The 288,358-nt window shown below is 42.6% G+C and overlaps 1 protein-coding gene and 3 long non-coding RNA genes across 5 annotated transcripts; 3 read left to right on the top strand and 1 right to left on the bottom strand.

Annotated features, from left to right (window-relative positions):
* Positions 1 to 71,973: 71,973 nt before the first annotated feature.
* RSPO2 (R-spondin 2) lies at positions 71,974 to 242,896 on the bottom strand. Of its 2 annotated transcripts, none has more exons than XM_048841487.2 (6): positions 242,487 to 242,896; positions 241,884 to 242,175; positions 171,837 to 172,025; positions 154,184 to 154,327; positions 150,526 to 150,711; positions 71,974 to 74,089 (listed from the first exon to the last, which is right to left on the bottom strand). In XM_048841487.2, the coding sequence occupies exons 2-6, from the start codon at positions 241,975 to 241,977 to the stop codon at positions 73,980 to 73,982; spliced, it is 723 nt and encodes a 240-aa protein (XP_048697444.1). In that variant the 5' UTR covers positions 241,978 to 242,175; positions 242,487 to 242,896; the 3' UTR covers positions 71,974 to 73,979. The 2 variants fall into 2 exon arrangements, with proteins under 2 accessions (XP_048697444.1, XP_048697443.1); XM_048841486.2 differs by having other exon boundaries at positions 150,526 to 150,714; positions 242,487 to 242,890.
* On the top strand, positions 84,020 to 103,493 carry LOC125632757 (uncharacterized). Its single transcript, XR_007355401.2, has 3 exons — positions 84,020 to 84,190; positions 93,054 to 93,331; positions 103,044 to 103,493. It is a non-coding gene; the product is annotated as an uncharacterized LOC125632757 (long non-coding RNA).
* LOC142070955 (uncharacterized) lies at positions 114,092 to 120,136 on the top strand. The gene is made up of 3 exons (XR_012666898.1): positions 114,092 to 114,457; positions 118,998 to 119,158; positions 119,639 to 120,136. It is a non-coding gene; the product is annotated as an uncharacterized LOC142070955 (long non-coding RNA).
* LOC125632758 (uncharacterized) lies at positions 190,324 to 206,287 on the top strand. Its single transcript, XR_007355402.2, has 2 exons — positions 190,324 to 190,405; positions 204,294 to 206,287. It is a non-coding gene; the product is annotated as an uncharacterized LOC125632758 (long non-coding RNA).
* Positions 242,897 to 288,358: the final 45,462 nt, after the last annotated feature.

Raw genomic sequence — 288,358 nt, 5'->3', positions numbered from 1 at the left:
GCTCAGAAGCTACCATGATACAATTTATCAATCTTTAGATGGAAATCCACAGAGTGACTGCTCCTGGTTGGCTTACCAGAGTGTTATCATCGGGCAAGAATACATTACAGACAGTCCTAAAATGTCACTTAAGATACTGTCATTTAAGTTAAGGAAAAACAGATGGAAGCTAGGAGTTTTTAAGTACACACAATAAGAGTATATAATTCTATATGTCAGTTGACATGAACAAATCAAATGACTCTTACTGTCACTAGGATCCTCACATGAAATTACAGCATTTGTTTAAAACAGTGAGTAAATTTTTCACTTGTGAAAGTGGGGGACAAATAACACTACGCTAAACCAGATATCATGCAAACTTCCCCTCTCAGCTATGCCAGTAAATTCCAATGTTGGACCTCCCTACCCCCCCGCAGAACACTAGGCCTAGGGCCTCTCTCGAGCAGAGAATACCAATTGTACTGAACTGTGGGAGGGTTTGTACTGTAGAAAACCCAAGGCTGAGACGAGCCCATCAAACCCATTTTCACTTGAGATCAAAGTCAGAATGTGAGTTCACATCTCCAGAGATCAAAAACAGACACAGAAGCCCACTGTGCTACTTCACCCTGAAATTACATCCTTATTATGTACAGTTGGAGGTGTTGTACAGCTTTTATCTTAAAACTATATGAGAAATTCCATTCATTCAAACTATCAAGTCAATGTAAAAAAAACAAAAACAAAAAAAAACCATCTGGACTGGCTCATTAAGAAGACTGTTAATTAAAAGTATAGTTTCTGTTTTAAATAGACTCATTTTAAATAGACTCTGACAAGAGATGAACAAAAGAAACTATCTATATTAATAGTGGTATCTGAGACTCAGAAAACTGGTTTAAACTTTGCCTAGGTTTGCTATGTTTGACCTGGAGACCCCACAACTAACCTCAGTTAAATTTATTTCACTTTTATTTTTATTCATATTACTGAGGAATATAAATGCTTTCAAAGCCTGACCCAATACCCACTGAAGTCAGTGGAAAGGACCCCACTGACTTTATCGGTCACTGTAACAGTTATTATATGCATAAAATATACCCAGTAGATGTTCTCATCTAACATTCACCAATGGTAATGTCAAATCTTTTTTGCCTTATTCATACAAAAACATTGAAGTCAAGGTGCCTACATTACTCATGTAAGTAAAGAGAGCAGGAGTTATCCCTGCAATACTTTTTTCTAGTTATGCAGTGGAGACAAGAGACAGCAGCTTTTCAAAGTTAGGTGAACGCCTAATGTATCCATGGAAGTACATGACGTGTATACACAAGTCAGGTATTTTCATTCTTAATTTAGATATGTGCATGCCTTACTTTGAAGATATACATCAAATAACAATAAGTAATTAATACCATTCTGCTCTATGGCAGTATTAAGGAAACAATACAGAGTATAATCTATGACTAATCTATTTTCCATCCCAGATACTATTAAGTGTACTCAAAATTCCCCATAATGAACAACAGAAATCACAGACACATTCACACACTCAACATATAGGGCCAAATTGTGCTATTAAGCCAGTGGACTGCTTGGAGTTGGCCCAGCACTACATCACACAGGAACCTTGGAGAGGTATTGTGGCTCAAGGGATGGGGATATCATTATCCCACCTTCTCTTTGCCCCTTTGGGGGAACATGCACTACTGGGGGTAAATGGAAGGAGCAGTCTCCATGCTGATTAGAGTGCAAGGAATGGGACTGTGCCTGGTGTGGGGCACACAGGTGATCTTTCCTTCCTTATGCAAGGGCTGTTCACAGATTAGTCTGTACCAGTTTTTTAAAAGGTGCACACGCAAGACAAAAATGAACCTAATCTGTAGAAAACAAGACTTCCAATCTTAGCATTGTACACAGTCCGTGAATAAACTGAAATGTTTGATTACAAAAAAAAATAAAAATAGAGTAAAGCCTAGAGTGCCACCAAGGGAAAATGTGTACACTTTTCCTTTTGATCATCATAAATCTTTTTGATGCACCAAGCCAGCTTCCTTTCTGACACGATAAGCTGATTTTACAAGAGGTTACTGTATGGTTCACTTCCAGTATCTAATGCTCGTTGCCTTTTGTCCATAAAAAAGAAAAAAAGATAGACTGGGTGGTATAGAGTATTATGCACTGACCTTTCACTCCTCTTGGGCCAGGTTTGAACTAAGGCCATAAGTTCACTGCTGTTATCTCAGTTGCTATTGAACAAGTGGCTACACAATACACCGTGATAAGCTGTTGTAGCTAATAAAAGCCACAGGACTAAATAAGCATAAAAATGAATTACCCTTTGAGTCCATAACAGATTGGCCTCCCATGCTGTGAGTGAAGTGCCTTTGCACAGCAATAAGGAGGAGATCACATTACGCCTACCCTTATTGTACCTGTGGCTTAAAGATAAACAGACTTCAGTCATTAGGAACAATTTTCCTGATTTTTGGAGGGAGTTCAAAGTGAGGAGACAAAAGATCTTTGAACGTATTGTAAACAAATATTGAAATTTCTGGAAGATTAAAAATATGAATGGAGATTTTCAGTCTAGTTTCGGTATGTTGCGGAATAAGGCATTTAGTCTGCTTCTATAATTGTTTCATTATACTCTTATCTTAATGGTCTTATAAATCTTTGAGCATTTATTAAGAAGTGCCAGTGAGCTGAGCCTCCACACAGAATTTCATTAAAAAACTTTGTTCCCCATCTCTCCCCTTTCAAGAGACTATTCATTTTTAAATATTAAAAACAGGGCTACCCAGACTAAACTAAAAGCAAAATTCATCCTCATTAAAGGCCACACCTGTCTTTCTGACAGAAGACTACTACTAGTTATTGGCTCTTTGGATAAATTCAATCATTAACCTACTTTATAATTAACAAATCCTGATAAAAATATTCAAACTGCTTGAGTTCCAAGTCTGGTGTTAAAGAAAGATGGAGGCATAATTTTGAAATAACTAATAATCAGAGATTTAAAAACACTAAACCTCAGGACACTGGCTTAAAAAGTTAATGGAATAATTTAAGTGTGAAATGAGTTGTGTGGTTTAAGCCAAAATACCCTAAGGCTATAGATCAGATTACAAGCTACCACCAACTTAAATCACAATTGTTAGACCCATAGCTAGTGGAACCCATCGGATAATAATGGGTATCCTAACACAAATACTGAATTTTCTCTCAGTGTAAAAGGCAGCATCTTTAGATTACTAGTGGCATTGTTTCATGGGGTGGTGCTGAGAAGCTGAAGTTGATCCTGCAAACCTTTATTACCACACATACTGATTACTACTATTGAACTCATGTGGCCCAGTTCAACAAAACACTTAAGCACTTTGCATAACTTTAATCGCAGGTAGGTCCACTGAAGTCAATAAAATTACTCATAAGGAAAAAAACCAAGCATATACCTGTCTTTCCAGGACTGGAGCCTAAACTTGGTGGTAAGATATTTGCAGGTAAGGGCTCTTGGCTTGTGAATCAAGGAGTCTGCTTTCAAGTTTTTGCTAATGCTGAAGAAATTTGAATGAAGTATTTCTGATTTTAAAAAACTGAGTCACAGACAAATTGTCCCAAGGTTGATTACATGCTCCAGAGAGAAATCCACTGTGAAAAAAAAATGTCTGATGATGACTGGAATCATATAAATTAAGATGATAGTACCAGATACTTAGCTAGTGTAAACTGAACTGGTTGTAGCTCCATTGTAATCAGAAGATTATGTTGATTTACACCAACTGAGGATTTGATCCATGATATTTTATGGCTTTATCCAAAAAAAGTTCTAAAATCATCCATTTTTACTGCAAATTTAAAGTGGGGGTGGGGGAATTCTTGGTGGTCAAATATAGAGAGCAAACTCAACAAATGAAAGGAAAAAGTTATTTTAATCTTTCATCGTAATCCCTGATCCAGTTTTGCTTTCTGTCTAAGCAATATTGCTTTAACACTTGTGCCAATGGATGCTGTGCCAATATTTTCGCAGAAAGTTGATAGGGCTTTGCCAATATTATATTAAGAAAGGACATCTAAGAAATGCAAACACTTAGTAGACTTTTATTAAAAGTGATGTCTTTCCAGTATCTCATACCACTAGATGGGGAAAAATAAAAAGAAGAAGAAAACAAACTAGAAGATAAACCTTTGGCGTATAGTCTTCTTTTAATACTACAAAGAAACACATTTTCTGTCATTTGAAATAATTTATGTATATTGTCATTATTAGTTTTCAGGCACCTAAAAATATGATTTAAATGTGAGTCATAAATAAAAAGGGAAGGGTAACCACCTTTCTGTATACAGTGCTATAAAATTCCTCCTGGCCAGAGGCAAAATGCTTTCACCTGTAAAGGGTTCAGAAGCTAGGGTAACCTCGCTGGCACCTGACCCAAAATGAGCAATGAGAGGACAAGATACTTTCAAATCTGGAGAGGGGGGAGAAACAAAGGGTCTGTCTGTCTGTGTGATGCTTTTGCCAGGAACAGATCAGGAATGCAGCCTTACAACTCCTGTTAAATTAGTAAGTAATCTAGCTAGAAATGCATTAGATTTCCTTTTGTTTAATGGCTGGTAAAATAAGCTGTGCTGGATGGAATGGATAGTCCTGTTCTTGTATCTTTTTGTAACTTATGGTTTTTCCTAGAGGGATTCTCTATGTTTTGAATCTAATTACCCTGTAAGGGATTTACCATCCTGATTTTACAGAGATGATTCTTTTACCTTTTCTTTAATTAAAATTCTTCTTTTAAAAACCTGATTGATTTTTTCATTGTTCTTAAGATCCAAGGGTTTAGGTCTGTGTGCACCTGCAAAAATTGGTGAGGATTCTTATCAAGCTTTCCCCAGGAAAGGAGGTGTAGGGCCTGGGGGGGATATTTTGGGGGAAGACGTCTCCAAGTGGGCTCTTTCCCTGTTCTTTGTTTAAAACGCTTGGTGGTGGCAGCATACAGATCAAGGACAAGGCAAAGTTTGTACCTTGGGAAAGTTTTTAACCTAAGCTGGTAAGAATAAGCTTACGGGGTCTTTCATGCAGGTCCCCACAGCTGCACCCTAGAGTTCAGAGTGGGGAAGGAACCTTGACAGTGTGACATTACATTCCATATTCCTTATGAAAATATGCTTATGATATGAATATGACATAACTGAGATGTACTTTATGCAAGATGGGCCTTGTAAGGTATCATTAGAAAGGTTATGATTAACTGAATGCAGTTATCCAATTTGTTACATATTCCATATTCCTAACTTCAGATACAGAAATGATACAGGCAAACAATTACAACTGGGCTTGTATTGGAAAGATACCCACCCAATAATAGGGCATCTGATTTGATGGCCATCAGGAAAGAACAAGACCATGAAGATACCAATCTCTCTCCCTCCTGGGAGGCATCCAGGATGTAACAGTGACACTACTAATAGTGCTCTTGCCATCTAATACTAAATATTACCTGGGACTTCTTGTAACTTTCCACTGGAAGGGAAGGGGGGGTCAAGTTTGGAAAACAAAGGATTCCCACCTTATGTAAATCCCAGTTGAGGAGGGGAGAAGGCAAACAGGACTCCTCCTCTCCATGGCCTGTTTGCCAAAGAAGAAAGATTTCTAAAGCCACCTGAAGGGAAGGCAAAGGGGGAGTCCAGACTGAGGAGGGGATCCAGTCTGAAAAGAAATATAACTGGAACTCTGAACCACAGAAACTTTGCAACCTGCCTAAAATAATATTTAGCATAAGAAATTACATTTTGTAACCTGTTTTTTAAGTATATTGAGCTTAGCTTGCATACTTTGTTTTATTTGCTCAGTAATCTTCTTTGTTCTGTCTGTTATCTCTTATATTCACTTAAAATTCACTTTTTGTAGTTGATAAACTTATTTCTTGTTTATAATGAAACCCAGTTTATGCAGTTTCCTAACTGGAGGGGTAAGAAGTCATGCACATCTCTCATCACATTGAGGGAGAGGGTGGATTTTTATGAGCTTGCGCTGTACAGATTTTTCTATACAGTGCAAGACAATATTATTTTGGGTTTATCTCTCAAAAAGGGGTGTGTACGTGGGTGCTGGAGGAGTCTTCTCACACAGAGCCAACTTCAGTCTGTGTCTGCAATGGGGTATGGCCCTACCCGTGTGTGTGTGCTGCAAGAGGTGAGACAGCCTAATTCAACAAAGCAAAGAGAGAGAACCCAGGTTGATTGAGCAGGGGAGGCTCAGTGAAATCCCAGTACATCAGGTGGCAACCCAGAAGGGGAGTCCAACCCATCACAATAGGTGCCTCCAATAAATAAGCACAAACACAGCCCTTAACTCAAGGAACTTACAATCTAAATACAGTATGACAAAAGAGGGTCACAAATACTAATAAAAGGGGAAAGACAGAAGGGAGAATAAGAAAACAATAAGATCATGAGCTTACCCAGATGAGAAAACACTTGTGCAACTCTTATTTCCCCTCCCCTTCCGTTTTTGTAGACTATGTAGCTACATTCCAGTTTATAACTGTTTGCTAGTGGTAAATATATTGTTAACTAGTTTTGCACATGGGTGGAACAGTACATTGCCTATGCACCAGCTAATTCAAATGGGACTTGAGCTAGTTTCTAAGCTACTTTAATGCATATAATCAGTAAAAGGTGTAACATTTGAGTTAAAGCTGCGTGGAGAAAAGTGATTCCAGTTTATGAAGGATTTTGATATTCCAAAATTTGGTTTCATTCCAATTTAGAACAACAACAATTCTCCATGAAAGGAAAGGGGATCCCTGGCTCCACAACAGTCCACATGGGTCCCCACACACTACCCCAGAGGTCCCCAATTCCAAAGCAATCTGCATGGCAGGCAGCCAAAAAGTCAGGTGGGTGAACAGGCAAACCAGACAGCATTCTACCAGATGCCCAACTGCATTTCTTCAGAATTTCATTGGAACTGAACTGTCTCCATTGAATGCATTGATTTTGATGGATCGACAAATTGACCCAAAAAATGGTTAGTCAGAGTTTCCCCAGCCTGCTCTAATTCTATAACTGAAGATGGATCGACTGTTCTTCAGAACACAAGAGCAAGAGGACATTTAATGAAACGGAAAGGCAGCAAATTTAAAACTGATAACGGGAAATACTTATTTTGTTTGGTTAGTTTTTGTTAGTGCAATGAACTATTAAATTTTGGAACACATTGCCATAACATGCCAATGAGACTAAAATATTTAATTTTTAAAAGGATTGGATATGGATAGAGAGAGAGTTACTATAGCAAGGAAACAAAACAACAACCACCAAGTGTTTTGGAATGGATATAAAGTGTGGAACATAGGAATTGCCATACTAGATCAGAAGTGTGGTCCGTGTAGTCTGACAGTGAATGGCACCAGATGCTTCAGAGGAAGGTGCAAGAAACTTCTTAATTCCTAGTAGCTAGAGATTGGTTTACACCCCCTGAAGTATGAGGTTTAATATTTCTTCCAAAATTTATGTTAACAGTAGCATTAACTATTGTAGCTCTGGCTATATTTTTTATCCATATAACTGTCTAATCCCTTTTTGAATCTTGCTAAATCTTGGCCTTGGTGACATCCTGTGGCAATGAGTTTTAGAATTTAATTTCATACAAGAAAAAAAAATTCCCATGATCTGTTCTGAATTTGCTACATTATAATTTCATTGACTGTCCCCTTGTTCTTGTGCTGAAAAACAGGGAGAACAAAAGTTCCCAATCTACCTTCTCTACACAATACGCCTGTGTACCATCACATCCCTTTTCTAAGATTAAACACAATCCCAATCTTTTCAGTCTCTCTTCATGAGAGCTTTTCCAGACCCGTGGATCATTCTTGTCACCTTCTCTAAACTGCCTCCATTCCTTCAATGTTCCGTGGCATTAGAAACTTCCCCTATGGGCAGGTTATTCCATAACTAGCTACTGCAAAGTATCTTCCCCCTTCCTCCAAAGTACTGGGCACTAGCAGAGCTGTTCAGTACATTTTCACCAAATCATTTTTCATCAAAAAATGTCAGTCCATCAAATTAGAACTGTGTGCAAATGGGGTCATTTTTGACAACTTTTCTGGCATATAAAAGATTGGGGGGGAAAGTTTCAAAAAATTTTTCATTTAGAAATTTAAACTACTTGGCCTAAATAATAGAAAAAATAGAAAAAAGTCAAAATCTAAAAACATTTCAGTTGACCCGACCCAATTATTTTGTGTTTTCCGTTTTGTTTTTTTATTTGTGTACATTTGAGATTTTGATTTTCATCCCAGTTCAGATTAGCAAAAATTATCAATCTCAAAAATATTTGCAGGATGGGAAAACCATTTCCTGCCCAGCTCTAATATTGGCCAAGGTCCGATAAGGATCCTGGACTAATCAGACCATCCTAATAGTTGTTACACTAAGCCAAAAAGGTCCAAGAAGATGTAATATGTTTCAATAAATCTGTATGCTGGAAAACTCCATGCCTGTTTATTAACAGAATAAATAGGTGTATAATAAAGTTTTCTTTGTTGGTTTGTCCTAAGCTTTAGAACTACAAAAATGTAGCTTTATTCTATATTTAAAATATATAAATGTAATAATGTAATGCTTATTATTATTCTGTACTATTTGTATTCTGATAGCAGGTAAGGGTCCCAATCATGGATCTAAGCCCTGTTTTGCTGGGCAAAGGGGAATTTTAAGGAGGGATTTGAAGGCAGAGAATGAGGTGGCTTTGCAGATGTTTACAGGGAGATCCTTCCATATGTGTCATGAGAAAAACTACAAAAGTGAATGATTGAAAATGCAGGGAATGAAAGCTGGTATCACTGGCAGAGCCTAGTGACACTCCAAGAGCATGTAAGAGAGGATAGGCAGGTCAGGGATAACCATGAAGGGCTTTCACAGTGAAACAAATAGTTTCTAGTGGATGAAATGCAGTGGAGAAAGGGGAACCAATGGAGGAACACAGAGAGAGGGGTGATAATGTCAAAGTGATAAACCATTAAATTATCTTTGCAGCAGCTTTTTATATGGATATAAGTATGGCGAGATGGGATCTGTCAAGGTTGCAGTAGTCAAGACATGAGATGGTGAGGGCCTAGATGAGAGTTTTAGCTGTGACACCAAGCAGGACACTGCTGCTGGATGTCAGGATCTAGAGAGTCAGGCAAATTTAAGATAATGCCCAGGTTACAGGTCTGAGTGACAGAGTGGTGTTATCCAATGGGAACTGAGAAAGAATAGATGGAAAGATTAGAGTTGTATTTTGGCCATATTGAGCTTAAGCTGTTTTCTATATGGCCATGAGGAGATTTCAGACAAACAGACTAACATTTTAGTTCAGACACAAAAAGACCAATCTGGAGTGGAGGGGACATCTGTAAGTCATCAGCATAAAGATGATAGTTGAAGTCATGTTTGTGAGTGAGATTGACCAGAAACAGAGTGGGGAGGGTGATGCGGGGGGAGAGGTGCCCAGGATGGAGCCGTGTGGAACTCCCCTAAAAGCGGGGGGGGGGGAGGCAATGAAGACTTCCCAAAGAAGCTTCTCATGTTCTCATTGAAATGTTCTCATTGAAACTTACGTCTGAAAAATCAAAATTTTGTTTTCAAAGAAGAATGGAATGAATTCCAACTGAATTTTTATATAGGGTCTATTTTCCATTTTGATCAATAAGGTGATTTCTAGGATCTGTATTAATTTTAAAAAAGAAACGGACACAGAAAGTGGGCCAAATTCTGTGGTCCTTTAATGGGACCTACTGTAATTTAGAGGCTGAAGTTGCCAAGCATTAATGATAATTAATGGGATCAATTTCCTCAGCGCTCAGAATTCCATTTTATACTTCTTGGTGTCCCACTCCTGAGAGCAGGCTCTTTTACCTCCCTTGGGGAAAAGTCCTATAGAATTTAATAGAGCATGATAACTTTTATAAATAATTTTCTACAAAAGTCTATATAACTATTAAATTCTACACATTGGTTTTAAAATTCTATAGAAAAAATATGCTTTCTATACAATTTTTACTCCAGCTTGAAGAATTTAATAAAGATTTAGATCCTACCCATTTCAGAGTAATTTCTGTAAAAACCAATTTAGTTTCTATACACCATTTTGGTTTCATCCAAGTTAAATTATCTAGAACTTTTCTATAAAATTCTTTCCCTAATGCTTCCCTTCCTCCTCCCCACCCCAGTATTCAAATATACCTTCCTCTAATCAGTATGTACAGAGTATCGCAAGAATGACAGAAATTGCTAGTGTGATTTGAGGTAAATCAATCAACTGACATAGTAACAAGAAGTTTGACTTGCACCAAAAACAGTAAAAATATAACATTAAAAGTTTTAACAATTTTAACATGCACTAAATAGAAAATCTTATGTGATGGAATCACTGTGCAAGAGCTGGTTATAGCAATCTTCATACCATTGATTTGATCTAGCCTCAGTGTTAAAACTACGGACAGTTTACACTTTCTGTGACTACCTTAGTCATTCCCACACTGCCCTCTAGTGTCTGGTTTTTAGAAAACACATAGCATGTTTTGCAGTGCCGGGATATGCCATTTATTTTTACAATTAAGAGCCACATCTAGGATTATGGAATATGTAAGAATATGGAAACAGGATTTTGTAGAAGACAGTTCAGTCCTTTATAAAAATTCCCACATCTCATAAAGGGATAAGATCAATGATGGAGCAACCTACTACACAGAAATTCACGGTGGAGAGGTCCTAAGGAGATTTAGGAGGTTAGCTTGGTTTCAGGGCTCTATTGTGAACCCCTTATTCCTCTTAGTAAGGCATTATTCACAACAGTAGTCCCACTGATTGCAATGAGTCTGTGGGTGCAAGTAAACGTTCAGACCAATGGGAAAGTAAGGGGTTCAAAATCTGATCCCCAGAAGTTAGGATGTTTAGCAGAAATTCTTGGGTTGGCAAAATTGGACTAGAAATGGACAATGAACAGGACCTCTTGTGAGAGTTCCACTACCGGAAGCTGGGCAGATAGTAGAGATGCAGAGGTTCCCACAAAAACAACGAGGAGTTCAGTGGCACCTTAAAGACTAATAGATTTATTTGGGCATAAGCTTTCATGGGTAAAAAACCCACTTTTTCAGATGCATGGAGTGAAAATTACAGATGCAGGCATAAATATACTGACACATGAAGAGAAGGGAGTTACCTGACAAGTGGAGAACCAGTGCTGTCAAAGCTAATTCAATCAGGGTGGATGTGGTCCACTCCCAATAATTGATGAGGAGGTGTCAATATCAAGAAAGAGAAAATTGCTTTTGTAGTGAGCCAGCCACTCCCAGTCCCTATTCAAGCCCAAATTAATGGTGTTAAGTTTGCAAATGAATTGTAGCTCTGCAGTTTTTCTGTGAAGTCTGTTTTGAAGGGTTTTTTTTTTGTTGAAGGATGGCTACCTTTAAATCTGTTATAGAATGTCTAGGGAGATTGAAGTGTTCTCCGGCTGACTTTTGTATGTTACCATTCCTGATGTCTGATTTGTGTCCATTTGTGAGGTACCCACACATACAAGAGAATGGGGAATCATTATCAGAACATTTTCAAACCTCACCAGAGGTTTCGTTCAAGTTAGATAAATTCATTTCTACTTTTTCCACAGCCAGCTCTATGGATCAGAGCCTAAAACACCTTGCAATCCTGACATCAGAAGTATATAAGAGGCATAGTGGGAAGTTCAGGACTATGTGATCCAACTCAATAACATATTTAGAATGGATTTGGCCTAAGCTCAACCCCAGACTTGTTTAACAAACTCTTACTTTATTACTTACAAGTAAACCCAGGAACAAAGTAATTTAGAGTTCCTTCCAGGCATCTTCAGCCAGGTTCTGGAAAAACCCACCTCCAGCTAGCCAGCCTCAACTCTCCCTCCTAGATGGAACAAATATCCCATGATAGCTCCTAGTAACCACTACGCACGAGAACCCATATTGGTATCATCAGTTACAACTCATACTTGATGGGGGCCACAGTCTGAAATAAATCCTTCCCCAACCACTTCTCCTGGCCTTCAAACACCTCCCTAAGCTCATCATCAGAAGTAAGCTCCCCACAGACTAGGATACACCAACTCAAAGTGGCACCAGACACAACCAGAACAACAGATATAAAACCTGCAGACATATCTCTGCAGTTCTGATGCTCAAAACCATCCACACCACACCTTTCAAGATCCATGAGTCCTACACATGGCTATCACAACATGTGGGATTCCTCACCCAGTGCATCGAATGCCCCAACAATAACTATGTGAATGAAACCAGTCACTATTCTCTTGAATGAACTCAAACAGAAAAATAAGACAAACACACCCTATCACTCATGGGCAAACACTTTCCACAAAAGGATCACATCTGACCTCAGTCCTCATTCTCAAAGGAAACTTGCACAACACCTTCAAACAACAAGACTGGGAAGTTAAATATATAATTCGGCTAGATACTAAAAATCATGGACTCAACAGAGACATCGGTTTTATGGCTTATTGCAACAATTTGTAACATACTAAGCCTCCTTTGTCCTCTGAATGCAGAGGTGTTAATTGACCACTTTTAAATGGTCTCCCACAACATGTAACCCCTTATGCTTAACAATCTATCTGACCTGGAATTTAGCTATGACACTCTGAGTACTTTTCCCAGACTTGAAGAAGAGCTCTGTGAAGCTTGCCTCTTCCACAGACAGACACTGATCAAATAGCACCTCACCCACCTTTTCTCTCATATCATAGAATCATAGAATATCAGGGTTGGAAGGGACCTCAGGAGGTCATCTAGTCCAACCCCCTGCTCAAAGCAGGACCAATCCCCAACTAAATCATCCCAGCCAGGGCTTCATCAAGCCTGACCTTAAAAATATCTAAGGAAGGAGATTCCACCACCACCCTAGGTAACGCATTCCAGTGTTTCACCACCCTCCTAGTGAAAAAGTTTTTCCTAATATACAACCTAAACCTCCCCCACTGCAACTTGAGACCATTACTCCTTGTTCTGTCATCAGCTACCACTGAGAACAGTCTAGAGCCATCCTCTTTGGAACCCCCTTTCAGGTTGAAAAGCAGCTATCAAATCCCCCCTCATTCTTCTCTTCTGCAGACTAAACAATCCCAGTTCCCTCACCCTCTCCTCATAAGTCATGTGTTCCAGTCCCCTAATCATTTTTGTTGCCCTCTGCTGGACTCTCTCCAATTTTTCCACATCCTTCTTGTAGAGTGGGGCCTAAAACTGGTCACAGTACTCCAGATGAGGCCTCACCAATGTCGAATAGAGGGGAATGATCACGTCCCTCGATCTGTTGGCAATGCCTGCTTATACAGCCCAAAATGCCATTGGCCTTCTTGGCAACAAGGGCACACTGTTGACTCATATCCAGCTTCTCGTCCAATGTAACCCCTAGGTCCTTTTCTGCAGAACTGCTGCAGAGCCATTCGGTCCCTAGTCTGTAGCGGTGCATGGGATTCTTCCGTCCTAAGTGCACTTGTCCTTGTTGACCCTCATCAGATTTCTTTTGGCCCAATCCTCTAATTTGTCTAGGGCCCTCTGTATCCTATCCCTACCTTCCAGCGTATCTACCTCTCCTCCCAGTTTAGTGTCATCTGCAAACTTGCTGAGGGTGCAATCCACACCATCCTCCAGATCATTTATGAAGATATTGAACAAAAGCGGCCCCAGGACCGACCCTTGGGGCACTCCACTTGATACCGGCTGCCAACTAGACATGGAGCCATTGATCACTACCCGTTGAGCCCGACACTCTAGCCAGCTTTCTACGCACCTTATAGTGCATTCATCCAGCCCGTACTCCTGGGATCAACAGGGCTACAACAACACTGCAAAGAACATCTCTTTCAGACTTTGTACTCTAAATTACTCCTATGTACTCATAGTCTTCACCCCATCTTAACATAGTTTTTGCCTGGGAGATTGTGTGTATGTGTGTGTGGGGGGGTGGGGTCTCTATCACTTAATCAGCTTAAACGTAACATTGAGTTCTGCCTAATAAATTCATGTAAATGTACTGTTAGGAGGGCCTTTGATGCCTGTTCTAGAGACCAGCTTTTCTGCTGATACAAAAACTTTCTGAACTAACCCAGATGTACAGGAATAACACTCAGTGGCTACATACAGCAGGTTCTGAATTCCTTCTGTCTTTGCCTCCCACAAAACATCTTAAAAGCGGGCAGCTTTTATGGAAGGGTTAATTCACCCATCCCAACTGTCCGTCAGACTGAAAGGGAAAGGCATGCGGAAGTGCTTTTTATTTTAATGTTTGACTTATTTAAAAGACACGTGAATGGTCTGACAAACGTAACACTGGGATCCATATCTTCTCATGCAGCTGAAGTCTGCCTGACTTAGTAATGAAAAAGTAAATAGCTCTGTACTGAAGCCTTGCACATCTGTTTTTAAAGAGCCACTGTGTAAAATGTGTCTAAGAAGTGTAATGATTATAGGACACATGGTTCAATGTAACAAGTAATAAACCTTTCCAAAGCAATCAACTCCTGTCTTTCAACATCACTGTTTGTGTAACTGAGAGAGGCAATCCAGATAGATGTTGAAGTGCAGATAGGTCTTGTCTGCTAGAAGTGACAGCATTCCAGATTTTTGTATGACAAAGAGAAGGCATGAATAAATGATACTTTCCAGTTATAAACTGTCTCATAGCCAAAGCTCTCAAAACATTTTACAAGTATTAATTAAGTCTTACAATATCCCATGATAGGTAAAGAGAATAAGGAAGTTAAGCATAATGACAGGTTTCAGAGTAACAGCCGTGTTATTCTGTATTCGCAAAAACAAAAGGAGTACTTGTGGCACCTTAGAGACTAACCAATTTATTTGAGCATAAGCTTTCGTGAGCTACAGCTACAGTGCATCCGATGAAGTGAGCTGTAGCTCACGAAAGCTTATGCTCAAATAAATTGGTTAGTCTCTAAGGTGCCACAAGTACTCCTTTTGTTTTTAAGGAAGTTAAGTGACTTCCCCAAGGTCACATAGTGAATCAGTGGCAAATCTGGCAATAGAATTCAAGAGTCTGATTATCCAGTGACTTGCACCTTGGGTTGATCTTTACACCAGTGCAAAGTGGGAATAAATGTCTATGCAGGGTATAAAGCAGTGAATGGAGAATCTATCATAGGTACTTATGTAGCCCCTATTATTTTTTAATGTTTTTATCCTCACAACACCCCTATGAAGTTTGGGCACTATTTTTATTCATTTTGTAGTTGGTGAACTGAGGTACGGTGAACTGAGGTACAGAGACTGAGGCCCAGATTTTTAAAGGTATTGGCTTTGCTCTGATCAGCATGGCAAGACCTAAGTGTCTTAGCATAGCTCAGTCCCATTTTCAAAAGTGACTTAGACACTAGGAGCCTCAGTTTCACATAAAATTAAGGGGATTTAGACTCAAGTGCCTACATCACTTCTGAAAATGGGACTTAACCATCTATGTCACTTAGGATTTGCAACACTGAGCAGAGCAATGCTTTAAATATCTGGGCTCAAGAGTCTTGCCCAAGGTCAAGCAGAAAGTCGGTGGCAGAGCAGCAAACTGAACCCAGGACTCTTACACTAGTACCTGAACCAGTAGTCCATCCTTCCTCACTAGCCAGAAGGATCAGGATTTAGAAGGTATTTATAAAGCGCACAGAGTCAATCCAATACCTAAGCACAATCCACTGTATGACCACCTAAACCACCCAACAACTCAGCTGTTCATAAAGGCCCTGGTGAGATGCATTTTGAACCTGAGAGAAAGATTGCCATTGATTTCAATAGGCACTGGATTCCAAAGGATAGTCAGGATGGGAAAATAAGGAATGTTTTTATGGGGGGGGGAAGGTCAAAGGACAGAAAAAAGAAATAGAAGTCAAGAACAAAGAAAATGGTTATAAAGTTAGAAACATGCAGCTGGATAGGAAGAGCGTCAAAGGCACAGGAGTAGAAATTCTTTGACAAAACTTTAGTCGAGAGCCAAAGAATGTGGATTTATTTCACTAATGATGACAAGTTCAAGGCATCTATATGGAAATCAGATGACTGCTGAAATTTGAACTGACACAGTGTATGCACTCCATCTGAGGAGTATAGACATAATACTTATGGGAGGACAGTGTCATTCAGAACACATTATTACAGACAGAATGATGGCGGCTGAAATGAAATGACATCCGGTATGTCAGAGGCAGAGGAATTCTGCTTCTTTTGGGAGGATACTGCACAGAGATTTTTTTTTTAAGGTGATCGTAAAATTGCCCATATCATGAACATCTGGGACATCCCAAAAGCACAGAAAGTTGCTATGAATTTCTGCTGTTTCACAAAGTGGAAAAGGGAGTGTTATAGACAGACACATACAAGACTGGATAGGTCTATTTTGAAAGCGTGTTGACACTCAACAATATCTCCTCTGGCTAATTAAAGATGGCGGGCATCATTCAATATTTACACACTGGACTAGTTAAATTTACCATAGGATTGTAGTATTCTAGTATGCTCTGTTATGCATTAAGTGTCCTTTTATAACACTGCCTACACTACTGGGGTGCTCACAGTGTTCCTACTGGCTTTCTGTTGGCTTAACAAAGGAGCTTCAGGAGGGTGGAACATTAAGGCAAGAAAAATGAGTGTTGAGAGGAGTGTGGTGGTTCTCATGACTGTAAAACTTAGAGAATGCCATTGCTGGCCTCCTTTCTCCCCAAGAAGTTGTAATTATGACTGGAAATGTTTTTAAAATTCAAAGTTAAGTCCAAAAGCTGACTGTGAAGAGTTACAAAGGAGTCTCACAAAACAGGCTGGCTGGCCAACAAAATGGGAGATGAAATTCAATTTTGACAAATGCAAAGTAATGCACATTGGAAAACATAATCCCAACTAAACATACAAAATGAAGGCATCTAAATTAACTGTTCCCACTCAAGAAAAAAATCTTGGAGTCATCAGGGAGAGTTTGCTGAAAACATCTACTCAGTGTGCAGCAGCAGTCAAAAAAGTTACTAACGTTAGGCACCATTAGGAAAGAAATAGATAATAAGACAGAAAATATCATAATGCCACTTATATAATTCCATGGTATACCCACATCTTGGATACTGCATGCAGTTCTGGTCATCCCATCTCAAAAAAGATTATTAGAATTGGAAAAGTACAGTGAAGGGCAACAAAAATGATGAGGGGTATAGAACAGCTTCCATGTGAGGAGAGATTAAAAAGACTGAGACTGTTAATCTTAGAAAAAGAATGACTACGGGAGATATGGTGGCGGTCTATAAATTTATGAATGCTGTGGAGAAAGTGAATAAGGAAGTATTATTTACTCCTTCACATAACACAGGAACCAGGAATCACTGAGATAAATTAATAGGCAGCAGGTTTAAAACAAACATAAGAAAGTACTTCTTCACACAACACACAGTCAACCTGTGGCACTCATTGCCATGGGATCTTGTAAAGGCCAAAAGTATAACTGGGTTCAAAAATGAATGAGAAGTTCATGGAAGACAGCCATTGACAGACCTTAGCCAAGTTGGTAAGGTTATTGAAGACATATATCTTGGTGGCATGCAATGTAGACTTTTACTACTAGCATTTTACAAAGTAGACTGGAAATGGATCAGAATTCAAAGAAATAACAAACTTCTAATTTTTTGCTATATGAGAGTATGAAATCATACAATAGCTGGTTTGTAAAATACAACTACACCTCATATAAGATATATGGAGACCTATGAATAGCTTTTAAGACTAAGGCCTGGATGAATATTTCAGCAGAGTTCTAGTCAATGTTGAGGCACAGAGGAGCAATTTTTCAGAAAACATAGGAGCAATCAGAGGTGAGTTCAGGCCCAGTGGAGACAAAAAGGAAGTTTGAAACTACATGGAAAACAGAGGCATTAGAGCTGTGATTGAGGATGCGTCTCTTGAACAGTGAAGGTGCTTTTGTCTGGAAAATGTAACTGAAGGAACTGTCACTATCATAACACTGTGGGATTGTATTGGTTGTAATTAAACAACCACACAGGTAGGTTCCACACTATACGGAAAGCTATATGGAAGGTGCCATTCTGGGGCTACTATCAGAATGGGGTTGGAAACTATGAGAAGGCAGGAAAAATGGAGGGACTGAGCCAGGGTGAGAAGAAGGAAATTGCCACTCCAAGCAAAAATCAGGAGCCAACTCACCCTTGTCCCCAACCTCACCCCCCCATGACATTGATAAAAATACTATGTTCAGGTCCTTTTTATTTGGCTTCTGACTTTCGAGCCTTTCAGTATACTCAGGTCACATTTCTCTGCTTTTCTTCACAACCATGAGGGCAAGAAACTTTTTTTTTTTTAATAAAAGTTGAGATTCTAACAAAATATTGTGAGAGTTGGCAACACAGAGACCTTCTGGATAGTTGCAGACAAGAAAAGAGAAGGAACCTCAAAATAAAAACCTCAATCAATTAATGAAATCATAGAAGTTATAGACATTGATTCCTGAAATTTCCAGTCAGCAAAAGTCCACTAAAATACAACCTTAGTATGTATTTTATTTGCATGACTAGATAGAGTGAGACGATGTGAAACAGAACTCATGTTCTTTGCAACTGGATGTTTTTGTGGTCATTTCCAGCTTTTTGTCCTTGTATAAAACAATAAAAGAAGCTAATGCTACAACTAAAATAAACTTAACACAATAATTTTAGACACATCAGATATTCATGTGTTCATAAACAACTCAACCTTCTGATTGTCAACTCTGAACTTATGAGAGCTTTACTCGTATTTTCAATTGAGAAAAAGTCATGGCTGCAGATTATGAAAGCTTTAAAATCTCTTCCTGGGTGTCTTTTTACTTAAAAAGAGAAACAATCTTTTCAAGTTTTTGAGTCTAGGGAAAGGCTTGAGATGACAAAAAAAATTAGTTAAGAAAAGTTTAAGGCTGGATTGCTCAGGGCTGTGAGAAGGTGTCCGGGGGAAAGTGGATGACAAAGGACGCAAGTATACTTCCCCTCTCTTACACCCCCTGTGCAAGTCTTGTAGAACTGAGTCCTTGTGCTCTCCTCTGCCTTGCTACAAGCCTGTCATGGAACTGGTCCTAGATATTAGAAGGATTGTCTCGCTCCACAACCTCTTGTGTATTACATGCCTCTGCAGGAATGAAGCTGCTGACAATAGGGAGGCAAAATTCTGAGGAGCCAAACCAAGACTATGGAACTTATTACCAGAGGAAATAACCTAACTGCTTATTCTCCCATATCTGTATTGGCTCTGAAATGCTACTAGGAGCAAACAGCATCTTAAAATTATTTTTGTCAGAAAATTAAGCTGATATTAACAGTGACAGTGAGAGCAGATTTTTTTCTGAAACACATCACCATGTTGACAGTCACTTTTCTGACTGCATCCACACCTTTAATTCATTAATGTTTGTAAAGCTTTTTTAAGATCTTTGCCTGAAACACTATAGAAAGGCAAAATGTTGTTATTAGAAAATGTTATATCAGATGTTATACCACAACCAGTGTTGGCAAAAACAAAGACTGAAAAGCCCTTAATAAAGTTTCTTTGGTGCTCACAAAAGTCTTTGAAGTGCAAACTAACATTTTGTAAAAGTTGTGATTTACAGGCACACTGTTTTATTTGGATTGTTTCATAAATCATGCTTCCTCTTCACTCTGTTAATGTGACACGTTCACCCCGATCTGATGTCAGAACAAACTGAAATATCTATAAACAAAGAGAACTCTTTCAGGGCTCACACAGTCACAATCTGTAATTCTTAGAGTGATCTGAATATGACACACATATTGTAACAATTTCATGGCCACTTAGCACTTCACACTCATCTCGATAGTGCAAAGCACAGTCGTTTGGAACATTGCAGCAGCCGCAGAGACAGAGTACTTAACCTCTAATTTCAGAAGTACAAACCCCAACCACATGAGCTACTGTAGAATCCCCAGTAGGTGTTAGTAGTTAGCATGACCTACAGTTGAACTGATCTAATTCTAACCAGTAGAGCACAATACACACCAACGGGTTTATTAAAATGAGTACGTTTTTTTCCTTGTACAGAGCAAACTCTGAGGCAAATCCCTAACTTACCCCATTCTTCCCCCTCGCCCCCCACCATCCCTCCTCACTTAGGCTGTGTCTACACTACAGCTCAGTGAACAGAGAGAGGATCTCAGAATGGGTTTCAGAAAAGCCATCACTCTAGGTGGCTCCATGCCTAAGCTAGCCAATTGGAGATGCCAAACTGGGGGGGGGGGAGGGTTGCGCTAAGCTCTGCTCCTCTCTCAAAGATAGGTGCCCAAGTCAGGGCTGCAGGGAGGCTACTTGGGATTCTCAGCTGCAAACTCTCTCTTGGCATTAGGCACCTGTGTAGTTTTCCTTAGCAAAAAGCTGGTGGGGGAAAGAGGAAAACCTCCCTCATAACTTCTCACCCAATGGTTCAAATAGTCACCTGGGATGTGGGAAACCTCCATTTCCAGTCCCCCCTCCACCTGAGGTGGGGGAAGGAATTTGAACAGGGATCTGCCACATCCTAGGTAAGCGCCTTACCCACTGTGCTACAGAATATTCTGATGTGGGGCTCCCTCAGTCTCTCCTGTTGAAGTTGTTCCAGTTGGGATAAATAATGAAAGAATCATTGGGCCAGAGAGAAAGAGCAAGCATGGGAATGAGTCTATAGCCTTGTGGTTAGATAGTGCACTGAGGTAGGAGGACCCCTGGCTCTAATGAATTGTTTAATTGGGTATTTATAGATTTCGTGATCTAGAGGAGAGATCGTATGCATATTGTAGGTCAAGAAACTGAACTGGTTAGTTAAGGGTTATACAGTATGGAAAGGTTGAAGATTCTTACTATTAAATCAGGCTGAATATGGCCTTAAGTGGTATGTTCCCTGCTGATCTCCTCCCAGATCTTTATTATTCCTGTAGCAGTTAATGTTGCTCACTAAATATACAATAGAGTCATAGCCTGTAATTAAACATATAAGATTAAATCAGTTTCAAAATGTGCTGGTATTTTCATCCTGTTAATTCTTCATATTCTTCTTCAAGTGGCTTAATTCTTTAATCTAAAAAAGTTAGTTTACTTTCCTCAAGAGTGTAAGTCAATTTATTATTTAATACAGAAGTGGCACAGTTGTTAGTCTTTCTTTGTGGAGAGTGCACTGGCCTGAGCTCTTCTATATCAGGGCTCCCCTTTTGGATAATCTGGATGACATTTTTTTGTAACAAAACAACAGTTGGATGTCAGATGCTCATCAGAAACACAGTAAAGGTCTATCTGTCCACTGAGCTGATGTAATTTACCCCTACTTCTGACCTTGTCAGAATTTAAACCAATAATTCTGACTTTTTTCAAATTTTTATTTTTCAAAAGTATGATAACTCAAGAGTTACTTCTGGATCTTTGATCTTTAACCTGGCCAGCATGCTAGGTGGCTCTTTTGCCTAAACTAGCTATTGTGAGATGCCAAACTGGGTTGATTGATGGTGCTAATTTATCGGGTAACATGAGTATTTGGCATAACCTCACCTCCTCCAGCCTCCCATTTTATGTTCCAGAAACACTTACAGAAATAAGTCTCTGGCTCTTATGATTGCAAAAGTGGCTTTGAAAACATGAAGCAAGTGCCACCAACGCAGTGATATCTGTCTGGGTTTGCACAGTCTGAAATGACAGCTCATTTCAGCATCAGTCAGGAAAGACTGATTTCTCCCATTCACATCCTTATGAACTCAGCTACCCACTGACAGAACTGGTCAAGAAGTACAGAAAATTTACACACACACACACAATTTTTTGCTATATTCTTTCACAGAATTTTTGAAAATTTTTGACTCATCACAAAACCAGGAAACAGTTTTCATGAAAATTTTTGAAAATATTTTGCAAAAATTTCAAACCAGTTCTACCCAATTATAATTTAAATGTCAACATTGTTGACTATTTCACTGTTGAAAGCTGCAGGGAAGATCTTAATATGAAGACACGTACAATTTCCTGTGAGACACCCCTCATTAAAGCCGGTGGTGCTTGGGAGAACCAGCACTTTTTTTAAACTTAACCAAAAAGGAGCCAAGCCCCAGGAGCCTACTAAAGCTCATCAGGGTATTTATTCCCGAAAAGCAGGAGCCAAACTGAAGCACCCCAGCAAAGCCATCTGAGTGTGACCAATTGGAAGTCAGTCCTGAAGAGCCAAGCAGAATGTGCACATTCAGGATTTCAACATCTGCAAATTGACCGAGGGGCACCTTAAGTAGGTGGAGGTTGGTTTGTGGGTAGAGCTTGGAAAATTATCACTGCATCCCCTACCTCCTGTAGTGAGACCCCTGACTTTAACTTTTCTGAAAAAAATGGTATATTCCCTGCAGATCTTCTCCGAATTATACTATAAATGCTGCATTGTTTATAAGAATTAAGTCTCTTGACAACTGTTTCGATTTAAGTACTAATTAGTATTTGTAGCACTTTGTACCATGAAGAGCCATTGAGTCACACAGTATGTTCTTTTAATTTACTCCTAATAAACAGACAAAAATTGGAGTCGGTGTCAGTTTTGTCCAAATGAAAGGGATGAATGTCACTTTAATGTCACAATTAAAACCAGATCAACTTTTTCAAGAAAAAGCAAGTCATGCCTTGAAGAGTTTGTAGAAGATTTATTGCAATGTACAAACCAAAAACCATTTAAATTAACTGTAGCCAAGATGCCATAGATATTGTTTATTTTTCATAGTTAATTTTGGCAGATACTAATCATCTCACTCCAAAAGAAGCACATGAACTTAATTATCTCATTGTCTCAAAATATAATACAATATAAATCCCAGAAACATAGCAAATCCTAGTACAATTTTGATACATTTCTGTTCAGTTGCATTGAGGGTTATAAATTCTTCCTAATCTATTTAAAATTAAATCTCCAATGCTTTTACTGATTATTCTAATGCCTTTCTTGTCTGTTTCCTTTGGTGTTCTCTCAAAGAAAGAGCCCAATTTAGTGGTTAACCTTTCCACTACAAGAGTGATGCACTTTTATTTTAAAATGATAAACTATTTCCCCAATTTGTTTCCCAGCTAACACACTAGGGGGAGGAGTGGATCCAGAGCCCATTGAAGTCAATGTAAAAGCCCTATTTTTTACATCAGTGAGCTTTGGAACACACTCGAGTTCCTTCCCATACAGACACATTGGTCATCCAGAAAAATAAAAAGTAATGCTCTATAATAAAAACAGGATACCCATCAAGTGGGATTCTAGTGGGGGGTCACAGAAAGATAAGTGATGAGGTACACCACAATCCCAAAATGTGATGTGTATAGGCACACTTACTGGAGCTTAGATACTACCATGATGGGCTGTGTTGAAAAGTGTAAAATAAATAGAGTAAAAAAAATCACTTTTGTACCATTGACAATAGCCATTTCAAGATTGTAAATGCCTTTGGGCAAAGATCATCTCTTTGTTCTGTGCAGTACCTGACACAATGGGGTCCTGGTCCAGGATGATAATACAAATAATAAGACACCTGCTCTTGTGTGTTGTCAGTAGCATTGGTTGGGGTGGGGGGAGAGTGTACACAGAGACAAGGTCCCTCTCCCGGAGAGCTTCCCAAGCTATCAGAGCTACCTCAAGTACCAGGAGGCTGTTGAGCTGCTGTTGCACCATACCTATACTAAGACTAATTTCCGCCACTTCAGAAAACAGCTTTTGATGACACAAGTTGTGGCCAGTAAGGCTGATAGACTGGAGAGCTAAGACACAATTTGGCAAATAAAAACCAGGCTTGTTTTGAATAACACAAATGTGCGAACACTCACCTTTCATTGCAAACCAAAGACTCCTCATCTTGAGAGAGTACTGTTTTCTCTGGTGTTGTCAGTACTTAGTTTAACTCTTGGGAACGTGGGTTGTTAGATCCTCAGGCCTGGCCAAAATTTGTTTTTCTCAGCACTTATTTGTTGGCAAAGCTGGTTTGAATGTTATCAGGAGGGCCAAATCGCACCTGGAGCTGCAGCTAGCCAGAGATGTCAAGAGTAACAAGAAGGGTTTCTTCAGGTATGTTGGCAACAAGAAGAAAGCCAAGGAATGTGTGGGCCCCTTACTGAATGAGGGAGGCAAACTAGTGACAGAGGATGTGGAAAAAGCTAATGTACTCAATGCTTTTTTTGCCTCTGTTTTCACTAACAAGGTCAGCTCCCAGACTGCTACGCTGGGCATCACAAAATGGGGAAGAGATGGACAGCCCTCTGTGGAGATAGAGGTGGTTAGGGACTATTTAGAAAAGCTGGACGTGCACAAGTCCATGGGGCCGGACGAGTTGCATCCTAGAGTGCTGAAGGAACTGGCGGCTGTGATTGCAGAGCCATTGGCCATTATCTTTGAAAACTCGTGGCGAACCGGGGAAGTCCCGGATGACTGGAAAAAGGCTAATGTAGTGCCAATCTTTAAAAAAGGGAAGAAGGAGGATCCTGGGAACTACAGGCCAGTCAGCCTCACTTCAGTCCCTGGAAAAATCATGGAGCAGGTCCTCAAAGAATCAATCCTGAAGCACTTGCATGAGAGGAAAGTGATCAGGAACAGCCAGCATGGATTCACCAAGGGAAGGTCATGCCTGACTAATCTAATCGCCTTCTATGATGAGATTACTAGTTCTGTGGATGAAGGGAAAGCAGTGGATGTATTGTTTCTTGACTTTAGCAAAGCTTTTGACACGGTCTCCCACAGTATTCTTGTCAGCAAGTTAAGGAAGTATGGGCTGGATGAATGCACTACAAGGTGGGTAGAAAGCTGGCTAGATTGTCGGGCTCAACGGGTAGTTATCAATGGCTCCATGTCTAGTTGGCAGCCGGTATCAAGTGGAGTGCCCCAAGGGTCGGTCCTGGGGCCGGTTTTGTTCAATATCTTCATAAATGATCTAGAGGATGGTGTGGATTGCACTCTCAGCAAATTTGCGGATGATACTAAACTGGGAGGAGTGGTAGATACGCTGGAGGGCAGGGATAGGATACAGAAGGACCTAGACAAATTGGAGGATTGGGCCAAAAGAAATCTGATGAGGTTCAATAAGGATACGTGCAGGGTCCTGCACTTAGGACGGAAGAACCCAATGCACAGCTACAGACTAGGGACCGAATGGCTAGGCAGCAGTTCTGCGGAAAAGGACCTAGGGGTGACAGTGGACGAGAAGCTGGATATGAGTCAGCAGTGTGCCCTTGTTGCCAAGAAGGCCAATGGCATTTTGGGATGTATAAGTAGGGGCATAGCGAGCAGATCGAGGGACGTGATCGTTCCCCTCTATTCGACATTGGTGAGGCCTCATCTGGAGTACTGTGTCCAGTTTTGGGCCCCACACTTCAAGAAGGATGTGGATAAATTGGAGAGAGTCCAGCGAAGGGCAACAAAAATGATTAGGGGTCTGGAACACATGAGTTATGAGGAGAGGCTGAGGGAGCTGGGATTGTTTAGCCTGCAGAAGAGAAGAATGAGGGGGGATTTGATAGCTGCTTTCAACTACCTGAAAGGGGGTTCCAAAGAGGATGGCTCTAGACTGTTCTCAATGGTAGCAGATGACAGAACGAGGAGTAATGGTCTCAAGCTGCAGTGGGGGAGGTTTAGATTGGATATTAGGAAAAACTTTTTCACTAAGAGGGTGGTGAAACACTGGAATGCGTTACCTAGGGAGGTGGTAGAATCTCCTTCCTTAGAGGTTTTTAAGGTCAGGCTTGACAAAGCCCTGGCTGGGATGATTTAACTGGGAATTGGTCCTGCTTCGAGCAGGGGGTTGGACTAGATGACCTTCTGGGGTCCCTTCCAACCCTTATATTCTATGATTCTATGAAGCCCCCTTTCTGGTTTCCTGATCATGGGGACAGTCGAGGCCTGGTTTGACCTGCAGAGTAATTCAATACAGTCTCTGCTCCCGCTCCTCTCCTCCCCCCACCCCCAGCCCAAAATCCTGCAGGGAAAGGTGCTGCTCTGATACCAGTGTAAATCTGGAATGACTACTGAAGGCAGGGGAGTTACTCTGGATTTATACTGGTGTAAATAAGAACAAAATCTGTCCCTATATTTCCAAATGAATCAACAACTTCTGCAGGTGTCTCAACAGCAATATTTGCTGCTTCTTGTTGCCGGCACCCAGTGCCAAGAGGCTAAACAACAGCTGAAGTTGGTTCGTTACCCAGTGTGCTACACCAAATACTTACAACAGGGTGGAGAAGCAGAAAAGTTTATTTGAAGCTTCAAATAGGTGCAGGGAGATTTGAATCTCAAATCCTGTACACAGAGCAGGAAGTTACACAGGCTTTTATACATTTTTTTTTAGCATATTTATTTAATAGCAAGCTGCCCCAAGTATCTATATAGCTAGCCAATCCAGTTCCCAGCTAGTTCCCTGGTTCTCTGTATTATTTGTTAAACTATATATAAAGCTGCTTTATTCAGCATTGTTTTTTCATATCTGCCCTGTTTGGCCTTGCTTAGTTTCAGGCAGTCTGACTCTGCAACATATTGTTGCAGATCCTCAGCATAGCTGGTGTGAGTGCCTCCAGGCGGGGGGGCCAAGGACACTTGGGCCTAGTACACAGAGCTGCTGCGAGTGCCTCCAGGTGGGAGGGGGGCCAAGGACTCCTGGGCCTAGTGCGAGGGGGCTTCATCGACACTCGTGGTCTTCCATCCCCTCAAGTTACCTAGTGGCCATGCCCCAGTGTCCCCAACAACTCCCCCCTTTGAGAACACTCAACAACCTTGGCTTTGAGTTTTCTTACTTGGGCTACTTATTTTTTTATAATAGGACTTTGCATAAGTACTTTGTGATAGCCCTGAAGAGAACGACTTACTAACTTTTGCAAAAGAGCCCTAACACATGATACTGCACAGCATAATACCAGTAATACAAGCAATACAGGAAAGAGAAGTTTCAATAACAGGCTAAATAAACCACCAAGCCAAGACGACAAACCCCAGCCTGAAAACAAGGTTTGCAACCAATCGTTCTCTGGAGCAGTATAGGCAACTTGTGCTCCGGCTCGGGCATGGACCTCAGCCTGTACCACCTTTTTATAGATTTTATAACTGCTATTATTTACATAGATACAACATCGGGGCCCGACGAGGGCACAACCCCCCCCTTGGGATGCCAAGAGATAGTCCAAAGCCAGCATGTTTTGGAGGGAAAACATCCTGAGCTGCTGTACCTCTTTATTTAATGTTTTTACTGCTGATCTTAAATTACTAACCGAGTCCTCTAACTCTAAGGCCACTTTTTTAAGTACCATTTGCAGCCTTATAATATAGCAGCCTATGCATGCCATGGCTGGCCCGGTAAACAGTGGCGCTATTCCCAGTACAGAGCACCCTACAAGCTTCTCGGTTGTGAGGGAATTCTTCATATTGCCCTCCAATGCCGTAGTCAGTCGCCACAGGGTCTTTTTTCGTGACTCAACAGAGGTGTCTCGGGCATTTCTAATCTTTCCTGTGGGCAGTGTGGCAGTTTTGGAAAGATGAGGAACTCCATGAGTTATATAACAGCTACCTGTCCAGTTGGCTGGCAGCACCTTGTAAGCCTTTCGGCCACATACAAAATAGTGAACCTGTAGGGCCCAGTAAGGACTGTTTCTTAAGGGGATTCCTGGGATATTTAAGGCTGCTTTGGCTGCTTTTTTTAAATAATTTATATGCCCCTAAGGGGGCATTTTATTTTTTGATTGGGTACAAGTGGGGGCATTTTTAATTGTGCCGTTCAAATTACACTTGTCATAGGGACCACTACAAACCCACCATTGGCTTGCTACATTGGAGATGTTAACTGGACGGCAAGTTACATTTTCAAACCCCTTTTTTTGTGGTAAGATTATTTGTAAGAGTTTCCCTAAAAGGGGAGGAACCATTACACCCACACTGCTGGCCTCCCCTTTTGGTCTTTACCCAATACCCATCAGCCCACTGTGTCATAACACAGGAGCTCTTTCCCACAGGACGCCCATAGTGATCAGATTGGTTTTGGGTAAAACATAACACTCCCTCAGTGAGTACTGCAACTGAATACTCCTGGTCCTGATAGGTGGCCTGCTGTAAAGAGGTCTTATTCCAGAACGGCGAGTCCGTTCTTTCCTGCTCTTTGGTGGTGGCTAATTCTGCTAGGGTCAAGGGCAGCATGTCAAGGGGCATTCCCATTTTGGGGGACAGTGGAGTTGGAGCACATACCCAACAATCAGTCTGGTTTGTTAAAGTAGCAACATGGTGTGCAAGCGAAACAAAGAAGTTATGCTCCTGATATGCACAGTTTGGAAATACCAATACAGAGAATTAATTATTACCAGAGTCTTTCCAACCCAGGGTCTCCAGTACCTGGGTGGGCCCATTTTAGCATTAAGGTGCCCGCTATTTGTGTCTTTTAAACAGTAGCTTTAGCCCGAGATCATCACTAGATGAGGAGTTAGCAGGTTGGATGGTCCACTGTTCTGCTGATGAGGGGGCGGGTACTGCCTTCAGACGAGAGTGATGGATCCAGTTCTTGTGCCCCTTGATCTTTGCCGCTATATGGGAGATCAGCAGGACGGTATAGGGTCCTTTCCACTTTTCCTGGAGAGGCTCGTCTTTCCAGGTGCGAACAAGCACAGAGTCACTGGGCTGTAAGGAGTGGACGGGAGTGTCCAAGGGGAGAGGCTGGGAATCCTTAGTATATCCTTAGAATCCTTAGACAAAAGAACAGCAAACAGGGAACACATATACTGTGACAAAAAATCATTACCCAACTCCCATTCCCCTGGCAGAACCGGGGTGCCATTCATAGGCCATGCCCTTCCAAACATAATTTCAAAGGGTCTGAGCCCTAATCTACTCTTTGGGAGAACACGGATACGGAGTAGGATGAGGGGCAAAGCATCAGGCCATCGCAGTGAGGCTTCTTGGCACACTTTTGAGAGATGCTATTTAAGGGTCTGATTGGTACGCTTCACTACACCACTGGCTTGCAGTCTCCAGGGCGTATGGAGTTTCCAGGAGATCTGTAAGGCATGTGAGATGCTTTGAATGATTTTTGACGTGAAGTGTGTCCCATTGTCAGATTCCATCCAGGGGGGAGTCCAAAGCGAGGAATGATCTCCTTAACAAACTTGAGGGCCACTGTTCTGGCAGTGCAGTTATGGCATGGGAAGGCTTCTGGCCATCCACTGAACCGATCCACTATAACATGGAGATATTTGAACCCTTGGGTCCGGGAAAACTCAGTAAAGTCTATTTGCCACACTTGTCCAGGGCCCGGAGTGGGTTCTAGGGCAGCTGGTGGCACAGGATGTCCCGGTCGGGGGTTATTCTTTTGGCAGACTAAGCAGTCCACTTGTACCTGGGCAGCCAGGGGTCGGAGTCCAGAAGTGATAAAATATTTTCCCATTAGTTGGATAAGTGCTTCCCTGCCAGCATGAGTGGTTTGATGTAGTTTCTGCAGCACTGGCCGGATTAGGCCCTTTGGTAAGAGGACTTTCCCTTCTGAGGAATGGAGCCATCCCTCCTTTTCCCGGAGACCGAGTTTGTCAGTTAGCTGTCTCTCCTCCCCAGAATACTGAGGGGTTGGAAGCTCCCCTACTGATGGGATAAGGGCATGCAAATGGGCGTTCTCAGTCTGAGGGGATGGCAGGGTGGCAGCATGCTTAGCCTCTCTATCTGCCTGGGCGTTACCTCTGGCCACATCTTGATCCTCCCTTTGATGGGCTTTACAGTGTACCACCGCCACTTCCGAGGGGAGTTGTACGGCTTCTAGCAGCCAGAGGATTTGGGGCCCATACTTGACTGGGGAGCCTTGGGCTGTCAGCATTCCCCTTTGCTTCCATAGGCCAGCATGAGCATGCAGCACACCAAAAGCATACTTTGAATCAGTAAAAACGTTGACCCGTTTTCCTTTTGACAGTTCAAGTGCACGGGTCAGGGCTATTAGTTCGGCAAGCTGGGCAGAGGTCCCAGCAGGCAAACCTTCAGTTTTCACAGTGTCATGGAGCATCACAACAGCATAACCCGCCCTCCTTTGCCCATCTATTACAGTACTGCTACCATCAGTGTACCACTTATAATCTGCATTTGGGAGGGGTACATCCTTTAAATCTGGACGGCTGGAGTACTGGGCATCTATGATCTCTAAACAGTCATATTTCTGTTCCTCTGTTTCTGGCAAGAGAGTGGCTGGGTTAAGGGAGGGGCAAGGCTGTAAGGTGACTTCAGAGTTCTCTAACAGCTTAGCCTGGTACCGAGCAATCCAAGCCTGGGTGAACCAAAGCCCTCTCTTTGCATCCAATAAGGCTCGGACCGTATGGGGAGTATAGATTTGCATAACCCCTCCCAATGTTAGCTTCTCCGCTTCCTCAAGCACTAGGGCAGTAGCTGCAACCGCCCGTAAACATGCCAGTGAACCCTTTGAAACCTGATCCAATTGCTTAGAAAAATAAGCCACGGGATGTCTCCATGCTCCTAACAGCTGTGTGAGCACTCCTAGAGCCACCCCCCTTTGTTTATGTACATACAACTGAAACGGCTTAGAGAGATCCAGCAGGTCCAGAGCTGGGGCTTCCATCAATTTTCTTTTCAGGATTTTAAATGCCCTGTCAGCCTCTGGGATCCAATAGAAGGGGTCATGATCTGCTCCTTTTACACAGTCGTACAGGGGTTTAGCCCACAGTCCAAACTCTGGGATCCATATCCTGCAAAAGCCTGCCATACCCAGAAATGCCCTGAGCCACTTACAATTACTTGGAGAGGAACTTGACAGATAGCTTCCTTTCTTTTTTTTTTTTCGCTTGAACGCTGACGCTCCCCTTGCCTTAGCTGTAACCTGATCCCTCTCCACCTCAGACAACAGAGTTCTCAGGAGGATATTACAGTCGTTTCAATCCGGCTTGTGACTACTGAGGCACCCCTCAAAGACTGAAATAAACCTGCTTGGGTTCGTTGAGAATTCCCCAGCCTGTGTTTTAAAAGCTGCTAAGTCTATTGGATTGAATGGCACATGGGTGTAAACTTGCATAGTGGTAGCCTGACGTCCATCTGCCCCTGGGCAAGCCACAACAATCTCGGTAAGCAAAGGATAGTGTCCCACCGAGGGGGCAATCTCTGTAACCTGCGGCATCCTACCCTTATAAGGTGGGGGTGTGGGGGCCGAAGGGGACACCGGCTCTGCCATTACAGTGGGGGTGGGGGGTCTGGGGACTAACATTAGCTACTACCAAACCAGTCAGAGTCAAATTACAACTTTGCAGAATTATAGCTCTGTTCTATTTTTTAAAGCCATAAACGCTTGTGCATACAAATATTCATTCCATTTACCCATTCGCTGACAAAACAAAACTAATTGGAGGATCGTGTTGTAATTAATTGACCCTCCTGGTGGCCACCACTCCTGGTCCTCTAGTTGATATTGAGGCCAGTCAACTGTACAGAATCGTTTTAATTGGCTTTTAGTCATTGGATCCGCACCAAATACCTTCCAGTTTGCTAGAATGCACTCTAGGGGTGTACACCATGCCCTAACCCCTGAGCTCTGTCCCTGTCCCATACCTACAGGGTAACTCTGGGCATCCCCAGGTTCCAACAGAGCATACAATCCAGATTTTAAAAGGTTCCTACCTTATCCAAGGGACCGGTTCTTCACCGTGGCCTGCAGCTGCTCCTCCCCCCTGTCTAAGGGACCAGTTCTTCACCGCCGTCCACAACTGCTTCTCTACTATATGAGTGCGTTGCACCGTTGTGCCTTCTGGGGTCGATCAAATCGCACCTCCTGCGAGGCCCCCGATGAACTCACCGGTGCGTGCTGGGGGTCGGTTCTCGCCGCAATCCTCGACCTCCGGGAAGGGTCTGGGCAAGGCTAAATTGCAGCCTCGTCGTGCACCCAGGGACGCCAAAAGCTGTTGCCGGCACCCAGTGCCAAGAGGCTAAACAACAGCTGAAGTTGGTTCGTTACCCGGTGTGCTACACCCAATAATTACAACGGGGTGGAGAAGCAGAAAAGTTTATTTGAAGCTTCAAATAGGTACAGGGAGATTTGAATCTCAAATCCAGTACACAGAGCAGGAAGTTACACAGGCTTTTATACATTCTTTTCCCCAGCATACTTATTCAATTGCAAGCTGCCCCAAGTATCCATATAGCTAGCCAATCCAGTTCCCAGCTAGTTCCCTGGTTCTCTGTATCATTTGTTAAACTATACATAAAGCTGCTTTATTCAGCACTGTTCTTCCATATCTGCCCTGTTTGGCCTTGCTTAGTTTCAGGCAGTCTGACTCTGCAACATATTGTTGCAGATTCTCAGCATAACTGCTGTGTGTGCCTCCAGGCGGGGGGGCCAAGGACACTTGGGCCTAGTACGCAGAGCTGCTGCGAGTGCCTCCAGGCCGGGGGGGGGGGGTAGGACACCTGGGCCTAGTGCGAGGGGGCTTCATCGACACTCGTGATCTTCCATCCCCTCGAGTTACCTAGTGGCCATGCCCCAGTGTCCCCAACATTCTTATAGAAAAAGCATCATAGAATCATAGAATATCAGGGTTGGAAGGGACCCCAGAAGGTCATCTAGTCCAACCCCCTGCTCGAAGCAGGACCAATTCCCAGTTAAATCATTCCAGCCAGGGCTTTGTCAAGCCTGACCTTAAAAACCTCTAAGGAAGGAGATTCTACCACCTCCCTAGGTAACGCATTCCAGTGCTTCACCACCCTCTTAGTGAAAAAGTTTTTCCTAATATCCAATCTAAACCTCCCTCACTGCAACTTGAGACCATTACTCCTCGTTCTGTCATCTGCTACCATTGAGAACAGTCTAGAGCCATCCTCTTTGGAACCCCCTTTCAGGTAGTTGAAAGCAGCTATCAAATCCCCCCTCATTCTTCTCTTCTGCAGGCTAAACAATCCCAGCTCCCTCAGCCTCTCCTCATAACTCATGTGTTCCAGACCCCTAATCATTTTTGTTGCCCTTCGCTGGACTCTCTCCAATTTATCCACATCCTTCTTGTAGTGTGGGGCCCAAAACTCCAGATGAGGCCTCACCAATGTCGAATAGAGGGGAACGATCACGTCCCTCGATCTGCTCGCTATGCCCCTACTTATACATCCCAAAATGCCATTGGCCTTTTTGGCAACAAGGGCACACTGCTGACTCATATCCAGCTTCTCGTCCACTGTCACCCCTAGGTCCTTTTCCGCAGAACTGCTGCCTAGCCATTCGGTCCCTAGTCTGTAGCTGTGCATTGGGTTCTTCCGTCCTAAGTGCAGGACCCTGCACGTATCCTTATTGAACCTCATCAGATTTCTTTTGGCCCAATCCTCCAATTTGTCTAGGTCCTTCTGTATCCTATCCCTCCCCTCCAGCGTATCTACCACTCCTCCCAGTTTAGTATCATCCGCAAATTTGCTGAGAGTGCAATCCACACCATCCTCCAGATCATTTATGAAGATATTGAACAAAACCGGCCCCAGGACCGACCCTTGGGGCACTCCACTTGATACCGGCTGCCAACTAAACATGGAGCCATTGATCACTACCCGTTGAGCCCGACAATCTAGCCAGCTTTCTACCCACCTTATAGTGCATTCATCCAGCCCATACTTCCTTAACTTGCTGACAAGAATACTGTGGGAGACCGTGTCAAAAACTTTGCTAAAGTCAAGAAACAATACATCCACTGCTTTCCCTTCATCCACAGAACCAGTAATCTCATCATAAAAGGCGATTAGATTAGTCAGGCATGACCTTCTCTTGGTGAATCCATGCTGGCTGTTCCTGATCACTTTCCTCTTATGCAAGTGCAACAGCTGTTGCTCAAATGATCACTCACAGCCATGAGTAGAATTTCAAGTCTGCATGGACAATAGAAGTAATGATTCTTTTTCAAACCTGTTCCTTCCATACGCTCCATCACTAAGCCTATGGGTGTCAGAATGTTCCCCAGATCTCTGCTGTTATCAGCTTGAGCTGACCTGTGGTTTTGCCTCAGGCTACGTTAACTGTGTTTTGCTTGTGGCTTAGTTCACCTTGTCGTAGCCTGCTAGTCCTGGGTGTCCTTAACCTATCTGTGACATTTGTGGAGGTGCATTCACTTTGGTACTTAAGCACTGTACAAAATTATAAAGAAATACCACCTTCCAAAATGAAGAGTGTTATTGTCTTTTTTTCCCCGTGAACAATGGAGTGTGGATGTTCGTGCTGCTTCAGTTTTACTCATGGCTGCTCTTCACTGGGGGGATGGCTTTCCTAAAAATATCTAAATCTCATGAAGGTCAATATGGCTGGGAGATTTTCTTGGTTCAGGTTTCGATACTTTCCCTTCAGTGAGACCCCCTTGGATTTTGTCTGTGTTGTAGGCAAAGTGTCCTCATCAGGTAGGATTTGGATCTGAGGCATAGGTAGGAATAAGGGACACCTACTTTATGGCCTGAGGCCTGTAGTAATTCTGACTGGAGGCCTGAACCTAGCCTCTGGCCACTCCCTCTTTCTCTCTGGACGGCTGCAGGGCCAGCTCACTTATCTCCAAAATCTTAGAATCCCTAAATCTGGTTGCTACTCTGTTCTGTCACTGCCACTGAACTGTTGCTCTCTAGTTCCTGGCTGACTCCTTCCATTACACTGTGGCATATTTCCTTAGTTCCTCAAACCTTCTGTTTTGCCATCAGCTTGTTAACATTCCCCCTCACTCTCCTGGACCTGCTGCTCAGGTAGGGTGACCAGACATCCCAATGTTATGGGGACAGTCTGGATATTTGGGGTTCTGTCTTATATAGGCGCCTATTATCTTATCCCTCCTCTCTTCCCCTCACCCTGTCCCAATCTTTCACACTTGCTATCTGGACACCATACATTCAGCCTTTGCCAGCTTCCTTGATCTCCCAGGATTCTGGCCTCTGAATACCTCCTAATATCTGGGGGGGGGGAGGGTAAGGGAATGACATCCCCTCCCTCAACTTCTTTTAAGATTTTTACAAGGATGAAGGATAAACAGAACATTTGAGTAAATCATCCCAAGCTACAGTTTTTAGAGTCTGAAGCCAGCCTGAGTTCATGTATGTGTGTTTTTGGAAAGCTCTTCGAGGTTTGACGTAAAAGAAAATGGTAGAGCACAGATTTTAACTTTCCCAGGTCCAGGGATCGAATGTCTCCTTGTCCTTGGGTGCATGCACGTATCTGTACTTGAACAAACAAGAAATAGATCGTGATGATTTCTTGAGGTATATTTTTTACTCCTAATACAGTAGTGCAAGGAAAATATACTTTGTCCCCCAACTGGAAATGGGAAAAAAGCAATTCTTCTTCCTTGCATCCATACATGGCAGGAAAGTCACTTTGTTGCATGTCATGGTTATTGTCTGCCGCCCAGCCAGGAGTCCCAATAGTTTAGTCTAAGGCTAGAGTAAGCTTTAGCTTGCACAATACGTATCCGCTGTAACTCACTCTGCGCTCCTTGTAAAGGGTGAGCTGCAAGTGTTGACAAAAGTTGGAAGGAAGGTGCACAAAATGAGCAAAAATAGTTTTCCTCTCCCCTTTCTCCAGCCATCCCTCAATCATGCTGACAAGAATACTTCAATTTATTACAAATACAAATTCAATTAAAATACTAAATTGAAACTAAAATCAGTGGAGAAAAAAGGACTTTGTTTACCTCCTTCTGGGGGTTTTGGACTCTGAAGAGGAACTGGGTTTAGGGGAGAGAGCGTGGCCCATAAAAAGTAAGAGACTTCTTTTGGGCAGCATATTCTGCCCCATGGATTTCATCCATAAAGACAAATAAAATGCATAGCTATCATTTAAATATGGCCTACTGTATTTGTTTGCAAAGATCCTGAAAGTAGCATATATTCTGGTTTTGGAGCATATAATTTTGTACAGTGCTTATCTGATGGGGGAAGAGCAAGCCAACAGCCCATGACTTTAGAGTTAAGTTATATATATTTACAGCTGTTTGGATTTCAGATACGTCAAAGTTTTAAAGAATGAGATAATCCAACAACAATTTATCTACAGAATGCTGTAGCAATAATCATCATAAATTTCTACTAACTAGTAACAGAACCATCACCTCTCTTCCAAGTTTGCTGCCCGCAATTTTTTAGTGCCTTTCTTCTGCAAGTGAAATGATCCATTTTTCCCCCCCTGCACTTTCCACTTGGGAGTGCATTTCAAATAGAAGAGATTCCTAACACTAGTCTAATACCAAAGAATGTCAGACCAACTGAGAGCAGAGTCAGAAACAAGATACAATAACAGAGCTAAAAGCTCTAGCCAGCCACGGCATTATTCATTTTACAATAAACAAGCCTTACAAGTGCCAAGTTCTGATTCTGTTAGAAGCAGTGAAGGCAGCACCCCTTTGGGCACAGATATTGATGACCCAGAGGTAATGCCACACAGCTGAACTGAAAGCAATGAAGGGAGGGAAGCTGTGCTATACTCAGTCTATATCTCCCACACACAAGTTGATTTTCAGAACATAAAGCAGGCATAAGTTGATTTTTATTAATTTGGTTGCCCGAATCATGTCAAACACAAGTATCTTTGCCTTCTAAGAAAGAAAATGTATGTGTTGGACCGATATATAAGCCATGATATTAAGGTGACAGCATGCATACGTCATTTGGAGATAATTTATGAGAAACCTCATGAATTTATGACAGGTTCTGTGAATGTAATACCAAGTCATATCCCAAAAAGGATGTGGGAACAAAAAATATGATGAATCACATTATACATATTCTTATACAGCTGTCATATTAAGTGGAAGGAAAACAAAACAATCAAAGGCAAGAGCTGAGCAAGGAAATCCTCCTGCAATACATTTTGGAACACTAGGAAAAGTGCCACCACTCAAACATAAATAGATCAGCAAGCCACAGACCACTTACCTGCCAATAAACATGTAACTCAGTGAAGCCTTTAAAAACAGACAGTTTTAAAGGAGAAAAATATCTATGTAGCATAACTTTTTACTTTTGAATATTTATTCTTGATTGTTTAAGTAGAGGCCCAAAGTTTCCATCTACCGTGATCAAAGCTGGGAATTCTACAAACAAATATGATAAGGCTATTCCTATCCAGACAAGGACAGACATTACAAGAAGCCATACCAGGAACATACAATGTTTTTAATTCTACCATGTGAGTTAAGTAGTGATGGAGCCTTATTTTCACTAGGGCCCTGAAACAATCACGCACAGCAATGTTAAGATACCATGAGGAAAATTGTTGCCTTTCAAGATTTCAAAACTTTAGTCCTTTTTTAGTAATTACCATAGTTGTATGTTGCCTATTGTTCATTTATCATAATATTTTGCATACAGGGTATGTATGTGCACATTTGTTGGTTGGCCAGGTAAGACAATAAATACCATCAACATGAAAGCAGAACCCCATTGTAAAGTAGCCAACATCTGTTAAATTAAGTGACTGTACAAAGTGTTCCAATACATATGTTCTTGTAGTGGTGGATGCTAGAACTGTTTGGTGATGTTTGTCAGTTAGGGGGATGTATGTGCAGCATTGTGAAACCTGGAAATAAGAGGTTAAAATTGCACACCACACTTTACCAAAGACTTTTTATGTGAAATATGTTACTTTTGACTATGCAAGGTGATGGACCTCCATGAATTATTTTTAGTTAGTTTAAAGGGTCCCTTCCTCAACATTTAATTTCTGTGGGGATACTGCTGAATGAATTGCTAATCAGGCTTCACTGACAAGAAAGGTGAACATAAAAGATTAAGAGACATGATCTTCTCCTATTACTCGTGTGAAACAAACAAAAAAACTTCTGGATGAAAGGGAGTCTACACATCTAAAATAGTCTCAGTTCCATAATATGGCTTACTGAAATCAGGGAGATTCAGGAACTGAAGTTCTTCTCTTTTGCCACAGAGTGTCACTAACACTCCATTCACTGTTCAGGAGATTCAGACTTCTCTAGAGAAGGAAGTTTCTCCAAAGATCAGTTTGCCATTCATTCCATTCCTACCCTAAAAGGCCTTCTCCCATTGGAAACTCAGCCTTAGTAGGGGGTTTTAAAAAAAGAACTGTCCCTATATAACTAAAGCAAACACAAAATATTTATGTGGTAACTTTGCAATAAGTCTTTTATATTTAGTTTTGGCCAAGAGGAAAGTGCCAAGAGAACATCTTCCCATAGTATTTTGATATTTTTCAATCCTCAGAAAAGGGTCTGTTTTGGTCTGACAGAAAGTTGAAGGGACAGATAGCAGCTTATATTGTTAGAAATAGCTCCCCTCATCCTCCGTAAAAATGCACAACACATGAATATGCAGAAAGTTCATTTATTGAATTTAAAATTGTAATCAAATGTCATGTATTTCTGTACCAGAGATGCACTGGACAGATACTACTTATACACACCAGATGTGCTCATCTTTAATGCTCTGCCAGGTATGGCTAAAGTTAGCTTAAATAAGGTATTCTGCACATAGTGCCACCTAGTGGATGATCCGTAAAATACTGTTTAGGATTTCATTACATCTCCCCCTTTAAATACTACATTCTTACCATTTATTTACACTATCACACTCTCTTTGAAGTTCAATATGTATCAGTCTGTTATGTGTCTCTGAATCATACTTTTTTAAATTAAATGAATGTTTAACAATTTGGTAATCTGGCTGTCATTAGTTGCAATGGATGTCTCTGGTCAGTTTGCAATCTGAGTCTTCTTTGTATTCTGCCTTTGCATCTGTAAAGCTTGCTCTGTTGATTGTTCTTTCTTAGGAACCAATGGCAGACGTTGACAGTTTCAGATGAACTCTCCAGTGTCAGTCTCGATCACATATGATCTGGGCACTGAATTTTTTTTTCTTTACGACACCTGGAGTTGTCCATTGTTTTTCTCCATCCAATTTGACATGGATATGATCACCAAGTTCTAGACCTGGCAGTTCTCTAAATGATTGATGTCTGCTGCAAAAGTGTTCATAGGCTCTTTTAGCTCTTTTTATGACTACTCTCCTCATGGCTGGCCACGTTGGAGCTAGATTCTTTCCCACAACTGGAGCAGTAGTTCTGAGTTGTCTTCCCATCAGGAATTATGCTGGATTATATCCAATAGCTGCTAGTGGTGTTGATCTGCAACTCAAAAGAGGAAGAATGGATCTTCTTGCTGTAGGATTTTCTTGGCTGTCTGCACAGCTCTCTCAGCCTCTCCATTTGCTCGTGGGTAAAGTGAGCTGCTAGTGGCATGATGAAAATCAAATTTTATTCTGTTGTTGACCGCTACTTGTCCTAGACTATTGAAATGAGAAAAGTCACACTTCAGTTTCTCAAGAACACTGTGACATATCTTTCAAGTACATTATTTCTATATACCTAGAAATATATAATATATAGAAATATATAAATATATAGAAATAAAACCACCTGGCAATGATGTCCCCTGAATTTGCATAAATCTACAGCTAGTCTCTTCCAAGGTCTCTCTGGTAGAGGTGTTTGTACATGTATTGTTCAGCATTGTCTCAAGTTGACTTGTACAGATCTCTTTTCAAAAGTCCAATACCATCAAAACCCCAGTTGAGATTGTCAGCCTCTCTCATTAGGCCCATCATGGCTACATCTGAGTAAGTTGTTGGCCTTTGATCACATACACTCTGATGCATAGCATTCACTTTTATGCAGCGCTGTTGCAATCCTGTCTCTCCAGGACATTAGAGAGACAAGGTGGGTGAGGAAGCTACCCCCGTCACCAGGCCAGCGGAACAGGATGCTGCGATCGAGAAGGTACTTGCTGCCTCGGGGAACATCACCCAGGTACTCGCCAGCAGGAGGCCCATCTCACCCTCTCATGTTGCCAAGCAGATCTCCATGCTGAGACGACTCAGTGCTACCTTGCCACCTGTCCAGCACGTCCCTGTCCCCAGAAGGATCAGCACCCCACCGTGCATAGCTGCTCAAGATCCAGCCGCCGGAGGAGCCAGCGCTGCCCCTCGGACCGCCCTGCCAGCTCCAGACATTACTGGAGGAACCAGCCCCGCAGCCACACCAAAGCACCGGGCCATCATTGCCAGACGGCCCAGCACGGCCCCCGAGTCCATTCTGCGGGACACTGCCTACAGGAGATCTCATGCTCCAGCAGCAACCACCCAGGCAGCAGCCACTCATAGAAGGACCAGCAGTGTCCCAGCAACCCGAGCCAGACCATGTCTCTCCAACCACTAGCAACGCCAGCATCCTGCCAGAGATCCCGCCCCAGCACCCAACTGAAAGGGATCCTGACCCACGAGATAGACGGCAGGCAGACTATGCAGGCTCACCAGACAAGGTCGAGGACCATGAGGGTCAGCAGCTGATGGTGAAGGCTGCCACTCAGTGGCAGACTGCCTGGACCGAGGAGCTACAAGTGGCAGCTTCCTTTGATGACTTCAACCTCCTGGTAGATAGGCTCACCCAAGAACTGTCTGCAGAAATAGCTCCCAGGAGAAGTTCAAACCAGGAGAACGCCCCACCTGCCCACTGAAAGCCTGCTCCAAACCACACCACCACCACCAGGGGAGCCAGAAGTAGAGACGCCATCCGCCGCAACGATCCAGCAGCGGCTTCAAGGATCCAAAAGCTGTACCGGACAAACTGCTCCAAGGCCATGTGGGAGATCCTCGATGGGTCCTTGCCCTACTGCACGATCCCATCTGAGCATCTCTACAGCTACTTCAAGGATGTATTCGACCGCATAGCCTGGAATGACGCTCAGCGCCCAGAGTGCCTCCGCCCCCTGCCCCGTGTCGACGAAGCAGACCTGGAAACTGACTGTACACCCAAGGAAGTGATGGCCAGACCCTCAAAAACAAAAAGCACAGCTCCTGGGAAAGACGGCATCCCCTACAGCCTCCTGAAAAAGCGAGATCCCGGCTGCCTGGTCCTTGCCACGCTCTTCAACCAGTGTAAGCGATTCTGCCGGACTCCCAGCTCCTGGAAGAAGGCCATGATGGTACTGGTGTACAAGAAGGGAGAGCAGGATGACCCCAGCAACTGGAGGCCCATCTCCCTCTGCTCCACGATGTACAAGTTCTATGCCAGCTGCCTGGCGTCAAGGATCACGGAGTGGTCAGTGAGTGCGGAAGCCATCAGCTCCATCCAGAAAGGCTTTATCTCCTGCGAGGGCTGCTATGAACACAACTTTGTCCTCCAAACCACCAGCGAAATGGCCAGAAGGGCGCGGAGGCAGTGCACGGTAGCATGGCTCGACCTTGCTAATGCCTTTGGTTCCATGCCCCACCACCACATCTTTGCCACGTTCCAGGAGTTTGGGATGCCAGAGAAGTTCCTCCGTGTGATCCGAGAGGTGTACGAGGGATGCAGCAGCACCACCACTCGCTCGGTAGAAGGGGAGACCTCCGAGATCCCGATCCGGAGCGGAGTTAAGCAGGGCTGTCCCCTCAGCCCCATCATCTTTAACCTCGCCATGGAGCTGTTGCTGTGAGCGATCTCCAATAGCGCAGATGGCTTCAACTTCCACGGTGAGAGGGTGAGCGTCCTGGCTTACGCGGATGTCCTGGTCCTGACAGCGGACGACCCAGAGAGCCTCCAACGTATGCTAGATGCCACCAGTCGAGCTGTCGATTGGACGGGGCTCCGCTTCAATGCAAAGAAGTGCACAACTCTCCACATCGACGGCAGCAAAAGGGACTCGGTGCAGACGACGGGGTTCCAGATCCAGGGCGAGCCCGTCATCCCCCTGGCAGAGGGGCAGGCGTACCGGCACCTCGGCACGCCGACGGGTTTCCATGTTTGGCAGATACCCGAGGACACCATCCAGGAGATCTTGCTGGATGCCGCCAAGATCTACACCTCCCTGCTAGCACCGTGGCAGAAGATAAATGCCCTGAACACCTTCCTGATCCCCCGCATCTCGTTTGTCCTAAGGGGATCCGCCGTGGCAAAGGTACCCCTCAACAACGCAGACAAATCGTCAGGCAGCTGGTGAAGAAGTGGTTGTTCCTTCCCCATCCAGAACCGTCTGGTGAAAGCCATCGCACCGCCCCTGGGGGAGGTCGCCATGAACTGCGCCATCCCCGGTACTGACAGCCAGTTGCGACCTGAAGTGGTCGTCACCGACGAGGCCCAGAAAAAGATCATCCTCGTTGACATCACGGTCTCCTTTGAGAACAGGACCCCGGTCTCCCGCGAAGCCCGAGCTCGTAAACTGGAAAAATACGCCCCCCGGCCGACACTCTGAGAGGAAAGGGCTACGAGGTGCTGATGGATGCCCTGATCGTCAGAGCCCTGGGCGCTTGGGACCCCTGCAATGAGCGTGTGCTGCGGACCTGTGGGATCGGTTGACGCTACACACGGCTCATGCAGTGCCTCATGGTCTCGGACACTATCTGATTGTCCAGGGACATCTACATCGAACACATCACCGGTCACCGACAGTACCAGGAGGCGTGAGCCAGTACGACATCGTGCATCAACTATGGGAAAGGGACCGAGAGACTTTTTCCATTGGACCATATGAACTGGAACCATAAACTCACTGAACATTAAATCCCACCAAATGAGGGTAAATCCATCCTCATCATCGTATCCACTCATTATACTCCACACCTGAACATAGCCATTATATGAACAACATAACCCCATATCTCAATGTCTGTACTTTGATCCGTTAAACTTTTACCCCCAATCGGGGAGATTGCAGATTATGTATTCCTTACGCCACCCGTTCCTAAACCAAATTTCGCACCCCTTGATAATTTGTACCTTATTCCCTGATAACCAGAAACCTCTATGCTTAAACTCTGTACCGTTTTCTTTTTACTTCAACATCATCTTAATAAAATTATTAAATCTTTTATTGGACTGTTGGTGAAAGAGACAAACTTCTGAGCTTACACAGAGCTCTTCTTCAGATCTGGGAAATGTACTCAGAGCATCACAGGTAAATACAAGGTGGGACAGTTTGTTTAGCATAAATAGTTAACACATTTCAAGGGAGCATTTTGCCTTTGTAAGTTGTTTCTGTGGTGAACTGTCCCATGCAGTTCAGAATACCTCCAGGGCTAATCAGAGCTGCATCAGGTGACTTCAGCTCTGGGAGGAGTTGAAGGTGATTGTGTTGTCAGATCCTGAGTCAATTTTAAAGTCAATCATCTTCTGTATTTTCCACAGTATGCAACCGATGAAGTGAGCTCTAGCTCACGAAAGCTTATGCTCAAATAAATTGGTTAGTCTCTAAGGTGCCACAAGTACTCCTTTTCTTTTTGCGAATACAGACTAACACGGCTGTTACTCTGAAATCTTGCCATGAATATTCAATTTCTCTCTCCAGGTGGGCTGTGTGTCCCCATAACTGATAGATCCCAGAAACAATAGCTCTTGATTGTCTGTAATATGAGTCTATTCCCTGACTGCTTTGGTATAGCAAACAGCTGCAAAATATCCATATTTCCTGCATGTATTATACCATGGGCCTCTGTGTGGACGTGCATTATTTCTTGGGATCTGACTTTTTCCACACCTTATGCATGTAGACTGGAATTTCTCCCTCTTAGCCTGGGAGTTCTTTTTCCTTGCCTCAGGGGTTTTATGATATTAACTTTTAACAGTATGTTGAGTCTCTTTACTGCTACTAAACTAGTTTCTTGTTTTTCAAGTTTGACCTGTTGCTCTTGGTTTTGCTGTCTCACCAGCTTAGACTGCTTTGCTATTTGAATAGCTGTATGTAAGGTTAGGTCTCTTTTTTTTATTGGAGCTGCGGGGAAAGGTTTTATCTGTTAACCCAATAAACAGCCTGTCTCAGATATTCTGTACGTTTTGCATTCTCAAAAATCAGTTTTCAACCAGTGTATGCAGACCTGAAGAAGAGCTCTGTGTGGCTTGAAAGCATCTCTCTCTCACTGACAGAAGTTGGTCCAATAAAAGATATTACCTCACCCACCTTGTCTCTCTAATATACTGGGACTAACATAGCTACAACTGTACTGCATAGAGCTCTTATCAAACATTCAACATATTCCCCTGATCCTTGAATTCTCTGCTGAAAACATGCACTTTTATAAACCGTATTTCTCTGGGGTATAAATTATGCATCAAAGATCGTCAAAACCCCTTCACAGACATCTTTGTGATTGTCTTCAGTAAAGTCAAAGGATTTAAAGATTTGTTCTGCTTACTTCCCCAAAGCATAAATTAAAGAAGGTATTTGTATATCTCCAGTATATCTCCAGTTTCTTTCTGGAGCTTGGTAGCAGTGCAAAACCTTACAAAATATTATTTCCAGTCTGTCCAAGTTGAAGTTCTCTGGGGCATTGAAGAGTGGCATGTTGATGAGATCCTGCAACCTTTATTGCTGTTTTCATTCTGTTTCTGTTATTTGTTTATTTCTGACTCCGTGTCATGTTCCTATACCAGATATGGACTGGTCACAGAGCTTGCTTATACATACCAGGTGTGTTCATCATAAGATATTTTAATGCTCTGCTAGGTATTACTAAAGTTAGCTTTAACAAGGTATTTTACAGACAGTGCCACTTACACAGACAGTGCCATTACACATTACACAATGCAGAGTTCATCCTAGCTTTTCTGGTGTTAGTGAATGGTAAATTAGAAGGTATATCAGGCACCTCAAGGCTCAGTGATATTTTTATCAAAATGCTTTTTTCCAAGCAAAAGCAAGGCTCTGTTTAGGTATCAAAAATACAGGGGTAGATTCTGCCACCCTTATTCATGGTGAATAGTACTTTTCTTTAATCAGTAGGACTACATGGTAGGCAAGGAGTTATGGTGGCAGAAGCTTGACTATAGTTTGTGCACAAGTTAAGCTTGAACAAACAAAAAATTAAAACCTATATTACATTTTTGCAGTAGCAGTGATGCCTTGGGCTGGAAAGAGAAAATTATTTTCTGTATTCAATATTTTATTGCCTTTTCTAATTTGGCTCTAATAGGATGAGGGACATATGAATATTTCATTAATAGACATATTTTTGTGAGAGCGAAGACACTGTTGTTGCCTCCACAGGATGTTTATTACCCACAAATCTTGGTCTGATCACCTCCAAAGGAAGCAGTGGTCAGTTCCGATAAACTAACTTATTTTCAACAAGTGTGTAATTAGGCCTTGTCCCTTTGAAACTATCTTTTGAAGATTTGTCTGATGTGGGCTCTTATGAAATATAATGTTTCTTTCTGATGTGAGACATTTGAATTGTTTGGAAAAAGTGATGCAGAGACATAATAATTATCAAATAATAATGTTCTTTAAAGCGGTCCTACGCTTTGACAAAAAGTCTTTTTCCCCCCTCTTGAATAATTCTGTTTATCACTAATTTTGATAGGTCTGATATAAATTTTAAAATATATTTATTTAGCATCTTCTATAACACGTTAGATAACAGGCTCTGACAGCATACACTGTAGTTGCAGTAGAGTTCCAACATCTATCTAAGGTGGCACATCGCTTTGTCAGTGCTCATATTCCCACACAAACTCATTTTGGGTTAAAATTACTGTTTATTTTCACCAAAGCCAAAACATGGTTGTTTTTGTTTAGGGCTTTTTTTTTTTTAAGTTCAAGAAATGAGTTGAATTTCTTTATATTTCTTTATACTCCAAAAAGAACTTCCCTTATCCTCGTACAGTGCACTCACCCAGATAAGTCAAAACACCTGAAAGAAGAAACTTCACATTTGAAGTGGGTGAAAGAGAGGGAGGTCACCAATACCACTCATTGCCTTTTCCTGACTACAAAAAAAGTTGTTGTTTTTTTAACAGTAACATGACTTGACACATCCCTTGTGCCTAGTATAGACTCCAGCAAGATGTTCAGTAAAAAAGGTGTGTTTTTTTCACTGAGATGCCTATCTCAACTTAGCTATCTTTATATAAAATCATAATGGGGGAAAGGCAGTATAATTTTTATTATGACATAACTATCTTAATGTAAAAACAGACCTAATTTTGCAATGAAGTAACAGTCACTGTTTAAGAACTCACCAGCTCACCTGACTGAAAATTTGTTAAATTGTATCTACATAGGTGCTATGGGAGTTTTGCAATCATATTAGCCTAACTCAATTAAAAAAATACTTCCGTTTGGGCCATGCAAATGTAACCCACACACCTCCTGGGTGTGGTGTTCTGTCCCAGATAGTGGCACCGAGACTACAGAGAGAGAGATTAAATGAGTCTGCTCTAAAGCCTTAGCTAACAGCGAGTTATCTGAATTGGGTGTGGGTGGATGGGAAATCTGCAACTATAGTTACACGGAGCATAAGCAACAACTCTCTTATACCAAGATTATCAGATTTGGCAAGAAGGTCTTGCAATTCCTAAAAGTGGCAAAGAGTCCTGTGGCACCTTATAGACTAACAGACGTATTGGAGCATAAGCTTTCGTGGGTGAATACCCACTTCGTCGGATGCTTATGCTCCAATACGTCTGTTAGTCTGTAAGGTGCCACAGGACTCTTTGCCGCTTTTACAGATCCAGACTAACACAGCTACCCCTCTGATACTTGCCATTCCTAATGGCTTATCTGCACACCAAAGTTGTACCAGCTTAATTTAAATTCGTTTACTTAAACTAGTGCAACTTTTGCATATGGATTTATTGGTTTAAAACTGGTTATATCAGTTTAGCTTGTGCCTATAAATTTACCAATGTTAACTAAACCAATATAAGCCAAGTTTGAAATGATATAAGAGCATCCACACACCAACGTGCTGTGGTTAAACTAAACTGGTGCAACATCACAGCAAACTGGCATAACTGTGTGTGAAAACTAGTCCTAACAGTGAGAAGGCCAGCTAAGCTAGTTAGTGTTTGTTAATGGTATGCAGGATCCAGCCACACTTTCCTCAATCTTGTATTGCCTTTTAATTTGGGTTTTTAAATAAACTGACAGTTTTGTACAAGCTTTTTATTGAGGACCATTGTGGCTTCCCTCTACTCACTAGAGCAACTGACTTGTGGGAAAGGGATTAACATTGCAGTGTCCCACAGCTGGGAAAAGTTAGCACAACCCTTACTGCCTCAGCCAGTGGGAGCTTTCCAATTACCTCACCTACTCAAGCTGTTGCTTGCAGACTACAAATGTACTTCTATGATTTGGCCATGCTGCCATGCCTCAGATACAGCAAGAGACAGCAAATTGTGCTTATAGGCTAAATCCATTTGAATTGGGACAGCTACCAGCCATAGTAACACAGTCAGAGATCCAGTAACACAAGGGCACTTGATAGTATTATTTTTTGTAAAGTTAAGCAGCTGTTTCCATCCTAAGCCTTTTACTGTCAGTGAAAAATATTGCTTGTTAACTATATCACACATATTGTGGTCCAATGAAATGAAGAACTACTAAAGAATTTCTTATAAAAAACACTTGAAGGTTTTCAGCACTGTTGTTAGACTTGCACTCCGAGATTAAAATCCCTCTGTTTTAACCCAGTCTTGCCAAATACATTACTAAATATCATAAAGTAGGTGGAAATATTCACATACAACCTCGGATATCAATTTAAGCAGACTGAAAATGAAATAAAAGTTAGACTGTCAGCAAACTGAAACATAGCTCTCTTACTTCTAGACCTGGGCAAAAAAAAAAATTCAGCAGTTTGTTATTCATAGTAGGAATTCAAAGGCATTGAATGATTACGAGGCCAGGGAAAGAGTTTAGAATTACTCTAAAACCCGGCGGGGTTAACGTCACTCACCTAGAACGTGGGAAACCCAAGTTCAGGGCCCGGCTCTAAGGACGACTTAATTATTCATAAAATGTGGAACAGCTTCAGGAGAGGAGATTGAGAAAGTGCCCTATCAGAATATCCCACAGTTCAGGGCACTCTTCTGCCATGAGGAAGACCGAAGTTTAAATGCCTTCTCCTCAATAGGCAGAGAGAGAAGACTAGAATCTAGATCTCCCACATCCCAGTTGAGAGCCCTCCCCACGGGGCTAACAGCTGTAAGGGAGCCCTTTGACCAATTCTGCCTCCCAGGGTATTGTAAACCTAGTACCTCCTTGGCTTTACCCAAATGTCTAAAATCAAAATATTTTTTTTTCTTTTTTGCTTTTCAATTTCCCAAATCTTTTTGAAACTTTTCGTTTTCGGTTAACCCAAAACAAAAAAAATTTTCCCCCCCAGAATGGGCAGTGAACTGAAAAATTCATTATTCACCCAGGGCTATTCACTTCTCTAACTCTTTAAAGGTAACTAAACTGGTCTTAATATTTTCAGATTTAATCTCATTTTGTTGTTTTCTTCCCTTGTCTCTGGCTCCTTTTGTATTATTTCTCTATCCTTAGCTGAAATGGTCAGAACACAGGGAGAAATTACAAAATGCTTGTGAATTTTAGTTTTGATTTTTGTCTGTTTGCTTTTGTCTGAATTTACCAATCAGCTGCACTCAACTCAACACCATTGCCATTAATTGTAAGACTTTTGTTGCAATATTTTAGTGCTAAGTAAGGTGCAAATCTTGCTGCCCTTATCTGTTACTAGGGATGTTTGCATTCATCCATTTCTTTAAACTACTTCTGAGCTATATAAACCAGAAATCACAGGGAATGATCCTGCAAACTGATACAAGTAGTCACAGTAACACAAATAAGAATGTGCAGAATCTGTGCAATCCATAATACTGTGCCTATAGCACTGAAACGAGAGCAGAATGTACCGCATGGATCAGGCAGAATAGTTTCTATATCAAATGTCTTTCAAAGTTTTCCATGAAGACTCAGCAGCTTTAAAGAATATTTCTCAAAACCAAACATAAAATGCTATGTGGCAAAAAAAGAAAAAGAAAAAAAGAAAACAAGCATTTGAATTTTGGGCATTCAGCATTATTGCTTCTATTAACACTAGCTGCTTATCCTGTGCCAACACTGGAAAATTAACGGAAAACAAAATGAGACTTTTAAAAAGAAGAGAGAGTAATTACATCTGATGGCTTACTGTGAAAGCAATGTTGCATTTATATAAAGCCTAAATATTTATGCCATAGCCACATGCTTCACACTCTAAAACTACTTTAATTCAAAAGAATCCTTTTGATTTCTCATGTACTTATAAAGTAGGCTTTTTGTTCTTTACAATTTAAAGAATTTGTCAGTTGACAGGTATCAGTCATAACTAAATTTTAGTTAGCAGCTAGCAATGAGAACCCTTTGAGTCATTTCCTCAAGCAAACAACTCATTGAAGAAAATATTTTTTTCCTTTTGTATGAACAAAAATGCATAAATTAAAGGCTTGTTAGCTTTCTAAAAGCCAAGCAACAATTATGAAGCTTACAATCATCTAACTAGTAGTTTGCAAAACTGTCATTGACCTAAATATGTAACATATTGCACACAATGCCATGGTTTTAATTTTGTTGGGAAGTATAAGTGCATGCATTTGCTCTCTCTACTGCAGCCAAGTAAGTCCATATTGATAGCGACATCATAAAGATGTTTATAGTGAAGCCATTATGATGAAATGGGAGGGTTCTCAGTATCTCAAGGGCTTGGTATGTTTGTTATTGGTACCCCTGGGTTTAATAATTGTGCCCTGGTCTACACTAGGACTTTAGGTCGAATTTAGCAGCATTAAATCGATGTAAACCTGCACCCGTCCACACAATGAAGCCCTTTATTTCGACTTAAAGGGCTCTTAAAATCGATTTCCTTACTCCACCCCTGACAAGTGGATTAGCGCTTAAATCGACGTTGCCGGCTCGAATTTGGGGTACTGTGGACACAATTCGATGGTATTGGCCTCCGGGAGCTATCCCAGAGTGCTCCATTATGACCGCTCTGGACAGCACTCTCAACTCAGATGCACTGGCCAGGTAGACAGGAAAAGAACCGCGAACTTTTGAATCTCATTTCCTGTTTGGCCAGCGTGGAAAGCTGCAGGTGACCATGCAGAGCTCATCAGCACAGGTGACCATGATGGAGTCCCAGAATCGCAAAAGAGCTCCAGCATGGACCGAACGGGAGGTATGGGATCTGATAGCTGTTTGGGGAGAGGAATCCGTGCTATCAGAACTCCGTTCCAGTTTTCAAAATGCCAAAACCTTTGTCAAAATCTCCCAGGGCATGAAGGACAGAGGCCATAACAGGGACCCGAAGCAGTGCCGCGTGAAACTGAAGGAGCTGAGGCAAGCCTACCAGAAAACCAGAGAGGCGAACAGCTGCTCTGGGTCAGAGCCCCAAACATGCCGCTTCTATGATGAACTGCATGCCATTTTAGGGGGTTCAGCCATCACTACCCCAGCCGTGTTGTTTGACTCCTTCAATGGAGATGGAGGCAATACGGAAGCAGGTTTTGGGGACGAAGAAGATGATGAGGAGGAGGAGGTTGTAGATAGCTCACAGCAAGCAAGCGGAGAAACCGGTTTTCCCGACAGCCAGGAACTGTTTCTCACCCTAGACCTGGAGCCAGTACCCCCCGAACCCACCCAAGGCTGCCTCCTGGACCCAGCAGGTGGAGAAGGGACCTCTGGTGAGTGTACCTTTTAAAATACTATACATGGTTTAAAAGCAAGCATGTGAAAGGATTACTTTGCCCTGGCATTTGCGGTTCTCCTAGATGTAGTCCTAAAGCCTTTGCAAAAGGTTTCTGGGGAGGGCAGCCTTATTGCGTCCTTCATGGTAGGACACTTTACCACTCCAGGCCAGTAACACGTACTCGGGAATCATTGTAGAACAAAGCATTGCAGTGTATGTTTGCTGGCATTCAAACAACATCCGTTCTTTATCTCTCTCTGTTATCCTCAGGAGAGTGAGATATAATTCATGGTCACCTGGTTGAAATAGAGTGCTTTTCTTCAGGGGACACTCAGAGGAGCCCATTCCTGCTGGGCTGTTTGCCTGTGGCTAAACAGAAATGTTCCCCGCTGTTAGCCACAGGGAGGGGGGAAGATTGAGGGGGTAGTCACGCGGTGGGAGGAGGCAAAATGCGAACTTGTAACGAAAGCACATGTGCTATGTATGTAATGTAACAGCAAGGTTTACCCTGAAAGAGTGTAGCCACTGTTTTATAAAATGTGTCTTTTTAAATACCGCTGTCCCTTTTTTTTTCTCCACCAGCTGCATGTGTTTCAATGATCACAGGATCTTCTCCTTCCCAAAGGCTAGTGAAGCTTAGAAAGAAAAAAAAAAACGCACTCCGATGAAATGTTCTCCGAGCTCATGCTGTCCTCCCACACTGACAGAGCACAGACGAATGCGTGGAGGCAAATAATGTCAGAGTGCAGGAAAGCACAAAATGACCGGGAGGAGAGGTGGCGGGCTGAAGAGAGTAAGTGGCGGGCTGAAGAGAGTAAGTGGCGGGCTGAAGAGAGGGCTGAAGCTCAAATGTGGCGGCAGCGTGATGAGAGGAGGCAGGATTCAATGCTGAGGCTGCTGCAGGACCAAACCAGTATGCTCCAGTGTATGGTTGAGCTGCAGCAAAGGCAGCTGGAGCACAGACTGCCACTGCAGCCCCTCTGTAACCAACCGCCCTCCTCCCCAAGTTCCATAGCCTCCACACCCAGACACCCAAGAACGCGGTGGGGGGGCCTCCGGCCAACCAGCCACTCCACCACAGAGGATTGCCCCAAAAAAAGAAGGCTGTCATTCAATAAATGTTAAAGTTGTAAACTTTTAAAGTGCTGTGCTTAAAGTGCTGTGTGGCATTTTCCTTCCCTCCTCCACCACCCCTCCTGGGCTACCTTGGTAGTCATCCCCCTATTTGTGTGTTGAATGAATAAAGAATGCATGAATGTGAAGCAACAATGACTTTATTGCCTCTGCAAGCAGTGATTGAAGGGAGGAGGGGTGGGTGGTTAGCTTACAGGGAAGTAGAGTGAACCAAGGGGCGGGGGGTTTCATCAAGGAGAAACAAACAGAACTTTCACACCGTAGCCTGGCCAGTCATGAAACTGGTTTTCAAAGCTTCTCTGATGCGTACCGCGCCCTCCTGTGCTCTTCTAACCGCCCTGGTGTCTGGCTGCGCATAACCAGCAGCTAGGCGATTTGCCTCAACCTCCCACCCCGCCATAAACGTCTCCCCCTTACTCTCACAGATATTGTGGAGCACACAGCAAGCAGTAATAACAGTGGGAATATTGGTTTCGCTGAGGTCTAAGCGAGTCAGTAAACTGCGCCAGCGCACCTTTAAACGTCCAAATGCACATTCTACCACCATTCTGCACTTGCTCAGCCTGTAGTTGAACAGCTCCTGACTACTGTCCAGGCTGCCTGTGTACGGCTTCATGAGCCATGGCATTAAGGGGTAGGCTGGGTCCCCAAGGATACATATAGGCATTTCAACATCCCCAACAGTTATTTTCTGGTCTGGGAATAAAGTCCCTTCCTGCAGCTTTTGAAACAGACCAGAGTTCCTGAAGATGCGAGCATCATGCACCTTTCCCGGCCATCCCACGTTGATGTTGGTGAAACGTCCCTTGTGATCCACCAGAGCTTGCAGCACTATCGAAAAGTACCCCTTGCGGTTTATGTACTCGGCGGCTTGGTGCTCCGGTGCCAAGATAGGGATATGGGTTCCGTCTATAGCCCCACCACAGTTAGGGAATCCCATTGCAGCAAAGCCATCCATTATGACCTGCACATTTCCCAGGGTCACTACCCTTGATATCAGCAGATCTTTGATTGCGTGGGCTACTTGCATCACAGCAGCCCCCACAGTAGATTTGCCCACTCCAAATTGATTCCCGACTGACCGGTAGCTGTCTGGCGTTGCAAGCTTCCACAGGACTATCGCCACTCGCTTCTCAACTGTGAGGGCTGCTCTCATCTTGGTATTCATGCGCCTCAGGGCAGGGGAAAGCAAGTCACAAAGTTCCATGAAAGTGCCCTTATGCATGCGAAAGTTTCGCAGCCACTGGGAATCGTCCCAGACCTGCAACACTATGCGGTCCCACCGTCTGTGCTTGTTTCCCGAGCCCAGAATCGGCGTTCCACAGCATGAACCTGCCCCATTAGCACCATGATGCATGCATTGGCAGGGCCCATGCTTTCAGAGAAATCTGTGTCCATGTCCTGATCACTCACGTGACCGCGCTGACGTCGCCTCCTCGCCCGGTATCGCTTTGCCAGGTTCTGGTGCTGCATATACTGCTGGATAATGCGTGTGGTGTTTAATGTGCTCCTAATTGCCAAAGTGAGCTGAGCGGCCTCCATGCTTGCCTTGGTATGGCGTCCGCACAGAAAAAAGGCGCGGAACGATTGTCTGCCGTTGCTCTGATGGAGGGAGGGGCGACTGATGACACGGCTTACAGGGTTGGCTTCAGGGAGCTAAAATCAACAAAGGGGGTGTCTTTACATCAAGGAGTATTTCAGGCAGGACTTCACGGAGGGTTCCAATAAGAAATGGTGCACCTAAGTTATCGTTCTTATTGGAACAAGGAGGTTAGCCTGGCCTCTGATTGATACATGGCTAGATTTACCTCGCTGCACCTTCTCTGTGAGTGACTGCAGTGTGACCTAGAGGAATGAGTCCCCTAGACAGGGGAGGAGGCAAATGAGTACAAAACAAATCTGGTCTATTTCTTGTTTTGACCCACTCCATCTATCTTTTACATCTTTGGCTGGCAGCAGACGGTGCAGAAGGACTGCATGCCATCCACATCTCATGGCTGCTCGGCAGAAGATGGTACAGTACGACTGCTAGCCATCCTCATCTCTTGCCTGCCTGGCAGAAGATGGTACAATACGACTACTAGCAATCCTCATCTCTTGCCTGCCTGGCAGAAGATGGTACAGTACGATGGCTAGCAGTCCATATCGCCTGCCCGCTCACCATAAGACGGTTCAATAGGACTGACTGCAGGACTAAAGAGAATGACCTGGTCAAGTCACTCCAAATTTAGTCCCTGCGCCCATGTCTGCCCAGGCGCTCCCAGCCGACGTGGCCAGGAGCACCTCGGACACGACGAGAATGACTACCAGTCGTATTGCACCGTATGCTGCCAGAAGGCAATGGGTTGCTGCTACTGTGCAGCAAAGCCGTACCGCGTCTGCCAGCATCCAGGAGACATAGGGTGACGGTTACCTGAGCGGGCTCCATGCTTGCCGTGGTATGGCGTCTGCACAGGTAACTCAAGAAAAAAGGCGCGAAATGATTGTCTGCCCTTGCTTTCACGGAGGGAGGGAGGGAATGGGGGCCTGACGATACGTACCCAGAACCACCCGCGACAATGTTTTAGCCCCATCAGAGTGCTCCATTGTGACTGCTCTGGACAGCACTCTCAGATGCCCAATTGTTTGCCGTTGCTCTGACGCCGGGAGGGGCGACTGAGGACATGGCTTACAGGGTTGGCTTCAGGGAGCTAAAATCAACAAAGGGGGTGTCTTTACATCTAGGAGTATTTCAGGCAGGACTTCACGGAGGGTTCCAATAAGAAATGGTGCACCTAAGTTATCGTTCTTATTGGAACAAGAAGGTTAGCCTGGCCTCTGATTGATACATGGCTAGATTTACCTCGCTGCACCTTCTCTGTGAGTGACTGCAGTGTGACCTAGAAGAATGAGTCCCCTAGACAGGGGAGGGGGGGAAGCAAATGAGTACAAAACAAATCTGGTCTATTTCTTGTTTTGACCCACTCCATCTATCTTTTACATCTTTGGCTGGCAGCAGACGGTGCAGAAGGACTGCATGCCATCCACATCTCATGGCTGCTCGGCAGAAGATGGTACAGTACGACTGCTAGCAGTCCGTATCGCCTGTCCGCTCACCATAAGACGGTTCAATAGGACTGACTGCAGGACTAAACAGAATGACCTGGTCAAGTCACTCCAAATTTAGTCCCTGCGCCCATGTCTGCCCAGGCGCTCCCAGCCGACGTGGCCAGGAGCACCTCGGACACGACGAGGACGACTACCAGTCGTTTTGCACCGTCTGCTGCCAGAAGGCAATGGGTTGCTGCTACTGTGCAGCAAAGCCGTACCGCGTCTGCCAGCACCCAGGAGACATAGGGTGACGGTTACCTGAGCGGGCTCCATGCTTGCCGTGGTATGGCATCTGCACAGGTAACTCAGGAAAAAAGGCGCGAAACGATTGTCTGCCCTTGCTTTCACAGAGGGAGGGAGGGAACGGGGGCCTGACGATATGTACCCAGAACCACCCGCGACAATGTTTTAGCCCCATCAGGCATTGGGATCTCAACCCAGAATTCCAATGGGCAGCGGAGACTGCGGGAACTGTGGGATAGCTACCCACAGTGCAACGCTCCGGAAGTCGACTCTAGCCTCGGTACTGTGGAAGCGCTCCGCTGAGTTAATGCACTTAATGCACTTAGAGCATTTTCTGTGGGGACACACACACTCGAATATATAAAACCGATTTCTAAAAAACCGACTTCTATAAATTCGACCTTATTCCGTAGTGTAGACATACCCTGTGTTAGTAATGAGATCTTAGTCTGAGCATCAAGGAGGTGATTGTGTTTACAAGGAGACTGGCAGGCTTGCGTCTCTGAAGGAGTAACCAAGAATGCAGGCAGTGCAGCTTTCTAAAAGACAAGTCGTATTTAAATTTATCGGTTTAAAAATCATGCTGCACTTCCATCCAAAGTATACGATGTCCCTACAGTATTTCTATAGGCACTCTGAAGAGGAAGCTTTATTTTATTTCACAGAGCAGGCACTATATTTAGATGCACAAAGTGCATCGGTGCAACATATTACAAGAGCCATATAAATACTTAGATAGGTGGATAATATATAGGTGCATAGCTCTGTACTACTATATAGGTGTATGAGGTGCCTCGCCTGTCAAGCGCTGAGTCACCTCGTCTCCCTTTGACTTCTCAGGACCTTAGAGGATTGGATCTTCCATTACCAACATAGTCACATACCTAACAAAAGTACCCTTATCGCAGTTATTCCATTGTACAGGTGTAATTATAACTACACTTCTCTCTTATTTTCTTTCTATAGGGGCTGAATTTACAAACTGCTGCTCATAAGAGAAATCTCATTGACTCAGTAGGACTATTTATGTGAATAAGGATTTGCAGGAGCGTGCCTTTGGTTTCAACCTAATGTTAGTTCACCAACATGTTTTGAGAGGCTAGGAGAAGGACTTCCTAGTCCAAAGGATTGCACCATTCCTCATCATGGGCAGAAGTTTTTCAGATTGTATTTGGCTTTGTATTTTACCTGCACCTGAATCAATGCAATTTGAATTCCAGAAATTTCATACATATTCCAAGACCTATTCTAGGTATATTTAGGCCCAGCTATTAAGCATATATTGCAAGAGCAGAAGAGAATATAAATGTGTTGTTCCAATATATGAACAAGATGCTGATGCTTAAGTAGCATGACTGTATCAAACACTTAACATAAACATTTAAAATGACTAAATCCATTTCCCCTACCAATTCCCGTTTGAACGGAAAAGTTGAATATCATTAGTGCCAAAATTCAATTGTGGCCCTTCCAACTCCTCTTCTACAGATTTTTAATCAGGGTTTTGAAAGTTTAATGAGAGAATTCCGCCCAAACGAAACAGGATAATTAGAGTGCAGCTTTGCTGCTGAGGAGTTAAATAAAGGGAAACCTGCATGACATCCATTTTATCCAATATGGTTCCCCAAAATAACAGTTCAAAAATAAGATGAAACACATAGTTAACCACTTCTCTGCCTTTCCCAAACCTTATGAACTTGTGTTCGTAACGCACTAATTTAAAGACACAGGCATTATAGTTTCGGCGTTGTACACATATTGCTGCCAAGGGTAGAACGGCGCATCTTGGATTTTATGTCCTTTTCCAGCCGTGTTTTCCTTCTTAGCAGGGTAATTAACAAGATCAAGAGCTATGGCTTTTGGAACGGATGGCTGCTACTAAAAGGGATTTTGCTTTGAGGGATTCAGCTGCTTGCACTTTTCTTCTCTCCGTGCTGTTCTTTTGAACATGCAAGAGGAAAACTTTTACAGAAAATGTCCTATAGACTTTTGTAGAAATGTAGGCCCAGATTCTATGGTCCAAGCAAGCTTCTCTAAGACCCGGACTGGAGAATGGGGGTGATCACAGGACACCAGTGACTGCATCAGGCTCCAGTGTCCATTAGAACAACTTTCAGGCTGCTTCAACTCATGCCTGGATATTTATAGCCCCAAGCGACCACTCCTGCACTGGCAGATCAGGTAGAGGTAATGGTGTCTCAGCCACATCTTCTACATTGACGTAGCCATACTGGTATCTGTGTGAAGCTGATGTTAGCTGCTACACACTACAGTTCTGTTTCTCTGGCCACAGCCACACCCTTCCTAATTTGGTTTACAAACTCAGTAAGCATTCCTTTCAAGCAATCAAATGCTCTTACAAATTGCTTAGCTTTCAGTTAGTAGGGTTTCATCATTGCTATTTTAACTCCACTCTCACCCCATCATCTTTTAAGTGGACAATGCTAGTTTTGCCCTATTTTTCTTAAACGGGCCATGCTAATTCCTCTTTATCCTTTAAATCCAAGCCAGGCCAGGAAAAGTGTTGTTATCACTGATGCACTAGCCAAATTCCAGCAAGGTAATTGAATTCTGCCCTGCTAAATTTTCTGTACACTTTCAGCTGGAAAAGCTATTCTTCACTTTGCTGCCCTAACAATTGTGTAGTGTTGTTGTGTTTCACCACAGAGCTGGTTGCAAATGGGTATAGGTGGGTGAGTTGGGGAGGGGTCTCTTGAGGATCCTAAGGCATGAATGGTGCTATATAAATTGTAAAATCATTGCCCTTAGTAGTATGCCTGAGGGTAATTTTTCCTTTCTGACTGCTCTGTGAAGGGATTCATACAAACAATGCCTGATATGAAGAGAAATACATTAGCATGTAAATTGAAGATTATGACCCAGATTCTGATCTGAATTCATTAATTTTCATGAAGTTACTCCCAATTTACATCACCGTCACTGAGTTCCAAATCTGACTCAATATGCGTATCCAAATGTTCCAATCTGCCACGTCAACCCTGCCTTGCCCAGTTCCAAACGTGAGCAGAAAACATTCAGTACTATGTATTCAACTGTTTGGAAAAGGCCTCATTGGTGTAAATCAGTGTTGGGCAACCTGCTGTCCATGAGGGTAATCAGCTGGCAGGCCACAAGACAGTTTGTTTATATTTGACTGTCCGCAGGCATGGCTGCCCACAGTTCCCAGTGACTGTAGTTCGCCAATGGGAGCTGCAGGAATCGGCGGCTAGCATGTCAGTGTGGCCCATGTCAGGGTAATCTGCTGGTGGGCCACACATGGCCCATGGGCCACAGGTTGCCCACCACTGGTGTAAATCAACAGCAAGAGTGCAGCACTATTTCGGAGTGCCATCTACCCACAAGTCTCAAATTGTTTGAAGAAGACAGCGGTGGCAGCTTCTGCAGAAAAGGAAAGTGATGCATGCCATATTGGTCATGCTTGAGCTTCTGCTTAGTAACCATAGCACGAAAATAAGTGAGGCTTGGTAAATGCTACAGCCTATGGAACGTGGACACTTTTGCTATCCAGTTAGGCCAAAGGAATGAGATACAGTTGCAGAAAGAAAGCTCGCTAAAATGTGAGCTTAAGGGAAGGAGCTTCCACTGTGAGCTTGACATGACAAAAAATAATGAATTTCTTCCAACATTGAACAAAGACCTTGATTTGAAGGAAAACAGCGTAATCCCTAAAGCACATGTATATGTGCCTCCCTCTCTGCTTCATTATAGAACTCCCGCCTAGCGCCTTCCTCAGACCCCTCCCAACTTCCATCCTGCTAGCCATTTAAAGAACACACATGCTGGCTACATGACTTTGTCTTATTTCGACTTAGCCATGGAGAGACAACAATCAAGGCTGGAATGCACATAAGTCTCTTTCCTAAGAATGAGTCCTCCAGCCTTAAATAACCTACAGCTGCATCAGAGTATAACAGCCCAGCTGTTTAGAAATGCAGGCCACCGAGAGCACATCTCGTCCAGTGCTCTACTCTCTTCTTCCTCATTTGCAGTGCTTGCTGGGAAACGTTCTTCAAAATCAGTTTGAAACTAAAAGAGATGCAGGTACAGTCGAGCTGATAGAACACCTTCTAGCTAAGGCCTCGTCTACACTAAAAAGTTAGATCCACCTCAGTACATCACTCAGGGCTGTGACAAATGTCACACTCTGAGAGCCATAATTAGGTTGACCCAGCCCTTGGGGTACACGCATCTACTTTGAAGGAATTCTTCCCTCAACCTAGCAACCGCCTCCTGGAGAGGTGGATTAACTACATCAGTGGCAAAACCCTTTCCATAAATATAGAAAGGGTGTATGCTCTAGCATGACTGCACAGCTGCAGCACTGTAGACGTAACTTGGAGAACTGCTTCGGGTCAGGATGAGCGGTAGTTTGAGAGGAAGGAGAATGGGAGTATGTGCTGGGCCTATAACTCAAGGGCAGCAGAGGTAGAATCAGCATAAATATGGTCTTAAATCATATCAAAACAGTTGTCTCATACTCGAGATTCCTCAGGTAAGAGCATCCTTCTCTCCTTTTGCCAGATCCAACGTCTCCCTCCTCCATCAGGGAGCCCAGACAGACTAGACTAATGAAAAAGCAATCGTTGCACTGACACCAGCATCAGGAAGATGTTGGTCACCCAGTGACCATGATGATAGGTGCGTCCTATGCTCCTAGGTAGATTGTAGCCCCCATAGTTTTAGGATGTAGTATTCTGTTCAGGCAGCCTCCACGTAAAGGAAAACTTCATCTGTATCTATACCTGTTAAATAGTTATTTAGAATAGGGAAATGGAAGTTTGAAGTTACAGCCATGGCTATTTATGGTAGAAAATGCTGTTCTCTAATTGAGTGCCTCACCTCCTGCACATATTCAGAGCACTTGTTCAGTGGTGCTGGTGCTATTTCTACAGACACGAGGATACTGTTTGGCCCATTATTGTCAAAGGTCTCACTTTTAAAAGGATGAAGCTAGACATTTCACAGATTCCACATCTGCTCTTTCCTTTTACATCACACCTCAGAAAATGATGCTGACCAGAGAGCTAGTGAGAATTAATACATTTCTTCACCATATGTGCACCACCTCTATTCTGTCTGCATTAGAGCTGGATTTCCTCCAGAGTGGCTGGCTGCCTACCTAGAAAATACAAGCCAAAACATCTGTGAGTCAGCTATGTGCTATGAAGCATCTGCACACACTGCTCATGGGAGCTCCCTGAATTATGGTCCTAGGGAGAACTAGGTGTGGGGAGAAGGGAAAGAAAAAATAATCCTCACATTACATTATTAGCATGAGGTGCCATACGGATTCACTAAGAACAGCTCCAGAAATTTACAAAATAGCTTTTTAGCAGAGAATGGAGAGAGGGCTATAGAAGCAATAGCTCAACAAGACAACTTTGCATCAACTTGTTAGTGTTTGCAGTTCCTATTTAAAGGAAGAAGAAATACAATTTTGAATCCTGGGCATTTTACTCCAGGTATCTTAATATTGCCACTCAGCATTTGCACACAACCCTAACTGCGCAGAGAGCTTTACAAAACATAGACTAAGGCCTTGTCCAGATTGAGAGTTAGTTCATGGCAAGCTGGAGTGTAAATCTACAGCGCTTCAGGGCACCACTCACTAACAGGCTATCTGGACCTGCTACCGCGCACTAAAAGTTCCATAGTGTGCTTTGATCTACTGCTCTTCCAAATAGAACTTTGTGTGTGCAGTCGCAGGGTCCAGATGTCCCATTAGCAAGGGATGTCCCATTAGGAAGATTTACACCCCAGCTTGCTGCACACTGACTGTCCACACAGGAGTGCCCTAAGAGCTTCCCCTGCTCCAAAGAGCTTACAATCTAAAAGATAGGACAAAACATGGGACCACTCAACATCTACACAAGGGTGAGAAGAGTCAGTGGAAGAAGAATTAATGAGAAAGTGGCCAGTAAGATGGGACCTGAAGAAGAGAGGGGGTACTTGGCAGAGGAGTGAGTGACTGAACCAAGCACAGGGACTGCATGAAGGGAAACATACAGCAACTGGGAAAAGGAGCTGAAGGGAGCTGTAAGGAGATCAGAGCATAACAGTTTATTGTGCTGGCCACATAACATCCTTTAAAACAAAACACTAGCCAATCATTGCCTCTCTCACATTTGTCAGCAACAACTACCGTCTTCCTATAAGCCACCCCAATACTCAAGCTAAAAAACCCTCCCTAATTTTAGGCCAAGGTCAAATACATGCGTGGCTGAGAAGATAAGCCTTGTACCATTTCAGGAAAGCTTTGGTATCTTTTGGATTAGGACCAAGTACCACACCCTTCTGAGGGATCCCTATAGAATTTAATAGAGATTGACAACCATTCGATACATTTTGGAACCATCCTTTAGTGTTCTGTTTTACCTGTCTAGAGAGTGTGATGGGCAAGGATGATGACACCATGCTAGATGTCGAGAAAGGAAATCAAAGCAGCAAACAATTTTCACAAACTTGAAAACTTTTGGAAAATTAGCATGACTGGCACTGAGACAAAAATACTAATTTTTAACACTGGCATCATGTCTTTCATCCTTTTTGGAGGAGAGCTAGGGAAATCTACAACAGAAATTCATAAAAAGATCAACTTATTCCAAAGTAAATGCAGGCTGAAGAAGATTTTCAGAGTCCATTGTAAAGAGTTTCTTGCAACACTAGAAATTCTGAGTACAGCAAACCAACCTAAAGCATCAGACATGATAAGGTGACAATGGACATATTTAGGGCATGCTTTAAGGATGCCACCAACACAACTTCCACATCACAAGATAATATGGACACCACTTGGGAAGAGGAAAAGAGTGTGACCTAGAGAAACACTACACAGAACAATAGAGAAAAAGGCAAATCGATCAACATGACACTCAGAAGTCTAAACAGACCAGCATAAGAACAAAATAAACTGAGGAAACTGGTAGATACCCGATTCAACGGAGGGTTGCAGGAGGGAAAAGAAAGAATAGAATTATATAGCAGGGATACAATTTGCCACTGATTTCTACAGGATGGTGCAAAAACATAGAAAGGCTATCATGTTTATGTTTTAAGAACAAATTCTGTTGATTCCTGTTGGCTTCATCCCTGTTAAATTCTCCAGGACTTTTCCACTGGGGCAGAGAATAGTTCCTCAGACCTTGCCATCAACTCTCAAGTTAAAATGTAGCTACTGCTAGCTGGAGTTCCTCAACTATCGTGTTGGTACCGAGGGAGAGATATGGTCTCTTGTGTGGACTGGTCCTAAACCATATGGAGCTTTACAGATGAAGGCCAATACCTTACAGTTCACCCAGAAGCAAATGGGAAGCCTGACAGAGCACAAAGCAGAGGAAAACTCTTGGTTTTCTCCTCACAACTCTCCTTTTATCATCTGTTTCTGTGGATGTGTAGTCCTGTCTCATGCTACTGCCAGGTTGCCTTTGCTTGGACAATTGCTTCATTTACTTAAACCTGTGGTTCTATTTGGAAAAGTGACTGGAAAAAATTGTACCTTCTGACTCACTGGATCCATCCTCTGGGGGTGTGTTCAACTCTTTTACTAAGTTCCAATCAGTTACTCCTGTATAACCCAGGCAAAAGCACTAGGGTTGCAGAGGTGACACAAATGTAACACTTGAAAACTAAGAGGTTGCACAGACGTAGCAGAGGCTATAATTTGGCCCACAGAACCTTTATTATAAATGACGGTGTGGGAGAAAGAAAGATCCCAACTTGATCTGAGCTCAAAGTAGATATACAGGCTTGACAATTAGAAAAAGAAAAAAAAATAAATTGTAAATTGAGCCAATTTGCATAATAGAAAGAATGAGAAACAAACACAAGCCCCACAATGTCATTTGTGCAGTCATTTTCTGTGACACTGCTCTCTAAACACTGGTCTTCAATTCTCTTTTAGAGTATGTCTATACTAGCAAGTGTCAAGGGGATCAGGTTACTCTAATAGCTGCCAGGTCAGTTATTTCACTCCTGGGGGGAGAGCTGGCATGAACAATACAATTACAGGTGCAGTGTAGGTCCATTAGTGAAGAGTTAGTCAATTCATGGCAATTGGTTTGCAGGTTACATCAGAAGGATAAATCCTGCTCTCATTTACCCTGGTGTAAATCCAGAATGACTCTAATGAAGTAGCTGGAGTCTCTCTGATTTAAACCAGTAGAAATGAAAGAGGAATTCAATTCAGAGATACACACAGTTTCCTGAAAAGAAAGAAAGAAAGAAAGAAAGAAAGAAAGAAAGAAAGAAAGAAAGAGCATTTTGAATGACAAAAATCTCTTCAGATTCACAGTGAACACATGTACTATATAAGGTATAAAAGCAGATGATAAAATAAGTCAGATATTCAAATGCTGTCAAATTAAAATCCAAATTTTATTTTATTATGTGGCAACAAAGAAAGCTGAACCACTAACCCTAACATTGGAGTTGATCAAAATCTTCTGAACTTTGAAATTTCCTTTAACATTTTTACTAAAATTTTGAATTGGGAGAAAAAAGCAGCAATGGCAGCAGCAAGAAAAGACTTCGGAGATTTTGTAAAATTTTGTTGCTGCATTTTTGACCAGCTCTACTGAAAATCCACTTTTAAAAACTTTTTCCTTCCAAAACAGCTCCAGAGGAAGTAACTAAAGGAAACGGCTGATTTTGCGTCTTGTGTTTAAAATGTTCCATTTTATCCCACAGAAGCCTTTACGATTAAGGATGCAGTTACCATTTGCATATCACAAATTTTAGTTAAGAAATTATTTTTAATTTATGTTTTTCATCCTGTAACTTAACAGTTGTATTCCTAGCACAGAAAGGTAGAACTGAAGTAGTGTGAGTTAGAGACCTGTTACCTTAGGAATAAGGAAGGAAAAACATACCAAGAGTTAAAAATAACAAGTTACCTGCAGGAAGAGATGAAGCAAATAGCAGCCAGTCACAATATGGTTGCTTTAGTGCTGCAGCTGCTTGACTCTGCCAAATTTAAAGAGTTGCTCTCAGAAAGGCATGCTGGGGGGAAAGTTCTTAAAGAAAGGCAAACCTGCTCTGGAAAGAGTAAGTGAAGGCCAAGCATAAAAGAAGGGACTCCTGGGGGAAAGTGCTTTATGTCAACAGTGATATTTTAAAATTAACAACAATATAAGCTCATATTCAATATTTGAAGCTTTCTCTAATAACACCATCAATCTTTTCTAGTTTAAAACCATGGATCACAAACAATCAATAGCTTGCTGACCTGGGGACATACAAAATTGTTGTGAAGATGTGAGTAGCCACTTCCCCCAGCCCAAAACAAAAAACAAAAGAAAACCCAAACAGACAAAAACAAAACAAATAGCAAAAAAATTTTGTTCTCCTGTCTTAAGAGAGAAAACATTTGATTCAATAGATAGTCACTTTTCTTCATACAAAACAAAAAGGTAGAATCTGCCTTAGGGGGAAGTAAGCTATTCATTAGAAAAGTTCTTTAAAGAGCCTGTTTCTGATCTGTAGAGGAAGCAGGCTTAGCCTCTGGAGTAACACAAACTGTTTCTATCTTCACCTCTGAGAGATGGGCTTTTCTTTCCTCCTTTCCCGCCCCCTCCCACAAATAATCTTTGCAATTCATATCTGTGTAGACAAAACCTCTCTCACAGATACTCCCTGAAACATCCTCTTGGCTGAGTGTGGGAGGTCTCAGTCTCTGCCCCTGAGAGGATCACTCCTGGAATGGAGACAAGCACAAGGAAACATAGGGCAAATCTTGATAACCAGTCAGTGTTCTGAATACTTTGTTGGGATCCTGATGGATAAAGGGAGGATGCAAAGAAATGCCAAAGGGCTTTTGGAAATAGCCAGAAAGATGACATTGATGCTAGGTGGAGTTGTCTGTAACAAGGGCCAGGTTCACTATCTAAGGGTCCCCCTTAACAATACAAAACAGAACTGGCTCAAGACCTCACCCAGTAATCTGGGACAATTTAACACCACCCCAGGCATCTCTTAGAGGCAATACTTCTCCACTCATGAGCACTGAGTCTGTGTATAACAGAGAGAATTTTTCTTTAAAAGGAAAAGGGGACCATGATTGCTACAGGCAAACACCCACAGCACAGTGCATTGAGCAGTTTCCTTTGCCTCAGTTTCTCACCTGTGGTGTGAAAATCTGACAAAATATGTCCCTTAACACATCACTCTCTTCTCCCTCTGCTGTAGCCCATAGAATCATAGAATCATAGAATATCAGGGTTGGAAGGGACCCCAGAACGTCATCTAGTCCAACCCCCTGCTCGAAGCAGGACCAATTCCCAGTTAAATCATCCCAGCCAGGGCTTTGTCAAGCCTGACCTTAAAAACCTCTAAGGAAGGAGATTCTACCACCTCCCTAGGTAACGCATTCCAGTGTTTCACCACCCTCATAGTGAAAAAGTTTTTCCTAATATCCAATCTAAACCTCCCCCACTGCAACTTGAGACCATTACTCCTCGTTCTGTCATCTGCTACCATTGAGAACAGTCTAGAGCCATCCTCTTTGGAACCCCCTTTCAGGTAGTTGAAAGCAGCTATCAAATCCCCCCTCATTCTTCTCTTCTGCAGACTAAACAATCCCAGTTCCCTCAGCCTCTCCTCATAAGTCATGTGTTCTAGACCCCTAATCATTTTTGTTGCCCTTCGCTGGACTCTCTCCAATTTATCCACATCCTTCTTGTAGTGTGGGGCCCAAAACTGGACACAGTACTCCAGATGAGGCCTCACCAATGTCGAATAGAGGGGAACGATCACGTCCCTCAATCTGCTCGCTATGCCCCTACTTATACATCCCAAAATGCCATTGGCCTTCTTGGCAACAAGGGCACACTGCTGACTCATATCCAGCTTCTCATCCACTGTCACTCCTAGGTCCTTTTCCGCAGAACTGCTGCCTAGCCATTCGGCCCCTAGTCTGTAGCGGTGCATTGGATTCTTCCGTCCTAAGTGCAGGACCCTGCACTTACCCTTATTGAACCTCATCAGATTTCTTTTGGCCCAATCCTCCAATTTGTCTAGGTCCTTCTGTATCCTATCCCTCCCCTCCAGCGTATCTATCACTCCTCCCAGTTTAGTATCATCCGCAAATTTGCTGAGAGTGCAATCTACACCATCCTCCAGATCATTTATGAAGATATTGAACAAAACCGGCCCCAGGACCGACCCCTGGGGCACTCCACTTGACACCGGCTGCCAACTAGACATGGAGCCATTGATCACTACCTGTTGAGCCCGACAATCTAGCCAGCTTTCTACCCACCTTATAGTGCATTCATCCAGCCCATACTTCCTTAACTTGCTGACAAGAATACTGTGGGAGACCGTGTCAAAAGCTTTGCTAAAGTCAAGAAACAATACATCCACTGCTTTCCCTTCATCCACAGAACCAGTAATCTCATCATAAAAGGCGATTAGATAAGTCAGGCATGACCTTCCCTTGGTGAATCCATGCTGGTTGTTCCTGATCACTTTCCTCTCATACAAGTGCTTCAGGATTGATTCTTTGAGGACCTGCTCCATGATTTTTCCAGGGACTGAGGTGAGGCTGACTGGCCTGTAGTTCCCAGGATCCTCCTTCTTCCCTTTTTTAAAGATTGGCACTACATTAGCCTTTTTCCAGTCATCCGGGACTTCCCCCCGTTCGCCACGAGTTTTCAAAGATAATGGCCAATGGCTCTGCAATCACAGCCGCCAATTCCTTCAGCACTCTCGGATGCAACTCGTCCGGCCCCATGGACTTGTGCACGTCCAGCTTTTCTAAGTAGTCCCTAACCACCTCTATCTCCACAGAGGGCTGGCCATCTCTTCCCCATTTTGTGATGCCCAGTGCAGCAGTCTGGGAGCTGACCTTGTTAGTGAAGACAGAGGCAAAAAAAGCATTGAGTACATTAGCTTTTTCCACATCCTCTGTCACTAGGTTGCCTCCCTCATTCAGTAAGGGGCCCACACTTTCCTTGGCTTTCTTCTTGTTGCCAACATACCTGAAGAAACCCTTCTTGTTACTCTTGACATCTCTTGCTAGCTGCAGCTCCAGGTGCAATTTGGCCCTCCTGATATCATTCCTACATGCCCGAGCAATATTTTTATACTCTTCCCTGGTCATTTGTCCAACCTTCCACTTCTTGTAAGCTTCTTTTTTATGTTTAAGATCCGCTAGGATTTCACCATTAAGCCAAGCTGGTCGCCTGCCATATTTACTATTCTTTCGACTCATCGGGATGGTTTGTCCCTGTAACCTCAACAGGGATTCCTTGAAATACAGCCAGCTCTCCTGGACTCCTTTCCCCTTCATGTTAGTCCCCCAAGGGATCCTGGCCATCCGTTCCCTGAGGGAGTCGAAGTCTGCTTTCCTGAAGTCCAGGGTCCGTATCCTGCTGCTTACCTTTCTTCCCTGCGTCAGGATCCTGAACTCAACCAACTCATGGTCACTGCCTCCCAGATTCCCATCCACTTTTGCTTCCCCCACTAATTCTACCCGGTTTGTGAGCAGCAGGTCAAGAAAAGCGCCCCCCCTAGTTGGCTCCTCTAGCACTTGCGCCAGGAAATTGTCCCCTACGCTTTCCAAAAACTTCCTGGATTGTCTATGCACTGCTGTATTGCTCTCCCAGCAGATATCAGGAAAATTAAAGTCACCCATGAGAACCAGAGCGTGCGATCTAGTAGCTTCCGTGAGCTGCCAGAAGAAAGCCTCATCTACCTCATCCCCCTGGTCCGGTGGTCTATAGCAGACTCCCACCACTACATCACTCTTGTTGCACACACTTCTAAACTTAATCCAGAGACACTCAGGTTTTTCTACAGTTTCGTACCGGAGCTCTGAGCAGTCATACTGCTCCCTTACATACAGTGCTACTCCCCCACCTTTTCTGCCCTGCCTGTCCTTCCTGAACAGTTTATAACCATCCATGACAGTACTCCAGTCATGTGAGTTATCCCACCAAGTCTCTGTTATTCCAATCACGTCATAATTCCTTGACATCACCAGGACCTCCAGTTCTCCCTGCTTGTTTTCAAGGCTTTGTGCATTCGTATATAAGCACTTGAGATAACCTGTTGATCGCCCCTCATTCCCAGTATGAGGCAGGAGCCCTCCCCTCACAGACATTCCTGCCTGTGCTTCCTCCCGGTATCCCGCTTTCCCACTTACATCAGGGCTTTGGTCTCCTTCCCCCGGTGAACCTAGTTTAAAGCCCTCCTCACTAGGTTAGCCAGTCTGCTGGCAAAGATGCTCTTCCCTCTCTTCGTAAGATGGAGCCTGTCTCTACCCAGCACTCCTCCTTCATGGAACACCATCCCATGGTCAAAGAATCCAAAGCCTTCTCTCCGACACCACCTGCATAGCCATTCATTGACTTACACGATTCGACGGTCCCTACCCAGGCCTTTTCCTTCCATGGGGAGGGTGGACGAGAACACCACTTGCGCCTCCAACTCCTTTATCCTTCTTCCCAGAGCCACGTAGTTCGCAGTGATCCGCTCAAGGTCATTCTTGGCAGTATCATTGGTGCCCACGTGCAGAAGCAGGAAGGGGTAGCGATCCGAGGGCTTGATGAGTCTCGGCAGTCTCTCCGTCACATCGCGAATCCTAGCCCCTGGCAAGCAGCAGACTTCTCGGTTTTCCCAGTCAGGGCGGCAGATAGATGACTCAGTCCCCCGGAGGAGAGAGTCCCCGACCACCACCACCCGCCTACTTACAGTAGGATGGCCTTGGTTAGCAAAGACCCAGAGTTCAGAGGTGCGTTCACAGGGATTCACCTCCCACCCTGGGGTGGGGGGGCCTGAGCAATGCCTCTGCTGCTGCCACATCTGCAACTGGCTCACAGCGGCCGCTGTCTCTCTGCCATGGCTGCTGCCGCCGCCACCTCTCTCACGTCACATTCTGAGGTTCCGCCACCTGACCCAGCTTTCAGTGATTCCAGCAGAAAGCGGAGAACCTCACTGCCAGTGCCGTGTCTTTCACTGCAACACTGTCCCCACCCAAGATCTAATGCTTAGCCCTTAGACCTGATCAGTAGTGCAGTTAGTTCCAGGACTCACTCACACACATCTTCACTGTGATTTGGCATCCTTACCCCCTGATTAGCATGTGAGGTTCAGGGTGACCCCCCTCAATCAGGGCATGGTAAACACAATTCTGTGACCCTTTACTCCTGCAATAAGGATAACAGCATCCCATTACCCCTGCATTCAAATACTAGAGCGATTTGTAACCCAAAACCAGCCAAAAAGTGATCATTCTGGCAAAGCAGCTCCAGCTGCCATGCATCTAGATAGAATAGGCACTGTATGCATGCACAGTCTGCTCCTGAAGTCTTTTCCCCCAGTGCATCACTAGATGTTAGGGGAGAGCTCATTCAAACCCTGCTTACATCAATAGTGCACCTGACCAGCTTTTTACTCAGTTTCTCAGAAGGAAAATGAAAAGAATCTCAGTCAGAGAAAACACCAAGTAAAAGTGAACTATCCAGACAAACACAGCAGGAAAGAGGGCTGCATGGTTTCATAGAATCAAAGAATCATAGAAGATGAGGGTTGGAAGAGACCTCAGGAGGTCATCTAGTCCAACCCCCTTCTCAAAGCAGGACCAACACCCAGTAAATCATCCCAGCCAGGGCTTTGTCAAGCTGGGCCTTAAAAACCACCAAGGATGGACAGTCCACCACCTCCCTAGGTAACCCATTCCAGCGCTTCATCACCCTCCTAGTGAAATAGTTTTTCCTAATACCCAACCTAGACCTCCCCCACTGCAACTTGAGACCATTGCTTCTTGTTCTGTCATCTGCCACCACTGAGAACAGCCGAGCTCCATCCTCTTTGGAACCCTCCTTCAGGTAGTTGAAGGCTGCTATCAAATCCCCCCTCATTCTTCTCTTCCTTGGTTCTTTGAGATGGACTCTGTCTCACCAGGTGAGTGCTCTCTTACCATCTGCTAGTTGGGACTGTGGAGCTCTGGAGAAGGCCTGACAGGTGTTGGCCAAGAGAAACTGTAGATATTGGTGCTTCCCCAGATAGTGGAAGAAACAAGTATCCTGGGCCTGATTGCAGTGGGCCTGATCCAAAGCCTGCTGAAGCCACTGCAAAGAATCCTATTGACTTCAGTGGGTTTTGAATCAGGCCTATTGTGATCAGAATTCCATGCAACAGCTGAGGTCAGAGAACAACTTCAGGTTAACTTTTTAAAAATGTTTATCTAATTGTAGGCTGTTCTGAAGTCTTGCAACCTTAGGCAGCTCTAATCTGTCCTGGGGCCTGGCCTGGTGCAGAGAAGGTCAACCATCCCAAGGGCTCCTCTTCTACAATTGAACATCTGGCCACTTTCTTCACACTGGACCCTGTGACCGTGGAAGGCCAGATGCCAGCTTTTGCCCTGGCTGTAAGCGTAAGCTAAGGACTGGAGACCAGGCCAGTTCATCTGTATGTTAGTTTGCTCAAAAGAGATATTAGTCTTATAAGAATGTATTTAGTGTTTATACTCTATGAAATGTTTGTAAATTGCTGTATGCCTTAATCTCACTTGCAATGTCTGTATTCCATGCAATAAGAAAATATGTAAAGTTTTGTTTTATAACTGTGAAAATGTTTGCTCTGAACTTGTGAACCTAGGCACAGGAATTGTCCCCACCACCCATCCAGAAGTACTATTAAAATCAAAAGGGTCATCAAGGATCAGCGCAATACAAAGGATTGGTTAATGGCCTTATTACCACACCTGGGCAATACTATGTGCAAGCAAGCTTGTCCTTTGGCTTGGAAGCTGAATGAAAGAAATAAAACAAAGACCCAGGAAAATTTTCCATCTTTTTGGCTCTTTGAACTCTGAAGGGCCAGAGACGCTGAGCCAGAGACACTTTAGTCTGCCCTGAAAGACACTTTAAATGGACAGATCACTATAACTCTGTCACTTTGAGGATGTAGATGGTAACTCATGTGTGGGTATGTTAGCTGGCTTTAACCTGTAAATAACTCTCATTTCTTTGTCCTAGTTAATGAACCTTTAAGTAGTTTGTTACAGGATTGGCTACAGGCACTGTCTTTGGTGTAAGACCAAACTGGGCACCAATTGATCTGGGGGTAAATGACTGGGACTGGAAGCAACCTGAATGTGGTGTGATTTTTGGTGGAAGTGACCATTTATCATTAAGTCCAGTTTGTCAGGGTGGCAAGATAGACTGAATAGTCTCAGGGACTGGCTGTGACTCCATGGTAAGACTGTTATAGCGACCCAGGAATTCACATTTGTTACTGGCTTAGCGAAATCTAATTCTAGAACCTCCAGTTTGGGATCTCTGCCCTGTTTCTGAGAGTAGTGAGCCACTGCAGACAATGTGACAGACCCAATTCAAGAAACCATCCCTATTCAGCATTTAATTGTGTGATTAAAGTTAAACATGTGCTTAAGTCCCATTGAAGTCAATGAATCCTGAAAAAGGATATACTTAAGCCCATGCTTAAATGCTGTCCTGAATCTGGGACATTGTTCTATGTGTTATCTACACTGTACAGGTGCATTCTGAGTATAAGATCACTGGGAAAGGAGGATTGTTCTTTAGCTTATGTTTAGCATACAGAACCTGTTTTAAGGTGCCAGGCCCATTTACAATACCATGTAAATAACTGACAAAATTTTGCAAAAAGAAAAGGAGTACCTGTGGCACCTCAGAGACTAACAAATTTATTTGAGCATAAGCTTTCGTGAGCTACAGCTCACTTCATCGGATGCATTCAGTGGATTTAGCTCACAAAAGCTTATGCTCAAATAAATTTGTTAGTCTCTGAGGTGCCACAAGTACTCCTTTTCTTTTTGTGGATACAGACTAACATGGCTGCTACTCTGAAACCTGACAAAATTTTGTTTGGTTTAAAAATCTCTTAATTATTCAGCTTCCGTGGGCAAACACATTTCTACTCACCAAACTTCTTTGAATATTTTTTCTGGATTCCATTAATAGGAAATTCATTCTTTAAATTAAAAAAGGACCAACATATTTTACTCAGAGGTTGACTATAAAGTTTTATTGTATTTTTTAGAATAAATTTCATGACATGGCTAATAAAATATTTGTAATCTCTGCCAGTGGAATTCTGCTCAGGTTTTCACTGCATCTATAACCAAACTTGATAACCAACAATCAAAATAGGCAGCTACATTTTTTCAAGTCAGCTATTTAATGCCCAAAACAACATCCCAGGAATAGAAAAATTTTATTAGTCTCAACAATAAGGTACTATATGTAACTTGTTCAAGCTAAATAGGAACATACTCTAGAATGAAAAGAGTTGAGAACTTCAGGATTAAGTGAAAATCCATAAGAAGTTTCATACAACATTCATATATGGCTTAATACTGTGTATTTCTTGTAGTAAAAATACTCCTAGATAGCTAAGCATGGATACAATATCTGTGTTTGTTTATACTTTTCTTTCATAGTTTATTTGTGAAGAGTAGAACCAGTAAACCTAAAACTAACACTGTTTTATTTTCTAAAGAGATAGGTGGCAAAGCCTTTTTTCTTTACTTTATATTTTCTCTAGTTCTTAAGGTCATGATGCACATACAATCTTAGTTCTGGAGCCAGAATATAATCCACGAGTGAAGGCAGGCAGCAATGTTAGTGCAGGCTTTTCCAAGTCAGGCCTTCAAAAGCCTTCACTTGGAATGCTGGCCCAATAATGCAAGACTACTGAAATATACCCTTTGAGATTTCTCCTTCCCTAAATGGGGAAATGCAATAAATAAACAGACCCAGATGCACTGCAAGGTTGAAACTTGCTACAAATTCCTGAACTGAGTGCCAGCGTCAGGAAATGAATCCCCTTCACCTACAAATTATCTAATTTTTAATGTTTGGTGGCAATTTCTTTTCTAATCCCCATGGTAAAGGCCTCTTTTGCTAACCAGTAAGGCTAGGATTTTGAAGTAATCATTATTAGGACTGGTGGGGATAAAGTACTGGTCAGAGTATGAAGAGAGCTATGCATGAAACTCCTGTGATGGATAATGAGAGTTATTCATATAATTCCCCATTCACAATCTTGTTTCCCTGAACATCCGTCACCGCCATAATTTACCTTAACTCTTAGATGTCAGATTTCTTTCTGTGAGAAGCAACACCAAGGTAAGGTTACACTGTAATTGAAGAGACTTTAGTTTTACTGAAAGACTTAGGCATGAATATTCCAAATCTGACACTGTGTTCTGAGGCCAATATAATCTAGTTTAGCTATGTGAAAGTGCCTTAACAAATGAGAAACACACCTGGCTTCCTTAAAATTAATGATAAACTGTAAAAACATTCAAAACATAGTAAAAAGTGTTTACTGGACTATGTTTAGAAATTACTGGAACCAAAGTGACATAACTTTAAACATACATAACATGTTACACATGAGAATGAAAGCACAAATGTACAGTAAATAAGTTTATTTACTCACAGACCGCATAATATGTACACATGAGGACTATTGTGCTCCTAGAACACTAAGCAGTAACTCCTGTGGTATATCTTCTTAAAGCAGTTTTATTATACAACTGTTTCAATACAGAGAATAATGCACATTAACACTAAGATATTCATATACATTTACTCTTGAAATGTACAAATATGAGAAACAAAGGCCATAAATGCAAGAATACCTACACCACCCAGACCTCCTCTTTTATATAAATATGCACAAGTCCATTATCTAATGGTGATTTGCAGCCTTCTTTCCTGTTTCACTTTTATGTCTACACATTGGCCATTTCCATTTCCCAGGCACTGAATGCAAAGTCTTTGACACACTTCGGCACCAATTCCACTGATTCAACTCAGTGCACTGCAGCCCTTGGAGTCTTCAGGTTCAAAAAATAAAAAGTATAAATAACACAAACAAACTTGTGGACATTTTTCACAAGTTATTTGCAACCAATACTGTCAAAGCAGCTGAATTGCAGTACATCCATATGCAGGAGCATATAGCAGCTTTTGTGCACTTTGCAAAAAATATAACAAACAGAAAAGTCTTTACTGGCTAGCTCTGTCTGTAGCTAGGAAGATGCTGTGCTGCTTCTGAGCCCTTTCCATTAAATTCTTTTTCTTCTTTCTCTTGTCCTTTGTTTTTGCTGTCCTCCTTCCTAATTGGAAAAAAAAAGCACAAAAATAAAACAAACAATCGTTAGGTAAAGGGTTATGTTGTGTTTTTCAGAGAATGCAAAAATTATTCTAGAAGTTGCTGGGAAAATATGTACTGTGTGGCAATGCTGACACGGTACATCTACACTGAAGAAAAGAGAAAAGGCCCCGTGGCAGCACGTTTCAGAGCCGAGGACAACTGACTCGGGGCTAAAAATATCAGTATAGACACTCCTGCTTGGGCTGGAGCCCAGGCTCTGAGATCTACACCCCTCTCTGGAATATCTGTATGGCTACTTTTAGCCCTGTGGTACAAACCCTGTTAGGATATAGATATTCAGGTCTGTCTGTAAAGGCCTATACTTTAAGAATTTAGATGTATTCTTATCACTTAGCTAGTTATAGAGGTACAAAACAAGAATTTAAATCTTCTAGGCTCTTCTCTTTCTCTGGAGGTGATAGATCAGATCACATTTCTAACAGCCCCAGATTGCCTTATTTCAATGTGACTAGTTTGAAATGTGAGGATGTGACCATACGCTTCCCAGCTTACGGCTGCCTCTGCTCCTTAGCCAAAGATCTTAGCCTAAGAACACAGCCTCAGACTGTCACAGTAAGAGAAGGCCCTTACACATGCAGACAGTGATTTTGATTCTTGTTTTGTACCTCTATAACTAGCTAAGTGATAAGAATACATGTAAATTCTTAAAGTATAGGCCTTTACACCCAGGCCTGAATATCTGTATCCTAACAAACCCTACAAGCCCAAGTCAGTTGACCCGGGCTCTGAGAATCACTGCCGTGACTTTGTTTTTGCAGTGTAGACATACCCACAGCTACTGTGTTAGTATGTTAGTCACCAGAATGGCAATTGTTCAGTGTGGTGCATGAATAACCAAACTCTTAAGCAGGTGCTAAAATGTAGTCCTGAATAAGGAAGCTTTCTTCAATCAGGGCCTTACATATGTGCTTAATGTGCTTTTAGGTATGAAGGAATAGGGCTTTAGATGGAAGCCTCCAGGTCCTACTGAGATATGCTGTGTAAGGAGTATAGGATACATTTATACTGCTGTATATGATCAGTGGAAAAAATGAGGAGTTCAGTCTCTAGACCTGCGAATCCAGCACCTTTCAGGAATACTTAATTCACTTAAGAGGATGAGAGTGGAGAAAAATCAAAGTGTCCTATAATATAAAAAATAGTAAAATATAAGGAGAGGGAGAGAGAGAGTATTCTTTAGCAGTAGAGAAGATTGTCAGTATGATCTTGTGTTGCTTTCATATGGTTTGTAATGAAGGCAGACACGATGAGAAGTTATGAAACATTTTCTCCATTTGATTATAAGAGTTTAGATAAAGGATATGGTTCAAAAGGAAACAGCTTTTGGGGTTATATATCTAATGCACATATGATTTTAAGACTTTATATATTCTTGAGCATTATACCATTCAGTGTAATTATCATTAGGAGTTGGCAGGGAGAAGAATACTTATTTTTATTTTTAAAATATAACAGGGCTTTAAGATAATGAGAGCACAACTGTGGTCCCACATTAAAATCGTCAGAGTCCTAGGAGTTTACTTCTGCTTCTCATTAAAGTCTGGTATTAATGCTACAATGGCATTTTGCCATCCTTAAATGTAGTTAATCTTACACAGTAAAACCTTAGTCCAACCAATCATTAACCGGAGCAGCCTTTAAGTTAAAACTAATTAGTAACACCGTATCTAATGACCAGGCACATCTAATGAGGTCAGAAAGATGAAAAACTTGACACTAAATTGCATTAAAACAGAGATGGTTTCAATTATAAAAATTTCTATACTATCATAATTTTCTCATGCAATTATATTGGTTTGATCCAGGGATCAAAACAGTGATGTTTAAACAGTTGCATATTGTATTTTTTCCTCATATTTTACATGTTCAAAATAGTTTTTAAGCCTGAATCTTGGCGTTCAATTATTAACTGGCAAATGGAGAGAAGCAATTTTGAAAGGGGTGACAAAGCTGCTAGTCAGAAGAGCAGGGGGTGCATTCGTGCCTTCATTGGAGTTTTTCCACTGAAGCTGATCAGTACCTGACTCTTCTATCACTTTACTGGGACGAGTGCATACACCACTCAGCAAAGGAAGTATAATATGCGCTCACCATCACATCTTGTTTTCTTTATCCTCCCCTCCAAAGAAGTAAACAGAATGCTGTGTGGAGTGTTAATTCAGTAAAATATGTAAACTTTTTCACTGTGAACTCTGAAACTCACTGCTAAAATGACAGACAAAGGACTACTCTTTATCCGCTTGTTTCAGCATTCTATCATAGTTTTCCCCTTACAAATCACATCGCTAGCATGCTCTGTGAATATGATACCCCATGGTAAAGAAGCAGTGAAATATAACAGACTTCAGTGATTCTATATCATTGTACAGAGCTGCAACAAAGACCATTTCAAGTATTTTGATGGGATTCAGCTAGTCTATTAAAAACACAGTAATTTTGACAAAAACAACGACAGTTTCACTGTTTTCCTTTTGAAAACAGCCCTAGATCCGAAGTAACTCCTGCAGGTTGGAAAGGAGGGGGTTGAGTCAAGGAAAGAGTTGCAGCTCTGGAGTGCCCCCATGTAATGCTGTGTTGGCCCTCCTCACACCACACACTACCTTTTTGACCTAGCGCAATGGACAGACTTTCCCTTGGGAAAGCATCAGTTCTGTGAGCTGTCTGCACACACACAGCCCCAAAGTCCATTTAGAATTTCAGATGGAGAGCTCTTGGTAATTTAAAAGGCATTCTATTGGCTAGCCCGTTTTGTTCCTAGAATGCAATAGACTCTTAGAGACTAGTGGAAAGAGTACTGAATGTGAAGGCTACAGAATTCAAAGCGCGGTGCCAATGCCTCCATGCATGCAAATTTCATTGAATTCAGACTTATCTTAGGGTGTTTACTCTGTCAGCAAACAAATGCTAAGAAGAAGAGAAGGAACCTCCTTACATTTTGCTACAGACTGTTCTATTGCAGGGTGTTATGGTGTTGTATGTATGGTAGAGGAAGTAGGTCTTCACACAAGCACAAAATGTGAAATCTCAGCCAACCAGTTAGCTTGCAGGCACCAGGGAGACGTGTAGGAGGAAGGAGGAAAAGGCATTTTCCCCAGCATAGCCAGGGAGAGACCCTGCCACTGCACTGCAGCAGTTTCTTTAGCTGTGTGGGTGACGTAACCTTGGTGCAGAGGGAGGATGTGAAACAGCCGTGAATATACTCTGGCACCTACCCTGACACAACTCCATCCATGTCCTGCTCCCATCCATTATGTGCTGCTGAGCAAGGACCTGGGCTGCTAGAGCCCCCCTGAATCCAAGCCCCTTCCATCAGAGCAGAATAACACTGGCTCCAGGGCCTGGGGTTCCTGGGGCCTGCTGAAGTGAGTGTCAGATTTTACCAAGGGTCCATTACATATACAGATTGCCCAGCACACTACACAGAGAGAAATGGCTAAAGGCTGGATTGTGGCAGGCCCTCCTGAGGCTACATAGGAGAGAGGGCAAGAGGACTCTCTGAACTCAGGAAACCACATGGACCTTTAGTCCCCACCAAAGGGGCTGAGGAGGAGGAGGAGCATGGTTGTCCCAACCCCTCCTCAGCACCACACTTCAGAGTGGTGGGAACAAGCTGCACCTCTCTAAAGGATGGTTCAGCTTCCCTAAATGGTGCTACAGCCTGCATCCTCCTCAGGGTGGGGAGCCTGGTACAATCCCCCTCAACATCCCCTATGTGGTAGTGTGCCCCACACCACTCTCCAATCCAGCTAGTGTCTAAAGGCTGCAATGTGACCCTAAGTCTTTCCTCCCAACATGGCTCCAAGGCACCACTATACATCTTAGCTTATGGTGTCACTGCATGAGACTGAAAGTGACAATAGCTCAGATATTAAATCTGATCCACACTGTTTATAAAACCATCTTTCTCAGAAAGAATTCAAGCATGCAAGTAGTTTGGCACAGCAGGCTAGGATCTATGGCCAGCTCTGCTCTTTAAGTGGCTATTCACTATTTCTAGTAACAACACCCCTGCCTGTCATTTGGCATATAGCCATAGCCATTGTTTCTGTTTTCCAAGATAGCTGTCTCCTTATCAAGACTAATCTTCAATAATTATTTTATTACTGTGGTCAAATTCTCCTTGAAAGTCTGTGATGCATTACACCAATGGAATTAGAGTGAACAACAAATTAAACTGAACAAAGCAAAGACAGGATCACCCAGACTGTTCTCTATGTGTGTGGTGTGTGGACACACATTTATTTTTAAGATCTTTTTCCTTGCATGGTAATTAAACACTTTTCAAAAATGGATTGGTATAGTAACATATAGTATATATAGTACATTTGTGACTGAACTCCTTGGGGGAGAATGGTATATCTCCTGTTCTGTTTTATCCGCATTCTGCCATATATTTCATGTTACAGCAGTCTCAGATGATGACCCAGCACATGTTCGTTTTTAAACATCCAAAAACATTTAAATAAATTATTATTATTTATTAATAAATAAATAAATTAAATAAATTATTATTATCTATTATTAACAGTGTGATTAATCACATGATTAATCACAATTCATTTTCTTAATCGCATGATTAATCGCTATTAATTTTTTAATTGCTTGGCAGCTCTAAATTTTTGCTTTTTGTTCAGTGCCAAATTATACATGAATCAATCCTTCTTTTCTACTAATGTATTTGTTATTTAGAAATACTAGCTAAAGCTGTTTGAGCTAGTAATTTTTAGTGTTCCTTATGAACTGTTCACTAACTGTACAGTATTGGTTATTTATAGTGTGTGGCTGGTCACTCAGGTTGCAGTGTACTGCTTCTGCCCCCTGCCTGGATGACCAACCAATCAGCAGGTCAGTAGCAAACAGTGTATAATGCACTTCCAGCATGTATTTCTGGACAAATCATTCTTGGTGCTAATACTCACAATAATATTGCTGGTGCTAATATTTACGAATAAGCAGCTGCTGAGCCTATACCGGTGAATAATGGCCCCACAAAGCATCAAACCTAATCTGATACTTTTATTCATGAATCAGGATTTTATTGTTGACCATCCGACTGTCTCTAGTCCTGTAGTTACTGCTGCACACTCCCATGCAAGACACATCGTGCTCAGTTCCCTGCTCAGGGGTTTCACCTCCTGAGCCATCGGGCTCTGGAAACGCTGCACGTGCTTCTGAATGGACCTGTCTGCCTAGTTTAGGATACATGCTACTAAACTCAGAAGGAAGGGAGCTGCATCCAACCCTTTTCAGAGGAGAGGTGATCTTCCTAATGCATATTTTTAAGGGAGGGGTGTTTGAAACACAGGAGTATCCACAACATTCCAGAAAACAAAGTACAGACAGTGCCGTCACCAGCCATGTCCTCAGAGCCTGAGACAACATTGTTAATGTATAAAATACGCTTATCAAGAAACTGCTCTCATGGAGCTATTACAATCTGATTAATTCCATGGCTATTATGACATGTAGTATCAGTTTAGTATCTGATCCATCCTCTATCTGGGGAATAACTGAATGTTCTGCCCACGCAGAAAGATGGATGGATGATAAGATTTCTCCATCTGGCTTCTCTAGATTGATAAAATACAGTTTTTTTCCACACGAGGGCAGTAAGTATTTGAATTTAAAAACAATACTAAAGCATAAAGCCAATGACTGTAACTACAATTTATTTCTAGTATGCATGATTTGTTTCTCAGATTATTATAATCTGGGGGTGCCCATACATGCCAACTGTTTTTTGTTGTTGTTGCTGCAGGTGTTCTTTTTTCTTTTATATAATATATATGGGAAATATTTAAACTGCTCTTGCTGTTTCTTTAAAATTTAGAATTTAAATTTCTATTTCAATATATTGCTCTATCAATAGGGCATAAAAGTGCATCCCTATTCTTCCCACTCCCATCCACATATTTACATATTTAGAGGTTTCACATGTTGGCAGCTATGAGTATTAAGTTAAAACAGCAGTGGCTGGGGCATGAGGCAGATCTTTCTAAATATATTCCTCCTGATCTTTCCCTCTCTCTCAATTCTGCTTTTGAGGGTTCCGTGCTTTTACATTTGTAAATTATTCCTATCATTCTGCCATGTTGCTGCAGTTCTAAATTGGACACTTGGGGCAGTATTTCCTTTGTATGATGAGCAAGAAGTGGTTATCCCATTCAAATCATGTCGTTTGAGTGTCGTATCAACTACAATCAGCTATCAACAACAACGTAAAAGCAATAGGGGAAGGGGAGAAGTTGGAGATTCACAGATTCCACAGCTAGAAGGGACAAACTGTGATCATCTAGTCAGACTTCCTGTATAACACAGGCCATAGAACTTCCCCAAAATAATTCTAGAGCATATCTTTTAGAAAATCATCCACTCTTGATTTTAAAATTTCCAGTAATGGAGAATCAACCATCACTCTTGGTAATTTATTCCAATGGTTAAATACTCTGACTGTGAAAAATTTACACCTTATTTCAGTCTGAATTTGTCTAGCTTCAATCTGCAGCCATTGGATCATGTTATACCTTTCTCTGCTAGACTGAAAAGCCCATTGTTAAATATTTATTCCCTATGTAGGTACTTATAGACTGTAATCAAGTCACCCCTTAGCCCTCTCTTTGTTAATCTAAATGGACTGGGCTCCTTTAGTCTCTCACTATAAGGCATGTTTCCTAATCCTTTAATCATTCTCATGGCTCTTTTGAATCCTCTCCAGTTTATCAACTTCCTTCTTTAATTGTGCATACCAGAACTGGACACAATATTCCAGCAGCGGTTGCACCTGTACCAAATACACAGGTAAAATAGCCTCTGTACTTCTAACTCAAGATTTATGCTGTTTATGCATCCAAAAATCACATTAGCCCTTTTGGCCACAGAATAACTAGAGAGATCAAAAATTGAGAGAAACATGCCAAGAGAACATTTTTGAAGAGGCAGGATTGGCATGGTAGCTCCTAAAACTTGGCACTATCATGCCTAAAAGCTTGGATGCTTGGACATTTACATTTGATTTACAGTTTGCATCCTCTAGACATTATAAACATTCACTTAACAAAAGGCCAGAGATAATGGAGAAAAGTCAAGCAAGCCAAATAGTCAAATTGACCACAGATAGATATAAACAGAAAAGCTGATGTGTAAATCTTATTGCTATCCAAAGGCAATTCATTTCCTGGTACTCTCAGCAGGGTTAAGAAGTTGCAGGAATTAGTGGCAACTTTCCATGTCCTGGTGTAGATTTAGGGATATAGTCGGGTGTCAGGAGCTGGTAATTCCACAGTGAGTCATTTGAGCGCTGGCCAGCACTCACAATGCTCTGCTGTGTTACGAAACTTACAGCAGCGCCCTAGTCTAGGTGCTATCACCACCCGAATGCTCAATACACAAAACCAGGCTTGTAGAGAGAATGCAAGATGGTTACCAAAAAGAGGCACAGGAAAGGAACTAGGCAAACTTTTCAATTATTTCATATTCATATTGCAGCAGTGACTGGAGGACCCACCAGTATAAGAGCTCTGCTGTACTGGGTGCTATACAAACACATACAAATATAAATCCTGGGTGCTAAATTGCATTAACACACTGCCAGTGCAATGCAGTGGCGGCAAGTTCCACCAAAAGGAGTATCACAAACACATGAAGATTGAAAGATAAGAATTCCCACTGACATGAGGGTGACCAATCTCACAAGCACCCTTTTCAAGGGATATTTTGATGTGGCTGCCAACAGGGCTGTTCAAAAACCTTGGTGAGCAACCAGGATAAATACAGACAAAAGCTGTTAGCTACAGTACCCGCATGGGTGGATGAATCCACAAATGACTGCAACTGAATGAAAAAAATCTCTGAGTGGGAGCTAGGGAAGGTGGAGACTGAGACCAGATGGGTAAGGAGACTGGACCTGGGAATCAGAGTGGGGGAAGCTTGGGATGGATTGGACAAGGTGACCGGAACTGGGAGCCAATGGAGGAGGCGAGGCTGGAACTTGGGAAGGAGACTGAGAACCAGTGATTAAAATGAGTGGAGGGACTGGGAACCAGTTGGCTGGGAAGGGAGACACTGAAATTGGACGACAATCTGAGAAAAAAGGACTCAGACTGGGGAGACAAGGAAATTGGGACTAAGAACCTATGAGAGGATAGGGAGACAGATCTGAGAAAGAGCTGGGAGACAGAGGGGTTTTTTTTTCCATAGATATTTAGGTCAGAAGGGACCATTATGATCATCTAGTCTGACCTCCTGCACAACGCAAGCCACAGAATTTCACCCACCACTCCTGCGAAAAACCTAAATGGGTGTACTGGGGGAAGGAGGGAGGGGGGTGAGAATGAGATTGGATGAGGAGCTCAGAGAAGGACTCTAAGATCCAGTATGCATGTGGCAGAGAGACAGATCAGATGAGGAGCTGGCAGGGGGAATAGGGACTGGCTGGGAAAGGGAACTGGGATGAGAAACCTCAGGAGTGGAGACTGGGTAGGCAAGGAGAATGGAGCTGGCATAGGAACAGATCAGAGGGGATTGGGGGAAATGGACATAACAGTCTGCACCTGCTAGAGAACACTCCCTTCAGAGCCTGGAATGGATCCCAAGATTTCTGAGTCTCACCATTCTGATGCTGACACAAAGTATCTGTAAAACCCTCTGGCAAAGTATGTGTCTGATCCCCCTCCAGTGATGGTTCACACATGATGACAACCGACTACTGCTATCAGGTACTCCATTAGCTGAAGTGGCAGATGTCTGTGTGGTGGATCTAAAGGTTCCAACCCTGCTGATAATCCATGTGAGTGTCAATATGAAACTGTATGATGGATTTTTTTGGTTGGTTTAAATAACTAAAAAATTACACCAAGATCTCCCTCACACCCACAAAAAAGATGGGAGGATTCCAGACCTGGAAGTCTACACAGCAATGAAACAGCCCCACAGCTTGAGCTCTGAGAGCCCTAGTCAGCTGGCACAGGCCAGCTGCGGGGTTTTCTCTACTGTGTAGATATACCCTTAGGGACTCATTGCATGACTTGGCCAAATGACTACATTTTACTTATGAAAAAGTATAATATATAAATATTATATAAATATAAAGTATAATAACGGTATTGTGAACAGGAACACTGACAGACTTAATCATATATCTGTTAATACTCTGAGCTACTATCTCTCATTCTAGCTAAGGTGTTTATATAGCCCAGGTCACAGCTACTCTGATTAAAGGTGATATAGAAGAACAAAGAATTATCAGGTGAAAGAAATATTCCAGCTGTTCCAAATTTCTGCATGCCAGCCCTATGGACTGGGTAAAGGATTCTTTTTACTTTGAGCCACATCCAGTAAAAAATAAAATATTCATTTTTTTATCTAAGGGGAAAAGGGAAGAAGTAAACTGAAGACAGACTTTTGCCATTTCCTGCTCCTCTCAAAGTAGGCGTCCACTTTCCTTTTGGCCCATGAAAACCTATATAGAAAGAACCATCTACATGAAACTGGAAGCAAGACCTATAAAAATCTATCACTGAAACTTCCCTTCTGGCTGACACTGAAAAATCTTCAGGAGGATGTCTGTTTAGGGAATATTGAGTCCTACAGAAATAATATAGTTTACAAGAAGCAAAAACAAAAAACATCAAACAAAAGATATCTCAGTGGATTTTCTCTTGTTGAGTTTACAGCAAGATAAGGAAACCAAAGCTGTACAAAGTTCACTGACAATAAGAGTTTTGGTAGGGAGAGCTTAAGGGAAACTTTATACACAATGTGTTTTGCAGCATGCACAGTAGAGGGCAATGGCGATACTAATTGCAGGCTTGCCTCCCCTTCCAGTTAAAAATTTACTTTCACTCTTCCAAACAAGAATATTAATTTTCTTTGCAGAAGCAGCCACTTACTCTGCCTTGAATATAAGCCAACTGACTCATTTTACAAAATAAGATAAAAAATAAGGACCTCACACAAAGAGGATAATGGAAGAAGCAGAAAGAAGGGGGAGAGAGTTTGTCAGCTGTAAAGTGCTACAAAACTTCTCAGAAAAATCACAGTCAAGGTAGGTGTTTAACTGAGAAGCAAGATAATCTGAGAAATGCTGAGCCTGATTCTCCTTTCCCTGATGGTGTTGTAAAATCAGGAGTAACTCCATTGCAGTTAATATAGGTGTCTGTTGCAGGTTCAATCAGAATTAAACTTCCTGTATTATGGATATCATGTGCTAGGTGCTGAGGGCTCAACCTGATCCTGCAAGGTGCTGGTCACACTCAGCTCACTAAGTGAGGGCACTCAGAACAATGTAAGATCAGGCCCTCCATAGGTAGAGCTAGGCAAGACATTTGTAATGTGAAGTTTTTTTTCCTTTTTAAATTTGTCTGTTTTTGAGTTTGGGGTGATCTTATAACACTTCTCAATGTTAGTTTTTGTAATGTATTTGTCACTGTCTGAAAGGGTTATTTTTTAAATTAAAAAAAAACACTTTTGCTTAAAAAAATTCCACACTTGTGAATACTTAAAAGCTGGGAGGAGGAAATGATGCTGCCCCTAAAGCCATATGGTCTAGAGGATTAAGCACTATGAACCAGGATGTCCAGAATTCTACTAACAAGCCTTAATACTGCCACTTCATACAGCACTTTACAACATTTGTCAAATCAGTATCCACAATTTACAGGTGTTTTCAGAATTCAAGTAACATGCCCGGTGTTACACAGCAAGTCAGAACCAGGTCTGGAATCCAAGTCTCCAGTGACCAGATCTAGGTCTAATCCACTAAAATACAATGCCTCCCAATGCAAGTCATATAGGCCTCTACAAACATTCATTCACATGTTTACATTTATTCATATGAGAAATTCCACTTAAGTCAATTGGGACTACTCTTAAAGTAAAACATTTGCAGGGTTGGGGCCCTAGACAAAATTCTCTAGTTTGGGTGCATAGAGATAGGCGCCTAACAAAATGTTCTGATTTTTAAAAGAACAGTAGGCTCTACCGATCTGAAAATCAGGACACTTTTCTTTAGGTGCTCACAGGTGGATTTATGTGCCCAGTTTAGGTAACTCCAATGCAAAACTTTGGCCTTAGCTCCTGTGTCTGTTTCCCCACAAACTGATGATCAAATTGACACCTAAGAAATTACATATGAATGTTGTTATGTAACAAAATGGTTCAGTGCTAAAATGAAAGTTTTACAGGATGTGAGACAGAGCTGTTGAACCATGAGGGGTCTGCTGTTGCATCTACCGTTATGTATCTATTAAGATACTTACAAGCAGCTAAATGAGGGGGCTGATCACAATAGTTCCCCAACACAAAAAGAATAATCACTTTAACAACAATTTGTATTGACCATTCAGTTTCAGAGGGGAGATCATGGAAACCAAGACAACAATTTACAATAGTCAAAAGTCAATTTCCTATCATTAAGCCTATAAATAATACAAGTATAAAAACAAATTTGAAAGTACTGTAATTAACAATATGTTCATGCACAGATTATAACTATGTCTATATACACATTACCTATGCTTAGAGTTCATGGCTTTATTTGATAATGTACTGAAGTTTGGTTGTGAACTTCCCTAAAACTGGAGTGGACTCTGATCTGATGTTCTGACTTAGAATTCTGCTTAGTATTTCAAAACATGTTCTCCACTTCTCTTCCATCTCCCCTTCTCCTTACCTATTTTACTGACATTACTTTTCATTTCTTTATAAATTGCAAAGAAAAACAATTTTTCTATTAAGATACCAATGATTTGTGGCACCTGCAAGATTTAATTCTGGCACTAGAAATTGGATTATGTTCCATTAAGGGCCTCACATACACATTATGTTGGGAAGGTACTATTTTGCAGCCAATTTTTATTTTCCAAAATACTATTTAGCTGCAAATTTTTAAAATTCCTTTTAAGAGCTTTAATCAAGAACACAATAAACACACTTGCTTTATTCCCACAACTTTACTGTTGAAACAGCAGAAATGTTCAGGGATCAATTCAGCCACGCTTACAGTGACTAGCACCTTAATACACAAGTAATGCCATTAAAATTCAGTGTGAGTCAGGGTGGCAGAATCAAGTCCTTGGAAACAAAAACAAAGTATTATCCATCAGGAATGCTGCTGTTGTAACAATGGTACACGTAATATTTACCAATTATCTAATGATGAAGGCCACTTCTTTAGCTCAGCTAGGAGTTAAATTATTATTAACTTCATCAAGAATATTGGTGCACAGCATCACCCAGTCTTTTTTAAATTGTTCATATAGGTGACATGGATCGTATCTGAGGATGCACAAATTTATCTTTCAGTAATGTCAGATGAAACACATTAAAGATTTTTTCCTGGTTAAAATGTCACTGATGGATATAATGAACTTCCAGTCAGAACATTAGTCTATCAGCACCCATATATCTGTACAGATTCTCTCCCCTCAAATTTTCCCTGTGCCTAATAAAATTTAAAACACACCTCTTTATACCATCTTTTATCCATTTATTGAGACCCAAGCTCCTCCCATCTAGTTGACCCTGCTCATGAAACTAGCAGCTTTTCAGAGAAAGCTAGTATAAGAGCTCGAGGGCTAAGCTTTTTATCCTAGTAATCTAAATTTAGTTTCCAGGATCCCTCTCCTACCCATCTCTAGGTTATTGGTATCCACATATGCTACAGCCACCAGCTCATCCCCAGAACTTATTAGAAGTTTGTATAGATATTGCGTGGGATTTGCCACCTTCGTACATTGTAGGTAGGTCATCAGATACGCACCTATTGACATCTCTAATAATCAAATCCTCTAAGAAATAGAGATGATGATGATGGGTAGTCTGGGACCCCCAGGACAGAGAGCACCATGAGGAATTCTACACAGCCAGAGGTAACAAATCTACTACTCAGCATGGCAGCCACAGATAATCTCTGTTAGGCCTCAAATGAAGAAAAGCAACAGAGAACTTCAGGGGTCATACCTACACCTAGCTGCTCAGCTCATTCCACAAGGACCTGAAGTGTGCTCAACAGACAGGTTGTAATAAAGAAAAGAGACAATCCGCAGCAAGGCCTATGTACTAAGGAGAGTGGATAGAACACTCTACAATGGCCAAAAAGGCAGCAGCATGGCATGCTTTCTTCCTGGAGCGCCAACAAAGGGCTTGGCTACAAGGTTGGTGGGATTCTAAAGACAAAACAAGTGAGACACCACGGATGATGATACTAATGACACAGCTTCAAGTGATATTTCACAGATTATTGAAGACTTCCAGGATGCCAGAAGCGAAATGGAGAAGAGGAATGTCTGGGTCTTCAATTTTCAGATCCTTTATGTCACCTGAGCAAGGGAAGAGAGCTGACAGAAAGTAGCAAAGGAGAATGGTTGGTTAGGTTGATGTAAAATAGAGAGGTTTGGTTCTGTGTAACATTGGACCACCTTCTTCTACAGGAGATGGGGCTGTACAGTGTAGATGGCATCTATGTCAAAAGCAAGAGATTTTCGAGATGACCAACTAGTTAAACTAGTTAGAAAGACATTAAACTAACAACAAAGGGGGAAGATGTTAAGGGGGCAAACACAGGAATATAACTCACACTCAAGGTGTTATGAATATAATGAATCAAAGAATCATAAAACATGAAGAGAAAAGTTAATTGCCTATTTACCAGTGCTTGGAGCTTGGGTAATAAACAGAAGGAATCAGAAGAGCTCATGTATGAGTAAAAATGACATAGTTGGTTTTATTGAAAACTGGTGAGTGGATTCATACAACTCGAATGTTAAATCACTGGTTACAAAATATGTCTGAAGAACAGAGTTGGCACAATTTGACTGACTGGCACACTAAATCAAAGATACCATTATCTGTTTTAGTCTCATTGGCAATTCAGAAGCACAAGACCTGAAATATTTAAAGATCAAACTTCTAACTGATCAATCACATGACAGGGTATTGATCCAGGATAATAAGGATGTTACTGACTATGACATCAGATTAGAAAACAGGATGAGCTGCTACTTAAGCATCTGTCTATAATGTAAAAAAAAAAAAAAAAATTCCATGGGTTTTCCAGCCTGGAGGACATATGCTGGGGGTCTCCTGCTGCCAGTAGTAAAATGCCTTTGGAGTTTCTACAAAACTAGAAAGTCTTCTAACACCAAAATATTGCACACAATACAGAGTATTTGAATATTTTACAAAAAGAAAAGGAGGACTTGTGGCACCTTAGAGACTAACAAATTTATCTGAGCATAAGCTTTTGTGACTACAGCTCACGAAAGCTTATGCTCAAATAAATTTGTTAGTCTCTAAGGTGCCACAAGTCCTCCTTTTCTTTTTGTGGATACAGACTAACACGGCTGCTACTCTAAAACCTGAATATTTTACCTCATTCTGACAATAATGATTAGTGAACACCCAGGTAATAAATTATCTGGGGCCGCTGTCAGCTTGGATTTAAAGGATAAGATGATAACTCAAAAATTAGATGCTATATGGCTTTGTTGTCCAGTGTATTAGCAGAGCTCTCTCTCTCCGACTTACAAGTGAGGTACTTCACTTGGACAAACTTCTTTGAGGGAGCTATGAGCTACTATATGGCTGGCCATATTGGTACTCATGGCATTCCATATTCTGACTAGTGCTGTTATACTTGCTTCTAATCACATCACTAAAATTATAGAAATGTATACTCTCTCTCTCTCTCTCTCTCTCTCCCACTCAGAAGCTGGAATACGACATTTCTGTCCCTACAGCTTTCTCTTTTTCTCTCCAGTGGCAAGTGTTGATTTTTCACTATTTCAAATTAAGCTAAAGATCACACGGACAGTTTAACAAAAAACAAACAAAAAACCCCTACTGAAACGTATGCAGCATTTTATCTTGCTCAAACATTTGTTTGTGCACTCATATAATCAATAATACTAGCACAGCTTTGGAAATAGCTTTGTTGTCTGCTGCAGTACAGCCAGCAAAGAGATCCATCCCAAAGAAATAATAATAATAAAGTATGGATACTGAGCTCTTTTCAAAACACTCCACAGTGAGACATGGATCATTTAAACAGTCTGACTGTAAGACATACTATATCCCATATAACTAGTTTAAATTCAGTTAAGTTAGGAGCATATACTACTTGACTGTGTCCCATTAACTCTGTCTGGGCAAGCTTTACAGGCTCTGTTTTCTTGCCATGAAATACATGTAAACACAAAACACATGAGGGGGCATAAGGGAGGAGGAAGTGGGGGAGGGAGGAACTGTGGGGGACAGGCGCTATTCTTGGCACCCTTCTCATGACATCTGGGGACAGTCAATGCTGACATGCGAACTCTGCTTTGTATCTTGGAGGGGGCATAGCGTGTGCCGTGAGCTAATGCCAGCACAGTTGTCCCATGATCCTGCTGACATATGTCCTGATCCAGCAAAGTCCTTAAGCATGTAAGAACATAAGAGCAGCCATACCGGGTCAGACCAAAGGTCCATCTAGCCCAGTAGCCTGTCTCAACAGTGGCCAATGCCAGATGCCCCAGAGGGAATGAACAGACCAGGTAATCATCAAGTGATCCATCCCCTGTCCCCCATTGCCAACTTCTGGCAAACAGAGTCTAGGGACACCATCCCTGCCCATCCTGATTAATAGCCATTGATGGACCTATCCTCCGTGAATTCATCGAGTTCTTTTTTGAGCCCTGTTAATGTCTTGGCATTCACAACATCCTCTGGCAAGGAGTTCCACAGGTTCACTGTGCATTGTGTAAAAAAAATCTTCCTTTTGTTTGTTTTAAACCTGCTGCCTATTAATTTCATTTGGTGGCCTTTGGTTCTTGTGTTATGAGAAGGAGTAAATAACACTTCCTTATTTACTTTCTCCGCACCAGTCATGATTTAATAGACCTCTATCATATTCCCCTTTAGTCATCTCTTTTCCAAGCTGAATGGTCACTCACATGCTTAAAACTGTGCAAATGCTTACGTGCTTTACTGGATCATGAAAGCCCCATTATTGCCTCAGATCTTTGTGTGGAGGGGAACCTTCTATGTGTGGAAGAGGGGCTGTTAGTTGCCTCGGTGATGCTATCTCTCCAGCCTACACACATACACTGTGGAGAGGTACAGGGGAAGGAGTGACTGGGCAGGGGGGGTGAGTTCCAGTACCACAGGGAATTGTTTAAAAAACTAATTCTCCTTACCCAAAACACATTGCTTCACTAAAATCTGAATATCAGAGAGAGAAGGTGGGTGAGGAAATATCTTTTATTAGATCAACCTCTGTTGGTGAGAGAGATAAGCTTTTGAGCTACACAGAGCTTTTCTTCAGGACCTGAAAAGCTTCTCTCTCTCACCAACAGAAGTTGGTCCAATAAAAGATATTACTTCACCCATCTTTTCTCTCTGATATCCTAGGACCAAACACAGCTACAACAACACTGCATAAAAGCTGAATCAATACATGACTCCATTTCAGTGTGTGTTAAAACATCACATAACTTCTGTTTTAAACAACACAGAGGTACATTTTATGGTTAACATATTGGACAGTGACTGATGTTGCACTACAGATTAGGCTAGAACAGGAAAAGGAAAAGAGTTTGTATAGCCAGCAGCTATTTTGCTTTACTTTAAAAAGAAGTAGCATTAAGCCTATTTGTATTTTCATATGCCCTGAGCCTAGAGCTTTGCTGTACTTCTGGCCCTCAGTCCATGAGTGCATCTGGCACTGAGACTATGTCTGTGGAGGCCACTTCAACGTCCGGCCCATTCAACTTTAAAAACATTAATCATCATGTTAAAACATTTGTCATAACTCTAAAACTACTAAACCAATTTTCTTCAAACTTGCTTATGGATTTTTGTATTTAATATTTGAACAATATTTGGTTGAGCTGCTTGCATAGAAAAAACACCCTACAATCTGTTTCTTGTATGGTCAAATCTCAATGATGAAAATAATTATTGTTAGCTAATGTTGAATTCACCACTTGGCACCTAGGACTTGATTCTGTGCCCACTGAAGTCAATGGTAAAGCTCCTGTTGACTTCAGTGGGACTGGATCAGGGACTTGCTATAGGTAGGATTTAACTACCTCTAAAACTTGTGTCCATTTGTCATAGTCAACATCAAGGTCTGTAACAGGGCAGTCTTTCCTAGTGGGCAGAGCTGGGTGTGGCATCAGGGTCAGAGTTCAGAGGTAATGCCGTAAGTCAAGCCAGAGTCAGAAATCAAATCAAGGGACAAGAGTAGGGGCAGAGTCAGAAGTCACACTAACTATTAAGGCAAACAGAGTCAGAAATCACTCCAAGGGTCAAGCCACAGTCAGCAACTTGGTTCAGGGTGAGAAAGCTAAAACCAGGAACAAGGCATGGTAATGTGAGTGGGACAATATGTGGTCCTGGGAAAAGGGAGCAAGGTGAAGCAGCAGGAATCAGGCAAGGAGGAAGAGACTTGGACTCCATGGTTTAGGCCTAACAACTAGTTGCTCAGACAAGGGGTAGGCCAGGAACAGGAATCTTTATACTTGGTGGTGTCCAGCCACAGTCTGCTGCTAGCCATCTGACCCCACTGAATCTGCTGGTGTAACCTCCAGTGGTGGGGTATTAGCTGCAGTTCCCTCTTCTGCACTTGCGGCACTGACAGTAGGGATCTTACTTAGTAACCCCATGGGCCTACATTTGAGGCCCACAATAACTGACCGTCAAATAGGGCAGACTGTAGAACCAGCTCTGTTTTGTTTTTTGTTTTTTTTTTTCTTAAAGGTGTTAAACCCTGTGTACACTAGAGGTATAATCCTGGCTCCATTTAAGTCAAGGGGAGTTTTGCCTAGGATTTCACCCTAGCTGTAGTGGCCCTAAAAATATGTTAGCTAATAGGTTTTAATTGACATGTTTTAGCATATTTTAAAACGCCACCTATTTTCCTAATTTACACACGAACAACAAAAGCAACATGAACATCTGTAAAAAGAAAAGGAGTACTTGTGGCACCTTAGAGACTAACCAATTTATTTGAGCATAAGCTTTCGTGAGCTACAGCTCACTTCATCGGATGCATTCAGAGGAAAATACAGTGAGGAGATTTATGCATCCGATGAAGTGAGCTGTAGCTCACGAAAGCTTATGCTCAAATAAATTGGTTAGTCTCTAAAGTGCCACAAGTCCTCCTTTTCTTTTTGTGAATACAGACTAACACGGCTGCTAAATGAACATCTGTGTGCAACATTTTTTGCTGCAACATAGGGTAACAGAAACTGAAAAGAAGAAATATCAGACGTAACTTTGGCAGATTTTTACAGAACTTGATAACGTGAGCCACATTTGAAAGACATCAATTGAGTAGTTATAAGGTTATAACCATTTAAAGTAAGAAGTCCCATGTATGTGTAGTAAAATTGTGCTGTACTTTCTTTTAATTATTGTAGAGTCTCAATGAATTCTAATCTGTATATAGTAGTAATATTTGAAATAATATCTTAATGAAGGGATCCTATTTTTATGAGTAATTATTAATTAATTTTCATAAAGAAACAAGCAATAAAAAATATTAAAAGGTAAACGACTTACAACTAGTATATGTTACCAAATACCACACATTTCACAGGATAGCCAATAAAAACATGCAATTATGCTACTTTACAACTTGTCAAAGCAGCAAGACTAAACAATACAAAATCAGACAATATTACACAGATATAACATGTTAGGGTTGGGGTAACAATAAAAAACATAAGCAAAAAAGGGAAGGAGGGGACCGGGGTCGGGGGGGAGTGGGAAGGAAAAAGCAGAGAGGTCAGGTGGGATGAAAGTCTGGCATTATTTGAGCTATCTCAACATTTTTTATCCAAATATATCAAGAAATTAAATAAAATTTATTCGAATTCATACCATTGCTCTCTACATCAATGAAGCTATTCTTTCTTTCTCTGCAGACTCAGACAGGTCCAGATACCACTGCTCTACTCTGGGTGTATGCCTACTCCAACAGTTTAGGGAGAGCCAGCAAAGGAGTCAGATGCTGCTGTCCCCTGAACTAGTGACTGCGCTGTATCAAACCCTGCCTTTGGAGGAACACCTGAAGGAGCTGCCACCTGGCAAGCATCTGGAGAAGCTGTCCCACGGCAAATACCCCGAAGGGCTGTTGGAGCTGCCGGCTGCCAGGTACCCCAAAGAGCCCAAGGGCCCATGAGCGACAAAGCCCTATGACCAGGTAGGCGTATGAAGTAGCCCAGGGAAACCAGACATTAGTCCAGTTGCGTTTGCTGAAGCCACGGTCAGTGTGTTTTGGCAGGATCCCCGCTGACCCAGTGGTGGGATTCCCCAACACGGTTAAGACCCTGGGCTGGGAACCAGTGGAATAAGTTGGGCCTGGGTCCCCCTACCCCCCGCTGCCAACCCCACCACTGGAGTGACAGCCTACCCACCTTAAGCTGGACAGCCTGCATTCGTTTGCTGCTTGTCCCAGGGGACCGGGGCCACAGGCTGCCTCTGTTCTGCCCCACCCAGAGGACTTGAGCCTGATTGCTTAGTATTACTTGGCCCGGCCCAGAGGGCTGAGACTGGCTTTGTTTGCTTCTTACCCCAGCCAGAGGGTTGGCAATAGACTCCTTACTGATTTATAGTCCAAATCCCTTGTTGATCTGCCCTCAGCAGTTAGGTGGCATAGCAAGGCGGAGTAGCCTCCCTCTGACGCAGACAGGGAGGAACCACTCCAAGTCTCTACAATCCTCAAAAATTAAAGTTTTTGTGGGTTTTGTGGTACATAACCTCAGATATAATTTTCAGCTGAGGTTTGGTTGCTGACGTCAAGCACTGTTTTCACTCTTGGGTTCACCCCCTTCCACTGCTGCCTGCCCGTTGGACATTCCCAAAGCTGATGCATCCGGGTTCTTTTTTCTTTATTACAGCACCAACAAACATAAGAGGACAAGGCCCACATTTTGAAAAGACTCTGTGGTGTCAAATACCCTCTGAATAGAATCTTTTGCTGCATCAGAAGCATTTTAATTTTCCATAACATGCTCTACATTTGGGGCTCTTTTAACAGCTGTGGTAACTCCCCTTCCCATGCTTTCACAAGGAACTCCAGACCATAGAATCATAGAATATTAGGGTTGGAAGAGACCTCAGGAGGCCATCTAGTCCAATCCCCTGCTCAAAGCAGGACCAACACCAATTAAATCATCCCAGCCAAGACTTTGTCAAGCCAGGCTTTAAAAACCTCTAAGAATGGAGATTCCACCACCTCCCTAGGTAACCCATTCCAGTGCTTCACCACCCTCCTAGTGAAATAGTGTTTCCCAATATCCAACCTAGACCTCCCCCACTGCAACTTGAGACCATTGCTTCTTGTTCTGTCATCTGTCACCACTGAGAACAGCCTAGCTCCATCCTCTTTGGAACCCCCCTTCAGGTAGTTGAAGGCTGCTGTCAAATCCCCCCTCACTCTTCTCTTCTGCAGACTAAATAACCCTAATTCCCTCAGCCTTTCCTCGTAAGTCATGTGCCCCAGCCCCCTAATCATTTTTGTTGCCCTCTGCTGGACTCTCTCCAATTTGTGTACGTCCCTTCTATAGTGGGGGGACCAAAACTGGACTCAATACTCCAGGTGTGGCCTCACCAGTGCCGAATAGAGGGGAATAATCATAGAATCATAGAATCATAGAATATAAGGGTTGGAAGGGACCCCAGAACGTCATCTAGTCCAACCCCCTGCTCGAAGCAGGACCAATTCCCAGTTAAATCATCCCAGCCAGGGCTTTGTCAAGCCTGACCTTAAAAACCTCTAAGGAAGGAGATTCTACCACCTCCCTAGGTAACGCATTCCAGTGTTTCACCACCCTCTTAGTGAAAAAGTTTTTCCTAATATCCAATCTAAACCTCCCCCACTGCAGCTTGAGACCATTACTCCTCGTTCTGTCATCTGCTACCATTGAGAACAGTCTAGAGCCATCCTCTTTGGAACCCCCTTTCAGGTAGTTGAAAACAGCTATCAAATCCCCCCTCATTCTTCTCTTCTGCAGGCTAAACAATCCCAGCTCCCTCAGCCTCTCCTCATAAGTCATGTGTTCCAGACCCCTAATCATTTTTGTTGCCCTTCGCTGGACTCTCTCCAATTTATCCACATCCTTCTTGAAGTGTGGGGCCCAAAACCGGACACAGTACTCCAGATGAGGCCTCACCAATGTCGAATAGAGGGGAACGATCACGTCCCTCGATCTGCTCGCTATGCCCCTACTTATACATCCCAAAATGCCATTGGCCTTCTTGGCAACAAGGGCACACTGCTGACTCATATCCAGCTTCTCGTCGACTGTCACCCCTAGGTCCTTTTCCGCAGAACTGCTGCCTAGCCATTCGGTCCCTAGTCTGTAGCTGTGCGTTGGGTTCTTCCGTCCTAAGTGCAGGACCCTGCACTTATCCTTATTGAACCTCATCAGATTTCTTTTGGCCCAATCCTCCAATTTGTCTAGGTCCTTCTGTATCCTATCCCTCCCCTCCAGCGTATCTACCACTCCTCCCAGTTTAGTATCATCCGCAAATTTGCTGAGAGTGCAATCCACACCATTCTCCAGATCATTTATGAAGATATTGAACAAAACCGGCCCCAGGACCGACCCTTGGGGCACTCCACTTGATACCGGCTGCCAACTAGACATGGAGCCATTGATAACTACCCGTTGAGCCCGACAATCTAGCCAGCTTTCTACCCACCTTATAGTGCATTCTTCCAGCCCATACTTCCTTAACTTGCTGACAAGAATACTGTGGGAGACCGTGTCAAAAGCTTTGCTAAAGTCAAGAAACAATACATCCACTGCTTTCCCTTCATCCACAGAACCAGTAATCTCATCATAAAAGGCGATTAGATTAGTCAGGCATGACCTTCCCTTGGTGAATCCATGCTGGCTGTTCCTGATCACTTTCCTCTCATACAAGTGCTTCAGGATTGATTCTTTGAGGACCTGCTCCATGATTTTTCCAGGGACTGAGGTGAGGCTGACTGGCCTGTAGTTCCCAGGATCCTCCTTCTTCTCTTTTTTAAAGATTGGCACTACATTAGCCTTTTTCCAGTCATCCGGGACTTCCCCGGTTCGCCACGAGTTTTCAAAGATAATGGCCAATGGCTCTGCAATCACAGCCGCCAATTCCTTCAGCACTCTCGGATGCAACTCGTCCGGCCCCATGGACTTGTGCACGTCCAGCTTTTCTAAATAGTCCCTAACCACCTCTATCTCCACAGAGGGCTGGCCATCTCTTCCCCATTTTGCGATGCCCAGCGCAGCAGTCTGGGAGCTGACCTTGCTGATCACTTCCCTCAGTCTGCTGGCAATGCTCTTGCTAATACAGCTCAGTATACCATTGGCCTTCTTGGCAACAAGGGCACACTGCTGACTCATATCCCCAGCTTCTCGTCCACTGCAATCCCCAGGTCCTTTTCCGCAGAACTGCTGCTTAGCCAGTTGGTCCCCAGCCTGTAGAGGTGCATGGGATTCTTCCTTCCTAAGTGCAGAACTCTGCACTTGTCCTTATTGAACCTCATCAGATTTCTTTTGGCCCAAGCGTCCAATTTGTCTAGGTCACTCTAGACCCTATCCCTGCCCTCTATCATATCTACCTCTCCCCCTAGCTTAGTGTCATCTGTGAACTTGCTGAGGGTGCAATCCATCCCATCATCCAGATCATTAATAAAGATGTTGAAGAAAATCGGCCCCAGGACCGACCCCTGGGGCACTCTGCTTGATACCGGCTGCCAACTAGACATCGAGCCGTTGATCACTATCCGTTGAGCCCGACAATCTAGCCAGCTTTCTATCTACCTTATAGTCCATTCATCCAATCCAAACTTCTTTAACTTGCTGGCGAGAATACTGTGGGAAACCGTATCAAAAGCTTTGCTAATGTCAAGATATATCACATCCACCACTTTCCCCATATCCACAGAGCCAATTATCTCATCATAGAAGGCAATAAAGTTGGTCAGGCATGACTTGCTCTTGGTGAATCCATGTTGACTGTTCCTGATCACCTTCCTCTCCTCCAAGTGCTTCAAAATGGATTCCTTGAGGACCGGCTCCATGATTTTGCTGGGGACAGAAGTGAGGCTGACCGGTCTGTAGTTCTCCGGGTTCTCTTTTTTCCCTTTTTTTAAATAAGGGCACTATATTTGCCTTTTTCCAATCGTCCAGGACCTCCCCCGAAATGATCACCACGAATTTTCAAAGATAATGGCCAATGGAGCTCCTTTTCATTAATAACACATACATAGTGGAAATGGGCCTGGGGAGTTTATGAAGCATTTCCAATGTTCCCAGTAATTCTGGGGCCTCTGACAGTCCTATGGTATTTGGACCAAACTGATCCATTAGCAAGTGTTTTACTTGTAAGCATTGACACTTGCTGAGGGTGACAGGCCAGACTGCTGCTTTTGTGTTAAGGGATCATATTTTAAGGCATAAGCGTGTTGCATAGAGTTATGTCTAAGCTTTCCAGCCTTAACTCTATAACGAATGCTTGATTTTTCAAACTTTATGTTTGCACTAATACCTTTGAGTTCCTTGATCTGGCACTATTTGCCTTGTAATCAGCTGAAACCAGGTTGTCCTTATCTGAGGCTCATTGTACCCATATTATCTAAAATCTTTGGGTGTTTTCAAAGTTTGTTGATTAAACAACTAACACCTAATACACTGAAAACCAAATACTTTATGTGTATGTTATTAATATTGTAATATTGTACTACTATTGAAATAGTGGTAAAGACAAAAAATAATCTTTTGTAGATCTATTTTAAAAAGCTAGATCTGAATGAAATTTTAGTGTTTTTTGCACAGAATTGCTGGAAGAAGCCATTTTTCATATATATAGGTGTGACAGGGTGTATTGGCTCTGCATTGGTGAGGCAAGGGGTAAGAAGCCGCTTCCACTGGATGGAGCATTCAAAGGGAGCAGCTCAGCTCAGTGCGGGCTGACTGGGGAGAAAAGCAATTGGATGCAGCAGCCTCCTACTGAGAAGCCACTTGGACTCCAACCGCTCGGGGCTGAGCCTCATACCGAGCCACTGGGAGCCCTTTGACTGTGGGAACCGAGGGTGACAATTTGCTATCACCAGGGGAAGGGAGTCTGGAGACGAACTTGGGAGGAAGCCAGGAGGGATCACAAGACAGAGCTGTGATGCCAACAGAAGTACTGAAACAAGGTCAGGAAGATACCCAGGGAACACGAATAAGAGTAATAGACCCTAGAACACATATATGGACCACTGTTTTGAAAGGTCCTGGGTTGGAGCCCAGTGGAGTAGGGTGACTCCAAGTTTCATTACCCACCTTGCACTATAGCCAATAAGCAGGGTGGCCATTGACTTGCTATTGGGTGACACTATTGTGGACTGCAGCCATTAGGTAAAGGGGCCTTGGACTCTTGCCTTTGGGTGACGCTATCGTAGACTGCAGCCGGTAGGCAGAGTGGCCCCTAGGCTCTCACCCCTGGGTGACACTATTGTGTATCATAGCTGCAAGGCAAAGTGGCCCTGGATTCTTGCCATTAGGCGATACAGTCCAGAATATCACCACTAAGCGGTACTGCCGACCTGGGGCACACAGCCACCCCGCCCCCAACAATAGGCCAATATTAATTCAGAAGTAACTCAATTGATTTTGCCTATGCTTTTGCATGAAATAAACGTATGAGTGTGTTGAAACGCAGCGTGGATAATTTAGCCCAAAAGAAATTTTGTTTGGGTACATTGGGGGCCACTGACAAAAAAAGGTGGTAGAACAGAGTGAAACTCCACTTTATCTACAGCATGCATTAACTACATATTACTCTAATGTACTACCTGTATATGCTGTAACAAATTGTACATTCAAAATGTTATGCATACAAAAACCTGTCTGAAATTTGAGCTTACAGAACAAAGGTACAGAAACTATACTTGTTATTCCCTTTATCCACAAAAACCTAGGTCTAGAATGTGAAGTGTGAAGGGCGAATAGTTTGTATTTCCAGAGAGGAGCTTCTACATTACAATGAACTAAGGCCTCACCTACACAGAAACTTTCACTGATTTTACTAAAGGTATTATTTTAAACTGATACAATTAAACTGGTACAAACCTCAGTGGAGAAAGTTACCAACATGAAGTAAAATAATATAAACCATTTGGAAACTCATTTAAGATGGTTTGCACAGGCATCTGCACCTCAGTTTTTCAACCAATTTTAGTTGTCTGTACTACTTGCATGTTTAGATTAGTCCTTAGAAGCAAGAATGATGTCATAGATATGTGACAAGAGACATAGTAAAAGTGCTTTTGATAGGGTTAGCATGACAGCATGAGGTATATAAACCAACATAACATGGTATCTAATAATAATTCCGTGGTGGACAAGTTTATTTTATTGTTTTCTAATTTCCCAATATAAATCCGTAAGAAATGTGGTACTTTCACCTCTAGCCCTGAACCAAACATTCAGTCTAAATTAAACAAGTGAAATGCTAAGACTTTTTTCTGTATAAACATTTAAAAATATTTCTGAACTTATAACACTGAAAAGATTTCATGGAGATTTAAAAGACCAAGAAAAAAAAATTAAATAAACAGGACACGCAGCTAAAAAGGCCACTTGCCATAAAAGGATCTTCCCCACTGGAAGTACAGATATACTTAAAAACCTGATGCAGACACGAAATTCAAAACTAGAAACACAGAGGAGGGTAATTATCAGTTTGTTATATCACTCAATCAAAAACCTAGTAATATCTTTATTCTTATAACAGTGAAACCTTAGGTTTTATACACAGATTCAGCATCTGCTATGCTTTGTATCACTGTTCCTAGGCCTTAAGAACCCAGATTAAAAAATTCCCTGGGGAACCTTCTTTAAACAATTACACACCTTTCCCTTCTCCTCCCCCGGATACAGTCACATTCTAATGAAGACAGCAGCCCCTGGCTTTGGGAGAGTTCTGGTGGACTTCTGTATTTCATGGTGACATCAGCATAAAACTGAAGAACAGTTAGAGTCTACAGCATCTATTAAGGTGAAGCACTGATACCAACCCAGTTTGCATGCCATAGTCCTGATACCAACAGTTAACAGGACACTCCATTCTGTGGGCCAGAGGCAATCTACAAGTAGATTTGCAGGCTCTGCAGTGAGGCCCTGGCACCTACAGAGCTTGAAGCAATGCCAGTTTACACCCGCAGAAAATCTAGCTCTGACACTGCTCTCCACAGTGGAACATCTGAAGGTGGGCAATGCCACTGCAGCTGCCTGATACGTGCTGGGACTAAGACTAAAAGTACATGTTTATTTTACCATGAACACAGAAAGAAAACTAAACCTAGGAAAACGAGACGATCCCTCACAATGAAAACAAGCGGAGGTTGAATCAAAGCGGCCCAGGCATGTAGGGAAAATCATGCCGGTTTTATATATATACACATATAAAACAAAATCCTGTAGTTCTGGTGGCCAGCCAGAACACTGAATTGCCATATTTGGAGGGATGAAGGTAAACTGCCAGTTGAACTTGCTTAAAAGTCCTAGAGGAAAAAATGTACTACATAATGTTTGAGGTGATGTCACACAGGGCTAAGGAGAATAGATTTATAAGAGTAAGGCAGTGGCACTGACATTTCATGAATTAACACAGTGTCCACTGAGAGAACACTTTATTAATTACACCATCAAAAGTTATTGCTTGCTTGCCTAATTGGGTCTCATGGTTCTCGGCACAATCCCTCCTGTCCTGTATGTGGTTTTTCCACTATGGAATTTATTCATTCTGTAGGATCATCTACAGAGACAACTATACCTGCATTTTCCAATCTCAAAATCTCGTGTCAACTGCTACTGACATTCTCATGGAGAAGGTGCTAAAACTTACTATGGGACCTATAGTGGCTGCCACATTCGTCTTTTGTTCCATGGGAACAAAATGTATTAGATATATCTTTGTATTATTTCATTAGGTCTTAGCAGGTGCTATTTTGATATTGGTAATGTCAGTGGGGAACATGCCAGCTCCAATTTGATCAGTTAAAGATCTGAACCCAGGCACTTGTACATCTAAAAACGTTATGCTATATTTTATATTCTTGTTGCCTTTACATACTGGAGTGCATGTACTTTACACATCCACTGGGTCATATTCATAAGCATACAACTACTGCATACTGGAGTGAGGAGCTTGAGGGCTTTAACTTTTGTGGAGATTACATTCTCTTATGCACCATTATCCATTTCATCTTAACCTGGAGAGATTTCTTCCCAGTGTCTTTGAACACTTCGTCATGGACAATGGAACTGTTGCTACACTTGCCCTTGCATGGATGACTGCTTCTGCCAAAACAACCTCTGTCCTATAGCGTGGCCTCTCACTCACATGGTACACTTTGGGATGCACATTGTTTGCATAAGGCCAATGGCATTTTGGGATGTATAAGTAGGGGCATAGCGAGCAGATCGAGGGACATGATCGTTCCCCTCTATTTGACATTGGTGAGGCCTCATATGGAGTACTGTGTCCAGTTTTGGGCCCCACACTACAAGAAGGATGTGGATAAATTGGAGAGAGTCCAGCGAAGGACAACAAAAATGATTAGGAGTCTAGAACACATGACTTATGAGGAGAGGCTGAGGGAGCTGGGATTGTTTAGCCTGCAGAAGAGAAGAATGAGGGGGGATTTGATAGCTGCTTTCAACTACCTGAAAGGGGGTTCCAAAGAGGATGGCTCTAGACTGTTCTCAATGGTAGCAGATGACAGAACGAGGAGTAATGGTCTCAAGTTGCAGTGGGGGAGGTTTAGATTGGATATTAGGAAAAACTTTTTCACTATGAGGGTGGTGAAACACTGGAATGCGTTACCTAGGGAGGTGGTAGAATCTCCTTCCTTAGAGGTTTTTAAGGTCAGGCTTGACAAAGCCCTGGCTGGGATGATTTAACTGGGAATTGGTCCTGCTTCGAGCAGGGGGTTGGACTAGATGACGTTCTGGGGTCCCTTCCAACCCTGATATTCTATGATTCTATGATTTCTCTTTCTTTTACTTTTGAAACATATCTACTCTTCAGCTGAATAGTCATCGGACTTGTGTATTATTCTCATGTTCTCCCTTTGGTTACAGGTTTGTAGTCTTCTTTGTGCATCAAATATTTTCTGTTTTGTGGTTGGCTGTCAGGTTGGTGAGGTTTTGCAACTCCGTATACTGCTTCCTTTTAGACATTGGCCAAAATGTTCAAACTACAGTTACGCCTCTGAATTTATATTTAGGTCCTAGTTTCAAAGGTATCACGGTTCCTACTGACCACACACTGTTCCAGTCAGAAATGGTGCCCTTGCATAAGCTCAAAAGCTGACTGTAGAAACATTAAACATAGCTTGCTCTGTAAGTTTAATTGAGTTCTAAGGGATGAGGCAGGCTTGAAAAAAAATCAGTTGAGTAGGTTTTTTATGACTCTGGTGGAAGCCATGGGTGCTCAGAACCTTTGAAATAAGATATGGACTTAGCAGTCTAAATTAGGTACCCAAATGTAAAAACACTGGCCATAGATTCTAGCTGGGTGTATGCCAGTTTGTGTGTTTGAGCAAAGTCGAATGCTTTATTTAAATCGAGCTCAGCTCTGTGATTATCAGCTACTTACAGACTTGTAATGAATTTGTACTAAACTCTAATCATTTCATCATGTTAGTAAATGCATAATTCTTATCCAGCATCTTTAATTTTATCAAAAGTGGTTTGTGCGTTCACTTGGACCTTCTTATCAAATTAATATTGTGTGACCGCTGGGTCAATTTTTGGGTGACATATTCAACAAATTAATTGTAGTATGCACTTGAGTCTTCTTTCTCTTCTGCTGAAATACTTTACCAAATATTATTAATGCCTCTTTCTTTTCTCTCCAATCTGGATTGGTAGATAACAGCATTTTCCCCTCATCATCTGTGGACTTCAGGAGACCCTTGAAAATGACCTCTATGTCCTGCATGAATTTCTTCCACTCCTCAGGAAGGTTCATATCTTCCCAGTTTTCATTCTGGGCAGCTAGATTCTAACTTACTCCTTACTCCTAGCCAATTATTGTCTTAGGCTTTTGCTGCACTCACAGGTCTTTTATTTTACCTTGTGTATGCATACCTTGTAGGCAGTAGCTCTGTACCTAAGTAATGATTCAGTCAGTGAGGCTAAAGCAGTTGACATATTTTACATGTGAAATACACAACTTTAAAAAATAATTGTACCACAGCTAAAAATAAGCATTCCTCCCAAGGACTAACTGTCTATACAGTCAGTTCAACATAACCTGTAAGACTATTTGTACTTGGTGACTCTCAATATTATACTTTTTCTTTGTTAAAATTGTGGAAATCTCCGTTTCATTAAAATAACTTCCTTCAATTATTTTTTCCCACTGGTCTGTTATTAAAGGGTTACTAGTTATTCAGATTCACATTTTTCTTTTCACTGAAACATCTGATATTTAAACTAGCATATGCAAACTATTACGAAAAACAAAATAGATTGGGGTTTGCACCTATTAGTATTGGGCATCCTTTCAAAACAATACTGCAATAGTTATTGATGTCAAATTATAAAGCTCTGAAAAATACTTGGTTTCAATAAATATGAAATACACATACAATATACCAGAATAAATTTTAATAAGCCTAAAATATGTCATATCTATTTTTAAGTTATTAGTTATTTAAGCCAGTTAAAGCTTTATAGATATAGAACCTGCTTTTCAAAGGAAAATGTCTTGGCCATTTGTATATTTTTCAGAATACCAAAAGAAATTTGGCCTTATTAAATTACTAATTGCTTTCCAAATCTCATGATTCCACTCAACACACGCACACACACACACACACACACACACACATATGCAATTTGGAGCCTTTGTGATAGAAAAGCAACAAACCATCGTCTTCAGAACAATCACTCATTGGCAGGGAATGTGTGTGCTTATATTAGATGGCTGTGGTCTTATCCATCTCCATCTAACACAATTCTATGAACTTTACCAATATATTATTTTGAAATAATTCTCATTTAAATGACCAGCCTGATTTATTTTTGTACATTTGTACACAGAAAGAAATCACAAGAAAATCCTTGTGAATTCCTCACATGCCAAGTTTCAACTCTGAGGGAATTTTTATGATTATGTATGAATTCCTGGAAAAAAGGTTTATCATAGAAAAACTGGCAAAACCATCACTGTATTTGTGCTAAGCGGCACCACTGTAATGGGACTGTAGATCTAGAAATATGCCAGGAACAGAAGCTAAAACTATCACTGAACTAGCTAGAACTATTTAAACAAGGCAATAGATTATAAAGGTTTGTTTTTATGTTTTATTTTTAATAGTACTATACTGGACTGATATTAATCCATGATCTGAATTGTAAATAACTTGTTTTTATCTGGCCCTGATCTCATTTTTTCTCCAAAAATATTATTTTACAAGGGATTCAGTTATCACATTTCATTTGGCAACAAAAATGTGTTACCATTTTTAAAATGCTGATTTATTCTCACTCTCTGTCAAAAGCTGAGGAAGTGAAGGTTTCAGCAGTTCAAATAGTCAGACAGTGGATCAGACTTCAGTAATTACTAACAGAATCTCCCCATCCAGTGGCTGAACATGCTGTTCATGAGTTTTGCACATCAATATAAGCAAACTTGCACCGGCAACTGCTCCATCAGGTGAGCCACAAGAAAGCCTCCATTTGGCTGAGCCAGGAGTAAAAGCCATGCTGAGATTGACTGTAAAAAGAGATCTCCAAATGAAACAAAGACCATTTTCTTTCCCATAGCCACCCAAACCACCCAAATAACTCTGTTTTGTAGAAGTGACAGGCTAGCATACTAAGCCACATGCCACCTGTCCCAATATAAAGGCTGATTTTCAAAACCTCCTGCACCAGGATCTTCATCCAAAACTGTGTGTGTATATATACACATGAATTTAAATACCCAAATTACACAACTACATGTGCAAATTGTACAACATGTGTCTGATTTGTGTGCACAATTGTGGGAACTGCATGTATGCTTTTGTGTGCGGCTTCAAGTGCCTCGAAAATCAGGCCTGTAATGTTGTTTCCAAAAGACCCATGTGTGAGGAGGTATTACTGTCAGGGAGAGTGACTGGACAGATGACAGAATTTTGTTCCATAAATCATACACTTTATCACAGTTTAGAGCAACTACACCTATATTTCCCCTTAGTGGTTCAGCAAGGTCACCCACTCTCAGCTTGCAACTTCCCAGCTGTTGCCTTTCTGGGTGGAGACCCATGTCTTTCTCCCTTCTGACCAGGGTATTTCCAGGCTGCACAGTTCCCTGCCTTCACTGTGCATTTCCCAGCAAAGTCAGTCAGTCTAAACAAACGTACTTGTTTCTCTTCAGAGACTAATAACAGAGTGATTGCTCCGCAGTTCTTTCTAAGCAAGGTTACTTTATTCTTAAGGTAAAAAGCATAACAGAAAAAAGTATTATAAACAGTAAAAGAAAGCCTATATGCAGTTATGCATGCTAATAAGCTTACCAGGCATCACCCCACAGTAGGGATTTCTTTGTGGTTACAAGTTCATCAGAGTTTCATCTCAGAAAAAGCACAAAGAAAAAGAAAAATTGTATGGGGTCTCAGTAGGCCAATTCTTCCAATCCTCCCCTTAAGGATTAGACCAGGGATCCTGCCCGTTTGCTGGACCAGGAAGAAGTCCCTGAGTCAGTTTAAATATCAAGTGTAACTCTCAGCAACCCCATATTCGCACCCTACACCCTATTGTAATAACCTTTGTATAAAATATACCTTGTGAGATATTATTTGAAACTAAGAACTCACTAAAAGAAAAGGAGTACTTGTGGCACCTTAGAGACTAACCAATTTATTTGAGCATAAGCTTTTGTGAGCTACATCTCACTTCATCGGATGCATACTGTGGAAACTGCAGAAGACATTATATACACAGAGACCATGAAACAATACCTCCTCCCACCCCACTCTCCTGCTGGTAATAGCTTATCTAAAGTGATCACAGTGTGCAGTTTCCACAGTATGCATCCGATGAAGTGAGCTGTAGCTCACGAAAGCTTATGCTCAAATAAATTGGTTAGTGTCTAAGGTGCCACAAGTACTCCTTTTCTTTTTGCGAATACAGACTAACATGGCTGTTACTCTGAAACCTAAGAACTCACTGATCACTAATACTATTGCATAATGTATACAAAGTCTGTCTTAAGAGTTATGGATATATGCTAGAATTATGAGTATAGTGTGTTTAAAGCAGGCATGTCAAGGGGAGTTGGTAAACAGGTCTGCCCTAGGCAAAGGAATGTGTTTGCTTCTCTGACCAGCAGCCCAGTTGTCAGGCAGAGGTAATGAAGGCATGTTCACATATCAGATTAATATATGGAACTAGCAAGTGGTGGAAGAGACAGCATGGCATCTATGCCCCAGCAGGAGAGAGAAGCATGGTCTGTGTTTTACTTTTCAAATAATGCTTTACAAGGGTTTATGGTCTATAAAGACGGGGTGGGGGGCGTGGACCTCAAGCAATAGACAAATTGAACCAACTGATTGTGTACACTTTTACTGGATTACAAAATGTATAGAGTTAGGTCATTTCTGAAAGTTAATGACACACTGGTGAATAGTATCATTGTGAATGATATTATATATTATTAGTATGTGTTAACACTATATGAGAAAACATGGATTCTGTATGCTTTTAATGTCTGTGACCAAACAGGAAGAAACAGGTTCCTTCCCAGACAGGAGAGAAGGCAGCTATCTCCCTGTCTCCAATGAGATTAAGCAAGGTGTAACCAAAAATAATGGAAGCCCTATTTACATAGAAATCAGCAAGGGGATGGGAAGTCCAGAGGATGGGAAGAACAGCATGAGGTCATCCTGTCTCTTGAGACAAAGTCAATGAATTTTGGAAGATATAACAAAGACAGACGGTATCTTTGTAATCCGTCATTAGACACAAGAGGCCAGAGCTCTTGAAAGCTGAGTAAGATGGGTCCTTCAGACAAGGGGAGATTGAAGTCTCTAGAGACTAAACATAGGTGAGAAACCTGCTTAGGCAAAGATCTTTCCTTCGGAAGACAAGGAAAGCCAGCATCTTTACTTTTGTGGAAGGTCCTGACTAGGGGAAAGTCAGCAGAGCTGGGAAGTAGAATGACTGGTGAGAGAAACCATCTTGAACAAAGTCTGTACCTTTCTCGTTTGAGTTTTAGATGCATATTTTCACTTGTGTTTGCTTGTAACCCTTTCTGGCTTTATTCCTTTTTCATGGTATCACTTAACCTATGTCCTGTTGTTAATAAATTTGTTTTCTTTTACTATAAACCAACTCCATGCTGTGTTTGCAAGGAAGGGTGTATTTAGCCCAGTTAATAGCTGTGATGTGCTTTTGCCTCTTTAAAGGAACAAACAAACCTTATTATTTCTCTGTACTGTCCAGGAGCAGGCTGGCCATTACAGAGCATGCAGTTTGGGGAAAATTCAGGATTGGGAGTGTGTTGGGGTTACCTTGCTGGTTGTAACCAAGTCTGATGGAAGCCAGAGTTGGACTCTGGGGCTGTAGATAGGCTGCTGGGGTCAGAGCTGCTGAATCAGGGCTGGCTGCAAAGCACACAGACAAACATAATCTGTATGTTTATTGCTGATTGTAAGCATCCCAGGCTGAGAACCATAGCGGCAAAGCATTGTGAGGCACTCAGAGTTACATAGTAAGATGTGACACAACCCCTCACTGGTCTGGATTGCACCCCCACAAAACCATGACACCAGGTTTTTATCCAAAAGTCTTCTCTTTCTCTGTTGGTCTTTGAACTAGTATATGCATATCTCCCCAGGTGGTGGTTTCAAAGGCTGATAATGGAAGAAGTTCATTAACATCCCTCCCTCTCTACTAGAGAAGATACATATGACACCACAACACCACATACACAACTGCATTTTTTATACAATGTATCCCAAAGGTATTAATCCTAATTCAATAAGGTTTAGATTAATTCAACAAAGTTTATTTTAATTCCATAAGGTTTGCTGGGGATATTTCAGGATATTGTCAGTCTGTCACACACCTATGACTATATTTACAGATTCTCCATTTTTAAACTAGTAACACTCCATAAATCAACAGGTAGCACAGAGTGACCTTCTAAAAGAAGGGCTCTGTACTTGGGAAGGGAGGATGAAAATTTATTTCCATCTGCTTTGATAAGGTCAGAAAAGAAGAAATTAATATTTTAAGTCAAGGCTCAGCCATTCAATTAGCTATTGTTCAGATGCCAATGAGAATGGTTTATTGCAGATGTTTCTATGAGTATAATGCAGCCAAATCATTCATTCTGCTGCACCGAGAAATTACATACAAATGAAGATGTGGGGAGGGGACATGGTAAATATTTGAAAAAAGAGAACTTGAACACAGCGCCTATTTGTAAAACAAATCTAAATTAAAACTTTCAGTTGCAATTATTTTGAAGACCCTGGAATTTAGGGTTCTTTAGAAACAGGGATAGCAGGAAAGTGCCTTGAAGAATTTTGAACACTGGAAAGCTGAAGTTTCCAGACTGAATGAACCATTTTAGGTTCTGGGCAAATTTATAATTATGAAGGAGATTAAGGTTAAGGACAGTCACTGCAAAGGTATCATGGTGGGCTGGAGAGAAAGTGAAGGAAATAGCATTAGCAAGCAAGTTGTCATGCTGGAATATCCATGGTGTCAGGAGGAGGGTTGTCCTGCTTTTAGTTTGTCTAAACAACACAAGGTCACAGGAATTTAGTTAGCAATACCATGGGCAGTGGGTATAACAAGCTTTGGGAGGCTCAGCCTCCCCAAATATGCAGCCCACCTCCTGCCACTGGAAGTTCCCAAGAAATGGGGTGGCCACCAGCGCCTGGACCACGGCCCCACTCCCATTCGGCCTCTTCTCCCCGTGGCCCTGCCCTTGCTCCACCTCTTCCCACTCCCACTCTGCCTCTTCCCACGAGGCTTCCACCTGCCCACCGCTCGCTCCTCTCTCTCTGCCCTCTCTCCCTAGGCCCTCTCCACCCCTTCTCCCAAGACTCCCTCCCCCGCATACTGCTTGTTCCTCTCCATCCCCTCTCCCAAGGCCCTCCCACCTGCTACTTGTGCCTCTCTGCTCCCTCCCCTAAGGCCCCTCTGCCTGCCAGCACAGGGGAGAACAAGGGGCCACATGGCCTCATCACTTTTAAAAGTGGTTCTGCCTCTCACTGGCTGGCCCAGATGTGGGACTCCTGCTGGGCTGATGTGGAGCAACTCAGCTAAGGGGCAAGTGATGGAAGGAGGGGAAGGAGAAGGGTAAGCAGTGGGCAGGCAGGCCTCGGGAGAGGGGGGCGAGGAGAAGCGAGCAGTGGGCCAGGGAGGCCTTGAGGAAAGGGGCAGAGCAAGGGCAGAAAGAGACAGAGTGGAGCAGGGCCTCAGGGCAGAGTGGAGACGGAGTGTGGGCAGGACTTGGGGCTTGGTGGCCCCCACATACTTCTAGGGAGCTTCCAGCACTCACACCCAGCCTCCCCAAATGCAAGAGTCACACACTGCCTATGAGCAATATCATGTCCTGAATAACTTCTCTTTTAATAAACGTGTTTTTCAGAGATCTCTAAAGATCCCTAAAGCATCCCCAGCTCTTCCATAGCATTCCAGCTGGTCCTACAGCTTCCTACACACCAACTTCAGCAATCATATTACAACACATTTGTTGGGTCACGGCTACAGCTGAATTCAATGTCAAGTGCTCTTGGGACCATAGCACCAACCACATGGCAACATCTAAGGGCTTGTCTACACGGGACAGACACTTAGGAAAGTTCAGATGAATTATCTAGCAGTGAAGTTAGTGCACATAAATTAAAACACACTAAACTCTTGGAGGATTAAGCTATAACAAACTAAGGGCACATTACTTCTGAATGTGCCCTTAGTCCACATGAGGGTTTAAAGCACAGTAATTTATGTGCATTAACTCCATAATTTAAATTAATTTGTCTTAACTCCCCACAAAGACATACCCTCGGAGTTACAAATAATCTTATTACCTGAATGTATGATGAAGAAATGTATTAATAAACTATTAATTTCCTATCCCCATCAGCACTCCTCCTAGCCAATATGTGTAATAAAACACACTCTATAGTTAATTTACGGTCATTTAAAATTGAATTTGGAATCCAAGGCATTGAAAGTCTATACAAATCAATACATTTCACACTGTAAAATCTCTAGGGATGTCAAGAGAATTATACAAAGGATCAGTCAAAGATTCACAAAATGATATAGCTACATCCACCTACCAAACAAAGGCACCTGGCTGCAGCAATGGATATTATTTGTTCTAAATGAGCTATACTAATAAATGTATTTCACATAGTCCAGAGGCAAATAGTAAAAGTTGAAAGATGACCTGAAAAGGGAAAGCACTGAATTCCAGTGTCACTAATAGCCAGAGTCTGAGGCAGACAGAATGGGAAGTCATTAGGATAGAAAAGAGTTGACATACATAGGAAGCAGAAAAAGGAGCAGAGATGGGAGAGACACCAATGCAGATGGGGAGACATAGGGAGAGATACTTCAGAGGAGTAGGAAAGAGAAGGCTCATGGGGATGTAGGGATTTCTAGATACAATTTTTTAAAAATATGCTAGGAGTCTGAAAGCCATATGGGGGAAATGAAGAGGGGGAGGGCAATAGGTTGTTTATGATGTGGTGAATTTAGGTTACCTTTTCTGTCACCCCCTTAAAAAGACAATAGCCTGAAATCTATTTAGCCCACTTGTTTAGAAGATAAAGGTACAGTAAGGATTTTGGAAATATATTGCTAAGCACAGCTATTGGAGGCATTCGGCAGTTATTGGTAAAGCTGTTGGAATGTGGTGCTTTACCTGCAAGTCCCATTTGTAGCATGTACTGTAAATAATTCCGTTAAAAAGAGTCTCCAACTAGTCTCTCTCTGTACAGATGTTCTAAACGTAGCATAGATTATAAAAACAAGAATACCAGAACATGTCTTAATATAACAATGACAAACTGAGCATAAGGAGACATTAAGAAATATTGCCATGCCTTTTTTCCCCCTTAAGTGACTTTAAACAACATATTGTATGCTTCTGTGGCTATGTTAGAGAACTAGGTCAAAAAATGGAGGTGGGGGGGCTGAAGGGTAAGGGGAGAGAGAAATATCCTCACAAAAATGCTCAGTGTGCACAACAGAGCTGTCTCTTCTCCAGCCGACATTATTCTCTTTTAAAACTATTTTATTGTATTAACGTTAAAATTGAGTTTTAGGGTTATTTACTAGTCACATTTTGACATTTAGAAAAATAGTTGCATACTGAGTAATATAATTAGATACAGATACAGAGACTTCTTGGTTGATGACTTTCTCCTGAAAAAATCAAGGATTCATGCTACCAATTCACTTAGGTCCATAGAGAGTATTGGCTACCACTGGTTAATTATGTTCAGAAAATCTGTTGAAATTTTTTCCCCCAACTGAAAACAGGACATAACTTTTGCAGATCCCTTCCCTCCCATCCCCACTTCCTGTCTCTACCACTGACCATTAAAATTTGTCTGAAACACAGTCCCTCACAGAGGTAGATGGCATCAAACCAATTTATCCTCCCTTTTCTTAATCTGATTGCTTCTCTCGTCTCTCCCCACTCACTTCCATTATGTTTCTCTTCAGTGCCAACCTCTGGTTCTTTCTGAGAATGTGTCAAAGGGAAGATGGCTAATCTCCATGACTGAGACCCTCACTGAGGTTAGTCTCCAGGGAGTGCTTCTGGGTTCCCAGCTGCTATGGAAGTCACAGATGGCTGCAATGAGCAGAACCTTTCTTTCTCTCCTACCTCACTCCCATCTACATTTGGTGAGAAACACATCTAAAAGTAAAACTAAAAAAACAAGTATGTTTTCACTGATCCAGGAAGTATCAGCAATTGTGTAATCAGGTTTGTCCTCAAGTGGTTTCCAGTCTATCTTCTATACCAAAGACTTTTGGATAAACACCCCAAATGTGGAGAGTTTATTCTAATAGATAATTTGAGTCACTCATCATGAATGACCACGGATTAGCCTGTATCATTTGGATTAATGAGTGTAACTGTAGATAAAGGTTTAACAATACCTAACAGAATGCCTCAAATTCAGTACAAATTTAGAGCCTGATTAAGTGGGAGTACTCATAGTAAGTAAGTGATTGCAACCATGAGACCTTAATTAACCTTCAGGCTATTATTCTGCATAAAACATATGGATAGAAGCAGAGCTACAAAGTTCTATGATTTTGGAGAGAATAGGGGAAAGATTAAGGGGAAGATTTTCAAATGTTCCTGAGGGATTTAGGAGCACTAGACTCACTAACAGCAATTGGGCACTTTGGAAAATGTCCCCTTGAGATTTTCCTTGAAAAGGATTCACTTTCAATGCTAAAGGTTAAAACACAGAAAAAATAATTTATTGCAAGAGTTTTTTGGCCAGATTTTCAGAAGTGCTAAGCACCCACTAGCTCCCATTTTGAGCAATAGGAGCTGCAGAGCACTGTTGAAAATCTGGCACTACCAAAATATAACAACAATAATAATAATCAAATAAATCAGAAAGTTCACATTATTTTAGATATAAGTATCTTTCTGATCTAGAAAACAGTGCTGAACATTTGCAGACCTGGAAATACATCTAACAACTGTTGTTCCAATCTCTCCCAAATGAAACACTAACTCTGAAGATGACACAATGATAGGCTTAGGTATAAACTAAAAGGAAAACTGTAGGAGTCAGCAAACCTAATTGGAAAGAATTTAAACACAAACAAAAAATCTAAGTTCACAAGTCTGAGCCAAATGTGTTGAAAGTTATAAAAATCAAAACATTGTAATAAATGCTGGCTCCTAAACTATAGTAATTCAAACAAAAAAGTTTCCAATTTTTAACATTATATACATGATTAAATACTCAATTTCCTGCTGTTTTTCCTCTTCAAAATAAAGGAAGGCCATAATAAACACTGTATGAAGCTTTAAGCTGGAGGGATCCAGATCTGATTATTATTAATTATTATTATTATTATTATTATTTAAAGAGATTTGGCAGGAAAACACAACAAAATTCCAACCTAGACAAAGTACCTTATCTTTGAAAGTGTAGGATCATAGTAAGGACATTTTAGCTCCTCTTTTAAAGGGAAATATGTTTGTGAGCAAAAATGAGATTATAGATCTTGTTTGGTATTAACTTCTGCCAAACATAAACAATTTTTGTCTCCAAGTTATTATTGAGCCATATGGCCAACAGGAGTAATGGTTTTCACTTCATTTTCTGCAAAATGGTTCAGAAACTTTAAACCTCCCACACTTTCCCCATGAAAATACTCTGGATCGTTAAACATTCATGAAGCGTTTGCTTTCAAAATCCAATACACTTGGTGGCTGGGTGGCACAGCTGAGTATTGAAGGGCCATTTACAGTGTGAATGTTTTCATATTAACATTGCTCGATTGAATGCCACATTCGTGCACACACAAATCTAATGGGATAACTATGTAGTGTCACAATTTAAATCAAATTAACTTTGAAGACTGGGACTGTACTTAATATGTTTTTACAGCAAGTTACTTTTCTATTAGCAGAACACAAATATATACTGGAGGCAGAAGCATTTTTATCTGTAGCAGGAAATTGTAGCTAATGACGAATTTGGGAAAGTTTGGCTCTGTCCTAACCGCATTGGGGGCCTTCTCTAAGACACAATTATACCAATTTAACACAGATGAAACTGCTGACAGGAACTGACTAAGTAAATTACCAACCATTTAGCTTGTCACAATGCACTGTGTTATCACATCCCCAGAGTCTATGCTAGAATATGAATTTCTAATCTTCTCAAATTAGCATGTGTAGCGAGGTGGTGTGGTTCCCTGCCGCCCCAGAGAGGGATGAGCCCCTCTGGACGCCAAAGTGGGCAGAGCCAGCGGAGCCTGCACCCACCCCGCAGAGATCAAGGCGCAGGACAGGAAGTACAAAAGCCCCACCCCAGAGCTCACTAGAGCCTCAGCTGCTGGAGAAGCCAGATGCCTGTAGCCTAGCTCCCAGTTGGGAGACTCCTGCAACTGGCAACCAACTTGAAGACTGGCCAGACCAGCCGAGGCATGATGCCGACCAGATCCCAGAGAAGCTGTTAAGCCTACCTGTGGCAAGATACCCAGAGGAGCTGCCAAGCCTACCGCTCGCTAGGTACCCTGAGGAGCCCATGGTGCTTGATGCCTTGGAGGACACAGTCCCAACACAGGTATCTCTAGAGGGGCAGGTAGGAAATAGCCTGGGGGCAGCAGACCCTAGTCTGGATGCAGCACACCCAGAGCCTATGTCAGTGTGTTGCGGCCAGGATCCCCATTGACAAAGCAGCAGGCCTTCTGCTGCTGCTAGGGCCCCGGGCTGGGACGCAGTGGAGTGGGTGGGCTTGTGTCCCCCCTGCCACCCAACGTGGCCTAGGCCTGGGCCTCCCAAAATCATTTGTTTGCTCTGCCCCTGCCTGAGGGCCTGAGCCATATACCCCGTACTGCCATGCCCTGACCCAGGGCCTGGGCTTGTTGTTGCTTACCTGTTTGCTCAACCCCTGCCTGAGGGCCTGAGCTAATGACTCTGTACTGCCCCGCCCTGACCCAGGGCCTGGGGCTCTGGAACTCGTTTATTTGCTCAGCCCCTGCCTGAGGGCCTGAGCCACGGACTCTTTGCCGCCTGCCCTAGCCCAGGGCCTCGGCTTATTGCTTAACGGTTTGCTCCATCCCTGTCCAAGGACCGGAGCGTGAGGCTTGCTACTGCCCGCCAACCGGACGTGCGTAGCCCTTGATTTGCCTCTGCCGTGGTGCGAGGCCCTGCGGCAAACTAGTTCCCCGACAGAACCAGACAGACTTAGCGAGGCAGTGTGGTTCCCCGCTGCCCTGGAGAGGGACGAGCTCTGGCCGAACCCCTCTACAGCATGCTATATTGTTCCATTGAAATGTTCTTCTTTCACTAATAACTCTTGATCTGCTGCTGCTGACTGTAGCTACAGTTATAACTTTAAAAAACATCATATTTTTTAGTTTTTAGGAATCATGCCAAACTGACAATGCTACAAGATGAAATTCTCTTCTCCACAAAACACTTAAAGCATGTTCCCACACACTGAAGTTAATAGGAGTTTTGCATGTGTAAAGTTAAGCATGTACCTAACTGAGACATGGAAGTCTGGAAAACCTTGAAGGCTGTATACCAGAGCATATTTAAATAAGCCATCCTTTAGAGTTGGATATCAGAGTACAGTACTGACAACCCCCAAGAATTCAAACATGATGAGATTGTCTCGAAAATCATGAGACTTTTAAAAACAATAAATTTTTTATTGTTGGAGTATTTAGGGTTCATGTTTTCAAGCCTTTGTCTGCAGCCATTAGGGTGAGCTGCTTCTTTTTTTAATGAAAACTGACATTCTCACGTAATAACCTGATTCCTGGAGCTTTAAGAAAAATACCGACTATCACAAGACTCATGATATTACCAAACATGAAAGTCATAAGAATTAGCAACATATGGGACATTCTGCTACTATCCTCAAGTAGACCTTTATTTTGTAAAGAGCCCCCCCAAACTCTGGAAGACTATAGCCTTTTTGATGGCAGGCTGCTGGGATGTAAGCACATTGGCCAGATCCACAAAGGGACTCCAGACTTTGATGCCTGCGTCCCAGTTTTAGGCTCCACTGTGATCCACAAAACTGCTTCTCAGCTGCCACCTAACCCTGTAGGTGCCTAGACTGACTCATTGCCTAAATTTTTATTGTAAAAGTTACCTGAGTGCCTAAGTTTCTGCCACTGGGTCATGCACACAACACCTCTTTCTAGGTGTCCAGATACCTGTCTCATGCCTAAGCCCCAGTCTGATCCTCAAATCAGATGGAGATAGACATTCTCCTTCCTATCTTGCCCTAAGCCAGTAGTCATGCTCAGAGCACACCTATCAGATTGGGACCCATTCAAAATCCAAGGGGTACTTATTCCTTCATACTTGTAGTGGTTAGTGCACTCATCTGGGATACAGGAGACCCAAGTTCAATTTCCCACTTTGCCTGATGGGAAGAAGAGATTTGAACAGGGGTCTCCCAACTTTCAGAAAAGTACCCTAGTCACCTGGCTATAGGATGCTCTAATACAGGAGTCTCTCCTGTTGAAGCTGTTCCTCTTTGGACTAAAGAGTCATTAGGCCAGAGAGAATGACTCTATAACTGGATTGTTAGGGCAATCTCCTAAAAGATGGGAAATTGCTAATCAAATTCCTTCTTCCCCTCAGGCAGAGTAGGGAATTGAACCTGGATCTCGGTGAGTGTTTTAACCACTAGGCTAAAATTTATAAGGGAGGCATTAGTAGCGCTTGCAAGAATGGCTTAAGCATGTAAACCTCCTGACTCCAGGAGAGCAGTTCCTAGCCTTTGCTCGCAAGCAGCGATAAGTGCCTCCTTCCACCCCAGACTAAAGTTGCCTAACTCTGTGAAAGAGGTGGGGCTTAGGACACCCCTCTCATTGGTATTGCCAATGGCTAGCGTAGGCAGCTTCCCACCTCATGTGCTGGCTTTTGTTGATTGCATTCTAAGGTGCTGATCTCTCCCCAGAGAGGATAGGTATAGGGATAGGGTATAGGGAACCTAGCCCAGATTTGGTGGATTCCATTGATTTTTCTAGGTACCTAAAAGTTGAGTGTTGCAACACTTAAGTCCCTTTATGGATCTGGGCCATAGTAACACCCAGAAGTCTAAAGGCATTTTAAAATAAGTGGTTCAGTCATTCTATGAGTGTTTGTAGAGGGCTCACCTCCTATTTTCTCCAGTCTAGGTTTATGAAGCCGGCCAGGCCCAGCCTTCTTTACTTTAGCTACAAAGCCAAAATGAAATTTCACAAAAACAAAGTTTCACAAAGAGCTACAAAGTTTGCCCCCTGCTGTAGTAGATAAAGCAGTGCGACTATGACGATGTTTGGGTTTTGCATATCCAGGCAAACAGTGTCTCTATAATAAATCATTTATATTCTGGCTAGTTGCACAAACTTTTCATATAGCACTAATCCCATATTGTCCTAAGTGCCACACCCTGACTAGTTTCTTCCTAGATCTAGGCAATTGGTGGAAAATGAGGCTTGCTGGTGGGTAATATATACACAAGAGTTAAATTGTCCCCCATCACCCTCTTTTATCTATATATGCTTGGTGTATAAAGCATGACATCCTTACCACATACTAGACAGTTATAGAAAGTCTGTGTAATTAACTGCATAATTGGATTAAGGTTTACTGAATGCAAAAAACACACCAAAACCAAAAAAAACCCCACATATACATCCTGACAAATTCCACATCCTGTTCGAAGAGTTTTGAAAGACAATGTGGAGGTGATGACTTGGGTAATTTTCTAATAACAAAATATGTTCCCTTTAAAATAAATCACCTTCCAACCCCAAAGCATACTCCTTCATATAGTCGATTATATTGTAAGCCCAGCAATTCTATTCCATTTAGGTCCTTATTCCACACTCATCAATGTGATGGCTGAGCCTTGATTACTTATTTGTATTATTGTCACACCTAAGAGCCCCAGCCATGGACCAGGACCCCATTATGTTAGGTGCTGTACAAACACAGAACAAAATGATAGTCCCTGCCCCAAGGAGCTTACAATCTAAGTACAAGACAAGAGATAATGGATGGATACAGGCAGACAGATGCGGGAGCACAAGGAAATAATAGGACATTATTGGTCAGCCTGACAAGAGGTGATCTCAGCACTGCAGAAGTCTAACAGTTGTCAAGTGTTTTGAAGTCTTTGTGGCAAAGGAGAATTTTATGGAGGGATTTGAAAGAAGATAATGAGATAATTCTGTAAAACTTTACAGGAAGCTTCTTTTAAGCATCAGGGGTAGCATGTGAGAGAACATGAAGGTGCTTATTTGAAAATTTAAGAAGTGGGAGATAGAGGTTGGTATCATTGGGTGATCAGAGGCTGGAGTTGACCATTCCTTTCTTAATGAGAGATTATAGGTAGGGTGGGGATAGGTCATAAGGGCCTTGATGGTGAAGTAGTTTGTTTGATATGATAGAGAAGAGGGAGCCAATGGAGGTATTAAAAGAGAGTTGATATGCTCATCATTTCTTCTTCAATGATCTTCTCCAGAAAAGGAAGAGGTTCCAGAATCAGATCAGTAAAGTGAAAGGTTTGTAGTTAAGATTATGGACTTCCAGGTAGAAGCCAAAATTTAACAATTTCTAAGAACCACATGTTTTTGACCAAAAAACAAACAAATAACTAAAATGTGACCAAGCTGCTTTGTGAAAATTCAGCACTGAGTACTGGGCTCACTCACATCAACCACATCATTTTTCACATGTGTATATCTTCAATGACCCATAGGTTTACTCCTGATTTACCACAGTATACACAAGAAGGGAAGCAGGCTCACTAACGCTGTACAACATATAGATCCATGGAACTATGTTGATGTACAACAGCTGAGGAACTGGCCTATGGCTCCTGGAACACTGAACATTTTATAAACTTTGGCTGATTTGATAATTTGGGGCATAATTTATCACACTGTAAAATGAATTATAAATCATTTATCTCCTTTTGATAAAGACATTCAAAAAAAGGTCTGTGCTAGAAAAGTAAAGATCTAATCTAGAATAGAACAAATAGTGACCAAAGTTCACAATAGAAACTTTTGGGCAAAATGGAAGTAAATACACCAAAAAAGTTCCACAAGACCAAGGGTAACCATTATTAGTCTGGCTTCACCCCCATTTAGGCAAGGTGCTTGGACTAATGATCATCCACTGCTGTTGACCATGTGGTTACATGCATCGTTGGACCTACCGCAACTTTGGTCAAAGGAAATGGCTCTTCTTACATCTACAGAACACCCTTTTTCTTCTGCACAGCTCTGTCATCTGAGCCAATCGAAAAAGGGTAAGTATCTATCATGAGCATTTAAAAAAATTAAAACTTATTTATTTTCTTGGAAACTTTTCAGCAACATTTTGGAAAAGAATGAGAGGTGTGCGCGCTCTCTCTCTCTCTCTCACTCACTTAACTCCCCCCTACCCACACACACATTTTTTTCCCCCACTGGAAAAAGATTTGAGGAATTAAAAAATGTGGTGGTGGGGAAAGGGGTCCCCTATTAAAATGAAAATTTTCAAACCAATTTTGTAAACAATTCCAGATTTTTCTTTTTCAATTTTTTCACAGAAAAAGAGAAATAATTTAATTTAAAATCTCAAGGGAAATTAAATTTTGTTAGGTGTTGAAATTTTGCATGCAACATGCTTCTCCTTTTTGGACTGGGTCTACTGCTGACAAAGCTCTGCAGAAGTGATAAACTCTTCTCCCCTTTACATGGTTTCAGCTAGAGAAAGTTGAAAGCTTCCTGTTCCTCTTGTTTCACAGGAATTTTTCTATCCATTCTTCTCTGACCTTCCTCCATCCCTCAGCTTCACCCCACTCCAGAAAGATATTACTACCCTCATGCAAACTGGCATGGCATGGCAGAACAGTTTGGAAAAATGCTGTGGAGAGATGGTCATGAACTGAAACCTGAGTATTGAAACTTATAGGGCCTGTTGATTGGTATTGCATGGGGATCACATATCTCTATGAATCATTCTCAACTGTTATCAGAAATTAAATCTTTATTTCACTGGCCATTTCACTGGAAATTCAGCCATTTGTTGTTTTTCAGATTAGCTCCTTTTGTTTCAAAATCTGCTCCCTCATGTTTTCTTTCTTTGGACCTGAAACCTTCAATCATCCACTCTGGATGTGTAACTAGTATAATTCTTTTAGGCAACTGACATTGTATCTGTCCTTGTTAGTTGTGAATGTTTATAGCTGCCACTAGGGGGCACAGAACAAGGAGGTAAGAATCTGCATAAACAAGAAATAAAGTCTTGCATTCACCTTATCCATGGTATGCTGGGTTTCTGTTATCTCTACAGGATCTTTCTCAGCACATCTTTTCTAACAAAAATCATACCATATGACCAAGAAGCTTCTCTGCAGGGCAGCAATGATCAAAGACAATCACTCTCCTTTCTTCTCTTGTAACTAAGATTTTGATCCATTTAACAGTCCTATCAATATGACAGTGTTGTAAAACCTTAGTCTGAGCACTTGCCTCTTTCATATACTTAATCAGTTATTAAAATTCACTCCTTGTTTTTCTCCAATTGGGGATTTTCTTTTGCTAGGCTGCATGAAAGTAGTGTCTCCCTATTTAAGTATTATAAGGAACAGATGGTAAAACAGAAGGTCAAAAACAATCTGATCCATAAATTCAGAGCAAGAATATAAATCTGGAATTTAACCATAATTGTGGTATATTGTATTTTAACCATCTTTGTTTTAGAAGCTCTTTAGGCATGTCATCTCCAGCAGCAGCTAAATGTTGTAATTTTCTCAATATGGAAGATACTATAGTATTAAAACCAAATAAAGTCTAGTTTAATAATAATTATGATAGATCTCATCAAAGCTACTTGACACTTGCATAGAAATTTACAGCCTGTCAGCAGACTAGATTTCATCAGGCAGTTTAAGAAGCAATGAAACAAACAAAAAAGTTTGATAGTCACAGAATTGTTTCAATTGTGCTGAAACAATAATGAACATGCTGGTAAATATAAAGCACTGTTAACATCAAGTTCAAAATGTACACATCTATATCTGAAGGATAAGTAAAACAATTTGAATTGGCCATCATTTTTATAGCGCATTTGCTATAATATCCATGATATTATCATATGGTATTAATGAGCATGTAAATATCAGTGATCTTTATGCCACATGGTGAAACAGCTCATACATGGATGCTTTAAAGTCATGCCCCTTGTTTGAACTTCTTAAACAAAGTTCTCAATAAATCTGACACTCCGTAACACAACTACTCAGATTAGTGTCCTACTGTTGCTGCAGCTTTGCAACTAGATATCTGCATGCGTGTCTGCCATCCAACAGTCTGACTTCACATGGGGGTCTCAGGATTTATGAGTCTTATGTTTCTGATAGTTAAGCATGTCAAAGTATGTTATCAAGAAACCAATACATTGCACCTCAAGGAAAAAGGTAAAACATTCACAAATGAATTTGCATAGAGCAGCCAAGTCACTGTATGCAAAAAGTCTGAGTTGATTTAGCTAAAGCCAAGATGGCAAAAGAAGATGTAATATAGCATAAGTTAAAATAGGATGGAGTGACTCTAGTTTATACCTTTTCCAAGCACCTATTTAGACTCTTACACCTCAACAGAGTGAATATCCATAGAGTAGAGTAAGTAGAGGGAGGACTCAGTGCAAAGGTCTAAGTTATATCACCTTACACATTAGCACTAATTTTGGCACTGTATCTTTTGGAGCTGAAGTTAAATGAAGCTTTTCAAAGGTCATGCCCCAGAAAGTTATTAAAACATGTCTACTTTTAATGAGAAGCTGAAAATCAAGAGAGATGCTGATTAAACAATGCACATGATCAGCAGTCAGCAAACTACATTATTCACGAATGGTATTCTTCCCACTGCCGCCCCTCACAAGCCACATCCCTGCTCCTTCACTACCATCATCTGCAGTCGTGTTTGTAAGGCTTTGGATTTAACTTGGAATTTGAGCATGGCAGGGAAAGGTCATGCTTTTGCTCACCTCTGAAGTACCAGGTACAACTATGATACTATATAAATCAGTAGTGTCCAACCTTTTGAATGTGAGGGATGAACATATTATTTTAGAAAGGTCAAGGGGCCACAACGGATACTTAGGAGCAGATTCTCTACCTGGTTCCACTCCCTTTGTGCTGCTCAGGAGGTGAAATGGGAACAGAAACCACCTGCAAATCCCTTGCCAGGCATACCCCAGCATGTGGGAGTCCCCTGTGGGTGCAGGGCCAGCACTGCTGACTCCTCTTCCTCCTTCTCTGCAGCCTCTGACACACGGCGGGGAGGGGAGAATGGGGGGTAACCTTTGCTCCAGCTATCCCCAGCTGGTGTAAAGTCCCTTGAGAACCATAGCTGGCTGACACAAGTTAGAGCGTCCCCCAGGCTGATTTAACTTGGGCTGGAGCAGAGAACTGGGGAGCTGTAGTGTATAGGAAAGGGTAATAGCCTTTTAAATAGTTTGAGAGCCCCCTAGTGGTGCTCACTGTGTTCTATGGTTTAGAAGCTGTCAGAAATCAGTCAGAGCAGAAGTATGTGTATAGCTAGGCCTTGCATATTTGTTTACAGCAAGTGAACATGGTTATTTGGGACCCAGCTGTGCCTGGGTGGCTTCTTCATATTACTAATGTTGTGTAAAGAGCTAAAGACACAACAGGAGCCATGACTGATTGCTGGTTCTCAGCTTCTTTTATCCTATTCACTTGAGTTGCCGCGGGTGGTTGGTGGGGGAGAGGGCGGGAGCCATCCTTTGCTAGATGCTCCTCTAAACTCCATCAGAGCGAGTGAAGCTCCTATCCTGGTTTCTCTGGGGCTCCCGCTGCCCAGTAGGGAAGCAGGCAATGGAGAAACCAGAACTACTGGTCCTCCCCTGCTGCATTGCCAGGGAGGAAGAAGTGTTGCTACTCTGAGTGCTTTCAGTTCAGATCAGGACTGGCCTAGGGTGATCTGGGAAGTAACTGGGGAGTCATGTTCAGTTTAAGAGCTGTAGGACATAGCTCAGGGAACATGTTCTCAATTCATAAGCATATTCTTCTTAACAGTCACCCTCGAGGGCCACATAATGGACACCACTGACATAAAGAATATGTTAAGGTAAAGTTGTCATAATTCAGCCATATTTATTTTTTATTGGTGTGACAATGTTTTTTCTGTGAATGAGCACTCTCTTTTTTAGTGGCTGTAGCATTCCCTTACCTCATATAACGCTGCAAGATTAACTATACAAATGCCACCTACTTTCGAGATGCCCTTTTGCCCATAATTGGCCAAACCAGTCCTAGCTGGATCTCGGTGGTATTTCTTAATTTCAGGAGATGGCCAATGAGAGAAAAGTCATTAAAAAGATAAGAGTTCTAGGACCAAACAGCCAGGGGATAGTGAACGAAAGTTGGAGAGGTCTGACATTCAGATGCTGTGTTTGGAGTGGGCCAATTATTTAGGGCTAATTGTTTTTTGCATATTGTCAATGTACTTGGAAGTTGCCACTGTACTAAATCTAGGATAATAAATAGTATCTGTGTAAAAACTGGGGCTGCAACATTTATATTCCTCTTAATCAGGATCTTTGTGCATGATCCAAATCTTTAAAGACAATTAGGTACAGCGAACCCAGGCTCTGGGAAAAGGGACAACATTCCTTCCAAGAGGGTGATGTGCCACAGTCCGAAAGAAGGCAGTTTTGAACTTGAGTCATGTGCTCATAAATTATACGTACATTGCACTGTGGCTGACAGACCTTTTCAAAGGGAGAAATCTAGGATTAATCTATATTTTTCTGTATGTTTGCTGGTTTCTCTGAAATGACTATTCTAGTTGGGGTGGGGGAGGTATATCTGACACTTTCAGAGAAAACTTCACCTCCATCTTCTTGTCCAAGGCATGTAAAACTGATGTGAGTAACTAGCTGGTTGTGAATCAAAAATGAGTGCATACTTTCCTTACCTAGAGGGACCTACTAGTACAGAGTGGTCAAAAGGTGACACTACCTGAAGGTACCGAGAAAGGTTACATTCAGTAAAATACATGCAGATCCTTTCTACTAAAGTATAATTCACACAAAGATCAACTACAACTGTTTTCAGTACTAGTATTTCAATGAGGACTAGTGTCTGGCTCTCTTTCAACATTTTTAAATGATCCTAAACTGCATAATTGCCCAAGATGGCTCTAACTCATGCTCTGGTCATTTGAGGATTTCCACCAGCAACTGGTACGTTATCCAGTTATTTATTAAAAACAGATAACTCCCATAACAACCCCTGCATCACATGATACTCACTCTACTTCTGAAATACAGTACACTTAAAGAACCACACCTGGGAAGAGAAGTTATCTGGTGTAAGATACAGTAATGGCAACATATGTTCTTAATAACACAGATAGCTTTTTAATTTTTTAAGTAGTTGTGTGACAATTCTCCCAACAAAATATTTATTACTTAATTTTTTTAATTAAATAAAGGGGCAGAAGGAAGGAAGGAAAAGATGTGCGTATATATACTGGGTTGGTGTGTGTGTGTATGTATATATATATATATACTGGTCCTTTGACAATAGCAAAATTGAAGATTTATCACGCTGAAATGAAATAAAACAGCACCTAAATTGCAGCTGCTGAATCATCCTGATAGCGTAAATAATAGCAATAGTGTTTGATCATATGGCTACAGTCTGCTCCCATATTGTCAAGAAACTTTTTGGGAGGCAGTTACCACTGAAGAAAAACAACAAAAAGTCATTCAGAGGACCACTACCACTTGCTGCAAAAGTACATCCATTGATATCTTTTCAGGGTGTACTCTAGAGGTCAGAACCTTCGCTGCCTTGTAAGTAAGTAATGTAAGAATTTGATAGGGTTGAGTCAATGAATTCATTATAACCATACTCTTTGCACAAAATTCAGTTACATAATCATTGGACCTAGAAAGGAATAATCACTGGAGTCAGATATTTACAACTCCTGAGTATCTACTAGGGCTAACCAACTGATTTATTCAGGGAAACTCAGGCCTGGTCTACATTTAACAAGTTTTACTGCCATAGCTATGTTTGTTAGGTGTGATTTTTTCGCCTGTAAAAGCCCTACATTAGAGGCAGTAATACCAGTATAAAAGTGTTTGTGAAGGTATAGTTTATTTCACTTCACTGAACTGGAATAACCTACACCAGTGTAAGCACTTCTGGTATAGCTACATCTACACTAGGGAGTCTTGCCATTTTACTGTGCCAGCATAGTTAAAGCTGCAAAATGTAAGTGTAAATAAGGCCTTAATCTCTTTCTGCCTGCAGAAAGTTCATGACCAGGAGTGATTGTGATGAATTCATTCACTATTTGAAATTATTCTGATTTGGGGGTGGAATGGAGGGATGGAGTAAGAAGGAGCAGAAGAGAATGGATTGATTAAAAACAGTGAACTGCAATTATCCAATATTTGCTATTTGAAACTATGGGCTTGTCTACATTAACATTTAGTTTGTGGCAAGTTGGGGTGTGAATCTTAGCTTGCCATTCACTAACTGTCCATGTGGGCCCTACTGCCATGCATTAGTGAATTTTGATCTCCCCCAGTTTGAAATAGATTAGATTAAAACACACTAATGAACTGCTAATGAGAATCAGCAGGGTCCACACAGATAGTTAGTGTGCAATAAGCTAGTGCAGGGTATGTGCACATATCAGCACACCATAAACTAAATATTTGTGTAGACAAGCCCTAAACCCTTGCTGATAATTGATTATCTCCTGCATGGGCATACGTAACTCATATAATCAGGAGGAGGGCTGAAATAATCCATTGAGGCTTGAAATCTCTCCAGGAGGAGGAGTAGTTTGGGGAAAAGTGGCAGATATGATCTTAGACTTAAAGGTTTTATTTTATGTGCTAATCTCCCTTGCTCCCGCACTCATCCCCTCCCTTACTCTTCTCCTTAACCATTCTATCCCAATACAAACATGCTTTAGTCACTCCTATCTTAAAAAAAAAAAAAATACCCACCCTGGATCCCATTGCCTCTCCAACTAGCACCCCATTTCCCTTCTCCCTTTTATTTCTAAGATCATTAAACATGCTGTTTACAATCACTGTCTGGAGTTTATCCCCTCCATTTGTATTCTAGACACTCTCCAGTCTGGCTTCTGTCTCTTGTGCTCCACTAAAATGTCTCTCTCCAAAGTCTCTGATCTCTTCCTGGCCAAAACTCAACCAGTACTCCATCCTCATCCTCCTTCACCTATCCGTTGCCTTTAACCCTGTCAACCATGCTCTTCTTCTTGAAATCTTGTCCTCCTGGCTTCCATGACTTTGTCATCTCCTACCTCTACAATCACTCCTTCAGCATGTCCTTCAATGGATGTGCCTCAATCCCCCTCCAGCTTTCATTGGGGGTTCCACACTCTGTCCTTGGTTCCCATCTTTTTTCTTCTATACCTATCTCTGTGTAATCTCATCTCACGTCTCAATGACTGCAACATCCTTTTCTCTGCTCCTAACAAATGCAATCTTCCCCTACCCATATCAATTTAGAAGGCTGCTGCAAAGACCTTTCGCCTTGCCCATCACTTTGACCACATCATCTCTCTTTTTGCATTCCTTCACAGGCTCTCCCTTCTTTATTGCGTCTTCACTTTCATGGCCTGTCCCCACCCTACCTACCTTACATCTCTCATTCACTATTTGAGATGCCAACTCCAATCGGCCTGTAATACTAACCTCCATTGCCCATGCTTTAAATTTTCCAGCAAACAGCTTTGCATTTTCTCAAATCCTGTCCCTCATTCTTGGGAAGGGCTTCCCATAAACATCTTCAAAACTAATACATTATTCTCCTTCAAAACCCTCCTTAAAATGCTCATTTTTAATTATGCCTAGAAAAAAATTGACAATGGTTAGTTTGCTGGTGTGCTAAGACCACAGCCTGCCTACCATGGTGATGAATATTGTCTCATTGGGGTTTTTTTGTGCTCCCCCATTTGTTGGTCTGTATCCACCTGTCATATCTTGTCTTATACTTAGATTGTGAGTTCTTTAAGGCAGGGACCATCTTTTTGTGCTGTGTTTGTATGGCATCTAGAATAATGGGGTCTTGGTCTATGACTAAGTGTTACAGTAATACAAATAATTAATGACAATAACAAAAACCTGCCCTGAATAAACAGGATGGCTCAGGGACACACCTTACTTCTGGCTTGGCTCCCTTCCACTCTCAGAGGGCAGGATTCTGTCCATCAAGACATATGCTTCATTTCTAATGAATAACTACAGTAATTGAGGCTGACTTGTAATACACAAAGCCCTCAAAACAAATCTAGTAGAACAAGCAACATGGTCACAGCTATTTCTCTTTAAAGAGGCCATTCAGTTTATTAACATTCTAACATTGCTATTTCTTCATGAAGCCCCATAACATCAAATAATTAAATGCAGATCAATTATTGGGAATTCATTCATGTAGCAGTCATCATCTGGTCTGTGATTAATCAATCCTATGGCAGATTATCCCATTAATAAGGGTTATCAACACACACACAAAAACACATGGTGGATAGACTGTCGTGCAAGAACAGATCCTTCTTTTCCCTATAGCCTTATCATTTAGATGTGATCCAACCACTAGCTATGCTTATTCTTTCCTATAAAAGAAGCGTCACTCGTCTTAGCTTGCAAGTAAGAACTTGGAGAGGAATTATAGCTCTGCCGACTGGCATTTATTACAGTCTTTTCCAGCTTTGACCTGAAGAGGAAGTTAGATCGTAAAGGTAAAATCCCACAAGTCTATTGCCAAACAAAATATACAGCACACTAGGAGCACAGCTAACCCAAACAAAAGAAATAGTATTTTTCAATTCATCTAATAAAAGTACTGTAGTCCAATCTCTTTATCATGAAAGTTGAACTTACAAATGTAGAATTTTGTATAAAAAATAACTGCATTCAAAAACAAAACAACGTAAAACTTTAAGGCCTACAAGTCTACTCAGTCCTACTTCTTGTTCAACCAATCACCTAGACAAACAAGATTTTTTACATTTTCAGGAGATAATGCTGCCCGCTTCTTGTTTACAATGTCACCTGAAAGTGAGAACAGGTATTTGCATGGCATTTTTGTAGCTGGAGTTGCAAGATATTTACATGCCAGATGAGCTAAATGTAAGGGGACTGTTGCCCCCTTACTAACATTCAGTGGGGGTGTTTTGGTTGGTTAGCTCCCAGTACTAAAAAGGGGAAAGGGTCGATGGGGAATCAGGACCCTGAGACTGACAGCCCCCAGGAACAATGGAGAGAGGCCAATGCTCCAGGTCAGCCTGAATGACAAGGCGAGCAGGCTAATCAGGGAGTCAGGAGAACAGGGAGGTCCCGTCCGCCGTGTGAGCTGGATTTGCCTGGGTCAGACAGAGTGGGGCCAAGCCAGGAAAGCTCCCCACAAGAGCGGGACTATTCCCCTGCTTACATAATTGGCGTCACAAACAGGATCCTATCCACAGGCTCCATCCTATTGGTTTACTGGTTGAGTTCTGGTAGCACTGAAAATAGCCTGTGAAGTTGCTCTCAATACAACTAAAGACACAACCCAAAGTAGGAAAAGGACTTATCATCACAAGTCCAGTAGGGCTCTCATCAGGCCTGGTGACCATGTGCTAGTTCATAACCATAGATACTGGGGGCGTAATAAAATTCAGGACAAGTGGGAGTCAAATCCCCACATTGTAGTCACTCACAACAATCCCGAGCTACCAGTTTACACCATCCGGCCTGAACGAGGAGGTCCTGAGAGAGTAGTACATAGGGACCAGCTAAAACAATGCACTCTTAGTCCAGTCAGGGACCATAGGAGGCATAGATCAGCATACCCTGAGGAGACAGAAACCAATTGGGGGATGGTTCTAGTCCCACAAACCGAATACAGAGGGGAACAGAGTGGGACAAACACAAACCCTAATGAAAATGGCCAAATCCCTCAAGCTGACCCAGTATTACTCGAGAACAGGGAAGTAGAAAATAAGAGTAACGAGCCACCAGTTTTAAGAAGGTCCCAAAGGGCTAATAAGGGTGTACTTCCTGTTAGACTTAGAGATGATTATGTTATTGGTTCTATGAAGTGTTTTAATGAATATTGTTATGTATAGTATGAAGAAGTAGATGTGAAATGTTAAATATGTTAAATGTTCTTTTGATAATTGTTAATGGGTTTTTGATATGATACGATGTGAGTATATGTTGTTACTATGGGGCCCGGATGTACTGGTGTGAATATTGTGGCTGTGGCAGAATTTTAGCAAGGGGGAATGTAAGGGGACTGTTGCCCCCTTACTAACATTCAGTGGGGGTGTTTTGGTTGGCTAGCTCCCAGTACTAAAAAGGGGAAGGGTCGATGGGGAATCAGGACCCTGAGACTGACAGCCCCCAGGAACAATGGAGAGAGGGCAATGCTGCAGGTCAGCCTGAATGACAGGATGGGCAGGCTAATCAGGAAGTCAGGAGGCCAGGGAGGTCCTGTCCGCCATGTGAGCTGGAATTGCCTGGGTCAGACAGAGTAGGGCCGAGCTGAGGAAAAAGCAGGGGCCCGAGCTGAGCTGGGGAGCAGAGCTGTGCCAGATCCAGAGAGAGCAGACTCTGTCCTGGGAGCAGAGCTGCAGCCCCAAAGCTAGAGGCACAGCCCAGAGAGAGCAGACTTGCCCTGGGAGGAGAGCTGCAGCAACCAGAGCCAGAGGGGCCAGAAAAGCAGCCCACAAAGCAGGTCAGTGCTGGGAGCAGAGTCACAGAAGCAGCCTGCAGAGAAGACCTGTCCTGGGAGCAGAGCTGCAGCAACCAGAGGCAGAGGGGCTAAAGAAGCAGCCCAGGGAGCTGGAGGCAGAGCAGCAGAGACAGAGTGGTACAGCTGGGGCTGGAGCAGTCTGGAGCTGGGTGCGGTGAGCAGCTGGGAAGAGCGAGGGGGACCCTGGGCAGCGGGCCCAGCACAGGGAGACGCCTCAGCCAAGAGGCTCGGCAGGCCAGGCGTGGATCATAATCCCGACAGGGCGGGGGCAACACTGGGAAGAAGGGTCCTACCACTTAGAGCCTGAGAGCGTGTGGCCACCACCAGAGCAAGTGTCCAACCCACAGCATCCCTGCAGCACAGCCAGGGCCTGAGAGGAAGGCCCGGGACTTACAAGGAACAGACTGTGAACTGCCCTGACATTCCAGAGACACTGTTTGTGATGTTCCCTGCCACAGGGCGGGTTGATGAGTTTCCTTTAACCTTTCCCGTTTTTCCTTATTCTTTTCAAAATTAATTGTTGATTAAATAACTTGCATTTGCTTTAACTTGTATGTAATGGTCAGTGGGTCTTAGAGGTGCCCAGTGCAGAGAGAGTACCCCGGAGTGGGGACACCCTAGCCCCTGTCCTAGGTGACCACAGCAGGGTTGGGGGTCAAGCCCCCCAGGAATCCTGGGCCCAGCCTTGTTGGGGTTACGAGGACTCTGCCAGACAGGAGAGTGGAAGGGGAGTCCTCAAGGGCAGGGAGGTCACTGGGTAAAGGAAGTGGGAGCGAGGACTCAGATCCTTTTGCTAGCCCACTTCACCGGGGTAGTGCAGAAGCCAGGAAAGTTCCCCATAATAGCGGGACTATTCCCCCACTTACATAAAGGAGGTGCAGGGACATGCCGGCAGCTTCCAGAATCTGCCTGAGGTAAGCGCGGCCGAAGCCCACACCCCCACCCTCTGCCCCAGCTCCCCCCGCACCCAAATTCACTTCCAGAGCCCACACCCCCTTCTGCGCCCCAACCCCCCGCCCCAGCCCAGATCCTCCTCCTGCACTTGAAACCCCTCATCCCCAGAGCCCACACCCCCAGCCTGAGCCCTCACCCCACTCTGCACCCCAACCTCCTGCCCCAGCTTGGAACCCTCTCTTGTATCCAAACTCCCTCCCAGAGCACGCATCCCCTGCCACACTCCAAACCCCTCGGCCCCAGCCTGAGCCCCCTTCTGCACTCCAAACCCCTTATCTCTAATCCCACACCAGATCCCGCACCCCCAGCCGGAGTCCTCACCCCCTCTGCCCCCCCTCAGACCTCTGCCCCAGTCCAGTGAAAATGAGTGAGGGTGGGGGAGAGCGAGTGACAGAGGAAGGAGGGATGAAGTGTGCAGGGGCAGGGCCTCGGAGAAGGGGCAGGACAGGGGCGGGGTAAGAGCGTTCAGATTTCTGCAATCAGAAAGTTGGAAACACTACCCTGTGATGGGGTATGCCAAATCCACACTAAGCCAGCAAGGGCTAACTCGCTGCTGTGGGCCCACTCAGCCCCACCCTGGTCCACCTGCACTCGCTGTCAGGTATTGAGGGGCAGTTAAAAAGGGAAGAGAACATCTCAGAGGGAAGGAGAACAGGCTTCCTATTCTTTGCTCCAAGCTGGAAAGGACCAGCCTAGAACCTCTGCAGAAACTGCTTACTGCCAGAGTCCTCTGGAGGAAGGTAGGACTAGCACAGAACTACTGAGTTTGTTTTGGGGACTATTTGTTTGCCTTACTACCAAAAAACAAACAAACAAACTACTGAGTGGTATGCAGTGCCTGAGACAGGCCCTGATAGGGCCTACTGAAACTGTTCCAGGGAACTCGGGGGGGCGGAGGGGGGAACTACTTCAGTAAACTTCATGGACTTTTGCACCCTACTTAAGTCTGCCCTGTGGTTAGTCTTGGACGTTGAAAATGTGGTCACTTCCCCCTACAGAATGCCCAGCTACTTGGGCTAGGCACAGGAGCATGAGTTTGCCTCTCAAAATACTAAGTGGGTGTTTTTAATCTTCTCTGGTTCACTTCCTATTTTATCCAGTCTTGTCTCAAATATTTCTCATGCATAAAAAAATGCTATAAAGAACAGTCTGGTCACAACAAAGTTGTGATAGCTGTAAAAACAGCCGCTTTAGAAAAAGTATGATTTGGATGATCTAACATAGCAATTAGCTCACACATACAATATGAACAGGGAGTGTTACCCTCAACTGTAGGAGGGGGAAGCCTAGGTCACTCCTAATTATTGGACAGTTGAGCTAGCTCTTTAAATTGTCATCCTTTGTTTATATTGTGGCTGAACAATTACTTCTATTTTTTTAAAACTGATTCTAATCAGATTGCATTATTTTTCTTTAGCAAAGTGATAAGAATTGGCTTCTTCCCAACAACATGATGAGCGATTAATAGATATTTTAACACAAATCCTGCTAAGTTTGTACTTTAACTCAGCCTTAAGAATATGAAGCAGACATTTAGTCCACAAGGTCACTTGGTCTGTGTGTACCATCCATTTTCACTTCTAGATGTGTTAGATTAGCCAGGGCCAGATTAAAGAATTTTGGGGCCCCATGTACTACGGAAATTGGGGGAGGCACCTTCCTTAAACTCAGAGTATGTGGTATACAGTCTGCAAAATATGAGAACAAGAAAATCTCAATTTTTTGATTATTAATAGATGAGCGAAGACTTTAAACATCTAATATTTAATATCTTTAACAAACACGGCAATTTGATTTTTTTAAAAAAATCTAATTCCCCCATACACACACTCTGTCTCCTTTTGCACTGGAAAATATTTGCTAAGTAAGCTAATTGTTTGGATAGATTTATGAAATGTGACTTAGAAACAAATTTGACCATGCCCAGCTGGCTCCCCAGCTATAGGGGAAATGGTTCCTGATAAAAGCAGAACCTGCCAGGGACCATACAAATAGAGGAAGTACATTAGTGCATTGGATATCCGAGCCAGAAACTCTTTGCTGCCTCTTGAAAAATAGGCAGGGCTGAGAGAGGAACTTTACCAGCTTCTGAGGGAATAGATGAAATGATTGGCAGGACTCAAATCTGGGTCGGTAGCGCCACCGGGAGATGGCTACCCTCACTTGGCGGCTGGCCACTCCCTGTCACCTTCAGCTGACTACAGGAAGTCTTGCCCAAGAGACCTTATTAGCAGTGCCTTGAAGGTTCTTGATTGGACTGTTCGCCCCGTATAAGCTCACAAGGCATACCAAGAAATGTCTAGGCAACAATGCAGATCCCTTGCGAGCTGCCACAACCAACTCTGGTTCTCTTCTCCTGAACACCCAGCATTGACTTTGGTTCTACGTTGGATTCTAAGCCTCGATCAGGACCTGGAACCCTGACACATGTTCTGACCTCTGGCACTGACCTGGGCCCAGAAATTTGACCTCAAGCCCCGCACAAGGACACTGACAAAGGGCCACTGAGTCTCAGCTTGCTCTGGACACAAGTTTGAACCAGACCAATACAAATAAGGGATTGGCTCTGAGACACTGATTATGAGATTGAACTTCAGAAGCCAAGAAAGCAGGAAAGCTGGTTCTTTTTCCCCCTGGGAAGAAGGGTGTATTTCATAGAATCACAGAATATCAGGGTTGGAAGGGACCTCAGGAGGTCATCTACTCCAACCCCCTGCTCAAAGCAGGACCAATCCCCAATTAAATCATCCCAGCCAGGGCTTTGTCAAGCCTGACCTTAAAAACTTCTAAGGAAGGAGATTCCACCACCTCCCTAGGTAACGCATTCCAGTGTTTCACCACCCTCCTAGTGAAAAAGTTTTTCCTAATATCCAACCTAAATCTCCCCCACTGCAACTTAAGACCATTACTCCTTGTTCTGTCATCTTCTACCACTGAGAATAGTCTAGAACCATCCTCTTTGGAACCACCTCTCAGGTAGTTGAAAGCAGCTATCAAATCCCCCCTCATTCTTCTCTTCTGCAGACTAAACAATCCCAGTTCCCTCAGCCTCTCCTCATAAGTCATGTGTTCCAGACCCCTAATCATTTTTGTTGCCCTTCGCTGGACTCTTTCCAATTTTTCCACATCCTTCTTGTAGTGTGGGGCCCAAAACTAGACACAGTACTCCAGATGAGGCCTCACCAATGTCGAATAGAGGGGAACGATCACGTCCCTCGATCTGCTGGCTATGCCCCTACTTATACATCCCAAAATGCCATTGGCCTTCTTGGCAACAAGAGCACACTGTTGACTCATATCCAGCTTCTCATCCACTGTCCTTTTCCCTAGGCCCTAGGTCCTTTTCCGCAGAACTGCTGCCTAGCCATTCGGTCCCTAGTCTGTAGCAGTGCATTGGATTCTTCCATCCTCAGTGCAGGACCCTGCACTTATCCTTGTTGAACCTCATCAGATTTCTTTTGGCCCAATCTTCCAATTTGTCTAGGTCCCTCTGTATCCTATCCGTACCGGCCACCGTATCTACCACTCCTCCTAGTTTAGTATCATCCGCAAATTTGCTGAGAGTGCAATCCACACCATCCTCCAGATCATTTATGAAGATATTGAACAAAACCAGTCTGAGGACTGACCCTTGGGGCACTCCACTTGATACCGGCTGCCAACTAGACATGGAGCCATTGATCACTACCCATTGAGCCCAACGATCTAGCCAACTTTCTATCCACCTTATAGTGCATTCATCCAGCCCATACTTCTTTAACTTGCTGACAAGAATACTGCGGGAGACTGTGTTAAAAGCTTTGCTAAAGTCAAGAAACAATACATCCACTGCTTTCCTTTCATCCACAGAACCAGTAATCTCATCACAGAAGGTGATTAGATTAGTCAGGCATGACCTTCCCTTGGTGAATCCATGCTGACTGTTCCTGATCACTTTCCTCTCATGTAAGTGCTTCAGGATTGATTCCTTGAGGACCTGCTCCATGATTTTTCCGGAGACTGAGGTGAGGCTGACTGGCCTGTAGTTCCCAGGATCCTCCTTCTTCCCTTTTTTAAAGATGGGCACTACATTAGCCTTTTTCCAGTTGTCCAGGACTTCCCCCGATCGCCATGAGTTTTCAAAGATAATGGCCAATGGCTCTGCAATCACAGCTACCAACTCCTTTAGCATTCTCGGATGCAACGCATCCAGCCCCATGGACTTGTGCACGTCCAGCTTTTGTAAATAGTCCTGAACCACTTCTTTCTCCACACAGGGCTGGCCACCTACTCCCCATGCTGTGTTGCCCAGAGCAGCAGTCTGGGAGCTGACCTTGTTCATGAAGACAGAGGCAAAAAAAGCATTGAGTACATCAGCTTTTTCCACATCCTCTGTCACTAGATTGCCTCCCTCATTTAGTAAGGGGCCCACACTTTCTTTGGCTTTCTTCTTGTTGCCAACATACCTGAAGAAACCCTTCTTGTTACTCTTAACATCTCTTGCTAGCCGCAGCTCCAGGTGCGATTTGGCCCTCCTGATTTCATTCCTACATGCCCGAGCAATATTTTTATACTCTTCCCTGGTCATTTGTCCAATCTTCCACTTCTTGTAAGCTTCTTTTTTATGTTTAAGATCTGCAAGGATTTCACTGTTAAGCCAAGCTGGTCGCCTGCCATATTTACTATTCTTTCGACACATCGGGATGGTTTGTCCCTGTAACCTCAATAGGGATTCTTTGAAATACAGTCAGCTCTCCTGGACTCCTTTCCCCCTCATGTTATTCCCCCAGGGGATCCTACCCATCAGTTCCCTGAGGGAGTCAAAGTCTGCTTTCCTGAAGTCCAGGGTCCGTTTTTTGCTGCTTACCTTTCTTCCCTGTGTCAGGATCCTGAACTCGACCAACTCATGGTCACTGCCTCCCAGATTCCCATCCACTTTTGCTTCCCTTACTAATTCTTCCCAGTTTGTAAGCAGCAGGTGAAGAAAAGCTCTCCCTCTAGTTGGCTCCTCCAGCACGTGCACCCGGAAATTGTCCCCTACATTTTCCAAAAACTTCCTGGATTGTCTGTGCACCGCTGTAGTGCTCTCCCAGCAGATATCAGGATGATTAAAGTTGCCCAGGAGAACCAGGGCATGTGATCTAGTAGCTTCTGCGAGTTGCCAGAAGAAAGCCTCATCCACCTCATCCCACTGGTCCAGTGGTCTATAGCAGACTCCCACCACTACATCACTCTTGTTGCTCACACTTCTAAACTTAATCCAGAGACACTCAGGTTTTTCTGCAGTTTCATACCGGAGCTCTGAGCAGTCATACTGCTCCCTTACATACAGTGCTACTCCCCCACCTTTTCTGCCCTGCCTGTCCTTCCTGAACAGTTTATAACCATCCATGACAGTACTCCAGTCATGTGAGTTATCCCACCAAGTCTCTGTTACTCCAGTCACGTCATAATTCCTTGACATCACCAGGACCTCCAGTTCTCCCTGCTTGTTTCCAAGGCTTTGTGCATTTGTATATAGGCGCTTGGGGTGCCTATATACAAATTTAGGTATCATATTGGCCAGCTACCTGGACCCTGAAGAGAACACTCTGGCTCCGATAGCTAATGACACCAATCCCAGCAAGGAGGCAGAATGAGCCAAGCATGAGCTGAACCATGAAAAGTGACCTGAGAAACCAGACCCATTCTAGAAGCCCCCCTGTTCTTACATGGCTCTGACTGCCGTGGCCATCCAGGAGAGCACCAAGCAAAGGCCCACATACCCAGGGCGCCAAACCTGCCTGTGCATCTGCCGAGGGTGCCAAACCTGAGCGATGCTGTGACCCCGTGTGCCAGGTTGCAGTGCTACTCTCTGAAGTTTGGCCCGCCAAGCTCCCTCATCATAAGTCACGACTCAGGGTAGTCGCCAAGCCAAACTTGGTCAGGACCCAAGTAGGATTGCCACCTCCAAGAGATAGAGAAACTGGCCATTGCCTCCCCACCAGCCTGACCTCTCCCCGGGCCATGACTCCCTATAGCCACCCACTCCCAGGAGCCTCCTGGGAGCCCTCTCCACCTTGGTTCCTGCTCCTTACTCCTCCCTGCTGGTAAGCCTCAGGTCCATCCAGCTTTCCAGTGCAGAGAAGGATAGGAGTCTCCACCACTGCATCAGCATGCTGAGGATCTGGCACATGGAGTGAGACCTGGGTGCCGTGCAGCAGTGCTCCCAGTGGCCATCACACAGTAGTGGAAGCAGCCACCAGTGCCCCTGCACACAGCAATGGCTGTCACTTGCAGTGTGCCGGGGAAGGAGAGGAGTTCCTGTTGTAACTTACCAGTGAAAACCACCCTGGCACATTACAACTGGCATCACATGGGGAAAAAACAGCTAGGCTGGATATAAATCAGCCAGGTGTTCAGGGGTCCCCCTGATATTGCAGGCCCTGTTCAAGTGCGTTGCAGGCACACTTGTTAATCTGTGCCTGAGATTAGCTCCAGAACCACCGTTATCCAGATTCAACAGGAACATGTTAAGTGCAAAGGCAACTTTAGAATAGGATATTGAAGATATTCCATTCAACCACATACTTCCTCATTCATCTGGTTGCAGGAGATATGTGCAAACAAGACTGAATAAAAAACTAGGCAAAATACTATTTATTATAAGTCTTGCCTCTCCTTGAACTGGAAGTGAAAACTGCAATACATCTGTGTGACACCACCTTCCAGGATGCAGGAGGCAACACAACTGGTCATTCATTAGCCCTAAGGAAAGAGGGAGCATGGCTGTCCACCTTCCTCAGTTTTCTTTGTTTCCTCCATGTGAAAGCATAGAGGAAAGATCATCTTATTAATTTTTTCTAGTCCTGCTGTGGGCAGCAAAAGGAACATCCAGCATGTGAGAGACTTGTTCCCCTGTCTGAAACAGTCCTTGGGCCACGACCCTGACTCTATGGGTCAGTGGTGAGGATACGCACGTAGGAGTCCCATGTTCAAGTCCCTCTTCCACTGAATATTTATTTATAGCAAGTGGAACAGCTTTAACAGGGGAGGTTCACGGAGCCCACCTTCACCATAAACAGCCCAGTAGTTAGGGCTCTTCAAATGCAGTGAAGTATTTCAAGAAAAATATTAAACTCAAATATTAAGTTTGCAGAGTTCAAAGCCCCTGCCACAATTCACACCACAGTCATGAAAATGAGGCTTATAATTTACTGTGCACTTTGCTACCTTGATGCAAAAGTGAAGAAAAACATTATTTTCCCTATATTTTAGCTGTTATCTTCTTACAGATGGGGCACACATTAAACTGGTGTGTATGTAGAATAGGGATTAATCCTGTGAATAATATACAGGAAAATATTTCAGTGTTGGAGACTGGTAGAGTGACGCTACAGATTGCCCATTGTGATCCTAAAGAAATAGAAATATGTATGCTCTTTTTTGAAGCTGAATGCTGAGGTGGAGACTACAAACAACATAACTGTATAGTCTTTATTTGTGACTTAAATCAAAACCCTCACAATCCAAGGGCAGGCATTTCCCGTGCCAGGAGGAGAAACTGTAGACTTTTTTTTTAAGTGGCTGTTTCTCTGTAGCAGTCAGCACTATTATCATTCCTAAACTTTATCTTTTAGCAAAGAGAAGAAACACATTTTAAAACTTAGTACAACGTTCTCCATTTAAAGCAGATGTTGATATGCTGATAGTCCAGATAATCAGATTTAGCATCTGAGAAAAGCTTGTTCCTGAACTAAATGCACTAACAAGCATGCCAGGCTTCACTGGTTAAGCCATACTAAAAAAATCTTGTATTCTGGAAGCTCTCCAGGATAGCCTCATTTTGTCCCTTCTTGCTCCCACTTATTAATTCCTGCTCAGACTGTTCAGAATGAGCATTTGCTAAAATAGCCAAATATTTATTTGCTCATTATAATTTCCTTCCCAGCCAATCTGAATTCATTTGTAAAATGCCAAGTGTCTTTGGTGGAGTCTACTTCTTGAAGACTATCTGCTGCTGCTGAATTGGTACTTCCTTTCTGCCTCTTAAAAACCAGTGTGCTTCTTTGCATCATGCTCTGTATTTGAACATTATGGGGTATATTTTCAGCCATGCTAAAGGCAGGCCTCCCTCTTTGTGGATGCAGTTGGCACCCATAAAGTTATGTGGGCAAGTCTGAGAAGTGATACCTCTACATACACAAATCAACTATTCTAAATCGCAATCTGTTTTCACCCTCTAACTAGTTATAGGTATAAATGTGTACATGGCTCATACCTGGAAAAGGGAGGCCACCGTTATGAGAACTTATCCCACAAATCAGATTTGAGTTCAGAGGCATTTTAAAAAAAAAAAAATCAGAAAATGTCCAGACTTGGTACACTGCTCCCACATCCAATACTGAAACTATAGTAGACACCTAGGCTAGGTTATTGCAACTCCATGTACATAGTTCCATTTACAATGCTGATGAGACCCATAAACTCTAGTTTTAACTTCTTAGTAACAGCACCAGAAAAATGTTTTGAAATCTTCAGAACACATGCATTACCAACCAAAGCAACAGCATAACTTTATTGCTGTAAACCTTAACTCTCTCACAACCCACACCATTAACACATATCTCAATTTATATGGTAATCTCCTGAAAGCGGGATCATTGTCTTTTGTCTACAATGTGCCATGTACATCTAAAGTATGGTTTAAATAATGGAATGGAACCCTTATGTTTCTAAAGTTCTGAATAAGTTAAGACTGGATTCCTATTTGAGGTTGGATTTTTTTAAAATAAATCAAAGCAACTTTAAAATTAATATACCATTTATGACCTGTATCTCTACAGTATCTAAACTGTTTTTTAAAATATTTTCTTAGTCCATAAAGTATTGTAAGATAGAGATGTTTAGGGTACATACTCTTCAGCTATTATACAAGGATTTTGGAACTACACATTTGTGGCCTTCACCAGAGATCATTAAATGAATAAGCCAAATAATTGATCATAAACACAGTAAATTTAGACTTTTTCTTTTTAAATTCAAGTTTGGTTCTCATTAGTGGAGGCCTAGCTGCTAATTGGTATTTTGTGCATTTTTGAAGTTTATCTTTACACAAGAAGTGTTAAACATGTTTCTGTTCTTTACTGTCTAGCATCAGTATGACAGAATGGCCACAGCAGGAGAACCTAGAACAGAAGGAATCTGGATAGATAGTTTTCTTATCAGGCTTTCCCCAGCCAAAGTTTCTGTAGCCAGAGTTCTAAACAGAAAGCATAAGCTATTAGACATCAGCAGAAGTTCTCAACACAGAAAGGCGGTTCTCAACACAGAAAAGCTTCAGGCTTCTTTCAGCCTAGAATACACACAAATAACAGAGCTTTCTACAGCACACACTATAGATTGGAACACGTCAAGGTGACTGATTTTCCACTATAAGGATCTCCCAAATCCATTCTCCGGGAAGGGGAAATATAAAAACAGCATAAAGAGATGCTCACTGCAATTAGACTTGTCAGAATTTCCCTCTAAACTCCTGTGACCAATTAGGACCTGGTTGCAGTATCCAGGGGAGCCCTCCTTTCTGCAATGCTGCCACAGTTTTCAGAGGAGCATCTAGCCATGTGGAGTAAAATTTAACTTAATGTGCAAGATACAATATTGGTCACAATTCCTGGTCAGACACTAAAATGACGAAAACCTTTGCATTTCTCATTAAAATTGGAGTGTTCTTTCACACATCATTTACTAGCCTACACCACTGCACTTGCAACCTTCTTGAAAGCTTTTTGTATTACCACAGATGTAACCATATGGCAGATATTTACACATAGTCTTCAAAGATCTTTGAGACCAAGGTGTGCAAGCAGCAGGAGAGTTTGTTCTCTATCTTGGTCGATTCTTGAGGCAGAGTTACCCACTGGGCACTGGGTATTGATGTTGTGCTGAGATTCCCGAAAGCAGGAATTGCCCTATATGCAGTCTACCCACCTCTGATCCTGGACTGATGTATGTCATGTAAATAAAACTAGTTACTCTTAGGCCTGGCCTACAGTAGGAAATTAATTCAGTATAACTACATCACTTAGGAGAATGAAAACTCCATAGCCTAAGTGACCGAGATAAACCAACCTAATCCCCAGCATAGACAGCGTTAGGTCAACAGGAATGTTCTCCCATCTACCACATCTTGGGGAGGTGGAATACCAATGCTGACAGGAGAAGCCCTGCCATCAGCCTAATTAGCATCTCCATGGAAGAGGTGCAGCAGTGCAGCTGTACTGTTTTAAGTCCAGACAAGCCCTAAGAATGTAAGTGTCACCATTTCCTCCTCCACCGGAAGCAAGTCTGAAAGACCCTAGACATCTACTATCACTTGTCAGAGGTGCAGCAATACAGTAAGCTATTCATCCAAAAAACCAAGAGAAGATATGCTCTCTTCTCTTGTTGATAAACCATCATCCAACAACACTATTGGATACTTTGGGGGAAATGGGGAGAGTAGGAGACCCTGTAATCATATGAAAGGATTTTAAGCTGCTCTGTTTTGTTTCTTAAGCACAGTACTGAAAACATTGCTCTTCCACCATTAACTGAAAATAGGGGAAGAACTGAAATAAAATTAACTAAAATTAGTAAAAAAAAAAAAAAATGGAGTGGCAGCAGTAGACTGTGACATTACAGTGCATAAGTTAACAATTAAGCATATGCTAAAAGAAATAAGGTGATGGGTTATAGTTTAAAAGTTTGGTAATTTAAGTGTGCGTACAATGTTGGCACATAGCCAAGGACAGTGAATTGGCAGTTTCAAGCAGTTTGGCCTATGGCTGGTGTGTTGGGAGGGAGAGTAAGGACTGAGGTTAGGTAAAGGTCACTCCAAAACTGAAGCGAGGGGGTCAGTCAGACATGCTCAGTCCAAAACTAGGTGAGAGTCCCCAAACCACAGTAGTAAACATCCCATAACGCTAAGTCTTTGTTTGACAGTTAGACTTAGCATTAAGGTGATTGGACAACAGGTATGCTAATACTAGGATTGGCAAACAAGCCAATCAGAACAGGCCAAAAATTGTATAAAAGACAGAGAGCAAGCACGCAAAAGTCAGTCAAGTCAGAAGCAGGAGAACCAGAAGAAACCTAAAAGAGCAAAGGAATCAGAAGTAGCAGCAGAAGCCACTGCAGGTTGACAGCAGCAATGCTGCTGAGGCAGAGTAGAAGGATCCTTAAGACAGAGCAAAGAGAAGCCTACAGAGAGCAAATATGTTATCTATAGTATAGAACAATGGTTCTCAAACTGTGGGTTGGGACTCGAAAGTGGGTCACAACCCCGTTTTAATGGGGTCACCAGAGCTGGTGGTTAGACTTGCTGGGGCCTCGGGCCAAAGCCCAAGTCCTACCATCCAGGGCCAAAGCCTGAGCTCCACGGCCCTGTAGCTCAGTTCACAGGTCCCCCCCAACTGGGGCTGAAGCCATGGGGCTTCTGCTTTGGCCCACCCTCCTTGGGCAGCACGGCGTGGGCAGGCTCAGGCTTCAGTCCATCCTCCTGGGGTTATGTAATCTTTGTTGTCAGAAGGGGATCGCGGTGCAGTGAAGTTTGAGAACCCATGGTGATAGGGTTAATGAATGTGTATGCTTTGGATAATAAAAATGAGTGTTTGTGGTGTGTATGTTTATATTCCTATATATAAAGTTTAGAGTTTACTAAGATTGCTGTCAGTGTCCTGCATAGGATTGATATCTGCAGAATACAATCCCTTAAACCATTCCACCTATGACACTATGGTCTTGGGTAGTTTAATTTGTATACCTGTGCTAAGGGATTTATATTTTAATTTAGGCTTAGATTAATTGTATTAGGAAAGGTTGGTTACACTAAATAAAGAAAATACTTTGTTTTGGAAAAGTACTGCATTTGTGTCAGTCCTTTGAGCAGATGGCTGTATCCATGTCCTCCCAGGGTGAACAGATCTAGTCTGTTCTGGTTTCAGAGTAGCAGCCGTGTTAGTCTGTATTCGCAAAAAGGAGTACTTGTGGCACCTTGGAGACTAACAGATTTATTTGAGCATAAGCTTTCATGAGCTACAGCTCACTTCATCAGAGTTTCCTGAAGGACATAGGGAAATCCTTGGTAAACCCTGGCAATTCTACTCAGGCAGCCCCCTCATTTCACCTTGCAGGAACAGATTAATAGATCAACATCTTGGGAACCCAGAAGTAAGCAATAGGAAGGCTACTCTGGGATCCTTGAGTGTGTTCTTGGGGTAACAGTAAGTGTTGATGTACAATTAACATTTGATGTAACTTTTTTTTCCTTGATGTAACTCTGTCTCTACCTAGGAAGGTGCAGATCCATACTACAAAACTGTTGAAACCCACACGGCATTTTGAAACTATTTTCCTAAATAACAGGAACATATTTAACTGAAAAGTGAACCTAAAGCAGCAATTCCACATTCCAATAATGTGAGTTAAATAAATGCTCTAACTATTTCTCCTTAAGAACTAACCACCCAAATAATCAAAATGTGGCTGAACACGTTACAGAAGTTTCCAAACATTTGTTACAGCTGTCCCGATAAAATATACTTAAACAGCAATATTTTATTCTAAATATCTGATTTTAGAATAAGGTAAATAGTAAACCTTTAAAAATTGCTAATTTTACATGTTAAGTAACGAAACCACAATAAAATGCCTTATCTGCATGTATTAAACTTTAATCATCATATATACTCTGCCATCTGAGAAACGGTTGGGCTTCGGTTACACTCAGTCATCTGTTGGCAAAGACACATCAGAACTCTTATTTCATGATGTAGCCAGAACAGAACCACCTGGGAGCTCTGTTATAGCCAGAGCTATAGCCCTGTTTAGCTGAGGTTGTTAATCCTGTCAAAATGTTTTCTTCCCAAGAAAAAATCTGATACTGGATGACATCCAAGACCATTAGCTCTCAAGGTTCCAGAGTAGCTGGAAAGGTATTTAACTCTAAATCAGCTAAGCAGCCAGTTATCTTTTTATCAATATCATTTAAAGACACTTCTGAATAGGGCTGATCAAAAAAATTTCCATAAACTATTATTGAAAGAAAATGGATTTGACAGACAAAACATTTCATGTTGATGTTTTCAATTGAAACTAAGCGATCTGACTTTCCTGAATTGAAATGTTTCATTTCTGCTCAGTTCAACATTGAACTGTGTTCTCCTGAACTGCCAGTGCCTCATGACAGACGTAGTTCTGGTGCCTCAGAATTCTGTTCCACTCTATGTGCCTGGGGCTCACTGGCCTAGACTAAATCTCTTACGATGCACCACAGCCATGATGCATTGCAGTGAGTCAGCAACAAGGGAGACTGTGGTGAATAATGGGTGACGTAGTCCCAAAAAGGAGGGCAGTCCTTGTGAGAGAATGGGGGCATGAGACACAAGAAATACAATTCCTAGGAGGAACCGCAGAAGTTCAGGTAGACAGATTAATGTCAAACTGCCCTGAAACAAAACCCATGTTTGGTTCAACAAACTGAAATATTTCATTTGGATTTGCCCAATGGAACATTTCCAATTTTTGATGAAGTCAACTTCCTGGAAATTTTTCAAAGAAAATTAATTTTCCATTTTTCGCATTGAAATTTTCTATGGAAAAAAAATCTGACCAGCTCTACCCATGACTAATTTGTTGAGTGGAAGTCAAATTATTTTACCACAAACTTTCCCACATAAAATATTACTGCAAATATGAAAACAAAGACATCTAGATTTGTACTCATGGAAGAAATGTTTCTATAAGACATATTATTATTGTAGGATAATTAGAAGCTGTTAAATATAGAGACAGTATCTTCACAGACACCAATATATAGTTCTCCTCTGAAAATTACCTTTGTAAACATAGAATCATGAGCGGTCTGTTTGTTAGTTCTTGATACTTGCCATATAAAGCATGCGACTTTACAAGCGACTTTTTTCCTATCAGCTGTGAAAATGCAATCTGAGCTTTGAAAGTCAAGGTGGGTTTTTACGTCCTAATGCGTCACAGTCAATAACGAAGGTTCTGCAGCCCAGATACCCTCAAGTTATAACCATACTATCCCATTGTCTTTGAAATTCTGCCCTCGGTGCCACCGGTGCAGTACCCTTGCCTTCAGTATGTTTGCACAGGTGAGAAAGCTTGGAACTTACTGAATTATTTTGTGGATGATGATGGAGGAACAGAATCCAGCTTGGTCTCACTTAGTAGGGTTAACAAGAGGTAAAATAAACAGTTCAAATATACTTTAATTACCAAAGACAGGGAACAGATCTCTGAATATACCCAGGGCACAAAGTTGTTGAATACACAGCGGCCTTCTGATGCTTTTCAGAATAAAAGTGCATGTAAGTGTCTCCTTTAACACACTTTTTGAAATTATGTTAGGAGAGATGAGTATTTGTTTTCTAAATATAACATGTCCAACAAAATAAATATTTACTTTTTCATTTTAAAATTTTACAGAAAAGTTTCCCCAATGGTTAGCAGTTGGAGTTAACTGACACAGGGACAGAGGCAATAACTGAAGCTTTACCCTGCTGTTCCTTCAGTTCCTGATAGATAGGAAGTCTCTGCTCCTAGTGCTGCAGAGAAATTTAAGAGTACTGGAAAACCAATTTCCAAAATCCAACTCAAACAGCACAGAATTTGAAGTTCTCCTCCCTCCAGTTATACATCTGTGTCACAGAGACAACTCCCTTCCCCTTCAAACTTAGGACTTTTCCCCTTGAAGCTCAGGAGTTTAATGTGACACTCATCTCTTGGGCCCACCTCCTTTCTCGCTTACAAAATAATTAGTCACAAAATGGCAATCATTGTTTCTATAATGATACAGACAAACTGGAGGGAGTTCTGAGAAGAACAACAAACATGTTCAAAGGCTGGAGGGACTGACTTACAATGAAAGATTAAAAGGGCCAGGGATGTATAGCTTGCCAAGCAATGATTAATGGGGGATGTGAGAACAGTCTACAAATAGATGGAGGGTGTAAACATTAAGGAGAATAATAATTTACAGAGGTACACAGGGGACAGAAGTATGACTAATGAGATGAAAGGGAACATTTATGCTGAATTTGAGAGAGAACTTCCAAATATTTCTGGCTAGGGATCTATGCAAGTCACAGCACTTGGGACCCTTAATAATTAGACTAGATGAAACACTAAAAAGTTTACTGTAGACAACAGCTTGGCATTGGCAGGAGGATGGACCGGATAAACTAAATAGTCTTTTCTATCTGTAACTCCTGTGATCCTATGAGACATGTTACACCAATGCAACAGGGTAATATATATAACATTTAGCAGAATACAAACGTGACATTTCCAATTGGAAATAATAGTTTAATCTATAGAACTGACAATCAAAATATTGTCAGGTAACCTGTTTGAAGTCATTAGTGTGTCACCCTACTTTAAAGCAGGAAAGAACTGAGGCCCTATGTAAAACCATCTTTTACTTGCAGCCCAGGCTATATCTGCAAGCACTGAGGAAGAGATGAAGGGTTCCTCTTCAGAAGTTATATGTGATGCACAGCCATACAGACAGATGGGTAACATCTCAGTCCATCATAAATATGGAACTGAAGCAAATAATATGGAAGGTAAATGCAACTCTACTCCTTCTCCTGCAAGGATCTATGAAATCAGAAAAAAAATGCTTCTGAAGTTATCAAGTGCAATGCAGACCACATAAATAGTAACTGAAATGTAAACTAAATGTACAGAAATAGAAAACATATGTCAAAAGCACATTTACTTGACCCTATTCCACCAAAAATATCCTTATTTCCTGTTCAGTTTAATTCATCACAATCTACAATCATCTTTAGTTATATAATCTAATACATATCCCACATGTTGCTGTGAGTATATACACTCAGAACATTAGAAGAAAAGTTTTATTATCATACCCTCTTAACAGATATTTACAGAGATTATGATTCTTAAAGTCACTAATTATTATTTCCCTTACAGTTTCCTTTATTTTCCCAAGTTAAAAACTCAGAACATGTAATATTAGGACAATGCCATATTTGTAAAGAGCACTGACTCTATTCTCTCCAAGCCAGATTGTACTTGATTTCTTGCTTCCCAAAATATTACAATTGAACTAAACATTTCTGGTGACCAATCATTTAACATACTAAAATATGATCAAATAATGATATCTTAGGACTTATCTCCATGGCAAGTTACTGCACGACAAGCCAGGGTGTGAATCTACAGTGGACCAGCCTACCACTCAGTAAAGTTCCATGTGAACACTGCTGCAGCTCAGCAAAAGTCCATAGTGAAGCTTAGCATATTACTACTTGAAGGTACAGTATGCCCACTCTGGGACTTTCAGTGTGATGCAGCAATGTCTAAATGGGACATTATTGTGCAGCAAGCTCATGCACTATAGTTTCACACCCTGACTTGCTGCACAGTAACTTGCCATGTAGACAAACGCTGAGACCACTATTGTGCAAACAGTTAAAATATAAAAGATACAGCAAAGAGTCAGCTTCAGAGCTGAACTCATATTGGACAGAGAAAAGGCCACCTCCTTCCAGCCAATGTCTCTTGAGAGAGAGGGTACCTTTAAATGGTGTCCAGAGTTCTATAGGATCACACACCAGGATTTGCTTATCATAAGTACTCTGTACAAAACTATTCAGGATGAGCCCTTAATCCTGAGACTCCGGAAAGACAAGCAGGAATCTCCATGAAGTGGGACGCCAAGAGATAGCTGCTATATTGAGTAGCTATAAGATGCTTGGAAATAGTAGCGTTCCACAACTACAGTCAATACTGCAGGCCTTCCACACTGAATGGAACTCTTGCATTTGCCTACAACATATTTTCTTGGTCATCTAGTGGGGGGTTCTCAACCAAGGGGTATGTGTAGCCCTTGGGGCACGCAGAAGTCTTCCAGGGGGTTCACCAACTCATCCAGATCAATGTTTTTCAACCTGGGGGTTGCGACCTGGGAGGGGAGGTCACATGGGCAGGTCTGGCATTAGGGGGTGGCAGCCACACCACAGGAGGCTCCACAAAGCTAAGTTACATGTTTCAGCTCTGCGTGGTGGGGCACAGGCTTCAGGGGTACAGTAATCTGGAAAGGTTTAGAACCACTGACCTAGTGAATAAAATCTTCAATATATGGTCAAAGAACTTAACTTGGGCATGACCCGTGCATTTCTTGACTCAATATGAGAAGGTTTACCATAGCTGCCTTACAATTAAAACAGTGCCATAGGGGTCCTCTGTGAGTCTTTCTTGCCTTAGATACAGACCACGCTCACTCCAGGCCACTTCCATCATCATTGTGCTTTATTATACTGTTCTAGCAGGCCATTGCTTGTAGTGCTGTCTACATATTTACACATCCCAGCCAGCTCCCCCTCTTGCTTCTGGGGGAAAGATGGTGGTGGTGGTGGCAGCGGCGGCAGCCAACTCTGCCTTCCTTCAGGGTCTCTACCCCCTTCTAGGGCTTCCTTCCTCTCTATTTATCTGCTCCTAGCTGCTGGGGCTGCTTCTCCCTCTAATTAGCCATTCAACTGTGGCTCCACCTGTTAATTGATCCTCTATTTAGGTCCCAATTAACCTTTATTAGTGGGGATTTGAGTGACAGGGTACTGGGTCAGCTCCTGCCTCAGGATTCCTGTCACACAGAGGAGATGAAGGATCTAATCCATGGGCTGGATGGGTAGACAAGGTTTTTCCCCTTCTTTTAAAACTCAGACAGATAAGAATTATAGACCCCAGATATTAAACATTTCTGAAACAGTGTTGCTTCTGCACTGAAGCACCCACATGAATACTGTGGGCCAATAGCAGATTCTGTGAAGCAAATTATCAGGACTTCGACTGAAAATCACCTGTAAAAATCCATTTTCAGGGAACTCTCAACATAACTGCAAAGGTGATGGAACTGCTGCACCCCTGGGGCTTGAAGTGCTTTCCATCATATCCAGGGTTCACAGTTTGGTTCAATGGTTCTCAGCACCTCCACTATACAAATTGTTCCAGCACCCCTGCATAACTGGCCATTACATGCATGAATTCCTGTTTGAATACATAACTTCACCCATGTGTCTCAAATCACAAGGGGGAAGGGGTTGGGGTGGAAACCTATATGGTTGTATCTGTCCTATCTAGAGTTTGAACTGGAGAAAAAAAAAATCTGGTATTCTCCCAAACTCCACCCCATAAACTAACCTCCATGCACCAGAAACACCAAAAGAAGGCCTCAAAACAAGAAGTAATTCAAAGTACATTGTATAGATCTTCATAATGTGATAATCCCCTTCCTTTATTTTGTACCAGCAGAAAAACAGTTAACAAATCAGATCTCATCATTATCACTTTTGGACTGCAGAATTAGCACACTACTGAAATCAACAGGCCAATTTACATATATCAGCTATCAGTTCAGACGGTCAGCAAACAGAAGCAAACATGATTACATTGGTTTACATGTTGTTTGCATTCTGAAAGTTATTGAGGAGCACTAAAGATTTAGCAAGAATAGACTCTGGGGCACAAGATGGTAGCCTCCTGGAAAAAATACCAGCTCACTGAGCTACCATGAATCAGCCCAATTCAACCTCCGATTCTGCCTTTCCTGCCTGCCTCCTCTCTTCCCCCCACAAATATCCATCAATGCAGGACTGCTCTCCCAGTGCATTTTCTAGTGGGGTTTTCCCCCTGTTTAGTTTAAATGTCTCAGGAGGCAGGGCTCTCATCACTCCCTTTGGGCAATTCTTCCACACCACAACAGATCTTACTCCCACGATGTTTTTTTCCTGATATTCAGACAAAGTTTTCCCCTTTCTTAATGTGTCAGCTAATTACCCTTGAAAAAGTCATGGAAAATGGAAAGCCCAACTCTGAAACAAGAGCAGGGCTTTACAAATTGTAAATAAACACATAAATAATAAAAAAGATTAATACTGGATGTATGTTAAAGTGTAGTACAACTAATTTTAAAGCAGTACCAGGAGTCTGTATGGTAGCTTCTTGTTTGGGCTACATTTAAATTGCTGACAAAATGGTATCGAATTATTTTTCAAAGGAGAGAGTGTTCTGCTGCTAGTTTTGTAAACAAAACTTTAGTGGTTTTGAATGAACACTATAGGCTGACAAGTTTTTAACCACATGATAAACAGGTATATTGGTATAAAATATTGTATTGATGTGACAACAATATTCATTGGCTATTAATCTAGTCAAATATTGCTGATTTGTTATATTAAAAGTAAAAATGATTTGCCTCACATTTCCTCTCTGTAAACAAGGATTAAAATTCCCATGTTTTCACTTTGTGTAAGAATAGCGCTTAAATTTGCAAACAAAGTAGAGTTGCAAGTAGTATATGTATTTCCAGCTATTCAAAATTTGGATCACATAAAGCACTGTCATCATCCATAGATCCAACATATTGAGTTTTATGGTTTACTAGGTTAACAATCTATAAATGAAAGTGGTAAAAGATAAAATTAGCTAAATCTAAGCAATAATGCTTGACTTATTCAGTATGCCTTGTCTTTTTAAAAAAGACGTAGGGTAGCTAGTAGTTTTGTTTAATGTGGTTTAAAGGGCTGAACATTTTTACCCAGCACATAAACATATTGTATGTGTTGTACATACAATAAATGAAGACGCTGCACTGAGAGAGAGAAATTTTAAACCATTAGGATGAGATAGGTAGGAGTGTAGGGGGAGAAGAAAAAGTGCCACTATGCATTGTCCCCCCTCCTGCCCCCCACTCCCCAGTGGCCTGGCTCTGTGTGCAGTAGTGTGGTTCTACTGCCTTTTTGCCCATGCATAACTGCACAAGGTAGAGTAAGGGCACCATTTTCTCTCTTGCTTGGACTATATAGCTCTGTTTTCCCAGTTATAAATGGGACTTAAATTAGAAAAAGCTCAAAAAATTGTTTAGGGGGGAGTGTTCTTACCTCCTGGACAGTGCCTCACAGCCATTTTACATCTTCTGGACTCTGCAATGGTTGGGCAAGGTATTGTGTCCTTTGCCGGCTTTTTCACAATTTGCCTTGTTCTTGTTTCCAGACCCCATTTAAATCCACAGGTTTTGTTATTTCTGCTGCAAGTTCCCCATTCACTCCATGGACCCACTTCACAGCCTTCTGATAAAGCAAAACAGGTCATAAATTAGTGTCTGTATCCGTGTCTGTATCTGTGTCTTTCTTTCACAATACATGGCAACTCTAACTAGCAAGAGTATTAAATTAGAAGTTATTGCTTGTAAAATTTATTGTTCGGTGAAATCTCAGTTTATGATTTTAGTTTGCAGTTTTTACAAGGTAATTGTATCAGAAACCTGAATTATCCTAAAAACTGACACAGACAACAACTACCCAACCACAGATTCTCTGTAACAATTCCCTCTTCATGACTTTCATTATTTTCATGGTTTTGTAACAATTCTCTCATCAAATGGTGCCTGTTTTATATTTGACACTATTGTATCCAGAAGATTCTAGCTTGTATTTTTAGGTTGTCTATCCTTTGAAACGAAAAATGTTCATCCAGAAGTTACAATCTGTGTCTTCTACTCCAGCAGTGTACAAAGTAGGTTTTGTACCAAAAAGAATGGTCTTTTGAAACTTTGATTGGTGGGGGCATATTCGGAGAGTGTTGTTCACATAAAGGCTCAGTTTTTATAAAAACGAAAACATCACAGGACATGATTCCAGATGTGAGGCAAATCCACAACCAAACCAGGGCTGCTCACTCAGCTGCCTCTCCAAGAGATCCATGACAGGTCTATGGCAGCTGCTGAGGAGGAGGACTTCTTTGCAGGGCCCCTGCTCCACAACATCCTGTTTGGTGTGCAGGTGGTGGAATCCCCCTCGGTGCACCGGAGGTTGGTCCTGGCTAGTGCCACCAGGATCAGAGATCTCCTAGACTATGATTGAAGGGACTGGGTGGACTCCATAGTGCTCAGCCAGTGCATGGGACTCACCACCCTCGTGTTCCCTATTGTGTGCTCCAGGAGGTGAGGGCAGCCTTATTGCCCACCTGCACCTGGCCCTCCGGACCCCACCATCGGGCCCCTGCCCTGCAAGCCTCCCCAGCCACCCCTGACATACCACCTGAACCAGCTGCACAACATGCAGCTGATCTGCCTCTGAATCACCCCCAGGAAACATCTGTATGTACTAGTGCGCCACATCCTGCATTTCCTTGCCCTCATGTTCCACCCTGACACCAACTGGAGGGTAAGTATTCCACTCTGATCCCACCGCCTGCTGGGGATATTAGTTGGTGGCTCCTTCATGAAGCTGTGAGTACAAATGTATACCTGGAATGGTTCACCACCTCCCCTGACACCTGCCCCTTCTGCAGTGAGAGGAAGACACTGGTGCATTTATATAGGGTACATCAGACTGGAGAAGCCCTTCGTCCAGCGCCTCCAAAACCTTCAGTTCTGGCTGCACTTTTCCCCACACATCTTGATCTATACACACCCCATCTGTGGTTCTATGAAGTCACGAGACCTCCTCGTCAACCTCCTCCTAGTGCTGGCCAAGGTGGTCCTCTATCATACCAGGAAGCGGAAGCTGGATGCAGGGGCAGGAGAGGGTTGCAACTGGGAGCCTATTTCTGATCCCTTTTCAAGTCACATCTCCAGGCAAAGTTCCTCTGGGCTGTGTCCACTGACTCCCTGGAGAAGCAGTGAGTACTGTCCGAGGTTCTCTGCTCAGTGTTCCCCTTTGGATCCCAGATTTTATCCCATGACCTTCACTCCCATCCCTGTTTTTTCTTTTGTTGTCCCTAGTCATTAGTTGATGCCTGGGTCTGGTTCCCCCTCCCTCTGATGCTGCAGGGGAGGGCCTTTAGTAAAGGCAGGCCCATAGCTACCCATCCCCAAAGCCTCAATGGATCCCCCTCCAACAGAACTGCAGTGAGCATGCAGATATGCAGCAAAAACCCAGCTGTACTGACTTACCTTTCCCAGCGCCTGCAGTGACTCAGCCATCAAGCATGTGGCAGCAATCTATCCCTGAGTGGAGCCTGGGTCAGATGACCCCCCAGGCTCTGATATTTTCCCAGCCCGGTCAGAGCTGTACAGCAGTCTGTACACTAGCATTACCTGTCCAGGAACTCTCTTGCTGTCTCCCTGTGTATCAGATTCTCTCAGCCTGCTGCTGTCCCAGCCTTGCCCAAGCCCTGTTCCAGTCTTGTCCTTGCCCTGCTCTGACCTTGCTCCAGGCCTTGCCTCCACCTCCTGACCTCATGGGACTCTGACCACCCAGCTTTGGCCTGTATCTGGACTCCAGCTACAGTACCGATTTGGTTTCTAACCACCCAGCTTCAACCTCTGGCCTGCAGCTCGGCTTTGGCTACAGTACTACTTCTGGCTTGCCTACAGACTATGATACTGGTTCTGACCCCAGCCTGTCCTCGAATCTCAGTCCCAGCGCTACCCTCAGCCCAGGCCTGCCCTGACCACTAGGCTATCAGGAGACAGCGCCTCACATTACGAGTTGGAACTTTAACAAAAATATCAAATATCATGAGACTCACTCAGAGTCAGCAACGCTGTCTCAGTTTTATAAACTTTAAACTTTATATGCTTTAAACTGGGAGTCGCTCCTTTTCTGAAGTAAACCAAAGCCATGGCAGGAATTCAGTTCAGTAGCTTTTACAGAATCTGCAATTAGTACTCACCATACTTTTGCATATGGGAGCGATTCAAACACTGGGAGGTGGTGAGGTGAATTCAGGTTCCCTATCTCTGTCCTTTAATTCTACCCCATGTGCCCTGTGTGTGTGGATGTGGAAGCGCATGTATTTTTCCTCTTGGCTGTTGGGCCTCACAAGGAGTAACCCCCACCAGGTTTCATGTGCTCCTATTTTTCCCTCCAACGGTGTGGGGATACAGGGGAGAGGCAGAGAGAACACACTGGGATTAGCAGCACTATTAGGGCCACCCAGCAAGAACCAGAAACTGGAAATACAAATCCTCTCTCTGCTCCCACCCTGCCCTCTACACATGTGACATGGAAAAGAGAAGAGGGCTTCAGAAAAAACTGAATAAAGGCGGAGTTAAAATTTCCTGCTCAGTATGAACTCAGCCAGCAGGAGTGCACCAACCCCATAATTATATATATTATATGTAAATGCCTGATTTATAAGTTTTCAGGACGATGAGGTTTTTAAAAAGCCAAGTATAAGACACTAAGGATGGTGACTTATAACAAAATTGACCAAACTCTGATGTAGGGGAAGGGCAGAGCACCCCATAGTGTGCTATTTAAAAATCTAGAGAAAGTCACAATGTTAGAGAGAGAGAGGTTTTTTGAGAACAGTGACTAATTTATTGAAATAAAAAAGAGATGACATTAGTAGTTTCATGTAGTATATATACACCAACGTTAGTAAGAAAAAAAAATTGTGTGATGTAATTACTTGAACTTGTCCCCTTTAATATCTAGACAATTCAAAATGTCAGCACAAGACTATTATAAATTTCAGTCCCAATTAATAAGGCATTTTGAAATCAGAAGTGCAGAATAAATCCAGCAGGCATTTCATAAAGATACAGGTGTTAAAATAACTACTATGATAGAGTTGTACAAAGACACTCACCCACGCATTCCATAGTTTCCTCTAAGGATGCAAATCCATCCGGGCATTCTCCAAAACAACGGCCTCTGTGTAAGTAAAAGCCAGCTTTGCATTTGGTGCAAAAGTCTCTGCTAAAGCAAGAGTCGCAGTTTTCTATTCTGCATCCTGAGATATATTTTAAAAGTTTTCAGTTAGAATAAGGCCAAACATGAAAACACAAGTTGTAAAGCAATGAAATAGCAAAAATAGAAGAATTTTAAAAAGGGATGCCGTCACCCTGAAATCCACCCAGTATTTTTTTAAAAAATTACCTTTAGCTACCACATTTGCCCCAGAATCCTCATGCTATCTTCTGTGATTTTAGAACTACATTTTCCTATTTTTAAAACATATATTTTTTCTCTTCCTGGTTGCTGTATTAAAAATACACCCAAACAACAGAAACTGACTCAATAGTGGAAATTGTGAAGTTGACTATGCACAAAGTGCTGCCAAACGCATAAAGAAGTTAAAATGTCTATTTTTTGTCTTGCCTTAGATTTTAAACAGTAGGTACAATAACATTTTTAAAAAGTGAAACTTTTGAGTTGACTATCCTCCTGTGTGGGGTAACATTGGGTTTAACAGAACTATATTTTGTTGTGGTTTCCTCCTCCTACCCCCCGCCTGTATTTAAACACATTTGTGGGGGAAGAGCGAGATATTTGGAGAAAGAGGAATCGATAATGTGCTAACATATATCATTGTTGCCTATCGTTGCACACAGGGTCCAAATAATTTCCATTAGTTGACCATGAATAGACTATTAGCAAAAAGAAAAGAAGTACTTGTGGCACCTTAGAGACTAACCAATTTATTTGAGCATAAGCTTTTGTGAGCTACAGCTCACTTCATTGGATGCTGCATCCGATGAAGTGAGCTGTAGTTCACGAAAGCTTATGCTCAAATAAATTGGTTAGTCTCTAAGGTGCCACAAGTACTCCTTTTCTTTTTGCGAATACAGACTAACACGGCTGTTACTCTGAAGACTATTAGCAGCCACTTGAGAATGTTTTCTTATGCTATTTTTGATTTCTAAACTCACATATGAATCCATATGCTATGGTACAGATACACAGTTCTTCCAGATTTTATTTGCAAATAGCATTTAGCACCCAGTATCCTGACTTTCTGCTTCTCTTTTTGTTAGAAATATACATGCCATACATCTCTTTTACAGCACATGTAAGTAGCTTCCATGCTGCATCTCAGGATTTTGATTTCCTTCCTCAGTTGTTGACTAGCTTTCTCTCCCCGTTTCTAAAATATATAGTCACAGTGCTAGTTGTGCTGAGGGTGCTGAAACTATTATAGACTGGTTGCTTTTACCGACTGTGTTACTTAGGTCTACATCGCTGCTGCTCATGTGTGTCCCAGAAGTAATATTCAAGGAGCAATCTGTTAAGGTCTCAAGAAATTGCTTCTCAACCTTCTGTTTACAAGACATCATATGACCCAGTTTATATATGGGTCACCCACTCTGTTTTAAATAGGAAAAAGGTAACTAAATCTAATTTTGCTGAGGGTATATAAGCTAAGACAAAGTATAGGCTCTCCCTTATCCCAAGGACTCTGGTCTGGTCCTATGCACAAAATAGGATGCTGGCAGGGAAGAGGCTTCTGCTTCCCCAAAGCAACACATCTAGGGACCAATCCTCCTCGTCTTGTGCTTCCTAAACTTTCACTGGACCTCTAGGATATTAGCTTTCTGATACAGATATTAGAGCTATTACTAAAAAGATGATTAAGGGTGTTTATTACTTGAAAAAAGGTAAACACTCAGAAATCAGTAACCATGAAAACCTTTAAGATAGACATGTCAGACATTGAGTTAGTATATAAAACAGGAATATAACTTCCTGGTTTATAAATGAGCCATCACACATGAAAAGGGGACCAGGTGATTTAGAGAGAGAGAAATTTAGATATATACACACAGAGAGGTCTGAAAACTAGGGATACTTAAAAGGCTATTTTATGGAATAATTAAATAAAATAGTATTGCTCTTTCTGCAAGGTTTTGGTTAGCAGGCCACACACACACACACACGCACGCACGCACGCACGCACGCACGCACGCCAGGGCAAAATGTCCAAAAGCTAACAGAAAAATCCATTGATAAAATAAGAGTCACACACATTATAAATCATGTATATTATTTGAAATATTTTACTCCTTTTTAAAATACATAATCTGCATCAATATATGCAAAGGAGCTAGTTGATCCAGTGTGCTTCTTCTGAAATAGCTATTTGTAAATTCCTCTAAGACCTATGCAAGTTTATAAATTCTTTAAATACAAGGACTTTAGTATTTATTCTTGAACCTTAGAGGGCCAAAAGTTACAATAGGGCCACTTAAATTGATGGCACGTTTTATCTTCTGCAGCAGCTAGGGAAACAGAAGGCATTTTACAGCAACTCTTATTGTGATGTTGGACTATAAGTTAAGCAGTTTGCACAGGAAAAGTAATTTGAACATTGAGACCCCTTTGTGATTGTGTGTAACCCATGTGCCTAATAGGGAGATATCTCTGAGAGACCCATTGGGAGGAGGTAGGAGTGAGTTGTGTCTGGGTCATTGTTGCTAGGCGTATTGGAATTGGGTGTAATAGTTTTGGGTCTGCTCCAATAGGTTCCCGGTTGCTGGGGTCAGACTCCATGAGGGCAAGCAGTCAGGGCAGCTGCTTTGCAGAAGGCTACCTGCCCTGTGTGGGTTGGGAGAAGCTGAGCCTAGGAGCAGGCAGGCAGGCTGGCTGGCTGGCTGTTGTTCCTAACTCTAAAGCATTTTGCAGCAGGTCAGTGATATTGTTAACCCTCTAACAGGGAAGCATGGACAATGCTAATTATAGCAAGGGGAAATTGGGAGGGAAAAATAACTTTATTTTAATTGTATGCTTTGATTGATTTTAGCCAAACTCTTCTAGTTAAATTGTCTCAACTAGTCTGATTCACCAACTTTCCTTTAAATGTAGGAATAGGGAAAGTTTTGTATCTTCTTGTAACACGGTTTTCTTTAAATCTATACACTTAACTGAGTGATTGGTTAATGAGTTAGTTGATTGGCTAGGAGGGATATCAGCGGAGGAAGAGTCTGCATGGATTCCATCTAAAGATTCCTACAAGCAAGTGGAGGGAAGATGCTTTAGACTCAGCAGACTCTATAGATTTGGTGATCAAAGACTCTAACTGAGACTTAGGTGAACAAAACCTAAGCTTTTGGGAACTCTCAATGTCTTCTCACTGTATTTCTGTGGGGACTGAACTGATCAGATTTTAATTTGTTTTCTTTATTTGTGTTTATATATAAACTGTGAAAGTAATGTTTGGGGATTATAAAATAGCCATGTCATGCTGTAAAAGTGTGATTATTAGTTGTTTCTTTTCCATAAGATTTTATAAAGTTATTTAATTAAATTCATTTCTTTAGTTCCTTTTGGGACTTGAATGTGGAGAGGTTCACCCTGTGCAATCCTTGCTGAAAATCCTTAGAGACTGTTCTCTGGGTCTCCAGCTACTTTCTGTGGGAGTTGGGTTGGTTTATTTAGGGCACTGGAGACAGGAAATGAAGTGAACTCTAGCCCATCCAAAGGTTACATATGCAGAGCTCAAAATTAGCTTACTGAGGCCTTCAACATACAATATGTAATAATACAGCTGCCACGTGGAAGCAATGGCTCTTCAGGCTCTACCTCCCTTTTACAGCTCTATCTATCTTAGGCTACGTCTACACTGTGAGCTAGGGGTGTGGTTCCCCTGTCTGTGTGCACATACTCATGCTAGCTTTCATAAAGCTGGCGTGTGTATAAATAGCAGTGTAGGTTCGGTAGCGTTGGTGGTGGTAGCGGAGGTAAGGCTGAGCCATAACAAGTACAAACCTGCCGGAAACCCCGGGGGTATGTACTTAGCCCAGCTAAGCCGTGCATCCACTGCCACTTCCCGGGCTACCCTGGCTGCACGGCTACTTATACTCAAACTAGCTAAATGAGAGCTAGCGTGAGTATGTGTACACGGGCAGAGGAATCACACCCATAACGCAGTGTAGACATAGCCTCATGGCTCCCATTACCGTATACCATTGAGTATCTCAGACGCTCAAAATCTTTTAATGTATTTATCCTCACAAACTCCTTGTGAAGTAAGGAAGTGCATCTCTCCATTGTACAGCTGGAACCCTGAGAGACTAAGTTATTTTCCCAAGGTCACACAGGGAATCTGTGGCAGAACAGGAAATTGAACATAGGTCTTCTGGATCCCAGGCTAATCCCCTAACCCATGACCATTCAGTCTTTCTATGTGCGTAGTCTGCTGTTTGCATTAGTCCCAGGGGAGCCTCAAAATGACATTCAGATCCTCTGTTTAGATAAATGCCCAAAGGTTTGGGTGCTTACCCAAAATTTAGTTGCCAAAAAGGGGATAGTCAGCTGCCCTGCTGTATTATTTCCTCTACTTTTATGCCTGAATGGATATCCTAGGGGCCTAGCATCTGTGTATGGGGAGAAGGCTAGGAAGTGATACATGTTCTCACTGGCTATCAGCTTCCACCCATCAACCCTGATCCTGAGTTAGCTACTCCCTGCAGGAAATAGATTTCCACAGTCCTTACTCAGGCAAAACTCCTGTTAAAGTCAACCTAAATTGCTTCATGTCCACAAAATAAACTGAGATCCTTGGTTGGAAGATAACAGAAATATTTATTATTATAACTAATAATGGCAGGAATTTTGTCTGGGTTAAGGACTATGCCCTTAATACTTAATCTACAATGCACGTGGACTGCAAATTAAGAGCCTGACCCTGCAGAGCCTCTCCCAGGTTAACGAGCACTTTCAAGATGAGGCCATAAAGTGACTTGCTCTGATGACAGTCCTGCAACAGTTAATTGCAATGCACGTTTGTTATATTCAACATGCATTGCAAATATTTCATTAATTGCAATGCTTGAATCAAATGTCCAGTATGTTTAAATATTCATAAAAACATTTGCTTCTTGCCCACATACACAAGACAGTTTGAAAGGACATCAAGGTCTTTCCAAATAATTTAGTCCAATGATGAGGTGCAGAACAGAGCATGAAAAGAAAAATTAGCATCATGTGACCCTCCCTCACATCCAAGTGACGCAAATGTACACTTGAAATAATGCATTAACTATTACTTACAAAATGAGGAGGGAATAACATGTTTTGAAGTTGATTTCATTTCTAGATCTGGTGGTTCCTTCTGGCCTTAAACTTATGACTCATTTGTGTACTGTTGTTTTAAATGAAAAATCACTTGCTAAAAGCACCCTTTGATAAAAGTATTATATTCTTGCTAGATGAATTTTCACTTTGCCTGATTTTATGGAAACTCCCTTAAAACCTTCCCTGGTTTGGTTTAACAGAATATTTGCAAAGAGCATGTTTAAAAATTAAATTAATCATTCTATTCCGTTTCAGTTTCTCGATCATAATTCAAAACTCCTATCTTATTTCCATCCTTTACTTTGCCTTTTTTGGCAGTTCAGAGTTTTTTGAGGGTGGTTTTTCTTTTTTTTTTGGTTTGGTTTGAGTTTTTGTTTTATTGTATTACCGCAAAGTCCCCAGTGTTATAATTCTATTATGGAGGCACTGGTAGCAGCTCCACAGTTAAGGTTTAATTGAGATTTCCACTTAGAGCGGCTCCAGTTCACTTTCTTTCTTTCTTTCTTTCTTTTTCTAATGAAGATGGCTGATTCTGATTACCAGACTCTTACCATGTAACCTAGTCCAGATTCAGTTTGAGGGGGGAAGGGGAGAATAATGAAAAAACATTTATGCACTATTTTAAGAGTTCTGATACTCAGCTGTATCACACTGCCACTCAGCACAGTACGCTCCCATGAGCTTAGGATTGCTGGGGGGCAATCCTCACCATAATTTATAGTAGCCCCAAAAGGGCCATCAGCAGCCAAGGATCACTAGAGAGTAGTGCACAGTGACCATTCCTCATCCTTGATGCAGCCACAGCACACCCTCTACACAAGTTGGCTACTAGAGATCTTGAACCCAGGCCCACCAAGCATGAGCTTTATCCACTGCACTGTCTCATGATAAGGGAATTGCTGTTGATACCCAACCACCAGAAGCTATACCCACTGACTCAGTAGGGTCAAATGACTAACAGAAGACCTGCTGATTGGACTCTAACTCATCTCCTTAGGTCAGAATTTTCTCCTTTTTCAAAAGGGAAGAAGCAGCAGAGGGGAAGACAAAATCATAATCAGGGAAGAGCCTGTATACAGAAACTTAAGACGGTCTAACTTTGTAGTATTGTCACAAGGGAGAAATTCAAAAACAGCTACATGATTTAGGAACCTACGTCTGGCTTTCAATGAGATTTATGCTCCACGTGCCCAAGTCACTTTTGAAAATGGGACTACGGTGTTTTTGAAAATTTTATCTACAATGCTTTGCCTATCAAAATTCATCAATTTTTTCAAAGGTGATAGTGTTTCCTGACAAGTTTCATTCTGTTCCAAATAGGACTGCTTAAGGTCAAATTGATCATCTGCCATGAGAAATATCCTTAGATCCCAGTTATAAAATATTAGAGTTCAGTCTTAATAATCCCATTAACACTGACCTAAATTTTCAGTGCCAGTTTATTTGAAGGCTAGAAAATAAATCCAAGGGGAATAAAATTAATATTTATAGACAATTACATAAATGGGGCATTAAAAAATTGTGGTGAACAAAGGCTGTACTAGCAAATCATGCTCAAATTACAGTGGCATTCAAGGGTAATAAACAGAGGAACCAAAGTGATATTAATAAATTTTTCTGATCTGTTTTGTCTTCTTGTCTCTAATAGTAAAATGCTAAGTCTGATTTTAAAAGACAACAAGCATTAAGGGACTGATATGTTTGTCATTTTTTAAGACTGAATCAAGAGTGGAGACATTCAAACTACAAATTCAGATCTTAAGTTAATTCCAGATCCCAGTGCATGGAGCCTGTGTTTTGGTGATCATTTTCTCTAACTTAATTCCTAGTGCTGATTATTTTTCCAATTTGAGTAGGCCATGTGGAAATGAAGGGCTAAATGCCAAGCAGCTGCATTTCAACCAAGAGATTGCTTCCTGTTCCTGGGAAGCAAGTGATAAGTTTTGGAATTGAAGGGCTGGGAAGTACAGCTCAGAGGATTGTGGGATACTATGTGCAGACTCTCCAGATCAAAGTCTGGTGGCCTGTACTTGAGCTGTATCTAAAGTTCCCAGGTGTCTGGTTTTCGACTGGAACACCCGGTCAAAAAGGAACCCTGGCGGTTCCAGTCAGCACTGCTGACCAGGCTGTTAAAAGTCTGGTCGGTGGCGCAGCAGAGCTAAGGCAGACTCCCTGCCTGTCTTGGCTCTGTGCAGCTCCTGGAAGCAGCTGGGATGTCCGGCTACTAGGCACAGGAGTGTCCACAGGGGCACCACATGCTGCATCTGCCTCAAGTGGTGGCATCACAGTTCCCACTGGCCGGGAACCATAGCCAACGGGAGCTGTGGGGGTGGTGCCCGCAGGCGGGGGTGGCCACACTTCTGCCTAGGAGCCAGCGGGACATGCCAGCTGCTTCTGGGAGCCACCTGAGGTAAGTGCCACCCGGAGCCCACACCCCTCACCCCCTCCCGCACCACAACCCCCTACTTCAGCTCTGCGCCCCCTCCCTCACCCAAACTCCCTCCCAGAGCCTGCACCCCACACCCCCTGGCACCAGCCCAGATCCCCCTCCTCCATCCCAAAACCCTCATCCCCAGCCCCACCCCAGATCCCACACCCCCCAGCAGGAGGCCTCATGCCCCCCAACTCTGAGCCCCCTCCCATACCCCAAACCCCTCATCCCCACCCCCGCAGAGCCCGCACCCCCAACTGGAGCCTGCTTCTGCACCTCAACCCCCGCTCCAGCCCAGAGTCCCACACACACACATGCCCTGACTCCCTCTCTGAGCCCACACCCCTTCCCGGGCTCTGAACCCCCAAGCCAGAGTCCCCTCCTGTACCCCAAACCCCTCATTCCCGGCCCCACACCAGAGCCCTCACCCCCTCCCACACCCCAAACCCCTGCCCCAGCCTAGTGAAAGTGAGTGAGGGTGAGGGAGAGCGAGCAATGGAGTGATCAGGGGCGGGGCTTCAGAGAAGGGGCAGGGGTGGGGCCAGGGTGTTCGGTTTTCTGCAGTCAGAAAGTTGACAACCCTAGCTGTGTGCACGCTGCAAAATGCGTGGGCTTTGACTTGTGTTACAGTGGGACACAAGCTCTGACCCACCCCCTATCATGGTCTGCAGACTCATGCCAGGAACCCCTCTGGACATGACTCAGACTAATATCTGTGTGGACAGAAGGTGTGTTTGGGTTAAACGTGAGCCAGAGCCTGGGCTTAGTGTTCTGTGTAGAAATACCCACAGTGAATGGCGGAAGGGTCACCAGACGCGAGAACAATCATTCCATGGTCAATTTACAGCTAGTTTGGTAATGCAAAATTAGCTGAATTGTGCTTACAAAAAACATGGAATAAGCAAAGGTCATGCTGGAATATGTTTAGAACTCACAGCGGAATCCAAAGTGCTCTACATAATACAGAGTACTTGAGAGGCCTAAATTCCAAATGCTTTAATCTATATTTGCATTTAGGTTTAGAGAAAGAAAGGCCTGCAAATGTAGGTTTCTGTTCTAATAAGCACAGCATAATGAATTTTAAGATCAGAAAATACTCTTTCAATTCTAAAAAAAGGCTACTTGTAAACAATCATACTGCCTCTACCTTTTTTCATGAAAAAATCTAGCTTCTGGGGGACGGCTGTTGTTGTGTTGTTTTGGTTTTAAATGTACATAGTGTCATTGAATAGTCAATCCTACTCTCCCTTCATAACAAGGTTACTTTAAAGAAATGTGTGATGAGAAGGCAAAAAAAAACAGCTGCTGGCCAATCACCACCAATGTTATTAAAAGCTATTCATAGCTAACATGGTATTAGCCCACAGCTGCATGTGGGAGACAGACAAAAGTAGGGAGAATTTGAGGCGGGGGAGAGAAGGGAGACAGGGAGGTGAAAGAGTGTGTGTGTGAGGGGAGTTGCATGTGTGGAAGGGACAACATTGAGGACTGTTCGATGGAAGGCAAGGAGGAAAGAGAGTGGGGAGAAATCTACTGTATATGCAGCAGAAGGAGGGAGAGAGGCAAGAATAGCAAGTGGGAGACAAGGGGCAGGTCTACACTACAGCTTATGTCAATAAAATTTGTGTCACTCAGGGGTGTGAAAAAGCCCCCCTCCCCCGAGTGATGCAAGATACAGCGACCTAAGCACTGTCCACATTGGCGCTATGTCAGCAGGAGACGCTCTCCCGCCTACATAGCTTCTGCCTTTTGTGGGGGTGGGGTAATTATGCCGATGGGACAGCTCTCTCCCATCAGCATAGAGTGTCTTTACCAGACATGCTACAGCAGCGCAGCTGCATCGGCGCAGTTGTGCCGATGTTGTGCTTGTAATGTAGACTAGCCTAGACTGACAAGAAATTGGGAATGAAGGAGAAGCTGATGAGGGGGATGGAGAAGGATTAAGTAGTGTAGCTTTGGGAAGGGAGAGAGGACAAGAAAAGGAGGAATGCTGTGAGCTTTGGCTGCTTTTGGAGAGAGAGGGAAATGAATGAAAAATAAACTGTGAAGAGCAAGGAGCAAAATGAGAACTAGAAAGTTTGGTGACCAGAAAGGAGGTCGGAGGCTGAAGCCTCCTCTTCCCCCCCAGCTTAACTTAAAACTTCAGGCAAAAAATTTTAAAAGCCGGGGGTCTATCTAAACTCCTAAGTAAAAATGGCCTAGGCACCTGCAGCTCATTCTTCAAGATACAAATGTAAACACCCTATGGGCCATTGACAGCGGCTGTACGGCAGTCTCTTATTGAAGAGTCTGCAAACCCAGTGGATACATCAGTGTCTGGGGGTTAAAATGGACCTACTGCTTCACTGGGAGCAGCTTTAGAAGAATGAGAATTTTGCCATTGTTAGAATTCTTTAATAAACACTTAGTAATATAGCTCAATTATGTGAAAACATGGATTCATTATTAACAGGCATCTTTTGAATACTTGTCAAGCCACAAGAAGTATCTTTTCAGACATAAATTAGTATTTTACAAATATACAATTGTCTTCTTAAATCTAAATTGACTCCAGATTCAGGAATCTTAATTAAAATCATTGCCAGGATTTTTAGCTTCCAGACAGATCTATGGCAGCCCTCCTGAAATGATACAGAGTTAGGCCAATAAGTTACAAAATAAGAAGGATGTGTCGAAACACTTATCATGCTTTTGTTGGGGGGGGGGGGGGAAATAAGGCGCCTGCAAAGTAGATTTTATCTAAACCTCAGATTCCTGGCAGTTAAATTTTATTTTCAAAATCCCAAATACTTTTTTAGACCACATACTAGACTAGCCTCTTTTCAGTTTTTAAATTAAAGCCATTATTTTAATTAAAGGAAACAATAACATAAGTACCTAAAACTACTTTTTACAAACGTAAAAAAAATTGATTTGATTTCAAGTTGACTGTTTCCTCCAACTGGTCACTGTATCTGCTGATGTCTTGCTATGAGTTGTAGTTGCTATATAGATTTCAGGAGAATTTAGTATAGCATTCCATAGGTTATCCTATATGAGCATTAGCCAAGAAACTTAGCTGTTTATTTGAAGTAAAGTTTAGATATTTTGTAACACAAGCTTGTACTGGGAGGCATTTCTTAATATAGTAAATTAACTAGATATATTTATTAAACACTTGTTTATTTTGTAATTGCTCATTAACGTCTACTCTGTGCTAAACATTATTTTTGTTTAAGGCAGATGGGACTGGTGATGATGATGACATTTCCTGCAATATCTTTGGGAGATCTTACTGTATTAAATGTATCTATCATTGTGGTCTAGGGATTGTACATAATTCAATATGGGGGGGAGGAGGGGAGGGTGGCGGTATGATGGGGTGTTCACCACACACCACCCCGAATGGGTTAAAGTGTCTCAGAAGGGGTAATTAACCTAGTGGGCTGCATCTGGGGAAGAGTTAGACTTGACTGACAAGCTTGACTGACAAGCACTAATTGAAGATGGATCCCATCTGGGTAGGAGTAGGCAGGGCTTGTGTAAAGCCAGAAGGTGAGAACAGAAGGGGGCTGCAGGGTTGAAATCTCTGGGCCTAGTGAGGAGAGGAGGAAACCCAGGGGGCAGGAGGACGAAGCCCTGTGATTCAGATCCTTAGGAAAGGGTTTACCGCTGGTGGGGGTGGAGAAGAAAGCCTGCAGAAGGCAAAGTAGGAAGAAGCCCTGGTAAGAAGGGATTCAGACAGTGCAGACCTTGGCTGCAGATTGTACGGTCCCTGGGCTGGAACCCAGAGCAGAGGTTGGGTCTGGCTTCCCCTATCAGTCACTGAGAAAGTGGTACAGTCTTGACTTGGAAGACTGTCTGGAATGGCACCCAGACAGCTGGTCTGGGGAGACTTTGTTACCCCAGAAGAAGAAAACTGTATAGTGACTTTGCTGGATGGCCAGGCCATGAAGAGGAAGTACTGCTACACCTAGAGAGCAAGAGGGGCTGCTGCGTGAGTGAAGTAAGGAAGGGAGTGTCAGACAGGGCAGAGCTAATCTCCAGATGCAGCCACAAGGGGTGAGTAGACCCTATACAGGGAGAGTGAGCTCAGGTCCTCCAGGAACTAAGAACAGAGTGTGTGTGTGGGGGGCGGGGATGATTCAAAAAATTCACTTGGGTTATAACCGCTCCAGAGAAGTACCATCACCTAGAGAGGTGTGCACATACCGGTTCAAACAGGATTCTCCAGAGACGACCAACAGACTAAGAAAGGACTTTTGGGTAAATAGCCTGACTTTAAACTGATTCAGGGCCTTCTTCCTGATCTGGCAAATGGACAGGACCTTCTGTTCAAGGGGGGAAATGCTTCCTGGTAGAGGCTGAAAGACCTTTGGCCTACTGAGGCCCATAAGACTGATGGAGGACCTCTGGTAAGCTTCTATCATGTATATAGGAACTATAAATCCATATATAAAATGTTTTCTTGGTAATGCTTTCACCTTAAGATTAAATGTGCCTGCTTATAAAGAGCTGCATGGTAACTTATAACTGCTGGCAATTAAGCTGTTCATAGCCTTCAAAGAGAAAATGAAGTGCAGATGGTGGCCTGTTCAGGCAGTCTGGCTTGCTGGGGATATTACCATGTAGGCCAGGATCTGTTCACCAGGGGAAAAACCCATCAGGAGGGAGAGAGAGATGCAGGTTTCCAACCAAGAGAGGTGATCGCTAAGGAACTGGGAGCCTACAGTGTGTCTTTGGTGAACCATGGAGATGAAATACAGGTGCAGTAGTCCTACGCTCTGACAATGATGACTTTGGGGATGTTGCGATTTGGCAACTTGGTGAGAAGGGACCTGACATATGAGATGGAAAGAAGAGTTATGTAATGTCTGAATACCTAGTCAAAGGTGAAAAGAATAGTGAGTCACCACACTCTTGTAAATTCCAAAAGCGGAATGGCAAAGGTCAGTTTAGGCACAGATTAAACTAAAAGATTCAAGAGGGGCTTGTCTTAGTCAGCTAAAGTAGAACCAATACACTGAGGTGATGGGCTTCATTTTATTCCCCAGTAGAAATAGTAGACTTTCCTGGGAGCTTATTTCCTTCTGAGATTCTTCTATTCAGAGGTTAGGGGGAAAACAAAACATTGTTCCTCTCCTGGGTATTTCCTTTTCTACAGCAAAGATTACACAGAACCATTCAGCTTTATGTCCTCAATATATTGTTCATTCATACCTCAAATATTCAAGAAAGAATTCATGTTAATTTAAAGTGAGATTAGTGGTCTTCCTCCCCCACCAGAAACGGTGTCCATTTCTGTACACAAACCATCCTTGAATTACACGACTCACCATGACCAGAAAAACTTTTTAAAATAGCCTTCCAAGTTCAAAATGCATAAATCAGTTGCATCTAGCAAAGAAAATTAGTCTTGAAATTCACAATTTCCATAATTTTGGACCTGTTACATTTGGCTGTAGTATTTAGAGTGTTATGTTTGGCATTACTGACGCTTTTAAAACCATGTCAACATTTTCTATAAAAATATGCTCTATTGCTCCTCTAGCACAAATGGGCAAATGTTCCAATAATATATTAAACTGGTTTTGTGCCTCTAAAGACATTAATAGGACAGAAATAATTTTAACTAATATAAGTCAATCCCTGAAACTCCCACAAGGGATTTTAACCTAGCCAGCATTTTTGATATTTTAACTGAGAAAATACTGAGCCATAAAATCAAAAGGTGATAGACTCAGAAAGTACATTCTACATGAAGAAAAAAGAGTATAAAATTCTTCTTCTTCTTATATTTATCTTACTTTGAATACCTCTAAAGAATACAATTGCTAGCTGTGTCTCTATGTATGTCACAGGGGATCACCAAACAAAGACAAAGCTGGGGCATAAATATAAATCAGCTGGTGCCAGGGCTCCCTCCCCATTCTGAACTCTAGGGTACAGATGTGGGGACCCGCATGAAAGACCCCCTAAGCTTATTTCTACCAGCTTAGGGTAGAACTTCCCCAAGGCACAAACTCTTTGCCCTTGGAGGGTACGCTGCCACCACCAAGTGATTTAACAAAGCATCAGGGAAAGGACCATTTGGAGGTTCTCATTCCCCCAAGCCCTTACACCCCCTTTCCTGGGGAGGCTTGAGAATAATATCCTAACCAATTGGTTACAAAGTGATCACAGACCCAAACCCCTGGGTCTTAGGACCATAGAGAAATCAGTCAGGCTCTTAAAAGAAACAGAACTTTATTTGAAAGAAAAAAGGTAAAAGAAGCACCTCTGTAAAATTAGAAGGGAAGCTAATCTCACAGGGCAATCAGATTTAAAACACAGAGGATTTCCCTCTGGGCAAAAACTTTAAAGTTACGAAAAGAAAACCAGGAATACACCTCCCTCTCAGCACAGAGAAAATCACAAGCCAAAACAGAAGTAAAACTAACGCATTTCCTTGCTAGTACTTACCAATTCTAATGGAGTTGGATTGCTTGCTTTCTTGATCTCTCTCTGGCAAGCACATAAAACAGACAGACAAAAGTCCTCCCCCCCCCCAATTCGAAAGTATCTTGTCCCCTTATTGGTCCTTTTGGTCAGGTGCCAGCCAGGTTACCTGAGCTTCTTAACCATTTACAGGTAAAAGGATATTGTGCCTCTGGCCAGGAGGGATTTTATAGTACTGTATACAGGAAGGTTGTTACCCTTCCCTTTATATTTATGACAGCTGGTGATAATTTTCTTTAATATAATCTTTGCATAGAAATCACTTGAGAGGAACCAGAATTGGTCTTCAAATATAGTTCCATCATTAATCTCAAGGGGAAGATTTTTCAAAGGCACAAAAGGGAAGTTGGGTGCCCTGGGGTGCTGGAACTAGGGATGCTGTGGGTGCGGTAGCACCCACTGGCTTGAAGTGGTTTCCATCATATACAGGGTTTACAGTTTTGTTCCATGGCGTTCAGCACTCCCACTATAAAAATTGTTCCAACAGCACTGTGGGTGCCCAACTCTCAATGAATATCAAGGGAAGTCAGACACTCAATTTACATTTGTGCTTTTGAAGAATCTGCCCCATAATTCAGTATTAAGAACATTGCCACAACCAAAAATTACCTTGCGTACATCATGTAGTGGAAGGAAATTAAATTGATTGCTCAAGCCAAACTCTACGCACAAAGATTTTTTTTTTCCTTGAAGAAGGTATTGAATGACAGACATATTAACCCTTACCTAACTCAAAGTCCTTGCTATTACATTACTGCTAGGAAACAAACTTACATGCCTCACAGTTATGTTGAAACATATTTCCCATAACTACATTGGAAATAGTTTTTGAACAACATGGACAAATTTTTAGTGCCCAGTTTAAATAAAAAAAGGTTTAAAGCGGACAGGTTGCTGAGTTCACAATTAAACTATGCAAATGAAGGCCAAAATCCCAATACACTTTACAAAAAGGATATGGAAGATATACACTGGGATCATTTAATCCTCCATTAGTCACATGGTAAATATTAAGCCTCGCTCAGCAACATTACATAACAGTTGGGAGCAGAAAGTGAAAAATAACATATCAAACTGAAACTGCACAGGGAATTTAGGAAAACAGGCAGAATTCATAACATGAGTTGGAATCTGGCCAAAGTTAATGCTTCTATTCTTGTGAAAAGTGCCACAGAATGACCTCATGTGGACCTTGGGTTTATGTCTCATCTCAAAGATAGCACCCACCTTCTACGAGCATGGTGGACCTCAACACCATACCGCTGCATCATTAGTTCAGTTCTAAGGGACGAGTGCCACATACTTAGTGACAATCCCATTTCAAGAAGCACAAAAGGTTTTTCTTAGTGGTTTGGTGACCTAATTCTGGTTAGACTGAAATCTGACAGAATCAAAAACACAAGGCAGTAGTGGGAACAATGTACACATTGACAGATCTTGATTGTATAACAGCCTGGCATAAGCATATGGAGAATCTACATGAATACCCATAACTAGCAGATAGTGGTGGAATTATTTGTACCCATCTATTTAAAATACACTGGTGTTTCCAAGCCTGAACACGCAAATCTGAATCTTGTTGCATATCAGTGGGCTGCAAAATCTCAAGCAAAACAGTAACCAAATGTTAAAGCCTTTTTATTAAAAAAAATGGTACATCTGTTTTATTAATGTAGCAACACTCACATGTTGTGACAAGTCTGGAGTGAGGGTTCGGTCACCTGAAGTTTGTGTGGGAACAAATAGCAGGGAGGAGAAAAAGGACATTCTATCTTTAAAAAGAGGTGGGTGAGAGTACTCGGGGAAATATAGACCAGTTATCCTAACTTTGAGCTCTGGAAAGATAGTGGAACAAATTATTAAACAAAACATTTGTAAGCACCTAAAGGATAATAGGGTTTAAGTAATAGCTAACGTGGATTTGTCAAGAACAAGTCATACCAAACCAACCTGATTTTCTTCCTTGACAAGGTTACTGGTCTAGTGGATGGGGGGGAGGCTGAAGATGTGATATATCTTGATTTTTAGTACAGTTTTTGGCACAGTCCCACATCAACAGTCTCATAAGCAAACTTGGGAAATGTGAATGAGATGAAATTACTGTAAGATGAATGTACAACTGATTGAAAGACTATACTCAAAGTAGTTGTCAGTGGTTTTCTATCAGTCTGGGGGAGTATCTAATAGGGTACTGTTCAGGTCAGTCCTGGGCCCAGTACAATATTTTCATTCCTTGACTTGGATAATGGAGTAGAGAGTATGCTTATAAAATTTGCCGATAAAACCAAGCTGAGAGGGGTTGCTAGCAATTTGTGGGACAGAATTAAAATTCAAAATGACCTTGGCAAATGAGAGAATTGGTCTGAAATCAACAAGATGAAAACTTCAGTAAAGACAAGTGCAAAGTACTACACTTAGGAAGAAAAAACTAAATGCACAAATACATAATGGGGGGATAACTGGGTAGGCAGTAGCAATGCTGAAAAGGATCTGGGTTTTATAGTGGACCACAAACAGAATATGAGTCAACAACATGATCCAGCTGCAAAAAGCCTAATATCATTCTAGGATGTATTAAAAGCAGTGTTGTATGTAAGATGTCAGAGTTAATTGTCCTGCTCTGCTTGGCACTGATAGCGCCTCTGCTGGAGTACTGTGACCAGTTCTATATGCCACATTTTAAGAAAGATATGAACAAATTGGAGAGAGTCCAGAGGAAAACAACAAAAATGAGGAAAGGTTTTAAAAAAAACTGACTTCTGAGGAAAGTAACTGTAAAAAATTGGACATGTTAAGTCTAGAGAAAGGAAGACTGTGGGAGGATCTGATAACTGTATTCAAATATTTTAAGGGCTGTTAGAAAAAGGATGGGGATCAATTGTTCTTTATGTCCAGTGAAGGTAGGATAAAAAGTAATCAGCTTAATCTGCAGCAGGGAGATTTATGTTAGATATTAGGAAAAAACTATAAGAGTTAGGCTTATGACAGGACTCCAAGGGAGGTTGAGGAGTCCCCATCATTGGAGGTTTAAGAATAGGTTAGACAAACACCTGTCAGGGATGATCTAGGTACACTTGGTCTTGCCTCAGCTCAGAGCTCTGGATGACATGACCTCTCAAGGTCCCTTCGAGTCTATGATATCTGTTTTGCCCACCAGTATACGTGTACATATCCTAGGCTAGAAAGTACATGAGACATTACTAAATTAATTCTTAGTCCTTTTTAATTTAATGTATTAAGAAGTTGCTCATTAAAATGAGAAATGTTTAGATCCACATTACCTCATTCTCTGTGCATCCCCCAACTAAGGGAACAAAAAGGTAATAATTCCCTGGGCAACAGTGCACTGATTGTGCTGAATGGTGTACATCCTGGAATGAGTTAACTGAGGATTCCTTTAGGAAAGAATGTTTATGATGATCTTGAGACATCTGTGAAAATATCATTGTTATATTTTGCAATACATCATAAAAATGGGGTCACCCATGAATGAACTATTGTCTATCAATAAAACAGTCATAAAGATAGAACAAAAACTTACTTGAACATCTGTTCATATCTGGCGCTCTGAGTCCATAGTACCCTGATGGGCAGGAATGCAAGCATTCTCCATATTGCCTCATTCCTTCTCGTCGAAGAAAGAAAAACAATTTATGCTGGCATCTGATGCACCCATTATCCTTTGAGCAAGACAAACATCCTTTGCAAATTGGATTTGGTCCATAGCTAGCTGCAAAATAAAACAATAAATTTTAATAGTTTTGGAAATGGTTTTCCTGGAGAAAACACACAAAAATGTTGTTTATCTACTGCATCAATACAAATAGTTTGGGAAGGAAAAAACCTACAATAGGGTGTGCAGATTTTAACACATCTGCAGTGGAAAAGGAAGTATCTGTCTAACTTATACTTACTAGAAATGCAATCTTGTTTTTTTTTTTTACATTAGCGTGTGATGCTATTTGATAAACTTACACACCAGATTAATTAAATGCATGATTTTACATGCAACTAGAGCCCAAGAGAAATCAGATTAGTCACAGTAGCACAAGTAAAATCCATGGACCACAATCTAGCTTCAACCTGAGCATGCAAGCCCATGAGAGCAGCAGTGCACAGCAGAAGACTGGTATCCTGAAACAGACACACAGAGTTCATCCTGCTGGACTTCTGCAAGGGCCATTTCCTCTATAATGCCAATGCAATGCAGTGTCTTTTTAAAAAAGACACTGATGCCAGTGATCTGACGTGCATTTATATGACTCGTGAAAAGGTCCATATTGAGGGCACTGAAATCCTCCATCTAGACAACAGGTACAGTACAGATAATGGCAGTGCAAACTTCCCCACACATCTGCCTTGCTTGAAGAGACCAACTCTTGGGGTACAAAGGTAGCGCAGTCTCTGTGTAGTCACTTCTTGGTGTCTCTGATGAAAATTTCAACAATAGTTGCATTCATGACCAGTTGTGATGGAGTTTTGAGTCATGAATATCTAAGAACATAACAGCCATACTGGGTCAGACCAAAGGTCAGTCTAACCCAATAGCCTCTCTTCCAACAGTAGCCAATGCCAGGTGCTTCAGAGGGAATGAACAGAACAGGTAATCATCAAGTGATCCATCCCCTGTCACCCATTCCCAGCTTCTGGCAAACAGAGGCCAGGGGACACCATCCCTGCCCACCCTGGTTAATAGACATTGATGGACCTATTCTCCATGAACTTATCTAGTTCTTTTTTGAACCCTGTTACAGTCTTGGCCTTCACAACATCCTCTGGCAGAGAGTTCCGCAGATTGACTGCATTGTGTGAAGTTGTACTTCCTTTTGTTTTAAACCTGCTGCCTATTTATTTCATTTTGCTTTTGACACGGTCTCCCACAGTATTCTTGTCAGCAAGTTAAGGAAGTATGGGCTGGATGAATGCACTATAAGGTGGGTAGAAAGCTGGCTAGATTGTCGGGCTCAACGGGTAGTGATCAATGGCTCCATGTCTAGTTGGCAGCCGGTATCAAGCGGAGTGCCCCAAGGGTCGGTCCTGGGGCCGGTTTTGTTCAATATCTTCATAAATGATCTGGAGGATGGTGTGGATTGCACTGTCAGCAAATTTGCGGATGATACTAAACTGGGAGGAGTGGTAGATACGCTGGAGAGGAGGGATAGGATGCAGAAGGACCTAGACAAATTGGAGGATTGGGCCAAAAGAAATCTTCTGAGGTTCAATAAGGATAAGTGCAGGGTCCTGCACTTAGGACGGAAGAACCCAATGCACAGCTACAGACTAGGGACCGAATGGCTAGGCAGCAGTTCTGCGGAAAAGGACCTAGGGGTGACAGTGGACGAGAAGCTGGATATGAGTCAGCAGTGTGCCCTTGTTGCCAAGAAGGCCAATGGCATTTTGGGATGTATAAGTAGGGGCATAGCGAGCAGATCGAGGGACGTGATCGTTCCCCTCTATTCGACATTGGTGAGGCCTCATCTGGAGTACTGTGTCCAGTTTTGGGCCCCACACTACAAGAAGGATGTGGATAAATTGGAGAGAGTCCAGCGAAGGGCAACAAAAATGATTAGGGGTCTGGAACACATGACTTATGAGGAGAGGCTGAGGGAGCTGGGATTGTTTAGCCTGCAGAAGAGAAGAATGAGGGGGGATTTGATAGCTGCTTTCAACTACCTGAAAGGGGGTTCCAAAGAGGATGGCTCTAGACTGTTCTCAATGGTAGCAGATGACAGAACGAGGAGTAATGGTCTCAAGTTGCAGTGGGGGAGGTTTAGATTGGATATTAGGAAAAACGTTTTCACTAAGAGGGTGGTGAAACACTGGAATGCGTTACCTAGGGAGGTGGTAGAATCTCCTTCCTTAGAGGTTTTTAAGGTCAGGCTTGACAAAGCCCTGGTTGGGATGATTTAACTGGGAATTGGTCCTGCTTCGAGCAGGGGGTTGGACTAGATGACCTTCTGGGGTCCCTTCCAACCCTGATATTCTATGATTCTATGATTTGGTGACCCCTAGTTTTTCTGTTATGCGAAGGAGTAAATAACACTTCCTTATTTACTTTATCCACATCAGTCATGATTTTATAGACCTCTATTATATCCTCTCCTTAGTTATCTCTTTTCCAAGCTGAACAGTCCCAGTCGTCTTAATCTCTCCTCCATATGGCAGCCATTTCATAGCCCTAATAATTTTTGTTGCCCTTTTCTGTACCTTTTCCAATTCCAGTATATCTGTTTTGAGATGGGGCAATCAAATCTGCATGCAGTATTCAAGATGTGAGCATAGTTTGCGTTTATATAGAGGCCATATATTATGTGTCATATTATCTATCCCTTTCCTAATGATTCTCAGCATTGTTTACTTTTTTGACTGCCGCTGCACATTGAGTGGGTATTTTCAGAGAACTATTCACCATGACTCCCAGATCTCTTTCTTGAGTGGTAACAGCTCATTTAGACCCCCATAATTTCATATGTACAGTTGGGATTATGTTTTTCTATGCGCATTACTTTGCATTTATCAACATTGAATTTCATCTCCCATTTTGTTGCCAGTCACCCTGTTTTGTGAGGGCCTTTGTAACTCACTGCAGTCTGCTTTGGATTTAATTATCTTGTAGGTTTGTATCATCTACAAATTTTTCCACCTCACTGTTTACCCCTTTCTCCAGATCAGTTATGAATACATTGAATAGGACTGGTCCCTTAAAGACCCCTGGAAGACACCACTATTTACCTCTCTTCATTCTGAAAACTGATAATTTATTCCTTTCCTTTGTTTCCTGTCTTTTAGTCAGTTACTGACCCATGAGAGGACCTTCCCTCTTATCCCATGACAGCTTTCTTTGCTTAAGAGCCTTTGGTGATGGACCTTGTCAAAGGCTTTCTGAAAATCTAAGTACACTATATCCACTCAATCCCCCTTGTCCACATGCTTGTTGACCCCCTCAAAGAATTCCAGTAGATTGGTGAGGCATGGTTTCCCTTTACAAAAACCATGTTAACTCTTACCCAACAAATCATGTTCATCTATGTGTCTGATGATTCCATTCTTTACTATAGTTTCGACCAGTTTGCCTGGTACTAACATTAGGCTTACCAGCCTGTAATTGCCAGGATTACCTCTGAAGTGTTTTTTTTTGTTTTTTTTTTAATTAGTAGCTCATTAGTCATCTGGTACAGAAGCTGATTTACGTGGTAGATTATGTACCACAGTCAGTAGTTTTGCAATTTCCTATTTGAGTTCCTTCATAACTCTTGGATCAATACCATCTCGCCCTGGTGACTTATTACTGTTTAATTTATCAAATTGCTCCAAAACCTCCTCTAATGAAATCTCAATCTGGGGCAGTTTCTCAGATTTGTCCTCCTAAAAAAGAATGGCTCAAGTTGGGGAATCATCCCTCACAGGCCAATGCAAAGAATTCATTTAGTTTCTCCACAATGGCCTTATCCCTCTTAAGTGCTCTTTTACCATCTCCATCGTCCACTGCCCCCACTGATTATTTAGCAGGCTTCCTGCTTCTGATGTACTTAAAAACATTTTGCTGTTACTTTTTGAGTCTTTGGCTCACCGTTCTTCAAATTCTTTTTTGGCCTTCCTAATTACTATTCAGAGTGGGCTGAAACCAATTTATCTCCACATGGGCCAGGAAACAACTTTCAGAGAGTAACAATTCTAGGTCACTACCAACCGCTGTGTCTTTATCAGATTTATGTTCTTTTTTCTACAATAAAAATGATGGTGCAATAAATCTAGCAACTCAGTTCCTGCCTAAATGCCAAAAGAAGGCATCATATGACCAAATGGACGTCTACTTCCTCTTGTTCTCAATCTCTACTCCTTACACAACTTAGGAGAATGATTCTGAAATGCCTTTATTGCACTATTCCTACCTCCATGCCAGCTTTCATCACTACCTCTTTCCAGCTGCACAAAAAACACCACCCTCTGTCAAATTATTTCCCAGGCACTGATTCAACACAGCAGGTTAGCAGAGGAAGGATGGCTTTAGAGGCTTCTGAAATGCAAATGTCTTGAAAAGTCTATTTTAAATATTAAATTGGCCACAGGCTTTAACTGAAATTTGCCAGTTCAAACCTGGCTTACTGAAAGCAAAGAGAAACATTATGCGAAAGAAGGAAAAGATTTTTGGGGTGTCAAACGTTTTTCAGCACAGCAGACTATGATGGCAACTTGCCAGGAGCATGAGGGTTACATTAAATTGCCATAATTTTTAAAATGAAAAATACCCACACCCAGCCATAATGTGCTTAGGTACTTTTATCCTATGAGAAGGATTAATAGAAATTGTTCAATGGTGGACTTCACCAACAGATGAAAAAACCCTTACAGCCCTGGAACCAGTAGCTGATAAGCTTTACTCTCACTCTCCCACATCTGCACACCACATTCCCCCCTCGCTGTCTTCTGCCCTCCCGCACATACTTCCAAATAGCACCAGACAGAACCACAGCACTCCACTCATATGTTGTACACAGTTGCAAGAAGGCAACTAGCAGAGCATTTGGTTCTTTAAGGTGATCTGGTGGGTAGGAGACAGGAGAGAAAGGATCAGAGCCAGGTCTCGTGGCTTTCAGTCATGAGTGACCCTGGGCAGGGCAAGTCAACTCTCTGTGCTCATATTTCTTATCTCACAAGATTGTTGTAAGGCTGAGTTCATTAGCATTTGTAAACTGCATTAAGATCCTCAGATGGGAGATGTTCGTTTTCATGTTCTCTCCACAGGTACTACTGCGGAGAGTGGACTAGATGATACATCTGAGGGAAGGGAGCAGAAGGAGACTCTGCCGATTGGAAGGCATGAGATACACTGTCTTAGGGAAGGGAGTTCCACGACCACTGCTCCCAAGAGAAGGAGGCGGGTGGTGGTGGTCGGGGACTCTCTTCTTGGGGGACTGAGTCATCTATCTGCCGCCCTGACCGGGAAAACTGAGAAGTCTGCTTCTTGCCAGCAGCTACGATTCACAATGTGACGGAGAGACTGCCGAGACTCATCAAGCCCTCTGATTGCTACCCCTTCCTATTTCTCCACGTGGGCACCAATGATACTGCCAAGAATGACCTTGAGCGGATCACTGCAGAGTACATGGCTCTGGGAAGAAGGATAAAGGAGTTTGAGGCGCAAGTGGTGTTCTTGTCCATCCTCCCTGTGCAAGGAAAAGGTCTGGGTAGAGACCATCAAATCATGGAAGTCAACGAATAGCTATGCAGGTGGTGTTGGAGAGAAGGCTTTGGATTCTTTGACCATGGGATGATGCTTCAAGAAGGAGGAGTGCTAGGCAGAGACGGGCTCCACCTAACGAAGAGAGGGAAGAGCATCTTTGGAAGCAGGCTGGCTAACCTAGTGAGGAGGGCTTTAAACTAGGTTCACCGGGGAAGGAGACCAAAGCCCTTGAGGTAAGTGGGGATGTGGGATACCAGGAGGAAGCACAAGCAGGAGAGCGCAAGAGGAGAGGGCTCCTGCCTCATACTGAGAAAGAGGGACGATCAGCAAGTTATCTCAAGTGCCTATACACAAATGCAAGAAGCCTGGGAAAAAGGCAGGGAGAACTGGAAGTCCTGGCACAGTCAAGGAATTATGATGTGATTGGAATAACAGAGACTTGGTGGGATAACTCACATGACTGGAGTACTGTCATGGATGGAAATAAACTGTTCAGGAATGACAGGCAGGGCAGAAAAGGTGGCGGAGTTGCACTGTATTTAAGAGAGCAGTGTGACTACTCAGAGCTCCGGTATGAAACTGCAGAAAAACCTGAGAGTCTCTGGATTAAGTTAGGAAGTGTGAGCAACAAGGGTGATGTCGTGGTGGGAGTCTGCTATAGACCACTGGACCAGGGGGATGAGGCTTTCTTCCAGCAACTAACGGAAGTTACTAGATCACAGGCCCTGGTTTTCATTGGAGACTTCAATCACCCTGATATCTGCTGGGACAGCAATACAGTGGTGCACAGACAATCCGGGAAGTTTTTGGAAAACGTAGGGGACAATTTCCTGGTGCGAGTGCTGGAGGACCCAACTAGGGGCAGACTTGCTGCTCACAAATCAGGAAGAATTAGTAGGGGAAGCAAAAGTGGACGGGAACCTGAGAGGCAGTGACCATGAGATGGTTGAGTTCAGGATCGTGACATAAGGAAGAGCAGCAGAATACGGACCCTGGACTTCAGAAAAGTAGACTTTGACTCCCTCGGGGAACTGATGGGCAGGATCCCCTGGGAGAATAACATGAGAGGGGAAAGGAGTCTAGGAGAGCTGGCTGTATTTTAAAGAATCCTTATTGAGGTTACAGGGACAAACCATCCTGATGTGTAGAAAGAATAGTGAATATGGCAGGCGACCAGATTGGCTTAACAGTGAAATCCTTGCTGATCTTAAACACAAAAAAGAAGCTTACAAGAAGTGGAAGATTGGACAAATGACCAGGGAGGAGTACAAAAATATTGCTCAGGCATGCAGGAGTGAAATCAGGAAGGCCAAATCACATCTGGAGTTGCAGCTAGCAAGAGATGTTAAGAGTAACAAGAAGGGTTTCTTCAGGTATGTTAGCAACAAGAAGAAAGTCAAGGAAAGTGTGGGCCCCTTACTGAATGAGGGAGGCAACCTAGTGACAGAGGATGTGGAAAAAGCTAATGTACTCAATGCTTTTTTTGCCTCTGTCTTCACGAACAAGGTCAGCTCCCAGACTACTGCACTGGGCAGCACAGTATGGGGAGGAGGTTACCAGCCCTGTGTGGAGAAAGAAGTGGTTCAGGACTATTTACAAAAGCTGGACGAGCACAAGTTCATGGGGCTGGATGCACTGCATCCAAGGGTGCTAAAGGAGTTGGCAGATGTGATTGCAGAGCCATTATCTCTGAAAACTCATGGCGATCGGGGGAGGTCCCGGACAACTGGAAAAAGGCTAATGTAGTGCCCATCTTTAAAAAAGGGAAGGAGGAGGATCTGCGGAACTACAGGCCAGTCAGCCTCACCTCAGTTCCTGGAAAAATCATGGAGCAGGTCCTCAAGGAATCAATTCTGAAGCACTTAGAAGAGAGGAAAGTGATCAGGAACAGTCAGCATGGATTCACCAAGGGGAAGTCATGCCTGACTAATCTAATTGCCTTCTATGATGAGAATTGGTTCTGTGGATGAGGGGAAAGCAGTGGGTGTGCTATTCCTTGACTTTAGCAAAGCTTTAGATACAGACTCCCACAGTATTCTTGCCAGCAAGTTAAAATAGTATGGGCTGGATGAATGGACTATAAGGTGGATAGAAAGCTGGCTAGATCGTTGGGCTCAATGGGTAGTGATCAATGGCTCCATGTCTAGTTGGCAGCCGGTATCAAGTGGAGTGCCCCAAGGGTCGGTCCTGGGCCGGTTTTGTTCAATATCTTCATTAATGATCTGGAGGATGGTGGGGATTGCACCCTCAGCAAGTTTGCAGATGACACTAAACTGCGAGAAGAGGTAGATATGCTGGAGGGTAGGGATAGGATACAGAGGGACCTAGACAAATTAGAGGATTGGGCCAAAAGAAATCTTCTGAGGTTCAACAAGGACAAGTGCAGAGTCCTGCACTTACAATGGAAGAATCCCATGCACCGCTACAGACTAGGGACCGAATGGCTAGGCAGCAGTTCTGCAGAAAAGGACCTAGGGGTTACAGTGGATGAGAAGCTGGATATGAGTCAGTGTGCCCTCCTTGCCAAGAAGGCTAACGGCATTTTGGGCTGCATAAGTAGGGGCATTGCCAGCAGATCGAGGGATGTGATCGTTCCCCTCTATTTGACATTGGTGAGGCCTCATCTGGAGTACTGTGTCCAGTTTTGGGCCCCACACTACAAGAAGGATGTGGAAAAACTGGAAAGAGTCCAGCAGAGGGCAACAAAAATGATTAGGGGTCTGGAACACATGATTTATGAGGAGAGGCTGAGGGAACTGGGATTGTTTAGTCTGCGGAAGAGAAGAATGAGGGGGGATTTGATAGCTGCGTTCAACTCCCTGAAAGGGGATGGATCTAGACTGTTCTCAGTGGTAGCAGATGACAGAACAAGGAGTAATGGTCTTAAGTTGCAGTGGGGGAGGTTTAGGTTGGATATTAGGAAAAAAAATTTCTCTAGGAGGGTGATGAAGCACTGGAATGCATTACCTAGGGAGGTGGTAGAATCTCCTTCCTTAGAGGTTTTTAAGGTCAGGCTTGACAAAGCCCTGGCTGGGATGATTTAGTTGGGGATTGGTCCTGCTTTGAGCAGGGGTTTGGACTAGATGATCTCCTAAGGTCCCTTCCAACTCTGATATTCTATGATTCTATGGTGTAGAGATGAAATGTTTGTTACCACCTAAATCAATGAATATCAAACTAGTCCGTGGACTTTTGGTGATCTTTGAAGTGTATGCAAGTCACATGGTGCTCAGTCTCCTTCTTGCTTTCAGCTTCTAGGTTATATTAAGATACATTTAAATATTTTCCCAACTTTTTCCCCACATAAGCTTTTGCTGCAGGGTTACACAACAGTAAATGGGAAGGAAAGCAGTCTGCTAGGCACAGCTGAGAGCTGCTAAAGGAAACTTTGGTCCCTAATCCCTTTAGTATCCATTAACTGTTAACTAGGGGGCAGGGCTACCTATGGAGAACAGGGGTTTAAAAAGCCAGCTCCTAAGATACCAGAGGCGCAAGCAGCCAGGAGAAGCTAACAGGGTTTTGAGAGGGAGTTTTAGAGAACTGTGAGAGCCAGATACACCTGTTTAACATTCTCTGAATTTAGCCCCTTCCCCCCCCCAAAAAAAAAATATCTCCAGGAGCAAAAAGAATGCAAGCAAAAGTCCAGCAGCAGAGTGGGGGCTATCCAGTTTATTACACTGAATGTAGCATGTATGATTACACTACACTACCTTTAGAGGCAGAGTACAAGTTCTGGAGACCAGAGTGGCTGAATTGCAAGAGCTAAGGGAGACAGAGAGATATATAGATAAGACTTTCCAGGACACAGCAGAGTGGTCCCACCGCCCCACAGTCTGACAGCCTCTGTGCTGTTGAGGAGGATGAAAGTCTCAGCAAAGGAGAACATAAAACAAGAACGGAGGGAAATGATCCCATAGTTGGACCCCTCCTTCCAGATGATGTCATTGTATTCTCTTGAACTGAGGATACTTCTCCATGGGAGTGAATCTCCCATGACTATTACCTATCTCTTCCTAATAACTGGGATTCAATCATTAAAAATATAGAGAGTTGGCTTTGTGATCACCAGAAGAACTGTGATCACTGAAAGAAAAGGAGTACTTGTGGCACCTTAGAGACTAACCAATTTATTTGAGCATAAGCTTTCGTGAGCTACAGCTCACTTCATCGGATAAATTGGTTAGTCTCTAAGGTGCCACAAGTACTCCTTTTTGCGAATACAGACTAACGCGGCTGTTACTCTGAGACCTGTGATCACCAAGTTACTAGACAGGCTTACGTGCAGTGCTGAGAAGGAGTCAGTGGTTGTGGTACACATAAGTACGAAGATAGAGGTCCTGGGGGGGGCAAATTTAGGCTGCTAGGTAAGAGACTGAAGTCCAGACTAAAGTTCTCTATGGTAGCATTCTCTGAAATGCTTCCAGTTCCCCGTGCAGGGCCAGTTAGACAGGCAGAACTGTAGGGTCTCAATGCGTGGATGAGATGACGATGTAAAGAAGAGGGGTTTAGGTTTATTAGGAACTGGGGAACTTTTGGGAAAAGGAGGAGCCTATGTGGAAAGGATTAAACAAAATTAAGTCATGAGGACCAGATGGTATTGACCCAAAAATTCTGAAGGAACTCAAATGTGAAATTGCAGAACTACTAACTGTGGGATAAATAACGAGGAGTACTTGTGGCACCTTAGAGACTAACAAAAATGTTAGTCTCTAAGGTGCTACAAGGACTCCTCATTGTTTTTGCTGATACAGACTAACAGAGCTACTCTGATAACTGTGGAACGTAAGCTATCATTTAAATGAGCTTCTGTACCAGAGAACTGGAGGATCGCTAATGTGATGCCAATTTTTAAAAAAGGCTCCAGAGGACATCCTGACAATTACAGGCCAGTAAGCATAACTTCAGTGCCAGGCAAATTGGGTGAAACTATAGTAAACAATTACCAGACACATAAATGAACATAATTTGTTGGGGAAGAGTCGACATGGCTTTTGTAAAGGGAAAGCCTCACCAATGTATTAGAATTCTTTGAGGCATTCAACAAACGTGGACAAGGGTGATCCTGTGGATATAGTGTACTTGGAAAAGCCTTTGAAAAGATCCCTCATCAAAGGTTCTTAAGCAAAGTAAGCAATCAGGGGATAAGAGGGAAAGTCCTCTCATGGATCAGTAACTGGCTAAAAGATAGGAAACAAAGGGTAGAAATAAATGGCCAGTTTTTAGAATGGAGAGAGGTAAATGGTCCCCCACTGGGACCTGTTCAACATTTTCATAAATGATCTGGAGAAAGGGGTAAACAGTGAGGTTGCAAAATTTGTAGATGATACAAAACTACTCAACACAATTAAATCCAGAGCAGACTGCGAAGAGTTACAAATGGACCTCACAAAACTGGGTGACTGGGCAACAAAATGGCAGATGAAATTCAAGGTTGATAAATGCAAAGTAATGCACATTGGAAAATATAATCCCAACTATACATACACAATGATGGGGGTCTAAAAAAAAATATTAGAATTCGAAAAGGCACAGAGAAAGGCAAAAAAAATTGATTAAGGTTATGAAACAGCTTCCAGATGAGGAGAAATTAATAAAACTGGGACTTTTCAGCTTGGAAAAGAGACAACTCAGTGGGGATATGATAGAGGTCTATGAAATTGTGACTGGTGTGGAGAAAGTGAATAAAGAAGTGTTGTTTACCCCTTCACATAACACAAGAACCAGGGGGGTCACCCAATGAAATTAATAAGCAGCAGGTTTGAAACAAACAAAAGGAAGTACAATGCACAGTCAACCTGTGGAACTCTTTGCAAGAGGATGTTGTGAAGGCCAAGACTATAACAGGGTTCAAAAAAACTGGATAAATTCATGGAGGATAGATTCATTAATGGCTATTAACCAAGATGGTCAAGGATGCAACCACATGCTCTGGGTGTCCTAAGCTTCTAACTGCCAGAAGCTGGGAATGGATGACGGGATGGATCACTCGATAATTGCCCTGATCTTTTCATTCCCTCTGAAGCATCTGGCATTGGTCACTGTTGGAAGACAGGATACTGGGCTATGTGGACCACTGGTCTGACCCAGTATGGCCATTCTTTTATTGCTATGTGTTATAATCTTTATATTGAAAGAGATAGTTAACTCTATGAAAGTGTTTAAGAACTGCTGACCTAAACAGAATGCCTGCCTTGGTGTTAAGTGACTGAATACAGTTTACAAGTGTTTTGTATACAATGGGGCACTGTGATTTGTGTGTCACAAAGCTTGTTTTCACCAACTTTTGTTGCTGCTACTGCTGCTGAATTTTTACTCATGGGGGCAATTTCTTGGGAAACGATACTGAGTCTTACTGCATCTATTGTCTCCTTTCAACTCCCCATAAAACAGAACAATCACAATTATACCCTAGTCCACAGGTTCTCAAACTGAGCTCCATTCAGGTGGTCCGCAGATAGGGCCCTCTAAGGTGTGCGGCCTGGACGGCTGCGCACGAGAAAATGAAGAGCCACCCACCTAATTAGTGGAGCTGCACAGGTGTTACTTGCACATCCCATATTTGCCCCACCCCTCTTCTCAGCCCACTGCCCCCTCCCATCTGCCTCCTAATCCCCTCCCGCCAAGGCCACCACCTCACCTTATATGTGCATCCTCTCCAGGGTCCAAGCACTTTATCATAAAACAAAACTAAAACTCACACGTGATCTAAGTTAGTACCATCTTCTGGGTCTCTCAGTGCATTCTCGCACTGGTTGTCTGTTTAGTAAAGTTGCCAGGCATCCGGTTTTCAAGCATGTCCAGTTCCTAGGTGCAGGGGCGGCCCCAGGGACTCCGCGCGCTGCCCCACCCCCAGCACTGACTCCGCAGCTCCCATAGGCTGGGAACCACGGCCAATGGGAGCTGAAGTAGTGGCACATGCGGGTATGGCAGCGCACAGAGCCCCCTGGCCCCTCTACCTAGGAGCTGGAGAAGAGACATGCCAGTGGCTTCCAGGATCCATGAGATCCTGGAAGCCGCTTGGCCTCAGTCTGTAGCCCTCTCCTGCACAGCAAACCGCTCATCCCCAGTCCCACTCCAGAGCCTGCACTCCCCACCAGGGCCCTCACCCACCCCCTGCACTCCAACCCCCTGCCCCAGCCCAGTGAAAGTGAGTGAGGGTGGAGAGAGCAAGTGATGGAGAGAGGGGGAATGGGCCTCAGAGAAGGGGTGGGGCCTTGGGGCAGAGGCAGGGCAGGGCAAAGGTGTTCAGTTTTGTGCCATTAGAAAGTTGGCAACCCTACTATTTAGATCAGGGATTGGTAACCTTTGGCATGCGGCCAGTCAGGGAAATTCACTGGCGGGCCAGGACAGTTTGTTTACCTGCAGCATCCACAGGTTTGGCTGATCACAGCTCCCACTGGCCGCGGTTCGCCGTTCCAGGCCAATGGGGGCTGCGGGAAGCAGCAGCCAGCACATCCTTCGGCCCGCACCACTTCCCCTAGCCCCCATTGGCTGGGGACAGCAAACCGCGGGAAACCTGCGGATGCTGCAGGTAAACAAACTGTTGCATCCCGTCAGCGGATTTCCGGGACGGGCCGCGTGCCAAAGGTTGCCGATCCCTGGTTTAGACTGTAAGCTCCTCACAGCAGTAACATCCTCTCCTTTAAGTTAGTTTACACATACACACGCTTCCCTACTTTCAACTTGATAAGTATTTTCTATTCTTACAGATCATTTCTATGACTGTTCTCACGAGTCTCTGTTTTAAATGAAAGAGCATTGAAAAATTTGTCTCGTGTTTTTCAATTGCAGGGGAGAGAGGAGAGGGTACTTCGCATGTCAATTTAAAGAAAAGCTATTGCAAAGGTGGTTCTGTACTCACACACTAGAACCAAACATACTTTAACTTTGAGGGTGCTCAAAGTCTAAATGTAATGGCTTGGACCCATCTCTACTTAGATCTGATACCAAGTAGCGACATTTTTAATTCTATATCTGTGCCAAATATATTCAAACAAAGTACTTAAAAATATAACTAGAAAAGGACGGTTATGACCATTTAAAACAGAGAATCAGCAGTGTGTAAGGGTCAGTACCCCACCAAAAAAGACCTCACATGACATGCGCCTGTTGTCATCCTGACCCCTTTGTTTTATCCTTGATTCCTATACCTTTGTTTTTGGTCTTTTTCAGAAAGAAAACTCTTTGGGGGCAAGGATTGTGGGACCATTTCTTCCTAAGTTTTTTGTACATCAACTACTACAGTGGGATCTTGCCCCTTTCTGGATGTTACTGCAATATAAATAGTCATCAGCTTTTAATTTGGATCTGGCAGAGATGCCCCTGGGTGGGAAATCAACGGAGGTACAAGAACTCCTTACTTAAAGCCGTCCCGGTTAACGGTGTTACATGGCTGATCAGTTAAGGAACATGCTTGTTTAAAGTTGTGCATTACTCCCTTGTAAAGTTGTTTTGCAGTTGCTTGTTTTGTCCACTACTTGCAGCCCATTGTAGTTAGTGGGTGGGTGGTTGGAACCATGATGGACCGACAGCCGCTCTAGCAGCTCCCCCCTAGAAGCTCCCCTAAGTTCCCTGTGCAACAGCTGCCCAGCAGGCTATCAATTGCTGGCAGTTCAGCTGTCCTTCCCCCCCACAGCCATGTGCTGCTCTTGCCCTCTGCAAGGGGGGGGCTAATGTCAGGGGGGGCTAATGTCAGGATGTTTGTTTAAAACTTACAGAGTGTGTGTGTGTGTGTGTGTGTAGTCTTTTTGTCTGGTGAAAAAAATTTCCCTGGAACCTAACCCCCTCATTTACATTAATTCTTATGGGGAAATTGGATTTGCTTAACATCATTTCGCTTAAAGTTGCATTTTTCAGGAACATAACTACAACGTTAGGGGGAAAGGTAGAATACTTGCCAGACAGAAAAAAATAATTTTAAGTAGGAGGGTAGAGTCATATCCTTCTTATGCTCACATCATATCTTCTCTTATCTTGCTAAATTATGCTGTATATATTGCAGTGAAAAGGAAGATTTCATAATCATGAATTTGTATATAAAGGTATCCTTTCAATGCCCAAAACGATTCATACAGTGTTGAGTGCCCCAACATTTAAAAAAATCATGTGGCAGACCTCAAAAAGCTCATGAGATGATATATTTTAAATAGATACGTTTTTGCATAAATGTATTTGTTTTGAGGAAACATGAGTCAGCTAGGTTTCTCAGGTCCAGAATGGAATTTCTGATCAAAACCAGACAGTAGCCAATAGCCCAGTGGTTAGGGTATTTATCCTGATACAGACCAGGGACTTGAACACTCCCAGCTTCTCCCACATCTCAGTTAAATGCCACTGGTTCTTTTTATTTGCCTTCTGGCTTCTGGGATTTAGGTTTCATTTTCAAGCTTTTCTAGACACCTATCTGGGCTAAAAACGTATCTTTAAAAAAAACAACAGATTCTCACTTAATGACATGACTCTAGGAGCTGGGGTTTTAAGGAAAAATATGAAAAAATCACAAGCATTGGCAACACTGATAAAGTTTCCTGCCCTAGTCTTTGTGAGGGCTGCCGTCACTAATTGTTGAAGTTGGAAGCTAGCTATAGAGAGGTTTCGTGTTCCCAGGTTAGTCACACTCCCCCACACATACACCCATGCTATATCCCACAAAGCCTGTTGTCATCAGTCATTCTGTGGCAAGGAAAGTAATAGAGCCACTCTGAGATTTTTCCCATCCACTGACCGTTCATGCAGCCACATTCCTCTGCTGGGAAATCAACATGGCCACAAGGGGAGGAGCCTGCTCTGCTACCTACTGGCAACCAAAAGAAAGGGAATAACGGGGGAACCTATTAACAAAACACCAGCCCTTAAGAGCAGCTGGAGGAAAAGGGGGGGGGGGCAGAAAAAAGAGGCAGAGTAACGTGGAGCAGAGGGAGAGGGAAAGCTGATGACATGGTGGTTCCCAAATTCCCCAGTTCATTTAGAGAACTGTCCTTTGACATTATATTTAGATTTGTCACGTATACATGGACCCTGATGCAAGTGGCCAGGCTCCACTTCTAGTGCAGCAGAGACAGCAGGTCTCCTTCCAGAGAGATATACCACACTTCAGACTCAGGCCTTAAATAAAGCAATGGTTACTGCTTGGAGGTGAACCAACAACCCCCTACCCTCCAACAACTCATCTCATTGACCCAAAAATCCTAAAGATGGGGAGGGAGCCTGTCCATAGGACTCTGCAGGCTGTGTAATTTTTAGGGGATTACTGCACTTCTTGGGTGGTTACAATACTTGGACATCAGCCTCATGCCTTTCCACATCACAGACATGCTATAATCACTGAGAAATGCACTGGCTGTCACAGCATATTTCTTAATTACACGCACACAGGCGCATGCACTAACAGCTCTATTCTAGCTGTCATTATCTATGTTTATCTCTCTTCCCCCCCCCCCAACGTATATTCTACATGCCACAATGTAAGTTAGTTTGCAGCAACAATCTGGGGCATAAATCCCATCGGAACAAAGTCTCGGGCATTTAAACAAATTTATTTTTGTCCAATTTAATATCTAGAGTATTTCCGTTGCTGCTGTGCACAGATGCATCTCCAACATGCAGGTGAACAAACAGAGATTTAATGTTTTCCCCTTTAATAGTGTGTTTACTTTGTCTATTATTGTAAGTTTTAACTTTTTCCAAGCCCTGAAAACTGCAGGGATCCAAAGTAACAGCATTCCAACAAAAACACAGCTCCAAACCCATATCCACCCAAACTACAGAAGATAAAAACATTATCTGAAACATTAAAACTGAAAAGGTGAAGATCCATGACACTCAGGTAAAGAAACAAAGTATGACATACAAAGAGATGTGTGATTCTTCACTCTCTCATTTAATTTTATTACAAAGCAATGCCTAAAAAGATAGCGAAGAGCAAGGAACAGAAAAATAAACTGAAAGAAAGGACTTCATCCTCCCTCCTGTTAGCTGCACGTATTGACATATGTGCAGGGAAATGAAAGATTGAGTAAGATCTATTTTACAATTTATAGATCCCGCACCTGGAATCTGAAGTTGCATCTCTCTCTCTCTCTCTCACACACACACACACACACACTCACACACACACGCAACAGCATTTTCCAGAGAAATATTAGGTATCACTAAAATGATAAGCACATTCTTAACTATTGTGTGCCATTGTGTGCCATCAGATTTTTATTGTATAATATATATAAACAGTTACTGGCATATAGAGGAAATATACAAATACTTAACTTAGTTTGTAAGCTCCTGTGAGCAGAGACCATGCAATTGTACAGCACTAGGCGCACTTGTCAGTGGTTCATAAATACCAAGCTGTTAGTGATATATCATGAGATATTAACAAGATGCATGTGTAGTGTTGGTCAGGTTCTTTCAATCATTATTAAAGTAAACAAAGTTGCATTGAATGGGAACTTTTTACCTGCTGCAATCCAAGGAGAGTTGTATGTGTCTGCTTCAAGAGTTGATGTCATTCCACACACAAGACTCTGCACAGGAACCTTATTTTAATTATATGAGATGCCCCCCGAGGCACTCACTCACTGCTGCCCTGGCTTCTCAGGAGCAGCAGCAGAGCCAGAAGTGCCAAGGCAGTGGTGAACAAGCACCTCAGGGAGCATCTCATGGCAGCCAGGCTCTGCAGGCTCCTTTGGGGGAAAGGAAAGAGCGGATTGGGGCGCAGCTCAGAGCTGTGGCGCCCACCCTGCCTGAGGAGCACACAACTGTGCAGAGGCGGTCTGGCTGGGGGAACATGGCAGGGAGGGTTGCTGGCCAGCCAGCCATCGCCCCTGCTTCCTCAGCACAGAGAGCCAGGGGCCTGAGAGGGCCGGGTGGCTCCCACCAACTTCTAATCTACCATCTCCTGGCAAGAGGTGGCAGTTTTCAAATTGTGGGGTGCATCACCTTAGGCAGCCACGCCACACAGTTTGTAGAAAAACTGCATGCTAAATGGAAGGCAAAAATCTGGGGGGTACATGACACCTTGTGCCCCCCATGCATCACCTCTGGTTTGGGGAAGTAATGTCCCCCCGTACTCTCCTAATCTCTGTCCCTGCTGGCAGCCCTGGGGTTCCCAGTGAGCTGTCAGGAAGTAAGGCAGGTTTCCAAAGGAAGTTTGTCAAAACCATAACATTCTCATACAGCCTTTCAGCTGATGAAAAAATGTTTTGTGGAAAAATTCACAACCAGCAGGTAAAACGTTTTTTTTAAAAATCCCCATACAAATTCAGTTTACAATAAAAAAATAAACCATTTTAAAGTAAAAGCTACACATGAGAGAGTGGATGGTCCAGTGGTTAAGGACTTGGGAGATGTGGGTTCAAATCCCTGCTCTGCCACAGAATTCCTCTGTGACCTTGGACAAATCATCTAATCTTTCTGTGCCTCAGGTCCCCAGCTGTACAATGAGGATAATAGCACTGCCCTACTTCACAGGCATTTTGTGAAGCTAAATACATTAATGATTATGCAAAAGGATGTGCTCATAGGTCCCTCCACCTGCAGAGACAGGGCCTGCTTTAGGCACCAGCAAAACAAGCAGGTGCTTGGGGTGGCACATTTCTAGGGGTGGCATTCCGGCGCCGTCCATGCCGTCCCTAGAAATGTGCCCCCGCTGCCCCAGATCGCCTACGCCTGCTCCCCTAAGCGCGTCTCTGCCACTCTGCTTCTCCCCGCTCCCTCCCAGGCACGCGGCAAGCCTGGGAGGGAGGAGAAGCCAAGTGGCGGCGCGCTCGGGGGAGGCGGCGGCGGCGGAGCAGAGGCGAGCTGGGGCGGGGAGCAGTTCCTCTACCTCCGCTCCGCCTGCTCCCCTGAATGCGCTGCCTCTCCCTCGCCTGAGAGGGAGGGGGGAGAAGCGGAGCGGCAGCGTGTCCAGGGGAGCAGGCAGAGCAGAGGTGAGCTAGGGCAGGGGGTTGTGAGGGGGAGCTGCAGGAAGCAATGGATGGGGGGGAAATGCAGCACGCCCGGGGGAGGAGGCGGGGCCCGGGATTTGGGGAAGGGGCAGCGAAGGGGCGGAGTTGGGGGGGCACAAAAAAAAAGTGGGGGTGGCCAAAAATGTTTTTGATTAGGGCAGCAAAAATTCTAGAGCCAGCCCTGGCAGAGAGGAGTGGATTTGAGCCTAAAGCTTTTAGAAATGTAAATGGGTCTTTGATTGGGAACGAATAAGGTTCACTATATAGGGTCTTGAAAGCGTACGCACTGAGGAGGTGGGGCTGTGAAGAAAAATTTCTAGTGTGCTTTATAAACAATTTTCCTCAAAACCCATTGCCTGCAGTAGTGATGCAGGGGTCCTGAGGGCAGAATTTGGATTGCAGTGGAAAACTGTTCTGTTGATCCGTGAGCTAGAATCCATTCTAGCTCACGGATCAACAGAACAGTTTTCCACTGCAATCCAAATTCTGCCCTCAGGACCCCTGCATCACTACTATATATACCTAGCTATATATGTATATGAACATACATACACACAGACTTATTTTGATAAGGGGGCAAGGAGACAGGGAGACTGGGTGCTGAAAGGTCTAGTGCGAGCAGATCCACCAGTACTACTGCTCAAACAGCTTCCTCCCACCAGCAAACCCTCTATAGTTCTCCAGACAGGAACAGCAGTCTGATGGTGCAGAGGAGATTCATCAGCCCGGGATACTGACAGGAAGACACGAGATGTCTCACAGAGAGGGCACTAATGGGAGGAGCTAAGATGAGATGAGGGCACCTCCCCCGTGCCCACTCTATACCCCTGCTTCCCACCACTTAGCATCCTTCTGCAGCCATTAAACTCAGTCTTCAGTCTCTACAATTCCCATTACCATCTGATTTCTGTCACCTCCCACACCCAACAGTCATTAACCCAAGACCCACCTGATACAAAGCCTTATTGGTGCACTAGGACTATCTGCTGAGCCCAGTCAGCAAGTCAGGAAGGTATCAAAATAGAAGAATGTGTTGGAGCTCCCAAAAGTTATGAGGAAAATTAGGAGAATAAGAGTTATTGAACAAGAGGCTTAGAAAGGGATAAAGGTATGTATAACAACACAGAAGTGCTGAATGGATAGTCAAAGATAAATAAAAAACCAAGAAGTAAAGATAAAACCATCCACGTTAACCAAAAACATCCATCTGTAGCTCTAGAACTTGGTACAGTGCAGGTTCGGTGACCAATAAAAACCCAAACCAAAATATCCACCTTACACATTGAATTGGTTAATGTCCTGACTTTCAGGAGCACAGAACATTTAAAGTAGCAAATTTCCCAGTTTTGTCGGTGTTCTTCTAATTTCAAGGCTGCCAAGTGTGTTTGGGGTTTTTGTTGTTGTTGTTGTTTTCATTGTTCTTGGATGCAAACCTTGCATACCACGTATTGGCTGGGAGCATACTTTTTACAGCCCACTCCCGATGGAAATGCTGACAGACTGCTAACTGTACAGGCATTACTAGGGTGACCAGATGTCCCAATTTTACAGAGATGTTTCAGATTTTGGGGGAATTTTTCTTATATATGCACCTATTACCCCCCACCCGCTGTCCCAATATTTTACACTTGCTATCTGGTCACCTTCGGCAGTTGCCACATCAGTATAAGTCTAGTTGAAAATATGACTTGTGACTAGAAAGTCATTTTACAAAACACTTGTGTGCTATTTGGGGAAAATACAGATAATTTGAATGTGAAAAGTAACCCAAGTGTCAAAATTCACAAATCTCCAACCAACAAGCAGCAGCTCCTTTGTTCTCTGCTATGCTCCTACGTGAAAAGCTGCCTCCAAAACGAAGGGGGAAACATGTCAGACTGCCACATACCTACAGAAAAAAGGTTGCACAAGGCTTAACCATTGCTTCACCTCAGGCAGCGTAAAACCTATTAGTTTGGTTTTTTTAGACACTTTATTGAAAATTTATCTGAGAGAACAGGCAAGAAAGCGCATGAAAAAGTTACAGTTCACTTTCACCATACTTTAACTGCTGGTGAATCTGTACATAATGCTAGTTAGGTACAACTGAAGCAAGTTCATAGGATTTTCAAAGCTGATACACAGAGAATAACTTGTCAGTTTATATGCTGGAAAGCCAACTGATTTTCATGGACTGTCTCACTGATAGAAGTCACACTATTATAGAATCATAGGACTGGAAGGGATCTTGAGAGGTCATCTAGTCCAGTCCCTTGCACTCATGGCAGGAGTAAGTATTATCTAGATCATCACTGACAAGTGTTTGTCTAACGTGCTCTTAAAAGTCTCCAATGATGGAGATTCCACAAACTCCCTACACAATTTATTCCAGTGCTTAACCACCCTGACTGGAAGTTTTTCCTAATGTTCAACTTAAACCTCCCTTGCTGCAATTTAAGCCCATTGCTTCTTGTCCTATCCTCAGAGGTTAAGAAGAAAAATTTTTCTCCTCCTTGAAACAACCTTTTATGTACTTAAGACTTCTCTTTTTCAGACTAAACAAACCCAATTTTTTCAATCTTCCCTCATAGGTCATGTATTCTAGACCTTTAATCATTTTTGTTGCTCTTCTCTGGACTTTCTCTAATTTGTCCACATCTTTCCTGATATGTGGCACCCAGAACTGGACACAATACTCCAGTTGAGGTCTAATCAGTGCAGAGTAGAGCGAAATAATTACTTCTTGTGTCTTGCTTACAACACTCCTGCTAATACATACCAGAATGATGTTTGCTTTTTTTGCAACAGTGTTACACTGTTGACTTATATTTAGCTTGTGGTCCACTATGACACCCCAGATCCCTTTCTGCAGTACTCCTTCCTAGACAGTCATCTTACATTTTGTATATGTGAAACTGATTGTTCCTTCCTCCTAAGTGGAGTACTTTGCATTTGTCCTTATTGAATTTCATCCTATTTACTTCAGACTATTTCTCCAGTTTGTCAAGATCATTTTGAATGATAATCCTATCCTCCAAAGCACTTACAACTCCTCCCAACTTGTTATCCATACTTAGTATCTATTCAGGCTGCAGTTTTATTAAGGGAATGATAAAGTATCTAAAACAGAAGGTTGAAAGTCCAGTCAATGGGAGCAGAGTTAGGCCAACAGTGAGTGCTTTTGAAAATCCCAGCCTTCACACTTAAAAAAACAAATATTACTGCTTTGAAGCACAATACCATCTAGACAAGTGTCATTCCTTAGAACGAGTTTGCTTTTTAACCATATCTATCAACTTGAATGCACTACTTACCTCTCATGATCACCAGCAGTAAAATGTAATTAAAGGATGTAAGACGGTTGAGTCTCACAGTCAGAAGAAATGATAATTACCATTAGAAAAGTATTTTTGATCTAAAATAGCATGTTTTAGAAATCTAATTGAACTGTTATTTGCAATTTACTTTACTCCAAGGTACAAGACTAAGGAACATGTATTTATCAATACATATATGCTAAATGGGAAGAAAAATAATTACTGTCCCCTTTTAAAAGCCATCTAAAGTCCCTATTTCCTAAAGGAAACAAGAGTCTTGCCAGCCTTAATTATAGTTTCCGCCAGCTGTAACATTCATAGGTCTTAAATCCTTTACTTAGTTTTATTGCCAGTAATTAGGTGAAGTACATGGTGCCTTTCCAAAAGATGAAAACTATATAAAAAGTTAAGAATTTTGTCAAGAATCATAGATACTTTGCTTTCACTAAACGCACACCTCACTTTTTTGTTTCTTATTAAAAGGTTTATTAAGTTAATTTCAGACCAAAATGTAAATATGGTGCTTGGATTTGTCCCAGATGAATAAACTTTAAAGCATTATTTCTCATTTACGATGCCTTCCCCAAACACATTTGGCAATAAAATAGCAGCCAGATCCCTTATTACTAAAAAGCTTGTGTGAGTAAGTGAGACTTTAGGCATGAAGGAAACAAAAATTATAGGAGTTAACCAAGTATTGAACTAGAATTGCAAGTTTTCCTTGAGCCTTAAACATTTACTATTCTGAAACAGTACATGAATTTTGAGTATGTAAACAAACATAACAAGAAAGCAAAGATAAAACATCATCTTTACTTTGTTCATTTATTTTGATCATTAGAACCCACTCTGTAATTTCTGATAATATTTCTTGAGGTACTGTAAACAAAGTAAAACTATTTCCCCATGCTTATTTTTCCCCCTACTGTTACTCACACCTTCTTGTCAACTGTTGGATATGAGCTATCCTGATTATCACTACAAAAGTTTTTTTTTCTCCTACTGATAATAGCTCACCTTACCTGATCACTCTCATTATAGTGGGTATGGCAACACCCATTTTTTCATGTTCTCTGTGTGTATATATATATTGTGACAAAGTTCCTCCTCTACCTTGGTGGGTCTTGCGCTTATTGGTGGATTTGCTCGCCTTGGAGCTTCACGGCAGCCCTCAGTTTGGCTGTTTTTGTGAACCCACAGTCCAGGTCAACTCCTCCTGTGTCTGACCAGGAATTGGGAGGTTTGGGGGAACCTGGGCCCACACTTTACTCCGGGTTCCAGCCTAGGGCCCTGTGGAATGCAGCTGTCTGGAGTGCCTCCTAGAACAGCTGTGCGACAGCTACAACTCCCTGGGCTACTTCCCCATGGCCTCCTCCCAACACCTTCTTTATCCTCACCATAGGACCTTCCTCCTGGTGTCTGATAATGCTTGTACTCCTCAGTCCTCCAACAGTCCGTGTTCTCACTCTCAACTCCTAGTGCCTCTTGCTCCCAGCTCCTCACGTGCATCACAAACTGAAGTGAGCTCCTTTTTAAACCCATGTGCCCTGATTAGCCTGCCTTAATTGATTCTAGTAGCTTCTTGATTGGCTGCAGGTGTTCTAATCAGCCTGTCTGTCTTAATTGTCTCCAGAAGGTTCCTGATTGTTCTAGAACCTTCCCTGTTACCTTACCCAGGGAAAGGGGACCTACTTAACCTGGGGCTAATATATCTGCCTTCTTTCACTCTCCTGTAGCCATCTGGCCCGACCCTGTCACAATATATATCTTCCTACTGTATTTTCCACTCATGCATCCGATGAAGTAGGTTTTAGCCCACGAAAGTTTATGCTCAAATAAATTGGTTAGTCTCCAAGGTGCCACAAGTACTCATTGTTCTATTTGCTGATACAGACTAACACGGCTAGCACTCTGAAACCTGTACTAGTCAATGATCTCTAGCGTACATTTTTAGGAACGTTGTAACTAGTGATTACCTCCACTTTTAAGTTTTTGCTAAGTGGTGGAGAGCATGCCAGATTTTCTGTATAGATCATAAAATACATGAATTAGTGAAGTTCTGTTCTATAGAAAATCAACTATCAAGGTGCACTTCACAATATGTAAAATACAAAAAGGTACATGAAGAAACTTGGTGTTTGGTAAAACAACATAGCAGCATGTAAACTCGGGAACTTTGCAATGTTCTATTCCTTGTCAGTGTTACTTGTTATTTTTGAAGTTTAATGGATAATTTTGTAGCCTAATTTTTAACATCAGTTTAGGGTCTCATTAAAGCTATGACTAATTGTTAAAACGGGTATAAATATACTTAATTCATTTGCTACTTTTAGTCATTTAGAGAGGTATTTAATAAACTCAGTGTGATTGCAGGGCTGTATCTAGGGGCAGAATTTATCCTACTATATTCAAAAAAAATACCTGAACTGTGAGGGCAGAGAGAATAGTACTGGACTATCAGGTTTCTTTGCCACAATTCCTGAAGACAGTGGACCATGTTCTGCCATTGATTACCATCCTATAAGCCAACAATATCTCATGGTGAAGTTGAATATCTCATGGCGGTTTTGACCACAGCTCTTTTGAAGGATGGACTTCTTGTCCACAGACAGCTGGATGAGTGGTGCAGGAAATGTAGCTCAAATGGCAAGAGGTATCACGCCTGACAATGAGCTGGGTGCCATGTTTTTCTGGAATCATCCAACTATGGTATAATCAAGCCAAAGTCTCCCTTTTCCTATTTTAGGTGTAGTATACAGTATCTTAATTTAGATATGGCTAAAGTCACCTCTGTGGCCCAGTCAACTGCAACCACAGCATAGGCACGTCTCCAGGTACTGATCTCTGTGAAACTATGTCTGAACCTGGTGCCATAGGCACATTTTTATGTGTGGCTGCTCCAACTCTGGTTTTCAGAAAGAGCAAGTTCAACATACTACAGACAGGTTTCAGAGGAACAGCCGTGTTAGTCTGTATGCCAACAGTATGCCAACATTTTTATGGCTGATTTAGAACAACGCTTCCTCAGCTCTCGTCCCCTAAAGCCCCTACTCTACTTGCGCTATATTGATGACATCTTCATCATCTGGACCCATGGAAAAGAAGCCCTTGAGGAATTCCACCACGATTTCAACAATTTCCATCCCACCACCAACCTCAGCCTGGTCCAGTCCACACAAGAGATCCACTTCCTGGACACTACAGTGCTAATAAACAATGGCCACATAAACACCACCCTATACCGGAAACCTACTGACCGCTATTCCTACCTGCATGCCTCCAGCTTTCACCCTGACCACACCACACGATCCATCGTCTACAGCCAAGCTCTGCGATACAACCGCATTTGCTCCAACCCCTCAGACAGAGACAAACACCTACAAGATCTCTGTCAAGCTTTCTTACAACTACAATACCCACCTGCAGAAGTAAAGAAACAGATTGATAGAGCCAGAAGAGTTCCCAGAAGTTACCTACTACAGGACAGGCCTAACAAAGAAAACAACAGAACGCCACTAGCGGTCACCTTCAGCCCCCAACTAAAACCCCTCCAACGCATTATTAAGGATCTACAACCTATACTAAAGGATGACCCAACACTCTCACAAGTCTTGGGAGACAGGCCAGTCCTTGCCTACAGACAGCCCCGCAACCTGAAGCAAATACTCACCAACAACCACATACCACACAACAGAACCACTAACCCAGGAACTTATCCTTGCAACAAAGCCCGTTGCCAATTGTGCCCACATATCTATTCAGGGGACACCATCACAGGGCCTAATAACATCAGCCACACTATCAGTGGCTCGTTCACCTGCACATCCACCAATGTGATATATGCCATCATGTGCCAGCAATGCCCCTCTGCCATGTACATTGGTCAAACTGGACAGTCTCTACGTAAAAGAATAAATGGACACAAATCAGATGTCAAGAATTATAACATTCATAAACCAGTCGGAGAACACTTCAATCTCTCTGGTCACGCAATCACAGACATGAAGGTCACTATCTTAAAACAAAAAAACTTCAAATCCAGACTCCAGCGAGAAACTGCTGAATTGGAATTCATTTGCAAATTGGATACTATTAATTTAGGCTTAAATAGAGACTGGGAGTGGCTAAGTCATTATGCAAGGTAGCCTGTTTCTTCTTGTTTTTTCCTACCCCCCCCCCGATGTTCTGGTTTAACTTGGATTTAAACTTGGAGAGTGGTCAGTTTAGATGAGCTATTACCAGCAGGAGAGTGAGTTTGTGTGTGTATGGGGGTGGGGGGGATGTGAGAGAACCTTGATCTATGCAGGAAATAGCCCTACTTGATTATGTAAAGAGTTGTCACTTTGGATGGGCTAGCACCAGCAGGAGAGTGAATTTGTGTGGGGGGTGGAGGGTGAGAAAACCTGGATTTGTGCTGGAAATGGCCCACCTGTTGATCACTTTAGATAAGCTATTACCAGCAGGACAGTGGGGTGGGAGGAGGTATTGTTTCATATTCTCTGTGTGTATATAAAGTCTGCTGCAGTTTCCACGGTAAACATCTGATGAAGTGAGCTGTAGCTCACGAAAGCTCATGCTCAAATAAATTGGTTAGTCTCTAAGGTGCCACAAGTACTCCTTTTCTTGATACTACAGACAGACATCTTCAGAGCCTGTTGTAAGACAAAGTTAAACTCCCTTAAATGTAACTCTTTTAACACTCTCAGACCTGGCAAAACTCACCTTAAGTGGAAAGTATGGCTCAGGAAACTCAACTCCTCCATTTCATGCCTCCTTTTTCTTTAATTGAAAGCTCAAACTGAGCTTCATGCGTACTCTACAGGACCTTTCTGCAAATCTTTTGGGGGTGCCCTAGCAATCATCTAGCATGGGAATACAGAAGCTTGTGTGAGGCTGATGCTGGCTTAAGAGATACACTGGAGAAGAACCAACAAGTGTGCCACAGTTCAGGGCAATTGCACCTGTTTCCCCCCCACTTATGGTCCAGCAAGGGAACCCAGTCTAGGCTCCTGGCTCCTCAGCCATCACCTCTCTTAGGGAGAGACTCATCTCTCTCCCTCCTGATGAAGGTTATTCCAGGCGGCACGGTTCCCTGCCTACGTTGTGTGAGAGCCCAACCAGTCAGACTGGCTAAGCAGGCCTTGCTTTTCCCTCTCCTCAGAGGCTATAAATGCGTAATTGCCCACAGATATAAGGTATCACACAGCTCTTCCTAAGCAAGCATGTTTATTCTTAAAGTAAAAGCATTACAGCAAAAACATATTAAAACAATAAAAGAACCTATATGCCTGCTAATAAGCTACAAGTTCGGTGTTGTCTGGCCCATTGTTTTAAAACTCCTCTGAAGCTCATAATATTGCCCAGGGTTGACACTGGTTCTGCCCTCCCCACAATGTTACATATAATCCTACAATGATACATAAACATTTGAATTTTTAATACAATGAACCCCTAAGATACTTAAACTTAATTTAGTTAGGTTCAACATAATTCAATAAGGTTTGTCCAGGATAATACAGGAAAATGCCATATCTGCCAAAGTGTGTACATGGGAATTCAGAATATGTTGGCAGGGAGAAGAGGATCTGACAGGTGTGTATAGGGGAAAATCAAGGAAGAGAAGAGGGTGAAAAAGGAAACTGAACACCTTGCATGTTTGCTTGCAACCTGACCATCTGCACACCCATCCACTCTCTTGTCAAAAACAACTGATAAGATACTGTAAAGCAACCTGAACCCAGGTAGGGCTATATCTGCTTAAAGTTCTGAAGAAAGAAGTTTGCTTGCTAAATAAAATAGGTGTACTCAAAAATTCAAATCTAATTGAAGCTTCTGTGTTGCTACATCTGCATTTTGTACCGGTGGAACTCTTCATGCCATACGCTAAGAAAAATATGCTCATTTTTGTAGCCTTGTATCAGACCATGACTGATTTCTGATTGGCAGAGAAATCTTATTTTGTTCTGAGAATTAACACACTTATCTCAATATCTTCTATCACTCTTCTCCACCAGTGATCCCCAACTTTCCTTTATTTCTAACATCACAATGTTGTTTTCAGAACAGCATTATGTTTCACTTTTTATTCTGTACTGTGCAGCTAGAATCATAATCAGTATTAGGTTAATTTAGTCAATTTGCACATAGAAGTTCTAAATATTTAGGGGCTTGCCATTTAGTTTTTAACAATTCTTCTGCTTCCATCACCATCAAAACTGCAAATGAGAAAGCTAGACTCATTGTATATCGGGGATGCTTTTTTGCATCTGTATCCAATATGAAACCACTTCCGCACCCCTCAAGAAAAAGGTTCTTGGTGATGGTGGTGCGTGGGAGAAGGGGATTTATAACAAAGCTCTTTTGGGAGGGAGTGGTGGAAATTAACAGTGAGCCAAGGTTAACAAGAGAGGTTTTATTAATATTTAAAATCAGCCAGTACTGAAAAGCAAAGTCCTAGACATCTTGCTCACAGCTGCAGAATTGGCAGGATTCCAACAATTAAATATTGATTATTGTATAAATCCTGTACTTCATAAAAATCCAATCAAGTATTTAAAAGCTTTAAAATATACTCCATAATCCTTAACAATCTCCTTCCAGCTCCTGGCTGATATTTGATACTTCTGCATTCTGTCAGGATTGACTAGATCAGAGCAACTGTTGGCACGTGACACTGGTGGGCCACGATGGTTTGTTTACCTGCAGCATCTGCAGCTCCCACTGGCCGCGGTTCACTGTTCCAGGCCAATGGGGGCTCGTCCCAACCCACCAGTGGATTTCCCTGACAGGCCGCTTGCCAAAGGTTGCCAATCCCTGGACTAGATAAAGGCCTGAACATCAACTCCCCAGGCATACAAGTGTCATCTCTGAGGGTTTTAAGAAACAAGATGGAATGCTTTTTTAGGGGAATGATCCTGAGGTGTTTATGAATTACCAATACTGTCTGCTAAACTGAAGCTCAACTCTCACTTTGCCCTGCGAATCCTCAACTTGGTGGTACATAAAGAAATAGGAGGGCGGAGAAAGGTCCCAAAGACGTCCTTTACACTTACAATATAGTTTCCAGGAACTTTGTGCTTGGCCAGAGGAGTGAGGAAGCGCCAAACTCTTCCATGCAGAGAAATCCTATCTAGATTCCCATTGGGCAAAGGTAGAGAGTATGTTCATGCATCATTTCCTCCGGTAGACTTTCTGTTTCCATGGTTCTCAAGAAAGCTCTCCCCAAATGACTTTTTCTGCCAGGTTCACGAAGCAAGAAAAAGCACCATCTACACACAGGCATGGTGAAGAGAGCTCTGTGTAACTATACAGAATAAAGTCTAGAGGTAGGAAAAACAATGTTATTCCATGGGAAAATCTCCCAGTAGGTCCAGCTAATAATCACTCTTCACGGTGGGAAGTTACACCACAGAGATCTGCTTTTTTTCCTGTTGTCAAATGGGAAATGTTTAAGCCCTGCTCTATAAAAGGGACTTAGGAGAGAAAAATTATAGGTAAGGAACTGCCATATTGGTTCTGAAAGCATTTAAAGTCCCCACATTAATGGAAAGCAGTTGAACTGTCTGGGACAGGTGCGGTCTTTTCACCGTATGTCTATACAGGGCTTAGTGTCCTTTGGGAGTGGAAAGAAAATTTGAAATAATGCTGTCTAAGCTAAATCAGTGTATTTAAACAGACTCTCCATTTGATATCATCCTTATAGGACATGGTCTTTATACAGAAGAAAGAAGTGTGCTCCAGTAATTTTAGACATGGGATTTGGAATCAGAAATCTTGACTCTGATACCAACTCCCTCTGTGGCCTTGGACAAGTCAGTTGACCTGTTTCTCCGTTTCCCCTTCTTAGTTGTGGGTGATCAGTACTTAAGCTATACATTAACTGCTGAATAAATTCTTACTATTAAAACAATCTAGGGACCCGAAAAGTAATTACTGTGTCAATTTAATCCTTTAATCATTTAAACTAAGGATTATGCTTCATCTCAGTCTTGGCACATCACTCTTGTTAATGATATCACTAGCAACAAAGCGATAGTATCAAGACAAACAAACAAATAACGCATTCAGAAGTTAAAATGCTCATCCGGACTTATCCAAAACTCTTTGGCATCAATATTAGGCTGAAATCCAACTGAGAACAGGCTGTCTTATATTACCCTGATACTTCAAATTCTGGCCAAATCCAGAAAGTGTGGACGCGTGCAATGTGAAATACTGGCATACAACTGAGAAAATGTAACTAAATCTTCTTGGACCCAAATTTTAGTTGAGATTCAAGCATGTTCAAGTCAAATCTCCCATCTCGAAATACTATACAGTAGTATTATAGCATACTCCATGGAAAAGGAGCAAAACACCTTTTCTGAGAGACAGCTAAAAAGGAGAGAATGCCAAACTCTACTCAGTTCCAGTTTCATTTGCACTAGTGTAAAGTAAGAGTCATGTCATTGGTTTCCTCACTTGAACCTCACACAAAGGTGTTGTAAGAGTTGCACAGCACCCTGAAAATATAAAACAGTGTAATAGTATTTGGCCCTTCACATAAGTTTGACATTAACAGCATTTTAAAAGCTTTTTAAAATTATTTGCATCTGTATGTGCTTTTAAAGCCACCTGGAAAATTAGGTTATATTCAGAAAAGTGATTCTCAGAGTGACATGGTTGTATTCCAGTAATTTTTTTGACTTCCATATCAGACTTGCTTGGTTTGTAAGTCAAAAAGTTTCCAAATTCAAAATTTGTAAATTCAAGTTGGGACCTAAAAGCCAAGCCCTATTCTTTCATCAGACAACAAGAGATCTGTCAACCAACAATCTTCTTGATAACACATGTGGTGGGGAGAATCCCACTCATCCTATCTTAGCTGTACTGACTCTGTGATACTAATGGAAGTAAAAATTTTGTTTGTGGGAATACAGCAAGCAGCTATACCATCTTCAGCAGGAGGGGGACACATGCAAAAGAAATAACTTTTCAGTACATCGAATAGTCATTCAACCATATCCTCCACTCTAGAACCTGATCTTAATACATGAGTGTATGCAAGTCAGCTATTTAAACCTGCACATTGCCAGTTATACTTCTAGCTGGCCACTTATACATGACAATTTCGTATGCAATTATGGTATTTGCATACACCCATTCAGGCCCTAAATAATTTTTAAAACCTTCATTTTCTATATTTTAACTAGACATCAGTTCCAAATAAAAAGGAGAGGATACTCACTCTGTGCAATAACTGTAGTTCTTAGAGATGTGTGTTCCTATGGGTGCTCCACATCAGGAATATATGCTCCCCAGGCACCTTTGATTGAAGTTTTAAGTAGAAGTGCCTGTTCAGACAGCATATGCACTCTTCTCCACCTCGTGCTCTGCACCATAGCTATCTAAAGCTGCATGGGAGAACTGCTCACAGTTCCTTCTCTACCACAAAGCTCCATAGCAGAGAATTCCAAAGCAAAGGGGAAAGCGAGAGTGTAGTGATGCACCATATCTCAAAGAACTACTGTTACTATACATGGTGAGTAACGTCTCCTTCTTCAAGTAGTGTCCCTATGGGTGCTCCACGACAGGTGACTATCTAGCAGTACCCTCTAAGGAGGGGGAGCTTCAGAATGGAGACCAAAATTGAAGACAGTACAGTACAGCCATACACATCACCAGAAGCTGAGTCATGAATTACTGCATAATATTCAGAAAAGGTGTGTATGAAAGTCCAAGTTAAGGATCTACATATTTCATCAATGGGAACGTTCTTAAGAAAGACTACTGAAGTAGAAAAAGGTCTCATTGAATAGGTTATGACTCTAGAAGGAGGCTGGAGATCATGAGACTGATAACAAAAGGTAATGCAGCCAGATAGCCATCTAGAGAATTTTTTTTTGGAAACTGGAGATTCCTTAGACCTGTCTGCAACAGACATAAACAATGGAGATTTTCTAAATGGCTCAGTTCTGTCCAAGTAAAAGGCTAATGCCCTTCTGACATCAAGTGCATGTAATACTGCATTCACCTTATTCAGGAGTGGTTTAGGAAAGAAAACTGGGAAATGAATAGACTGTTTAATGTGGTAATCAAAGGACACCTTCAGTAAGAATACTGTGAAGGGTGGAATATGCCATCAGAGCCCTGTCTCCCCAGCTCTTAGAGTAAAAGTAATGGCTACCAAGAAGGCCATTTTCATAGACAAGTCAAGAAGGGGACACGTTGCCATTGGCTCAAAAAGAGGTCTCATAAGGCATCTAAGCACCCAGTTGAGGTCCCAAACTGGGGTAGGATGTTTGAAAAGATTTCCCAATCCCTTGAGAAACCTCACCATCATTGGATGAGCGAACACTGAAAAACCCTCCATCAGGAAACGGAAGGCTGTAATGGCTGCCAAATGTACCCTAATGGAACTCAAAAGACAAACCTGAATTGTTCAGTTCTAGGGTGTAATCTAGTGTATCTAATAATGAAGAGAACACAGATGAAAGGTGTCTTAGGTCACATCAGCGGCTGAATCTCCTCCATTTTTGTAGGTAAGTATTATGGGTAGACTACTCTATGTAACAATATTCTTCTTACTTCCTCAGAACAGGTTGATTCTAACCCTGTGAACCATCAATCAGCCATGCTTTGAGGTGAAGAACACCAAGGTTGGAGTAAAGAAGTTGACAAACATCCTGAGAGAGAAGATGAGGGATGATCTGGAGGATGATCAGTTGACAAGCAGTCAACTTGATGAAACAAGGAAACCCTGTCTGTCTTGGTCATGTCAGAACCATCAGAATAACTCTGGCCCTGTCTTTCCTTATCTTGATCAGCACTTCGGATATTAGTGGAGCTGGAGCAAATGCATACAGACCCAACATCCAGTGAAGGAGAAAGCCATTTCCCAAGGAGTGGAGACCCAGTCCACCTCTTGAGCAGAACTGGGGGTACTTCTTGTTTCTGGCTGTGGTGAACAGTTCTATCTCAGGGATGCCCCAGCACTGAAATACGAAGTGAAGAATAATGGGAGTTTGCTCCCACTTGTGATCCTGAAAGAAACACCTCCTGAGGGTATCTGCAGTGATGTTTTGAATGCCCGGAAGATAAGCCACTGAGATGTTGATATGACTTTGCATGCACCAACCAGCCTTGCATGGTTTATCATAAAATTCCCAGCTGCAGTATGGCCCAACAACTGGAGACAGTTTTTGACCAATGTCTGGGGCTGATTTAGACTGTAGTGACTAAATTCAATAGGGTTGTAAACCTGTGCATTAGGAGGGAGGCTTTGGCCACAACCGCATCTAGGTAAGCTCCTAGGACCTCCAATATTTGCACCGGGGTCAAGGTGGACTTCTGAATGTTTAACTGCAGTCCCATTCTATGGACTTCTGAGTGGCCACTGAGTTCTCGTGGTACGAGCATCCCTTTGGCAGTCAATCGTCAAGATTTGAGAATATTAGGATTCCTCTTCTGCAAAGGTAAGCTGCTACCACTGACAGAATCTTTGAAAACACTCTGGGAGCAGAAGAGCGACCGAATGGAAGTGCTCTGTATTGAAAGTTGTTTTGACCTAGAATGAAACAGAAGAACCTTTTGTGGGAAGGGTGGATCGCTACATGGAAATATGAATCTTGTAGGTCAAGGGCTGAGAACCAATCCCCTATGTCCAATGATGGTATTATTGCTGCAAGTGTTACCATTTTGAATTTCTGTGTCTTCACAAACCTGTTGAGGAGCCTTAGAACTAGAATGGGCTCCACTTGCCATTCTTTTTTAAAACCAGGAAGTACCTGCAATAAAACCCCTTCCCTCTATGTTGTACAGAAACTGGTTCTATAATGCCTAAGTTCAGGAAGGAGTCTATTTCCTGCTTTTGGAGATGGTCATGAGAGGAGTTCCTGAAAAGGGATAGAGAAGGAGGTGGCACGAAGGGAGGGAGGTAAAATAGATGGAGTATCCTGCTGATATGATCTCCAAAACCCATATGTCCATGGTGATATGCTCCCAAGCTTGATGGAAGTGAGAAAGGCAGTCCACAAAGTGAGGAAGGTACGTGAACCATTCCAGCTGGTCAGAGGAAGGCAGGGGGTAATTCAGAACCTTGACCACGCTACCAAATCAATGGTTCGATTATGAGGATTGTAAGGTCAATGCCTGTGTAGCAGGTCTCTTTTTCTGGAACCTCTGCCTCTTTCACTGAGGTTCATAAGACCTCTGGGAGCAGAGAATTGAGCAGAATGAGATCTCTGTGCTGTCTGGGATTAACTAAATTTCCTTTTATGCACCAGTGTGTAAATTCTCTGAGAACGCAAAGTGGCCCTTGGATTTTTTAATGGATGCGAAGACTTATCTGTATTCTCCGCGAACAGTTTGGAGCCATTGAAGGGAAGGACCTCCATCAGAAATCCTCAGAGTTGAAGCCTGGAGGCCCTTCTCATGACTATCACCATAGAATAGGGTGAGCAGCTGTGTCAGTGGCATCCAGAGAAGCCTGAAGAGATGTTCTGGCAAGGAGCCGACTCTCTGTAATGATTGCCTGGAACTGGTCCCTCTGCTCTCATGGTAGATTCTCAATAAATGAACTAAACTTTGAGTAGTTGGTGTGATTGCATTTCACCACCAATGCCTGATAGTTGGCAATTCTAAACTGCACAGTCACAGATGAATATGATTTGTGACCAAATAAATTGAGACACTTCTGATCTTTATTATACGGAGTTGATTTAGTGTGTTTTCTACATTCATTTACAGCCTCGACAACTAGGGAGTTGGGAGAGGGATGAGAAAACAGAATCTCTAGATCTTTAGATGGAACATAATGTGAACAGTACTGTTGCTGGGGTATGCCAGTTTACTTTTGCAAGATCCAACAGAGCCTCATTAATAGGTAGTGAATACCTAGCAGTTTGTATTGTGACTCCTTAACCTCCTCAAGTTGAATTTGTAAGGAGTCTGCTAGCCTTTTAATGAAGTCCTGGAGCTGTATGGAGTCATCAGCCAGGGATGGTGGGGGAGGCATGACTGCTTCATCAGGGGCTGAAGAAGAGATGTTGGTTGGTGGGGTGACATCTTTGTCCACTCTGACCTCCTGTTCCTTGAAAGTATATTATTGAGGTTGAGGCCTTTATAAGAGAAAGGACGAGGGTAGGGAAGATTGTCTACCCTGGTCATGGGAAAGAGTGATTCTAGGGGTCCTATAGAATTGTTGGTAGTATGCCACTCATGAATCCTACTATGGCCAATGAGGGGGCCTGTAGTGAGGCAGAGTGGCCTCCCTCAGCGCGTGACAGGGAGGGACCACTACGAACCACTACAGGTCCCATATGGTATAGGTGGAGGCACTGAAGAGTGCTCAGACCACCAGGATGGAGCTTCAGGGTGTCTTTCACAAATATGTTCCATCTTTCTAGAAGTCTCTGGAAATCGGAGCCCTGAAGTGAAATTTCAAAGACCAATGAGAAATCCTATCATCATATTCAAACTCACTTTGGAGCATATGGAGGACCGGTAGAAAAAGGTGGTGACTCTGTCACTATCAGGTCAATGTCCTGACACTTAGGGGTCCTTAGTACCAAGAATGGACTAGTGCTGAACAAAAGAGGAGTCAGTCATCTCTGTTAGCACAAGGTTCCTTGAAAATCTAAACTCCTGAGATACCAACATGGCGGTTGGTACTGAGGCAGAAACCTAAGCAGAAGTGATTGTGGCAGAGGGAGCAGATGGTACCATAGGCTTTATGTGCTCCAAAGAGTGTCTGCTGGATGTTAGTCTGGTCTTCTGAGGTACCAAAATGTTAGGTACTGAGGGTCTGGCTGATTCTACTGGTACTGACTTAAAGGAGGTAGTCTTCTTCTCTTTGTCACCTCGACTCACTGAAGGTACCAAAGATCTTTCTGAGCTGGAACCCTTAGATTCTTTGGGCTTACTGTTGCTCAGAGTACCTGAGGAATCTGCAGCTTCATGGGTACCAAGCTGGGGACGAGCAAGTGTCAAAGTTGTCTCAACTGGCGACCAGGGTTTCTTTGAGGTAGATTCCCTACCTGGGGAACCCAAGCTCCATTTCTTAGAGTCTTTTTGAGAGGATTCTTGAAGCTCTAGGGTAGTGTTATGCCAAAATGGGTGAGGCATTCAACTTGTTCAAAGGCTAGTGTACAGGGGGTGGGGGGTGCCATGGCCCAGATCAGAAGCTGGACAGGAGGAGCTCTCCTTCATAAGGAGGAGCAATTTAATCTCCTTGTTCTTTCTGGATCTCAATTTTAAGTCCAGGCAAAATTACACCTTTGGGGGATGTGTGACTCCCCAAGGCGACAGATGCACCTGGAGTGCCTGTTGCTCACCAGGATAGACTCTCAGCATGAAAGGTAACATTTAAAACTGAGAGTCAGGCATACCCCCTCCCAGCAATCTAAAGTTCCCAGCAGGGAAAAACAGAAAGAGCAATGGTCCTTACAACTTCTTAACTAAACTACTACTAATTATAACTAACTTCTACTACTATAACTAACTAAGCTAAGTAAAATTATGAGAAAAACTGCAGTTGAGGTATATGCCTCGAACACTGCTAAGGATCTGTCTCGGGCTGAGGCAGTTGAGAAGGAATTGAGGCTGGTTCACCCACATAGCTCTGTATAGCCACAGTGCAGTGGACAAGGCAGAGTAGAGAGCATGCACAGGCCAAATGGGCACTGCTGTGTAAAATCTCCAACCGAAGGCACATGGGGTGTATGCACACCTGAAGTGGAGCACTTATAGGGACATACTCAAAGATGAACTCTCTTTTATACAGTTGTCTTTTTTGTTGTTGTTCTATTTAAAAAAAGACTAGTACTCCAAGATATAAAATACTCATAAAATTATGGTTCCCCATAGAAAAGATTCTTGTTTTAGCCACTCTTTGCAGTATATCCTCCCAACCCTGTGAAACACAAGTCAGACCAGAGCTCCTAAACAACACTTCAAAAACCTCTTTAGATCAACACAGGAGACTTAAAACTACCAAGAGGGTCAGTTCTAGAGAACATCAAGAAAGAATAGGCCACACAGAAGCACTTTCCTATGTAGACAAAACAAATACAATACATATAAGATTTCAACATATTTTCGAGCTCTTTTAGTGTTGATAGAAAAATGCACATTCCCTTGAGTCCTACTGAAAATATAAACTTTACCCTGGTATAGGCTTTGAGAGTTTATAGAAACTGCCATAGTGTTGATATTGTATTTTATGTGGAGTATATTAGGCTGCTCTTACTTTTCAGTGTTGTCTCTTTCCTTTCTGAGTCCATAACAGAACATTTTTAACAACAAAATGACATAAGTATGTAGCACAGTGTGGGCACTATAAAATGAATACCATGGCCACAAATATGAGGATCAGTAAGACAGATTAACAATTAGAATCATACAGAAAAAATACCTGGAAATTAAACAAGAGATAAGAGTCAATCAATAAGCTGGTGCAAATATCAAAATCAATAAGATTCAAAACAAAATAAAACATCTTAAAATGATGGAGATCCAAGCAGAACAAGTCACTTATTCACACATTTAGAATATTATAAAGAGGTTAATATCACTGCACAAAGATTGGAATACGATGATTAAAGATTTTGGCAGAACATTGTAATCTAAGTGTTTTTTAAGCAATTCTGGAGTTCAATTTATCGGAGCATCAGAATCTCAACTAACATGATTTACAAAAAAGGCTTTAAAGAGTGATCTGCTTTAACTCTAGCAGAGAAAGACAAATGTTCAAATTGTATGTTACCATGGTATGAAAAAGGGATCAGGGTTATCTTTGCAAATGTCAAAGTTTGCACGATATGAAAGCTTTGACATGCTTTTGCTGGTCAAACATTTGGAAATATGAAGGACTACATGGAGACATTTTGACCCTTGAAAGAGGTATCCCTTGTTATAAAACACGCACACACACATTTTCTGAACCAAGTCAAGTAGAAATACAGAATAACGACAAGGTTTCCTCGAGCACTTGGGCCAGGGCTAGAAGCTGGTACTTGGTTTAACAGGATAAAAAGCATATTGCTTTTTTTTCTTGTTAAACTTGTAACCAATTAATAACTTTGCCCACTATTTAGAAGGAAGAGAACAAGATTTAGAAGGTAGTACATTTGAGAATTTTATTTTCCAAAACTACTTTAAAATACATACTTCGTTTTATAGAAGAGTCTGATTTCAGTGGCTGCCTGGACTGAGATTGAATTCAAATGCTAACCATATTCCCATAGCTGGGTTAAAATCCACAACAGTGTAAGGTTTTAGCTTTATGTGTGAGCACCCTTGCATCCTGTCCACACTACAACTTGATTAAACTGTAACCAGTTCCCCTGACTGGTTATAGTTGAGCATAGGCAGGTCCTTGCTGATACATTCCAGGAGTAATTATGCAGGTTATGGCACAAAAAATACAGCTTTAATTTGAATGCCTGACAAAACAGAAGACTTTCAAAGTTGCTGTAAAATACAGGGTAGAGGATGTGGACGGTTGTTAATTACTTTACAACAGCTTTGGAAGTCTTCCATTTTTACATACATTCAGCAAGAAATTGCACTGCACTCACTCAATCCATCTGAATTCCTACTGTCCATCTTTAGGCTGCCCATACCATATAGCTTCTTTTTTATTGCATTTTTCTCTTTATTATTATGTTTAGTAATGTTAATGACTTATTTTTAGACTTATGTTTAGTGCAGTTTCCCTTGAAAACAGAATTTCGGTGTTATTAGTGCATTTTTGGATGTTTGTGATTTCAGCATTACTGTACTGTTACATTAAAGGAAATGAGGCAGTGTTGCCCAGACAACACCAGCTTCTTGTTAAAGTCAATCAGCAGACAAAAAACTATCTTTGTCATGGAAGCCCAAGTTCAAATGCATGAGGATCAGATAATAAAGTTTTAAAACATGGCATTTTGTATGAAACAATATGCTTTCACTTTAGGTAAGAAGTGAACACAAGTATCTAAATCAGATGCTCTGGAACTAAAACAGTTAAAGTGAGTGCACTTTGAAGCTAAAAACGTGTCTCTGCACGTTCATATTATATTTGCACGCTTTAGGTTAAATAAATATAGTAGTACATTTTTAAGATTAATTAGTTCATCAAAAGAACAAAGTCAAGATAAATATTTAAATATATGCAGCCACCTAAATTTAGGTCCTAAACTGCACTGCAAGATTACAAGTGTTTTGTTAGTTTAGTGTAATTGCCTTAGATTTTTTTTTATTCTATTTTAAATATTGGGGTAAGGGAGTAGGGAGAAGAACCAGAATTAGTTTTGATAAACAAATTATCATCCCAACATCCTTGTCTTTTATGTCCCAAATATGTAACAGGAAGTGGTGACTTGTCAGAGGTATGTATAGCTGTGCCTAAATTATAGCTATAAAACCAGCTACCCAAATTCTCAAAGAACTTCTAGTTAGAATCTACTCAGATTACTTGAAGATAATAAAAAAGAATTAAGCTAGGAAGCTGAGGGGTTTTTTGCCCACACATTATTTAAACATGAATCTAATTACTGGCATTCATGGAATGGTCGTCTCACTCCACCACATTTCTCTTAAAACAAAGATGATCTAACTGCATAGCAGCATTGTACAACCCTAAAATAATGGGGGCAAAGGACACCCCATCTACAATGTTATTCATGGGGGAAAACTCACTTTTAGTGTAATAAAAATGATGATATAATGAATAATTATAGGGCTTTATAGCTGAAAGGCATGGAAGTTATTTCAGAGCTATTTGTAATTAGTGTTATAAAGACAGTAGAATGTTTTACATATGTGTACAAAGTAGCTGGGAGTATGTATTAAACTCCAACATCTCAAAGAATGAAAGGATGTTTGTTCTATGCCTATCCTATTTCTAAATGTGAGTTGAGAAGCAACTAAGTAATTTATCACCAGATTTCTAAAGGGGGTGGGGAATGGAATGGGGACCAAACCCCCACCACCACCACCAAGAGAAGAAGAGAGCTCCATCTACCTTTTCTGGCTGTTGGCTGTATGATTCCCATCCCTCCAGTAGCAAACAAGCTTTCTAAGAAGATGCATGTGGGGATTGGTCCTCATAGGTTAATTAGTTCCAGCTACCATCCAAATGGGGATGAGTGCTAAAGGGCTGAGTGTGAGATGTGAGATAGTGTTGTCAACTCTCTCGATTTTATCCTGAGTCTGGCAATATGTTACCTTTTTCTCAAAGCTCTGGCTCCAGGATTAATGTGATGTGAGAATCTTTTTTTTTTTTAAATGAAAACTAAGTTTCCAGTCCTCCCAATTGTGAAGAAAAACTTGAAAATGTGACCTGATGCAGTGAAAACTGCTTGAGTCAGCCTGATCTAGCAATTCTGAGGGGTGTGAATTCCCCCACGCATCAGAGGGGTGTTAATGACAAGACACACTATTTTGGGGGAAATTCTAACACCCACCCCAGCAGATACACTTCAGAATCAGGGGTGGGGCAGAGTTGTTTTCTGCTGTTACCCCCACTACTTTTGTGAAGAGGGCCTGTTGCCACTCCAGGAGGGAAAGATAGCTCCTTGCCACTGTCACTGCAAATATCAGGGGCAGAACTATAGCCACAAACTAAAACCACAGACTCCTTCAGATTTGCTCTGGTCAAAATTATGAAGGCTAGAACCAACTCAAGAGCCAATTTCTCCTCAAGGGTAATAGTTAGCTTCAAAATTCTTCACACAGCCGGGAGGAGGTTGGTAATGGGTAGCACTCATGTACGGAGGTGCGAACACACACATGGTCTGTAAGGGGTGGGTGATACACCTGAAGAATGACTGAGCCTATTCATTCTGGAAGGAGGATTAGCTCCACGGGGCTTAGCTGTCAGGCCATGATCTAGTTCTGGTCAAAAAATGGAAAAGGAAAATCACAGGATTCCAAATGGAGCCATTTCATTTTGGGCAAATCTGAACAGTTCATAGGATCAAAATTTTGATTTGAAAAATGTAGAACAAAAAAGTTTAAACCCCGCCCCCCCAAAAAAGTTTCAGTAACATCAACAATTTTTCACATAATGTATCAGTTTAGAAATACGCCATTTGGGATTCAAAAACAAATTTTTATTATTATTATTTTGACCCTCCTAGTAGGGCCACAGGACCTTAATGAAGGTCTGGGTGCTTCAGCAGTGCTTGGGATACCCTCCTCATATCCGTCCCCCTCCAAGTTCACTAATAGGTTTAGGAGATCTAGTGAAAGACTGGAGCATCAGGTTCCTGCCTATCCCCTATTAATGACACAATTCAATGTCTGGAGGTGAAGCTAGCCAAATTCAAACAGGAAATAAGGCATACATTTTTAACAGTGAGGATAATTAACCATTGGGACAATTTACCAAGGGTCGTGGTGAATTCTCCATCGCTGACATTTTTTAATCAAGACTGGATGTTTTAAACAAAGTTCTCACCTTTGTTTGCCTCCAAAACAACCCTATTTCATTAGTGATCCATTTGTGCTAATGAGCAGATGGTCCAGAGTTCCAGACTCAAGTCTCTGGTAATGTTTTCTGCAGCTTCTCCTGTGAATGTTCTTACGCACGCTGCCTTAACCCTCCCTTGCCCCAGACCCTGGAGTTCAAACCGGGTGAACTTCAAAACGGCTTTTCTTCTGAAGATGACTTGGGACATTTTAAAATATAAAAAACTGCTCTATAGTTCAGATTCATATACACTGTCCAGAATCTAGAAGTCTGATAGAACTGCCTAGGCCAGGCCCTGTGCATGTGACTGCTGTGCTTATAGGTTATAACTCTGAATTGAGGTACAACTGTGGATTAGTCTGTCAAACAAAAAGGTTCAATTGGTTCAATGACTCTCTCAACATTTGGCACTTTTGCAAAATTAGACCACATAGATAGGGGCCTATAGATGGCTCTAGGAGCCCAACTTTAGGTGCCCATTTTTAAAAATCACAAAGCATTAATGTCACACAAGTCCAAAATAAAAGTATGAAATTCTAAGGAAAGTGCCAATAGTTAATAACCAGTCCTATCTGGATCAGCAAAGGATCATACAAAATGTTTGCAATGCAAAATTTGAAATGAAGCATATTTGATACAGAAAGATTAACCTATATATACACATATTACATACATACATGCAGACACACACACAAAATACACATACATGCCACACTTCATTCTGAAGTGGATGCGGTTTGAGGCATAGTTTTGTGTTTCAAACAATGACTTTAAAATGTAAGTGGCATTGTATTTGTGGAGTTGCTTTTGAAAGAGTATAGACATTTCACTTCAATTTCCAGAGATTTAAACTACAAGACAACCAACGTCTGCCCACTTACTATAAGAATATAAACTGCTGGCTTGAATCCATTAATGAATTAATCTTTGTCAGAAGGGTGTCTATAAAGTAGGTACTTAAAAAGACCCCAAAGATGTTCTAGCATTGATGGTTTACCATTATGTGGCATAGCAAAATTTTACTCAACCAGTTCTAAGGGCATACATATGGAATCCATTAAAAACCTCCTTTTTTTGTGGTGTAATTCTGAATGGTTGTTTTATGCTACTTATTTAAAAAATGGATTGTAACCTCCACCACCAATTACTAAAATTCTACACATAGCATGTGCTTTATAAGATGCACAAACTCTGTCATCAGCATCTATAAACTAAAACTCTGTACAGAAATGTACTTGTTAGAAAGTTACAATTCAGCAAAATTAACTGAGATAGAAAAGAAATCTGAGAGACACATAACCTCGTCGCTGATTAAGTCAAAGGCAGACTTTCTAACTGCTCTCAAATTTGGGGTAGAAGTGCCTCAACCATAACTCTCCTTACACCTGGAACAGTTTCCCTGTCTTTGTGTGCAATTTGTTATCCTCTCTGATTTTTAAAGCCTTCTTTAACACAAGACCCTACACCTTCCATGAGGCCTGTCAACTGTAACCCAAATATAGAATTTTATTTTATACATTTTTGTTAAAGAAACTGGCAAATTTGTGAAACTAATCAAATTTGGATCTACTTTCCACAGTAATAACTACCCTCACTGCTCCCAGTTCTCCCCTCCTTGGGTCAGATTCTGATCCCACTTACACCAGTGTATATCCAAAGTGAACTACTGTTCATAGTTGTCTACACCCACTTCCTTTCCCCACCCTGCTATGTTTTTCATTACCTAATTATTTAGGCCCCAGTCCTGCAATGAGTTTTAGGTAGGCACTGCAGTCAAAGGGGCTCCATGTGGGCTCAGGGGTACCCTCAGGCAGACCTCATTTCAGGATTGGATTCATAGATTGTAAGCTCCAAGAGGCAAGGACCAAGTTACATGTGTGCTGATGTGCTCGCAGGATCAGGGCTCAAATCATTATCTTCTTGCAAAGCACCCTACAAATTTATGAAAGGTTTCAGAGAATTTGTTAGTCTCTAAGGTGCTGTTAGGATATAGATATTCAGGCCTGTCTGTAAAGGCCTATACTCTAAGAATTTAGGTGTATTCTTATCACTTGGCTAGTTATAGAGGTATAAAAGAAAGAATCAAAATCACTGTCTGCTGGTGTAAGGTCCTTCTCTTACTATGACAGTCTGAGGCCCTGTGCTTAGGCTAAGATCTTTGGCTAAGCAGCAGAGGCAGCCATAAACTAGGAAGTGAATAGTCAGATCCTCACATTCCAAACAAGTCACATTGAAATAAGGTGCTATTGGGCTGTTAGGAATACAATCCTGTCCTGATAATGCCTATGGCCTCCAGAGAAAGGGAAGTGCCTAGAAGATGTAAAAGGAAACTTAGTTTGATAGCATCCTGTCTGGCAAGAACTCACTTATCAATAGCTGGGATGTGAAATCCTCATTTCTTTGTTGTTCTATCACTGTAGTCCCCATTTCCCTATTGTTTGTCTGTATAATCTCTGTCTGGTTCTGTGATTGTTTCTGTCTGCTGTATAATTAATTTTGCTGGGTGTAAACTAATTAAGATGGTGGGATATAATTGGTTACATAATCATGTTACAATATATTAGGATTGGTTAGTTAAATTTCAGGAAAATGATTGGTTAAGGTATAGCTAAGCAGAACTCAAGGTTTACTGTATAATCTGCAGTCAATCAGGAAGTGAGTGGGGGGTCGGGGGGGAAATGGGAACAGGGAATGGGGGTGGGGAAATTGGAATCATGTTTAGCTAAGGGCAGGAAAGGGAAAAGGGACACAGGTAAGGCTCTGTGGTGTCCGTGCTGGGAAGGGGGACACTAAGGAAGGAAACTGGAATCATGCTTGCTGGAAGTTCACCCCAATAAACATTGAATTGTTTACACCTTTGGACTTTGGGTATTGTTGCTCTCTGTTCATGCGAGAAGGACCAGAGAAGTAAGTGAGTGAAGGAATAAGCCCCCTAACAGGTGCTACAAGTCCTCCTTTTCTTTCTACAAATTTATGCTGTACAAATAAATAATCATTAATAAGGGAAGAAATTCTGAGATGGCAAAACACACGGAAATTCTTCCTGTGTGAACTATGGGTAAAAGGAGTTCACAGTAAAGCCCTGCCTGTCTTTAGTCAGCCCTGCACTGTTGGCTAACATTATGGGAAGGCAAAGTGAACATAGCTATGTTCTTGTAGTTTTGAGGGACTTGGCTGAGGAGAGAGATTTTAAGAGATACGTCAGTTAAGGCAGTGGTTCTCAAAGCCAGTCCACTGCTTGTTCAGGGAAAGCCTGTGGCGGGCCGGGCTGGTTTATTTACCTGCTGCGTCCGCAGGTTGGGCCGATTGTGGCTCCCACTGGCTGCAGTTCACCGCTCCAGGCCAATGGGGGTTGCGGGAAGCGCTGCTGGCCGCCCTTCCCGCAGCCCCCATTGGCCTGGAGCAGCGAACCACGGCCAGTGGGAGCCATGATCGGCCACACCTGAGGACGTGGCAGGTAAACAAACCGGCCCGGCCCGGCCCGCCACGGGCTTTCCCTGAACAAGCAGCGGACTGGCTTTGAGAACCACTGAGTTAAGGGACTAACTCCCTTGAATCTTTGAAAATCTCTCCTCTCTCCCCAAGTCTTTATAACCCACTTCACTTCGGCTGACTGTGGTGTTTGAACCTGGGAACCTTTAGCAATAAAAGCATGAACCTCTCTCACCTGAGCTAAAGGAGTTTGAGAGTTGATAGCTGTAATACATTTCTTCATATGTAGACCAGCCACTAGAGGGAGACAAACTGTTTACCTCAGGAAGACAAATGGGGAGTGATGAGAAAAGGACACTCCATGTTGGGGCACACTGCCTTTTCATATGTCAACAACAGTCACAGAAACCCACATTGAGAAACACTACATAAGGTGAGAGTATGAAAATCACTCACAGAGAATGTAAACCAGTGATGGGGTGCGAGCTTTTCAGGTAGACATTGGCTATGGATCCAGCTACGAATTAGGACAGATTTGGAGCCCGAAGCTGCATGTGTTAGCACCTGCCGGCATAATACCATATCAGAACATAATATATTATTACCTGTCCTAAATAATATGTGCAGAATTATGCCATTCTATGGTGAAAGTAAGATTCCCAGTCAATTATTAAGGGTTATGGTGAAGATGCTTCTGTTAAGTTGCTAAGTACAAAATCTGAAGCTTTTTCCTTCCAGTTTTGGAGCTGCTGGTTTAATTTTGAATAGGAACAAGAGTGAGATCGTACCAACATTAATCAACATATACTGGCATTTGAGAAACAGACTTTTACTCTTGGAAAACAGCTCTCATGTTTAACTTCTATTCTGTAGTCACAAAACCTTGCATGCTTCGTACAGTAATCATACAAACTAGGAATTAACAATCAAACTATAACATACTGCAAATGGTCTCAGATGAGTCACTATGTTCTTTGTGTTCTTGATTCTTTGGATTCTTTTCCAAGCAATTATCATGCTGATTACTGGGCTAACTATAGAACACTGAAATCGTTACATCTGCATGGATATGGACATTTATGAAAAAGAGTAATTTGTCATTACTGCTGCAAGCCTCAGATTCAAGTTTAAATGAAAGTGTGTAATGATAGGGTTTTGTTTTGTTTTTTAAATCCTCTCAAATTCTTGTTCTGCCCTTATCTAATGTCCTGCACTTAGAAATTTATTTTACCTTCAAAAATATCCTACAACACTGTCATCCACTCATAACTGTCATAACCATAGCTCACCTTTCCAGAATTTTATAATACATTTAAGGAGTTTTGGGGGCCTCATTTCAATTTTTAAACAAGCACAACAGCTAGATTATATTACAATAACGGGCCAATCTGCAAATGCTTGTTACGGAACAGGGCCCAATTTTCCATTGCTTTTGCACATTGTGTACTCATTGAGACCCGTGCAAAGTGAGTGTAGAGTGAATATAAAATGCTACCATAAAAGAACTGTCCACTCATTTACATCAATGGAAGCACTTTACACCCACTTTGGTCAGATACAGATGACTGCACAGGAGCAAGGCAGTGGGAGAATCAGACCCAAAGCCCCAGGATTTGAATGGGACTGCTTGTGGCAGAAAGCACTGTGCCTGGAAGAGTTTGTAGGAGCAGGCCCAGTTTGTATTGAGTGTATTAGTGACCTGTTAAAATCATCATTACCTCAAAGTAAAAATGCAAGTCACCCTACTGACAGTTGTTTGTCTAGTAAGATATACTTGCCAAAAAAAGACTGGCTTTTCTTCAAAGAAAACAATGCAAAACAGACAAGAGGCAGCCAACATGGAACAGGAGTTTATAACAGTAGCAGCAAAAGAATTTAAAGAAATCTAAACAATTTTTCTGGCTAATCTCATTTTTTAAGAACAATAATGGAAAAGCCTACAGCACTGCCCGATTTTGAGTTAACCCAAGTGATGTAGCTATTAGCGCTGGCAGATATTAAATCAAGTCTCCAATTATTTGTTATAACACAGCTGAAAGTGATTAGACACTTTACACATGACTTCTAGAAGCCCGGGTGCATATTATGTGGGCCATCGGGTCCCACAGCCTAAACACAATTCTTGATTTAATGGACAAATGAATTTTGCTAAACCACTTCAAATGCAGGAATGTTTTCTGAATCTGTGCACAGCCTGCTAGTATGTTCCTATGTAGCCTCTGACTAAGATCTCTCAGAGTCAATAAAACATGCACCCCAAAATGGTAGACCACCCAACTAGAGGGTACTTACTAGGACTGGCTGAAATTTTTCTACTGAAACTGCTTTGATGAAGAATTATTTTTTTACTAAATTATTTATTTTGTGAAAAATGTATGCTTCAAGTGCAAAATTTCAATTTTCCATTACAAAAATAGAACTTTTTTCCCTTCATTTTTGTCAAAAGTTTCCAGGGAAGTGAACACATTTTTCCACCTGCTCTACTGGTCATCTGTGCTCAGTTTCACAGAAGGCCATATGCTTCCAGTCTCCACATAGAAGTATCAATCCCAAAGAGATGGTTCAGTGAGGACCATACTGAGTTAAACAATAGGGCTACACAAGCAAGTTCCCCTTCCTCCTTCACCTCAGTCACTGATGTGATGGAGCCCAGCTCTTTGTGACAATGAGGGGAATGGTGAGGGCAGGCATGTGGGGAAACAGCTATTTTATGATGTGTTTCCCTTTATGGTCATTTGATTACAATGCCTAAAGCATTTAAATCACTGCTGGTAGAAGACTCATGCCATCCACTCTTTTTATACACCATGGAATGTGGGATTTGCATATATGGGATAGAGTCTCCTGGGGCAGACCACAAGGAGATGGAAGCACGATACCAAGTATACTTGAGGCCAGTGATCTGCACTTGTCCCATTTGGATCTTTGCCTCCACAACTCTGACAGACTACTCTCCTCCTAGATGGGAGCATGGAACAAATCTGCACAATTTAACCTTCAATGCGGAAGACTCAGCCACAGCCAAGTTTTTGTTTGAGGAAGCCAAAAAACAACATATCTTTGATATTTATGGGGAAAGCCAAGGTAAGGTGAGCTGCTAGGACTTAAAGTATTGAAATGTGCATATTTAGGCATTTGCATATCTCATTTATGGATGAACCACTTCACTTGAAGAAGGAAGAGAGAGAAGAGAACCGTGCAATACTCGTGCTCAATTTATCTTTTATGCTTACTTCCTCTCTCTATATATTCCTCACATCATATTCTAGGTCTAGGAGACACATAGCAAAGCCATTGCAGGTAGTTATTGTATTCCCTATAAAATTCTATCTTGAATTTTTTATGAGAAAAAATGAAAAATATATAATTCTGTAAATGGCTTTTAAGAACTCTATCCATTTTAAATATGACATAATGAAAATTCCAACCTGCCTCAGAAATGTCTTCTAGCTGGCTTTGCTTTTAAATCTGTTAAGACTTAATTCTTCAGTATCTCTAATCCAAGTAGGGTAACCGGATGTCCCAATTTTATAGGCACAGTCACGATATTCAGGGCTTTTGTCTTATATAGGCACCTATTACCCCCTACTCCCTGTCCCGATTTTTCACACTTGCTATTTGGTCACCCTAAATCCAAGCTAAATCTTCATCTTTTCCTAGCACTGATAAGTTACACAAAGGAATTCACTGCTCATTCCTCCCAATATCATAGGATTGGTATTTCTGCTCTCTTGTCTTCTAAAAAGAGAAAAAAGACTGACATGGTGGAACACTGTCAAGCTACAAGAACTTTGACACTTTATTACATAGCGATATTGCATTTGGCTGTTCCAGTAGAATGTCATGACTGTGCAGGTCAGAAAGGAAATTTATTTCCATCTACTCAAATATATTTGGGAATCTGTTCATCATGAAAGCCAGATCTTGCACATCACAAGGCAGAGCCCAGGAATAAAAACAAACAAACAAACTCCCCCCTCCAAAAAAACAGTAGCTTCCCCACAAAATTTAAACAGCAGTCATCTTGGACAATGAGAAACTCAGCAAAGTACAATGGGCTCTATTCCATAAACTTCATTTACACATAACTTCCACTGACTTTAAAAATGGTGGCATTTGTCACTCATTTTAAAAGATCATTTGCAAATATTTGGCTTTAACAGACAAAGCTATGAAATTTAATGGCTTGTCTATGTGACAATACAAAGGAAAAATACAGAGCATGAAATATGAAAGTGAAAATTGTATTCAAGATAAACACCATTCATGTTCCATCTCTGCAGACTATGCTACTCTCTATTATAAGTAGTATGTGCTGAAGTGATACACAATTTGGTTTTAGCTAGAATAAACGAACCCCATTTGCAATCCAATGTGTTGAGACATCCTGATCTAAAAATACTTTGCACATAACTTCATGTAAATTAATTTTCATTGACTGGATGGGACTAGTCATATGAGTAATATTACTTACATGCAAAGGGCCTTCCACATCAGGCCTTTGGTGTTCAGATTTACTAACTTTTTTATATTAAATAAAACAGATCAAAGCAGTTTCTCAGTGAATTTGTTATGTAAATCTACTACAAGCAACACAGTATTTTTAAAGTATCAATTTACTCTTAAACAATGTATGTGAGTTGACTATCTTATAGCATTTAAGACCACAAGGACCACTATGGTCATCTTCTGTAACCTCCTGCATAATAAATGCCATGGAATTTCCCATGTAATACTTACAGTGAAGGGAATTATTCTTCCCTACTTCATAAATTAGCACTACTGAGCTGAATAACTTGTGGATGAATTAGAGCATCTCTTTTAGAAAGACGTCCAATTTCAAATTAAAGATTTCGTAGTCAGATAGGAACAGAACCTGAAATATTTAATACTTCATTGACTGATTGTTGTTGGGTTGTTTTTTTGTTTTGCAATTAGCTTTACTGTTAAATGGAGAAACCCCATCCTTTTCTTCTGAAAGAATCATTGTAGAGCTGCTTCACATATACTTACACTTTCTATTGCTTCTTAGTTTTATATCCATCACTGGAACTCAAGGCAATAAATTCTCCAGCCCTTTCTGTTTAAGGTATGTACTGCAAGTGGCGATATGTAGGGCCCTACCAAATACAAGGTCATAAAAAATGCATCACGGATCATGAAATCTGGTCTCCCCCTGTGAAATCTGGTCTTTTGTGTGCTTTTACCCTATACTATACAGGTGTCATGGGGGAGACCAGCGTTTCTCAAATATGGGGTCCTGACCCAAAAGGGACTTGCAGGAGGGTCACTAAGTTAGTTTAAGGGGGTTGTGGTATTGCCACCCTTACTTCTGTGCTGCTTTCAGAGCTTGGCGGCCAGAGACTGGTGGCTGCTGACTGAGGGCCCAGCTCTGCTGGCAGCAATGCAAAAGTAAGGGTAGCAATACTGCAACCCCCCCTACAATAACCTTGCACCCCCCTGCACACACACAACTCATTTTTGGCTCAGGACCCCTACAATTACAACACTGAAATTTCAGGTTTAAATAGCTGAAATGAAAAATTTATGATTTTTAAAATCCTATAACCATGAAATTGACCAAAATAGACCGTGAATTTGGTACGCCCATAGCAATAGGCATCAATGCATACTATTAAACAGTTGAACTTTCTTAAGACTTTTTGCTCATGACTTCTGAATAAATGAATAGCAGACGAACCTTGTCAACAATTTGCTAACTGCTCACTACAATTCTGACTACCATATTATAGAATGCACACTATATATCTGGTTAGGATTAAAGTGCATAATGAAGAACATATTTACATCCTGTATTTTTCCAATTCTGTTCACTATATTATAGGATTAATGGGTCTCAGGTTCATGTCAGGAGCCAAATTGTTCTAATAAAATATGAAGTAGTTCTTATATACTAAGAAGCTGGAAAGGGCACAGTTCATAACATTAATGCACTCTATAGTATATCCCTAAATCTGAGACAATTCAAACAAGACTACATTTGATTTATTAAATCTCATCCATGCTCCCTTCATTTTATATGCTGAGCTTCTGTTGATGTGATGGTTAAACAAAACTCAAGAACCTATGCAAATAAAGCCATTTCTCTTATTTTATTTTACAGAACACCAACAACGTGTTTGGTATTGTACAAGACAATTGTACAATGACACCATCCCTACTCCACCCTTCCTACGTTATTTCTCAGCTATCCAAAACCAATGGAGTTTACAATCTGCGTAAAATACTGAGTGTGCTTTACAAGCAAGTATCTTCACTCATGTTGATATTCCCAAGAGAACTAATTAACATACTCATGTGAGTAAAGTTACTGAAGTCTCTTATTAGTCATTACTACGATCTACAAAGAACTTGAGAACAAGGGGTAACATTCTGCCCCCATTTAAGTCAATGGGAGATTTGACTGATAGATTTGATTTCAATAGGGTCAAAATTTCTTCCAAGGTCTCTACTCTGAAGAACGCACAGACCAATTAGACAAATGCATGGCACACTAGTTCTATAAACAAAAGGCATGGGGGCAGAAGGCCCAGTTTCCCACTCCATCACACAGAGGGCAACAGGGGTACTGCAACAATCTGAATAGTGGGGGTGCTGAGAGCCATTGAACCAAACTGTAAACCCTGTATATGATGGAAACCACTTCAAGCCAGGGGGTGTTGCTGCACCTCCAGAATCCCTAGTTCCAGCACTTATGGATGGCAAGGAGATCAGTGAAGGAAGACTTCACAAAAGTGCATTGTATGGAAGAGACTGAAGGAGGAGAGTAGTAAGGGGTAAAAGACAAACCATTCTAGGCATAAACAGCAGTATGAAAGAAGGTGCAAAGAAGAAGCAAGCAGAGACAAAGAACAGATGTTAATTTTATCTGACTTAGGAACTTGTATCCATTGTGTCATTAATAGGGCTCAGACTGACATGCCTATAATTACCCAGATCATCCCGCTTACATTTTTTAAATATTCCTACAACATTAGCCTTCTAGTTGTATGGAACATCCCCAGTGTTCCAAGATTTATTGAAAATCAACATTAGTAGTCCAGCAAACTCCCCAGGCAGTCCTTTTAAAACTCTTGGATGCAAGTTATCTGGACCTGCAGATTTAAAAATGTCTAACTTTAGTAGCTGCTCTTTAACATCCTCCTGTGATACTGGCAGAATGGAAAGTATTACCATATTATATGACTACATCATCTCTTTTTTCCCCAAATACAGAACAGAACTACTTCTCAAACAGTTCTTCCTTTTCTGCATTATTATTGATAATTCTACCATATCCATCTAGTAATAGACCAATACCCTTTTTAGGATACTTTTTATTCCTTATATACCTTAAAATATCTTTCCTATTGTTCTTAACTCTGCCGGATTACTCCTTGCATCCCTTTGATTTCCTTACCAATTTTCTACAAGTCTTAGCTTCTTATTAATATTAATTACTATCAGCTTCCACTTTCTTCCATTTATTGTATTTTTTTTTTAAATTACAGCTTCCCTTCTAAATGAGGTTGATCTTTTAAACAGAATGGACTTCTTCCTTGGTTGTTGGATTGTGTCTTTTTGGGTATTAGTCCATCTCTCTTCTATGGCACTCATCACCATAGTGTCCAAGTGCCTCACAATTATTAATAGATTATCCGTGTGACAGCCCTCTCAGGCAGGCAAGTCTTATCCCCATTTTACAAGGCAGACTCAGTGACTTAACCAAGATCACACAGGAAGTCTGTGGCTGAGCTGGGAAACGAATATAGCTCTTCTGCATCCGTATGTAGTGCCCTATTGTCGAATTCACTTTTCCATTCTAAATTTTTGGAAATATTTCACAAGTCCTCAGTGAAATTAGAACTCAAGACCAGAGCTGATTAAAAAGTAGCAAATTTGCTTTTTGGAGGGAAATTTCAAAGTGTCAAAAGTTTTTAAAAGACAAAAATTGGAATTTTACACATACACACCCTCCGCCACCCCCTCCCCACACAAAAACAGTTTTTTGACCAAAAAAACCTGGAAAACATTAACCAAAATAAAAATTTCCTGACAAAATGCCATTTTTCATCAAAATAGCATTTTAGCAAGCTCTACACATGACTGGTGCTTTACAGGCCAGTGCTGTAACCTCAGAGCTATGGAGCACTCCTCTGAAGAAAATAAGGAGTGAGAAGTGACATAGGAAGACGAGGAGAAAGGGATAAGTAGGGGTGAAGCTGCACAGTGTCTCAAGAAAGAAGCTTGAATTTGATAAAGGAGGAGAGAGAAAACCAGTGACAGTTACGATTCCATGAGGGAAAAGGGAGCTAATGAGATTGGAGTGGCAGAAGACCAAGATGATTTTAGCCGTATAGTCCTAGGTAAACTGTGAGGGGAGGGGAGTGGCACTGAGAAAGATTACAATAGTCAAGAAGAGAGAGACACCATGGTTTTAGCAGTAAGCGTGGAGGGGAAAAGGTGAATTTTAGAGACAAGATGGAAAATATGAAACTCAATTGTGTCCTTAAAATCTATCCTGCATTATCAATGTATATACACCCTGAACCAAAAGAGCTGGAAATGGCTGGGAGCAGGAAAAACATTCCTATGAAACATCTCTGAGATAAAGGGCAGAGACTTTGACCCTCCTTGGTTCCTTGTTTTCAGATACCAGGCACTTGCTTTTTCCAGAATGTAGTGCTGAGAAATGAGGCTCTCTGTAAGTTGCTTTTAACATGCTGTTTTAAAATATTAAGATATCCACATAGTTTTTAGGGAGTTATACAACAGAAGTATAAATATACTTTCCTAATTCTATAGTACCCTTCATCCAAGGAAATCAAGGCACACTACAATAGTTTAACTAAGCCTCACACTACCACTGTGGGAGAGGCACATATTATCATCCTTATTTTACAAATGTAGAACTGAGGCACTGAGATTTAGAGCCTGACTAACAGATGTGCAAAGCATCCGCAGTTCCACTGGCTTTGCAAATTCTCAGTACTTCTGAAAAATCAGGCCCTTTCTGACTTGTCCGAGGCCACAGAGCAAAAGTAAACAGCAGATCTGTTCAACAGAGCTGGTAAAAAAATAAAGGTATTTTTTTAAAAACAAAGATTTCATGGAAAATTCATGCTTTTTCAGAGGTTGGAAAATTTTTAAATTCTGAATTTAATGACCAACTCTTCTGGTAATTTTGGCTTTTTCCATCTTGTCTCCAAATGTCTTATTGTTACCACTAAACCACTCAAGATATTTAAGTAAAGCTGTAAACTGTAGTATCAAATTACAAATGTAGTAATCACTCTAGGATATATTTGAACATAAACAAGACTGTTCAGGTAATTAAATTTCTCCTTTAGTTAAACACTAGTATCTAAACCAATCAGAAGTTATCCCATACAATGGAACATCTAAAGGATTATTACATTGTTACTGCTGAGGGTAGCGAGGGATGGAGTGTAGTTTTTAAATACTGTAATTAATATTTAGTTTGCAAAGAAAAAATAACCTTCATCGTACTGTGGGTACATCTACACTTGGAGTTGTGGGGTTTGATTCCCAGCTGTAGGAGACATACTCGTGCTAACTCTTGTCAAGCCAAGGCACTAAAAATCAAGTGTAGCTGCAGCAGAGTGTGTGATAAAATGTGCTAGCTGCCCCAGATCTGTGCCTACCGTCTGACAGGCTCATGCTCAGGGCAGCTAGCCCATCCTGCAGCTTGCATGGCCATAGCTACACTCTGTTTTTAGTGCGCTAGCTCAACAAGATCTAGCACAAGTATGACTCCTGCAGCGGAGAATCACACCCCCAGCTCCAAGTGTAGACAGACCCTGAATGGTTAAATGAAGCAGCTAAATGGTTTACCAGAATCTAAAAGCCAGGAAATTTGGCTAGAAATGAGATATAAATAGGAAAGAAGGATATCACCAAATAAATGGCTCCAACAATAAATTGTTTCAATATAAACCTTTAGGAGAAATAAATGATTCCTCCACAGCATTTTAAAATTTGAAATGGTGTGTCCTTTCCTCCTACAGCGTGGGTCATTTCTCTCAGGTTTGGCCACTGATTGCAAGCACATTCTAAAGTGGCAAGTAATTATGTGCTGAAATTGGCAAAATCTAGAGTTGGTTAAAGTTTCCTTAATTTCGATCTTTTTTCACAAAACAATTACACAGGAATTGCCATAATGGACCAGACCCATAGTCCACCTAGTCCAGGGGTTCCCAAACTTAGTTCGCGGCTTATTCAGGGTAAGCTCCTGTCAGGCCGTGAGACACTTTGTTTACCTGAGCGTCCACAGGTACAGCCACTCACAGCTCCCAATGGCCGTAGTATGCTGTTCCTGTTCTGCCATAGTTAATTATGAAAACTCTAGATTTTCTTGATAGCTATATACAAATATTTCCCGTTTTTTGACCTGCTCTAGGTAAGTGACACTTGCAACTTGATTTTTCAGAGGGACTGAGCATCTGCAGTTCCCATTCCTCAGCACCTATGGGGAAAAAAATAATCAGGCCTTTACCTTCCTCACAGGGGAGGCTCTACCAATTTTGCTGCCCAAAGCAGTCGCCGCCAAATTGCCGCCTCCACAACAGCGGTGGAGCTGCTGCCGAATTGCCGCCGTGCCTGGAAGAGTGGCGGAGCTGCCGCCCAAAAGCCTCCGCAGTGGGCAGAGTGGCAGAGCTGCCACCTAATTGCCGCCATGGGACACGGACTGCCACCCCATTCTGAATGCCGCCCTAAGCACCTGCTTGGAAAGCTGGTGCCTGGAGCCGGCCCTGCTTCCTGAGCCTCAGCTTCCACCTTTGTAACTGATCCTCCCCCTCCATCACAGAGGTGCTGGAAAAAGACTTTGAGATCCTCCAGTAGAAGGCACTCTAGAAGTGCAAGGTCTATACTAAGGAGTTGGCATCTTTATAGGGACTACACATTAAACACATGGGCTTGAAGCACTTACAGGTAGATTACAGGGGGTGAGGGGGAAGACAACCATTGATATTGCACCGTTCTGAATAGCCACTGTACTCTACATTTTCAGTTGGACTCTAAAGTGGAGTTTTAAAGTGTAAAGTGCCAATACAAGCATATTCTGAGGCAACTCAAAGCTAAACATATGAACTACACATGCAATGCTTGATCAGTTAGAGAGCACACACTGAGCTCTAAGTGAGGATAAAAGCCACAGAGTGTAAATGAAAAAATGTTAAGACTTTTCTAATTAGAAAGAGCCAGCTGCAGCTAATAAGGAGGAAGAATGTTAAACTGGGATTTTTTTTTTGATTTTTTTTTTAACTTTACTGCAGCTGAGACATTGCAGCCAAGCAAATCACTGGACCCTTTCATTGTTTGATTGCTGGTAGAAAACTGCCCATGGAAAGACTACCAGCAGCTGATCTGGTAGGAACACAAGACCTAAATGGAGGTCTCTCATTCAGGTCAAGCTTTGGCAAGCTCTAATCCTTCTCAGGTGACGTTACTTGTATTCGACCACATCCAGTTGATCTCCTCAAATATTTTCTTTCCTCTCCTCCTTAAGCCTTCCAGAGTGTGTTTAAGTAGCACAGACTGTTATTTTACCCAGTGAGCCTCAGATTACACCAGGACGAACATGCAGTAGTTTCACTTAGTAGCTGCTTGGAAAGCTATTAAGAGAAAACAATGTGAGACCAAGTCTGTTTTAGGATTCAGGTTTAGAAGGGTCACATTACAATCCTTCTCCAAAAGTTGGGGGGGGGGGACCTACATGTATTTATGCTGCTGCTAACGTTACCATAAGTAAAATAGAAGTTGGAGGCTGCTAGATTTTTTTCCAGGAGTCTGATGGAAATAGAACTGGAAAGAATGAAAATGAGAATTTGGGTTCTCAAGTGAACTCCAACTCTTATTTAAGAGCATTGCCCAGCTTTCAGCCTTTTTGGTTGGATCTCAGCATGTCTGATACTACAAGAGCACTGCAATACACAATGCACAGAAGCACCATTTAAAAGTTACAAGGAACACAGCATGCCTCATTCTGATCTAACTAACGCTGGTATTACTGCTAGTGTAATTCCCCTAAAATCACTCCGGATTTACCCCAGAGGGAGGAAGCTCAGAATCGGGCCCAACACCTTGGCCATTTCACTCACAGTGTGTCACTGAGTGTATTATGAAGTGTTCAATGGGGAAAGAAGAAACAGAGGACGGAAAAGCTTATGTAAAAGCTAGGTTGTAAGGTGGGAAGCAGAGCTCCTGGGACATGTGGAAAATCAGGGATAAGCTCAACAGCCCAGGTCACTCAGATCAACTCCTCTTTCCACCTTCACTTTCTTTTCATTTTGTTTTTTAATTTCCCTTAAGTTTCTACTTCTGTTTTTTCCAAACTTTGCCTTTTTGGTTCATGTATGAAAAAAGGAGGGGCATATTCCGGGAACTGTGTTGGACCTAAATTCTTGCTGAGGGGAAGTGACAGAATTGGGAGTTCCTGTTCCCTCCCTCCCTCCTCCCAGAGACCAGGAAACATGAGGTTGTCAGTGTTTCCTACAAAGGAGCTAGGAGAATTATGAAGCTGCAGAGAGTTCAGCTTCCCAAACCTTTGTACCCTGGGGATTCCCCAGAGTAAGAAACCCCAGAGGCTCTCCAGGATGCCCCTCTGCCTCTCTCATATTCCCCAAGGGTGAGTGGGTCTAAGAAGACCCAAGTTAGCAATCACCAAGAACAAAACCACTGTCTGAGAGCACTGCAGACAAGACCTATGGTTAATGAAGCACAGATGATATCCATACCTGAGGAGAGGAGAAATATAGCTCCTCTCCTTCCTGCCTCCCCAAAAACAAGCTGAGCCAGATTTCTCTGGAGTAACCACTAGAAAGCCTCTGCAGGGTTAAAAGAAGAGTGTGTGCGCACATGGGAGAGCAGGGTGGAAATTATACAGCGGACACAACAATCACTCCCCCTTTTCCACGTCCGCTGACAGAAATATAGTCACACCAGAATTCTGCAGTTTCAAATTGAGGCTTGCACTATAATGACATTTTAAAGCAGGAAGGCAGTGTGATTCAATGGATATGGCTATGAACTGGGAGTCAGGAGACCTGCGTTCTATTCCCTGGCTCTGCCACTGATCTACTGCATGATGATGGCCAAGTCACAACATCTCTTTGTGCCTCTGTTTCCCCTCCCACACTATGGCTGTCTTGTCTATTTACTCTTCAGGGCAGAGCTATCTTTCACTATGTGTCTGCACAGTGCCTAGCGCAATGGGCCTCATAGGCATTACAGTAATACAGAAAATTATAATATTCTTAACTAACATTTGGAATATATTCTATACAGAGTCTCATAACACACAAGTCCCACTCAGATTACAATGAGGTTTTTGCTGCTGTAATATTTGAGTGAAAAAAATAAACTTGCATCAATTTAAACATTTTCTCTAAACATATTCTAGAAGAACCAAAAGTTACTGTAATAACTTTAATACAAAAAAACCCCAATCGGTTTCTTAAAAATTTTAGTCACAGATTTTCCTTTTTACTGAGCCTCAGTTCTGAAGAAGTCTTTGAAATCAGGTGCATCATGGGGAGAGTTCAATAAAGAGTGTATTGAATGAAAAAAAATGGAGGTGACCTCTCGTAATTCTGTAGCATTTCATCATCACAACAAAGAAACTACAACCCACTGTCATCACAGCATCCTTGGAATCACTGCTGTTCACTAGCTAGCAATGTTGCATTGAGAAAAATATCTTGAGCTCACAACACATATGCAGAACTGAGATCTCCTCAAGATGCAGTAGCTGATCAATTGCCATGACAAAGACAGGCATTAACTACTTCAGCCTATGGCAGCACCTCAGCATATGGATAAAGCAGAATGTTAAGGTTTATATTAACATGGACCTTGATGAGCAACAACCTTTATAGGTGGCAAGGTGATAAGAACACCCCCTTGTGATTTCCTGAATTCTCCCCATTAACTATGAGAAAGCAGGGTCCAAGCCACAATGTTCAGATCCAAACTTTATGAAAGTTCAGGGCCCATATCTGGTCTGAAGGTCTTTCCTATCATTCAGCTGCTGCCATAGCAATAAGTTCATGAGAGAAAGACTAGGCTGCCAAGTTGTCCCAAAAGGGGCTTTGCTGAATGGAAGAAAGAAGTTAGCTGCATGACTTCTGCGCTCCTATCTAAAGATGACCATCCACAGGAGTGAAACATAGGGGAGAGTAGCTAGATCATCATGGGAGGGGGTGGGTTTGGGGAAAAGGGCAGCAATTTTAAGATGTACCTTAAAAAAAGTACAAGGGCTTCAGAACATAACATCCGAAGAGAAAGAATAAATAGGCAGAAGTTTTTCTGCAGACTCGCTAGTAGATTCTTTAGGTAAATATGTCAGTGGATTTGTATGAAAGTGTATAATAGCCATTACAGATCTTGTGGTAATACATGGCAGAAACTAGAAGTCGTCATTATACAAGCCTAGACTGAAATGGATCAGAGCTATAGTTGTGATGACATACTCCATCCAGCACATCCACTTGGAGCAATGCTAAGGGCTTGGTAAGTTTGTGCCAGTGTAGCTATAACACCACAAATTCTTATTGTAGACACCATGGACTAGAGCAACATGGGGTTGCACTGGTGTAGCTAATCCGAGTATGTTACCAGGGTACATTTCCCAGTACAGATCTTGTTTTAACTGCTGTAGATTGTCTACATTGAGGGGTTTACACCAAAGGAGCTGCACTGGTACAAAAGACACCTAGTATACATAGGGTCTAAAAGTTGAAATTGCTATACTGTTTCTTTCTATACTTCTTTAGCAACACTTTTCCTACAATACTCCCTTCTCTTCACACATAACTTGTGCAGTGTGTTTACATTTGTAAGTAGAAAAATTCTTCAGATAATAAAGAAGAAAAATCTGGAAATTTAGCTAAAAAGGGACAGAATCCAGTGGACCAGAGTCCGGTACTGACCACTCTCTAATCCATCCACTCTGGCTTATTTGTAGACAAATATTAATTTCCTGTTTATAGGGGTTTGAATTTCTTAAATAGAATTAAAGACACCTTTAATCCTATAGCAACTATATATGAAGTTTTCTGTTATCTTCATCCATAAGTGTTCATAACTCAGTCAAAAGAATGTTTTCATTTACTCTGAAACATAATTATGAAACTGTATAAGATTGTTGTAAACACTAGGTATAATTTGTTGAAGTCATTCAATCACACAATCAGTTTATCTGATAGAAAGGGAAGAGAGTAAGAGTACAGCATAAGCTTTTTTTAAAAAAAAATCAGAAGTTAAAGGGCAAAAGCTTATAGCTGCACTGAGTATTTGGCTGTAATTGATTAAATATTTTGAGAAAGGGGATATTTAATTGATTTAGGTATTGATTTCCAGAGTCTGCAAACTATGAAGGCACCAAAATGTTGTTCCAGGAACCTATGTTATTATACTGGATCAGGGGACCTCAAACTTCTTCTATATTGTGGGCCACAACTTAATAGAGGATTGTTTGATGGGCATCTCTCCTCCCTTTGCCATCATATGATCTAGGTATTTAGGATATTAATTGTTTCCTTCTGCTTTCTTTTAGGTAGCCTTCTCTTCCCTCTCCATGCCACCCATTTTATCTTTTTTATTTATGTCCTTTAAGTGGAACAACTCTTGATATAAAGAGGAAAATCTGGGAAAGGCAATCACCAACCTTTCCCATTCCATACACACTAAACAAAATTTGGGACAATTATTTAGACTTTTAACAAAAGCGTATTTAAGACTAGATAAGATTAAAGCAAAGTTACATGAATCAATTTATTTTTATCACTGTAGTATCTGAGCATCATCACAAAGAGAAGCCAGCACTGTGTGACCAGCAAGTGCTCCATTGACCACAGTTTGGTAATTGGAGATCAGAGTCACACGTGCATCTTAGAATTTGAGATGTCCGAGACAGAACTATCCAAGGTCAGGGGGTGGGATTAGCTTCTCACACCCTGGTGATGGCCTTGGAGGCTCTCAGAAATCCCCTTAATCTCTGGAGAAAAAAAATCTGATATGTACCTGAAGCTAAGTCAGATTCTTGTGAAATCCCAAGGGTCCTAAGGCAGTTAGAGGGGTTGTCTCCCTTCCATACTTAGGGCTTAGCTTTCATGCCAGCCTCCAAATAGTAGGTGTGTTGAAATCTGAAGCTTCAGTCTGTCAAAAGAACCCACCCACCCACTCATCACAGAGCCTCCTGGCTGCTACAAAGATGCAGAGGAGGGCTGGCACTACTTTACACTTCAACCAACCTTATTTTTCATCCTAATACATATCTCCAGAGCCTGACACTGTTGCTGTCAGCTTTTCCAAGCAGCAGCAGTGAGAAACCAGCCTGATTCATCTCAGTTTCACAGCTCCTCAGATTCTGAATATCAGTATTGAAAACTGATGAGACTGGTCACATCTCATTCTGGGGTAGGTTGGCAAGTCTCGAAGCATCAGGGTGAGCTGAAACAGTCAAGTCTGCACAGTTAGAGAAACAGCACTTCCGAAAGCTCATGCTCAAATAAATTGGTTAGTCTCTAAGGTGCCACAAGTACTCCTTTTCTTTTTGCGAATACAGACTAACACGGCTGTTACTCTGAAACCGAGCACTTCATCAGTTCATCCTTGATTCGTGTTTGCAATGTTTTCTTTGCAACCTCCAGGACTGAAAGCTTAATAGATATGAAAGCAGATTCTGACAAAATTGCCATTAAAGCTTCACACTCACTCCCTAAAATGGATTGGTCAAGCTCCAAGCATAGCCTTCTCCTATGTCACCAACCTTCCCACCCTCTACACCAATTTGTGAAGATGATTTAGGCTTTAAGTTTATATAACTTGAGCCACAGAATTTTGATTTCACCTTACTCTATTCTTTCATGTATATATGACTCATATATAAATTCTGTGACTCAAGTTTTATAAAGACACAAAGTTAAAGCTGATGCAGACTCGTAATCCCAATTAGCTAATCAGTTACTACACACTAGATCATGGGTTGATCATGGGTTAAATGACTGCTTCTTGGAGCAGCTAGTTCTGAAACCCACAAAAGGAGAGGCAATTCTTGATTTAGTCCTAAGCTGAGCACAGGATCTGGTCCAAGAGGGAATGGGTGACGGGATGGATCACTTGATGATTACCTTTTCTGTTCATTCCCTCTGGGGCACCTGGCATTGGCCACTGTCGGAAGCGAGGATACTGGGATAGATGGACCTTTGGTCTCACCCAGTATGGCCATTCTTATGTGCTTGTGTTCTTATGGGTTCTCAATCAGGGAGAATCACAACCAAGTTTCAGGGGGTTGTGACCAGCCTCCCTATTTAATAGCTATATGGAAGTTGAGGGGCACAATGTCCTAAAACTTTTTTCCTGCTATAACATAGGGTCACAGTATGGAAAAATTTGAGAACCACTTCACTAGATCTGTGCAAAAGCAACCTGTGCTGCTTGATTAAGAAAAACTACTATGCCTGCTTTTTTCAAGGAAACACCTCAATTCCAGAAAACGTAGCTAGAGTTCTCTTGTAATCAATGTTATAAAAAACCAGATCCCTGATCTTCTGATTTTTCTCTACTGCAACTAAGGGCATGTCTACACTACAAAGTTAAATCGACTTAATGTAAGTCGACATCCTGCCCCACAGTAATGAAGTCGGTGGTGCATGTCCACACCACACTCATTGTGTCAGTGGAGTGTATCCTCACTAGCAGCACTTGCATTGATGCATAGAGCACTGCACCATGGGTAGCTATCCCACAGTGCAACTAGCCGCAGGAACAGGGGGGTTTTGGGAAGGCTTGCAATGCCACATGGGACCAAAACATTGTCACAGGGGGGAATAGGAACATGGCTTTGGCCTCCCAAGATGCAGTTTTCTCCCTCCCTACCTACCCTGATATCAATGGCAAACAACCCATACTTTTCTCATGCCTTTTTTCGAAAGCCCGGCTTAACTATGCATACAACATAGCCTGAGAAGCATGGACCTGCTCAGCTGTGCACTCTTGTTGTGAGCATTACAGACAACTCGCTGTACAACGTTGCTACTTAAAAAACACTCCCCTTACTACACTCAAGTGCAAACCAGAACATAATCAGAATCCCTAGCTATTCAACAAACTGGTTTGCTGTTCCAGTCATGGTGAGCATGGCTCAGAAGCTTGGGCTGCAACTTGTGGAAAACCCATGTCGGGAGAACAGGTGAGCAGATGGACAATAACCCCTGGCATGGATGTTGCTCTGAGACCTGGGACCAGCATTAAGCCTTCCAAATTGTGGTCTTCGTCTGAGGTGGCTCCAGGGGAGGGATGGTTTGCAGCCATGAGAGAACACAGGAATCCCACCCCCCTTCCCTTAACGTTGATGGTAATAGTCGCCCTGGACTTGCAGAATCTGGCAGACCCCTGCCAACCAAACCATCAGCATGTTAGGGAAAGTGTGGCTGAGGGACCCAGAAGTCACCATACGTGGTGGATCACATTCTCTATTGTTTCCAGTACGAGCCCTTGTAATGAAAACTTCCACCATCTCCCCTAGGTGACCCTGTGTGATATCAGTTTTCTAAGAGTAACGGAGATGGCAAGGGAGCAGATGCTGTAAGCGTCTGGATACTGACTTGGTCCTCATGCTGCTATGCTGTGTACCACAATGATGCCAGCAAAGTTAATATTGGAGTGGCATGGGAAAGTGTTCCTCTGTAGTGGAAGAAATAAGGCAGCCCTCCCCAGAAACCATCTGCAAAGGATGACAGAGTACCTCCATGAAAGTTTCCTAGAGATCTCCATGGAGGATTCCCGGGCCATCCCTGTGCACGGTCTTTTACCTGGGGGGGGAATGCAGGGAGCACCCCCTGCCTAGCTGGAGCAGCCACTGGGAAGCAGATGCCCACTGCAGCTCACTTTTTCTTCAGATTAAACATAAAATATAAGACCATATAAACCCTATAGTTTGATTGGAATTGCATACTCACCAGAAGTGCTTTCCTTGACATCATGCTCAGCCACAATGCTTTCCTGCAACTGTCTGGGCTCCAGGGTTAAAAATAGCTCTGGAAGAAAATGGATCCACTTCTTGCCTGTCTCCCTTTCTCCTCCTCCTCTTCCTCACCCAGAACGTCCTCCTCATTGTTGCCTGAGGTGGCCCAGAACTCAGACACCTGGGAGAAATCCACACTGCGTTTGGGGGTAGTGGTGGGGTCACCACCGAGAATCACATGCAGCTCATTGTAGAAGCAGCATGTCTGTGGTGCAGAATCAGAATGACTGTTCGCCTCCCTTGTCTTCTGGTGCACCTGCCGAGTTCTCTGATTTTCACGCAGCACGGCTGTGTGTCCCTGGTGTAGCCCTTCTTCCCCATGCGCAATCTTTTCGTTGATGTCTACATTTCTTCAGTTGGATCGGAGCTGTGCCTGCACAGACTCTTCTCCCCACAGACCTATAAGATCCCACCTCCTGTGTATTCCAGGCTGCAGCACATTTCGGGCATTGAGTCGCCATGATTAGCTGGGTTGGCAAGTTCTCCATGCTAATCAAAGAGGAAATGGGAATTCAAAAGTCCCCGGGATTTTAACAGGAGAGGGGCTGTTTCCTCTGTACATGGCTGCTGTGCAGCAGAGTTGAAAACAATCTCCAGAGTGATCACAGTGGAGCATTGTGGGATACCTTCTAGAGGCCAATTCACTCGACTTACACAGCATTGTGTCTACAATGCCTCTCTGGCGACCCATCAACATTGAATTAAGCACTACGCCTCTCGTGGAGGTGGAGTAATTAAGTCAACTTTATAGGCAAGTTAGGTCAGCAGAAAGAGACCGGGTAGTGTAGACGCATACATTATTATGTCAACATAAGGTGGCGTACGTTGACCTAAGTTTGTAGTATAGACCAGGCCTAAGAATCTGACTTACCCAGCTGAGTAACTTACCCTAAGAATCTGACTTACCCAGCCAGTCTGGATGTAGCCTCAGACCTAGGTATGTTTTGTACTCAGAAGTCAAAGATAGAAGGTGACTTGTTTTTCATAATTTTAAGGCCAGAAGGGTCACTATGATCATCTAACCAGACATCCTGCATAACACAGCACATAGATTTCACCCAGCTCAACAATTTGTAGCTGAACAAAAGCATCTCTTTTAGAAAGACATCCAATGTTGGTTTAAAGACTCAAAGTGAGGAAGAATCTTCCACATCCCAGTGGTTACCTTCACTGTTAAAATGTTAACCTTGTTTTCAATTTGAACTTTGTTGACTTTAATTTCTAGCCACTGTTTTCTAGTTTTGTTATGCTTTTGCTTGCTAGATTAAAGAGCCCTCTAGAATCAGATATCTTCTCCTTATATTGGTGATTATAGCCACATTGCCTCAACCTTCTCTTTGATAAGCTAAATATATTGAGCTTCTTCTCAACGTATATTTTCCAGACAACAACTTATTCTTGTAGCTTTTATTTTAGCCCTCTCTAATTTTTCCATAACTCTTTTTAGAGTATAGACATGAGAACTGTATGCAACATTCCAGTAGTGGTCTCACCAATTCTGTAAGGATAGTCATAGAATCATAGTACTGGAAGGGACCTTGAGAGGTCTTCTAGTCCAGTCTCCTGCACTCATGGCAGGGCTATGTATTATCTAGGCCACCCATGACAGGTGTTTTGTCTAACCTGCTCTTAAAAATATCCAGTTAGGAAGTTTTTACTAATGTCCAACTTAAACGTCTCTTGCTGCCATTTAAAGAAAAAAGTTCAAGTACAGAATTTTTCCCATTTTGCATCAGGATGAAACCATGATCTTTCCAGGTTTTTCATGATTCAGAGGAGGGACTTGAACCTCAGTCTCCCACATCCTAATTGAGTGCCATAGCCACTGCGCTCTTGGCTGTTATAGGTAGCATCAGCTCCCTATTACTGTTCAGTATTTGCCTATTAATACATCCAAGTACCATATTAGACTTTTTGTCACAGCATCACATTATAGCTTGGTTATCTATAATGACCACTAAGTCCTTTTCAGAGTCACTGCTTTCCAGAACCCAATCCCTCATCCTGTAAGTAAGGATACTGTTCCTAGATGTTTTAAGATAATTTTGGTTTGAAGTTTTTGATCTCTCACATGTCCCTGATGCTGGATATTCACTCAAATGCATAATGCAACAAACTGCTCGACCCAAAGAGGTATTACCAAGACACTGGCTGCAATTGGTAAGGTGCACAAGGCAAGCTTGGTGACCACTAAGGGAGCTAGGAATAGGGACCTGAAAACAAGCCAAGGCATTATAAGACCAGTGTAAAAGCAAGCACTTAGGTAATTAAGTATCCAAGAGAATTGCAAAATTCAATTATGCCTTCCAGATCAAGAAAAGGAAAGAAGATACTTTGGTATACAAGATTAGTCTACTGGTGTTCCACCTATATTACTTTAAAATAGGTTTTAAAACAGTTTCTGCAGGAAGAGTAAACAATCTTCCTAGTAAATCCTAGCTTTGAGACACCCTTGGACAAAGACTTCCCACTCTGAAAATAAGAGTATTGATATGAATTAACTGTAGCAAATAATATTTTAGTGCCACAGCAGAAAACTATTAAGTGTAGAGTAATGACAGTGTAAGTTATGTATGTTTATTTATAACTTTTTTTTTCCTGTTGCACTAATAGAAATCTCTTGATTTTGAGGAATTTAAAGAATACATTTCTGATGTGACCTGTTTATTTTATATTGTTTAATTGACTAACAACATGAAATCAATGCCTGTTAGGAATCAAAATGTAAACCTCAAATTTTTCATCCACTTTTATTGTATTATGTTACATAATTTGTTCTGGGATGGGAAACGGGGAGAAGGAGGAAGGAAAACATATGATCAGCCTTCTCCAGGATTTACTATTCTCTCCTGGAATATGCTAGCTATAAATCCCATTTCCTATGCACAGAAATGCAGAACCACAGGTCATTGTCCAGATTTTTAAAATGCTTTTTTTAAAAATCAGTTAATATGGTAGATTTGCTTGACATTCCAAACTGGATGCAATTGATTCCTACTGCATAGGAGAAATGATCTATGCCAAGAATTTTATTTCATTAGGAAAACTATATTATGGAGCATCTGAGATCACATAATATACATAATAGAATGCCAGAAAAGTTCTAACTGCCAGTACCCCACAGTGAATGCCTGATTATTTACAGATGAGAAATGGAAAAATTGTGAAATTACAGGAATTTTGAATCCTGAACTCAGACATTACTTCAGTCTGTATGTTGCATGGTAAATGTCAATTATAATTTCAAATATATTCACAGATCTTGCCTTCAGCTCTTATCAGCCACTTTTATTTCTTTAAAGTTTATCAACTGAAACTATATTGCATTCTCTTCGGTCAAAAATGAAAGCCTTAGGTGATAGCACAAAACGGATCCAGTAAGTCAACTGTCAATACCAATGTTATTTTGCGAGTAATCAAATGTCCATCAAGAAACTAATTTAAATCAATCTCCTTTGTGAAAGCCAGTTATCCAGCAAGTACAACAATTGGTCTAAGATCAATCAGTGAACATGAGATCAATTAAAACCAGCTTAAGTTTTTGTAGGGGGACAATTCATGCAACTCAAGTTAGATCTCTATTCATTTCTATACTCCCACAATGCAATCCTTAAGCTGAGCTGTAAAGCAGAAATACTGCTATCACTCTCCACTGTCTAGCCAGCACTCTAAGTAGTTCCACATTTAATTAAAGACACAGTATATCCTTTGTTAGCACAGATAGTCAGTCTGGTCACTTTAAAGGACTGCTGCAGTTTTAGCCACGCATACAAAAATTTAATTCTGCAAACCATCTGTTGGGAAAACATTAGAACTAAATCATTTTACTATGTAATTTTGACCCACTCAGAAGTCTACGTGTGCCTGAAAGTATAAGCCTCTTCTGCTTTGCAGTTTCATTAGGGCTTATATTTGCTAAGTACTGGAGATGTTAACAGGTTTACCAATAACCTTTTGATTACAATGTCTTATGAAATGTGAGTAGTAGCTGAATTACCAGATTTTCTGTTGTTCTTAACTATGGGTGGGGGTGAAGAGTGGGGAAAGGGAAAACCAATATAACTACTTAAATTTAGATACCTATAGTTCTAGATGAGGGCAAGACTCAGAACAAACAACTGAATTTGGAGCGAAGATGCAGTAACACTTTTGTCCACATGGGTGCTGTAATGACATATTCCACAACACCAATAACTAATCTCCAGCAATTCCAATTTTTGAAAACCTCCAATATTTGGAAGCAAAACAAATTAGGACTTTGTGATAATTCTCTAAAATGCATTTCTCATACAAAATCATCTCTCTGTGTGTCCGTAATGTGTACTTCAAGAAACTCACTATTTAAAAAGCCAGGGTCCCACTTAAAACTCCTTAAATTGATTTATAAAAACAAATGTGTGCCAAAATCAGTTATCAATCTCCTTACATATAAAAAAAGAAAAGGAGTACTAACAAATTTATTTGAGCGTAAGCTTTCATGAGCTTTCATAAGCTTTCATGAGCTACAGCTCACTTCATTGGATGCATCTGAAATGAAAGCTTATGCTCAAATAAATTTGTTAGTCTCTAAGGTGCCACAAGTCCTCCTTTTCTTTTTGCGGATACAGACTAACAGGCTGCTACTCTGAAACCTTACATTATAAAGTGCCCAAAACATTCCTTGGGACAATATAATGAGGAAACAAGACTCTAAACTGGATTTAATGACTCCCAACCTAAACAAATATGTACTTAACAAAATCCTATTTTAATCCCTGAAATATATTTAGATCTTTTTTTTTTCAGCTAAAAAAATCCCTTTCCTATTTATAAACCAGTCATCCGTAACAGTATAGTGTAAAAAACTTTGACTGGTTTAAAACCAATTTACAGGGTAAATGACAAAGTAGTTTACTTCCAGTGGTAAATACAAGCTCATTAGTAGTTGTAGATATATGCAAGGTAATAACTTCTTAAGGGTAGAATAATTTACCATGTGCAACTAATCACCATAGGCATAAGACCAGATCCCCTCTGTAAAAGGAGCTCAGGCGTACTCGGGACTGAGAAGTGCTGCATCCGCTTGGCAAAGGGCTGAAGTGAGAACAGTTTAACAGAGCAGTGAGAGGCGGGCAGAAGCGCTGCCCCCAGGAGAGCCAGAGGCAGGAATATTTCTCCATAAAGCCCGTTATAAACAGATCACCTCCCAGGCTGGGCAGGGGAAGAGTCGGGACCTATTGATCTAGAATCAGAAGCGCTATCAAGACTATCTCCTAGGACAAAGGGGAGTCTCTGGGGCTGCGGGAGACGTTGCATGAAATTAGGACGCGGACAATCAATAACCTGGTTCTTTCAGGTCCCAAGGGGAGAGGGCTCGCTCGCTCGCACACAGGCGGTTACCCACTGGCTATCGCTGGGTCATTCAGCAGCGGGGAGTGAGCACTGGAATAGGACTGTGCAGGTGAATCTAGATCACATGGCCATCAATGGACCTGCGGCTTCTAGATTCACTGCTGCTCTGTTCACCAGACCATCTAATGTCCTGTCCCTGGATCCAGTCCCGTTGGTGCTGGGATGGGCAGTCGCATCACACACACAACGCGCCCCTTTCACTGACGGGCTCCCGGTACCCAATCCACCCTATTCTAAATAGAACCCCCCCCCCCGGCAAACCGGGCGTCGCAGCTTACAGCGCCGATCCCCAGTTTCAGCACGATGTGTCCCGTCCCCCCCCAGCAGAGAGCCACGTTCAGCGCCCGGTCCCACAGCTCTCGCTGACCAACGCAGGTCGGCTGGGATTTTCAACTCCCCACGTGCAAACGGGGATTTCCTCCGTTTGGGACCGACCAGCCCACGGGGTTTCTCTGCGAGTTAGCGCAGCTCCGAGGGCACTGGGGGGCGGGGGACTCAAGGCAGGGCAGCTGAGGCGGTGCCTTCTGTCGATGGGGTTTTAATCCACCTGCCTGGCAGCCGGGAGGGCGAGCTCAGTGGGGAGGGCGAGAGCCACTGCACCTCCTGGGCCAGCTCGGGGAGCGGGCAGGAGGCACTTGTTGCTCCCCAATAAGTCACTTTTAGGCTAAGGCTGCGCAGCGCCGCCAGCGCACACTCCCGCCTCCCCGGGGGCTGGCCGGTCCCCGGCCGCGCGTGCTGGACAGGCGCTCCCCCCCCCCCCCCCCCCAGTGCACGGACCCGGAGCCAGCTAGGCAGGGGGGCGGCAGCCGCCGGCCGGCCGCGCAGCCCCGGGGCAGCGGTGGGTGCCACGCTACTGACCTCTTTTGCTGCGTCTCCAGCGGCTGGCTTGGCCGTGGCTGTAATCCATGCAGTTCAGGACGAGCAAGGCAAAGGAGAAGAGGCGAAACCGCATCCTGGGCGGCGAGGGTGGGCAGCTTCTCTCAGAGGGGGCAAATCAGTCGGCTGGCGGGGCTGGGGCAGGCGCCGGGGGTAGCGGCGGTGCCAGGCTGAGCGGCGGTAGGGTCCGCTCCGGCTGCGGAGTCACCACCCGCCTGTCGCGCCCCTGGCCAGGCGCTGCGAACTGGCAGCAGCTCCCAGCATCTCCTTTGATCTGCAGACAAGGCGCAGAGAGGGGTGGTTATGTGTGTGTGTGAGGGGGGACGGGGACGGGGACGGGGGGTTAGTCCCACCCTCCCTGCCTGCCCCGAGGCCACGGGGATGGCAACACGGAGCGGCGCGGGGACGACCCGCCACGAGCCCCAGCTCTGCCCCAGGTGGCTGCACTCAGGGAGCGCCAGGCAGGCTCGGCCGGGGCTCGGTGTGCCAAGGCAACGCCGGGCTCTTTTGTCTGCCCCCCACCGGGAGACTGGCGGGGCAGGAGCCCGGCGCCCCTCGGGGCAGGCTCTGGCGCACGGTCCGTACCTTCAGCGCCGAGCAAGCCGCGGAGCAGCCCCTCCAGCGGCACCGGCCGCGGGTCAAGGAAGCGGCGCCCCTCGGCTCCCCGGGACTCCGCCAGCAACACGTGGGCAGGCGAAGTTTGGGAGCCGCTCCGCTGAGGGGCGCGGGGGCTCCGCGGGGCGGCCGGAGCGGCTGCCTGGCCGGGAGGAGAAGCGGCGGCTTTTGCAACGTGCCCCTCGCCAGCCCCCCGCCTCTGCTGGGGAGCAACCAGGGGCGCCGCCGCCCCACGAGTCCGGCTGCGCCTCGCCTCCCGGCCCTTTTATCCCCGCGCTCCGGCTGTGACGTGGGGGCTGTCCGGCGGGGCAGACTCGCCCTCGCCCTCCGCAGCCGGGGCGCGCCAGAGGGATGCGCTGGGGGCCGGAGGCTGCAGTAAGTAGGTGGTGCTGTGGTCCACAGCATCTCGGAGCGGCCCCCGCGCCCCTTCCGCCAGGTCCTAGCGCCGCGGGGCGCTGTGGTGCCTCAGGGTCCTAAAGCCCTATGCCGGGCTGCCTCCCTCCCTCCCCGGGGCTTGAACGGCAAAGTCCTCAGCCTAGAGCAGCGGTGTCCAATAGAAATTCGCTGCTAGCCACACTGGTGGCCTTGAATTTTTCTTATTAGCCACATTATAAAAAAAGCCACATGATAAAAAAAGCCACTCGCATTAGCCACAATTCAGTAGCCTATTAGCCACATGTGGCTAGTGGCGAACATATTGGACACCGCTGGCCTAGAGGCTCTCTTCCTCCGCAAGGCCCTAATGCAAGATCCACCTCTCCTCTCCCGCTCCTCTCCAAAGCCTGGTAGCTCCCCCCAGGAGCCTGCTGCTTGGGGTTGTGGGCAGATGTTGGCCACACTGTAACTGCCTTTCACATTTCAGCTTTGTTTCTCTTTTCTGGCCTCTGCAACTGTTGCCAGTCGACACCACAAAGAATTTCCAATTCCTCTGCCTATGTCCTGAAGCCCCAGGCAGGGTCCTATAGCCTGGTAGACCATCTCCTCCACCCCTTCCTCTGGGGCTTCTAGGGCCTGGGGCCCCTTGCAAGGGAAGGATCCAAAGCCCTTTAAGTCAATAGAAATTCTCTCCTTTGTGTCAATGCGCTTTGCATAATGCTTCAAATCTCTATACAATCCTGGAGCTTTTCCTACAGCCCCTCCTCCCAAGTCCTTAAACCCAGAGTATCTCCTGGTCTGCAATGTACTCAACCCAGCTTCATCTGTTCCCCATTCTTCCCCAGACTAAAATCCTTGTTCATCTCTTCCTCTTTCTCTCCATTCGTTCAGTATCCCAAAAACCAGGTTCATCTTCTTTGTCTTGTGGTCTTTGCCTCCTGCAAACTGCTTACCGGGTGAAAGTCTCCAAGGGAAAATTAAGTATCACTTGATGTTCCAGGTGCATGATAAAAACAATCTCTGGCTGACTCAAGATTTTCAGTAAATTAGGCCCTGATCCTGCAAGTTGTTTTGCAGAGGCACACTTCCATGTTTGAAGGGAGCCTCACTAAAGTCAAAAGAAAAGGAGTACTTGTGGCACCTTAGAGACTAACCAATTTATTTGAGCATAAGCTTTCGTGAGCTACAGCTCACTTCATCGGATGCATTCAGTGGAAAATACAGTGGGGAGATTTATATACATAGAGAACATGAAACAATGGGTATTACCATACACACTGTAATGAGAGTGATCACTTAAGGTGAGCTATTGCCAGCAGGAGAGCTGGGGAGTGGGGGAACCTTTTGTAGTGATAATCAAGGTGGGCCATTTCTATTCAGAGGAATAGTAGGGCAGGGGAGAATAAACATGGGGAAATAGTTTTTCTTTGTGTAATGACCCATCCACTCCCACTCTTTATTCAAGCCTAAGTTAATTGTATCCAATCTGCAAATTAATTCCAATTCAGCAGTCTCTCCTTGGAGTCTGTTTTTGAAGGGTTTTTTTGTTGAAGTATTGCCACTTTTAGGTCTGTAATCAAGTGAACAAAGAGACTGAAGTGTTCTCCGACTGGTTTTTGAATGTCATAATTCTTGACGTCTGATTTGTGTCCATTTATTCTTTTACGTAGAGACTGTCCAGTTTGGCCAATGTACATGGCAGAGGGGCATTGCTGGCATATGATGTCATGTATCACATTGGTAGATGTGCAGGTGAACAAGCCTCTGATGGTGTGGCTGATGTGATTAGGTCCTATGATGGTGTCCCCTGAATAGATATGTGGACAGAGTTGGCAACGGGTTTTGTTGCAAGGATAGGTTCCTGGGTTAGTGGTTCTGTTGTGTGGTCTGTGGTTGCTGGTGAGTATTTGCTTCAGGTTGGGGGACTGTCTGTAAGCAAGGACTGGCCTGTCTCCCAAGATCTGTGAGAGTGATGAGTCATCCTTCAGGATAGGTTGTAGATCCTTGATGATGCATTGGATAGGTTTTAGTTGGGGGCTGAAGGTGATGGCTAGTGGCGTTCTGTTATTTTTTTTGTTGGGCCTGTCCTGTAGTAGGTAACTTCTGGGTATTCTTCTGGCTCTGTCAGTCTGGTTCTTCACTTCAGCAGGTGGGTATTGTATTTGTAAGAACGCTTGATAGAGATCTTGTAGGTGTTTGTCTCTGTCTGAGGGGTTGGAGCAAATGCGGTTGTATCGTAGAGCTTGGCTGTAGACAATGGATCGTGTGGTGTGGTCTGGATGAAAGCTGGAGGCATGTAGGTAGGCATAGCAGTCAGTAGGTTTCCGGTATAGGGTGGTGTTTATGTGACCATCGCTTATTAGCACCATAGTGTCCAGGAAGTGGATCTCTTGTGTGGACTGGTCCAGGCTGAGGTTGATGGTGGGATGGAAATTGTTGAAATCATGGTGGAATTCCTCAAGGGCTTCTTTTCTATGGGTCCAGATGATGAAGATGTCATCAATGTAGCTCAAGTAGAGCAGGGGCATTAGGGGACGAGAGCTGAGGAAGCGTTGTTCTAAGTCAGCCATAAAAACGTTGGCATACTGTGGGGCCATGCGGGTACTTGTGATGTGATTTGAAGGTATACATTGTCCCCAAATGTGAAATAGTTATGGGTGAGGACAAAGTCACAAAGTTCAGCCACCAGGTTTGCCGTGACATTATTGGGGATACTGTTCCTGGCAGCTTGTAGTCCATCTGTGTGTGGAACATTGGTGTAGAGGGCTTCTACATCCATAGTGGCCAGGATCGTGTTTTCAGGAAGATCACCGATGGATTGTAGTTTCCTCAGGAAGTCAGCAGTGTCTCGAAGATAGCTGGGAGTGCTGGTAGTGTAGGGCCTGAGGAGGGAGTCTACATAGCCAGACAATCCTGCTGTCAGGGTGCCAATGCCTGAGATGATGGGACGTCCAGGATTTCCAGGTTTATGGATCTTGGGTAGCAAATAGAATACCCCTGGTCAGGGTTCCAGGGGTGTGTCTGTGCGGATTTGTTCTTGTGCTTAATTCAGGGAGTTTCTTGAGCAAGTGGTGTAGTTTCTTTTGGTAACTCTCAGTGGGATCAGAGGGTAATGGCTTGTAGAATGTGGTGTTGGGAGACTGCTGAATTGGAATTAATTTGCAAATTGGATACAATTAATTTAGGCTTGAATAAAGACTGGGAGTGGATGGGTCATTACACAAAGTAAAACTATTTCCCCATTTTTATTTCCCTCCCCCCACTGTTCCTCTGAGGTTCTTGTCAACTGCTGGAAATGGCCCACCTTGATTATCACTACAAAACGTTTCCCCCCCTTCACCCCGCTCTCCTGCTGGTAATAGCTCACCTTATCTGATCACTCTCCTTACAGTGTGTATGGTAACACCCATTGTTTCATGTTCTCTGTGTATATAAATCTCCCCACTATATTTTCCACTGAATGTATCCGATGAAGTGAGCTGTAGCTCACGAAAGCTTATGCTCAAATAAATGTGTTAGTCTCTAAGGTGCCACAAGTACTCCTTTTCTTTTTGCGGATACAGAGTAACACGGCTGCTGCTCTGAAACCTGTCACCATAGTCAGTAGCCGAGCTCTGCGCAGAGGCTGATCTGTGTGGAACACCTTGCAAGATCAGAATAATGTAAGCATTCTGGCGACCTCAAGCATAATCAGTTGGAATAATGTGCTTGCACAGTATTCATTATTTACCCGTCTGATTTCTTATGTTTTTACAACACTTGAGCTCCATTCATTCAAAACTCAGCTTTATGTGTAGTGTGCTGACTGAAAAAAGATTTCCTTCCACACACCCCTGTAAAGAAGCCAAAATACTGCTGCTGTTGCAATATAAAGCAGTTGAACCTTTACATGCTTTATGGGGCTCCACAGAGCATGATCTTGAAGTCTCCTAACTTTACTACACAGAAGAGGCAGTTCTTAAAATGAATGATACCAATATTTGTGTAATCAAAAATTCCTATATTATATATTCCTCAATTCTTATAGCTGGGAGACCCATCTCCTGTGTGCTGAAGTCTTAATAATTCCTAAGCATGTTACTTTCTCGGTGTGATATAAAAGTTTCTGTTGATTTACATTGCAGCGAATGAAACAGACCTTTAATCTCAGTGAAAGCAGGGAGTGGTTTAGAGAGAATGATTTGCTTCCTTCTTCTATGAAATATTGAAATGCTTTACTTCTAAACTTTAAAAATAAATATATGTCTATATAAACCATCTTCCAACATCCTACCTGTCAATCATCCTCTGCCTCCTCCTCTTCCAAATTCATCATTCCTTAAAGCCCACTGGCCTCATGCATCCCTCAAAACATGATCTCCTCATTGATGTCACCTCATGCTATCTTATGTTTGAATTGTTATCCTGTGTATTTTCTGCTTGTCTGAATTAGGGCCTGATCTTCTAAATACATTCTCTGTGGAATAACAAGCACTTTGTCCAATAATAAGTGTCAATGAGTCTATTCAAGGTAACAGGCACAAGGGTCTTCCTATTGACTCAAAAGCCTGTCCAATCAGACCCTATGTTCTGCAGTGTTTGCAGTATGCTGGAGTTAGTCTATAAACACCTTGAAGCAGGTACCTTGTCATTTGTATATTTATAAAATCCCTACATATTTAGAGCAGTGTATATACACTAAATAATAATAAAAGTATGAAGTCCCTCGTTAGGTGGAGAAGACTGCCCCACAAAATAAAAAAAACATTTAAGGAGTGTAAGTAGCATGCTCTCAGAACCTTAATGGCGATAGGTTAGTTCTGCAATTGTGCAAAAAGAAATCTCTCTCTCTTGATTTCAAAGGAAGGAGAAAGACTCCAACCGTTCTATTATTTAATTCCAAGCTACAAAGGAAATATTTTCTTTTATGAAAAACCAGTGAAGCAAGACCAGGCTTAATTCTTCTATCTTCTGTCATACCCAATACTCTGTATGGTAAAACTATTCCCATAAAAATATATTATCTCAGCAAAAACACCAAACATCTTAAGCAGGGTGATTGTAGAGACAGTTAAGGAACTGTGAGTGGGGGTTAAAAAGATATTTAAATAAATCCACAAATATACTGAGCAAGGGAGAGAGTGCCTGCCCACTTCCTAACAACTCTCCTCTCTGAAATACACACACTTCATTTTCTGTCTCTGTGTTATTTGTCTCTGTATCGATTGGGCCCAATCTTGGACTCCTTGCTCGAGCAGAACTCCCAGCAATGTCTATGAGCATTTTGCCTGGGCAAGGAGCAGCTATGTATGTATGTATGTATGTTTTCATTAAGGCACAGAGAAGTAGATGGAAAGAGGGATAACGTCTCTAAAATAATTGTTGTAGCTCTCAAGTTTAATTTCCACTTCTTTCTGTGAAAAGGAGAGAGACACATAAAAAGTAATATGAAAAATATGCTCTCAATTATGTGTATCCTCCTCTTTCAAACTGGACCAGTACCAGAGCACCAGTTCCATTCTGCCAGCTAGGGACACCCTACTACTCTTGGAAAGTGCCAGACACAATTTGCCAGTATTGGGATATCATTAGCCAGCTTAGAAACCAAAAAATGACAGAAAACTCAAGATCCACTGGCACAACGGGACTTTCCTTCTATGGATTTGGGGTATTTTTATTTCATTGTAATCATAGGAGCCACAACATGTGTATAATAATCTAAGAGTTGCTCTAACATGGCATAAGAGGGCAGGCCCTGCAGAGGGCTGCAGAGGACAAAGGTGATATTTGAGCTATTTTTGCACTCCATCCTCTTACTTGCCCTTACTTGCAATTCAGGTGGGCTGCAGGCCTGGCCCTTTGTCTCCCACACACCTACACAATAACCCACATGTATAACTATAGCTAGATTTTATTTCTACTTCACATTCATTCTCTGTCTTTGTTGTCATCTGTACATTAGAAAGAGGAAAAATACATCAATAAGCAAAATATCTTGCAGCACCCTCCACAAGACACCATACTCTTTCACTCCTCACATGGGCTGTGGGAGGAGTAAGGAGCAAGCCTGAGTATAACCCTGCAAACATGAGACCTTTCCCATCATGGGGGTGCCCCTGAAGGCCAGAATTGGCTGGGAAGACAATTCCTGTTAAAGAGAAAAGCGAGTCAATTAAGCCTTTATTTAAATGGATCTTTAAAGTAAACCCTTAGTAAATTACTTTCCTGTGGAAGAAGTGTTGCTCAGCACAGAGATGTTTTGCTGGAACAATATACTCAACAACTTCTCAACTGCATAACCACCTATCTTAAGTAACTGATTGTCAGAGATTGTCTGCAGTCAAGACTCAGAGGCCTTTAATTAGGCCATGAAGGAGGCAATGGAGTGGATAGAGCACTGGACTGAGGTCTGGATTTTATTTTTGGCTCTTCCACTGGTCTGCTGGATGACTGTGGGCAAATCACTGTACCTCTTTTTGCCTCAATTTCCCCATCTGAAAGAATAGTGACAATTATACTAACTTTCTTTGTAAAGTGCTTTGAGATTTGCTGAGGAGAAGGAACTGTGAGTGGGGGTTAAAAAGATATTTAAATAAATCCACTATAATAAAGCCCTATATAAGAGGGTTTGCATGTGTTTATAATTAGTTAATGGTTCATACAGTGGTTTGAAAATGTAAAGTAAGTATTATGATGTTGAGCACATGCTTAGTCAGATACAGCAATTTTGCAATAGAGTAGTTGCAGTATTTTGTTGGACTACACAAGGATTATGTCTGCCAAATGATAATAAAGAGGGGAGTTTGAAAGGAATCTTGGACAGTTAACCTTACTCAAAGTCCTAACGTTTTTTAGTTACATCTTCAGTGAGTTAAAATCTCCATTTAAATCAGAACATATCACCAGGTGGCATTGGCATAATCAGTGAACATTACAGTGCATGCTGCTCCATAATCTGATTATTCATTGTCTTATTTATCTAACAAAGCTCATGTGCAAAAATGTAAACATACTTAACTCATTATTAATGTTATGGCCTTTCTCACTGAAAACTTCCATCTCTCTTAGCTGGAGAGAAAGCCTGTCCTCAACAGATGAGTTTTACATCACAAGATCAACAGCCTATGACACAAAGAGAGAACAAACTTGGGTGCTTCACCTCTCTGCAATTCAGATAGAGAGCACTTCATAGGAAGTGGGACATAAATCTAAACACAGAATGAAGGTGTAAATTTGTTGGGGAAAGAAAATAGGCTGCTTTTCAGATTCTTCAGTGGGATTGCACAAATGTACCTGAGGGCAGAATTGTCTTGCAAATGAAATTCAGGAGAGTTTCCCTTGATTAGGGTACACACAATTGGCCCTTAGTTAAACATGGTGTTGATGATGCATAAACCAGACTAGAATCCTAGACTTATACTGTGCCAATCACCATCCTATCCAAGTGCCAGCTCACTCTTGCGCTCTATCGCATAGCTGCATTAGCTCTGTAGTATTACATCTGTAGAACCATCCACTCTGGAGCAAGACTTTTTCTCTTATTTCTGTCATTAAAGTGAGCAGATGTGAGTGAATGCAATGAGGGAGTAGAATCATTGAGTACTTCGGAACACCATAATGGGTCAGACCAATGGTCCATCTAGACCAGTATCCTGTCTTCCAACAGTGGCCAATACCAGATGCTTCAGAGAGAATTAACAGAACAGGGCAATTTATCAAGTAATCCATTCCTCTCTCATCCAGTCCCAGCTTCTGGCAGCCAGAGGTTTAGTGACACCCAAAACATGGGGTTGTATCACCGACCATCTTGGCTAATAGCTATTGATGGACCTATCCTCTAGGAACTTATGTAATTCTTTTTTTAACCCAGCTATACTTTTGGCCTTCACAACATCCCCTGGCAACGAGTTCCACAGGTTGACTATGTACTGTCTGAAGAAGTACTTTCATATGTTTCAGAGTAGCAGCCATGTTAGTCTGTATTTGCAAAAAGAAAAGGAGTACTTGTGGCACCCTTAGAGACTAACAAATTTATTTGAGCATAAGCTTTCGTGAGCTACACGATGAAGTTTCGTGAGATCCCTTTGTAACTCTTTGCAGTCAGCTTTGGACCTAACTCTCTTGAGTAATTTTGTATCATTTGCAAACTTTGCCACCTCACAGTTTACCTATTTTTTCCAGATCATTTTTGAATATATTGAACAGCATTGGTTCCAGTACAGATACTTAGGGATTCTTCTATTTACCTGTCTCCACTGTGAAAACTGACCATTTATTCAGGGATAGCAGGGAGAGGGATTGCTCAGTGGTTTGAGCATTAGCCTGCTAAACCCAGGGTTGTTAGTTCAATCCTTGAGGGGGCCATTTAGGGATCGGGGCAAAAACTGGGGACTGGTCCTGCTTTGAGGAGGGGGTTGGACTAGATGACCTCCTGAGGTCCCTTCCAACCCTGATATTCTATGATTTCTACCCTTTGTTTCCTATTTTTCAACCAGTTACTGATCTATGACAGGACATTTCCTCATACCCTATGACTGCCTACTTTGCTTAAGAGCCTTTGGTGAGGGATGTTGTCAAAGATTTTCTGAAAGTCCAAGTACACTATGTCTGTGGGATTGTCCACATTTGCTGATCCCCCTCAAACAGTGCTAATAGATTGGTGAGGCATGATTTCCCTTTACGAAAGCCATGTTGACTCTTCCTCAACATATCATGTTCATCTATGTGCCTAATAATTGTGTTCTTTACTAAGTAAAGTAAGAAGGTGCCATTTTTAATGTCACGCTTCAGAGTAGAACCATACTTTAGAATAAGCCTGGACACGGTGCGATAGCCACCATCTTGGCCAATCCATTGGACTGAACTGGAAACCTTCAGAGCTAAAAGCATGAGCTGCTTCAGTCTGAGCTAAAGAACCAAGGATCTTTAACTGGGGGCGGCAAACCCTCATGTCCTTTGTGGATTGGCACAGAGGAGGAACTGTCACACACACTCACCAGTCGGATACAAAGGCTCTAATACATACTGCAGGGCACATTCCTGCACTGGCAGATGATAAACTAGGCGAGCTAGTAGGTGATTTCCATCCTTAAATTCTATTTCTTCTCAGACTCAATTTTACCTCTTCCTCCCCATATTAAGCACTACACAAGCAAACTAGCAAGACCCTTGCTCCCAGACACATACTCAGCTTTCCACACCCCCACTCAAAACCAGAATAAAACCTGTAGTATCATTTAATTGGTATTTTAGAATTTGTTGGGACGTTGACTATTTCATCGTTAAACACAGGCTCCTCCATTGCAGACAGTACAAGGGTTTGTGCTTCCAGTCATCACGCATGACGTAATCAAATGACAAAAAAATGACTGAGTCAGATGACTTTGAAACTAAATCCAGCCACTGATTGTCTTGAATGCCCTCGTGACACTTGGAAACCTTCCTTTGGTCCCTAAGCCTGCTTTGGCACAGATACTCCCCAGTAGCTGGCAGCTGAATATTTTCTGATTAATAGTTGGCTGGCTGAATATAGTCAATAATCATATTGGGCCCAGTTCTACCACTCTTACTCCCGCTAAATAGTGTCTTACGTGGTAAGCAGCCCCTAACGAAGTCATTGTGGCGTCATACTACATATTTCCCCAAACCAGCGTGATAGGCATGGCTAGCTGCTGCTGCTGCTGTGATAACCTCAAATGAGATAGTGTTGAAAGAGGCAAACTCATCTTTTATTAAGTCAGACACTCTAATGAGGTGCCAACTTCAGACCCCAATTAGGGTATTTAAAATTTATTAGAAGACCAGGTATTTGGGGTAATGATTGGGTCATCTTTTGTTTTGTGTTTGTGCCGTGCCTAGTACATTGTAGAACCACAAAGCACAGAGCATTTGTTGCTTGGTTGGTAGCAGGGAGCTGGCTGGGTACATGATGCTGGCTACTCCTCTTTGTTTCCACCTGCTAAATTGCATCAGAAGACAATTTTAAAAGGTTAAATATTTTTTTTAATATTCATTTCCCATGTCAGCCCTTGTGGTAGTTGCTTCAGGGATTGTCCGTGGAAAGTGAAGTGGTCAATGAGCAGAAGGTAGTTCATGAGAATCTTCAAGGAGTCTGGTGGCACCTTAAAGACTAACAGATTTATTTGGGCATAAGCTTTTGGGCATGAGAATCTTGTTACTAGAATGTGGTGCAGGCTATGAAAAACTTTAGGAACCCCTGAAATAACAAATAATACTTTCTTGGGAATTTTTGTTAGGAAATTCAAAATCTACATTAGCATGTGTCTATGAATAGTGGTTGTCCAAAATTGGCCAGCTTGGAAGAAGATGAAGCAACTAATGCATACCTTTTCTGGCTTATTGCTTTATTAATAAAGCTAGAGCTGCATAGTGGAAAAAAGTCAGGAAATGCCTAAGTTAAAGTCCAACAGCAACATTAGCTCAGCTACATTGCACATCATGTATATTCGATAGCAAGCATAAAACACCATGCAGTGGTGTAGGCTTTCTTTATATTTTCAAACCACTTTGCAAACATTAACTATTTATTAGATTTAAAAAAAACAGATCAGACAGGGTCAAAATAACAGATACGAGGCCTCAGTCCTGTGGTGAACCCCCATATTGGCAAATCCCCATTGACTTCAATGAGGCTCCACTGAGCACAGTGGTCTTCCCACATGGACCTCATTGTAGCATCAAGCTAAAGTTACTATCTACTATCTAGTTTAATAGCTCATGCAATTTGATTGTGTCCAGGGGACACAAATGATCAGCTATTGATGGCTAAAACAACTAATCCCTTTAAGTTTTGTATCCAAGTCTCAATGTCTACACTGCAATCATAAGGTATGATTGCACCTTGTGTAGGCGTAGCTGAGTGAGCTTTAATGTATCTAGCTTGGGTTCCAGAGAAGAGAAGAGAAGCTGTGGCAGAATGGGCTTCAACACAGGATCTACAAGCCTGCCTGGAACCCTGGGTAATTACTCTCAGGGCTAGCTCGCACTGAAGCACTCAGAACATGAGCTATCTAGATTAAAGTTAGCTCAGGCATGTATATGTGAGGTGCACACACTTTGTGATTGCGGTGTAGACAAAGACCAGTCTAGCAATACCAAATTGATTCCTAAAGTTCCTGTCAGCCTGGGTGTGAGAAGTTCAGGTTGCTGTGACTGCTTGCTTTCAGTCCTCCTGAAATCACTTTATTTCTTCATGGCATTCTGTTTAGGAGCTCTTCTGTGAAATGCTAGTTCTGAATACTTTTTAAATTGATTGCAGGAGTGCTGGTACGTCCATTCCCTCAATGGCAAGCCTACCTCAGTAGTATTTAATAAATCATCCTTTCACACACAAGAGAAAACATTCAACTATGTTGGAAATTTTAAAATTGGATCTTGTCTGTTTTTCTCTCTCATCAGAAATAAACCAAAAAGAAAGCAGTTTGGGTACTAGAAGCCTTTGGATTACAGCTACTAACCAAAAACTACAACGGGCTGCCAAAGAAGCTACTTCCTCAAGCTTAATATTTCATTTCTGTTCCTCCCCTTTAGCTCCCTCAGCTATTATGTTCCCAGCAAAAAGTAAAACAGATACCTTGTCAAAAAGGCCTTATTTTAGAGAAAGGAAATAGAACAAAAGCCTATGGAGAGCACTATGCGTGCATCTCCTCTGTAACAGTCTGCAACAATACTGAAAACAAAATGGCTTCTTTCTCCACTGATAAGCACAGTTCTTAGATATTTAACGATTCAGCAAACAGAAAAATAAAACAACATTAAGCTATATAACAGACCAACCATTCACCATTTTTCTTTTTTCCCATTTTGCTTGACTCAGCACTTACCTCCCAACTACTGCCACTAACTAAAGCACCAACAGCTGGGAAATAAGTGCAGCTCAAACCCTTTCACTGGCTTGCTGTCTCTCACTGCAAATTCAAACTCCTCTCCTTTTTTTCTTTTTCTTTTTTCCAAAAAAAAAAAAAATAAAAAAAAATACCAGATTCATTATAATACACCAAGTAAATAGGGTTAGGATAAAGGGAGGAGAGAGGAATGACATATTTATCTTCAGGGTCCACCTTAATTGAAGACCTCTGAAAAGTCTGCCCAATTTGCCCTTCTGCAGAACACGAGTCATTCATTAGCTGTGAGGCCAGCTGTATCACTGAGCCACACCTAAATGTTTGGTGAGGATGATGAGGTTACTTACCTTGTGCAGTAACTGTGGTTCTTCGAGATGTGTGTCCCTATGGGTGCTCCACTTCTGGTGCACATGCATCCGTCAAGCCCTTGATCAGAGATTTTCCATTGGCAGTGTCCATTTGGCCAATGCATGTGTTCGAAACAACCCTGTGCCACGTACCGAGGGTAAATAGAGCTGTGCAAGTGAATCGCCCTCAGTTCCCTCTCGATCCAAATATCCAACGAATAACAGTCTGAAGCAGAGGGGAAGGAGGGCAGGTAGTGGAGCACCCAAAGGGACATTCATCTTGAAGAACCACAGTTACTGTACATGATGAATAACCTCTTATTCTATGGGCACTCCACTTCGAGGGACTCCGGAGCAGGATCATAGAATCATAGAATCATAGAATATCAGGGTTGGAAGGGACCCCAGAAGGTCATCTAGTCCAACCCCCTGCTCAAAGCAGGACCAATTCCCAGTTAAATCATCCCAGCCAGGGCTTTGTCAAGCCTGACCTTAAAAACCTCTAAGGAAGGAGATTCTACCACCTCCCTAGGTAACGCATTCCAGTGCTTCACCACCCTCTTAGTGAAAAAGTTTTTCCTAATATCCAATCTAAACCTCCCCCACTGCAACTTGAGACCATTACTCCTCGTTCTGTCATCTGCTACCATTGAGAACAGTCTAGAGCCATCCTCTTTGGAACCCCCTTTCAGGTAGTTGAAAGCAGCTATCAAATCCCCCCTCATTCTTCTCTTCTGCAGGCTAAACAATCCCAGCTCCCTCAGCCTCTCCTCATAAGTCATGTGTTCCAGACCCCTAATCATTTTTGTTGCCCTTCGCTGGACTCTCTCCAATTTATCCACATCCTTCTTGAAGTGTGGGGCCCAAAACTGGACACAGTACTCCAGATGAGGCCTCACCAATGTCGAATAGAGGGGAACGATCACGTCCCTCGATCTGCTCGCTATGCCCCTACTTATACAAGGATCATAAGGATCCTCACAGGGAAGAGGGAGCTTCATAATTGAGTCCAAGACTGAAGACATTTTCCTGGTGGCCAGTCAGAATCAGGTCATCTGGGGCTCCTCCAGCTTCTGAATGATATGGTTGGCAGGGTGTTGAGGTCTGGCAGCTCTGATCTTGGGCTGTGTCTTTGAGTTAGAGTCCAAAGAAATTCCTTTTGGACCCCAGTTTATGTAGTTAAACTTGAGTCCTGCTTAGCTGTACCTTAACCAATCATTTAAAACTAAAGTACTACAAAACAGTATTTTTCACCAACCCTAACCCATTACAAAACAATTCTTTACCCAGTCATACCCCACCACCTTAGTTGATTTAAATCTCGCAAAATTAGTTATGCAGACAGAAAGAAACAATCAAAGAATCAGACAGAAACTGTAAAGTTAAACAATGGAGAAGTAGGAACCATAAAGACAAAACAATAGAAGTATAGATTTCACAATCACAACTGTTGATAAGTGATTCCTTGTCAGACAGAATGCTACCAAACAAAGTTTTCTTTAAACATCTTAAGATCTGTTTCTTTATCGGGTGATGCTGGGTACTATTAGGACAGGAGCACCTTCTTAACAGCCCGATATTACATTGTTTTGATGTCATTTAGATGGAACTTGAGGATGTGGCTTTCTACTTCTTAGCTCATGGCTGCTGCTGTCCTAATGTATCTGCTGCTGCTTACTAAAGAAAAAGGTCTCAGAACTTACAGCACACTGTTTAGAAAGATCATGCACTGAGGCTCAAGTAGCAGCTGTTCATATTTCAGACATGGGACTGTCCTTGCGTAAAGCTAGAAGTGGAAGTTGCCTGTGATCTGGTAGAGTGTGCTATAATCCTTTGGGTAGGCAGAGCACCAGCAGCATTGTAGCAAGTGATGGTACACTCAGAGATCCACCTCAGAAGTCTCTGTGTAGAGATCATTGACCCTTTGGATCTTTCTGCATTGGAGACAGCCTAGGAGATTTCCAAAATTGCTTGATCAAATCTAGGTAAGAGGCCAACAGGGGGTCCGCCTTCAAGGCCCCAGCCTCCCCAGCCCTACAGGTTGATGTAATAGCTACTAGTAAGGCTGTCTTCATAGATAAGTGAAGCAAGGAGCAGGGTGCCATAGGTTCAGATGGAGGTCCCTTGTGGTATCTAAGTACCAAGTTGAGATCCCAAGAAGAAGAAAGATTCTTAGCCTGGGTGTAGAGGTTCCTTAATTCCTTAAAAAATCTTGAGGGTGAGTAAATATGGAAAACCCTTCTAGTGGGGGATGAAATTCTGATATTGTGGCCAGATGAACTTTAATAGAGCTAATTGATCACACTGATTTCTTCAAGTCTAGCAGATAATCCACGATGGCTAAGAGCAAACAGGATTCAGACACAAGACAGGATTCAGGGATACCAGTGGTTGAACCTTTTCCATTTCTGAAGGTAAGTAATTCGAGTTGACTCCTTTCTACTGTTTAGTAACACCTGTTGTATTCTTGTCAAGCAGGTGGATTCTAATCCTGTGAACTATCTAAGAGTCAGGGTTGGAGGTGGAGGACCCCTAGATTGGGCTGAAGCATGTGACCTGAATCCTGGGAGAGGAGATAAGGGGTTGATTCTATAAGGATGACCCTGGCCTTGTCTTGTTTGAGCTTGTTCATCACTCTTAATATTAGTGGTATTGGAGAGAACACCTAGAAAAGGACCTTCATCCAGGGAAGGAGAAAAGTGTCCCCCAAAAGTGGTGACCCAGGCTTCCTCTCAAGGACTTCTTCTTGCTGAATGTGGCAATTAGGTCCACATGAGAAAGTCTCCACCTTTGGAATATGACATGAAGAATTTGAGAGCCCAACTCCCATTCACAGTCCTGGGAGAAGTGCCTGCTGAGTATATCGGCTGTGACATTTTGGAAGGTAAATGGCTGAGATTGGACTCTGATGAGATATATACCATTCCATAACTTTATAGCTTCAGTGTACAGGGAAGGGGATCTTGCTACTCCCTGTTTGGTGGTATAGAACATGCAAGCCATATTGTCCATCACAATTATAATTTCCCTTGATGATGGCAGGAATTCAAGGCAGGCACTCCTGACTGACCTGAGTTCCAACAGTTTGATATGGAGACCAGTTTCCAGAGGTGACCATCTACCTTGAGTTGTGAGGGTACTGAGGTGTGCTACCCACCCTGTGATGCATCTGTTGTCACAGTTATTGTTGGAGCTGGACAGATGAAAGGGAAGCCTGTACAGACACTGCGTTGATCTTTCCACCAGTCTAAGGAGTTCTTCACCTGGAGGGGAACCATGACCTGTTTGTCCAGGCTGTCTCTGGTTGAGGAATAGATCCTTCTGAACCTGCCCTGAAAGCAGCAAAGACGTAGTCTTGCATGCTGGGTCATGAAGGTGCAAGGTGCAAGTATGACTCAGTAGCCGTAAACAGTTCCTTATTGTAGTTCAGGGGCTCCCTTGAATTGTCCCGACCAGATTTGCTGATGTTATGAATATGTCTGTGGGAAGGAAGGCCCTGGTTGCCAGTAAGTCCAAGTACACCCCTATGAATTGTATTCTCTGCACAGGAGCAATGTGGATGTTTTTATATTTAGCTGAAGACCCAAGTCCTGGACAAGAGAAAGGGCTGTCTGGGTGGAAGTTAGTACTGCTTCATAAGATTGCCCTTGAGTAGCCAGTTATTGAGATACAGGAAGATTAAAATCACTTGCCACTAAAGGTAAACAGCCACTACTTCTAAAACCTTTGCAAACACCCTTCAGGCCAAAGAGAAGCTGAAGGGAAGTACTCAGGATTGAAAATCTTCCTGGCACATGGTAAAACATAGGTATTTCCTGTGTGGGGGATGCATTGCTATATGGAAATAGGTGTCCTATAGGCCCAGGGCCAAAACCCAGTCTCTTGCCTCCAGAAAAGGAATTATAGCTGGATATATAGCTAGAAATATAAAGGAATCATCCTGAACTTCTGAGACTTTATGATTTTGTTCAGTCATCTCAGATCTAAGCTTGGTCTCCTCCTTCCATCCTCCTTTGGCATGAGAAAATGCATTGAGTAAAACCCTTTCCCCCTTTGAGGAGATGGGACTGGTTCTATTGCTCCTAAATGAATGAGAGGGATACCTGAAGATGAACAGGAAACAGGGTTGGGGAGGAGGGATGTAAAGTGGATGGGGTAGTCTGATGTTATAACCTCCGTGACCCAAACGTCTGTTGTAATATGCCACCAAGTCTGTTGGAAATAGGAAAGGCAGTCTCTGAAAGTGGGAAGGTGGGTGAAAGTTGCAGCTTGCAAGCTAGATGTGAAGGAGGAATTGAACCCTCGACCAACCCATCAGAATTGTTTTTTCGATGATAACTGGGTATTTGCTGAAGGAGGGTGAGGTGCTCTCATCCTGTGGAATCTGTCTCTCTTTCTCGCGGGTTCAATGGCTCTGTGAAATCCAGAGAACTGGGCAGGGTGCGATCTCTGGGCAATTTGAGTCTAGCTAAATCTCCTCTTGTTCATAGGGGTATGTATATCAAGAGACCTCAACATTGCCCTGAAGTCACAGTGTGTGTAAGGGCTCATCTGTCATCCCCAAGAGGAGCTGCAGATCATCAAATGGGAAGTCCTCAACAGTATTCCAAACCTCTCTCAGGAACCCCAACAACTAGAGTCATGATGTCTTGTGCATAACAATCATTGTGAAGATGGATCTGCTGGTGGTGTCTTTGGCATATAAGGAGATTTGTAGAGAGGTTATGGTTAATCATTGACCATCTGTGATGATGGCCTGGAAGTGTTCTCTATGCTTCTATGGAATATATTCAATAAAGGCTGCAAATTTGTTGTAATTTTTGAAGTCATATTTGGCCATGATCGCCTGATAGTTTGCAAACCCATTTCATTTACAGCATCCACTACCAGGGAATTAGGTGTGGGGGGCAGGGGCAGGGGCAGGGAGGAACAAAAATTCTGAGTCCCTGGGAGGAACATAATATTTCTTATCCACCTGTTTGAAAGTTTGTGGGATGGTGGCAGGAATTTGCCACACAGTTTTTGGTGGCTCTAGGAGCGCTTTATTAATGGGCAGCACAAGCTGGGTGGGTGTTGCTGGCTGGAGAATGTCCAGGGGCTTGTGTTGTGAGTCTTTAACCTCAAGCGTTATCTGAGGGTCAGCCATATTCTTTACCAGATCCTGGAACTGCCAAAAATCACAGGCCATCAATGGTGGTGGAGGCATGACTGCCTCGTCCAGAGACAAAGACAAAATAGGAGTTTGAGCAGTGGCCTGTTTGTCCTACCTAGCCTCCTTCTCCTGTTGGGGGTTTGGTAGAGGAGACTGCGTAACCCTAGCCTCTCAGTGCAATGGAGCTGGATGTCTGGCAAATTGCTGCCTATACACCGCCAAGGATCCCAGTATGGCCACTGGGGACCATACAGGAGGGAGGGTGGAGCCCAGGACTGATCCCACCATCTCTGTCATGGGTGAGGATCTTTGTCAAAGTATGGGTTCCTGTGCTGATGGGGCGGGGAACACCTCACACTGATAAAGAGGAGACTGATTGAGGAGGATGAAGGAGACATTCAATGTCCTCAAAAGGGGGGCCCAGGAGAAAAAAGCAGAGAAACTTGCAGTACCAGGAAGCAATGGTAATCCAAAGACTGGAGTCTTGGTACTAAGCGTCGGTCAGTATCCATAAGCAGTGGAGACTCCAGCTCAGCTAAAACTGGCACGTCCCTGGGGTAGTGGAATTCCTGCGGTATTGACTGTGTTGGTACTGATGCAGGAGCTGAGGTGGACAGTACCTTTGAACCGGAGCACCTAGGCACCAGGGCCAAAGGTGTCTGGTGCTTCAATTTTGCTGGTGCCAAGTGAGAAGGCACCTATGGTAAGTCTGATGTAGATGCTGCTATTTTAGAGAACTGTATGTCCCAGGGCTTTCCTCCACAGACAGTACTGAAGGCCTGCTGTAGCCATCCTTCTCTGAAGTGCACCAGGATCTCCTGGCCCTGCTGGAAAAAGAGGAAGAGTCCTTTGCCTCTGTGACATTATCTGATTAAAATATGACCATACAGATCAGTGGTTCCCAAACTTTAATAACCTGTGAACCCCTTTCACTAAAATGTCAAGTCTCGCAAACCCCCTCTTAAAAATGAACATTTCCAGGGATTTTCTCCTTTACCTGAGGATAAATTATAAAAGCAGTGATCTTGGAAATATCAAATTTGTTTTGATGACATGCTTATTACACACTATTTATTATTAGTAATTATTTATCATTACAGTATTTTTATTACATTATGAAAATGGCAACACTCTTCCAAGATTTCACTTTCAGAGCGTGCATCACTTTGAATAAGCCTGTTATAAGACAAGGCTCCGATGTTTCGTCAAGGAGTATCAGATGTGAAACAGCAGGAAGGTATTTAAGAAGCCAACTCAAAGAGTTCCTCCTATGCAAGCATTTAGGTCTTGAGCAGTCCAAGCAAACAACGCCCGTTACAACAAAGCTTAAACTTGTTCTTCATAATAATTTTAAAAACAACACCAGCTGCCTATTTAATTTTAAAAACAGCAAAAAATATCCACCTCCCTTTCCATTTCTTACAAGGAGTCTTGAAGTTTAAATCTCCTCAGTGTGATAGATATGCTTGCTTTGTTCTGCTTAGCTCTTGGAAGTCCAGGGGCTCCAGGCTGCTGGCCCGGGGTCCCTAGGGACAGCTCTGTCTGCCCTTAGGGAATTTTTTCCCCAAAACCACCTGTAACATTTTGCAAACCCCCAGGGGTTCACGAACTCCAGTTTGGGAACCACTGATATAGATCATTGTTGCAACCACTGTTATATATTTGCAACAAGTCTTGTACAAATGGGGCATGTAAGATGTCTATGGAAAGGTTATGATTTGCTGATATGATTATACTATTTGTGTGCATGTATCATTTTTGTATTTGAAGTTATGAGTATTGGCTCTATAACTGGATTTCAAATGTTTGCTCAAGGGGTAACGCCCACAAGGTATTTAGCCTGCATACCTTGGAGGGACTATTCAAATTGAGTGGCCCATCAAGGAACACTTAACTGACAATGAACCATAGGAGATGCCTATCTACAGATCATGGGTTTTCCTGCTATGACTAAGAGAAATTATATAGGGATATGTGACTCCAAACTCCATCTTTTACCTGTAATTTTCCACTGGCTGGGCTGAGGGCTTTGTTTAAAACACGTGGGAAAATGTTTCCCTCCACGTGGGAAAATGGAGGTGTTTCCAGGGCCTTTTATGAAGGCCCTGGAAACACCTCCATTTTGCCTCTTTCCTGCTCAAATCTCTGGACTATGGACTTTTACTAATGGGAGCATTCTAAGCAAGGGACTGAGGTCCTTCCAATGATTTGGAAGCAACCAGAGACTTGATTTAAGCCAGCAGTTTATTCCATCACTGCTTCAAGCCTAAACCAAGAACTTTGCAATTACTGTATGTATTTGATTCCTTTAACCAATTTTAACTCTCACCTTTCTTTCTTTCTTTTTATGAATAAACCTTTAGATATTAGATACTAAAGGATTGGCAACAACATGATCCGATGAAGTGAGCTGTAGCTCACGAAAGCTCATGCTCAAATAAATTGGTTAGTCTCTAAGGTGCCACAAGTACTCCTTTTCTTTTTGCGAATACAGACTAACACGGCTGTTACTCTGAAACATGATTTTTGAGTAAGATCTGAGTTGTATATTGACCTGGGTGTGTGACTGGTCCTTTGGGATCAGAAGAACCTTTTATTTGAGGAGATTGGTGTTAAAGAACCACTCATCTTTAAATCCAGTGTTTTTGATGGTGATACAAGGAGTGGAATATCTAAGGAAACTGCTTTTATGACTTCTTGTTAGCCAGTGTAGTGAAACAGAAGTTTCCTTTTGTTGCTGGTTTGGTATATCCTATGGAGGAATAACCACCAGTTTGGGGTGTGTCTGCCCTATTTCTCAGCAGTTTGTCCTGAATTTGGTATGCTCAGTTGTGACCCACAAAGGCACAGTTACAGTGGCATACGCTGTCTAGGATCCACAGAACCAGATCAATTAAGTTTTGGATCAAATCCCCAAGCTATTCAAAATTTGAATTTTGAAATTGAGAGTTTTAGTGGTTAAAGAGCAGTTACAATAAGTGAGCAAGGATCCTATGAAGATCTTGATAGAGAAAGCCTGGAAGAATTATGCTCGCAGAAGGGGTTGACTTGTAGGAAAAAAGCCCCAGAGCTTTTTTCCTATAAGTCAACTGAAAAATCTGTTAATGGCCAATGATCAGAAGGCAGGGACAGAACTGAAGGCACCTTTGGCAGGAACTTAGAATATGGACATAAAAAGATATTATCATTAAAAACACACAGTAAAGGGGAGATCTGCAATCAAGGCTCCAATCTTCCCGACCCTACAGGCCAAGGTGATGGCAACCAAAAAGTCCATCTTCATAGAAAAATGAAGTAGGGAGCAGGTTGCCACTGATTCAAATGGAGGTCTTGTGAAGTTGGTTGAGAACCAGGTTGAGGTCCCAAAATGGGGTGTGGTGTCTAATGTGGGGAAAGAGATTATCTAGACCTTTAATCAATCTGGATAATAGTGGGTGAGCAAAAATGGAGACTCCCTCAATATGGGGATGAAAAGCTGATATGGCAACCAGGTGTACACTGAGCGAACTGATGAATAACCCAGAGATCTTCAGATTCAGCAGGTAATCTAGGATGAGGGAAAGGAAAACTGTTTCAGGCTGGTGGTAGTGATGACTGCACCAATGGATGAAAGTCTTCCATTTCAACAGGTAAGTTAATGCAGGTTGATGTTTTTCTACTGTTTAATAACACCTTATGTACCTCCATACAGCAGGAAGCCTCTATTCCTAAATACCATACAAAAGCCATGCCCCAAGGTGTAAAAGAACTGCCAGATTGGGGTGAAGACATGACCCGCATCCTGAGACAGGAGATAAGGAATGGTTGGTAGTCTGATTGATGGTTGGATGCAGGTGAGCTTGTCTCAGCCAGATAAGTACTCTGACAATAACTCTGGCCTTGCCCTGCCTGATCTTGTTCAATGCCCTTGGAATTAGGGGCAGTGGGGAAAATGCAAAGAACATACTCTTCCTCCATGTTAGAAGGAAGGGGTCTCCCAGGGAGTGGTGAAGCAGATATCTCCCCACTCGAACAGAAGAGAGGACACTTCCTTTTCTCAGAGGTGGCAAAAGATTGATCTCTGTCAGTCCCTACCTCTGGAATATGCAGTGGAGAACCTGGGTGTCCAGTGGTCATTCATAGTCACGGGAGAAGTGTCTGCTGAGGCATTGGCTGTAGTGTTCCAGATGCCTGGGAGGTAGATTGCTGAAATCTGGATATAGTGGACTAAGCATCAGTTCCAGAGCTTTATAGCTTCAGCACACAAAGAGTGATATCTTGCTCCTGCCTGCCTGTTGATATAAAACACGCAGGACTTGTTGTCTGTCATGCTCCTGATTGCTTTGCCCCTGCTGAGGGGAAGGAAATGGAGGCAAGCATTCCTGCATGTCATGAACTCCAACAGGTTGATGTGGAGACTGGTTTCATGGGATGTATATCTGCCCTGAACCATGAGGGGGTCAAGGTGGGCTCTCCATCCTAACAGGGAGGCATCAGTTGATAGAGTCACTGTTGGGGGTGGGGGACAGAAAGGGATGCCTGCACAGATGCAGAGTTGCAGTTCAGGAAGTTCTTTATGTGGAAGGGGATCATCACCTCCCTGTCTAATGTGTTTCTGTTCAGAGATTAGGCTTTTCTGAGCCAACCCTGGAAGCAGAAGAGGCAGTCTTGTGTGGTCACAAAGGTGCAAGAGTTAAAGCCAGTTCCTTATTATGGTCTGAGGGCCTCCTTGAATTGTCCCTACTAATCCTGACAAGGTCACAAATCTGTCTAAAGGGAGGTACGCTCTGGCTGCCAGTGAGTCCAAGTACACCCCGATAAGCTGTATCCTTTGTACTGGTACTTGCGTGGATTTCTTTCCAGTCACTTGGGCCCAACTCTTGGAAGAACAAGGGCCTTCTGGCCAGACAATAACACTGCTTTGAAGGAACAGTCCTTGAGTATTCAGTTGTCGAAGTATGGGAAGACCAGGATTGTTTCCTGCCAAAGGTAAACCACCACTACCACTAGAACCATTGAGAACACCCTTGGGGCCAAGAATAGGCCAAAGGGGAGCACTTGGTACTGGAAATGATCTTGGCCTATGGTGAATCATAGGAATTTCCTGTGCAGTGGGTGTATAGTTAATGGAAGTAGGCGACTTGTAGGTCAAGGGATGAAAATGAATCCCCTTAATCTAGTAAAGGAATTATAGTCGTCAGAGTTACCATCCTGAACTTTTGAGACTTCACGACCTTGTTCTGCTATCTGAATTTGGCTCCATGTGTTTATAAAGTATACATACAATGCTCCATTAATATGTTGCAAGTAATGTACAATTTAATCCTAATTTCTGTTTTTAATAATATCTCAGCCCTAGAGTTTAGTTTTGCTGCCTTCTGATAAGCCTTTTTTGGAACATTGTTTTCCTCGGCTGCCTTTAGTGGTGAGCATTGATTGGGAATAAAGAGAGAAATTCAATGAGCCTGAAGACAAGCTCACCGTTGGCAGGGTGCATTGCTTTTCATTTTGGCATGCAGGCCCTCCAAGTAATACAAGTCTCCTTTTTGACAGGGCTGACAGCTAAGTTATATAACAAGATGCAATTGGATAATTTTTTGGGGGAGGGAGGATTGAGTGAGTAAAATTCAAGGCTCAGTTAGTACTATGGGGATTCTTGCTTGTTTATAAAGCACCTTTTAACTCAAAGAATCCTAAGGCTTTTTACAAGATTTAAAGGAAAGGGATGTCTAAAGTTACGGTCCCAGATCCCTATTTGGAGACCAAAATAAATAGATTAATGTTCAAAATAGTTTGAACACTTAACAGCTGCTGTCCACTTTAGAGGGAGCTGCAGAGAATAAGCAGTTAAGTGTCTAATTTTAGATTTGGATCCTGAAATTTAGGTTCTTATGTTTGAACATTTTGGTCAAATTTTTTCTCTGCGCCAATGACAAAGTACTAGTGGCCAATCGTTAGTATCTTCTAGCCATGTTAAAAGGTAGTGTGTGTGAGTGAACCCATACGCTGCCCCTTTTAATCTGGTTTCAGCCTCCTATTGACTCTGAAAGTCTCCTCTGACATTTCCTCTCCTTGAAACTCTCCTTCGTAGTCAAATCTGATTTCTTTATGATAGTTACTCTGTAATGGGTATTTTCCAGACTATTCTCTATTCAATGCGCTATTCAAAAATCAGTATTTTCCTATATTTGCTAATGAATATTCTTGTTTCCTTTTCCAAACCTCATTTAGAAAAGGCAATAATGTGCACTCCTATGGTACCTGCTCTACAAGGATCTTAAAGCAATTTCTGGAACTTGCAATTGTCGTCCGGTGGGGAGGAGGGGATTGAAGAGGCAGCTGCATCTGCAGAAGATAAGGGATGCCTCTTTGGAACCATTGGTGCCATTGAAGTCAGGCTAATCAGTGCCTCATCCAGAACTATGTTGGAGTACCTAGCTGGTGAGGGTTGTGGTGAAGAAGTGGGAAAGTCCTCCTGAAATAAGTGGGATCATTCACAAGGTGAATACTGGGGCCACGAGCTTCAGTATGACCAGCTCGGTTGACCCTGCTATTGCATAGCCTGTGACCAACTCTGTGGGTAAGGCAAGGTGGGGAACTGCCACTGTGATGTCGGTCTTGTGAGATTTGGAACATGTGGTTCCTTCATGGCCGGAACTCATGGATTGTGCGGCGCCCTTCTTAGACTTGGAGGAAGACTTACTGCCATGCTTATGTGCATGCTTCTTTGGTTCATGGCTAGGCCCTGGCATGGGGTCTTTAGCACTGATCCCGGCAGAGGCCGATGGTGGTTACACAGCATGGGGGCATCCTTTGCCTGTTCTGATCGATGTATGGGAGGGTTCCCCAGCCAGGGTCCAGCGCCAGTTCCATGGCAGCCTCCATAAGGTGTTTCCTGAGGCGGTGAGTCCGGTTCTCCCACGTACAGGCAGGAAAGGAGAGACAGATACTACACCGAATGCAATGGGGGCTTCCCCCAAGCAGTGCTAAGAGCGCTGGTGCTCGGCCCTGAAGGAAAACGAGCAAAGGCAGGGGGCTCAGGTTTTCAACCCTGATGTCTTTGGCATAATTCAGTACCCAGGCCCAGATACTGTGGAGAGGGGTAAGGCTTGGTGGGAAACACCACTGAAGCAGCATTCAAAGTCCTAAATCAGGTACAAAAGGAAGAATCAAACAAAAAAAAATAAAATAAATGCAGAACAAATAGGAAATCTAACCTATGAACTGTACTAAGTTTTTAAAAGTTTTGGAAAGTGCATCGCAAGGATGATAGGAGTAGAAGCTCATGCGGCGGTGAGAAGGAACTGGAGATGCCAGTGGTCCAGCCCTCCCTTTATTGTGCCCTGTGCCACCTGGTGGTCTCACCTGAGGCATGTGCGGACCGCCAAATAGGCTCCAGAAGCATAAAGCACATGCATAATCCTGAGTGGAATACAATAGGGACCATAGACAACCACTTGTCACAGATTATTTCTCCTAAGAGCAAAATACTCTGCATGGGTGTATATGGTTAAAGGTCTTGGCAAGGGTGTACATGCCCCCTCACTCTTAGGATATGCCCCAGACGATGTCTCTGAAAACTCCTGCTGTGAAAGTTCTATGGAGTGACCTCTTCACCGCATTGCAGAGGGGCTTTGAACAGGGGTGGCCAAATCCACTCCACTCTTCTGCTGCTGGTTGTCTGAATTCTGGCAGGCTCTTGGGTATATTCCCATCCAGAATTTGTTCTTATATGTGGAGGTTCACCCCTACCAGAATTGCAACGTACTGAAACAATTTCAGACTTTTATTTTCCTTTTACTACAATGTCCAAGTTTAGTATATATGGTACCATCCATCATAAGTCAGTTCTGGGGATGCAGCTCTCATATCATAACCTAGTCACACACATAGAAAGGGTAACCATTTTCAATGTAACTTAAATTATGTTCCTTTGAATGTGTTTAGACTCACAAACAGGACAAATGTGCTGTGGATATCTTGTTTGCACTAACTAAATCCCATACGGTGAGTAGTGGCTAAAGCATTAGACATTGTCATAGCCACTGAGTGTATTCCTATCATACATTCAGTTCTTCATTTTAGTATATTAGAATTGTATTTCACTAATTTAAGACTTCATTAGACTAATAAAAGAAGCCTGTTGTTTTAATATCCTCTGTTTGAGAGACTCTCTCTATAAGGCCAGAGTTAGTTCCTTCGATCTGGGGAGGAACTTGATTTGCTTTATGTCTCTGTTTTTCTTATTGTTCTTCATTCTGAGTAAATCTCTTCTAAAGAGACTAAACTTATGAATCCAGTTAGAATGAAATCACATACATAATAAAAATGTATTAGCAGTCTATCCTCTGCACTAGACATCCTACTATGCTGTTGCCTATTGGCCCAAGCAGATAGCAAATATTTGGGGCCTTGCTGGGTTGTACTATGCTTGTTACCATTAGAAGGGGAAATTGATTATATGAGTCAGGTGTTTCTTGGATGCACTCCTGTTTATTTATAAAGAATGTATACAAAATCCTGTTTTCCTGAACATAGCAGGAAAAAGTACCAGGCAGCTTCCTCGTTCAGAAATCCAAGGAATTTCTAGTCAGTACTCTGCCCAAAAAAAGTCTCTCTCTTGGCTTCAGCTATCTCTAAACAAAGGGGCATTTCATTGCTCCCTTATTGCACCTGAATGAAAGGTGGCTATCACGTCCATGAACTTCAGCAAGATCTTTGATTGTTCATAGATCAAAGCCACTTGCTGGCAGCCACCAACAGAACAATACTAAACACAGACTAGGACATTAATCACTGCTCTAAAGATGCTATAAACATTTCTGGTGGTATCCCCTGAAATTGTTTTGATTTTGTCCTCATGCTAAAAGGATACATTTCTCAGTAGTTATCAATATTTTTTAAAATGATGCCATTACATTATTCTGAGCAGACATTATCAACTCTTAACTAGGCAATGGCTACTATGGAACCTGTCTCATAAAATATTAACCTCTGGCTGGAACTTGAAATAATTTAGGTCACACAAATAAATTTTAACTTGTGTGTCAAATATTTATTTTTAAAGACTATTTAGGATAAAAACCTTACATTCCATCTGTCATAGTATAATACTATTCTACTTATTATTTGCATAGCATGCATAGGACAGGGACTTTACAACCAAGAATATGTTGTAGGCAGAATAGCCCATGATACCACCCTCCATGACCCACTTACTAAATTTTCATGCATCCTCTACGCTTTCTGCCATGAAGCCCCTCACACTTGAGAGGAGCTCCCAGGAAACATCCACAAAAACTAACTTGTCGTCCTCCTTCCAATCTCTTCTTATAATTCTCCTTTTCTGTGACCCCTACAAAAATGTAACAATAGCTAGGCTGCTGTTGTGTTAAAACCCCAGCCTATCCTGTGACCAATAGCATGACATTGTTTCCTAGTACTCCCCCATGGCTGGCTGGCTGGCTGTTTCCAACTATTCCATTTTGTCTTATACTTAGATTGTAACTCTCTGGGGCATGGACCATCTTTTTATTCTGAGTTTACACAGCACTTAGGACTGTGAGGTCCTGGTCCTCTATGCATGATGGTAATACAAATTACATTATGAATGCACCAAGGATATTGTATCCTTTGAAAGGTTTTGATGGTGCTTATTTCTGGAGTTATGATTAATGATAATGTCCCCTAAATGAGAGAGAAAATAGCAAAGATTTGAGAAAAAGAGTAAAGGGATCTTTTGGAAACCAGATAATTCATTTCACATAACAAGAGACATAACAAGAGAGTTCTTGGCATGAATACTCTCTTGTATTGGACGCTTTCAGGGCCGCTCGCAGTACCTGATAGGAAGTCCATTGGAGTCCGTGGAAGTCTTTAGACTGACTTCACTGGGCTTTGGATCAGACCTATGATACTTAAATCCTGTCAGAATAACTTTCTCAGTTTGATTTTTTTTTCTGTTGGAAAGGTTGGGGGAGAAGGGGAATGTAGAATTCCTATATATATTACTTCCTGGGGCTGTCAATTAATCGCAGTTGACTCACGTGGTTAACTCAAAAAAATTAACTGCAATTTAAAAAATTAATCAGTTTTAAATCACACTGTTATTTAAATTTATTAAATATTTGTGGATTTTTTCTACATTTTTGAAATATATTGATTTCTATTACAACACAGAATACAAAGTGTACAGCACTCACTTTATTTTATTATTACAAATATTTGCACTGTAAAAATGATAAACAAAAGAAATAGTATTTTTCAGCTCACCTCATACAATACCATAATGCAATCTCTTTATCATGAAAGTGCAATTTACAAATGTAGATTTTTTTAATATTTTTGTTACGTAACTGCACTCAATAACAAAACAGTGTAAAACTTTAGAGCCTACAAATCCACTCGGTCCTACTTCTTGTTTAGCCAATCACTAAGACAAACAAGTTGATTTACATTTACGGGACATAATGCTGCCGGCTTTTTATTTACAATGTCACCTGAAAGTGAGAACAGGCATTCACATGGCACTTTTGTAGCCGGTATTGCAAGGTATTTACATGCCAGATATGCTAAACAGTTGTATGCTCCTTCATGCTTAGGCCACCATTTCACTTTCACTGCAGAGTTGACAAAATGCAAAGAAGGGACCAATACAGCCCTCAACCCAAGGTTTAAGAATCTGAAGTGCCTTCCAAAATCTGAGGGACAAGGTTTGGAGCATGCTTTCAGAAGTCTTAAAAGAGCAACACTCCGATGTGGAAACTACAGAACCAGAACCACCAAAAAAGAAAATCAACCTTCTGCTGGTGGCATCTGACTCAGATGATGAAAATGAACATGCTTAGGTTGGCTCTGCTTTGGATCATTATCAATTAGGGATGTCAAATTTAATTATATTATGGTCACTATTACCAAACAGTCCAGGTGTATTCACCTCTTGGACCAGGTCCTGTGCTCCACTTAGGACTAGATCAAGAATTGCTTCTCCTCTTGTGGGTTCCAGGATTAGCTGCTCCAAGAAACATTTAAGGTGTCAAGAAATTTCTCTCTGCATCCTGTCCTGAGGTGACATGTACCCAGTCAATATGTGGATAGTTGAATTCCCCCATTATTATTGACTTTTTTATTTTTATAGCCTTACTAATCTCCCTGAGCATTTCACAGTGACTATCACCATCCTGGTCAGGTGGTCGGTAATGTATCCCTACTGCTATATTCTTATTATTAGAGCAAGGAATTATTTGTGGGAAGAGTTGTCTTTGTGAAAGGTGCAATTCCCACACCACTTTCCCTTCTTCAACTGGGGAATGAAGGAGTTACTCACCTTGTGCAGTAACTATGGTTCTTTGAGATGTGTCCCCCTGTGAAGGCTTCATTGTAGGTGTGCTTGCATCCCTGCACTGCTGATCGGAGAACTTCAGTAGAAGTGTCTGTTAGGCCCGCACAAGTGCGGTCCTTCCTCGGGCCCTGCCACAAGGCTAGTCAGTGCACATGGGATAACCCCCTGAGTTCCTTCTCTACCACAGAGTCATTAACAAGAACTCTGTGAAGTAGTGGGGAACACGGTAGATAGCAGAGCACCCATAGGGACAAACATCCTGAAGAATCATCGTTACTGCACAACCTGCGTAACTTCTTTGAGAAGTAATAGTATCCCTATAGGTGCTCCACTGTATGCGACTCCTGAGCAGCATCCCCTCTAGAGACAGATGACAGCACTGTGGAGCTGAAGATGGCATCAGAAGCAGAGTCCCCAGTAATGTTCTGTGAAGATGTGGACTGATGCCCATTTCACCACTCTACAGATCTCTGAGATAGGGACATTCTTGAATAAGGTGACAGATGAGGAGATCAACTTTACGAAGTGTGTATGAACAGTATCTGGAGGGGTGTTATTGCGACTTAGTAACATTGAGTTCGACACTCACTTGGAAAGTCTTTGGATTGATATTGCCAAGCCCTTGGATCTTTCTGCAATGGAGAGGAAAAGTCTGGCACACATTCTGAAGGCTAGGGCTCTTCTGACATCTACAGTATATAATCTAGCCTCTCTGTTGCCTCAGTGAGGCTTGGGATAGAAGATTGGAAGATGAATCAATTGGTTTATGTGAAACAGTAGGTTACCTTGGGAACAAATTTTGGATGTGGCCTGAGCATAACTTTGTCACAAAAGAATACTGTTTTGAGGGAATATGCCATCAGAGCTGTTGTTTACATTATTCTCCTGGCCAAAGTAATCGCTATTGGGAAGACCATTTTCATCCAGAGGTAAGTGACTGAACAGGTGGCCATGGATTGAAAGGGGGGGCCTAGTTAGTCCCGTCAGTAGGAGATTTAAGTCCCATGTGAGAGTAGGAAGCCGAGGTTGTAGGAAGAGGGTTACAATACCCTTAAAAACATAAGAACAGTCATACTGGGTCAGAACAAAGGTCAATCTAGCCCAGTATCCTGTCTTCCGACAGTGGCCAATTCCAGGTGCCCCAGAGGGAATGAACAGAACAGGTAATCATCAAGTGACCCATCTCCTATCGTTCATTCCTAGCTTCTGGCAAACAGAATCTAGGGACACCATCATTGCCCATCCTGACTAATAGCCATTGATGGACATATCCTTCATAAATTTATCTAGTACTTTTTTGAAGCCTATTATGGTCTTGGCCTTCACAACATCCTCTGGCAAGGAGTTCTACGGGTTGACTGTGCGTTGTGTGAAAACATACTTCCTTTTGTTTGTTTTAAACCTGCTGTCTATTAATTTCATATGGTGGCCCCTAGTTCTTGTTTTATGAGGAGTAAATAACACTTCTTTATTTACTTTCTCCATACCAGTCATGATTTTATAGACCTCAAGCATATCCCCCCTTAGTCGTCTCTTTTTCAAGCTGAAAAGTTCCAGTCTTATTAATCTCTCCTCATACAGAAGCCATTCCATACCTCTAATCATTTTTTGCCCTTTTCTGAACCTTTTCCAGCTCCAATATATCCTTTTTGAGATGGGGCGGCCACATCTGCACACAGTATTCAAGATGTGGGCATACCATGGATTTATATAGAGGCAATATGATATTTTCTGTCTTATCTATCCCTTTCTTAATGATTCCCGATATTCTGTTCACTTTTTTGACTTCCGCTGCACATTGAGTGGATGTTTTCAGAGACCTATCCACAGTGACTCCAAGATCTCTTTGTTGAGTGGTAACAGCTAATTTAGACCCCATCATTTTATATGTACAGTTGGGATTATGTTTTCCAATGTGCATTACTTTGCATTTATCAAAATTGAATTTCATCTACCGTTTTGTTGCCCAGTCACCTAGTTTTGAGAGATCCTTTTGTAGCTCTTAACAGTCTGCCTGGGACTTAACTATCTTGAGTAGTTTTATATCATCTACAAATTTTGCGACCTCACCTTACCCCTTTTCCCAGATCATTTATGAACATGTTTACTAGGACTAGTCCCAGTGCAGACCCCTGAGGGACACCACTATCTACCTCTCTCCATTCTGAAAACTGACCATTTATTCCTACCCTTTGTTTCCTATCTTTTAACCAGTTATCAATCCATGAGAGGACCTTCCCTCTTATCCCATGCTGAAGAGCCTTTGGTGAGGGACCTTGTGAAAGGCTTTCTGAAAAATCTAAGTGCACTAGATCCACTGGATCCCCCTTGTCCACATGCTTGTTGACCCCCTCAAAGAATTCTAGTAGATTGGTGAAGCATGATTTCCCTTTACACAAACCATATTGACTCTTCCCCAACAAATTCTGTTCATCTATGTGTCTGACAATTTTGGTTCCTTGGGGAACCTTCTGCTGGTTGGGTGTGACAGCACTGAGTACCATTCCACTGGATGGTGAAGGCTGTTATAGCCATTAGGTGGACTCTAAGAGAGCCTATGGACAGCCTTGATCTTCTTAGTGCCAGTGCATAGTTTAGGGCGTGTGAAAGACTTGCAGATGTTGGGGAGATTTGTTGGGACGTACATCAAATCCAAAATCTGGACCATTTTTGCAGGTAAGTACTCCGGGTTGAGAATTTTCTGTGGTTTAATACCTCTTGCACCTCTGTTGAACAGGAGCTCTCTAGATGTTAGAACAAAGAAGGATCAATACCTGGAGGAGGAGAAGCACCAGGTTGGCATGTAAATTATCGTAGAATATCAGAGTTGGAAGAATATCATCTAGTCCAACCCCCTGCTCAAAGCAGGACCAATCCCCAATTAAATCATCTCAGCCAGGGCTTTGTCAAGCCTGACCTTAAAAACCTCTGAGGAAGGAGATTCCACCACCTCCCTAGGTAACCCATTCCAGTGCTTCATCACCCTCCCAGTGAAGAAGTTTTTCGTAATATCCAACCTAAACCTCCCCCACTGCAACTTGAGACCATTACTCCTTGTTCTGTCATCTGGTACTACTGAGAACAGTCTAGATCCATCCTCTTTGGAACCCCCTTTCAGGTAGTTGAAAGCAGCTATCAAATCTCCCCTCATTCTTCTCTTCTGCAGACTAAATAATCCCAGTTCCCTCAGCCTCTCCTCATAAGTCATGTGTTCCAGCCCCCTAACCATTTTTGTTGCCCTCTGCTGGACTCTTTTCAATTTTTCCACATCCTTCTTGTAGTGTGGGGCCCAAAACTGGACACAGTACTCCAGATGTGGCCTCACCAATGCCGAATAGAGGGGAACAATCACGTCCCTCGATCTGCTGGCAATGCCCCTACTTATACAGCCCAAAATGCCATTAGCCTTCTTGGCAACAAGGGCACACTGTTAACTCATATCCAGCTTCCTGTCCACTGTAACCCCTAGGTCCTTTTCTGCAGAACAGCTGCCTAGCCACTCAGTCCCTAGTCTATAGCAGTGCATGGGATTCTGCCGTCCTAAGTGCAGGACTCTGCACTTGTCCTTGTTGAACCTCATCAGATTTCTTTTGGCCCAATCCTCTAATTTGTCTAGGTCTCTCTGTATCCTATCTGAATCCTCCAGCATATCTACCACTCCTCCCAGTTTAGTATCATCTGCAAACTTGCTGAGGGTGCAATCCACACCATCCTCCAGATCATTAATGAAGATATTGAACAAAACTGGCCCCAGAACCGACCCTTTCGGCACTCTGCTTGATACTGGCTGCCAACTAGACATAGAGCCATTGATCACTACCCATTGAGCCTGACAATCTAGCCAGCTTTCTATCCACCTTATAGTCCATTCATCCAGCCCATACTTCTTTAACTTGCTGGCAAGAATACTGTGGGAGACCGTATCAAAAGCTTTCCTAAAGTGAAGGAATAACATGTCCACTGCTTTCCCCTCATCCACAGAGCCAGTTATCTCGTCATACAAGGCAATTAAGGTTAGTCAGGCATGACTTGCCCTTGGTGAATCCATGCTGACTGTTCCTGATATTTCAAGGAATCCCTGTTGAGGTTACAGGGACAAACCATCCCGATGTGTCGAAAGAATAGTAAATATGGCAGGCGACCAGCTTGGCTTAATGGTGAAATCCTAGCGGATCTTAAACATAAAAAAGAAGCTTACAAGAAGTGGAAGGTTGGACATATGACCAGGGAAGAGTATAAAAATATTGCTCGGGCATGTAGGAATGAAATCAGGAGGGCCAAATCGCACCTGGAGCTGCAGCTAGCGAGAGATGTCAAGAGTAACAAGAAGGGTTTCTTCAGGTATGTTGGCAACAAGAAGAAAGCCAAGGAAAGTGTGGGCCCCTTAATGAATGAGGGAGGCAACCTAGTAACAGAGGATGTGGAAAAAGCTAATGTACTCAATGCTTTTTTTGCCTCTGTGTTCACAAACAAGGTCAGCTCCCAGACTGCTGCGCTGGGCATCACAACATGGGAAATAGATGGCCAGCCCTCTGTGGAGAAAGAGGTGGTTCGGGACTATTTAGAAAAGCTGGACGTGCACAAGTCCATGGGGCCGGATGAGTTGCATCCGAGAGTGCTAAAGGAATTGGCGGCTGTGATTGCAGAGCCATTGGCCATTATCTTTGAAAACTCGTGGCGAACGCGGGAAGTCCCGGATGACTGGAAAAAGGCTAATGTAGTGCCAATCTTTAAAAAAGGGAACAAGGAGGATCCTGGGAACTACAGGCCAGTCAGCCTCACCTCAGTCCCTGGAAAAATCATGGAGCAGGTCCTCAAGGAATCAATCCTGAAGCACTTACATGAGAGGAAAGTGATCAGGAACAGTCAGCATGGATTCACCAAGGGAAGGTCATGCCTGACTAATCTAATCGCCTTCTATGATGAGATTACTGGTTCTGTGGATGAAGGGAAAGCAGTAGATGTATTGTTTCTTGACTTTAGTAAAGCTTTTGACACGGTCTCCCACGGTATTCTTGTCAGCAAGTTAAAGAAGTATGGGCTGGATGAATGCACTATAAGGTGGGTAGAAAGTTGGCTAGATTGTCGGGCTCAATGGGTAGTGATCAATGGCTCCATGTCTAGTTGGCAGCCGGTGTCAACTGGAGTGCCCTTCAAGTGGTCGGTCCTGGGGCGGGTTTTGTTCAATATCTTCATAAATGATCTGGAGGATGGTGTGGATTGCACTCTCAGCAAATTTGCGGATGATACTAAACTGGGAGGAGTGGTAGATATGCTAGAGGGCAGGGATAGGATACAGAGGGACCTAGACAAATTGGAGGATTGGGCCAAAAGAAATCTGATGAGGTTCAATAAGGATAAGTGCAGGGTCCTGCACTTAGGACGGAAGAACCCAATGCACAGCTACAGACTAGGGACCGAATGGCTAGGCAGCAGTTCTGCGGAAAAGAACCTAGGGGCGACAGTGGACGAGAAGCTGGATATGAGTCAGCAGTGTGTCCTTGTTGCCAAGAAGGCCAATGGCATTTTGGGATGTATAAGTAGGGGCATAGCGAGCAGATCGAGAGACGTGATCGTCCCCCTCTATTCGACGTTGGTGAGGCCTCATCTGGAGTACTGTGTCCAGTTTTGGGCCCCACACTACAAGAAGGATGTGGATAAATTGGAGAGAGTCCAGCGAAGGGCAACAAAAATGATTAGGGATCTGGAACACATGACTTTTGAGGAGAGGCTGAGGGAACTGGGATTGTTTAGTCTGCAGAAGAGAAGAATGAGGGGGGATTTGATAGCTGCTTTCAACTACCTGAGAGGTGGTTCCAGAGGGGATGGTTCTAGACTATTCTCAGTGGTAGAAGAGGACAGGACAAGGAGTAATGGTCTCCAGTTGCAGTGGGGGAGGTTTAAGTTGGATATTAGGAAAAACTTTTTCACTAGGAGGGTGGTGAAACACTGGAATGCGTTACCTAGGGAGGTGGTGGAATCTCCTTCCTTAGAAGTTTTTAAGGTCAGGCTTGACAAAGCCCTGGCTGGGATGATTTAATTGGGGATTGGTCCTGCTTTGAGCAGGGGGTTGGAGTAGATGACCTCCTGAGGTCCCTTCCAACCCTGATATTCTATGATTCTATGATCACTTTCCTCTCCTCTAAGTGCTTCAGAATTGATTCCTTGAGGACCCCCTCCATGATTTTTCCAGGGACCGAGGTGAGGCTGACTGGCCTGTAGTTCCCTGGATCCTCCTTCTTCCCCTTTTTAAAGATGGATCAAGTGATCCATCTCCTATCACCCATTCCCAGCACAAACAGAGGCTAGGGACACCATCCCCGCCCATCCTGACCAACAGCCACCGATGTACCCACCCCCCATGAATGCATCAAATGTATGTCCTCTGTTCGGTGAGAGAAGATGAGGAGTGACCAGGAGACAGATCGGTGGGCACATCACAAGTTCTGACAGGTAAGGGTACCAAGTCTGTCTTGGCCATGTTGGAGTGATCAGTATGATGTGTGCTCCATCTCTTTTTTGTCTTCAGTATGACCTTCAATAGGTGGGGGAAAGGAGGGAAAGTATAAAAGAGGTCCCCATCCCAGGGGAGGAGGAGAGCATTGTCTAGGGAGTGATGTCCTATCTCCACTCTGGAGCAGTAGTGTGGACATTTCTTGTTCAGGTATGTGGCAAACAAGTCTGTGATTGGTGTCCCCCACTGCCTGAATAGATGGTGAAGTACTACTGGATCTAGCTCCCATTCATGGTCATGCAGGAATTTGCAACTGAGACTGTCCGCCATCTAGTTCTGTGTATCCAGGAGGTAGGCTGCTGACAGTGTGATATTGTGGGAGATACACCAGTTCCATAGTTTCATCGCTTTTGCAGAGGAGGAAAGGCCAGGCTCCCCCTCATTGGTTAATGTAAAACATACAGGCAACATTTTCTGTTAGGACTTCTGTGTGTGACCCTTTGATCAGTGGGAGGAAATGGGCGCAGGCATTCTTAACCACCCTTAGCTCAAGGAGGCTGAGTCTTTCCACCCGTCTAGGGAAGTTTTTATCCTGGTGGATAGTGACAGGGCTTTTTCTAGTCTGTCCCGCTTTGATCTGTAAACTGAGCAGAACCACATCTGAAGGCACCACATGTAGAGTCTGGCGTGTAGTATTACTGCTGTGCCCACTGCCATATGCCTCAAGAGTTGTAGGCAGTATCCGGCTGATATTTGTGGGCTGTTTTGGATGGTTTTGGTGAGTGTAGTCAGAGAGAGAAATCTGTACTGAGGTAGGAGGGCTCTGGCCTGTAGAGAGTTGAGGTCAGTGCCTATAAATTCCAGGTGCTGCACTGGAATGAGGGTTGATATCTGGGCATTGATCTGTAGACCCAGCTCCGTAAACAAGTGCATTGCGGCTTTGGTGACTCATGAGTCTCCTGGAGAGACCGTGCTCTGAGGAGGCAACCATTCGGGTAAGGGTAAATTACGTTCCCTTGGGAACGTAAGTGGGTGGCCACTATTAAGAGAACCTTGGAAAATACTCTTGGGGTTAAAGATAACCAAAAGATAAGTACCCTGTACTGGTAGTGATCCTGTCCCAGTGTGAATCTGAGAAATCGTCTGAGAGCCAGTAAGATTGAGATGTGAATCCTGGGGGTCGAAGGCCAAAAACCAGTCTCCCTGTTCCAACCCTGGAATGATAATTGCTAAAGTGACCAGCTTGAATTTCTGAGCTTTGACAAACTAGTTGAGAGCTCTGAGATCTAATATGGGTCTCCAGCTCCCCTTCCTTTTGGTTATTAGGAAATACTTAGAGTAGAACCCTTTGGCTAGTAGATGTTCAGGTAGTGGTTCTATGGCTCCTAACTGGAGGAGACAGTCTAACTCTTGTCATCATAAACTCTCATGAGAAGGGTCCCTAAAGAGGGATGGGGAAGGGTGTTATGGAGGGAGCAGGGAGGTCAAATGGATAGAGTAACCATGGCAAACAATCTCTAGGACCCATCGGTCCGATGATATACGCTCCCAGGTGCAGAATACTGCCTGATGGTGGCCAAATCGATAAGTAGCCATTGTCGGTTACAGTAGTTGTGGGGAGTGATCTATAAGCACCTCAACCAACATGTCAAAACTGGTGTTTAGACTTAGAAGGCTGGGACGAGGAGGATTGCTAGCCAGACAGTTTATGTCTGGAGAATTTCGTTTTCTCTCTCTGTGGCTCATAGTATCATTGAGCTGGGTATTGGGAAGTATGTGGCTTATGCTGGGTTTGCAGACTAAATTTTCTCTTTTGCGCTGGTGTGTAGATGCCCAGTGAATGGAGAGTGGCCCGAGAATCCTTCAAAGTGTGAATGGAGTCATTGGTTTTATCCGTGAAGAGCTTAGTGCCCTCAAAGGGCAGTTCTTCAATTGTTGCCTGCACCTCCTTTGGGAAACCTGACAGGTGGAACCAAGAGGTACATCACATCACCACCACTGTGGAGAAGGATTTGGCTGCAGTATCAGCAATGTTGTGGGTAGACTGTAGCATTCTCTTTGCTATTAGCAGCCCTTGGATGATGGCCTTAAATTGTTTGTGATGCAACTCGGGCAGCTGCTCAATAAAACTGTTCAGTTTCAAGTAACGCACTGAATGGAATTTTGCTGTAAGTAGTTTGTAGTTGGAGATTCAAAACTGAAGCGTGGTCAAGGAGTACGCCTTCCTGCCAAATAAGTCCTGATCTTCCTGTCCCTATCATAGAGAGTGGGGCCTCATATAGTGTTGACAGCCACAAGAATTGACAGCGTCTACCACAACGGAGTAGGGTGGAGGGTGGAAGAAGAGAAACTCTGTTTCTCTTGCCGAGACATAGTACTTTTTGTCTGCTTGCTTGCAAGTCGGTGCGACTGATGCTGGGGGTCATTATATTGTTCTTGTGGGGTCAAGAAGGGCAACTTTTGAGGAGGAAAATTAGTGGAGGATGTCCAGGAGCTTGTGGTGCATGTCCTTGACTTCCTCCAGAAGTATTTGGAGAGAGCCAGCTATTCTCTTAGTGAGGTCCTGGAACAAGCAAAAATCTTCCCCCAGGGATGGTGGGGGAGGCATCACAGCCTCATCTGGGTGGAGGAGGAGGATACAGTTTTGAGGGTTACCTCCTCTTCAACATTGCCCTCATACTCTTCCTCCAAGTCTCCTTCTGGGGGCTCCAAAGCCCTGGATGCTGTGGCCAAAGGTGTCTCGGGGCTCCTGGGTGGGACTAGAAGCCTTAGAGGCATGGGGGCAATATGCAGCCATGGGGTCCCAGTATGGCCAGTGGGGTGGCAGTGGCATGGAGCCTGTGGTGGGTGCCCATGGATGGCTGTACCAGGATGGCGGCAGTGAGGCCATCTGAGGATATGTCTGTGGGCCCTGCTGGTATTGGGCACTAGTGGGGGCTTGGGAGGAGTACTGGGATATGCCCTTCTCTGGTTCACTAGCCGAGTCCACACTGGAGAACAGGGAAGCGTGGTAAGGCAGAATGAAGACTCCCATGCTGGGTGGGGACTTGGTGCCAAGGAGGAGACTCTGGTCAGTTACATGGAGGTCCCTCAAGTGCTAGAATTCCAGCAGTGCCAACTGGCTCAATGCCAGTGGTGGTGCGGGGGGGAAGTCCATACCAGCCATTCAGGTACAGGATAAGGCATTGGTACCAATGGGACACTGCATGTTGGTGGTGCCTTTGGAGTGTTTGCTCCTGCTGTTCTTCTTAGATACTGTTTACTCAGCACCCAGTCCCATTGCATCTGTGGGCATGTCAGTGGTACCTGCTGCCATAGTCTTCCTTGAGCCGTGGGTACTGAGGTTGGCCTGTCTTAGTGCGGATGGTACCGAGCATACTTAGTGTGCCAGGGATCGTTTGCAGCTAGCTCATTGCTCACTGGGGGACTTCCCGTTCTTCTTCGACTTGTGAGATGTGTAAGTGGCTGATTTCTTCACCCCATGGTTCTTGGATGTTGAGGGCTGTGGGGAAGACTCATGTCTGCATGGAGACTCTTGGGGCAGGTCTGGAGAAGGTCTGAGAGCCTCCTCCATGAATATAATCTTCTGCCTTAGCTCTCTGTCCTTGCGAGACTGAGGTCTAAGCTGCTGACAAAGTGCACTTTTGAGGAACGTGTCTTTTCCTGAGGGAATGAATTGCGGGATAGGCACTTCTTGAAGCCTGGAGAACTGGGCATGCTCTGTTGGGGAGGAAGGGCCCCTAACAAGAAAGGCAGGAAGAAAGAAAGTAAACCGTATCTCTCTATATATATATTTAAAATATAAGGACAAAAATAAAAGACACTAGACTAACTACTACTAAAAACTAGGTTCTAGGCTACAAAGATAGCACAAGGTAATAGTCGCTAATGGACTGCTAATATTAAAGCTGTTCAGCCTGCTTACACACAGAACAATAGCATTTACAAGTGAACATTAGTATTTGGATGGGTGATGTTCAGTATGCACTAAATAGATCTCTCTGGGAAGAAAAAAAAAAATCACACAACCAAAGGTTTATTCCACTTTGACTAATTACTTGCAAAACTACTTGGAAATTAAGTCAGGAATACAAACATGTCCAAAACTGATCTTCTGTGCATGTAATTTAAATGATCAGATCATATGTTCTTGGATATTTGTCAAATAATTATTGCTAGTCAGTGGCTGTCTAATAAGCTTAGACAAATAGCAAGTTTTTATGGTGGAGTTTTCAATTTTTTGTTGTACTTAAAAACCCTTCATACATTGAGTTGACTGTACTATTTATTATTCCTCCACCTCAACGACCTTCCACGTAACGTCAAATCTCAGCTGAAAACATGCTCCCTCCCTTGCCTCTCATATATTTTAACCTTGTAACTGAATTAGTTCTGTAAAGAACTGTTAGACATACAATGTATGTAAGACACTGTAAACATAAGACTCTGCTCCTTACTCCTGCGGGAATTCATCACCACTGTGCAACGCAGAATTTGCACAGAAATTAATGTTCTGTGCAAAATTTCCTTCCCTCAGCCCCATAGAAATGGGCTGCAGAGCTGCTGGCCACCACTAGGGGCTGCTGGAATCAGCAGAGCCCAGCTGGCAAATAGAAGACACTGCCGGGGGAAAGGGAGAGAGCTGGAGAGATCCCAGCAACTGGAGAGTTCCCAGCAGCTGTCGTTTCCAGCAAGCCCTGAAGGAAGGAGGTAGCACACAGGAAATTCCACACAAGCCCGGGGCTCTGCATGAGACTATTTTGCCTTCTGGATCCCTAGGCTCTGGGAGGGTAGGGGGTGCGTGCAAGTGTCTGGGCTGGGGAAGGCCCTGCAGCTGGGCTCTGGGGGAACGGGGTGTGGGTGTCTGGCTGTGGGGTGCTCTGCAGCTAGGCTCTGGGGGCTAGAGAGTGCGAGCGTCTGGGTTGTGGGGGGTCATGGCTGGGCTCTGGGGGGCAGGAGGTATGAGTGTGTGGGCTGAGGGGGCACCCTGCAGCTGGGTTCTGGGGGGAGGGCGTGTGGGTGTCTGGGCCTCCGGCTGGGCTGTGGTGGAGACAACACAGAGAAACAGGAACTGGGTTGTCATAAGGGTTTCTTTAACTCTTGACTCCTGGGGGAATTTTGTTATATCCACATTATCACAGACATAGTTGCTAACAGGTATTTTGAAATAAATTACCAAAATAATTGAAACTGGCATGGGTTATTTTGACAAATATGCAAAATTTTGCAGAATTTTAAAATATTGTGAACAGAATTTTTAATTTTTTGACACAGACTTCCCCCAGGAGTCACTCCTGTAATCAGATCTGCACAGGCAAACCCTTATGCTTGTGTTGAGTACCACAGACTTCAATGGAACTCCATGCAGGCTTATATGGCCTCCCGCATGGTTTGGAGCCCATTATGTTATAACAATGTTGACAGATGTACAGGGTATTACTGAGTAATTCTAAGACATGGTCTAGCAGAAGCCCTTTTTCCATGGAGCAGGGGAGGCGGCACCAAGCCTCCAAGCTTTAGATGGCAAAATACCAAGTTTGGTCAAGACCAGTTGAGGGAATTGCACTAGCACCCCTGTTAAGGGAGCTGAGAAGGAATATTTCCCTCACCACCAGATCAGCCTAGGTGGTATGTGTGTGTGGGGGTGTTTCCCCTTCCCCACAGGGGGTTGGGGGGGCTTTGTTAACATGAGGTGTGTAGGGCAGTAGATTCTACCTCGCAATTTATTACATAAGTGTAGGGTGGATGTCCAGTGCAGGTAGGGAAGGGATACCGTCCATACGGAAGGGATACCGTGACCAGCTAAATGGCTTGGTAAGGGACTTAAAAAGAAGGTACTGGTTAAAGGAACAAAAAAGAGGTGGGGAGTGTTCAGGGCTCCTATTAATGGTATGGCAGGGAGCTCACCCCACTTTTTTATAGCCCACCATAACCCTCATATGAGGGGGGTGGATGGATGATAAGGGCCCAGCAACGGGTTGGCTGGAGGTCCTAGATGGAAAAAAAGAGAAGCCGGTGGAAGCCCCCCAGGTAGATATTGAATGAACACAGGCGGGGTTATCTGCATTGTACCCTTTTATCAGGCAAGTAGTCCCAGACATCTAGTAATAAAGTTGTGGCCTTATTAAAACCACATCAAGTGTCTCCTGTCCTCCTTTCAGTATAGCCAGACAATACCTCCAACACAGCATTTCTTTTATGAGATGGAACAACAAAACTGTTCAAAAAGGTCGTCACCAGAGGGAGAATATTTTTAGAGATGAGCAGTTTTCTTTTGATAGGAAGAAAAATGTTGGCTATTTCCCTGCTGTTTACAAAAAAAAAAAAAATCCAATTTAATCTCTAGCTTAAAAATGCTTTAATGATACAAATCATGCTTTTTTGAGTTGTATCATCAAACAGTGATGGCTATTATGCAATCGGGATTGCTCTACAGCTAGTATTTTGGATTATAATGATACAGAATGAAGCAGTGGCTGAGTTTTAATTAATTTCTTAAGGGAAAACTTAGAACCACAAGAAGCAGTGGGATACAGGGAAAAATAACACCAGAGAACCCAGTCCTGCAAAGCCTTACTCCACTCAGTAAGGCTTGTGGGACTAGGCTCTGATTTTATCATAGGCCCCAAATTTATAAGCCGTTCTGCACAGGTGAACTTTTGTGCCTGTGAGAAACTGTTTGCATGATTGGGTGCCCTGTTGAATAGTCTGTTCTGTACCAAGGTCATTGACACAAGCTTATTGCTAGTAGGAGCAATAAGCCTGAAATCACTTGTTAACCACCTCTCCCCCACTCACCCATGTTTATTCAAATTCCAAACTGCACATGCCTCAGCCTCAGTTTTAAAATCACCTACCAGATATTGGTTTATTTACTTTATCTACCAAGATTGGAATGATTTTCCCCTCTGCATCTTTGGAACCATCTGTGAGAACAGTTACAAGTTTGCCAATTTCCTCTCCAGGTGCACGTGTACCAGCAGTTCAGTGGCGGTTTGTATCCCAGCCATATCAACGTAGTGACTAGGGACGTGCACCAAGAGCAGGAATTACTCAAGAATCAGCATCTCCAGCATGGTATTGACATCATGTGACCAGAACAACCTTGCTAGCTCAGTGTGTGAATATATTTAGGTTGGCATAAATCCACCCTTTTCATGCTACATGGCTGCTTCTGTAAGGCTACATCAGTAATCAGTTTAATGAGCTGTCTATTCACTTATACAGTTACTTTAATATTTACTTTATTACTGCAGTAGAAGTAGGTATACGCATATTATTTCCTCTTCTGCAGAACAACGATCTAATTAGAATATAAGACTAGCAACATGTGCTTTGAGATTCTTATATATAAGGTGTTACCATAGTGTAATATTAGGACCTAAAGACCCTGTCTTTATCCCACTCCTTCAGGGTCCATGGCTTCTAAAACTTTGCAGAAGATACCTCTCTCCGATCACATTCTGATTCCTCTATCTTCCTGTTTTCACTTGTGCCTCCTGTGTCTCAGTAAAGCAGTTTACTTTGGTTCATCAAGAATATATTTTTAAATGTTCCAAATGATGTGGCCCCAGAAGCAGGGGAGAAGGCTGTATTCGAATATAAGCCAGGCCGTATGGCTCTCTCTCCCTCCTTTTAGTTGACAGTCCACCTAAAGAGATTTGCGTCTGCTGTAAACTTGAGCTACTGAACTTGGTATTTTTTAGCTCAGGCACTATGAGCTCATACTTTTAGATCCAGAAGTCCTGACTGAATGCCTGCTGCAGCCAACCCTCCCAGGGCATACAGGTCCCACCTGTAACAATCATTCCTGGATCAGGTAGTGGCAGCAGGGATTGAACCGATGCATGACATCGTTGAAAAACAGGAAATTCTGCTGCCTGAGCTAAAGCTCAACAGTCGCAGCAGACAAGCTTCTGTATGTGATCTAGTCACCAGAAGGTGACAGAACCACACTATTTGCCTGGATTACATTTAGCACATTTCAGTTAAGTTTGCAGAGATCTCCATGTCTTCCACTTCTTCTGGCAGCATCAGAAAAGGGACAAACCTGTGTCCATGACTGAAGCAAAAATCAGGAATAGGCCCCAGAGAAAGAAATGTTTACACCTCATTAAAAAATAAAGGACAGAAATTATGCACACAAACACTGGTTTCAACCATCAATATCTGATTCCTAATGAAGACAGGATGTTAAACTGTTTACTCTTCAGCCATCCGAAATTTCCACTAAGCTTACAGGTAGAATATGGCTGCAATGGATTAGGGAAGAAGATGCGACTCCTGAAAAGGTCCATTTTAGGCAGGTGTACATATGACTAGCAGGACAGGGATCAGAAGCAAAGAGCAGCCTCATTACACAAGCAGGAGGTGAGACTGGCAACTGGGTGAAGAGCAGGAACTAAGTAGATCAGCAGTGGGCAAGCCTGCGGCCCACATGCGGCTGATCACGGTAATCTGATTGCGGACTGAGACACATTTTGCTGACATTGACCATCCACAGGCACGGCCCCCCGCAGCTCCCAGTGGCCGCGGTTCATTGTTCTCAGCCAATGGGAGCTGCGGGAAGCAGCAGCCAGCATGTCCCAGTGGCCCTCTGCTTCCATTGGCCAGGAACGGCAAACCGCGGCCACTGGGAGCTACGGAGGGCTGTGCCTGCAGACGGTCAACATCAGCAAAATGTCTCGCAGCCCGCTATCAGATTACTCTGATGGACCGCATTCGGCCTGTGACTGTAGGTTGCCCACCACTGAAGTAGAGGGTCCATGCAGCAAGCACAGGCTAATGAGATGGCTGCACGTCTTTCACGGAGGTCACTGATTCCGTGACTTTCTGGGACCTCTGGTGCAGCTGATCCCACAGCTGCCTGAGAGGCACTGGTAGGGCCCCCGGTGGCTACCCTTGCCCCGCAAGCACCTAAGATTTAGTCAGGGGTATTTATAGTACAAGTCATGGACAGGTCACAAGCCATGAATTTTTGTTTATTGCCCATGACCTATCCATGACTTTTAATAAACATACCCATGAATAAACTGTAGCCTTACTAATGAGTGTATCACTTTGCTTTGCTCACTAGCTACTCTCCGAGCGAATTTATGATTTTGATATTTGAAGCTCTTGATCATGACCTACATAGACACAATTCCAAGAGATAAATTAATTCAAAAACATGGATGAGATTAGGGACACATGAAAAATTTTAGAAATTGAGGTAGAGCGTAAAAGCATATTTGGCAATACCAAAATGTTCTGTGATTCTAAGTTTTGCCAAATTGTTTTGGCCAAAAAGCTAGAACTTTTCAGAAAACACCCAAATGCTTTGGCATATTTGAAATAAACTTTTTTAGTTCAAAACAAATTGTTTTAGGAATTGCCTTCAGTTTCAACAATTCAAAAATATTTGAAAAAATGCTTGAAATCAAAATGAAATGTTTTGTTTTGAAATATCTGTTCAATCTGAAATAATTTCTTTTTTAATTCACCAAAAATTAAAAAAAAATTTCAATTTGACCCAAAACACTTTTTTCCCATTTTTTAGAATGGCCAATAGGGGTGGGGGGGAATCAATTATTTCCACAGCTCGAACTTAGCCCATTTTGCATTTACGTTATGTAAGACTAATACTACTCACTAGAGTATAAAGAAATCTAGATAGTCAAGCCATGCATATGGAAAGCTGCACGCATGAAAACCATATCCAACCCAGGGAAGAAGGGTAGAGCACAAGAAAACAGACGACGACTCCAGGTTGAGGCAGCCATAAAAGCATTCCAAGAGATAATAGCTCCCTGCCCGTCACACACACCAAGGGGCAAACTGGTATTGCTGTGAAGAGGGACAATAGGTGACGAGACAGAAAACATGTTATTTGCTTCAAGTGGTGCTTACTCTCCCCCTTCAGAACTGAAAGATTCTGTTCTTGCTTCATATTAGAAGCTAGAGCAAATTAACAGGATTCAGCACATTACATGTGCAGGAAGTAAGATGACAGAGCAGAGTGGGTAGAGCTTATGTTTACATTGGGAAGTGTGACAGAGGTCTTCCCTCCTCTTTTCAGGTAAGTAGAATCATAGCATAACAATGCTGCTTTTATTCTAGAAGGCAGAGAACTGATAATTTATCTTTAAATTACTCCTAGAAGTATTACTGAGTTTAACTCAAATCCAGTTCCATGATCCCCCAGAAATTTCACTGTACCTTCCTATATAATATGAACCCTCAGTCAACATTCTGCCTAAAAGCGTCATGTCAGGTATGGAATATAGGCAATGTACTTTAAGGTTGTCCAACAGTTTGTACCATTCAGGAACGTGCTTCTAACATTCTCTTGTCTTGGACCCATAATCCACAA

Source organism: Caretta caretta, chromosome 2 (genome assembly GCF_965140235.1).
Source record: "Caretta caretta isolate rCarCar2 chromosome 2, rCarCar1.hap1, whole genome shotgun sequence".
Classification (NCBI taxonomy): domain Eukaryota; kingdom Metazoa; phylum Chordata; order Testudines; family Cheloniidae; genus Caretta; species Caretta caretta.
The sequence above is the reverse complement of the archived record's forward strand: the minus strand, read 5'-3'. Positions and strand labels throughout refer to the sequence as shown.

Excerpts from the sequence above, each read along its gene's own strand:
- RSPO2 (XM_048841486.2), bottom strand. The coding sequence starts at position 241,977 with ATGCGGTTTCGCCTCTTCTCCTTTGCCTTGCTCGTCCTGAACTGCATG. Across the intron at positions 172,026-241,883 it reads CTGGAGACGCAGCAAAAGAG|CTAGCTATGGACCAAATCCA; the intron begins GTCAGTAGCGTG and ends TTTATTTTGCAG. Across the intron at positions 150,715-154,183 it reads GGAAACTATGGAATGCGTGG|AAGGCTGTGAAGTGGGTCCA; the intron begins GTGAGTGTCTTT and ends TTGCTTTATCAG.